Source organism: Pan paniscus, chromosome 6 (assembly GCF_029289425.2).
Source record: "Pan paniscus chromosome 6, NHGRI_mPanPan1-v2.0_pri, whole genome shotgun sequence".
NCBI classification, from domain to species: domain Eukaryota; kingdom Metazoa; phylum Chordata; class Mammalia; order Primates; family Hominidae; genus Pan; species Pan paniscus.
The window spans coordinates 35,512,189-35,716,960 of NC_073255.2; the positions used below are offsets into that span (position 1 = coordinate 35,512,189).

The window sequence follows — 204,772 nt, forward strand, 5'->3', positions numbered from 1 at the left end:
TAATGCCTACTGGGATGACTGAGATGGGAGTGTGGATGCTGGGTTAGATAGTACTGTATCAATGCTACATCTGCTGATTCTGATACTGTACTGTGGGTAGGTAAGAGAATGTTCTCATTCTTGGAAAATACACATTTAGGATTAAAGGGGCACCATGTTTCCAACATACTTTCAAATGGTTCAGAAATAAACTCAGATAGATATATAGATAGAACAAGAGAGCAGATGGGGCAAAATGTAAATTGTTGGTAAATCTGGAAAAGGGGTATATGGATATGCTTTGGATCATTCTTCCAACTTTTCTGTACGTTTGAAATTCTATCAAAATAAAATGCTTTCAAAAAAAAAAAAAACCCAACCAACAGCAAATACAGCCATGGCAGGGCTCACCCAGAGATTCCAATGAAGTAGCTTGGGATGGGGCCCAGGTGTCTGTCTGTATGGGGCCCAGGTGCCATTTCAGGAAATGGCGAGGGATCCTGATATCAGGTGGCTGAGCAGTGCTGTTCTGGGCGGGGACAGGTTCAACCTGGGGCTGGGTCAGGGCTCATGAGGTGAGGTCTGTTCTTCCAGAGCCTCAGAAGCCTCCTTAGGAGCTGTTCCTGACAGGTGGGCCTGGTGCAGGGGGTTTAAAAGCTTAAGCCACAGTTGCACCTTGCTTGTTGTTAGGATCTGAGGGGAAAGCATGTGAGGAATGTGATTAGTGGGGCACCAAGCTTTCTCCTGGAGATGCAGGCATGGTGGAGAGAGACCTTGGAAAACTCAGTCCCGATTTAAGTAACTCAGACGCTCTGTGCTCCTTCTGGTCTCCCTATCTAAGATATGGGACACTTTTCTGTCCTTGAGTGCTTCCTCCCCACCCTCAGCCCCTTCCTCCAGGCAGCCTTCCTGGCTGTTCCAGCTCCCACCTCCCTCTCCTGTGAAATCTCACAGGTCTGAGTCTGAAGCTCTGCCTCGCTGGTGTGGACTGTTCTCCAAGCTCTGGGAGGATAAGGATGAATGTGGATGTGCCCCAACCTTCCTCTCCTTGTTTTTTCTTCTCCCTTCCCTCCTATTTTGTACAGAGCTTAGTCTCAGTGGTACAGGGAAATCTTTATAGGAAAAATGGAGGAAGAATTGATCAGATTCCTCATTTATTTGAAGGTGGCAGGGTGAAAACCCTATCCCAAGTCCTGGGGCAGGATTTGGCTTTCCCGGACCCAGCCAGATGGGCTTGGTCAGAGAGGGCTCCTTGTAGAAGGTGGATACCTCCTACAAAACATCATAAGCTGGGAAGGACTTTGAGAGCTGGGCAGACTCTGAAAGATGGCTGGGACAGTTCCCTTCAGCAGCCTTCAGCTGTAGGTCTCCAGGGGCCAGCCTAATAGCAGGCACCAAGAGCAGAGGCTAGCCTCAGAGTGTGCAGGGACATGGGAAGGAGAGGCATGGGGAACCCATGAGACCTGGCATCCATAACTGATGGGAGGTGGGACATGGCACAGGTGCTGGGCCAGCTCAGGGGAGTGAGAGGGCACTTCCTGGGAAGGTACTGCAGGAGCACCTTGAAGGGTTTAAGCAGATGGAGGAAGGGGAGACCCTTACTGCAAATGGGGAAGTCTCCTGAGCAGAAGCAGGGAGCAAGGTCTCATGCAGCTGGGAGCCTGGCTGGGTGGGGCAAGCTGGAGGGAAGCCAGATTCTCTGCAGCTTTAGGAGGGTCCGGGTAGCAGTAGGCACTGTGGTGCTTAGCCCAGGTTCCTCTCTGGGGGGGGTGTTCTGGGTGCCTGTCTTAGCTTGGGCTGCTGTAGCAGAGTACCATACCCTGGGTGGCCTTAACAACAGACATTGATTTCTCTCTATTCTGGAGGCGGTGATATCCAAGATCAGGGTGCCAGCATGGTCAGGTTCTGATGAGGGCCCTCTCTTGGGTCTGTAGGTGGCGCCTTCTTGCTGTTTCCTCACGTGGCAGAGACGTTGGACTCTTGTCTCTTCCTCTTCTTCTAAAGGCACTAATTCCATCATGGGGGTTCTGCCCTCATGACCTCACCTAACCCTAAACCCTAATTACCTCCCCAATAGCATCACATCAAGGGTTAAAGCTTCAACTTGGGAATCTGGGGGGTGGGGGCACACAGATTCAATCCATGTCAGTGCCATTCCCCTGGCTTTCCTTGTGCTTCTAAATAGGTCCCCTTTCACAACCTAGAACTTTCTTAGAACTCTCCTGGGGCAATGAGAACCACTTTTTGCACAAAGTACCCAGGAATTTATATCCTCCCAACCCCCTAAGGGCATCCTTAGCATTGAGTGATTGGTGTTCCTTTGCCTGGAGGTGGAAGGAACTCTGAAGTGTAATGGACATTCTAGAACTCCTTGTGGAACCAGGCAGAGGCCGGGACTCTGCCTGGGATCTTTTCCATTCTCTGTCCTGCCTTGCCTCGTCTCTTACCAGTCGCTCCTGGGAACATTTTCTTTACACATCCCTGCACAGGAATCCTCACCTTTGGGGAACCCCATCTAAGGGAGCCTAAATGGTCAAAGAAGTCTGGACTTGATCCCTCTAAATGGAAGGTGTTAACAACAAACAACAACAATAAAAAAACAAAGAACTTGAGCCTGCAGGGTTTCCTCTAGACAGCCTTTCACTTTCTGAGGCTGCTGGTGGTAGAAGAAACCCTGCCTAGCAACGTGATCTGAGCAGGTTAATAACAACCTGCTCATTTATAAGCTTTGTGTTACTAAGGGTAGATTCAGTGTGGAAAGGAGGCTTTATATTTTTGAAAATGCCTCCATGGGCCTTTTTGGTGATGAAAGACAAACTCAGCATGATCTAAAAGAGAAGTGTGTGGAAAGAGACCTAACTAGCTTTGTAAAGCAAAGCTATTGAAATGACTAGATTGAGCATGGCATTCCAAGATGGAGAAGGTGTAGAAGGGCTAGGAGCTGAGCTCTAGAAAGGAGGAGGAGAAAGAAGAGGAGGCACGGACTGGCACAGGCCAGGTCGAAGCATGGATGAACCGGGAGCTTCCCTATGGTGGTGAATTGTCAATGAATGTTATGCCTCATCTTCAGAAAAGTCTACAATACACAACAGCCTGTGCCAGCAGTGAAGGAGGAGGTGCTGGGGCATGTTGGATACAGGGTTAGGAGAGGTGAGAGGTTGCAGGAAGCGGGAGCTGAACTGGACATTTCTTTGTTTTGTCCCAAGATGGTACTGTCCTTCTGAGAAATGCTCCATGCTCTACTCCAACGCTGCTCAGCCTTTTTTTCCCCATTATTATTTACAAGGAGGCTTTTTAGATATTTATTTTCCTAATTGCCTTCCCTCCTACCATGAAATTTTAATACCACAGACATACTGTATATGTGTCATGTACTTGCCTCTTTGGAGGGCCACAGACCATTCTCATATCAGATGGTTCTGCCTCCTAAAAACGGATTTTGTTCCCTTGGGAGCAAAGAACAGGCATGCTCTTTTCCAGCCATGTGATCAGGCTAGCAGCCAGCCACTATGGATTGGCCAAATGCTATTGACCAAGCTGGACAATGAGAGTGTCTCACCCCGCTGACCATGGTTGGTTGGTACAGGAATGGACAGCTGATCTGAAATTACCCAATCATAGCCCTCCTCTGGGATTTTTATTTTTATTTTTTGAGACAGGGTCTTATGCTGTCACCTAGGCTGGAGTACAGTGGCATGATCATGGCTCACTATAGCCTCTACCTTCCAGGATCAAGTGATCTTCACACCTCAGCCTCCTGAGTAGCTGGAACTACAGGCATGGGCCACCATGCCCAGCTAATTTTTAAAATGTTTTTTGTAGACACAGAGTCTCATTATGTTACCTAGGCTGGTCTCGAACTCCTGGGCTCAAGCGATCCTCCCATCTTGGCCTCCCAAAGTGCTGGGATTACAGGTATGAACCATCTTGCTCAGCTGGAATTTTTAAACTTTGTTCCAAAGAGAAAGCCTATTCCTTTCTCATGAAGAACCAGAGATGCCAAGTGTAGCGGCTTCATCGAGAGCCAAGCCAAGAGCATGGGCAGAGAAGAGAGGAGGAGAGAAGGGCCTGGTAGCCTTTAAGGCTTCAACTCCAGTTGGACCTGAGGCTAGCCTTGCCCCTGCCTCCAGTAAGGGAGCTTTCTAATAAACCTTCCTTTATGTTTAAAGTTTGTTTCTGTTGCTCACTACCCCTGGAATTCTGACCAACACAGAAGTGTTCAGGAATTGAACAGGAGTAGACTTTAGAGTAAAAAGTGACCAGGAAAATGTAAGACACCCCACCCACTTGCCTGGGAGCCAGCACTGTTGCAGGGAGCCTAGACCTTCTGTAAATCTAATAGGATGGGGTGGCTCGGTCATTGTATGTAGTTGTGAAAGGAAACGGTGACTTTGAAGGGCTGGAGGACTTAGGAACACATGTGTCCCTGAGCAGGGGAGGGGCAGGGGAGGGTCTGCATTCTAGAAGGTTTGCTCAGGCAGGAGGGTAGTCTTGGGTTGGAGGTGGCAAGTCTGGAGTGAAGAAGTCAGTGTGGGCGAATGCAGCAGCCCAGGCAGGAAGGGATGAGCTGGTCCTCGCAGTCCAAGGAGGAGTCTAAGGAAAGCCAGCACCTGTCGAGAAAGGGACCTCTGCCCTGCCTTTGGGGCCACACAGACCACATCTCTGCCTGTGACTAAGACTGCTCAGACCCAGTGCCATAGGAGACGAGGTGCCTTGGGTCCCGCAGAGGGAGCTCCCGGCTCCACCCCAACCTTATGGCCAGGTGACATTCCCCAGGTTTCTAATGCTGTCTCCTTAATTTAGCTGCGGTCACACCAATTTAGCCTCAGGCTGCAGACTCTGCTCTTGCCATGCAATTTCAGAACACAATTTTACAGCATTGTTGAAAGAACAGACATTGATTTGGGTCCGTTTTAATTTTCATTTTTACCCCATGGGTTCCATGGGATGTTACTTTGATTCCACTCTCTTTTTTGCCTCCCAAATCCTGGTTCAGGAAGACCAGGGCAGAGCAGGAGTGACGATGCAGTTCTGTTGTCACTGGTCTCTAAAGAAAAACAGGTCACGTTTGATTAATAGAGATTAAGTCAGCTCTGGTGGAGCTTCTACCTGCTCATGAACGAGCCCTGAACTTTGTGCCTGAGAACAGCTGTGGAGCCCGTGTTTTCCAGAATAGTGCAGGCTCCGGTGCCCAGTGGCATCAGGCCTGGCTCTGTTTGTCCTGTCTGTGGTTTCACAGCTGTGCCCTGTCCCATGTGCAGGCTTCTTCCAGGAGCAGGCGCCATGGGCTGTCCTGGGCAGAAACCCATGGAGGGGATCCCAGGTGGCGCAGGGAGGCTGAGGCTGCCCTGGAGGGCTTGGCCTGTGCCAGGGTCTGGGCTCCACCCCCGCGGGGCCTGTCCCTGCCCCTGCTCCAGCGTCTTTTGTGGCTCACGAGATGCCTAACTTGCTCTCTCCACTCTTTCCCCCTCGGTTCTCCTGCCTGTAAAACAAAATAATACCTGTCGTGGGTGGCCATTGTGAGGACCAAGTGAGGACCTGTGTGGACAAACTCTGCCTAGAAATGTGAGAGGTTGCCGTTATTGTTATTTTGTTTCAAAGTCAACAAACACTGAAGGCCTACTATGTGCAAGACCCTGTGCGATGCCTGACCATGGGTGCTTAGAACAAAGTAGGTTATTAGATGTCAAGTGAACAAATGGACAGGGAGGACCCCGGGAGCCTCAGGGCAAGGGGCGTGGAGTGGTCAAGGGCAGGGTCACACAGTGGGCAGGTTCTGGATGCCATTACCTATGCCTGCCTTTCCTGGACCCCTACAAGAACACTGGGCTGGAAGGCAGAAGACAGTGTTTGATTTGAACTTCATACAATTTTATTTATTGAGCAACTATTAAGTGCAGCAGACAGGGAGAGAAGACAGTGGTTGCCCCAGCTTGATGGGGGAGACAATAAGTAAACAGGCAAGGCCTATGGGGGGAGGAGTAAGCATCACCAACCCGTGCACCCCGCCAGTGGGGCCAGGGAAGGCAGCTTAAGGAATGAGGGGACCTCAGCTGGGTGAGGCTGGAGGTGTCAACAGCAAATGAGCGAGAACAAGGCAGGCCCACAGACCAGCATGTGGTTTGTATGGGTGGCATCTGTCATAGATGGGTGCCTGAGGGGATGTTTTAGCCAGTTTTGGCTGCGGAACAATACCATAGACTCAGCGGCTTATAAAAAATAGGACTTTATTTCTCACAGTTCTGGAGGCTGGGAAGTGCAAGATCAAGGTGCTGGCAGGTGGTGTCTGGTGTGGAACTACTTCCTGGCCTCCAGATGGCCATCTTCTCCTCATAGCCTTACAGGATGGAGACAGAGCAAGCTCTCCTGTCCCTTTATATGAGGACAAGAATCCCATCATGAAGGGTCTGCCCTCCTGACTAGTCACCTCTCAGAGGTCACATTTCCTAAGACCGTCACAATGGGGGTTAGGATTTCATCATTTGGCTTTGGGGTGGGGGAGTGGTACACAAATATTCAGTCCATAACAGGGGGACTACTAGGGTGAGGCAGGGCCGTGGGCAGAGCGCAGGCCTGGGGCATGTGGGCTGGGTAAGGCAGCCTTTGGAGGTTTCCACCATGGGAGTGACAAGGGCTGGAACGTGGGAAGAATAGGGTGGAGGATGGCTTGGCTGGGACATACCCAGGGGCAGGGAGATCAGGCAGCAGACTCTGCAGGGACGTGGTGGTGGCCTGAGTCTTGGTCCAGATGCTGCTATCCAGAGAACACTGCAGCCAGAAGGGACCTTGACAGTCACTCAATTCATGCTTCCATCTCACAGGTGGAGAAACCAAGGCCCCATGAGGCCTGGGACCTGGCATTTTCAGGAAGGCCACCCCCGGGAAGGCTTCTTCCCCAGCCACTTAGCTGGCCCTCTCCCCAACCTTTTTCTGCCTGCTCAGTGAGACAAATCAATGACACATGTCTCTTCCTCTTGTTCTGGGCCACGCTGCCTCTACGGCAGGGTGATCTTGTGGGGCCTTGAGCTTGGGGCTCCCCAGAGGGCAAGAGCCTGAGACAGCAGGTCAATAAAAGGTGAGTGGTCGACGGGATTGGCAGATCCTGGACTCAGCCCTTCACTGGGCAAATGTCAGGCCCAGTGGCTGGGCAGCTTGGGGCATTTCCACCTGAATGCGGGGACAAGGCCACCGGCCAGTGGCATCAGACTGGCAAGGCGAGGAGGTGGCCTTTTGTAATGGAGTCACCTGTGTCCAGAACAGCTGTCCTCCCCTTGCGCCATGAGAGGACAAAGGAGTGAGCCAGAGGAAACCAGAGCCGAATGCCACATTGACTTCAGAGTGCTCTCCTGGTGGCTGGTGGGGCTGGGTGGGGTAGTGTGAGAGTGAAGCCAGCGGCCTGCAAGGTTTGTCCTCTGCCTAGTTCACTTGGCCTGGAGCCTGAACTGGGAGGGAGGATTCCGGTCTGGCTGTATGACTTACTGGCTGTGAGCCCTTGGAGAAAAGGGATTCATCGTCTGGACCTCAAGTTTCTCATCTGTGAAATGGAATCGTCTCCATGGCTGAGCTGCCTTACGTTGCCCCTGGGTCATGTTTACGTTCTTAGGGGTCCAACCTCCCTGCCAGGGGTTCCCTGGTCTCTGCTTGGCTACTCCCTGGGCTGGGGTTGATGGCCTCTCAGGCAGACACTCTGATCATCATCATAGCCTGCCGGTGAGTGGGCTGAGCTATCCTGTCAGTAGAGAAGGGTGAGATCCACTTCCTTACACTCTGATCTCTTCTCCACAGCCCTCAGTTATTCCTGGAATTAGACAAAGCCCTGAAAAAATGCGAAGTAGGGGATGTGGAAGTATGATAGCTGCAACTAGCACCTCCTGGCTCACCCCTCCCACCTTCCCAAGATACACCGAAGTTATCAATAATGCTGAAGGCTAGAAATAAGCCAGAAGCAAGGGGAGATGTTTAACTAATTGAAGCCCAAAGAAAGAAGTGAAACAGAACAACACCGAAGCCACTGTTTGCCCTGCCTTTCGTCTGGGGAAAGGAGGAAAGCCGTGTTCCTACTGTGTGAGGGCTGCATTCTCCTTGGCCTCCCTCATCCATATCTCTTACCATGTGGTGACAGCTGTCCTTTGAGATTTAACTCAAGTTGCTGTGAGCACGCTATCCTGCTTCCCTGAGGGGGTTCAGTGACCTCCATGGGCATGTATGTGTTCCAGGGAGCTCATGTTCTCATGGCCCCCTCCAGTCAGAGTCCCAGCTTCTTCTTCTTCTTTTTTTTTTTTTTTTTTTTTTTTTGAGACAGGGTTTTGCTCTTTTTCCCAGGCTGAAGTGCAGTGGCATAATCATAGATCACTGCAGCCTCCACTTCCCAGGATCAAGCAATTCTCCCATCTCAGCCTCCCAAGTAGCTGGGACCAACCGTGCCCAGGTTTTTTTTTTTTTTTTTTGGTAGATAAGGGGTCTCACTATGTTGCCCAGGCTGGTCTCAAACTCCTGGACTCTGATTTCTTCTGTGGGCCCAGCTCTGTGCCAGCTCTGATCAGGAAATATGGGAAGAGGAGACCCAGGCCCATCCATGAAGATGAGATGGCGGGGAGGAAGAGAAGCAGAGAAAAAATCCAGCCTCATTCTTGGGAGGCTGACTTACCCACAGTCAGGGAACAGCCTAGGCTGGGTGTGAGCTGGAGGCTGCAAGATTGTGCAAGAGGGATGGGAGGTCACAGGGGCTGGAACCCGTGGCAAAGGATCCCAGGGGAATCAAAGGATGGAAACGATTGAGTGGTGGAGAAAAGGGAGAGAAACTCATTCCCATTGCTTCACGCTCTGGGAAGGCCATCACAATGCTATTCTTAGAAGGAAGCATATTTAATGGGAAAGTTAAATCCCACACCCATCTAAACCCTTGACTTCTGCATTTCCAAATACAGGGCTTGGTGAGTTACCTGAAACTGTATTAATAACAGCTAATGCATACATAGCCTTGGTCCCTGGTAGGCATAATTCTAATCCTTTCAGATATACCCTATAAATGTATATAATCCCTATATAAAACCATATAGTTATCTGTGTTTTAGGGATGAAGAAACTGAAGCACAGAGAGCTGAGGTCATGGGCCCAAGGTCACAGCGCTAATAATAAGCAGTGGATCTAGGAGTTGACCCAGCAGTCTGGGTCAGGAGTCCATGCTCTTAACTACCGTGCTATGGTGCCCTTCTGTGGGAAGGGCCACGCAGCGCCTGCAGGTCCTTAGAAATACCTCTCTTGTTTTCCCAGGGCTTGCTATGAGAGTATCACTCACCCATCCCCCGCCCCTAGTCCTCCTGCTGAATTTCAGAGCCCATCTAGCCATCAACTACCCGCCCCTCCACTGCTCTTACCGGGAGGCTGTTTGTGAAGGCAGAATTGGAATTTTTTAGTAAAATTTTCTTTCTCTTTATTTAAGAAATATAGTTCTCTCAAACTGAGCACCAGAGCTATTGATTCAGCAATAATACAAAGTATTTGTGTGGAGAACCATGCCTCCTTGCACAATCTGCTAATGTTCTCGTTGGCAGGTATATAGAATATTGACAAAGGAAATTCAAGTTGTCCTGAATTTCCCCCAGCTTCTCAGGAGGAAGGGGAAATTAGTTTTGAACATGGCATAAATACCATCACAGTTGTCCCCAAATATTGATTCTTTGCAGTGTCTTTTATTATATGCACATAATAGGAGCTCAATAGGAATTGACTAAAGCCAGATTGCCTGGTGAGAATTCTGTCTGCTGTGCTCTAGCTGTGTGACCTTGGGTGAGTGACTTCCGTTCTCTGGCTCACAATTCCCTTTGTAAAGTGGAGCTGACAATAGTACCTTTCATGGTACCTACCTCTTTGGATCATGGGGAACTAAATGTATGAATCTAGGCCCAGTGGTTAAATCAGTGCCTGGCCCATCCTACACCCTCAGTCAAAGACTAGCTGCTACTGTGACAGGCTTCAAGTGGAAAAGTGAATGCAAAATATGGCTTGGATGGAAGAGGTCACCCTGGCCATCCTGCTCCTGATGATTGGCACCAGAAGTGACTTTGATCTTTTACAGATATTTGCACTGTTGATGAAAATCTAGCAAGAGTTGGCAAATTAATACTGTATACAAAAATAGAGAATTTTGCAAGTAACTTTAGAGAACATCTAGCTTAATTCCCCTCATTTTAGATGTGCAAAATGAGGCCCAGAGAGGGGAAGGGCTTGCTCAGGCTTCTATAGTTGGTCCCTGTCAGAGCTGGGACTTAAGTCCCTCTAGGGAAGAGGCTACGCTGCTTCTCCAGGTTCATTTCTTTATCCATGGCTGTGACCAAATAAAAGATTCAAAGGTCAGAGAATCAACATACTGCCTTTGGGAAAAGAAATCACAGCTCAAGTTGGCACGTTTGGCGCTGAGGTACCAGCATACACTGCTAGGGAGGGACAGCAGCCATCAGTTTAATAACCTCTAAGCCATGTGACTAGTTAACCAGGGAATTCTTTTTTTTTTTTAATTATTATTTTTTGAGATGGAATTTCATTCTCATTGCCCAGGCTGGAGTGCAATGGCGCAATCTCGGCTCACCGCAACCTCTGCCTCCCGGGTTCAAGTGATTTTCCTGCCTCAACCTCCTGAGTGGGACCACAGGCATGCACCACCACGCCTGGCTAATTTTGTATTTTTAGTAGAGACGGGGTTTCTCCATGATAGTCAGGCTGGTGTCGAACTCCCGACCTCTGGTGATGCATCCACCTCGGCCTCCCAAAGTGCTGGGATTACAGGCATGAGCCACCACACCCAGCCAACCAGGGGATTCTTTCTGAGAAGTTCTCACCATGATTTTCTTCCTGGTCATTGATGACTGATCCCATGGGTAATATGTGTTTCTAATCATTAGAACCATGGTGATGACATTGCAGGAACCAGAGATGCTTTTCTACCCAGTTCTCAGGGAGGATGCATGACACCCTGAGAAATATGATTTGTATCTTAGCTAGTTAGTGGTAGATTTAAAACCAGAACCCAGAACTGCTAACTTCCCAACTAGGAATCTAACTACAACAAAAGAGTACCTCTCTAAGCAAGCCTTCTGCCAGTGATTTTCTGCATTGCAGTGTTTTTATTTTTTATTTTTTGAGACAGAATCTTGCTCGTCACTCAGGCTGGAGTGCAGTGATGCGATCTTGGCTCACTGCAACCTCCGCCTCACAGGTTCAAGTGATTCTCATGCTTCAGGCACCCAAATATCTGGGACTAGAGGCATGAACCACCATGCCTGACTGATTTTTATATTTTTAGTGGAGACGGGGTTTTACCATGTTGGCCAAGCTGGTCTTGAACTCCTGGCCTCAAGTGATCCACCTACCTCGGCCTCCCAAAGTGTTGGGATTACAGGTGTGAGCTACTGTGCCTGGCCAGTGTTTTGTAAAATATTTCAGAAAATCCCCCAATTCTGGCCCTTATAAAGACAAACCCCATAGACACAGGGAAGAGGATTTGATGCCCATGTAGATTTGAGGCTGTAGATATAGATAGAGACGCAAGAGATTACTCCCCCGGAGAAAGCTAGGTTAAGCTGTTGGTCATCTTTGACTTATGACCGGCTCTGAGATTACAGAAGTTCTAACCTAGGACTACTCAAAAGAGGGTGCTCCTAGATGCTGCCAACTTGTGAAATTTTGGCCACTAGCCTTCAAGAAGTACAGAAATTGAGAGTAAGTGTTTAGAAACTTTTATGGCAAGTGATAGAGTAGTTTTGTGTTTGCTGAATCTAATAAGTACAATGTGAACATACATTTTGTAGATCTTTATGGTTTGTTTCATTTTTTTCTGAAGGTCTGTTTTTGTTGTATTTCTCAGAAATATTCATCCACCATTGATTGACAATAATGAAAGAAAATTCTGGCCCTTCACCTTAGGTGAGGTTTGAGAAGCTCTGCTGTCTAGGTCTCTTCTCCAGAGATTCTGAGGCAGTTGGTCAAGGATGCAGGCTGAGCACCTGCTGGGGTCAAGGCTATCCAGGTGATTCCACTGTGCAGCCAGGATTGAGAAATTCTGCCATCCCAGATCAGCAGCAGCGGCATCACCCGGGAACATGCTAGAAATGCAAACTCTAGGGCCCACCTCAGAGTCACTGAATCAGAAGTTCTGGGGGTGGGGGAGCAGCAATCTGTGTTTTAAAAGTCCTCAAGTTTATTCTAATGCAAGCTGGCATTTGAGAACTATTGCCCTGGACTAAGTTCCTGTCTCCCAGCATTGCTGTGGGTCTGGCCTGACAGCCAGAGATGTGCACATACTGATCCAGTGAACATCTAGAACTGAAGCACAAACATGCCCTCCAGCTGCCCAGAACCTTTCTCCTCCCTATACAAGTGTGCCACCCAAGATTCAGCCTGAAGAGCAGGGCGGAAATCTCTTCATATCCCTGAAGACAATCTCTTTCTTCTTTCTTCTCTCTGATGAGAAATCCAGCATTACCTATTTTTTACTTATTCATAACTCATTCATTTACTGAATTATTTGTTGAACCAAAGATTTTTGAGTTCTCTCTGCATGCAGGTATGATGTGGGTCTGGGATACAGAGTTGAAGGAAAGATGTAGGTAGAAAGGATAGGTGCAGGGAGTAAGGGGATTTACTTGACACCTGACTAGTCCTGGTTCTGGCCCTGCTTCCTATGAGTAAGTCACGGCCGTGTTCTTATCTATAAAATGGGTGAAGTTTGGACTAGATGAACCCTTAGGGTCCTTCCATCTGTAGTGACCTGGGCCTCCAAAGGAGGGCTAGTGGCTGAGGCACAGCACTAAGCCCACAGCAAGTAGGCACATAGCAAGTTCTCAATCATCATTGGAGGAGTCAATGGATGGATGGGTGCCAAAATGGTTGGATGTTATGAGGACGAGCATAAAGTCTTTCTGGGGGCAGAATAAGTCGTGTGTGTGTGTGTGTGTGTTTGTGTGTGTGTGTGTGTGCGCTCCTGAGCCGTGAGCAATGGTGACCCATCAAGTCCTGCATCCCTGCTGTCCTGGTCCTGGCTACCTAGCTTCACAGGCAGAGCAACCCAAGCAATCAGAGCATGGGGGCAGCTAGGGGCAGGGCAAACTCTCAAAGGTTGCCCAATCCCATTTCCTGTCTGAGCCAGAGGCTCCCTATGCAGCTCCCCAGCAGCAAAGCACCCTGCTTAGGCTTGTACAGGTCCTCCTCATCAGCTACTCAGCTCCCACCAGCATTTTGTTGGGGGGATGGTTCTCCTCCAGGCTGCCTTCCCTAACTGCGCCAGCCCTCGGTAATCTCCCAGCCCTGTGCTCCTATAGCCCCCGAAGTCTTGCTCTCCAGCCCTTGCTCTCTCCCTAGCCTGGACTCTTCTCAGCTGCCCCCACTATCTTGGAAGCTCCATGGACACTCATAAATACTTACTTCAAGAATTATTTTTAATAACATAAGAAATACATAAATACATTATCATTATTAAAAAATAGAAATTAGACAAATGTCCCCCTTGGTCCTCCCAATACCATCTGCCTCCCCTGAGAAGACTTCTTATCAGTTTCCTGAGTTTCTTTCCACACTTAAAATTTTGCATTTACATTTGAATTTTTGTATTTCAATTTTTTGTGAGGGTGTTTACACAAATATACTTTATGGATGCTCTTTTCACTCCGCAATGTGTCTTAGAGACCTTTCCAAGCCAGTAGTTTTGTGCTATATATCACATGTGTGTCATCTATATGTTACCTATGTTATGGCATAAATATGGCATAAAATACCATTTATGTTAACAGCTGCCTTTTGTACCAGAGCAAGGATACATGCCCTTATTAGTGGAGGTGTGGTACATTTTCAGTTTCACAGTGATGAACTCTGCTGCAGAGAACATTTTTCATGTGCCCCCTTGTGTAACATATGTAAATATTTCTCCAAGTTGTAAACTCAGAAGTGGAATTGCTGAATTGGAGGCTATGCACACTTTGTATTTCAATAATGCTGCTAAACTACCCTTCAAATTGCTTGCCTCCCAGCACCTGAGGCCCCCAATATGTCCCACCCCAGTCTATAACAACCCTCAATCTTCATTTTGCCAATCTGATAGCAGGAAGGTGAATCTCATTCTTGCTTTAATTGGCATGTCTCTGCTTACTCATGAGGTAGAGCATATTTTCATATTGGCCGTTGGTAGAGGAACTGCTCGTGGAATAAATTAGGTGCTTAGTAAAGACACTGGTAAGGGAGGAGAAGAGTGGTGTGGCTCTGGGCAGGTTGTCTGTGAGGTTCCAGATCACTGACCTAGTCCAGGAGGGATGTTCATGGGACCAGGCTGGGGTGCAGGTGAGGAAGACATTTCTGACACATAGAATGACAGAGTGGCACAGCCAGAGACAAGGCTGGGGCCCTCACCTCACCTCCTAACTGGATGTCCCTCACTATCAGAACTGTCACTGTCTGAACTCAGGAGCCCAATAGATGTGCATAGTGAGGATTATAGTGTTTTTGACTACAACTTGCTTCAATTATTTATTGCCGCATAACAAACTATCCCAAGATGTAGTGGTAAAAAAAAATAAGTTATTTGCTCATGTTTCTGCAATTTGAGGAGGGCTCAATGGGGGCAGCTCAGCTGTCAACGTGTTACCGAATGTCAGGGGTTCAGCCTAGGTTGCTTGCTGCGCAGAAAGCCAATCACTGAGACACCAAGTATTGCCAGGAAAGAAAGGCTTTATTATGGGTGACATCCACCAGAAGATGGGAGACAAGTCTCAAATCTGACTTTCTCACTGACCAAAGTTAGGAGTTTGTAGAGCAGGGAAGGAAGAGTAGCTAGTGAACAGGCAACAGATGGTCAGATGAGAGGTCTGGCCTCTCGTTGTCTGGATAAGGTGATCTGGAATGTATCAGTTTCTTGATCCTATCTGGGAGGCCTGATGGTCGATTTCCTGAGAAAGGAACTCATAAGACAAATGTAAGTTTCTCAAGCTTCAGTTCTATGGGAAAATTGGGCCAGTTTCAAATGGACAGTTCCATGAGTTGTCTGCTGGGGTTGGAACATTCAAGAAGGGTTCTTCATTTACTGTCTGGAAACTGGGCTGGGATGGCTGGACTAGCCAGGGACAACTCTCTCTATGTGGTCTCTCCAAGTGGGTTAGCTCAGGCTTCCTCACAGCATAGTGGTTTCAGGGAAGTGACACTTTTTACATGGCAGCTGGCTCCTCCAAGAGTGCAAAAGTGGAAGCTGCCAGGTCTTCTTGATACCTGGACCAGGAATGCCCAGAATGTCATTGATGCTTCATTCATTGCAAACCAGCAACAGGACGGGTGGAGGGGAAATAGTTTCCACCTCTTTAGCAGAGGAGTGGCAAGGGCCCTTTGTAAAAGAGCATGTGGGCCCTACCCCACATGGAAACACACTTGAAATCTTTTCTAAGCAAATTGAGAAAAAAAGGAGAATGCATTATAAGGACATGGGGTGTCTCAGGTAATCCCGGGCTGGAAATGCAGCCGTGGATTGGGAAGAGCCATCAGTAACCCAGGCTGCACCTCCCTCGCCTCCCTGAGGGCACCCTGGTCTCCCTCAGGCATCCTCCTCCTCTCCCTGTGAACCAGCTTTCTGTGCTTTTTCATGTCCATGGACTCCATAGGTTTCCCCAGAACAGCACCCTGAGCCCCCCAGTTTTCAAGTTTCTGAATGTTTTTCTGAATCCCACTTCCAAACCCCAGATTGACCCAGCCTGGTCCAGTTGTTCTAGATGAGGAAAGTGAGGCTGAGAGACTTCAAAGGTATTGCCCAGCACAGCTAAGCGGCAAAGCTAGGTTCTGAATGTGGGTCCTCCATCTCACCCCAGAGTGAAGGCTCAGTGCAGGCTGAGCACTCACAGGGCCCTGCCCTTCTTCTTCCTGCAGCCCTTGTCAAGCTCAGATCTGTGGGGGCTGAGCAGAGCTGGGTCTGCCAGGCCAGGCCTCTGCCTTCTTGGCAGCCTCCTTTGTGCCCTGCTTGGAGGGGGCAGCATCCTGCCATGTGGAAGAAGTGGGTCCATTTTGAGTGTAACTCTTCTAGAGGAAGGGCTTCACTCACCCCAGCTGAGTGCCTTCACTCTAGCTCCAGTGTGGGCTGGAGGTTCTGAGGTTCAGTGCAGAAAGGGGCAGGCAGGAAAGCTCACTTCTGCATCTGCTCAGTGCAGGCCATCCTTCTTGCTGCCACGCTGATGGAAAGGCTAGCTGCACCTCTCTGGGTCTGCCTGCCTGGCTGGGATGAGACTCTCCAGGGCTACCTCTGACCTGGCACTCTCCCCTACAGTCTGTGCAAAAACCTAGCTCATGGCACTACAGTCACCTGTACCACTTTCTAAGCTTTCTCCCTGAAACAAGGGTTGGCCTGTTTTAAGGGACCCCTGTGCTGCACATCATCTGACCCTTCCTCGTTGCAGGGCCTTGGCTGATGTCAGCCATAGCCTGGACTGTCCCCCACCCCCAGCTCTACCTAAGGACATCCTCTTCACCCTCTAAGACTCAAGGAAAAGGCTACCTCCTTCATGATGCCTCTCTAGGTTTCTGAGAACTGTTTCCACTTCCATTTGGATGTCTGCCTCCTTTCAACTTTGATTAGGGATTTTGGACATAGGCAGCAAGGCCTGGAATATCCTCACAATATATCATTTATTCATTCAACAACTATTTATTGAATGCCTACTCTGCGTAGGCACTGCTCTAGCACTGGGAAACAGAAGAGCTATAACTCACTGCCCTCATGGATCTGAGATTCTGCTATGGGAAGTTGACAATAAACAAGATGACTAAGTTAAGTGCATGGTGAGTCACATCTTAGTAGGTGCCATGGGGATAAAGTTAAGGCAGGAAGGGAGATTAGAGTGCCAGGGATAGGGCAGAATGGGCAATTTAAAAGGGGCGGAGGAAGACCTCACTGAGAAGGGGATATCAGAACAAAGACTTGAAGGAGGTGAGGGAGTGGGTCATGAGGCCCTCTGGAGGATGAGCCTGGTAGGGAGCGGCTGCCAAGAGCCTGAGCAGGAGCATGCCTGGCCTGTTTGAAGCACAGTGTGGCAAGAGCAGAGAGGAAAAGAGGGAGGGAGATAGAAGGCAGGGCCAGACAAGACATGAGGCAAGGTCATGCAGGGCTCTGTGGGCCATTGTAAGGCCATTGACTCTAACACTGAAGGAAATTGGGCTACTGGGCAGTATCTCTGTTATCTTATTATTAATAATAAAGAAAAGGGCATGGTAAGCAACCATGAAATTAATAGTAATTTATAATAATAATTAATATTATTTTTAGTTTTCTGTATGCACCAAGCACTGTGTTAAGCACTTAATATAAATAATCTAATTCTCACAACCATGCTATGAGTTGGTACTCTCATTATTTCTGCTTTGTAAATGAAGAAATTGAGACTCAGGGAGGTTTAGCAACTTTCCCAAGGTAGAATAGCTAGGAAATCTTGGAATAGGAATTTGAATTCAGGCAGCCTGACTCCTGAAGCCACACTCTGGATCATCTCTTATGCTGCCTTGAATTAATGAATAGGGATTAATTGAATCCTTCTTAGCTGTCATACTGGGATGTTTAGTCCCAAGATGAGACAATGTGGTGCATGCCATGACTGTATCAGAATCCTGTAGATGAGTGCCAATCTATTCATCCATCTGTAGGGAAAAGAAAGAGAGATCAGATTGTTACTGTGTCTATGTAGAAAGGGAAGACATAAGAAACTCCATTTTGACCTGTACCCTGAACAATTGCTTTGCCCTGAGATGCTGTTAATCTGTAACTTTGCCCCAACCTCTTTGCCAATTTTTTCCCAATCTTTTAGATCTAAAGTTCCCTGTTCTGGAAACCGTGGGCAGAATTGTTCTATTGTTTGAAATAGCGTAATTAGATTTTCTGTAGAAGTTTTAACTCCCCCTCTTCCTAAGAGAATTTTAATGAAGCTGAGATAAGAGGCATATTTACTTTCAGTTTGCCCCACTGTTACCCTGGGTACCTCCGAGCATACAAGCTTACCGCAAGGCTGACCATAGACATACTCGGGAATCTCTCCTTGGCTGTCCTCAATGCTCATGTTCTTAGCGTACCTTCACCCTAGAGAAAGGCACCCATGTTGGGCGGCAGATGAAGGGGTGGCCTGCCCCTCCACACCTGTGGGTATATCTCGTCAGGTGGGATGAGAGACTGAGAAAAGAAATGAGACACAGAGACAAACTATAGAGAAACAACAGTGGGTCCAGGAGACCGGCACTCAGCATACCAAGGACCTGCACCGGCACCGGTCTCTGAGTTCCCTCAGTTTTTATTGATTATTATTTTCACTATCTCAGCAAGAGGAATGCAGTAGGAAAGCAGGGCGATAATAGGGAGAAGGTCAGCAAGAAAACATGTGAGCAAAAGAATCTGTGTCATAATTAAGTTCAAGGGGGGGTACTATGCCTGGATGTGCACGTAGGCCAGATTGATGTTTCTCTCCACCCAAACATCTCAGTGGAGTAACGAATAACAAAGCAGCATTGCTGCCAACATGTCTCACCTCCCTCCACAGGGTGGTTTTTCTCCTATCTCAGAATTGAACAAATGTATAATGGGGTTTTATACCAAGACATTCAGTTCCCAGGGGCAGGCAGGAGACAGTGGCCTTCCTCTATCTCAACTGCAAGAGGCTTTCCTCTTTTACTAATCCACCTCAGCACAGACCCTTTACAGGTGTCAGGCTGGGGGGACGGTCAGGTCTTTCTCATCCCATAAGGCCATATTTCAGACTATCACATGGGGAGAAACCTTGGACAATACCCGGCTTTCCAGGGCAGAGGTCCCTGTGGCTTTCTGCAGCGCACTGTGCCCCTGATTTATCGAGACTTGAGAATGGCGATGACTTTTACCAAGCATACTGCTTATAAACATTTTCTTAACAAGTCACATCCTGCACAGCTGTAGATCCCTTAAACCTTGATTCCACGCAACATATGTTTTTGTGAGCTCAAGGTTGGGGCAAAGAGGTTGGGGCAAAGTTACAGATTAACAGCATCTCAGGGCAAAGCAATTGTTCAAGGTACAGGTCAAAATGGAGTTTCTCATGTCTTCCCTTTCTTCATAGACACGGTAACAGTCTGATCTCTCTTTCTTTTCCCTACACCATCCATCCATCATCCATCCATCCATCCATCCATCCATCCATTCATCCATCACCCATCCATCCATCATTCATGCATCCATTCATCCATCCATCCATCCATCCATCCATCCATCATTCATCCATCCATTCATCCATCCATCCATCCATCCATCCATCCATCCATCCATTCATCCATCCATCCATCCATCCATCCATCCATCCATTTACTCTTCCTTCCCTCCATTTCTCCCTCCCTCCCTCCCTCTCTGTATCTATTCATGCATCAACTCACCCAACTATTTAGCATTCATTGAGGTTTCCTATGTACTCAGACCATGCTGGACCAGAGGTCCTCATCTGTTCCCTGTTGTTATTTTCTTATTCTGTAAAGGAGGGAAGAAGGAACTGAAGAGGAACTTCAGATTCCACCCCAGCTCTATCCTACCTAGCCCTGTGACCTCTCTGGGCGTCAGCCTCTCTGTCTTCGGGAGGGCTTCGTCTTGTAGTTGTCAGTCCACTCTGATGTTTCCTGGCTATGGGGACTGCTCATTTGCGGCAGGGGAGCCCCGCCTCCATGCTGCTTCTGCTACCTGGATGTGGGGTCTCAGGAGAACCCTGGCTGCATACGTGCCTCAGCCTCCTTCTGGAGGCCAGGTGGGAGGTCTGCCCTTGGTGTGGGACACCATGAGCTTGCCCTTCCTTTTGTGTGAGCTCAATGCTGTAGGAACCAGGCCTGGTGTGGTAAGAAATTTCATTTCCACCCTCTACCTCCATCCCTGCCTGGATAGCTCAGCCCTGCCCAGAGCCTGTGTGGCTATGGAGCTGCTCACCTAGGCAGAGGTGAGACCTGGGAGGGAGTAGGGATGGCCTCCAGCCAAAGTGGAGGCCTGCTTACTGGGGACAGGATGATAGAGCCCAGCTCACTGCCCTGCCCTGCCTTTAAAGTCCTGCTCACATTTTACCTCCTTGGAGAAGTCTGATATGAGACAGTTGGAAGGGTAAGGAAGGATTATGCATGCATGCACACACACAGGCATGTATGTGTGTGTGCACACATACAGAGATATACAGACAGACGGGACACACACAAGCAAACACACCCACACTTCCTCAGGCAGGGCATACCTGTTCACTCAGCCAGTGTCTCTGAATCAGGCCATGTTGTTTGTCTTTCCTTGCCCATCCCTTCTGTTTGTCCTTCTTCTCTGGGCTGGTCTGGGTTCTGTCATCTCTCCTCTGCTCGAAAACAATCTCTTAGGCCTCTGGGCATCCATTGTGATAGGCAGAAGAATGGTTCCTGAAGAGGTCCACATCCTAATCCCAGAACCTGTGAACATTAGGTCACATGGCAAAGGGAAATTAAGGTTCACATGCAATTAAGATTTCAGTCTTAGTCTGTGTGTACTGCTGTAACAAAATACCTGAGACTGGATAACTTGTAAAGGACAGACATTTATTTCATACAGTTCTGGAGGTTGGAAGTCCAAGATCAAGGCACGGGCTGGTTCACTGTCTCTGCCAGAAGCCCAGTCTCTGCTTCTAAGATGGTGCCTTGTTGCTGTGTCCTCTGGAGGAGACATACACTGAGTGCTCCCATGGCAGAGAAGCAAAGGGCTTAAACTAGTTTACTCCAGCCCTTTTACAAGGCATGAATCCATGACTGAATCACTGTCCAAAAGGCCCCATCTCCCTCTCTCAATATCACCACCATGGGGATTAAGTTTAACACATGAATTTTTGGAGAAGACACATTTAAACCACAGCAGTTACTAATCAGCTGACTTGAGATGGGGTGATTATCCTGGATTATCCAGATGGACCCATTGTAATCACAAGAATACTTACAAGTAGAAGAGGGGGCAGGAGAATGAGAAGCAGAGAGACGGCAGTGTGGGAAAGACTTGGGGCAGTGTTGCTGGCTTTGATGCAGGAAGGGGCCATGAGGCAAGGAATGCAAGCAGATTCTACAGGCTGGAAAAGCCAAGGAAGCAGTTTGTCCCCTAGAACCTCCAGAAGGATTGCAGCCCTGCTGACACCTTGATTTTAGCTCCATGAAACCCATTTTGGACATCTGATTTTTAGAGTGGTGAGAGAATAAATTTGTGGGTTTAAGCCATTAAGTTCATGGTGATTTGTTACAGCAGGAATCAGAAATGAATACATTCATCCATTTAGCTGGTCTTTCTCTCACTTGACACTCTGACTTGTGTTACAGTTTCCTGTGACTGGCTGCAGGGACATTATTGTCCTGTTAGTTGACAACTTGCAAAACCATACACAATGGCTCTGACTGACTGTGGGACCCTGGAAATGCCCCCTTTGCTCTCTTGTCCTCATCCCTCCATCTCTGCAGTTGGGGCTGGGTTAAGGACCCTTCAGCTTCAACATCCTGGGTCTTGGAGTTTTCTATAAACTAGGCATGAGTTCCACTAGTATGTTGGAGGAATGGAACCGGGAGCCACCAGAGTGACAGGTCAGCCTGGGGTCTGCCTCTCCAGTCTCAAGTGTAGGACCAGCCTGTCTCAAAACAGCCTCATTCTTGGGGAAACATCACTCCAGGGTCAGAGGCCACCAGGGCTGTTTCTCTCCTGCCTCAAACAAACTTTCTTGAGGCTGGAAGACTGTCTGCTGGATGTGAGCCTGGATGGTGCTATCATCTGAAAAGTGGGAAAACTTGAGGGCTTAATACCATCGTCAGAAATCCACCAGAAGACTGGAAAATTCTCTGGACAGTTTTCCCTTCTGTTGCCATCTACCTCCCTGCAGCAGAGGCTGAAGTAGCCACCTACATCTCCCTGGGCCCTTCCCTTGTTGTGCTGTAAACATTTGCAACTCTTTGCCTAAAGACTTATCCTGACAGCCAGAGTCTCCTCCCCACAAGCATGTCAGGCCAAGGGCTGGAGATTTAAAGGTTTCTGGAGCAGCCTTCAATCTATGACTGGCAGGCAATGATGTATAACTACCTCCACTCCCTCGCCCCTCAGGTGAGATAACGGGAAGGCACGTGTCCTACACTGGCCCTCAGCATTCCCTGGCAGGAGGAAGCTCTACTTACTCAGAGGGACAACACTATTTATTGTGGGGATATCCAAAATATAACCTTGGATCCTTGTTTCAGGATCTGCTTTTGGGGAATCCAAACCAAGATATCCACATTTCCTCACTACTTCCCCTTCCTCTAGTTTCTGCTCTGCCACTTACTTGCTGCTGGGGAGCCCTGAGCCAGGGTCCTCTGTGGAATGGGGCTTATGCTATCTATAGCTTGACTGCCTATATTGCCTTCCCTGGTGCTTACCACCCTAGGGGAAGCCCCAGTCTGGAATTGAGGTGGTTGCCTGCACTCCTTTGGAGCTGAGGGCAGGGGGCCCTGTCTCAAGGCCATGATGGTATCAGAGGCCAGCATTCTCTGCTTGTGACCTGCTCAGCTTTGGGGGCCCAGACCTATCAGTCACTCACCTCTGAGGTAGTGAATGAGCTCATCTGCCCAGTTCAGCCTCCTGGGAAGGACAAGGGAAGCAGAGGGGAAGGAGAAAATGGGTGCAGGTGGAAATAAACAGTCTGGCTTTAGTCCTAGGACCAGACAGGGCAGGGAGGACTGAGACACTAAGAAGGGTCGAGGCCTGTGTGGCTTTGAACAGGAAGAACCTCACCCCTCCTAGAAGCCAAGGCCATCAACCATGGCCCCGATCCTCTTCTTTCTGTTTCAGAACATCATTTAAGCCCCTCTAGCTAGACCCATTGCCTTCATCTGAACCCATCTTTTCATCCTGCCTCATTTTCAATCTGTTCTCAACTGAACTCTCCCCAGATACATTCCATATTTCCCACCTGTAGGCTTGGGGGCAGCCAGGAGTCCTAAGCTGAGGGAAGAGTGCATACAAAGACCCAACAATGAGGACAAGCATGGTGAATCCAGAGACCACTGGGCTGCAGTGCTTGACCCGCTGCATTGAGAAGTTTGGAATTATAAAAGCAATGGGGAGCCATGGAAGGCTTTATGGTGGGGGGAGGAGATGGGGCTCAGCTTCTTTTCCATCAACTTGGGTCAGATCCATCCTTTAGGGATGGTGGCAGGCTCAAATGCTCACAAGTAATTTGGAACTTTCCACATTTCTTGTCCTGACCCCTAAATGCCAGTAGCACTCCATTGGCATTTTGATAATGGAAAATACCTCCCTGGAGAGGGCTAGGCCCTCCCAAGTTGAGGACCACTGATGGGGAACCTCACTGGTACCCTGGGCAGTGGCTGGATGCATGGAGAGGCAATGAGGGCAGGGGCTGGAGGGGTGGGCAGGACCCAGAACCGGGGCCTGGGAACCAGGGAAGGGGCTACCTCCTGCCTACCCAGTGCCCCTGAGTCCCAGAACAAAAGCAGCAGCCTCATCAGCTCCCTTGGGGCCGGGTTGAGCACAGGACTTTCCCTCTTCCCTTCAAGAGCTGCTCCCTCCACCCCCTGCTCCCCTCCCTCCGCTGCTCCCCTCCCTCCCCTGCTGCTTCTACTGAGGGCTTAATACTGGGTGTCAGAAGGCAAGTTCCAGCCGATAGGAGAGGAAAGAGTGCAAGGACACCTAAGGACACTTGAAAGGCTGGCAACAGTGGTGGTTGCCTTCGGGTGCCTAGGGATCCTTTCTGCCTTGTAAATTTTGTTTCATGTTCGTATGTGACTTAAGTTTTATATTATTTAAAAAAAAGTAATTTCAAATGTCAGAAGAGTTGCAAGAAATGTACAAGGAACTCCCATCTACCCTTCACTCAGATTCATCAATTGTTGCCATTTTGCCATCTTTGTGTTATCATCATTGCCCTGTGTATATGTATAAATATATACACTTAACAATATTCACAGCCATGCATACACATATATGTACATTATGCCTTAAATACTTCCTACTTCTGTGTGCATTTCCTAAAAACAAGGACATTCTTTTACATAACCACAGTACAGTGATCACAGTCAGGAACTAGGACCCTGACATAGTACTGTTAGCTAAGCCACATGGTCCATATTCAGATTTTGCCAGTGGTCCCAATAAAGTCCTTTCCAGTTGTGTTTTCCCTGTCCAGGATCCCCTCCAGGATCAGGTGTTGTGTTTACGGGTCCCATTTCTTTGTTCTCCTTTAATTGCGGGTGGTTCCTCAGCCTTCCCTTGTCTCTCATGACCTTGCCACTCTCGTTATTTGGTAGGGTGTCCCTCCATTCAGAATTGTCTGATGTTTCCTCATGATTAGCTTCAGAAAACAAGTGGTGTTTAAAAGTAACGATGAGGAGTTGTTGAAGCCTAGGAGCCTAAGAAATGGAGGAAGCCTCACGTAAGAGGTTTTGGAGGCTGGCAAGCCAGGTTTTGAAGCTCAGTTTTGTCATGATTCATTCACCCATTCAGGAACGATCTATTGAACATGTTTGATGAATCTGGCACTGCTCTGGTGTCCTAGAATATATGAGTGAACAAAAACAAAACCTTCACCCTGTAGAGTGTCATGGGTTGAAAAGTGATGCCCCTTCCCTGCAGCCTCACAGTGGGACCCTGTTTGGATACAGGGTCTTTGTAGATGTAATTAAGGAACAGATCTTGAGACCAACCTGGATTACTAGGATGGGTCCTCCTTCCAATAATGAGTGTCCTTATGAGAGACAGAAGACACAGACACACAGCGGGGAAGGACGCGTGGAGACGCAGGCAGAGGTTGGAATTAGGCTGTCACAAGCCATGGGATGCCAGGAGCTGCCAGAACCTGGATCCTCCTCTGGAGCTTTTGGAGGGAGCATGGCTCTGTCGGCACCTTGATTTTGGACTTCTGGCCTCCGCGACTGTGAGAGAATAAATCTCTGCTGTTTAAGCACCCTAGTCTGTGGTGCTTTGTTACAGCAGTACCAAGAAACCAATACCTGCAGGCTCCATTCTAGTGGGTGGTGTAGGGGCAGGCTACACCCCAGCAATGAGCTTCAGCAAATTTCTTTACTTCACCAACTTTTCATTGCCTTCGTTAAAAATCAGGATAATGGCACCTGACTCAAGTGGGGATTAATGGATAATGAAAAGCAAGTACCTAGAACATAGGAGGTGCTTTATAATTGACAGCAGTTACTACTGTAGCCTGCCAATACCTCCAACAAGAACCTAAAAGAAAGGTTTGCCCAGGCAATGCTCTTCTGGACAGGTAGCTGCAGAGCAACTTCATCTGATCAGATTCCAGCTCCCTAGGAGCCGGCAGGTGGTACAGAATTCTAGAGAGTTCTGTTCCTTTAAGCAGACACAAAGGGGATAAATCGGCCTCTGCAGCCTCCTGGCTCAGAACACCTAAACCAGCATGCTTTTATGCTTCCAGGCAGGCCGGGGTCTGCCAGAGTCCATTGTCTCCTAAAGGGTTGATTAATTGGGAGCCGGTAATTAGTTTTGGCTGCGGCACTGGGGAGGTCACAGCCTCTCGGGGATGGAGAGCTCTATGTGTGAAGACACACGGGGCAAGGTGGCTGGAGCCCAGAGCTGTGAGGGAAGAATGGGACTTCTTCCGTGTGTGTGTGTGTGTGTGTGTGTGTGTGTGTGTGTGTGTGTGTGTGTGTGTGTCTGAGGGAGAGAGAGAGAGAGATTGAGAATTATGACTCCTCTCTGAGCCTCTTTCAGGACAACATGGGGTGCAGTGATTTTTTTTTTTTGAGACTGAGTCCCACTCTGTCACCCAGGCTGGAGTGCAGTGGCATGATCTCGGTTCACTGCAACCTCTGCCTCCCTGGTTCAAGTGATTCTCCTGCCTCAGCCTCCCGAGTAGCTGGGATTACAGGTGCGCGACACCACACCTAGCTAATTTTGTGTTTTAGTAGAGATGGGGTTTCTCCATGTTGGCCAGGTTGGTCTCAAACTCCTGACCTCAGATGATCTCCCTGCCTTGGCTTCCCAAAGTGCTGAGATTACAAGTGTGAGCCACCATGCCCGGCCGGGGTGCAGTGATGTTCAGCAAGTGAGGCTGCAGGCCCCAGAGTAGTTATTCTGCCACCATCCCCTGGAGAGCCTGTAGGGGTTGAGAACTTGGAAACCTCCCCCTTGGCCTTCTAGGCCCCAAGAGTTTCCCTGGCCTCTTTCATGTAAAAGGTGTCCTAGCCATGGTGTAGGTGGTGATTGGGCCAGTGCCACTGTCACCAGCAGGTGGGGGCAGAGGCCACAGGGTCCTGTTCGAAGGTGGGGGCCTGGACCCCATAGCTTCTTGAAGGCTCTTCTGGGGCCAGGACTCCTGGTCCCACCAAAATGGCCCCATCTCCCGGAGAAAAAATGGCTGCTGAGTGGCAAGAAATGTGGGACTTCAGATGGTTTGCCAGCTACCCAGAAGCAACAGCCTGGTGTCTGTTGATATTTTAGGTTGCATGATGCAATTCCACCTTAAATTTGCATAGCCATTTTTTTTCCTGCTGAAGCCCTGTCACATCAATCCATTCAATGCCAGCACCTCTTCCTGCCGTGTAGATCAGCGAAAACCTCTTTCTGTTCCCCTAAATGGTAAACTGAGGCTCCACGAGGTAAAGGGCTTTCCCGTCACCACTCAGCAAGTCAGAGGAGCTTGAGAACTACTGAGTGATCCATATAGACAGCCCCCCACCACCAACAGAGATGTGCCTCTTAGTGAAGGATGGGGATCTTGTTACCTGGGAAATTCCCTTTGCCTCATCTGCATGGACAGCACTTAGGGTTCAAAGGTTGTTGAGCACAGAGCAGGGAGAGCCTCTGCAGCCAGAAGATAGAAGATGCCACACAGGGCGGCACCTCAGAGCAGCACATTTGTATAACCACACGACAGTCCACAGGCATCTTCTGCAAAGATCCTGGCAGCTTACACTGATAGCTTGAGTCACGCAAATTGCTAGATTTGGTTTCCATTTATTTGCAGATGAATATCCCTCCGGAGGCAGGAGGAGGGAGGAGAGCACTGTCTCTTTTTAATTATTCGGGGCATTATTTTCAAAGCCCTCTGAGCTGAGGCCTGGGACTAAGGGTGATTTTGATTCTCCAGTGAGTCCTGTTCTGACTGCTATTCACAATAACATGCCCTGTAAATCGTCCAGGACCCAGGCTGATCCTAACCACTTCCTCCCACCCCTGACTGCTGCCTCATCCCTCCCCTTCTCTTTGCAACCCCTGCCTCTTGCCTCAAGCAATAAAGCATTGGGAAGTACTGCTGCACACAGTCCTAGGTGTAGGTTGGTGGGGGGCCAGGGGTCAGCAGGCAGATGCCATGCAGAGGAGCAGGATCCTCTGGGGCAGCAGCTTCCACACTTGCCGCCTTTAGCCAGCCTTGAAGGATAAGTCAGATCAGGTCACTCCTCTGCTCAAGTGCCTTCAATGGCTCCCACCTCACTCACAGCAAGAACCATGGGCCTTACAGTGGCCCACAAGGCTCTCCACACCCATGAACTCCTGCCACCCTCTCCCTCTTTCACTCTCCTTCCATGGCACCAACCTCCTTCCTGTTCCTAGAACTTGCCGGGTGCTCTCCCATCTCAGGGCCTGTGCCCCAGCTGCTCCCTCCTCCCAGAAGGCACCATAGCATTGCCCTTGCAGAATGAAAGCTGCCTTGCCTAAGAGGTTCCTCTACCTTCCCCCTTCTGTCAGAGGTGTGTGAACCAGAGCAACTCCATCTTGAATAGGAGCTCGGTAAAATGAGGCTGAAACCTACTGGGCTGCATTCCCAGATGGTTAAGGCATTCTAAGTCATAGGATGAGACAGGAGGTTGGCTCAAGATACAGGTCATAAAGATCTTGCTGATAAAACAGGTTGCAGTAAAGAAGCCGGCTAAAACCCTCTAAAACCAAGATGGCCACGAGAGTGACCCCTGGTCGTTCTCATTGCTACACTCCCACCAGCGCCATGACAGTTTATGAATGTTATGACAATGTCAGGAAGTTACCCTATGTGGTCTAAAAGTGGGAGGCATGAATGATCCACCCCTTGTTTAGCATATCATCAAGAAATAACCATAAAAATGAGCAACCAGCAGCCCTCAGTTCTTCTCTGTCTGTGGAATAGTCATTCTTTTATTTTTTTCCTTTCTTAAAAAACTTGCTTTTACTTTACTTTATGGACTTGCCCTGAATTCTTGCTTGCATCAGATCCAAGAACCCTCTTTTGGATCTGGATCAGGGTCTGGATTGGGACCCCTTTCCTGTAACACTTCCACCTCTGGCCAGCTCACAACCACGGGCTCACAGACTCAGGGTTGCACAGGCTTCAAGTGGGGACTGAGTGCGTGCAATCCATGTCCTGGGGCTCCCCGTGGGACCAGACTGAACCTGACTCCAGTCCCTGCTCTTCTGCCCCCTGTTCTGCCCTGCTTCCTCGCTTCCTCACTTCCCTCAATACATCACGTGCCCAGATCCTCATCTCAGGCTCTGCTTCTAGGGAACTGGATGCAAGACTCTCATTATTTAAAATTGCAAACCGTATCTCTCACCTGCATCCCCTTCACTCCCTGCTTTATTTTTCCTAACTTATCATCTTCTAATACATACCTTCAGTTATTTCTTGGTTTTCTTCTTTTGCCCTGTGTAGCAGGTAAAGCCTTAGTTAGAAGGCAGGAATTTTGTCTGTTTTGTTGCCTTTGTTCACAGTCTGCAAACAGTAGCTGCTCAATAAATAGTTATTGCATGAATGTATGCATGGATTAAGTATTGCTATAGCTGTGAGTGCAGTGGGTACCTAAGGGCTGGGCTCAGGGAGTACTCCTGGGATGGACAGGATGGGGACTGGTATTGAAGTACTGGTGGGGACCAGCTACAGGAGGAGGAAGAGGAGGGAAGTCTGGGGAGGGCAGAAGAGTGGGACTGCAAGCAGGGCATTCGGGGTTCAGGGGGACGCCATGGAGGGCAGGCAAGGGAAGAGCTGCAAGGGTGTGCTAGACCTTTAGGCTCTGTCCTGCAGCAAAGTCCCTTGTGCTAAAAACACAGGCCGGGCACAGTGGCACAAGTCTCTAATCCCAGCACTTTGAGAGGCAGAGACAGGCGGATCACTTGAAGTCAGGAGTTTGAGACCAGCCTGGCTAACATGGCGAAACCCCGATTCTACTTTAAAAATGCAAAAATTAGCCAGGTGTGGTGGCATGCACCTGTAGTCCCAGCTTCTCAGGAGGCTGAGGCTGCAGTGAGCCGAGGTCATATCACTGCCCTCCAGCCTGGGCAACAGAGAGAGACCTTGTCTCAAAAATTAAAAAATAAAACCACAGGATGCCTTTCTGAAAGGTCACCTCTCCTAATCATGGCAGCAGCAGAGGGGAGTTCCTAGAAGTGGGAGGAAATTTTCCTAGCACCATGCCAGCACCATGTCTGCCAGCACCATGTCTGCCCCCGAGGTCTTTCCTCAGACCGAGGACAATCCCAGGAATGAGAGGCAGTTCTTGCTGAGATCCGTGCAGGCTAGGGCCCAGAACACGCTTTTCCCCGCAGCCCCTCATCTAATCCTTACCCAACCTAAGGGGGCGCTCTTAGGATCACCCAGTTTATACATGCAGAAACTGAAAGCTCAGCCATGATGCCTGCACACCAGAGCCAGGATTCAAGCCCAGTTCTGTCTGTCTGTCTGTCTGTCTGTCGTCTGTCCATGGGGTTACGCAGACTCTGGGAGCACCTCTCTGGTTCCTTCACCCTGGTGCACAGAGCCCACCTGGTTACTGAGCACATGAACCAACTGCACTCACCCATCCACCCACCCTGCTTTGCAGCTGGGCACAGCTAGGATGGAAACTCAGCCTGTGCCTTGCTTACTGTGTGGCCCTAGGCAGATTCCTTAACCTTTCTGAGCCTCAGCTTTCACATCTGTAAAATAGGGATAGTTGTAATCACTCAGCAGGCACTGTGCTAGGCATTGGGGATACAGCATCAAACATAGACAGTCTCTGCCCTTGTGTACTTATTAGACAAACTAGACAAACTCTTCCAAATAATTAAATGCCAAACAAGAGCATAAAATACAGCACCTCACAGCCTTGTTTTATGGATCGCATGGCTTAGGAAAGGTGTACGTCTATCTCAGCAGAGGGACCTCAGTGCGGGTGAGGTGACTTCTCCTCTGCAAACCTGCCCCTGGAAATAGAGTGGAGCTGAGAAGCAAGCAAAGGAAGGAGCAGGACCCAGAAGAAGCGAATAGTAGGGCCAGGAGGAACTGCTGGGGACAGCCGAGCTGAAAATGGCTAAAATCCTGCCTCCAACTTGGCACTTTGTTTCTGACTAAGCCTGGGCTTTTTCTAGCTTCCTGCCTCTTTTGCTTCTTTGGTGTGACTGGGGAAATTGAGGCGAGGAAAGTAGTCGGGACTTGCTGACCACATAGCTGTAGCCCTCGGTACCTGGCCCTCCTGCCAACATTTGCACAGCCATGGTGGCACCACACTGCTGATGCTCGTCCACCTCTCCTGCCCAAAGCCTTGAGATGAAAGCCTTTCTTGTGCAAGAGGGGCTGAGATGGAGAGGAGAAGCAGGGCTGAGAGGTCTGCAATCCTTGGAGGAGATCCTGGGCAACATCTTCCTGTAACCACTTAACCCATGGAGGGCACGTGAGCTCACCCAAGGCCACACAGCTGATGAGAGATGTGGCTGGGTCTAGAATCCAGGTGTCCCCACTGCAGGCCAAGACTCTGCTGCACATGCTAACCACCAAGCTTCAAACCCGCAGGCTGCTCCCTCCCTCTCTGAGCCTCAGTCTTCCCATCCATGAATTGGGCAGCTGACTCCCTGGTCCTCAAGTTTCTGTCTGCATGGGGACCCCTCCCCCTTTTTGCCAGCTGTTGGGAAGTTGAGGCAGTGGGCGGGCTCCACTCTGGGTGCCCTCCCTCCCCACGACTTTGGGGTTCCCAGCACACCTTTCTACTGTCATTCCCCCACGGCAAGGCAGGAGCGAGGGGCTTATCTGGCTGTCTGAAAGCTGAACGGCTGGCCTCTCTGACTGGGTTTTCAGAAGCTTTCTGCCTTTGCTGCCGCGGTAGAAAAGATGACTTCCTTTGCAGTACTGAAGGAAAAGCAAGCAGTTATGCCTTTTGAGGTCTAAAATGGGCATAGGACCCCAGGGGAGAGGCGGAGCAGGTATTTTGCTGGCTAGCAGAATGGACAGCTGACACCGTTCTTGGGATCTGGAAGTTATCATTACAAAGAAAAAAACACATTGCTTTCTTCTCAATGCGTCGGGTAGTCCGTTTGCAGTCTAACAGCGGGAAATGGATGGCTTGCTTAATTGCAGGATGTGTGCTCGCTCTGTCTACAGCCACGTGGCCCGTCGGTCACAGCCAGGCTGAACTCTTCAGCAGATGGTCAGCATCTGCCACCCTAGGTATTTTGAGGGGGTGTCCCCTCCACCCAGGCACGCTCCCGTCCTGCCTTCCTGATGCTGCTCACATCTTGCCTGCCCACTCAAGCTCAGGCCTACTGCTGCCGCCTCCATGAGAAAGTCTTCCATCGAGGAGTTCAGTGCACACTATGTCCCCCACTGCAAGACCCCAATTGCAGTGGTTAAAAAAAATCGATATATTTTTATTTAAAAAAAAATCATCCACCTTCCCAAGAACATGCTCCACCCTTCTCCAAAAACACAGAAAGTCATCTCCGCCTCTTTCCCAGGGAAGGAACACCAGGAGCCCTGGTAGGGGAGGCTCTGCTAACTCTGACCCCATGCACTTCTTTTTTTTCTTTTTCTTTCTTTCCTTCCTTCCTTCCTTCCTTCCTTCCTCTTTCCTTCTTTCCTTTTCTTTCTTTTGAGACAGAGAGAGAGTCTTGCTCTGTCATCCAGGCTGGAGTGCGGTGGCACAATCTTAGCTCACGGCTCACTGCAACCTCCGCCTCCAGGGTTCAAGTGATTCTCCTGCCTCAGCCTCCTGAGTAGGTGGGACTATAGGCATGTGCCACACCTGGCTATTTTTTTTATTTATTTTATTTTATTTTTATTTTGAGTAGAGACGGGGTTTCGCCATGTTGCCCAGGCTGATCTTGAACTCCCGTCCTCAGGTGATCCACTCACCTCAGCCTCCCACAGTGCTGGGTGGCCCATGTACTTCTCCAGCTCTTGTCACTGTAGCTCATCTCACCAGCTGCCCTGCCTTCCTAAAGCTGTGCACGCCACTCCTGCCCACGTCCCGCCACCTTTGATCACAGAAGTGCCTATGCCAGGACATCAGTTCCTCCCCACTGCCGCCTTTTCCAGCCCCCAGCTCCTTGGCTGTCACCGCTCTGCCTGTGGAAGCCCGTCCCCAGCCCACATGGGCCTCTACAGGAGCCCTCAAGGACTCTCCGAGTGGCTGTGCTCCTCTGGTCTCTCCTGGTGCTTCTCCTGGCTGTGCCTCCTGCCAGAGGCAACCAGCCACACCCAGGCCACGTTCCCACCCTCTGCACAGGGGTCGAGCTCCTCAGGCCTAAAAGGAGGACCAGAAGTGATCTCCTGTAGACCAGCGTCCCACTGGGTGCTGGGCTGTGGGAACCCTGCTTCACCATCCCAGCAGGAGCCCACTCAGCCTCTGCTTGCACACCCCGTAGTAGTGGGGAACTCACTCCCTTTACATGCTCTGCTGGCTCCCCAGGCAGCCCTGCCACATGGGGCAACTCTGTTGTCCTTCCTTGTGCTCAGCCCTCATCACCCTGCCTTGAGAGACCTCCCGACCCCTCAGATATCCCAACTTTGGTTTCTGTTGGGAGGTGGTTCCCATCTGCTGGGAGAGCAAGCTGGGCAGGAGGTCATGGCCTTCCCGGCCACACTAGGCAGGGCTTCTGGGTGCATCTTCACCACCCCTGTCCTTCGCTCAGACCCTCCAACAGTGCATGTGGTCTGGGCCATAGGGAGCCTGGGGCCTCCCTGACTGCCCCTGTTGACTGTGCCCCACTGAGCAGGGGTGCAGGACCCACCTAGCACCATCCAGGGGCCCAGTGGCCTCGCAGCCTGGCCTCACCCAGGTTCCTGCTTTCCTCAGAAGAATCTGAAAACCAGATTACTTTCTGGTCTTTTCCATACCAGGTTCCTACTACCCAGGCCAAATCTGGGAGAATCTGTTTGGCTTTGAACACCTCTGTCTTCTGGAGGTCTTTAGAACACTCAGCTTTGGTGAACATGCATGTTGGATTATTGGACTCTGGAAATATTCATGCAGTATTTGACCCTCCCAGTCTGGATTCCAAATTCAGTCATTCCCAGAGCATACCCTCTTCTCCGGTTTTTGGCAAGTGTGCTGGGGAGCAGGTGCCAGGCTCCATCTCGCACGTGCTGTGTGCATCCCCAGGGAAGTCAGTGGCTGCTGTGACGAGGGCAGTCATGAAGCAGGATCCCACGCTGCCTGCACGATGCTGCCCACCACAAGACAGTTCACCTGCCAGTCTATCCATGCCCGCCACTGGACGGCTCACCCACTGGCCCATCCATGCCCATCAGAGGACGGCTCGCCCACCGGCCCATCCAGTCCACTCCACTGGCTGGCTCTGCCACCTCTCATGTCCCTGATTCCTCTCCTGTTATGCCCCATGAAGCCTGTGCCCCAGCTGGTCTCCTCACCCTCATACCCCAGGCACTTGCCCTCCTTCCTTGTGGTCATGCTTTTCTGGAAACCTCCAATGCTCACCTTGCCTTCCTTCTTCAGGGTCAAGCTCTGTGCCCTCCCCTTGCCTCCAGATGGGCTCCCCACACCCCACTGACCTTCTCAGGGATCCCTCAGGGATCCGCTGACCTCTTGGGGGCTCCCCAGTCCCCCTGACCTCCTCAGGGCTTCCTCTAGCCCACCTTCCAGTCCCGCTCTGATGGAGCCAGTGTGATCACAAGATTCCCCCCCAGGGTGGGGGCTCCTCCTCTGAGCTCACTGAATGTGTGCCAGATTTAGGGGAAAAGCCTCACACCGACAGCTAACACTGCATAGCACTTACCTTGGGCCAGGCCTGGTGCTGCATGCTTAATATGAACTCATTTCGTCTCCCCCATTACCCTTGTTTTGCATGTGACTAAATAGAGGCTAAGAGAGGTTAGGTAACTTGCCCAGGATCAGAGCTGAGCATCAGGGTCAGGGTTGAAACCCAGGCAGGGATGTCTTTGACATTGCCTCTCCACTGTCCCCTGTGCTCTAGCGATGGGAAGGACAGGTGGCGAGGTCTCCAGGGGCCCTTTCTGGAGCAGGAGCACTGAGGTCAGTGAGCATTTGCTGGACAATGGCTGAGAGAGGCGCTCACTGGTGCAGCATTTTGTGTAAACACCCCCAGTGACACAAGCAGGGCCTGCTCCTCCCACTCCTAGCTCCCTCTGCTGCCTCAACTCCTGGGCCTATCAAGACCTTAACACTCACTGCCCTCTGGCCCAGGGGGATGCCGGCAGAATGCAAGCTCTCCTGCTGCAGCTTCCCTGAGAGCAGAACCTAAGACCAGAGCTTGGGGAGAGGTGATGGTTTGGGGGGTGCCCCCAGGAGGCAAGGAAGCAGGAATGAGGGAGCAGGGAGAGCGAGACAGGCAGGGAGGAAGAGCTAGCACCAGCAGCCAGGTTTGTGTATCCTGTTCTTGTTTCATGCATTAAACATCTTCTATCTCCCAGAGCATACTGATGATCCTTTACAGAAAGTTTTCTTCTCCCTGCACAATCTGTTTCTTCCAGGTTGCCTTTGTCTTGTTTCAGGCCAGGAGTTTGAGGCCAGCCTGGGCAACATTGTGAGACCCCCAACTCTACCAAAAAAAAAAAAAAAGGAAAAAGAAAGAAAAAGAAAATTATCTGGGTGTGGTGGTGCGTGTCTGTGGTCTCAGCTACTCAGGAGGCTGAGGCAGGAGGATTGTTTGAGCCCAGGAGTTCAAGGTTACAGTAAGCTATGATGGGGCCACTGCACTTCAGCCTGGGTGGCAGAGCGAGACACTATCTCTCTTAAAAAAACAAAAACAAAACCAAAAACAAGCAAACAAACAAAACCCAAAGAATTTGATCAGCCCAGGAGAAATGATCTGAGAAATCGACATCAGGGCTCTAGGGCCAGACTGGACCCCCAGTGAGTACTGAGCTTCTAATCTCCGTAGTGCCCCACTGCAAGTATGAGCAGGCAGCTGAGGATCGCCATACATGTGATGAAAGCCCAATAGCAGAGAAAACGAGTTCGAGACCAGCCTGGGCCATGTGCAGTGGTTCATGCCTGTAATCCCAGTGCCTCAGCCTCCCAAAGTGCTGGGATTACAGGCATGAACCACTGCACCTGGCCTAGTGCTGGTTATATTATCTAGAAAAGACTTTTCTGGTCTCCTGTGTAAGGATAGGACACCTAGAGTCCACCATCCTGAGAGTAGAGTGAGAGGGAAGAAGGCTGGGGCACTGGATGATGTTGATATCCAGCATATAAATCTTCAGGTAATCCTCTTATGTCAAGAACAGTGCTTCCAGCGTCAACTGTGTCTGGTGGCCCTTGGCGCAGACACCCTCTGTTTTGCCTTCCCTAAGGAACAGGATTTTGGTCCTGGGTGTGGTGGGGCAAGGAGCACCAGCTGCTATGGGCTGACAGGCAGGGCATGAGAACTTCTTCCTACAAAGCATTCAACAGTCCACCTGCTGGGAGCCCACCTTCAGCCCACCCTCACCCTTTCCAGAAGTAGCCAGTCCATTCTCGCAACCTTCCTAGAGGAAGTCAAGTTACTTACCATCTTCCACCATGGCAAGCTTACGATGCAGCTTGCCCTGGCCTGGTAAGTTAAGGTACCTGCTCATCAACCTGCTCCCCAGCTTCCAACATTGTGTTGCTGTTGTCTCCTCTCCCACTTGTCATTACCAGTTTATTGCTTTTAAATACTCTACTTATTGTCCATTTAGTGGGGTTTTAGGAAGGACAAGGCTCAAATGTGCTCAATCTGCTGTCCTTATCTGAAAAAGCTATCTGTATTTCAGTTATTTTTGTGTAGTGACAACTCACCTCAAAATAGAGGCTTAGTACATTTATGATTTCTCAGGATGCTGTGGGTTGGCTGGGGCATGCTGTGGTCAGGGCAGCACAGTGGTCAGGGCTGGTTGGGCTACTCTCTGCACTCAGCTGGCATCTTGGCTGGGGCTGGGGGTCTGCAATGCCCTCATTCACATGTCTGGCAGTGACTTAATGTTGGCTGGGGCAATGGCATGGCACAGCCCTCAGTGTCCAGCAGGCCAGTCTGGGCTTTCCCACATGCTGGGTGATATGGTTTGGCTGTGTCCCCACCCAAATCTCATCTTGAATTGTGGTTTTCATAATCCCCACAGGTCGTGGGAGGGACTAGTGGGAGGTATTTGAATCATGGGAGCAGTTACCCTCACGCTGTTCTTGTGATACTGAGTTCTCACAAGATCTGATGGTTTTATAAGGGGCTTTTCCCCCTTTTGCTCAGCACTTCGCCTTGCTGCCATCATGTGAAGAAGGACGTGTTTACTTCCCCTCCTGCCATGATTGTAAGTTTCCTGAGGCCTCCCTAGCCATACTGAACTGTGAGTCAATTAAACTTCTTTTCTTTATAAATTACCCATTCTCAGGTATGTCTTTATTAGCAGCGTGAGAATGGACTAATACGCTGAGGGCCACAGGGTTCCTAAGAGCCGCAAGGAAGGGAACAAGTCCCACTGTGAAAGCACTTATTTTTTAATAGACTTTGTTTTTTAGAGCAGTTTTAGGTTCACAGCAACACTGAGTGGAAAGTTCAGAGATTCCTCATATGTTCCCTGTCCCCACCCCCAACTATTCACATCCCCCACCAGAGTGGTACATTTGTTATAATCAATTAACCTATGTTGACACATCATTATGACCCAAACTCCATTGTCTACACTAGGGTCCACTCTTGGTGTTGTTCATTCTATGGGTTTGGACAAATGTATAATGTCACATATCCACCATTGTAGTGTCATATAGGATAGTTTCACTGCCCTAAAAATAAAAATCCTCTGAGCTCCACCTGATCATTCCTCCTTCCCCCAAATCCCTGGTAACTACTAATCTTTTACTGTCTCCATAGGTCTACCTTTTCCAGAATGTCATATAGTTGGAATCATAGAGTAAGCAGCCTTTTCAGATCAACTTCTTTCAGTTAAGAAAGTTTGTTTCCTCTGTGTCTTTTCATGGCTTGATAGCTCATCGTTTTTTTAGTCCTGAAAAATAACCCATTGTCTGGATGCACTATAGTTATGCATTTATCTGGGCAGTCCCAGATATCCTGGTTGCTTCCAGGTCGTATCAGTTCATAAATACAGATGCTATAGACATTTGTGCATGAATTTTTGTGTGGACATGAGTTTTCGACTTCTTTGGGTAAATACCAAGAAGGAAGAGAGGGGACAAGCTCCAGTGTGTAAGCACTTTTCAAACCTCTGCTTGCATCACTTTTGCTAATGGCCAAAACAAGTCATGTGGTCAAGTCCAGATTAGGAACAGGGAGATGGTGGAGAGAAATAGCTCTACCTCCTAATGGAAGAAGAGGCAAAGTCATATTGCAAAGACTTGTGCCCACTGGAAAGGGAAGAATCTGTGGTCATTTTTGCAATCGATCCCATTCTGGTACATGCTTGCTTTTTGAAGTCTTGATGTTCTGCTTAAAGCATCAAGTTGTTACATCATGGCCCATTTGTGATATAAAGAATAAAACAAAGCTATTGGACTAGATGGCTTCAGAAACTGCTCAGTTCAAAAGGTGAAGTTTGCAGCAGCAGAAGTCTATAATAAGTTTCACGTATTCAATTTATTTATTCAACACGTACCATGTGCTAGGCACTAGGGACACAACCACGAACAAGGGAGAGCAGTTTCCTGCCTCAGAATTTCTATGTCACTGAGAGACAGAAAATAGAATAACATGTGAGATGAAGGAAATAAATGGGTGATGTGATAGTGAATGGAGAAAGAGAGGGGGAAACATCTACTCTATGTGGTAAGAGTAGGGATAGGTACCTTTTGAGCTGAGATGTGGAATATGAGGAGGGAGCCAGGAATGGAGGCTGCTAAAAAGGACCTCCCTTCTTCTCTTCTGCTTTCTCTTTCCCTTCTTGTTTCCTGTCATCATCTCTCTATTTCTAGATCAGTGCTTCTCAGACTTTAATGTAGGTATGAATCATCTGGAGAGCTTGTTAAAATGCAGATCAGATTCAGCAGGTCTGGGCTGGGACCCGAGATGCTGCATTTCTAATAAGTTCCCTGGTGATGCTGCTGCTGCTGCTCCTTGGACCACCCTTTACACAGCAAGAGCCTGGAGGTGGGGTAGGTGCTGAGGCGAGATAATAGAACCAGAATCAGGGCAGTGGCGGGGCGATGAGGGCCACTAGGTGGATTTGAGAGCTGTTTAGGAGGTAACGTCAAGGCCTGGGGAAGCTGGTGGTACAGACCAATGGTGACAGAGGAAGAGGCTAGGGTGGCAGTCATGTGTCTGGCATGGATAAGGCTTGCACAGGAGTGTCCTTGCTGGGCTGGGGAGAGGGGAGGAGAAGCAGGGCTGGCGGACTGGGAGATGGGCAGTGTGCCTTTGGACCTGCTCAGTTTGAGGGTCCTTGGGCTAGGCCAGTAGAGGCAGCTGGATACTGCAGTGGTGGGGAGAGGACAGCAAGTAGGTCTGAAATACAGAGCTGCTCTATGGATGAACTTCTAGAAGGAGTGAGTGATTCTTGGATGCTCCCAATGACATATCAATAGAGGCAGCACAGATGGCTCCGTCATGGTTCAGAAGACCTTCTCGAATCATTCAGGAGCCTAGGCCCTGAAGGATCTAAGACATCAGGGATCATCGGTCTACACTCAGACCACCTTATCATACAATCTTGCTTTACTAACAGTGTGAAGCCTGGGCTGGGGGTAGGTGGAAAGGAAGTACTTTGTGCTCTGTTCCCTTGGTACCCAGAATGGGTCTTGGATCAGCAACATCAGCATCCCTAGGGACATTTCAGAAATGCAAATTATTTGCCCCCCTCAGATCTGCAGATTCAGAATCTGCATTTTGACAGACTCCCAAGTAATTCGTGAGCTCAGTACAGTTTGAGAAGCACCAGCCCAGGCCAGCAGTTCTCAATCTTCCATACATTTGAATCACCAGGGGAGCTTTACAAGGTATTGATGCCTGGGTGGCATCTCCAAGAATTTCTGATCTAAGTGGTCTGGGGTAAGGCCAAGGATTCAGGACTTTTACAGCTGCCTAGGTAAGTCTAATGCATATCCAGGGTGAAAACCCCTGCCCTGGCACCACCCAACCTTCTTTGACTGACTACAGCTGGGGATATTGAAGGTGAATGACATTGTAGAAGTAACTTTGCATCTTTGGGCCTCAAGTTGGAAACCTGCAACCCCTCTAACTACCCCCATCCCCATTCCCATGTGCCTGGTGGGAGCCTGGAGGAGGGCAGGCAATGTGGGAGGGTTCTGGGCAGTCCTAGAACCCTCAGCCGTAAAGAGCCAGCTGGTTCTTCACACAAGCAGCTGCAAGCCCCCCCACCAGGCCCCTACTGCCTGCCAGGCCAAGACAGGGAACTGCCAAGGTGAAGAATCTGAGATGGCATCCTTAGTCCTTGCCCTGGGAAGTTCTAGCTGGCAGGGAAGACCTTCAAAGACCAAAGGGAAGAGAGCCCACCACGCCGGGGTAAGAGAAGGGGTAGGGATATTTTCTGGGTAGAGTGTCCAGGTCTTCCTCCCTCTCTCACCTGGAGAGAAAAGCTGGAGAAATTAGGTGCCAACTCTAGGATGTGCCCAGGAACCTCATTATTTCAGGGAAAATTCAGATTTTAAGGTGCATTCCTTTCTATTATTCCTTGCTACTCAAAGCGTGGTCCCTGGACCAGCAATGTCAGCATCACTTGGGAGTTTGTTGGGAATACAGAATCTCAGCCCTACTGGCTCAGATGTACCGGATCAGAATTCAAAGTTTAGCAAGATCTCCAGGTGATGCACAGGCACATTAGTTTGGAAAACCTTGCCTCCTGGTCCCCAGCTGAAATAGTGTCCAGGACCACGAGACAGGTGGGTCCAAGCTTCTTAGTGGCCCTGCCTGTCGAAAGGGTTCCAGGTTCCTCCCGGTGGGCCGGCTCATGGTTCCTCTGCCTGGTTAGGCCTGGCAGAACCTCCATGAATCAAAAGGTGGCAGGAAATGGACCTTTCTCTCCCAAGGAGTATCCACACAGAATCTCCTTTCCAGCCTCCGCCTGCTGCTTCCTGCCCTGCACTGCCCTCTGGTGGCCATGGAAGCCATTGCCACCCGGCATTGCCCCGTCTCCAGCAGATCCAGGACCCAGGGATGAAAGTCTGTTGCTTATGGTGGATGGACGAAGACTCGTCATTGTCCTCTGATATAAGGCTCAGGGACCCCAAAAACATGATGGAGGCAGTTTGAAAAGCACTGAGCTTCAGCAGCAGGATGGCAAATGTGCCTGGGGTGCTGGCTCAACCCTTCTCCCCATCACAGCTCTTTCCTGTACCACTTGCTGGAGTCTGTTCAGAGGTGGGGCATGGGCTAGAGAGGAGGGGAGGAGTTCTGTGTTGCAAGGACTTGCAGGTAGGAGGTTGCTGGACTGGTTCCGGGAGCCCTCTTGGTGTGTACCGGCCCTGAGGCAGCAGCCAGGGTGTGCAGGGCCTCATGCACTGTCGCTGGGCTGGGCCCTTATCCCCGCGGGGCATGGTGTAAAGCAGGATACAGCCTGGCCTGCACCGGCTTTGGAAGGTTTCTCTGGGGAGGACGGACTGGGGTTGGGGACACTGGGAGTTGAAAGACCTGTGAGGGGTCATGCCACATTTTGGAAAGTAGTTGGGGGCTTCATGTAGGCCTGGCCTGGTTGGAGAAATGCTGATGCCCTTCCTACATCCCAGGGAAAATGAGGAAACCCAGTGCTAAGAGCTGGCTGGAACTGAGCTGGCTGTTTGAGTAAGAAGAGATGTACGACCTTGTGAAGGTCCTTCTAGGGACGTGGCCCCAGGCCTTCCCAGAGGTCAGAGGCCCCGGGTTCTTGACCATATGGATGGACAGCCTGAGTCCCGGCTCTGCCCTGCTGGTCAGCCTCAGCCAACCATTTCCCGAGGCTCCATAACCACCAGGTCCATCGTAACCTGGACAGAGCCCAGGCTCCAATGCTGCCCCTACCACTGACCACTTAGCACTCTGGGTGGAGCCAGTCCCCTCCCCTCCCAGACCTCGGCTTCCCCACCTGCAGGAACAGGAGCTTGGCCTAGAGGTCTTCTAGCTCTCACAGGTGCCTTTCCACTTTAAGAACCTGAGATCCTGTTCCTCTGGTGGAAAAACCAGCCTCCCCAGGACCTGTCCCACACCCCAGCCAACAGGACATTTCATGTCTGTTGCAGATGCTCTTGCTGCCTCTTCCCATTCCCTCAGCATGCTGGCTGAACTTCCCACAGCCAGCACCTGTGAGTCTTCACTCGAGGCTTCTCTCTTGGGCTGCACTGTCCAAATACAGGTGAGTTGGACATGCTGGGGAATTAACGCCCCTCAGGAGCAGCCCTCAGTCATGATGACAGGAGTCGGTGGGCAAGTGTTGCAGCTCCCGGGGTGGGATAACTCCGAGCCATGTGCTCTACGCTGGCCCCAGAGCCCCAGCACAACGGCGTTCCAGTTGCACACAGCGGTAAGGGTTTGATGACACACCGTGTTTGGCTGCCTGCTCTGCTTTCCTTCCCACGTCCTAATTGATGTTTCCTGGGATCTCCCTTCAAATCAACTATCAGCACTGAAACCCTTGTCTTAGAGTCTGCTTCTGTGGGAATCCAAACCAAGACAGTATCCAGCTAAGTCACTTTTTGTTCATGATCTTTGGTGTGGGGTAGTGTAAGGGACAGACCCCTAGGCGGGGTGCTGGGGGAACCCTTGCTTTTCACTTGTGACCTTGGGACCAGGTAACAGGAATGAAGAGGTAGGGCTGAGACCTGACCTGCTTTTAAGGGGAGCTGTGGGGCAAGACTGTAGATGCTCTGGTCATGACTTCCCCTCTCGGGCAGGCCCTCCTCTGCCAGGCTGGCCTCAGACACTGGGGCCCTTGCAGGCAGCCACAAAGCAGATGCCCTCGTTGATGGAGCATGTCTCAGAGCAGCTGATGGGGCACACCTCTGCACCTGGCAGCCAGCCTCCTGCATGGCCTTCTCCACCGTCTCCTTCTCTGGGTGGAGCCCAAAGAACTTCTTGGAGCCTACCATATAGTGGGAGTGCAGGGCAGCCATGGCGACCAGGTTCCCATCTGCCTTCAGCAGGCTGGCCAGCCTCTGCAGGGCTGCCCAGTACATGTCCACATCAGGACAGGCACTCTTCAGGGGACACCTGGATTGACCCCAGTGGATGCAGCTTGGTCATATCGCACTTCAGCAACCATGTGACTGTCCAGCAAAGCTGGTTCTCCTTCTCATGCCACCTGCTTCTATGGAGGAGGGTCACAGAGATGACATAATGATTATGATAGCAGCCCCTCAGCCCTCACCACCACCCTCTGGGCAAAGCCTGTGACTTATCCTGTTCAGCAACTCTTTGAGCGAGATTATTATTTTCCTCATTATACAGATGAAGAAACTGAGGCATAGACTTGCTCACGTCTACACAGCTGTAGGTGACAGCGGATTCGATAATTCCCCTTCCCCTCCTCCTGCGCCTCCTTCTTTTAAACAACTGAATAGTTTTTGGTATATTACATTATTAATTTCATTAAGTAGTAAGCTATATAACAAAATTTGCCGTTTTGATCAAAGTGTACGGTTCCGTGACATTAATTGCACTCACACAGTTGTGCACTCATCACCAACTGTCTTTCCAATATTTTTGCATCACTCCATATGGAAACCCTGTACTCATTAAACAGTAACTCCCCATTCCCCATTCTCCCTCCTGGCAGCCCCTGGTAGCCTCCAATCTACTTTCTGTTTCTGGATTTGCCTATTCTAGACGTTTCATGTATGGGGAGCCTATAGTATTTGTCCTTCCCTGTTTGGTTCATTTCACTTAGCGTAACATCTTTAGGTTCAGCCATGCCGGAACTCCCTGCTTCTTGAAACACACTCTTTACTTGGCTTCTTGAGGCACTTCACCCTCGTGGTTCTCCCTTTTTCTGTCTCCCTGAACACCCTCCTCCACTCCCTAGCCTTAGAACACAGCATCTCCTCCCCATCTACACTTAGCCACTTGATGGCCTCAGCCATCCACGGATGACTCCCAGGTCAGGCTCCAGCCCTGGAGTCTCTGGGAGGCCCAGACATGCACAACCAGGGGCTCCTCCGTGGGTATCTCCACTTCAGCGTCAGGCAGGTGACTCCAACACATTGCCCAGGCTGAGAAGTCAACATCTGCTGCCCATACCTGCTCCTTCCTTGTCATTTCCCTCCTAATACTGGCAACTCCATCCTTCTTGTGGCTGTGGCCAAAAACCTTGGAGTTGCCCTTGACTCTTCACTCTCTCTTACATCCAAACCATCAGCAAATCCTGTTGGCTCCGCCTGCAGAGTGATTCCAAACTCCAGCCACCTCCAGCCCCTGCAGGCCTCCTGCTGTTGGCTCTTCCCTGGAGGATGCCAGCACCTGCTGCTGCTCTGCCCAATGCTGCCCTCGCCTCCCAAGGCCTAGCATGATGAACAGTTCTTTAAGAAATGTAGAGGCTATCATGCCATTCTCTTCTCCAGTGCCTGGGAGATCCACGGCACCATCCTCCCTCCTTACCGTGGCCCTCAAGGCCCCACAGGATGTGGTCTCCGCCTCCCTGACACCTAACTCTCCTCCTCACTCCACCCCTCGCACAGCACCCTTTTCACTGTCCTCGACACACGGGCGGCTCCTCCCCACCACTGGGCCTTTGCCCTTGCTGCTCGCGCTGCCTGACACTCCCTTTCCTCGGGTCTTTATGCCTTTTCTCCCTTCCTTCGCTGGGACACCACTTGGAGTGCTCCTTGGAGAGGCCCTTTTCCACCATCCCACCTCCCACAGTGCCCCACCTCGCTCTGGCAACTCCTACAGTTTGCAGCGCACACCCTGCCCAACTGTGCATGGCAGCCCTAAATCATCTGAGCTGTAGTTCTTGCTATTACTACTGACTGGCTGTTTGACCTTACCTGGGCTGGCCTCCTCTCTCCCTGCTTTCTTACCTGAGCCTCAGTCTCCCCTTGTGTGCACTGAAGGACTTGGTGATAGTCTCTACTGGCTCACCCCATTCTGATACCCGAGGGCAGGGATTTGTAAACTAAGCTATGTGGTTTGCCTTTGGATATCCATGAACTCTGTCAGTTTTGTGTAGAAAATTTGTGTGTGTTTGTGTGTGTGTGTGTATCAGAACTTTCATCAGATTTTCAGAGGGATTCAAGAGCCCAGAAAGGCTACAAAGCCTGGCTTTATGGACTGTCTGCAGGGGAGGCTGGCAGAGACAGAGAGACAGCCGGCAGTGTGTTCATTATGTCTGTTCTCTAATTTTCCCTCAGCATGAGCCTGTGAGCCCCACAGCTTCTCCCATTTTATAGGTGAAGAAACTGAGGCCCACTGCCAGAGACTCATGCCCAGCTCCTTGGCCTCCACGGCCCGTGCTCAGAACCCATTGAGCTGCCACCTGGCAGAGGCCCTCATGGGTTCACAGAGCTTGACTGGGCTGACTTTGCAGCATCTTTGGTGAGCAGTGGCCAGAGGATGGGGCCACTTGCCTCCAACCCGCAGGTCTTGCTGTCAGCTGTAACCCTGTACTGCCCCCAAAGTGGAGACCGGCCATTCACCTGAAGAGAAGCTTTGAAAGAGGGTTTCCAGGTTAGATTTCAGGATTTCATTTTTGGCCACAGTGCTGAGTCGAAGGCGTAGTAGGTCAGTAAGTAGTCCTGGGGGTGGAGCTCTTTCTCACAGTCTTTTCCTCCTGCATACAGGTTGCCCTCCAACTGGCTGAGGACCCCTCGGTGCCTTCGCACTCTTCAGTCATGGTAGGTACACCCCTGCCCTTCCAGCCTTTCCCACCAGGAGTTTCACAGCCTCCTGGAACCAGCGCCTGCCTCTCAGGAAGGTGCTCAGATTCCTCACAGATGAAGCCAGAGACACAGTGTGAGCTTTTCTGGCTGGAGTTTATCTGCTTGATACATTACCAAAATCATAAGAACGCAACAGGATCACAAGGGCCAGCTCTCACGGGTTCCTGCTTCGACATGGTGTTTTGAGTGTAGGGGCTGCTGGAGGCAGGGAGGGAGAGACTTACACAGAGGGACACAGACACAGAATGAGAGAGACAGACAGGCAAAGAGACAAACGGAGACAAAGACAGAGGCAAAGAGAGATCAAGGGTCTGCAATAGTTCAAGGATGTTTCACTCTTGGAGTTTGGTGGGAAAACAAGAATCAGAGCGGAAAGGCCCCTTGGGGGAGGAAGCAGGATCTAAAGATGGCTAAGATTTCACTGATGAAGGTCAGTGAGCTTGCTCTTGAAAACAGGCTTGTCCTGGCTGGGCATGGTGGCTCATGCCTGTAATCCCAGCACTTTTGGAGGCTGAGGTGGGAGAACTGCTTGAGCCCAGGAGTTTGAGACCAGGAGATCAGCCTGGGCAACACAGCAAGACCACACGTCTCTCTAAAAAAGAATAAATAAATAAATAAATAGCTTGTCCTTAACGTGATTCACTATTCTCTACTGCCTTTAATCCTGTTTACTTTATTTACTTGCTTAATTAATCTCTTTTTTTGACTAGTGCAGAAGTAAACTTAGCCAGGGTCCATATGTTTGGACAAACCATTTATAACGTGTTGCCATTCATGAACAGAACATGTGATAAAATTGCAAAGAACTTACTACACACCACACACAAACCCACCCACCCACCCGCGTGCATGTGCACACATGCATGCCCACAGACACACAAATGAGTACAAGTAAAACTCAAGAAACCTGAATAAGATCAGTAGATTGTATCAATGTCAATATCCTGGTTGTGATAGTGTACTATCATTCTGATGTTATACTAGATGTTACCACTGGGGTAACCTGGGTAGGGGGTGCACTGGATCTCTCTGTATTATTTCTTACAGCTGCATATGAATCTACAATTATCTTGAAATAAAAAGTTTTATTAAAAGAGTGTTGCCAAAGCTCTTTCCAAAATTCACCTTATAGTGATTTCAGGCAGCAGACTGTCATGTCTTTTGCAAATGGGCAAGTCTGGGGCCTCAGCTGGTGATGAGCTGCCTCTCTGCAGATGCTGTAAGAGCAGATGAAGGGAGACACCTTGGAAGGTCCCTAGCACTCACAGAGTACCTACTGTGTGCTGGGCATCACCTTGTCATCTTCACAACAATCTGCAAAGTACATGCTCATGTGCCCCCTTAGAGATGAGGAAGCTGAAGGTGATGTGCCTTACCCAGCAAAGGATGGAATTCAGATCCCAATTCAAGGCTCTATGCCCAAAGCCAAAATAAAGATGAACTCCAAGCCTCATCCTCACATTGCCCTCCTGTCTTCATATCTTCATAGAACTGCTTAAATGTTAGCATGCCTAGGAGTCACCTGGGGACTGGGTTATAATGCAGGCTCTAGTTCTGAGGTTCTGCATGTCTAATAAGCTCCCAGACACTACTGAGGCCACCACACTTTGAGCACTAAGGCCCCGTCCCACCACCCAGAATCAAAGATGGTCAATATTTTTTTTTTTTGAGGCAGGATCTCGCTCTGTCACTCACGCTGGAGTACAATGGCACGACAACAGCTTACTGCAGCCTTGACCTCCTAGGCTCAAGTGATCCTCCCACCTCAGCCTCCCAAGTAGCTGCGACTACAAGCATGCACCACCACGCCTGGCTAATTTTTTTTTATTTTTTGTAAAGGTGGGGTCTCCCTATGTTGCCCAGGCTGGTCTTGAACTCCTGGGCTCAAGTGATCCTCCCACCTTGAGATCCCAAATTGCTAGGATTATAGGGGTGAGCCACCACGACTGGCCTTATTTTTTATTTCTTTAAGTTTTGAGTTCACAAGAAAACATTTCAACAGAGTGTAGATTTTAATCCATTTTTTAATCATAATTCTTATCATTTTATTGTGTTAAATGTAAATTTTCCTCTTTTCTAAAATTAACAGAGCTCATACTCTGTGGAATTTCAGTTCAGTGAGAAAAGTGTCAATTACATAATAAATGGTGATGGTATAACTACCTATCTGGTTGGAAGAAAATAAAATTAGATGTCTACCCAGTTTATTAAAAATGAATTTCAAGCCTGGGCAACATAGTGAGATCCTGCTTCTGTAAAAAAAAATTAAAAATTAGCTGACTGGGATGGCGTGTGCCTACAGTCCCAGCTACTCAGAAGGCTGAGGTAGGAGGATTGCTTGTACCCAGGAGTTCAAGGCTGCAGTGAGCTATGATCCCACCACTGCACCCCAGCTTGGGAAACCAAGCAAGATCCTGTCTCAAAAAAAAAAAAATTCATATTGAAATCCAATTAATGTGAATTCTAGGTGGGTTAAAATGATTGGTGGCATTGAGGGTCTTATATTTGTCCCAGCATTTCTCATGTCAGAATTGGCCTCTGCCTCTGCACTCTTGCATCTGACAAGTCTTTGCAGGGCTGTGATCTCACTGTGTGTACCTATCTGGATCGCTTTGTTCTCCTAGCCCTGGGCCAAACTCACTTCTCCATGTCACCAGGAAGGCTCAGGAATGTCAGTTTTGGGGGCTGTTCAAGTAAGGTTGACTTAATTGCTCTCCAGTGCTTGGCAGGTAAGAGACTTGCAGGTTTTCCTTGCTGTAAATAATGTTGTAATTAATACCCCTGTACATTTGCTTTTTCTGTATTTGGATTATTTTTCTGTATTTCTGCATTCTGTATTTTTCTGTATTTTGGATTCCTATACGTAGGATTCCTGGGTCAGAGTTCTAAAAACTTTTAGTATAAATAATTTAGGCAAATAATCACCAAATTTTTTTCCAAAAGGAAAATAGTATTTTTTCTTTTTAATTTTTTAGGAAAAATTTTTAATTTTTCTCTAACAAAATATGAGATAATGTAATATAATGTAAAATAATAAATGTGTTTTTTTCTCTTCAGGCTTTCTTCAATCTGGATTTAGAAAATCCTCTCTTACCCAGAAGTTTGATAACAATTTGACCATGATCGCTTCTGTGGTTGATTTTTGGAGACATTTTAGCCTTTATTTTGGTGTTTTGTGTGAGACGAGGGTCTGAGTAGCTGCTTGCAACTCACCAGAGAAAACAGTCTCATTTACGCTGGCAAGTTCCCTCTTTGGACTCATTTCTTCACCCCACAGAGCCAGGCAGGAAGAGAAGTAGCAAGGTATCAGGGAGCGTGGAATGCTGAGATGGTAGTTTCCCTAATCTTGAAAAGGAGCTTGATCCTTTTCTTATCTGTCTGACTTTTCAAGTGGTCTTAGTTTCTTGACAGGCAGTTTGAAATTTGCCCCTTTGCTTACTATTGCAACAGAAGTCCTCTTGAATGGAAATTTCCTTGCTCTATTTAAAAAAAATATCACTGTATAGAAAGGTGCCTAAGATGAGGTGCACATTCTTAAAAGGGCCTGAAGCTTAGCCCTGTCATGAACAAAGTGTTGTCACATTGATGAAGGCAAACCTAAGGATAGTGGTTCTCAACCGGGGACAATTTTGCCTCCCAGGGGACATTTGACAATGTCTGGGGACATTTTTGGTTGTTGTAACTTCGGAGTGTACTGGCATCTAGGGGGTAGATGCCAGGGATGCTGCTAAAAATCCTATGACACAGTTCCGCACCCCCCCACAACAAGGAATTACCTGGCCTGAAGAGCAAATAGTACTGAGGTTGAGAAACTCATTCTTAGAATATATCCGTAAGAGGCTTCACTTTGAGAAGATTGCCATAGTGCTGTTAGGACCCTTGGTTAGGCCAGAGTCACGAGGCATGTAGGAATGGAGAAGGCCTGAGTGGTGGAGAAGCAGGTGGAAGCCAGAGGGTAGAGACTCTGAATGCCAAAGGGGAGTTTGGATTCATTCCTCTGGCAGCAGGAGGCACTGGAGGCCTTGCGTTAGGAGGGGCATCCTCTATCCATCCAAGGACATCCAATTGCAGCATGATGTGTAGTTCTGGGAAGGATGGTCTCTTCCCGCCCTATACAGACCCCCTAGATGCTCACGTCCTGCTGCAGGGGCTCTGGGTAATCCCTGGATAGTACATGCATGTCCATGGTTCAACTCCTTAAGTGTTAATGCTGGGCATCTTCCATGTGCCTCTCCATTCTGCTTTCCATCCTCTCCAGGCTACTGCAAGTGCCAGGAAGCTGACATGTGGACTGTAGTCACCACTCCCTTCCCTCTAAATTTGGCAGGATATTGGAGGAAGGTAGGAGAAGGAGGTCTGGGTATTTATTCTTTAGCTACTCTATTAGTCCGTTTTCATACTGCTAATAAGGACATAACCAAGACTGGGTAATTTATGCAGGAAAAAGGTTTCATGGACTCACTGTTCCACATGGCTGGGGAGGCCTCACAATCATGGCTGAAGGCAAGGAGGAGCAAGTCATGTCTTACATGGATGTCAGCAGGCAAAAAGAGAGCTTGTGCAGGGAAAGTCCCCCTTATAAAATGATCAGATTTCAAGAGACTTATTCAGTATCATGAGAACAGCATGGGAAAGACCTGCCCCAATGGTTCAATTACTTCCCACCGGGTCCCTCCCACAACATGTGGGAATTGTGGGAGCTACAATTCAAGATGAGATTTGGGTGAAGACACAGCCAAATCATATCAGCTCTTTTGCTATTGGCTGCTGCAGGAGGCCCTCTCTGCACAGCTCTGTCTCAGTCTCGCTGGGATGATGGCTCCTCCGTGCTGCTAGCCCTCAGGTTCTGTGATGGTGCTTTCTATGAGTCAACTTGGCTAGGCCATGGTGCCCAAATAGGTGGTCAGTCATGATCCTGGCTGTTTGTGTAAGGGTGTTTTTGGATGAAATTCACATTTAAACTTTGAGTAAAGAAGATCGCCCTCCATAATGTGGGCGGGACTCATCCAATCAGCTGATGGCCCAAGTAGAACAAAAGACTGGCCTTCCCCGAGCAAGAGGGAATTCTGGCAGCAGCTGGTCTTTGGACTTGAACTGCAACATTGGCTTTTCCTGGTCCCACCCTTCAGAGTTTGGACTTACTGGCCTCCACAATTATACAAGCCAATTACTTAAACTAGATCTGATTCTCTCAGTGTACACAAGCTGGGTTCTCTTTCTCTGAAGAACCCTGACTAATAGAGGTACCATGTGTCTTCCTTCCACCCTGCCCACAACTTAGTTAGCACCGTGCCTTTATTGCACACTCCTCCAATCATGTAATGCGAGCCCTGCAGTTTCCGCCTGCTCTGTGTGCCTTTTGCAGGCCTCCCTGGAGGCTGCCCAGGCACCCGCCCCTTGGAAGCCAGGCCCTGACGACCGCTGGGTGTTCCTGCCTCTGTGGCATCCCCCATCTGTTGGGCCCTGTGGATTCAGAATTGTTTGTTTACTTAAAGCCAGAACAAGGCATTCCTGTCCTTCCCACTTTCAGGGCAAGAGGCCTGAACCTCCAGTGTAGCGGATTCATTTCTGTCTGGTTTGTGGCCAAGTCAGAGCCATTTCCTAGTGCCAAAAACAGAGACTGAGCTTTTTTCTGTCTGTGGGAGATTTTACAACCCAGTCCCATTTCAAAGAGAAGACTGAGGCCAGGAGTGTCTTACCCGGAGTAGCCTGGTGAGTCAGTGACCAGGAAGCCAGGACCCCTCTGACAGTTTATGCTTTATGACCGGGCGCCCTTGTTCTCATTCATGGAGATTGACGACAATTTCTGCTCTTCTCCCAGTGACCTGCACAGTGATGCCAAGTCAGCCATTCTGCTCTGCCTCCTGGGGTCTGAACTGTGTTCTCCAGCAGGGATGGGGGATGCATGAAGCTGCACCCACTGCCTGGCCTAGAGAGAGCCACTGGGCCCCAGTGACCACCAGGCGACAAGATGGGGATCTCACTGTGCACTCAGGTCACAACACCTGTGACTTAGAGGAGTGACTTTGGTCCTTACAGTCAGTGAAGTGGGCACGCAGGTGGGGAAACATAGGTCTGACACCTACTTGGAGGCCACACAGCAGCATGTGGCTGCCAGGGCTGAGAGTTGCACCCAGGGCTGGGCACCATCAATTGCCTTTGACAGACATGGGTTGGTCCCTAGAGGCAGCAGGGCCAGGGCGGCTGCAGCCCCAGCTGTCATAGCTCTGGGGTTGGGGAAACCTCAGGTGTGTCAGTGTGGCTGGGAGGTGGTGAGAGATGCACTGCCTTCTGCATCCCCCTAGAAGGAGAAGCTCAAGGAGAGGCATACTTGGGAGGAGCCATGGGATGAGGCTGGAATGCTGGGGGTGGAGCCTGGAGAGCTTGGAGCCCTCATAAGACCTGATAGCAAGGAGGGGGCACATTTCAGGGACACCATGAAGGGTGGCTTCACTGGGGGTGATGAGTACCAGAAGCACTTCCTGCCCAGGGACTACTTGGCTACTTACTACAGCTTCGATGGCAGCCCCTCACCCGAGGCCGAGATGCTGAAGTTTAACTTGGAATGTCTCCACAAGACCTTCGGCCCTGGTGAGCAGAGGGTGGCCCTTCCCCTTGAGCCTCTCTCCAAGGAACCTGGATGGGGATGGGGAGACGGTGTCCTGGGGGCAATCTGGTCTCCTCTAGGGGTTTTTGGGGATGGGCTGGGGGAGCTTCTGGGGCCCTGCCCCTCTCTTTGGGCAGCTGTTATGCTGGAGGTTGAGTCTGTCTCCCCATGGCTCAGGAGCTCTGTGCCAGCTGAAGGATTAGGACCTATGGGAAGAGCACAGCCCCGTGCAGTTCCCACACTGCTCTCCATTAGCCCCTAGGTCTTTGGGGTGGAGCAGAAAAGGCTCTCCAGGTCATCATCAAGTTCAGTCCTGACCTTGCACAGCCAGGCCTCTGGGGCCCCCAGAAGTCCAAGGGCAAACAGTGGGGTTGCAGTGGGACGGGATCGCCTGTGCCGGGAGTGTGCAGCCTAGATGTGTCTGTGATGAGGACCTGGAAAAGCCCTGCCCTGGGACAAGGATTGCTAGGTGGGGTCTCAACCCTGAACAAGGGGCTCAGACCCCAAGGACCTCAACTGAGCCATCTGCACGATGGATGGTGACTTCTGCCTGTCTCCCGATGATCACTGCCCTCCCCATGGTGACCCCATGATTTGATCGTGTCTTCTAAACTCAAGCAGCCGTGTCCTCACTTTGGGCACTTGACTGGGGAACAGTAAGGGTGAGTCTCCTGGTGGTCTGTGGGATAAGAGGGGGTTAAAAGGCTGCTGAGCCTGGAGGAGCAGGCCGGTGTGGGAGGCAGAAATCAGAGAACAGCTGGACTGGGTGTGACCAAGCTTGGAAGGCCAAGGGATGGCCCCACGCCAGGGCTCCAGACAGAATGTCGGAAGTCATGCTTCATTCCAGCTTCCAGGTGACCCTGGATTCACTCCTGGGGCCATCTTCCCAGATCATCTCCTTAGTCCTGGCTTCCTATTCCTGTATGCTTTCACCCCTCCCTCCTCCAAGGAACAAGAAACCCATCCAGGAAGGGCTGGACTTCCAGGGGAGGCTTCCAGCTCCCAGTCAGCCTGAAACTTAAAGGGCCACTGCCCCCAGCATGTCCTCTCTGAACTCTCCAGCCCGAATCTTCCCCAGAGCAGGGCTTGGGCCTCTGTTCTCTGTCCCAGAAATATTATACTCTTGGCTTATGTTCTTGACTGAAAGGTATTGGGCTAATTGTTTAACCTTTTACAGACTGTTTTCTAATCTGCAAAATGAAAATAGTGATAGCAGTCACTACACAGGGTAGTTTTGAGGTGTAAATGGAAATTAACACATATAAAATATTTGGCATGAGGCTTGGCTTACAGGGAGCTGCCAATCCGTGATAACCACCAAGCACGTTTGCCCCTTGGGTAAGACCAGGGTGTGTGTCCTCATCCCTGTGTCTGCCTTGGGTCTCGTTTCTTTTACCCATCCATTACCAGTCTTTCCCTCCCACAGGAGGCCTCCAAGGGGACACGCTGATTGACATTGGCTCAGGTCCTACCATCTACCAAGTTCTCGCTGCCTGTGATTCCTTCCAAGACATCACTCTCTCCGACTTTACCGACCGCAACCGGGAGGAGCTGGAAAAGTGGCTGAAGAAGGAGCCGGGGGCCTATGACTGGACCCCAGCGGTGAAATTCGCCTGTGAGCTGGAAGGAAACAGGTAGGGGTGCAGAGGTTGGGGAGGGGGTTCCCAGTCAACCTTCTTTCTCAGAAGTCTCCCTGGCCTCTTTGTTGTCTCTGACATTTTCAGGACAGTAGGACCTTCAGGTATAGGACCAGATGTCCTGTGGTGGGGATAGAGTAGATGGAATCCCAAGTTTCAGGATTACAGCAGTTTTAGGGGCAAGTCTCTGATCACAGGACTATGTTGAGGTGTGATATAGTCAAGTATGAACACTGAAAACCAGATGATTTTCATCTCTTCCTTCTTCTCTTCCTTCCTTACCCTCATCTATATATCTACCTCTCTATCTTCTATGTATCTAACTATCCGTGCTTATCCATCCATCCATCCACCCACCGGTTCATCCATTCATCCATCCATCCATCCATCCATCCATCCATCCATCCATCCATATTCATGCATCCACCCACCCATCCATATCCATCCATCCAGCCAGCCAGCCAGCTAGCCGTTCACCTATCCATCCATCTATCCATCCGTCCATTCATCCATCCATCAATATTCATCCATCCACCCACCCATCCATCCATTCATCCATCCATATCCATCCATCCATCCAGCCAGCCAGCTAGCCGTTCACCTATCCATCCATCTATCCATCCGTCCATTCATCCATCCATCAATATTCATCCATCCACCCACCCATCCATTCATCCATTCATATCCATCCATCCATCCATCCATCCACCCATTCATATCCATCCATCCATCCATCCATCCATCCACCCATTCATATCCATCCATCCATCCACATACATCCGCCCATCCATCCATCTATCCATCCATCCACCCATCCATCCATATCCATCTATACATCCATCAATCCATCCACCCATCCATCCATATCCAGCTATCCATCCATCCATCCATCCATCCATCCATCCATGTCCATCCACATTCATCCATCCACCCACCCATCCATCCATCTTTCCTTCTTCCCTCTATTGTCTGTACCTGTGTGACTGACTATATAATGTACAATGACGTGAACTCACCACCCAACCTGAGTACTCGAATATAATAAAGACTTACCTGTGCTTCTCTGTGACTCCTTGCCTCTGCCTTTCCCAACCTCAGGTAATCACTAATATGAATTTTATGCTTATCATTCCCTTTTTCAAAAAAATTTTTTCTTGCATACTTATGTATATCTAAACAATCTATAATTTAGTTTTAGTCGCCTTTGAGCTTTATAGCAGAGTAATTTGCTCTGTGTCATTTGCGATTTGCTTTTCATCACTCAAAATTATATTTTTAAGATAGCTATATTCATACATTATCTGTAGTAAATTCATTAATTCATTCATCCATCCATCCAATAATGTTTGTTAACTGCCCTATCTGTGCTTGGGGTGGCTTTGTCCATCCTGCGGATTAAGGGAAGGGGGCTCACATGGAATCAGAGAGAGAAAGTTTCCTATAATTGTTCTAGCCATTCTCCCTAACCATTTTTCTTTGGGAGAAACTGAGGCTCGGATTGAAGAAGAGCCTGCTGTCAGGTCATACAGGGACTCAGGGACAGCAATCCTTTGGGGATCCAGAGATCATCTCCATCTGCTGGTCACAGTGGACTGAGAGTTCCCTTCAGAACCTCAAAGGGCCTCCCCGACTCCCTCTCTCTCTCTGCAGCGGCCGATGGGAGGAGAAGGAGGAGAAGCTGCGGGCAGTGGTGAAGCGGGTGCTCAAGTGCGATGTCCACCTGGGCAACCCGCTGGCCCCAGCTGTGTTGCCTCCCGCCGACTGTGTGCTCACCCTGCTGGCCATGGAGTGTGCCTGCTGTAGCCTTGATGCCTACCGCGCTGCCCTGTGCAACCTTGCCTCACTGCTCAAGCCGGGTGGCCACCTGGTGACCACTGTCACGCTTCGGCTCTCGTCCTACATGGTGGGGAAGCGTGAATTTTCCTGCGTGGCCCTGGAGAAGGAGGAGGTGGAGCAGGCTGTCCTGGATGCTGGCTTTGACATTGAACAGCTCCTACACAGTCCCCAGAGCTACTCTGTCACCAATGCTGCCAACAATGGGGTCTGCTTCATTGTGGCTCGCAAGAAGCCTGGGCCCTGAGCCAGGAGGGCCAGCCAGAGGTCTGGTCAGGCTGTGAGGCCTTGGCCATCTGTATGCTAGAGAGGGGTGAGGAATGGATACTGTCTAACAGTCTCTGATTTCAACACTAACATTCCATCTTCTGAAATTCTGAGATTCTAACATCCTTGTTTTAGAATTCTAAGTTTCCAACATTCCTCATTCTAGGATCCTAGGAGTGGAATTTTCCATTTTCTAATATACTAAGCCTTACAGCTATCTTAGATGCGATCTGACTCCTGTGTGACTGTGGAGCACCCAGGGACGTGGTTTCAGAGTCTACCTAATATATTAAGGACAAGGAAACCTCTGAGTCTACCTAATATGTTAAGGACAAGGAAACCTCTGGACAGTGGTACATTGGGGAATTTTTTTCTTTTTTTTTTTTTTTTTTGAGACGGAGTCTGGCTCTGTCACCCAGGCTAGAGTGCAATGGCACGATCTCGGCTCACTGCAAGCTCTGCGTCCTGGGTTGACGCCATTCTCCTGCCTCAGCCTCCAGAGTAGCTGGGACTACAGGAGCTCGCCACCATACCCGGCTAATTTTTTTATGTTTTTAGTAGAGATGGGGTTTCACCGTGTTAGCCAGGATGGTCTTGATCTCCTGACCTGGTGATCCACCCACCTTGGCCTCCCAAAGTGCTGGGATTACAGGCGTGAGCCACCGCACCTGGCCAGGTGGAATGTTCTATAACCAGCTCTGTAAAGGAAAAGCACTGATGTGTGGTAGTCACCAATTTCTATGGTGTAAATACTCCCACCATGGTTGATTTCAAGCCACCGGTGGTTTAATAACCAGCTCATAAATCTCCTAAATATTTTACAGTTGATGCTCATGAGCTGATTGGAGTCAGCTGGAACATACCACTGCCTCTAGACTAAGGTCAGCAGATTTAGCAAATACAGACTGCCCCAGTTCATTGAATTTTAGATAAATGAAATAAATCTATAAGGTTAAGTATGTCCCCAGAACTGCATGGAACATGCTTAATCTAAACAATGATTTGTTGTTCACCTGAAATTCAAATTTAGCTGGATGTCCTGTATTTCATCCGGCAACCCTACTTCAGACCCAAGTGTAAGGTACATGGATATGCTTTGGTCAAAGAATAGGCCAAGGCAGAGATCCATGCCTGCATGACTCAGTGGGTTTGGTGCACAGGCATACACCTCCACTTGTTATATAACCTGTTTGTGTAAGTTCATACTTGGTCTGAGCCACTGTTGTCTGTAAAAGGTAATTGTCCTGCTAATGCTGTACAGGGGCTCTTGGGGTTCGGCTCAGCTCAACATGGCTTGACATGGCGGGTGCGCTGGCGCCCAGTAAGAGAGAGAGAGAGCCAAAGCTGTTCGTTTTGCAGATGGACAGGAAGGAGCCAGGACACAGCTCAGCTTGCTCACGCCCAGAGAGAGAAAAAGTTAAGCTGCTGACCCTGAAGGCAAGGGAGAGCAGGCTGCACAGCTGTGTGTGGAAGCCACGGGCTCAAGCAGCCAAGACAGGGCGGACAGTGTGAGAGAGCTAGTGTAAGCTGTTGATGAGAGCTGTTGCTGAATAAAACCATATTCACCTGCCTATGGGCCCTGAGTGTTCTTTCTGTCCATCTACCCACTCCCCTCAGACTTTAGCATGGGCTGGACCTGGACCCCAGGGCCTGACACCAAGTGAGAAGAGGAGCAGCCCAGGGATCAAGGGTATTCCTCGTACATAAGATGCCTTTGTGCAAATTAGGAAGAGGTGCTCCTGCAGATGGACACATTGCAGAAAGGAGTGTTCAGGGCTGATTAATTGAGAAAAGCTGTTCCATCTCCCTGTGGAAGGGCTATGAGAACAAGGTGCCTCTTCTGGGCAGACCAGTTAGAGAAAGATGTCCCTTCCTTAAGGCTGATTGGGTCACACTACTGAGCACCTGTCAGCCTCCCTTTTCCCCTCAACCCCAATCTGTGCCTTTGTGTGGGTAGACCCTGGGCACAGCAACCTTGATAAGAGCCAGGAGACCTGGAATCTACTCTCAGCCCTGCCACTAATTGTTTCACTTCTCTGGGCCTCGTATTCCTATCCATGAGATTTAATCTAATAATCTACGGGAACATCCTAAGAACAGCAGGAAGTCATTGATGTAGAAATGCTTTTTTTTTTTGAGACAGAGTCTCACTCCGTCGCCCAGGCTGGAGTGCAGTGGCGTGATCTCAGCTCACTGCAAGCTCTGCCTCCTGGGTTCAGGCCATTCTTCTGCCTCAACCTCCCCAGTAGCTGGGACTACAGGTGCCCGTCACCACGCCCGGCTAATTTTTTGTATTTTTAGTAGAGACGGGGTTTCACCGTGTTAGCCAGGATGGTGAAAGTCCTTTTTTTAAGGTGTAGTTTCACTCTTGTTGCCCAAGCTGGCGTGCAATGGTGCGATCTCAGCTCACTGCAAGCTCCGCCTCCTGGGTTCAAGTGATTCTCCTGCCTCAGCCTCCTGAGTAGCTGGGATTACAGGCATGCACCACCATGCCCAGCAAATTTTTGTGCTTTAAAAAGTAAAAGGTTTTGCACAAATTGACCCATCGATGTTATTCCCCCAGAGGGTCAGGGCTGAGATGGTCTTTCAAAATTACCCAGTCTAATCTCCGGGTTTTTTGTTTGTTTGTTTGTTTTGAGACAGAGTCACACTCTATTGCCCAGGCTGGAGTGCAGTGGTGCAATCTCAGCTCACTGCAACCTCAGCTTCCCGGGTTCAGGCCATTCTCCTGCCTCAGCCTCCCCAATAGCTGGGACTACAGGTGCCTGTCACCACGTCGGCTAATTTTTTGTATTTTTAGTATAGACAGGGTTTCACCATGTTGGCCACGCTGGTCTTGAACCTCTGACCTCAAGTGATCCTCCCTCCTCGGCCTCCCAAGGTGCTGGGATTACAGGCGTGAGCCACCATGCCCAGCCAAATCTCCATTTTTTTTATAGTCAGGGACGATGAGGTCCCAAGAGGGAAAGCGACTTGTCCAGAGACACACAGCAAACTGGTGACAGAGCTGGAGTAAGAACTCAGGTGTTCTGACTCCTCGTTCACCCAGTGTACCCTCATTCCACCAGGTCTCCCCACCCGGCTTGGAAGGGCAGGGGGCCCTGCTTCCCTTTGGCTCTCTTTTAGCATAGACTCGTTTCTGTGATAACATCCCTGCCAGCAGTCCTTCCCTTCCTGGCTCATGCTTTACCCCAGAGAGCACGTGGACCCCAGCTCTTCTCTCAGTACAACCTTCTCCGGCCTTGTCTGGAAAGGCATTGAATATGGGTAGTTTTATTTTTATTTGCATTTTTTTGAGACCTAGTTTTGCTCTTGTTGCCCAGACTGAAATACAATGGCATGTTCTTGGCTCATTACAACCTCCGCCTCCTGGGTACAAGTGATTCTCCTGCCTCAGCCTCCTGAGCAGCTGGAATTACAGGTGTCTACCACCATGCCTGGCTAATTTTTGTATTTTTAGTAGAGACAGGGTTTCACCATGTTGGCCAGGCTGGTCTCGAACTCCTGACGTCAGGTGATTTGCCCGCCTTGGCCTCCCAAAGTGCTGGGATTACAGGTGTGAACCACTGTGCCTTGCCGAATATGGGTAGTTTTAGATATGCTCATGGCAGAATGATCAACAGGCGGAAGAAGTGGGAGGTCCAGCCGATGATCCCTGAGAGCCAATGTCCACAAACAAGGGAAGAATAGTGGCTAAAATAGGTCTTGTAGGGAATTTTAAAGACAAGTGAATTGTCTGTTGAGGCAGCCAAAAAGGGGCCGGCTTCTGCCAGGTGGCAGCCAGGCAATGTCCAGGAGACGAGATTGCCAAGGAAAGGAGGCTACAAATGCCCCCTCCTTGTGATGTCAGGACCTCCCTTAGCGAGCGATCTGGCCAAGACACAGGGAAAAGACACAGGATCCAGACCCGGGGCTCTGCTCCTTGGACGGCTCAGTGCAGAGAGTCAGCTGGCTGCCTGGAAGGAGAGAGTGGGCAAGGGTGTGAGGGAATCTTTGGGGGCTGTGGAAGCTGTTCTACCTTATGAAATGGGGCTGGGATGGACTGAGTGACTATGCTGTGCTCTGTCATTTGTCCATAAGTACTCTCTACATGCTCTAATAAAACATTTTGTTTTACTCTATCCAATGGGCAGAACCTGTGATATGCTGTCAAGACTATGGGGGAAGGACTCTTTAGGGAAGAAAACCCTATTGTGACTAAAGGAAGGAACCTTCTGTTTGGGGCAGAGAGGCAGACTTGTAAGTCATGACCATTGGTCCACAGAACTGTTTCATCATGCAACAGTGAAACTCTGTACCCGTTAGACAGTAACTCCTGGTCTCCCTTCCCCTCGCCCCCAGCAACCGCCATTCTACTGTGTCTTTATGAATGTGACTACCCTAAGTACCTCATATAAGTGGAATCATACAGTATTTGTCCATTTGTGACTGGCTTATTTCACTTAGCATAATGTCTTCAGGTTCATCCATGTTGCACTGTGTCAGAATTTCCTTCCTTTTCAGGGTTGAGTAATATACCATCATATGGATATGCCACATTTTGTTTATCCATTCATCCACTGATGGACACTTGGTGGTGTTTGTGTTTGGGCTATTGTGAATAATGCCGTTATGAGGCCAGCCACAGGTAAAACTCACTGAATTCTCACAACAGCTCATGTGGACAGTATTATTTTGAAATTCCATTTTACAGGTGAGGAAACTGAGGCACAGACCTTCTCAAAGTAGCTATGAAGTAGAGAGCTGGGCTTATGAACCCAAGCACTGTCATTCCAGAGCCTGAGCTTAACCTGGACCCCACACTGTCATCTCACAGGGGTGCAGAAGAACATCTAACTAGGCTTGGGGGAAGTCCAGGAAGCCATGGAGGTGATCTGTGAGCTGAGAGTGAAGAGTGAATAGTTCACTGATGGCTGATGGAAAGAAGAAGGGCTAGCCATTCCCAGCAGAGGGAAAACCTGTGTGTTGCAGCTAATTACACAAAAACCCATCTGCACTCCTAAGTCATGGCCTCTGTGGTCCTGAAGTAACATGAATTTGAAAACAGAAGACACAGGAGATTTATTATCTGTGTGGTACCCCCTACTTCCTACCTATCCACCTCCACCACATCATAGGAATCAAGTAGCAAGGCCAAGCCAGACTTGGAGAGATGCCAGCAGAAGCATTTCATAGGCTCAAAAGGGCGTACATTTCCCAATCTCTTCCTGACCTATTTCTAACTCCCGTATCCTTATGGGGGTGGAGCTGGAGGTTGAAGGGTCTGTGGGGGAGGTGGGGAAGAGGAGGATGAAACCCCCACAGCTCTTTTGCCCTCTGCCTGTAAGTTCAGCTTATCTTATCCTAATGCATTCTTGGCTCCTTGCTGAGAAATGCTGCTTATCTTGCGACTCCATTCTAGTCTCAAAAACCCTGCATTTATTCTTTTTCCTAGAACTCTGAAAAAACCCAAGCTCGGGGAACATGGTTGTTTACCAGAGTCATTTTAACTGCTTATCAAGAAAGGAAAGGAACAAAAGTTGGCCATTCTGGTCATCTCAGCATAGGCAGCACAGAGGTCATGGAGAAATTTTCGTAGGCAACTGCCTCTACTTACGGGAAAAGCTATAAAAACATACAGTTGTGTACAAGCACAGAAGTGAGACAGGCCCAGGCTCGTGTGGAGATCAAGGACTGCAGGACTTGAGTTCTGAGATCCTGCACATGTGGGTATGTTATATGTACAATAAGCGTGTGGGGTGTCATGAACTGAGATCCTAATAAAAAGAACCAGAGGTATAGAAACATGACATCTTGAAACAAAAGAATGCCAGTGTTCCAGAGATTGTTAGTTGTTCTCCCGTGCCCACTATGCCCATTAACTTCTTCAGAGTAATAGATTTTTTAGCTGGGCTCCATTTAGCTGGGCAAGGCTGCCTTAAACAAAGACTATATTTCCTAGTCCCCTTTGTAGCTTTGTGCGGTCAAGTGAGTGAGTTCTGACCGAAGGGATTTGAGCAGAAGTGTCGTACCAGCTTCTGGAAGCCTTCCTTAAGATGTCGTAAACCTAGACTCTGCTATTTACTCTTCATCCTTTACCCTGTCCTGTGATCTGGAATGTGGCTGCTGGCATCTTGGTTTAGGAGGTCAAAGCCACACATGGCGGAGAAACAAGACAGAGGGAAACTGAGAACCTAATAATGTGAAGCACTCATGAGCCCTGGGTTTTTATATGAGAGACAAATAGACTTTCATCTTGTTTAAGTCACTGATATTATTGTTACCCTTATTATTATTATGGCAGAAATGCCAGAGAAGTGCTGTTGTGTCTCTTTCAGTGCATAAGGAGGTGTGTAACATTGATAGTCCTCTGGCTGGGGACGATAACTTTGATCACTTGGTTAATGGGTTGGCCAACTTCTCCATCATAAAGTGAACACTTTCCCCTTTGTAATTAAGCAGTATCTTATGGAGAGATTCTTTGAGATGACATAAATATCCTGTATCCACCAGTTTTAGCATCCATTGATGATTCTTGTCTGAATGAATTATTATCATTATCCTGGTTGCCAAATGATGATTGGCAAATTCCATCATCCTTTCTACATTTATGAGTTCACATTGAAATGTAAGGAGAGGCTTTCCCTTCTCATATATATATATATATAAAAACATGGACTCATGGGTTCTTATTTTATTCAGTTGGTTATAATCTGTGACTATCATAACTTACCCTGATATACAGATTTAGCCAGTAGGACCCCTTTTAAGCTGGGTGGTTTGTTCTTCTGACATGATTCCCTTATTTTTTTTGAGTACTTCCTTACTAAGTTACTCTTATTTTGAGTTTTTCTGTCACTCCGAATGGAAATGGGTACTAACCATTATAATCAGGCATAGGAGTAAAAGAAATGGATGAGGGCTCTGGGGCTGCCTCCTTCAGCTCTGGACCTAGAGGCCCAGCACTTGGCATGCCGGGGACAGGAAGGGGTTCACAAAGCAGCCACCCTTCAGCTAGAGTTGAGCTGGGAAGGCACTAGTTGCTGCTTGCTCCAAACAGCCTTGTTTTTGTGAAGGACTCAAGCCAGGAAACCTGGGATAGTCACAGAGAAGAAACCCTGTGACTATCCTCAAGGCCTGCCTTAAAGCTGAGGATATATCATGGTCTTTGCATAGAGACTGAAGTAGAAGGGAAAAATCCCTACAACCATCAGCCCAGGTGCATGGAGTTCAAATATTCAGGTAACAAACCTAGAGGAAGGTGCTCCAATTGAACCATCAGAGCAAGGGAGCCAGGTTTGTAAAGAGCTGTAGACTAAGAAGTCAGAGAACCAGGGGAGAGGGAGAGCAAGAGGCAGAAGATTAAAAATTGTGAGCAGCAGGAGGCATCTCCAGGGCACATATAGAAAATCATATTTGTACAGCCTGAGATAAATGGAGAAGACTGTTCATGGTAGTAATGGCCTAAGGTATCTGGCCAGATAGGCTCCATTTAGCTGTCCTGAGACCTGAGGAGATTGTGACTCCAGCATCCCTATAATCAATTTGTGATACATCAGTATGAACAATCCCTGTGGGAATATCTGGTCTAGCAAACCCTGGAGAAAGAGACCACTGACCCACAACTGATTGAGCTTTCACTCATTCTTAGAGATTCACAGTATTTAGGTTGAAAAGATAAGCTGCTTTAACAAAAGACTCTCTCATCCCCACTTCCAAAAATAGAAAAAAAAAGTAAAAAAAATAAAAACACTAAGCTCAAACCAGATGAAAGTGTATTTCTCTCACCTGTAACCATCTGAAGTCCGTGTCACCGTGTGACTGCTCCATGCAGTCATTCAGGGAACCAGGTTCCTTCTATCTTATTTCTGCCATCCCCCAGGATAGCACACTTAAACTTGAGTGAGCATCAGAAGTACCTGGAAGTCTTATAAACACAGATTGCTGGGCCCCACCCTCAGAGTTTCTGATTCAGCACATCTGATGTAGGGACTGAGAATTTGCATTTCTAGTTTTCAAGTGGTGCTGATGCTGGTGTTTGGCGGGCAGCTACACTTTTGAGAATCACTGTTCTTAGGTGTTGCTTTCGTCTTTAGGGTCACAGCACATGCTCATTGTTGCAGCTGGAGCTCTGGCTTACAGGAGAGAAAAGAGGATGAAAGAGATAGGGCCTGGTTTTAAGGTGCCGGCCCTCTTATTCTGCTGGTGACAAACTTAGTTCCATGGCTGCCTCTGACTTCAAGAAAGGCTGGGAAATACCACGTGGCTTGGAAGTCTTTTGCCCAGCTCCAAACATATAACCATGCATGAAGGAAATAATGGATTCTGTTGGGCAACTAGCAGACTTCACACAGGACTTCACCACTTTGGGAGCAGTTTCAATTCATTTACTCAGACTAGAATTTTTATGCCGAATCCTACTTTGGAGGAGACTATGTTATGATTTCCAAAGAATGTCTGCACCATTTCAACAGGAATTTTTCACAGGGAGGCACTGACAGCTATGTCTGAAGGTTTGGGGTCTGTACTTGCTGGTGAAAACATTAGAATGTCAAGCAACTGCCAAAAGTCTCTGCTTGGCCCCAGAGAAGGCACATTTATCTGGACAGCATCCAGGGAGCTTTGATCAAGAATTTCCCAGAGCCATTCCAGGGCAAGTGTGCAGCAAAGTAGGTTGGGTTTATATTATCCAGGTGTGTGTGTGTGTGTGTGTATGTGTGTGTGTGTGTGTGTGTTGTGTGACCTAACTGGTTCTTTTTCTCTGGGGACAACCTTCTTCCTCCCTTGATTTATTTTAAGGAATTGGCTCACATGATTGTGGGGACTGGCAAGTCTGAAACCTGCAAGGCAGGCTGGCAGGTTGGAGACCCAGGGAAGAGTTGATATTGCAGCTTGAGTCCAAAGGCAGGCTGAAGACAGAACACTCTCTTCCTTGGGGAACCTTAGTCTTTTGCTTTTAAGGCAATCAACTTATTGGATGAGGCCCACCCACACTATGAAGGATAAGCTGCTTTACTCAAAGTCTACACACAGCAACATCCAGGCTGGCATTTGACGAAAGAGCAGGGTATCATGACCTAGCCAATTTGACACATGAAATTAACTATCACATTGGTGGAGAATTATACATTCTTCTTGATTAAAATGGACATTTTCTCAAAACCCCATGGGATACCTCTGCTATCTTCTTTTCTCTCCCCAGTCAGTCCCCGTGCACAGACCTGCACAAATGGCTGAGCCTCATCATTCCTGACAGCAAGGAGATCTTGGATGTGCCAGGCCTAGTGAAAGACCACCAATCTCACTGCAGGGGTGGCTGTCCCATCTCCTCCTACTGGAGCCTGGCTGGGGCCTGGGTCCCCCCTCCATCTCCAGTCTCATGTTGGTGAACATGTGGATACAGCCTGGGAGCAGAGATTGGGATGTGGTGGATAAGACAGAACTATGGGGGGAGTGTGCAAATAAACTGTTTCTTCATATTGCCAAGGACAGTGGCCTGGGCTGGACCCCCTGTCCTGATCTTTGGGGATGGTGGCCAGACAGCTGGGAAGGTCTGAGAGTCACATCATTAGAAGGAGTTTCACAATGTTCTTCCAACCCCCCTAGTCCAGACATGTTGCATTTGGTCAGATCCCTGTTCCCAGCCCCCAACCCTGACAGCCAGTCCCTGGGAGGACATGGTTATGGGGACAAGCATGTATGCTTCTATTCTCTGGAACCCCCTGATCCAAGCCCTCCAGACACTCAAGGAGCCCTTGGTTGGGGAGGGATTCATTTGGTCAGTCACCTCCCTGGAGCATCCTGGAGGAGGCAATGCTTGATCCTCACAATTTTGCAAAACATCTGGCCCCCATGTAGCAGGCCTCACCTTCCTGCTCCAAGTCTCACAACACACCGGATGCATCCTGCTGCCAGAACCAAACAGGGCACCAGACAGAATTCAGGGAGTCCAGAAATTCCTGTGGGTAAACTCACACAAATGCAGGAGCTCGTTGACTCAGAGATGCACAGAGCCACAGCTGTATGGTGATGGATATGATTTCACACACACACACACACACACACACACAGAGACATCTTTCTTCTCTGTGTGACAGATGTGTTATGAGGCAAGGCCATCTAAATTGTCCCTCCAGTGTAAAGTCCATTGAATTTTTCTCCCTCCCTTTCTTTTCTACCTCAGGGACATGGAGTTAATTAATAACACGACTCTTGTCAATTCATGACATCCTGCCATCACTGGCCCTTGAGAGGCCATCTTTTATTAACTAATGAATCAATAGAAATAATATAAAAGATGCTTAAGAAACAAATACACTCATGACACCCAGAGCACTGACGGATACTTATCATTACCTACGTTGTTCTCATCTGCCATGTCCTTGACCTTCCCTTTCCCAGGTAACTGCTGACCTGAATCATAGCTTCATTTTCTTGCTTTTATTTTTATAAAGCTTTACCAAAGCTCTATTTTCCTACCAGAAATTATGACTTCTTGGTTTAAGTTGTTTTTAAGCTTATACAAAGATTTTATGCTATCTGTCATCTTTTGGGAGTTAACCTTTGCACTCATATTCCCATTGTTAAGATTTCATGTGTAGTCCATTGCATTGTTGAGAAGGTGAATGAAATGATTGCCCATCACTAATGAGGTGCATGCTCATCTTGCCTAAATCTGGCTTTAGGTCAATGAGTAACACAGAGAAATTATTACTTTCTGGGTACCGGGCAAGTGTGTTTTATAGTTCTTGCTTATTTAGCAGGCTTTGTGGGTTTATCCCTATTTTATGAAACCTGGAAAAGCATTTTCTTTGCTTTTTAAGTGATTGTAGATATTTACAATGATTGGGTACTTATTTTGATGGCATTGCTGTTTTTATCTCCAGCATGGTTTTTTTTAATAAGAAGACCTCAATTACCATTCATGTTCAGGCAGGACAGCAGGGCTCCCTCAGGTTTGTGAGAATGTTCCAGCTCACAGGAACACGATGTAGAGAAATGAGGATTCCTTGTGGAGGAATGGTGGGAAAGAATGGGACACATGATGTGATCTAGTCTTTCCCAGATGTCTGGTAGCACACCCTCTGCCCTTCCATGATGACCAGATTGCCCCTTTTACTTGCCACCTTAAGGTTGTGTTAAGATTCTTTTATTCCCAGGAGACAGCTATGTGCCTGGAAAAAGAATGCATTCCTGCACTTCTCTTGCTTAATCTTTCATTCCAATGTGAAAAAAGAGTTTCAGGGCCAGGAAAGTGACAGACACACACACACACACACACACACACACATACACACACACACACACACACGCACTTAACCATGTCTAGCCTAAGTTTTACCTGGACCACTGATTGGTGCCGTTGTCTCCCAGCTAGTCTCCCTGCTTCCATACAGTAAGTCCTCATTTAGCATCATCCACAGGTTTTTGGAAATTGCAGCTTTCAGCGAAATGACATATAACAAAACCAGTGTTACCATAGGCTAATTGCTATAAACAAGAGTTGAGTTCCTGGCATATTTCTGGTTCCAAAAAGATCACCAATCTTTACCCGCTTATTCCAGTTCAGGATCATGAGTGGTCAGGGCAAAAGGCCTGCACTGGACAGGACAACATTCCATCACAGGAAGCACTCACACCCACACCCACATCCACAATCACTCACACTGGGACCATGTAGACACACACATTCACCCAACGTGCACACCTTTGGGATGATGGAGGAAACCCGTGCAGACATGGGGAGGACACGCAAACTCCACACAGTCAGTAGCCCCAGCTGGGAACTGATTTTTTTTTTCTTTTCAACGTCATAATGAAACAATGTTGAAGGAAGCAATGTTTTTTGAGGATCCATTGTACTTGCCCTTAATCTACAATCTATTCTCAAAACAAAAGCCAAAGAGATCCTGTCAAAACCTAAGTCAGATCCTGTCTCTCCTCTGCCCAAAACTCTCCAAAGGATTCCCCATTCAGAGGAAAAGCCAAGCCCTTCTGATGGCCCTATACCACCAGGTCCCTGCTTCTGTCTTCTCTCTGCTCCCTCTGGCCTCAAAATTTCACAAGCACTCAGGTTGGTGGCCCTTGCAGGGCCTCTGCATTTGCGTTTCTTCTGCCTGCAGTGCTCTCCCTCCAAGTCTCTGCATAGCTCACATCCTCTCTTCCTTGCTGAAGTTCTACCATCAAAGTAATCTTATCCAGTCAACTTTTAAAAATTATAATTTCTGCTTGCCTTAAAAAGTCCTCCTATTCTCCTTCCATGCTTTTTTTCCTCTTTAAATCTATGATTTTGGGGGGTCAGCTGCAGTGACTCACTCCTGCAATCTCAGCACTTTGGGAAGCTGCATATCTTCAAGCCATCCTCCAGACAGGAGGATAGCTTGAGGCCAGGAGTTGAAGACCAGCCTGGGCAACATAGTGAGACCCTATCTCTATAAATAAATAAACAAATAAACAAACCAGGTAGGGTGGTGCATGCCAGTAGTCCTAGCTCCTTGGGAGGTTAGGAAGGAGGATCATTTGAGCTCAAAAATTTGAGCTTACAGTGAGCTATGATTGTGCCACTGAACCCCACTTAGGTGACAGAATGAGATGCTGCCTCTAAAATACATACACACATACATCTATGATACCCTTTAAATCACCTGCAGTGCTCTGTGTTTTGTATGCATTTATAAATTATTTTTTCTGTCCATCTCCCCATTTCCATCTTTCCCCATTCTCTCTTCAAGAAGGCATATATTTTACAGTGTTAAATCTGAGGCACCCATACACCTGGCACGTGGTAAGGGCTCAACAAATATTTTTAAAGGAGTAAATGAATGGAGGAATGAATGATTTTTTCTCTTTTCACCTTTGTCTGCCTCCACGGGGGAAATCTCTCTTTCCTCTGACCTACTGTATAACACCTACTATCTGTGATACACAACAGCAGTCCTCAACATTTTTGGCACCAGGGACCAGTTTCGTGGAAGACAGTTTTTGCATGGGAGGTGGGGGATGGTTTTGGGATGAAACCGTTCCACCTCAAATCATCAGCATTAGAGTCTCATAAGGAGTGCGCAACCTAGGTCCCTCGCATGTGCAGTTCACAATAGGGTTCGTGATTCTATGAGAAGCTAATGCTGGGGCTGATTGGACAGGAGGTGGAGCTCAGGTGGTAATGCTCCTTTGCAGCTACTCACCTCCTGCTGTGTGACCTGGTTCCTAACAGGCCACAGACCCATACTGGTCCACAGCCCGGGGGTTTGGGGACCCCTGATACACAATCTCTTATGGAGCATAAATCTCTCTCATGTTATTCTTTCATTATTACACATCATCCATCAGTGTGTCTTCACAGCTGGAACACGAGGGCCCCTGGACCAAGCATCACACTGTCTCCTGCAACTCTGCCCTTCTCTCTCTACATATAAGAGCATATGGCTCTTTCTCACATAGCACAACATGTTCAAAAGAGGCTTCTCAAAGAACCATCGCACGTTGAGAGGGGAAATTGCCTGGAGATTATGGTGCAATCTGCCACATTAAAGCTACGTCCTATGGAGACTCTATAGGGTGAGATAGTTGCTTCCCAAGTGTGGTACATGTGCCAGTGGTGGTTGTAAGGTGATTTAGGTGAATGCATACCTTTCTGGTTTTGTGTTTGTTTTAATGTGTATTAGAGATTTAATAAGCATATAAAACCCAAGATCTTGTGGCTATTACTGCTTGGGAACACTTTCCTTTTAAAATAAATTGTAAAACATGTATATGGATTTAAAGAAAATAATACATAAGTAACAGTATAGGGGTTAAGGGCTGAATTGTGTCTTTCAAAACTCCTGTGTTGGGCCGGGTGCGGTGGCTCACGCCTGTAATCCCAGCACTTTGGGAGGCTGAGGTGGGCGGACTGCCTGAGGTCAGGAGTTCAAGACCAGCCTGGCAACATGGTGAAACCCCGTCTCTACTAAAAGTACAAATATTAGCTGGGCACGGTGGCGGGCGCCTGAAATCCCAGCTACTCAGGAGGCTGAGGGAGGAGAATGGCTTGAATCCGGCAGGTGGATGTTCACTTGGCAGTGAGCCGAGATTGCGCCACTGCACTCCAGCCCGGGCGCCTGAGCGGGACTCCGTCTCAAAAAAAAAAAAAAAAAAAAAAAAAAAAAAAAAAAAAAAAAAATTCCCGTGTTGAAGTCCTAATGCCTGGTACCCCAGAATGTGACTGTGTTGGATAGGGTCTTTAAAGAGGTAGTGAAGTGGAAATGCAGTCATTAGTGTGGACCCTATTCCAATACAACTGATGTCTTTATAAGAAGAGATTAGGACACAGGCACACACGGACGGCTAGCCACGTGAAGACACTGGGAGAAGGTGGCCATCTATAATAGAGGCCAGGGAGAGAGGCCTCAGGAGAAACCATCCAGCTGACACCTCGATCTTGGTCTGTAGCCCTCAGAACTGGGAGACAATAAATGTGTTGTTTAAGCCACATGGTCTGTGGTACTTTGTATGGCAGCCCAAGCAAAGGAATACAATAGGTAACATGCGGAAGTGGCAAAGATTGTGAAGGTGGAACCCAGGTGACTAAGTTCGGGGAAATGTACTGGACTTGGTTAGAAACCCAACTTTCCCAGTACCCAGCTGTGTGGGCCTCAGCAAAATCTTAGCCTTTCTGAATCTCAGTGTCCCGTTTCAAAGAATGGGGCCAACAGTAACCACCTAGCCAGGAAGTTGTAAGGATTAAAAGTGGTCGTGAGTTAAGAGCTTGGTGATCAATAAATGGCAGTCTCATTACGGGAAAGCAGGCACCAAGGGGGCGAGGAACATGTCCTTTAATTTCGGTGCCCAAGAAGCAGAATCCTGGGCTTCCTTGCCCCCACGGTCAAGGCCCGCCAAGGTCAGTAGCGTTGGTGGCCCCAGAAGGGGCCGTGGTGCTGAGGGTGGACCTGAGGGGGTCACTTCCCTGTGAGCTTAGTCCTCCAGAAACAAGGAGGCAGGCATTCTTCCCATTTTATGTCTAGGAAAATGGAGCCTCGGAGCGGAGCGGTAATTTGTCCTAGGCCTCTCAGATGACCAGGGCCAGGGTCAGAGTGAGGCCCCGAGTCCGGAGCCGTGGACGGGGCTCTAGGCGACACCAGGGCGCCCTGACTGCGGCCTCCCACTCCGAGACGCGAGTTTGCAGGACGCTCCACCCCTTCCCTCCCGCGCCAGCCCGCCAGCCCCAGGGAAGGGGAGGAGTTCTCGCCGCGCCGACGCCGCCGTCGCCACGGCAACGCGGCCATACTGCGCCGGACAGACCCAGTTGCCTGGTGCTGCGGCCCGGCGTGGGCCTCGTGGGCAGAGCCAGGGGCAGAGCCAGAGCCAGAGCCATGGACAGCCTCTTCGTGGAGGAGGTGGCCGCCTCCTTGGTCAGGGAGTTCCTCAGCAGAAAGGTAACGGCTCGCCCCCTCCAAAGCCCAGGAAGTGGCTCTAATTTGGGCGAATCATCGGGGTCTCCCGTGAAGGCTTTGCACCTTCTGGGAGGGCGCCCGTTCCCTGCTTACTGCCTGCTCCAGAGATGCCCCAGAAGAGCGCCGCGTTCCCGGGACAGGGGAAACTACATTTCCCACGAGGCGTTTCTGCCGTCGTCACCAGGCGCTTCCGCAAGGCAGGGTTTGGGCCCCGTCCGCTGCCCTCCTGGGGCGGCGGCAGCTGGGGAGGGGGCCCGGGGGCCGCGCCAAGCAATCCTAGCGCGGGCGCACAGCGGGCAGGCCTGCGCCCCAGCCTGGCTGCCGGCCTCCGCGCGCGACCCACGCAAGTCAGGGTCCCACTCGGAAAGAACTTCTCCCAGAGGGAACCCCAAAAGCCCAGAAAAGTTCTTGACGGTCAAACCCTTAGTCATTTTAGTCAACAGTGGGAATTCCAGTGGTTGCTTTAATTTTTGTAAGTTTTCCTATTGTCTTGTCCCAGGAGAGTTTTTGCAGCGTTCACAAGCTTGGAAGGTCCTTAGCTGTCATCTGGCCTCAGGGTGGAGATGGGGACCTCGGTGGGGAAGGAGCTCGCCGGGGGGTCTTGGGCGTGGTAGTGGAGGGGGACATACATTAGCTCATTCAACACATGGTGACTGAGTGCTGCACTCTGTGTGTTTTGTCTGTCCTCGCAGTGTCATACTGGGCTAGGGCGATGGGCACTTGTCTGGTATGAAAACACATACACGTAACTTTTTGAATGGAGGAAAGGGGAAGGACTTTGAAGTCAGACGGAGACGATTCAAATATTTGCTACTAGTTTGCAGTGTGAACCTCAGTACTTTACTCACTGCCTCAATTTCGTTATCTGTAAAACAGGAAAATAAGACCTACCCTTTGCAGATTTATAATGAGGATTAATATTAACATATGGGCAGATCCCAAGCATTGGATCTTACATATAGATACAATGTGCATGTAGGTGTTCAACTTTATACCTCCTCCCACTCTCACTGTTTCTGACACCAAACAGGTGTCTCTGAAGTGCACCTGTTTGGAAAGTGTCTTTGTGTGTTTTTTATGATTTATTTTTATTTGAAAAAATTTTAAATGCATTTGGCTTTGTCGCATCTGCCCTGTCTTTATGGCTAATTGACCTGCCATCACCTGTCCTGGCTGCATGTTGGATATCAATTGACACACCCTGGAAAGCTGACTGTTAACATCATTTCTTTTAAGTCTGGGTCACTGAAAAAAACTCTTAGAGAGGGCTTCCTCGTGTTCTTTCTTGAGTACAGATGAAATCCAGTGTCCTCACTGACATCCAAGCCTGCCCTGTAGCTTGACCCCAGCTTACCATCTCAATTTCATTTCTAGCCTTTCCCACATCCCTCCTCACCACCCCCCACTTGACATGGCCGAGTTCCCCTGGTCTCCTCTCCCTCGCATGTTTTATCTGGGCACACTAAGGCCCTAAGAGTAGAAAGGAGTTGCCCACAGTTACTCAGAAGGTCACAGTGAGCTGGGACTGCAGCCCAGGTATACTGCTTTCTCATCGCCTTCTGCTCCAGGGCAGAGACCACGTGCTCCCCACAGGGTTTTGCACAGGCAGTCATTGCACCCAGCAGTCGTAACCAAGAGAGCTGCCACCTTGGTGCCAGGTACCTAGAAGGTGCTGGTTTGTTGTCTCAGATCCTCGTAACAGTCCTGAAAGATAGGTATAAGTATTCCCTTTCACATAAGATTATTGTGAGACCAGGAGGCCAAGAAACTTGCCCAGGGTGAGCAGGTCAGACCATGTAATTCCCCTGCTCAAACCCCTCTACTGGCTTTCCATCATAATTAGACTTCAAGTCTCTCCATTACTTGGCTCTGGCTACCCTCAGACCTCATCTTCCATGATTGCTTGCTCCGCCCTCTACCCTTCAGCCACTTTGGCCTACTTGAACTCACCAAGTGTGGTCTTCCCTCAGGGGGAGTCATGATAGTCTCCTGGAGATGGCAGGATCTGCTGAGGTGACTCTTCTGCTGCCCCAGCTTCTTGAGTCTGTGGCTCCGCTCCTGCAGTGACTGTGCCATCCTCCCTCTGCCACCCTGCCCCATGGTCATGAGCTGGGCTTGTTGTTACCAGCACTGCGCCCTTTCTGTAATCTCAATTCCAAGCTTCCCACCTGTCAAAATTTCTAGCTTGTTCCCCATCATAGCCCCACGTAAACTCTTCTCCAGCCTCACCACATCTATATTGCATTGTTCCTGCCAACTTTTAACAGTCCATCGGGCCTACCATAACCCACCTACTTCTCACCCACCCACCCTTATAATTGCACCCTCCATAACAGGTGCAGCTCTTTTGCACTTCTCTCCCTTCATCATTCTCTTCTGACAGTAAAATTCCACTCGTCCTGCTCCACACTTGCACCCATAGAGCTGAATGAGATTGGAGAGAAACACACACCACTATGTTGATGGTATCACTCTAAATCCATGGCCACTCACCCTTGTGGTGCCTTATGGGTGCCTGCCCACCTGGTTGCAACTCTCCAGCCTGTTTACCCTCTCAAACCCTGGATGACCATTTCATACCTTCTCTGTCTTCAAACCCTGAAGCTCCTTCCCCATCTAATTTCACTGAGAAAACAGAAGTCTTGAGAGAAGTCCAGCAGGTTCCCACTACCACACTTACTCACCTTCCTGGGCTGCACCATTCACTCTGCTCTCTCTGGTGTTCTTGTGGATGAATTCTCCATACCCCTGGTTAGGCCCACCCCTCCATGTGTGCGTGCCCTCTCTTGTGTGCTCAGGGATGTCGCTGTCTCCTGCACCGTGCATTTCCCTCCTCTACTAGGTTACTCCTATCAGCACATGTCGTGCTCCTGCAGAATCCCATCTTGACCCTCAAACCCTAGCTACTGGTTTATTATTTCCTCCCTTTCTATAGAAACCCCATAAAGGAGCTGTGTCTACTTTCATTTTAATTCTTTTCTCTGCTTTCTCCAACCCATTTTAATCAGACTTTTGTCCCCACCATTGCATGGAAATAGCTCTTCTTAGGGCCATTATTAACCTGGAATTTTTAGTCCTCGCCCTTCTTGATCTAATGATTATGTTTGTCACAGTTGATTGTGTCCTTCTGCTTGTCTTCTAGGAGACTGTCCCTCTTAGCTTTCCTCCTACTCCTCTGGGTGCTCCCTTCAGGGTCTTCGCTGGTCCCCCTAGTTTCTCTGTCCTGTGCACTCTGGTGGGCTCAAGGACTTAGTTTATGGCTCTCTTCTCTTCTTCTGTCCGTTCACTCTCAGACATCTCAGCCAGTCTTGTGGATTCCCATACCATCTATATGCTGACAATTCCCAAATGTCTATCTCTAGCTGAGACCTCTCCTTGAACTCTTGAATTCTTACAACTGCCTAGTCTACATATCTACTGGGATGGCTAACAAGCATCTCAACATGTCTCTGATAGTGTTTCTGCTCACACTTCAGACACCAAATGTATGGGAGATTTGTCCTCCATACAAACTAAATCTCCAACTCTCCAGACACCAATTGGGTGTCGTACAATTCAAATCAGTCCTGACACTACCAAGAGTTAGTGCAGACCCTGCAGATTAAGTCAGGCTCATGACTGCCCCCACTTCAGATGCTAGTCAGAAGTCCCAAGTTGCCACCTGAACTTCTGGCCAACTAGCTATAAATTGAGGGTTCCCACAACCCCCTCCACAGTTTTAATAATGTGCTAGAATGGCTCACAGAACTCGGAGAAACACTTTACTTACATTTACCAGTTTACTATAAAGGACACAATTCAGGAACAGCCAGATGGAAGAGATGCATAGGGCAAGGTGTGGGTGGAGGGTCATGGAACTTCTGTGCCTTCTTCAGCATGCTGCCCTCCCAGCACCAACCTGGGAACTGCCTGAACCCCATCATTCAGGAGATTTTATGTCGATTCTGCTATATAGGAATGTTTGATTAAATCATTGACCATTGGTGGTTAGCTCAATCTATAGCTTCTCTTCCCTCTCTGGGAGATTGGGAGGTAGGGCTGAAAGTTCCAGCCCTCTAATCAAGGTTTGCTCTTTCTGGTGACCAGCCCCTATCCTGAAGCTATCTAGGGGTCCCCAGCCACTAGTCATCACATTAGCATACAGAAGACATTCTTATCACCTTGGAGATTCCAAGGATTTTAGAATCTATGTGCCAGGAACCTGGGACAAAGAACAAATATATATTTATCATAATGTCCAAAACTCAATTTCTGATTTCCTGTTCCTCCTACAACTGTGCCCATTGGAATAAATGGCATCTCTGTCCTTCTAATTGCCTGGGCCCAAAACTTTGGAATTATTCTTGGCTTGTTCCTTTCTTGTGCACCTCATATCCAGTCCATCAGCAAATCTGTTGGCTTTATCATCAGAGCACATACAGAATGTAGCCACTTCTTACCACTTCTGTTGCAAACACCTTGCTCCAAGCCACCCCTTTGTTTCATGTGATTTGTGAATTGTTCAGTAGCATCCTAAATGGTTTCTCCTTAATCTCCTGCCTCCTACAGTTTATTTTCAACCTAGCAGCCAAGTGATCTTTCAAAAATATGTCAGTTCAAAATAGTAGCCTTCCCATTTCATAAAAGCCCACAAGACCTTTCCTTATGAGTCTCTGGGTGACTTCTGACTTCCTTACCTCCTTTCCCCTGCCATGCAGCTCTAGATGCACTGGCCTTTTGCAACTGGCTCAGGGCCTTTGCACTTGCTGTTCCTTGCCTGGAACACTTTTCTCCCAAGTGTCTGTGTGGCCTGCTCTTTTGATTCCCTCATCAATCCATGATGCCTTTCCTGACCACCTTTGATAAAGTAGCAGCCCATCCCCACACCCACCCTAGCCCTCTCTGTCTCCTTATCCTACTTTGTATGTTTTTTCCCCATATCATACTATACTTGTTGTCTCTCCCCCTATAGAGTGCAAGCTCCCTGAGGACTGGGACTTTCATCTGTTCACTGCTCTGCCTCTAGCAACTGGACTTATGGACTAGTGGTCTGTTCCCTTCGTTTCACAGATAGGGAAACTGGGACAGGAGTGAGCATGTGGATGATGCTGAACAAATAGCTGACCATCTAAAACAGTGGACTTCATCCTTGTCTTCCCTCTCCCTGCTTTGTCTCCCTAGTAGTGCATATTAGCACCTGCCACACTATACATTTATGGTCTGCTTTCCCAACAGAACATCAGCTCTTATTCCTTCTGTCTCTCCTGCATCTAGAACAGAGCCTGGCACATAGGAGGTGCATGACAGGTGTTTGTTGGGCGAATGAAGTTTGAATGGGCTGGATGGGACTGAGGACTGGCTGACTCCCAAGGGCACCCTTGTCCTCTACCCCAATGGTATTTCTTTTCTTTTCTTTTTTCTTTTCTTTCCTTTTCTTCTTTCTTTTTGTTTTTCTTTTTTTTTTTTTTAGAGATAGGGTCTCACTCTTTCATCCAGGATGGAATGCAGTGGTGTAATCATAGCTCACTGTGGCCTTGAAGTCATGAGCTCAAAGATTCCTCCTGCCTCGGCCTCTCAAAGTTCAGGGACTGCAGGCCTATGGCACCATGCCCAGGCCCCCGGTGGTTTTCAAATGCTGGTGTGCATCACACTCTAGAGCCAGGGTAGGGGTGGGGTTTGTTAAATGTACAGGGCTTGCTGATTTGAACTGTTGACAGACATAAAGAATTATCCATCAGAGAGAGACCCTCGTTATAGCATGTTCCACATCACTTTGACTGGAGGGAAAGCCATGGTTAAGCCCAGATGAAATGCGGGTGGTTGGTTTTGAACCCCACCTCTCCTTCAAATGGACTCTTCCCGATGCACCTAATCCACCTTTTTTCTCACCCATATATCCATTTCTTTCCATTTCCCTTCCCTACGGCCTCCTCTTTCCTCTGTTTGTTTCAAGATTGTGTTCTTTTAGTTTCCCAAATTGACCTTCTTAGCTAAATTCATGGTGGGCATGGGTTTTGTCATGTTTCCCCAGCAGCTACAGCCTCTGTAAAATTCTGAACACAAAGGCTCTGGGAGAAGCTGAAGCCTGTGTAGCACTGGGGGTCTGGAATCCATTAAGAACAAGGAACACCCCTAACACCAGGCTGAGCTGTTGGTGAGGCATGTTCTCAGCCTCCAGCCATTTGACCATCACCATGGCCCAGTGAGGTGGGCAGAGAGCAACTGCTGTGGTTGTTTTTCAAATAGAGAAGCCAGGCACTTGCGAACAGGACCCTCACTTCCCCAACCCCAGATTTTCCATTGCTAGAGCATGTCTCAGCTGGGCCTTGAACCTTGGTCTTCTGGCAGTTCAGGGTGGGATGATGGAAAGTGGCTTTGCTCATGACTTAGCATTACCAAGAGCTTCTCATGGGCCTGGGTCCCAGAGTCACGGACTCACAGTTTGGGATGGTTACAGCCCCCACCTGTGATGTGATTCCATTGTGTTACGTTGGGCAAGTCAACCCCATCTCCTGGTTTCCCCATCTGAGAGTGAAGGGAATGAATATTAGCCTTTTGTTTACATTTTTTCTTTTGTTTAATTTTAAAGCTTCATATACTATGGTTCCAAATCTAGGGCCAAACCCAGGACTCCTGTGCGCGAGTCCTGAGCTCACTGCTTATCTGCGAAATGGCCTGAAAACTTCAGCCTTCACTTAGCCCATGGGGCTGTTGTAAGAATCAGAATAATATTAATTATTGCGAAGTTGATGTCAAGTGTAAAGGTTATATGAGAATTACCTTAGTGAACATCAGGAATTGTTTGCTTGTGCTTTATGAGAACAGCGGGTTTTGGTTTAAGATGGTAAACAGCGATTCAGCTTTCTTCCCTCAGGGCTTAAAGAAGACATGTGTGACCATGGACCAGGAACGCCCACGCTCTGACCTCAGCATAAACAACAGAAATGATCTTCGAAAGGTTTTGCATCTCGAATTTCTCTATAAGGAGAACAAGGTATGTGCTTTCTAAGGTGTGGTGTGGAGTCTTGGAACTGAGTTTGGCACTGCCAAAGCACTCACGGGCCCTGCCAGTGACAGGAGAGGCTTGAGGTGCTCCTGGCCTGTCACACTTGCGGTCAGAGAGAAACGGACCCCCCAAATGTGGACAGATCCCCAGCGGGAGTGGGTTTTCCATCTCAGTCAGCTGGTGCCACCCATTGGCGTGTTGTGTGTGTGTGGTTGTCGGGCTCATTTTGAACAGAGCCTGTGGCAGTGCCCAGCCTCCCACAGTTATTCCCTGTGCTCCCTCCTCCCAACATGAGGCTATTTTTAGTAAGACTGTACTTAAGAATATCGTATCCAGTTATACTAAAATTTTCCATTCCCTGCTTATGTAAGAGTTTCCTTCTTCAGTTCTGAGTAATACCTTAGTCTTGAGTCTCCTGTGACATATAATTTAGTTAGAGGAGGGAATTGGGTTCAGCTAACCCAGGTGCATTAGAGTTGGAAAAGCAAATGGAACTGTGTTTTCTTGGGCAGGAAGGGGGCTTCTCTGATCCCCCAGACTTGATCTCCCCCAACCTGCTATTATAGGCTTTCATGGCACCCTCTAGTTTTCCTGTTTTTGTGTTTATCACATTGGCAATAGAATATTTATGTGATTTTAAAATTAGTATCTGCCCCCCCCCCAATACCTTGGACACAGCAGAAGCCAGAAATGCAGTCTTTTTTTTCACTATTTTATCCGCAAACATAAGGTGTTGTCCGACGGCATAGTGAATAGTCAGTATATATTTGTGGAATAAATGAATGAATGACTATAGGAATGAATGAAACTACACTTTCTACCTACATTTTTAATTTGTTATGAAGACAGAAAAAGAATGGGCTGTCCAGCAAATGTTGCTGTGTGGTTGGGCATAGTGTCAGAGTCAAAAAGAAAATGATATAGTTCAGCGTTTATCACAATTTTTAAAAAAAGCAATAAAATGATATCTCATGTGGAAGTCCAATATGCAAAGCAAAGAAGGGAAAATGCCCTATTTGAAGTGGGGAAAAGGAGGTCTTGCTTTATCGTCTAGCCTCTCAGCGTCCAGCTTTAAACCACTGATCAATTCCCTTCTCTCAGGAGGGGGAGCTGTGAGCCAGAGAGAGTTGGCTATCCAAGGTCTCACAGTCGGTTACCAGGTAGGGATGAGGCTAGAACCAGGTGTTTTGATTCCCAATCCTATTGTAGGAGTGATGATCAAGCATATTTTAACTGTAATCCTTTTTTCAAATGAGACTTCAGCAGATTGGATTCGTATGGTGGTAGGACCAAGGCTATTTTTTAAGACACCCAGAAGATCCACTGAACCACTTGAAAACTATGCAAGTACATGTCATAGGCCAGGGAGGAACCTATGCCAGGCATCTCTCAATAAAGTAAAGGATGGAATTTCAGGCAAACATATAAACTAAAAACAACTGGCACCTACAGGAGCACTCAGGTTGCCAGAAATTCTCTTGCTCCCCTTTGAGGAGAAGTAGGCAATGGCAGCCCCGTGAAGTCTATCAGAGGCTCAGTGAAGACATCAAATAGAAGGCCTTTGTCCTCTGGGTCCTGGGGTGACATGCAGGCACCTCTGTCTCCTGTCCTGTAGCAAGTACTTTCTAAGTCCTGTGGAAAGACTGGTGACCCAGGCAGCAGATGCTCTGCAATCCTCCGTCTGCTGTATTCTAAGGCAGGAGAGTGGACTGTACACTTTAGGAGAATTTTGCGCAGAGAGTGAGACAACTACCCAGAAAATTCAGTTAACCATTCTGGTTACATTGGGCTTTTAACATAAATGTACCTTACCTAATTTCCCAAAAGTGTCTTTGACATTCAAGCTATTTTTATTCCCTCATTGTAATATAGTCTCCCTAAAGTAGTTGTTATCTTAAGATACTTAAGATATTTTCATGAGATACTGATAAGTGCCCTGATTTATACAGCAGTTATTAGCTGTTATACAGTGAATCGGAGTGTATATTTTACAGGAAAATTACTCATTAATATCTACTACATAATAATTTTGACATTCATTCAGCACAAAGCTAGCCTGATTCCAGGAAAGCCCTGCAATTTAATGTTAATATTTCCAGTAACTTGTTCTAACCTCTTAGGTATAGGATAGATAAAAATGCCTGTGTAAATTGAGATTTTGAAAAACAATATCTAGATTCATATAAAGGCTGTGTCTGTTGTGAGCCAAGTGATGTGAAAAAGCATAAGGGATAGTCAGGCAATTCAGGGGCTTAAGTCTCTCTTACTGAGAGAAAAAGCAAGAAGGCTACAATAAATATAGGATCTTTCCCCTAACTCTCTTTATTGTAAGCTTCATTTAATCTTAGACAAAATAGTTTTTGTTTTTAATCTCTTACTGAAAAGAATAGTAAAACTGTCCCGGGTTTTGTCTGATGAATCTGTTGAGTTTGGTTGTAGTCCATGGGCTGTGGGTCTTAGTCCTGGAGTCCTGCTGCATGGATGAGAGGAGGAGGAAGGGGGAGGACTTGGCATGCCCTGAGGGCCTGCTCTGCCAGACTCCTTGTCAGGTGCCTGGCTAGTCTGCAAAATCACAGAGTGCCCCATGTCCAGCCACGGCTCGGCAAGACTGGGTGTCACTGGGCGAGTGGGTTGGGGACTGACACATGGCTGGGTCCCTGAGGCCAGCCTGCATATTGCTGCATGCATAGCTGTGTTTATCCAAATTACTTAGGGGAATTTAAATCTTTGCTGTTGTGGTGTAGTAAGTGTCAGTAAGGTGAGAGAATCTGTATTTTTAAAAAACATCCAAAGGGAATATTTGATATAGGCAAGGATGGAAAATACTGGTATCGTTAATTCCAAAACCTACTACTGAAGACTTTCATTTGCCTTTTGTTTTTAAGGTTGGGGTGTAAAGTGAGTCAGTCCTGACTGCCTCTCTGTGCTCTTCACATTGACCTGCTTCAGTTGTCTCTATCATCGCTGGTGTCAGTGTTAGATGCAGAGCTTACAAGCTAAAAAAATATTCAGGCTGCAAATACTTATGAATCTGTAGGGTTAGTGTTCCCTACAGACTCCGTTTTTTAAATGAAGGGATATATATTTTATAAAGTTATTTCTTGGAGCAAAACATGAAGAGGAAATTTGCTTAGGCATGCCTCTATTCCTATCACATTTTATTCTAGTTGTTTATTGAATCACCTGCCTCATGCGTTGGATGCTAGTTCTTTTAGGGTAGAGATTTTGTTTTTGTCTCTGTGTCCGTACCCAACATAGTACCTGACATATATAATATGTGGCCAGTAAATGTTGGCTGAAAGCTTGTATGAATGAGTGAGAAGTTGATAAACTTAGTCAAAGAAGTGGAATAGTTGTCTTTTCCACTATTCCCTGAAGCTGTATATAAATTAATGATTTTTTTTTCTCTCCCAATGATAGGCAAAGGAAAATCCTCTAAAAACAAGCCTTGAACTCATCACCAGATACTTTCTGGATCACTTTGGAAATACGGCTAACAATTTCACTCAAGATACCCCAATCCCTGCACTCTCAGTTCCAAAGAAAAATAACAAAGTGCCATCAAGATGCTCAGAGACTACACTGGTAAATATATATGACCTTTCAGATGAAGATGCAGGATGGAGAACATCATTGTCAGAAACAAGCAAAGCCAGGTATCTTTTCCCATTATTATGTTTATTAGTTTCCTATTGCTGCCATAACAAATTACTATGTACTTCATGGCTGTTTCAGTCAGTATTCTCCAGAGGAACAGAATCAATATAGTCTCTGTGTGTGTATGTTTGTGTGTGTGTGTGTGTGTGTGCATGTATCTATATGCATATGTACCTGTATGTATACATAAAGAAGTTTGGCCAGGTGCAGTGGCTCACGCCTGTAATCCCAGCACTTTGGGAGGCCAAGACAGGAGGATCATTTGAGGCTGGGAGTTCGAGCTCAGCCTGGATAACATAGAGAGACCCTGTCTCTACAACAACAACAAAAAATTAGCTAGAGGTGGCAGTGTGCACATATAGTCCCAGCTACTTAGGAGGCTGAGGCGGGAAGATCACCTGAGCCCAGGAGTTCAAGGCTGCAGTGAGTTATGATCACACCACTGCATGGTAGCTTGGGAGATGGAGTGAGACCCTGTCTCTTAAAAAAGAAAAAAAAAAGTTTATTTTAAGGAGCTGGCTGATGGGACTGTAAGGGCTGGCAAGTCTGAAATCTGTAGGGCAGGCTGGAAATCTGGAAACTCAGACAGGATTTTTACGTTACAATCTTGAGCAAGAATTTATTTGAGAAACATCAGATTTTGCTCTTAAGGCCTTCACCTGATAGGATGTGGCCCACCCACATCATTGGGATAATCTGCCTTACTTAAAGTCAACTGATTGTAAATGTTAATCACATTTACAAAATGCCTTCACAGCAACAGCTAGATTGATACTTGACTAAACAATTGGGTACCATAGCCTAGCCACATTTTTAATCCTCACAGTAGTTAAAGCAATACCAATTTATTCTCTTACAGTTCTGGAGGTCTGAAGTGTAAAATCAGCCTCACTAGACTAAAAGCAAGGTGTTAGCAGGCCTGGTTCTGTCTGGAGGTTCTGAGGGGAAAATCCATTTTCTTTTCTTTTTTAGCTTCTAGAGGCCACCTATGTGCCTTGACTCTTGGCCCCTTCTTCCATTTTAAAGGACATCACTCCAGCCTCTGCTTGTGTTGTTACATCTCCTAACTTTACTACCTTTGATCCTCATGTCTCCTTCTAAGAAGGACCCCTGTGATTACATTGGGCCCACCAGATAATCCCATTTTAAGACTCCGAATTTAATCACATCTGCAAAATCCTTTTCACTGTGTAGCTAGCCCACTTACATAGTTAACCAAAAGTGGGTTAACCCACTTATGCCTAGTGTTCCATTATTGGAACACTAAGCATGAGGGAGTTATTTATGTCCTACTGCTCAAGGTCATTGCCCAGGTCTGATTTTTCACTCATGCAAAAATTTAAAAAATTGCAACCTCTGGCATAAATGAATTAATAGATTCTGGGGATCAGGATGTGAAAATCTTTGGGGGGGTCACTATTCAACTTCCCACACTTTGTGTTTTCAAAATCTCTGCTGTGAAGTGCTGTTATTTTCCTGTTGAGGCTGTGAGAATGGACTACTTTGTGATGAAGAGTAGTTACAATTCACTGTTTATTTTAAATTCCATGATTGTAAGGTTCAAGCACTTGCTTTATTTGATTTTCGTAAAAACAGGGGTATGGTATTCTAAAAGGCAACAGAACACTGTAGAGATGGGAAAAATCTGGAAAATAAACTCTTTTAAAAATCTTATAAAGAAAATGAATTGGCATTCTTGATTGAACCTCTATTATCTGGAAAACAATGACATTAAATTATGACCTTAAGACACTGCAGTCCCCAGTAGTGAGCTTAACTTCCTGGGAATGGGTGCTTTCTTCTGGTTCCATTGAAAAGCACTTCCTTTCCTGAGGGTCGCTGAAGCTCAGGGTATGGGTGTCGAGCTGCCAAAAGGTGGCACCGTGACAAGCAATTAGCACAAGGATTCAGAGGTGGAGGGTCATAAGGGGCTATGAAGAAGCTCTTCCTCCAAGGCACTTACTACCTGGCTGGAAAGTGAAATACTTCTGGTACAATAAAAAGGCAACTAGGAAGTTGAAGCTCCTGAGTCCCACCCAGTTACCCAAGCCAAAAATTTGGGTGTTCTTGCCTCTGCCTCGTCTGTCATCTTCTGCATCTGTGAGTCCTGTGAGCTCTTCACCCAGAGTGATAGTAGGCACTTTCCTTCTTTCCTCCTTTCTTTGCCCACCGGCGAGGGCCTCAGTTCACACTCCCATCCTCTTTTCCTGGTTAATTCCCACAGCCCCTCCCTGGTCTCCAGGGCTCTAGTGATCTTCCCCTCAAATCCACCCTTGCCCTAAGATAGCGTGAGCTTTCCACGAAAAGAGTCTGGCCATGCCGCTATCCTGCTGAAGGGCTTCAGACGTTCCCTGCAGCTTTCATGGTAAACTCCTTAGAATACCAGCCCTGGCTGCTCCCCTGAGCACATTCTGCCTTAGAGGCCTGCGTGCTGGGGCTGGGCCTTCTGGGGACCTCTTGCTGCCTGGTTCTCTCAGACTCAGGTGCTGCCTTCTCTGGGAGCCCTTCGGAATTTCCCCAGGCTGGTTCCAGCCTCTTCCTCTGCCTGACATGCCGCAATCACAAGGCTGGTTCCAGCCTCTTCCTCTGCCTGACATGCCGCAATCACAGCACACACGACTGCCCCTCCCACATGTGACCCAGTGCCTGGTAAGCAGCTTGGCATAGGGTAGGGGGCAATACCCATTTATGGCAGAGCCCAGTGGTAGAAAATAGCTGAGCCTGTGTCACAGGAGTGCTGGCTTCTGGGTGATGAGAGGTAAGATTCCCCTTTGCCTAGGTCTCTCACTTTGTCTAGTGGGCTCTCTCTTGTTCTTTCTCACTCTGTGCTTATTCTCACTGTCTCTTGCCCTCTTTTTTTTTTTTTTTTAATTGATCCACACTTTATTCAATGGTGTACCCAACACAGTCTCAGAGACAAAGAGCAGTCTGAAATTTCCAGATGCTTTGGTAGGTCAGAAGCACATGCCATCCACCCTCTTACACTCCGCTCAACTCCCCTCACCTTCTTTTGTTCTTTCTTGCTCTCTTACTTCCTCTCTCTCTCTCTGACACACACACACACACACACACACACCCATTGGCACACCTGACTTCAGCTTTAGCTGAACAGTGGGGAATGCCAGGTTTGCTATGGGTCTTCTCCACGCCTCTCAGTGGTGTGCGGCAAGGCTGGGCTTCGCAGACCGCATTGACTGTACTGAAAGGTTATAGTTTTCCTTAATCATTCAGGTCTGGAAGACTAAGGATGCTCTTTAGTCTTAAGGACTTGAGGGGTCCTGTTATGGATCATCATCTCTGAATTTGTTTGCTTGTTTACTGGTCTTATTTTGTAGGGCAGACTTGCCTTGATACCAGAGTATTTTCTGTTCCTTGTCTTTCATGATAACGCACTGGCTGGTTAGAAGTCATCATAGATTTATTAATGGGCTTGCTTTGAATGCACATTGAATGTGGAATTTGCTATCTTTGTTACTGATTCCTTTTGGGGAGTCTGTTTTAATGGAAATATTCCTTTTTCACAGACATGACAATCTTGATGGAGATGTACTTGGTAATTTTGTATCATCTAAAAGGCCCCCGCACAAAAGTAAGCCCATGCAGACGGTCCCGGGTGAAACTCCTGTGTTGATTTCTGCATGGGAGAAGATGGACAAGCTTCACTCGGAGCCTTCCTTGGATGTGAAGAGGATGGGAGAGAATTCCAGGCCAAAGTCTGGTCTGATTGTGCGAGGCATGATGTCTGGGCCCATCGCCAGCTCCCCACAGGTGGGGCTGTTGCTCTTTCTGTTGTTATGGGACTGGAGGCTGAGAACTGGGCTGGGCTTAAGGTACGCCTGGGTTTATTTGGGGTACCCCACAGGGCAGTCCGAGAAGAGGGTCTGTGTGTGGGGTGGGAAGAACAGTGCCTCTGTTTTCTCCCTGGCTCTACTGTCAATGACACATGGGGCCTTGAGCAGGTCTCCTTTCCTGCCCTTAGCTTACCCATTTTGTTTGTGAGGTGGATGCCATGGTTTTCTGTTCCTCTGCTGGGTAAGAATACCTACTCAGCTTTGTCTTTGCAGTTCAGGAGTGGAGAACCTATCCAGGTTCAGAGAGCATCTTTAGGCTGAGTGTGGTGGCTTACACCTGTAATCCCAATGCTTTGGGAGGCCAAGGTGGAAGAATTGCTTGAGCCTAGGAATTTGAGACCAGCCTGGGCAACATAAGGAGACACTTGTCACACCGCCCCATCTCTACAAAAAATCAAAAAGTTAGGCAGGTGGGGTGATGTGCATCTGTAGTCCTAGCTACTCAGGAGGCTGAGTGGGGAGGATTGCTTGAACCTGGGAGGTTGAGGCTACAGTGAGCTGTGATCATGTGACTGTACTCTGGCCTGGGCAAGACTGAGACCCTGTCTCAAAAAGAAAAAGAAAAAAAAAAGGAAAAAACAGCATCTTTTAAAATAAATCTCAAACACAATAGTTAAAAGGGACTAAACCCCCCAAGCCTTATAGTTTCATTTATTCTGCTTTTATTTTTTTCTCTTTCAAAGAAAGATTCTAAAAATTTCACATTATTGTTTTATAGTCTCTCTTACAGGGTGACCATGGTAGAATTCCATTAGGCAGAGAGACAAAACAAAATGAGAGACAAATGTAAAAGAAGTTTGTAACAACAATCAGAAAAGCAAAACAAAAGCAAACACCAAACTCAAAGTGCCGTATCAGTCAAATCAGAGAGCCTGAGCCAATCAAAAACAGGGTGTCTGTGTCCACCTGCGCTCTCACTTACCTGCTGTATGTTTAGGTGTGGGTGTAGGTGCTGGCACTGTTCTCCCAATTCATTTGGAATTAGGATGGAAAGAAGTGAGTCCTCTCCCTGCCCCTGGCTCTATCTTATGGGGTCTTTGGTCAAGGTTTTTATTTCTCTTGGCTGCAATCTCTTCTATTAGACCAGCTGTCTAAGGCCCCTTAGGGCTCTGGGATTTCAGTGCTGTCAAGATCATGCAGTCTTGGGGTCCAGATCAAGGAAGAGCCTTCCCGCCACTGTGTAGTTCAGGCCACATCTTGATGTCATACCCCATTCTAGGCCTTCTTGTTGGAGAAGGACATTCATAAACTGAACCTTGTCCAGGGGAAAGGGGCTAGAATGGTGAACAGTTTGGAGGAAATTAAAAGATTTGGAGATGTTTAATCTTGTGGGAGGTTGGCAGAATGTAAGATTTCTTCGAATATGGAGGTTGGAATAGCCCATCTCCATGTGAGATAAACTCTATTTGCAATCTTGAGCTTAGTCTGTAAGCCTCCTGAGAACAGGACACTGTTGTGTTTCTGTGTAGTGCATCATGTGTGCTTGCTGGCACCATTATTGGGTTGAGTGGTGTAGCCTTGCCTAGTAGCTCCAGACAGCACAGCTGGCACCAGCGGATGGAGGTTGGTATGGGAGCCTTCCATTAGTCAGAGCCACCTCAGCAGTGGAAAAGGTTGTTTTGGAAGGGACTCGGCTAGTTATGTAAAAGGGAAGTTAGGTAACCCATCTGCTGGGGACACTGTGGAAGGAGCCCTGCCTGGGTGACAGTTTAGACCACATCAGTGGTTCTTAGACTTTTAGCCTCAGGCTCTCTTTATACTCTTAAAATTATTGTGGAGTGCAAAGAGCTTTTGTTTATGTGGGTGTGTCTATGCTATTTACTATATTTGAAATTAAAAGTGAGAAGTTAAAAATATTTACTTACAAAAATCATTAAAAATAACAGTAGTAAACCTGTTGCATGTAACGTGGTATATTTTAATGAAAAAATAACTATATTTTTCAAAACAAAAAATTAGTGACATGAGTAGCATTTTTTTGCAGATCTCTTTAACGTCTTGTTTAGTAGAAGACAATTCAAGCCTCATATTTGCTTTTGCATTCAGTGCGTTGCAATATGGTGTTTTGGTTGAAGTGTATGAAGAAAATCTAGCCTCACACAGATAAGCAGCTGGAAAAGGGAAAGTATTTTAATAGTCTTTTCAGAAAACTGAGATATTTTTCTTTGATACTACACCGAAACTAGACAAGTTGTAGTTTCTTAATGTGAAATCTTAAACCACATCAGTGAACTTTTTGTACCTTATCAGTTTCGCTTGGTATGTCTTGCACTTTGAAGTTTTTACCCCTGAATGATTTAGTAACATAATATATTGGCCATTTGGAAAATATTGGTTAGTGAGTTATATAGATCTTCCAAATGTGGACACATCTCATTAGACAAAAAGAAAATCACACCAAAAAATTTCATTCATTGATGTCACCCCCAGCTCATCCAAGAAGTTTTTAAGTATTGCAAAGCTCTCAAGCTCACGGTGGCAGATAGAAGTTTTCCAAAATTCTAATTTTAACCTGACAGCTTGTGTTTTATCACTGACAAAAATACACTATTTGTTTCCCTTGAGGTGACAGGCTCAATTGATTTTCAAGAAAATGCCTGCCAAATACCCACGCTTGAGTAACCATAGTTTGTCTGTCAGTGGTTCCATGAAAAAACCAGCAAGTTCACTAGCAGCCTAGATGGTCGTGCAGTGCCAGCTGCCATCCTCCACGGTCAGCGGAATGCCTGCATGTCCCTCCCACTGTGTCACTCAGGGTGTTGAAGAGGTGTGTGCTGGAGAGTCTAAGGGCATAAAATGAATAATTTTTGTGTCAGCATGGACATTCCTCGGTGAAGTCAGCACTTTATTCACCTATTTTCATTGTGAGTGTGTTGGTGGTAAAGAGGGCCTTGGGCACTAGTGGAGTTTGTTGCCACTGCCTTGATTCATGCCTGGGGCCAGCAGTTTTTCCCACTGTTGCTTTGTGCACAAAGTCAACACAGTGGAAAAAGGCAAATTGTGTCATCTTACTACTATGAAAATAGTTTTGAATTCCCTAAAAGGATCTGGGGACTCTTAGGGGTTGGTGGACTACTCTGAGGACCGGTGAACCAGAGGAGCACCAGGGTCCTGTCTTAGCATGACGTCCTGATCATCAAGCGTGTCCAGTGCAGACCCCTTTATACCTATGGTGTGAGGGGGATGGCTTGGACCTGCTTTGCTGCCAAGTGCATTGCTGCAAACTTCTCCTTTTGGTAATTGTTTTGGGATGTGGTATCTGAAACCCACAAAGGATGTTGAAGGATGGGTTGCTATAGAATTTTGCCAGATTCTCTAGAAGGGACATTGTGGCCTTTGAGTACCTTGGCCATACTTATTGGTTGCTCAGGAGAAAAGCTCCAAAGATTGTTGGCTATTTCATCATATTTACTACATCACTTCTGTATTTAAGAATGACTTAAGAGGCTGGGCTCCCTGCAGCAGCTCCAGCTCCCTTCAGCCAGAAGTTTGAGTCTCCTCGGGAATGGTGACTAATGTCCTCCTCACTCTGTGGAGGGGATGTCCTGAGTGGCTTTGGGAGGAGGTTTATAGTGCTTAGTAATGTCTGCTTAGCCAGAACACTACAAAATTAAGGTTTCCTTATTCCAGCCCAGGCTTTACTATTTGGTCTTGGATTATTTCTGGAAATATTGAGAGGTTCAGAATTTTAAACCAAGGAAAAGCCTGGTAGGTCTGTTTTTGTCTCCCCACCCTCCCATTAATAACAACATGAGTTCCCATTTCCTCTACTCATCTTTGACGGTAAGGGAGGATATTTGGATATTTCAATTGACTCCTCTAGAATTCCTTCATTTCAAAAACTAAGCAAATCTTGAGTGCCTGTTAGGTATAGGCTGCTGAGCTGTGTGCTCTGTGAACACCAGAGGCGAATTAAGAATGACCTCTGCCATCAGGAGGGGGTTGAGACCATATGTAAGTGGGCACAGGGCAAATACGCATAGGAGTAGTGAGCGTTTGCTGACTGCTGCAATACGTCTGGCTCTGTGCTAGTGCCTTGCACAGGTCTCATTTCATCCTCCCTACAGTCTTGTTGGGGAGAAGTACTACAGGTGCCTCATCCCTCATCCAAAACCTTTGGGCTGGATGTCTTTTGGAATTTATAATTTTTTTTTTAATTTTGGAAAGGAAGTACAGTGCATGAGCCACATACCACATACTGCCTTTACTAGGGTTTGTGGTAGCACCCATAAGCAAAAAACATGACCATTTCAGCAACTCCATGTATGAATATTCACACTTTAAAAAGACTGTAAGCAGCCTCACAGCAGTTAAGAATTTACCACAGGATTTTAAAAAACCTTTCATTTTCAGAGGTTTTGGGATTTATTTATTTATTTTTTTGAGATGGTGTCTTGCTGGCCCAGGCTGGAGTACAGTAGTGTGATCTTGGCTCACTGCAATCTCTGCCTCCTGGGTTTAAGTGGTTCTGCTTCCACCTCCCGAGTAGCTGAGATTACAGTCATGCACCACCAAACCTGGCTATTTTTTTGTATTTTTAGTAGATATGGGGTTTCACCACATTGGCAAGGCTGGTCTCGAATTCCTGACCTAAAGTGATACACCCGCCTTGGCCTCCCAAAGTGCTAGGATTACAGGCATGAGCCACCATGCCCAGCCTGGTTTTGGGATTTAGAAATGACAGGTAGTGGATTGTGGACTGGTTATATTACAGGTGAGGAAATCAGGGACAGAGAAGTTAAGCAGCTTGCCACAGGTGACACAGCTGGTAGGTGGCGATGCAGACTGGAGCGACGGCTTCACCTGCTGCATGAACCTGCTCTCTGTAAGGGCTGCGAGAGAAAGGCCCAGGCCTGCTCTGAGGTTCCAGCAGGCGGGGTGTGCATCACTGAAAGCCCAGAGGTGGGAGCATTTGAGTAGCTCCTTAAATAATAGGCAAGATTTTAAGGGAAAGAGTCCGAGGTGGGAAAAGACATTCCTGGGAGAGACATCACATCATGGGCAAATGCTTGAAGTGGGATCTTTGTTTTCCAGCTCCCCTCAAAGGGTCCTCACTGCTTTTGTCCTTACTCCCTTTAGGATTCTTCTCACAGACACTCTCTGAGACGGTCCTCACCGTCAAGCAGCTCCACCCAACCCCAAGAAGAGAGCCGGAAGGTCCCTGAGCTCTTTGTCTGCACCCAACAGGACATTCTGGCTTCGAGCAACAGCTCCCCCTCCAGGACCTCCCTGGGTCAGCTTAGTGAACTGACCGTAGAAAGGCAGAAAACCACTGCCAGCAGCCCTCCCCATCTGCCCAGCAAACGGCTGCCCCGATGGGACAGGGCCAGGCCGAGGGATCCCTCCGAGGACACCCCAGCAGTGGACGGCAGCACAGACACGGACAGGATGCCCTTGAAGCTCTACTTGCCTGGTGGTAATTCCAGGATGACCCAGGAGAGGCTGGAAAGAGCGTTCAAACGGCAGGGCAGCCAGCCCGTACCTGTCAGGTGAGTGTGCTATGCAAAGGTGACGGCTTTTCAAAAAGAAGCTCCACCTCTCACATGTTGTCTAGTCCCTAATGGCTCCGAAGGGAACTTCTTAGTCTCCTTGGTCTCTCAGAACAAGCCTGCGAAGTAACCGGCAAGATAGAGTTTGTTATGGTCAACCAGGAAGAAAACTCAGCCAGAGCTCACACACCTGGAAAGCTGAAGAATGCTCTAGACAGGGGTGTCCAACCTTTTGGCTTCCCTGGGCCACATTGGAAGAACAATTGTCTTGTGCCACGCATAAAATATACTAACAATAGTTGATGAGCTAAAAAAAAATTGCAAAAAAAAACTCAATGTTTTAAGAAAGTTTATGAATTTGTGTTGGGCTGCATTCAAAGCCATCCTGGGCTGCATGTGGGCTGCGGGTTGGACAAGCTTGCTTTAGCAGATGGTCCCAAAACATACCTGCAGCAACATGGCCAGGCAGACGTGGCTAAGAGTTTCTTGTGGGAAGCCAGAGATACAGTGATGAATCAGCTCCCACAAGGCTCCCTTTGGGCATTATTTCTATTTTATTTTATTTTTCATCCTATCCTTACTTTTATTCTTTACAATAAGCCTTAATGATTCCTACATTGATTGATTTTTGAATGTTAAACCAACCTTACATCCTAAGAATAAATCCCACTTGGCTATGATATATTATCTTTTTATATATCATTGGATTTGACTTATTAATATTTCATGTAGGGGTTTTGTGTATAGGTTTATGAAGAAGATTGGCTGGCAGATTTCCTTTCTTGCAACAGCTTTGTCAGATGCTGATACCTAGGTTATGCTAGAAGTGGTCCCTCTTTTTCTATCCCCTTGAAGAGTGAGTGTAAGATTGATGTGATTTCTTTCTTAAATATTTGGGAGAATTTACTGGAGAAATTTTCTGTGCATTAAGTTGAAAGGTTTTAAATTATGTGTTCAATTAAAAACTTTTTAATTCAAATTTCAACTTTCTTCTTGTGTAAGTTTTGGCAAGTTGTATTTTTTCAAAGAGTTTGGCCACTTTATATGTGTGTTTTAAATTTCTTGGTATAAAATTGTATAATTATATTATCCTCTTATTATCACTTTGAAGTTTGTGAGATCTGTAGTTATGTCTTTGTTTCATTCCTGTGATTGGTAATTTATGTTCTTTCTCTCTTAACTAGTCTCACTGGGAATTTATCATTTGTGTAATATACTCAAAGAAAACTTTTGGCTTTATGTTTGTTTTCTATTTCATTGACCTCTGCTCTTATTTTTATTATTTTCTTCATTCTATTCTCTCTGAGTTTAATTTGCTATTATTTTCTAGTTTACTGATTCTCAGCCTTCTTCTTTTGTAATATGTTTTAAAGCTGCAAATTTCTCTGTAAGTAATGTTTTGTCTGTATTCCGTAAGTTAATATGTTACATATTCGTATAACTTAGTTAATATATTTTCTAATTCCCATCGTGGTTTCTTTTTTTTTTTTTAACCCATGGGTTATTTAGGCATTTACTACTAATTTCATACATTTAGGGGTTTTTTTGTTTATATTTATATATATATTATATATATTGTTTATTTTTTGTTTATATAATTGTTTATATATGTATTATTCTTTATGATTGCAATCCTTTGATATTTGCTGAGATTTCCTTCTAGTATATAGTTAAAGCCTATCTCTGATAAACAGCATGTATTTGGAACTTTAAATCCAGTCGATAATTTTTTATTCTAGTTGGAATAATTATGGCATTTATATTTTCTTTTTACTCGAATAACTTCCTTTAGTATTTTTTTTTAGCAGGTATGTTAAATTTTTTTTTCTAGTTTTTATTTGGAAATGTCTTTGGTTTGCTTTTTTTTTTTTGGAGACAGGGTCTCATTCTGTCACCTAGGATGGAGCACAGTGGCGCAATCACAACTCACTGCAGCCTTGACCTTCCACGCTCAGGCAATCCTCCCACCTTAGCTTCCTAAGTACGTGGGACCACAGATGCACTTATTTCCACACACCTGGCTAATATTTTGTATTTTTTGTAGAGACGGGGTTTTGTTATGTTGCCCAGGCTGGTTGTGAACTCCTGGGCTCAAGCCAGCCTCCCATCGTGGGCCCAGGGCAGGTATTCTCATATAATACATGGTGGGGAGGGGCTGCCCGTGGAAGAGCAGCCCACTTCTAAGAGGAAAAAGGGCAAAGCTGAGCCTAAATGCCTTTTATTTTTTATGGAATTTATCAGTCATATAATTCACACTTCCTCCGTTAGGGTGGAGTGATTAAAGAGGGGAAGAATGGCCAGGTGGGCCAGACCAGCAGAGCCTTCTTCAAACTTCTAGAAAACACTGGGAGTTGAGAAAAAGCATCCTTCAACCCAGCAATTATTATCCCCATTTCACAGATGAGGAAACTGAGGCACAGAGAATCCAAGGAACCTGACAAGGTTCTGGGTAGGTGCAGATCCAAGGGCGCACAGACTGGCAAATGGAATATGGGCTGGATTTCAGCTCTCTCTCACTGCCTCAGCGAGGCGTCTTTGTGTAGTGCACATACTACACAACTCTACACAGTGCTCTTGATTTGAAACCAGGGCCAAGGTAATCCCAATGGTAAATATATCTGCATCCCCTGCCCTTCCCAACTCCCCTCCATCAGTGCCCCCTTCCCCTTGTTTTTTGTTTAATTCAGTTTGGTAAACATGGGTCTCAGTCCTAGTGTGTACCAGGTCCTGTGAGTTCCTCAAGGGGAGACACACATGTGCACATATAATTCTTCTAAAGCGTGGGAAAGTGCAGTGAGATGGCATCAGAGCTGGCCATATGCACAGAGCCAGCTCCACCACTCTGTCCTAAGGAAGCTGGAGGAGAGGGAGCTACTTGGGGCCCTTTTTGGGTCTCCAAACATCAGGTTCAGGAAAATCCGTGGAAGTCACACCTAGGGGCACAGGTGGGGTTAGGGGGCAGGTGGAGGATGCAACCTGCTGAGATGTTAGGCGGTGTGAGTATCTGTGCAGTCAGGCCCTCCTAACTCTGACACTCCTCAGATCTGACTCCGGGAGCTGAGGGGACTATTTTCTGGTTTATTTTTTGTTTTTCTTCTGTGCCCTTTGATATCAAGAGATGCTTGGAAAATATGTCACCTGGACTCCCATTGTGGGGGTTGTGGCTGTTGGGGCCACCTGTCACTTGTCACTGGCTTGTCAGGGCTGCCCTTGTTGGGTTCCTCTCACCATCACTCAGAACCATGGGGACTCTGGCCCTGACTGGGCAGTCCTCTAACCCTCGTCTCTCTCTCCCTCTCGCTAGAGTGCTGTGTTGCGGGTGGGGGCCTTTCTCTACACATTTGTGGCTCTTGCTGTCACCCACACACCTGACCTGAGTAGACCCTCAGGAAACTTCAGATATAGTACGGAGCATGGGAGAGGACATTTTTACTTACAACCCCCCAGGGCTAGGTCTTCCCAGCCTCTTGGCTCCTCAGGGGCACTTTGTGAAGGTGGGTTCTTTGGAGGCACCTCACTTGTGTTGCTCACAGCCCTCCGTTGGGGTGTGCTGGCCTGTCATTTGTCTGAGGGCCCCTCAGAGTGAATTTCTGGACCTGCAGATGGCCACATGGACACTCCTACAGTTGGCTTTCTGCAGATTAACTCAAAACACACCATGCTGGGCATCTAGCAATAGGTGTAGGCATAGGCTGCACAAGTTCCAGCCACTTACTTGCTCAGTCAGCTTCGGAAACCTGGGTGTAACTGTGGTCATGAATTGAGAAGAGTTTTATCCTCCCTTAGGAATTCAACCCACAGCAGTTGCCACAGCACTGACATCTAAGGGTCAGGGCTGGTGAGCAAATGTGTGCCCTGTCACATGGCTTCAACCATGGAGCCGTGGGATCCAGGGGTACCAAGACATGAAGGCCTAAGGTATAAATGAGGGTGCTGAGGCCCAGAGAGGGGCACAGACCTCTCCAGGGTCACACAGGCCATCAGGATCAGGGACCAGATGACCTGACAGTATAGGCAAATAGAGGGGTGCATGTGTTTCCTGTTGCTGGTGTAGCATTACCATAAGCTTAGTGGCTGGAGGACAAACACAGATTGATGGTTCTGGAGGTCAGAGGTCTGAAGGATGTCTCACTGGTCTGCAATCCAGGTGTCAGCAGGCTGCATTCCTTCTGGAGCCTCTAGGGGAGAATCTGTTTCTTTGCCTTTTCCAGGTTTAAGAGGCCACCTGAATTCCTTGGCTCCCTTCCTTCACCTTTGAAGCCAGTGACGTTGGCTGAAGCCAGTGACGTTGGCTGAATCCTGCTCAGGCTGCCTTCTTTCTGCTTTTCCCCTTCCTGCTCCCTCTTCTGCTTTTGAGGACCTTTGTGATTACCTTGGACCCACCTGGTTGATCCAGAACACTCAGCATGTCTCAAGGTCAGCTGATTAGCAACCTTGATTTCATCTGCAGTCTTAATCCCCCCTTGCCATGTAACCGAACACATTCAGGGGGTCTGGGATTAGGATGTGGACATAGTTGAGGGAGGGGTCATTTTTATGCCTGCCACAGAGGGCAGCTGTTTGTTGGAGCACTGTACATTTTTTTTTTTTTTTGTCTCACTACGGTTTTTAAAATATTCATCTACTCTCTCAATCTCCCTTCTGACCACTCTCAAAAGATTTTTTTGTGTTTTTCACATTTCCCCCTGTCTCACTGTCACATCTGTCTCTTTTTTATCTGGGCCTTGTGTGGAAAAGGCAACAGGAAACCCACAGCCATGCCATCCCCAGAAGCAGCAGGCTTAGGTGAGGGGAGGATGTCTAGCTTTGGGGCCTGCTGTGGCGGGTCCATGGAGCTTAGGGTCGTCATTAATTTCATGAAATGGATTTTGTCCTGGAGAAAGTGAGTATCTTCCCAGAATACAGTCTTGAAGTATGATATAGTCCATGCAATTGAAGTCTAATTTAGACTTTTAAAAAAGATTTTAAATTAAGCATTTTAAAAAGCAGGGTGCAATACATGCATCTTTAGGACTTGTTTACATTCTTAACTTCATAGACTGTCAGTACTGGAAAGATCCTTAGAATCCAAACCCTTTATTTGGCAGGCGGGGAAAATAGAGCCCCAGAGAACAGAAAGGAAATGACTCACTTGAGCTTTTGCAGGTGTAGCAAAGTTTTTTTCATAAACTCTGTTTTCCCTTGTAGTTAATGTTTAAAGCTTTCTTTTTAAATAGGCATGCTCCTCCTGTATTCACTTAAAGCCTCCATCACAGATGTCACTAACCAACATATGATGTCTTGCTCTTCATGTTACAGATCCTTTGGTTTTGGGTAGACTTGATTTCAGACTCTGAATTCCTGGAGTCATACCCTCTAAAAAAAAAAAAAAAAGACCCTGTCAATTCACAGACATACTCATTTATTCAGTTAATTTATTCAACAACTATTTAGCAAGGACCAGCAGTATGTTAAAGATGGCTTGTACTGGCTTTGAATGCTGATTTTTAGTGCCCCTTCTTAACTTTGCATTCAGTGACATCACATTGGTAGCTTGGAATTGGTCATGGTTAGAATATTTATACCACGGAGATTGGCAAATGCAGCAAATCAAGGTCCCCATCCCTGGAGAGCCAGTTGTTAACATTTACCAGCACACCACCTGCGATGGCCTACTGTGTGCCAGACCCACCAGCCAGTCAGCTGTGAACAAAGCAGATTGAGTCCCTGCCCTCTTGGATCTTCCACTTCCAGTGAGACGAGGCAGCCCACAATAACACCAAAACAAGGAAATATATAACATATCTGAGGATTACAAGTGCTAAGGGGAAAAATAAATCATGGAAGAGTGACAGGGAGCCCTGGGGACAGAGCTGCTATTTTATAAAGAGGTAGCCAGGAAAACCTACCAGAGAGGGTTACACTTGAGAGGAGGCCAGAAAGGAGATAGGGAACACACACTTTGATCTCTGGACGCAAATGCCGACAGCAGTTGTGCACAGGCCCTGCAGTGGGAGCATGTTACTGATTGAGGCTGGACCACATGAGGGAGAGAGGAAAAAAAGCAAGAAAGAAAGCAAGGGCTTGGTCATGTGGGGCCTGGAAGCTGCTGAATGCATTGGCTTTTACTTTGGATACTCCTGTATCTAGGAGATATGGGAGCCTTTGGAGGTCGAGCAGAGACATGCTGTGATCTCACTTGTGTTTTAATAGGGTCCCTCTGGCTGCTGTGTTGAATAGATTCAAGTGTGGAAGGAGGAAGGCAAGTGTGGAGGCAGGGAGACCAGTTAGGCAACTGCAGTAGTAGAAGAGAGCTGATGGTGGCTTGCATCAGGGAAATGGCAGTGAAGGTGGTGAGACATGGGCTAGAATATGCGTGTATACATATATACAGACATACATCAGCAGGGCTACGTTCTGAGAAATGCGTTTTCAGAAGCGCATCCAAATCTGTGGGCCCCTGGAGGCACTGAAGGACCTGGGAGAGTTTGGGGTGCACCTGTCTCTCTCCTCCAGACTGCTGAAGTGGAAACATCATAGAGTGTACTTACACTGACCTAGATGGTGCAGCCTACTACACACCTAGGCTAAATGGCTTAGCCTGTTGCTCCTAGTATACACACCTGGACAGCATGTTGCTGTATTGAATGCTATAGGCAGTTGTAACACAATGGGAAGTATTTGTTTATCTAAACACATCTAAATTTAGGAAAGGTACAGTAACAATATGATACTGTAATCTTATGGAACCACTGTCATATATGTGGTCTGATATTGACCGAAACCACATATCTCATTGGGATTTGCGTGTGGATTGGATGTGCTGTGTTAGGGAAAGAAAGGAGGCAAGGATAACTGCAAAGATTTTGCTGAACAACTGTAAGAGGGGGGTTGCCGTTCCCTGAAATGAAGACTGTGGGAGAAGCAGGTTTAGGTCATGGTCATTGGGCCATAATTTATACCTCTGGTCTGCATGTTACTTTCTTTTTTTTTTTTTTTGAGACAGAGTCTCGCTCTGTCGCCCAGGCTGGAGTGCAGTGGCGTGATCTTGGCTCACTGCAAGCTCCGCCTCCCGGGTTCACGCCATTCTCCTGCCTCAGCCTCCCGAGTAGCTGGGACTGCAGTCACCCGCCACCACGCCTGGCTAATTTTTTTTGCATTTTTAGTAGAAACGGGGTTTCACCATGTCAGCCAGGATGGTCTCAATCTCTTGACCTTGTGATCCGCCCGCCTCGGCCTCCCAAAGTGCTGGGATTACAGGCGTGAGCCACTGCGCCCAGCCCTGCATCTTACTTTCTATCAGGCCAGTGGTGTTTCTTTGTGAACTGGCCTTCCTGTGGCCTTAGTTCAGGGTCCATGTGCTTGCAGTCCACACATGTGAGCAGTGAGCTGTCCTGTTACTGTTGTGCTGTGACATTTCTCCTCTGGCACTGGGGTTTTATTGAAGCTGTTAAGAGGCTTCCACACCAGGACTATTACTAGAGCCCAAGTTAGTAGGATTGCTCACAGCTACTGTCTGAGGACAGTAAAAGCAAGTCCCCATCTTGCCTTTATGTCATGCACTTCTTTGTCTTGTGCTTGCCGGTTGCAGTCTGCTGAGCAGACCTCCAGGCCTCTCTGGGCCTCTGTGCTCCTGTCTGTAAATGAAGGGGTCGGATGGGCTGCTCTGTAATGGCTCCCCAATTCTACCCTCTACACATGCCTAGACCAGACTTCTGACTTCTTTTGTAATCTCTGAATCACCTTGATTCAGTTGACCTCTAAGGCTCATCTTATGTAAATAATGAGCCTGTAAACCAGGGTCCTGTGACTTTGGAGTCCTTCCTAGACTGTGGGCTCCTCTGAGCACCTATGGGTATATAGTAAATGGATTTAGGACACAGCAACCTGGAATCACTCCCAGCCCTGAGTATGAGCATCTGTCACTGGAGGCCTGTTCCAGGCTGTTCCTGGCTGCAGCATTTTGAGCTGAAGGCAGGCTGACTAGGGCAAGGTTAAATTCCACCATCCCTAACCCCTTTGCCTATTACTTGTTGAATGGTTTCTCAGGTTAGGTTCCTAAGAACAATGGTTCTTAAACTGTAATCTCTGGACTGGCAGCATCTGCATCATCTGGGAACTTGTTAGAAACAGCTTGTCTGACCCACTGAGTCAGAAGTTTGGGGGTGGAGCCCAGGAATCTGGGTTTTAACAAGCTTTTTTGGTGATGTCATGCGTGTCAAGCTTTGGGAAGCAATGCCCTAGGGGCCAAGCCTGAGTCAGATTCCGGTACATGTAATTTGTTGGGGGCATGCTCTCAGGAGGAAGTGGGGTGAGGAAAGTGGAACTGGGCAGGGGAAGGAGCTCAGCAAAGGTGTGAGGGCTAAGGGCTCAGGCTGATCCCCTGGGGAGATGTGGAGCATGAATTGACTCAGAGTTAGTCCCATGTTTAAGCAAGGGAGTGAGCTTTTTGTGCCCCTCTTAGTCATTGGCTGTGGGCTGCCCATCCTGGAGTAGGGCAGGCAGTGTGCAACCTCCTAGATGAGTTTGGCAAAAGACAATTCTCCAGAAAAGGATGCAGCTGTGAGCCCTTAGCAGCTGGGAAGTATTTACCTGTCTGAGGCAGCTGGGCGGGACACCTGTGGCCTCCATGTCAGTTCTCATGGCTCCTTCTGCATTCACCCAACCCCTAGGTATTACAGTAAAGATAAACTGCAAAGCCTGTCCCTGGATATCACCTTAGGTGCATTGGATGCCCTGGTGAGGGGTGCCAAGCAGGGATCTTTTACAGGTTAGGATACAGACTCCAGAAGGGGAGACTGAAACGAAACTGTTTCCAGGCTCAGACAGCCTTTCCCATCATGACATCTGCAGCCCTCTGCAAGAGCATCATATTACCCATTACTGGCTTTGTGGCTGGGTCACGTCCTTTTGTCTTAGTGAGTTGAGAGGTGTCATAGCCCAGGTAGGCACTGGGGATGCCAATGCATGATATGGTTCCCTGCCTCCAGAAGCCCAGGGTGCACTGGGATGCCCTGTGTAATTGGATGCTAAATTGTGGCCCTCACAAAGGAGTGGAAGTTCAGGGAGCAGTTAAGGGACACTATTGAGGGGGCAGGAGGGCCCTGGGCTTGGAGAGGCAGTGTTTAATGCAAAAGACTTCCTGGTAAACCAGTAACACTGGAGAAGGAGTGGCTGTACTTTTAATTCACAGATCCAGGGGAAGATTAACCTGCCTTGTTCTGCTGTGGGTCTCTGCAGCCTTGATACAGCCAAGGCCCCAAAGCCTCAGTGTTTCTGCCTTTGCATTGAAACACTCCTCTGACATTGGGGATGCCTGGCAGTTTTTCAGGTTTTGCAGAAGAATGGACAGTAGATGGCAGCAGATCTTCATCAATCCTCCCAACCCCAGCGATTTAGTCTCGTTGCCCTTGTTGCATAATTTAATTCAGTGGACACTCACCAGGCCCTACCAGACCTTTCTTAAGCAGTCCAGGGGGAGAGAGACAAGTGCATCCCAAACTCTCCCAGGTCCTCTAGTGCCTCTGGAGGCCCCCAGATCTGGAGTGAAAGCCACGGGCGCACAGATGCCTCTCTGTGTCCTGAGGGGGAATGAATTGTGCCAGCCGGGACTTGGAGGAGGCTTCACAGAAGATATGGCATTTGCGGTTCATTGACTGTTCCCTGCTTCTGAGCATCCCAGCTCTGAAAACATCTGCACCTCATGGGATGAGTAATGGGGAGAATTTTCATTTTAATTTGTCTTTATGCATTATTTGGACTTCACATCAGACTATTAAGGTTCAAAATCTGACTCTTGAGACACACAATACCTAGTTCCTTTCCAGCATGCCGGTCATCCTGTGTGGATAGTGGCCTGCTTGGGCTCTTGCACTGGTTCAGCCTCACCTTCTTAACCTGTTCTGGGGACCTCTCTTCTGTGGTGGATACAGCTGTCCTCCACACCTGCCATTGATGCCTGATGCTCAGCCACTTCTCCCCACTTCTCAGCCTGTTGATCACATTTTACCCTATACATGTGCCCCCAGTCCACAGTGGAACACCATTTCTCTCTCCTGATTGCTGGCCTCCTGAAAGTAGGCACAGGAGATTAAACATGAGAAACAGCTCCAGTGCATGTTACAGGCCACTGTGAGCCCTCCAAAAATGGGGTTGATGACCCCTAAACCTTGTGTGGTTATTATAACCCCAGGGTACCTTCAGTTCCATGGTTTCCAAGTCTCTGACCTGATGCATCTGTCAGAGGAAAGAGATTTCCCCTGACTCAGATTTCCTTTGAGATCCAGAAAGTGCAGCTAAAGAAGTGAGAGAGTGGCCACACATCTCCCTGGAAGGGAAAATGAGTGATCTTATATTGTCCATCTGTGGACATCAGCATGGCAGCTCTGAGATCTCCCTTGGACCACACCTGGGCCCTTGCCAGCTCCATCCTAGGTTCTGAGTCCTGGGATACAGGCTGGGAAGATGTTCCATGCAGAAGTAGCAGCTGTTAGATGGAAGGAAGTTGTTGAGGCTCTGAGATAATATTTGGGAGATGAGTGTGAGAGAGCAGGAGTGGTATTATGGAGAATCTTTCCTGTATTCCTTTTTTTCTCACTCCAAGATGCTTTTGTGCTGCTCTGTTAGCTATGTTCCAGCAGTTCCTGGCTACCAGAACCCCAAATAAATGCCCACATAGAGGTTAATAGGACCAGGACAAGGCTGAGTGAGGTGAAGCATCTAGGATGCAAAATGTAAGGAGCTGCTCACTCTCACAGTTGTTCAGCTGCAGGCTGGACACCTGCATGAACCTGAGAGGGAAGGTATCTTAAAATTTTGCACCTTAGGCTTCTTGATTATCTCACCCTAATCCTATCCTGGTTAGCAGAGTCTGGCTACTTTCTTTTGTTCCCTCAGTATCTTGGACAACCCTCAGTATAGAACAATGATTTGATAACTCATATTTATATTCATGAACTTTTTGAGGCCTGGAATGGGGCCTTATTTCTCTGTCTTTACTCAGCCATGTCTCTGGACCTGGCAATAATAAGTGCCAAGCAAATGAGAGAGTGCACTTAGCAAGGAGAATGGAAGGGAAAGTTATGCTAATCTGTCTGGGATAGTATCATGAAACTTAAAAGTGATGTCTTTCATATAATTGGAACAATTTGAACTTTAGTTTGCCTGTTGGCATTCATTAATTTACTCAGTAATTTTTTTGTTCATACAAAACTAGTTACATGACTGCCTGATCACCCAACCATCTATCTAGCCAACCAAACAACTAACCAGCCATCTGACCACCCAACCAACCAACCATCCCAACCGACCAACCAAACCAACCAACCAACCCAACCAACCATCCAACCATCCATTCATCCAACAAACCATTCCACCCATCCAATCATCTCACCCACCCACCCAACCCACCCACCCAACCAACCAACCTAACCAACCCAGCCAACCAACCATCTAGTCAACCAACAAACTATCCAAACATCCATTCCATCCAACCAACCAACCAACCCGCCCAATCAAACCAGCCAACTCACTGTCCCAACTGTGATGCCCCATCTTTAAGTCGTCTGGAATGTTGCCTTCTTCAAGAAGCCTTTCCTGATCTCTTCACTGTACCTATACTTGGACATGATCTGTTTCTCAGACCTCTCATGGCACATGTCACGCTGGAGAGAGTTGACAGGCTACTTTGTTCCTCCTGCTGGACTGTCAGCTGCCTGAGTATAGGGGTGACTTGTCTGTGTCCCTACCTTTTTGAGTTTTGCTGAGAATTATTCCAATAAATAAGAATTGAGATGGATTCTTGACTTTGCTTAGAATTTGGGAGGGGAGAATGAAGTATGAGGTCTTTCCTTAACTCAAGAAGTTCATAGAAGAGCAGAATTAGTGACTTAGCACACAGAAAAAGTCAACTAAAAATAGCAGGCAGATCTGTTTCAGGGTCAGATGGATGGTGCTAATTGAGATGCCATAGGAGCTTAGAGGAGAGGGAGGGGGTTTTCTGGATGAAGCAGGGCTGAGCTGAGCCTTGAAGGCTGAGTGGGTTTGAATAACCCAGTTTTGTGTGGCAGGGGGCAGTCTTATTCTTCAGTCCTTATTGCTGTGCCTGGAACATATTCATCACTCTTCTCTGCCTTGCTCTAAGCCTGAGGTTTTGTTTTTGGGGTAGGGGGGAAAGTTTGCTGGTATCCCTGGGATCTCATTCCTAAAGACTGAAGCAGCTCTCTTGTTCTTCCCCAGCCTGTTTTTCTACGGCCTGCATTGGGTTTTGCTGCATTTGCAGACATTTTTGGATAATGTACACTTATGGTGGGTCATGGAGAAAACCTAAGCTCATAGCTCCACCTAAGGATCATGGCATTTATTTAGGGAAAAGATGGGCATCCTTGTTCCTACCCTGTGATAGGCTGGATGCCTTGGGGCCTGACATAGAGAGAGCCAAAGTCTTTCCCTTGCCAAATCCCATTCAGTCCTACTGGAGTACTGGGTGTATGCCTTCCCTCATGACTCTTGGGCTGGTTTTCTCAAATGGTGGCTGAGGGATGGAATTCTGCTGTGACTGTCAGAGCTGGTGTCTCCATTTTGGAAAGATGGCCTCTGATGCTGAGTTATGTTAGGGGCATATTGGGCAGAGTTCCTCAAATCACAAAGATGACCTGCCAGGGCAGCTTCCTGTATGGCTAGATTCCATGTGTGTGCCTCATTCTAGAAAATTCTACTTTGTTTTCTCTACTCATTCCACAAGAAGTTAGTAAAGCCATGGGATTTCTTTCATTTCCTGTTGAGGCCAGTTTTGTGGACATAGGTCCCTCAGAAGTGGGGCCTTTTCCCAATAAAGTAAACAGTTTTTGATCTCAATCTAAATACATGGTATTTAATTTTATTCAACAAAGCATTTATAGAGTGCCTCTTGCTTGTTCGAATGGTGTTGGGGAGAGAAATGCTGAAGATGAGGTTCCTGCTCCCAAGAGGCTGAGACATCCCAACAAATATGTACTACAGGATTAAGAAAAAGATGAGTGTGATAAGGGATCTGGCAGAGTGCCACAGAGATAGTCTGGATAGTTTCAGGGATAATTATGCTGTCGATATCTGTTGAGTCCTCACTATCTGACTGGCCCTGTTATAGGAGCTTTGGATGTATTACTTCATTTAATCCTGACAGCAACTTTACATATTTACAAGTGGGGAAACTGAGGCACAAAATGACCAAGCAGTCTGAGTTCATGCAGGTTTTCTGGCTCTTGGAGCCTTAGTCTTAATCATTATCCTCGGCCCTGACCTGGGGGAAGAGGACTGTTGAGAGCTGGCAATAGCAAGGACGTAGAGGGCAGGTCTGGCAGTTCAGAGAGTGGAAGAATCCCAAGCCAAGGGCATGCTGTGAGCAAAGAGGTGGGCAAGTTGGTGTAGCTGGAGCCCAGGGGATGTGTGAGTGGTGGGAAGAGGGTAGACTGCAGGCCTGACATGTGCCCCAAGAGCCAGACCTTCTTCTCTAGGCAATAGAGAGGGATAGAAAGTTCTCTTGTGTTTTGGGTTCTGTTGTTCTTTAACCAGGAAGATGTGCCGCAAGGTGAGTCTAGGGGTGCAGCAGGTCTGAGCAAGGTGACTGTCAGCAGGGCCCCTGCCGGGAAGGCAAGTGGGCTCTGGCCTGGATGTGCCAGAGGGGTAAGGAGCCAGGGAGCTGAGGAGGAGAATCCAGAGGACGAGGCAGTCAAGGAGGACTGTGGGCCTGGAGGAAGGGGAGGTTGGGCAGGCAGTTAGCAGGAGTAGGGGCACCTGAAGGGGAGGTGCTGCTTGAGTCAGGAAGAAGATGAGTTGTTTCTGGATATGTCCAGTGGAGCTTTTGTTTCCACAGTCAAGAGTGGGGCAGAAACGCAGGTCCCAGGGAATGTTGGGAGGAGCTGGCATGGGCTGAAAGCTGAATTCCTTGGAGGGTGGACATTGCCAAGGTCAGTATCTTGCAGTGGAGACCACGTGCTTGGTGTGGGGCAGGGCAAGAAAAGGGAGTGGTCAGAGCAGAGCCCCACCCAAGGCGAGGGAAGAGCCAGTCTCCTGGAAGCAGGAGGTTGCATTTTCGGACCCTTAGGAGAGGTTGGGAAGTCACTGGGCCTGGTGATGGCGGTTCCCAGGTGGCTTTGGAGAGAGCACCTTGAGCAGAGTGCTCAGGGGCAGAAAGTCAACTGTAGTGTGTTGAGGAATGGGAGGAGATGAGGACACGTGTGGAGAGCCTTTGTGAAAGAAGTTTAGAGATGAAGGGTACACAGGGACAGGGTGGCAGCTCAAGAAAGAAGAAGGTTAAGGAATAGGGCCCTTTATTCAGGACAAGAGAGATGTGTGCATGTTTGTGAGCCATGTTTGCACCAGCAGCAGAGACAAGAAATTCACCATTCACAGAGGCAGGGTGCACGTGCTTGGGTGGGGCCCGGAAGGGGACAGTGCTGACAATACCAGAGTCATTTTCTGTTACGCTCAGTAACGATAATTGATGTCTGTAATGATGGGCCCAGGGCATTACAAGTTCCTGAAGTGCCTTTTAAATCTCTAATGAAAGAGTCAATTCTACTCAGCAGAGTTGTTGAGTTACTTGAAATTTATTCCAATTAAGCAAAGCTTTGTTAAGTCAAGTTATTGAGATCTGCTATTTGGGAAACATTGCATTGTATTGTATTCTGAGACTTTGAAACTTGGCTCGCCATCTTTCACATATTTAGTAACTTGGCATGGTGAGGTTGAAAGGGCCCCGCTTTAGAATTGAACAGATTTGGGTGCAAATCCTAGCTCTGCCATATACTAACAGGGCAGAGGCAAAAACTTTTTAGCCTCTTTTAACTTTTTTAGGATTGTCATAAGGAATAAGTAAAATAAAATATATCAAATATTTGGCCCACAATGGTTATTTTAATAAATATTAGCTTCCCCCCACTCTAGCTATTTGGTTAGCCAAAACACCCATTAAAAAAAAAAACAGATGGATATATTCCTGAATAGATGGGGATTTTGTGAGAAGGATGGAAAGTGAGGTTGGAGTCAGATTATGGAAGATTGTGATGGTCAAAAGAGAAATGTTCAGGTTAGTTGTGAGAGCCATGGCCAAGGGCTCCTGTGCCTTTGGGCATGTCTTTCCCCTGGGGTCAGGCGTATAGCAGGCTTTTGGAAACGTTTGTGGATTGAATGAATTTGCCTGCCTTGAGGCATTTCCTTCTTTTTTTATTGAAGGCTAGGGGAAGGTGGGTCTGTTTGAAAGCTCTGGAGGGTGAGGCAGATGTGTCTTCCTACCCCTTTCTCTTCTACAAGGTTTTCCCAGGTCAGGCCTGGACAATGGGCTGGCACAATTGGCTCCACTTGCCTAGGCCCATGTGGCTGTGGTCCTCCATGTCCCTGCTTCTGCCTTGAGCCCAGGGTTTCACTCAATTGTTTGAAGGGTCACGATGCATGGAAAGTCTAAGGGAGGACAGTGACATTTCTATAACTGATGTTGCTTCCTTTGGTCCCAGTGTCACTTTGTTTAGCCTTTCTTCTTTAAATAAAATTTCCTTTGAATGAGAAGAAAAGGAAATCATGTAAACTGAAAAAGTCCCAGATGGAAACCGAGACCAAGTACTTTGCCACCATCTGAGGATCAGAGGCTGTTTGGCAAGGCTGAGAGCCATGTCCATTATTTCATGTCCACCTCCTCATGGAGCAGTGGCACACCGAGTGGCCGTATTCCAGAAGCTGCTGTATGGGGGGCAAATGATCTTATAAGGGCATTTTGGCAGGTATCTAGGAATCAACCCCTGGAACTGCCAAAGAAACCCATCCACACACAGAATTCTCCCACCCATAGTCTCCCTCTGCCCCTGCTCAGCCTCCTAACAGATCTCAAGTCACTTTGTAGCCTTGACATGGAAGATCAGATGTCTTTAAAATTCAACACACTCCTAGGAGTATATTAAAAGAAGAAAAGAGAAGTTGAAAGTATCCATTTTAGATTTTTAAAAAAAAAGCCAGTCTGGTCTAAGGGAGGAGACCACCCCTCATGTTGTCTTATGCCCAATTTCTGCCTCCAAAGAAAGAAGAAGTAAAAACTAAAAGGCAGAAATGAAATCCACAAGCAGACAGCCCGGTGCCACACCCTGGGCCTGGTAGTTAAAGATTGACCCCTGACCTAATCAGTTATGTTATCTATACATTACAGACATTGTATAGAAAAGCACTATGAAAATCCCTGTCCCGTTCTGTTCTGTTCTGTTCTAATTACCGGTGCATGCAGCCCGCAGTCACGTACCCCCTGCTTGCTCAGTCGATCACGACCCTCTCATGCGGACTCTGTTAGAATTGTGCGCCCTTACAAGGGACAGGAATTTCTCACTCGGGGAGCTCGGTTGTTGGAGACGTGAGTCTTGCTGAAGCTCCTGGCCAAATAAAGCCTTTCCTTCTTTAACTCGGTGTCTGAGGGGTTTTGTCTGTGGCTTGTCCTGCTACATTTCTTGGTTCCCTGACTGGGAAGCAAGGTGATTAATGGACGGTCAAGGCAGCCCCTTAGGCGGCTTAGGCCTGCCCTGTGGGGGACTCTGGCCAGCTTGAGTGACGCAGATCCTGAGAGCGCTCCCGGGTAGGCAATTGCCCCGGTGGAATGCCTCGCCACAGCAGTGCGTGGCAGGCCCCCATGGAGGATCAACGCGGTGGCTGAACACCAGGAAGGAATTGGCACTTGGAGTCTGGACATCTGAAACTTGGTAAGACTAGTCTTTGGAACTTGCCCCCTCCATTTGAGTGGAAGTGTGGCCTGATCACTCATGGCATGCCTATACCGGCACTTTGGTTTTTGTTTTTGACTTGACTTGGATTGCTTGATACTTTGGTTTTGGTTTTCACATGGCTTGGATTTCTTGATACTCTGATTTTGGTTTTGATTCTGGTTTGGTGTAAACTGTAAAAGTGTGTGTGTGTGTGTGCCCTTTTTACCCGTTCTTTGTTTTGTGTTGTGCGTATGGTGTGAGCGTGGTGTTTTGTCTTGAAGAAGCATGGGTCAGGCACAAAGTAAGCCCACCCCACTAGGAACTATGTTGAAAAATTTCAAGAAAGGATTTAAGGGAAACTATGGAGTACTGTGACACCAGGAAAACTTAAAACTTTGTGTAAGATAGACTGGCCAGCATTAGAGGTGGGTTGGCCATCAGAAGGAAGCCTGGACAGGTCCCTTGTTTCAAAGGTATGGCACAAGGTAACCTGTAAGCCAGGGCACCCAGACCAGTTTCTGTACATAGACACTTGGTTACAGCTGGTTTTAGAGCCCCGTCGCCGGCCCTCCCCACCCCGCACAATGGCTGAGACAACAGCAGCATAAACAGCTGGCAGAGGCAAGGAAAGACCAACAGAGAGAGAAAGAGGAAGAGACAGAGAGACAAAGAGGGAGTCAAGGAGAGAGAGAGGCAGAGAGAGAGAAAGAGACAAACGGGAAAAGGAAAAAGAGAAAGAGACAGAAAATCAAAGAGAGAAAGAAAGAAAGAGAGAGATATACAAGTAGTTAAGAAAAAAAAAACAGTGTACCCTATTCCTTTAAAAGCCAAGGTAAATTTAAAACCTGTAATTGATGATTGAAGGTGTTCTCCGTAACCCTATAACACTCCAGTACCACTTTGTTGTCAGTGTAAACAAGGGTGTATCCCGAAAGCACTGAGGCCTTCCTATCAAAATTCCTTAACCCAGTAACCTGCAGTAACCTGCGGATGGCCCAAATGCATTCAATCTGTAGCGGCAACTGCTTAGCTAACAGAAAAAATTTAAAAAATAACTGTTAGAGGAAACCTCATTGTGAGCACACCTCACCAGTTCAGAAGTATCCTAAGGAAAAAAAAAAAAAAGGATAATTTAATATTAACCACTGAAAATTCCCTTAACCCAGCAGGTTTCCTAACAGGGGATCTAAATCTTAATTACCATACAGAGGCCCGACCAGACCTAGGAGGAACTCCCTTCAGGACAGGACCATCGATGGTTCCTCCCAGGTAATTGAAGGAAAAAAAAAAAAAAGCAATCTATACAATTCTAAGTTAATTTGGACAAAACAAGGTCTTATTAATAGCAAAGGATAATTAAAATCCCAAACTTACAAGTGTTTCAACAAAAGTAAAGTTTGCTAAAAGTTAACAGTGTAACATGTATTATAGTAACTTCTAATCTTGTGGCCTTAGACAATCTAGTCCACAGACATAAAGGAAGTTTGCTTTGGAAAAGAATGGTTATCATCTTCGAAAAAAAAGAGGGGAAAAAAAAGGGGGGCCAGAATTTATGTAAAAAGAGTGTTATATAGCAAATTCTTGTCCTGAAATAAATTAACTGGTAGTCTAAAGAAAGAAATGTTTAGGCCGGGCGCGGTGGCTCATGTCTGTAATCCCAGCCCTTTGGGAGGCCGAGGCGGGTGGATCATGAGGTCAGAAGTTCGAGACCAGCCTGGCCAACATAGTGAAACCCTGCCTCTACTAAAAATACAAAAATTACTGTAATCCCAGCACTTTGGGAGGCCGAGGCGGGCGGATCACGAGGTCAGGAGATCGAGACCATCCTGGCTAACACGGTGAAACCCCGTCTCTACTAAAAATACAAAAAATTAGCCGGGCGTGGTAGCGGGCGCCTGTAGTCCCAGCTACTCGGGAGGCTGAGGCAGGAGAATGGCGTGAACCCGGGAGGCGGAGCTTGCAGTGAGCCGAGATCGCGCCACTGCACTCCAGCCTGGGCGACAGAGCGAGACTCCGTCTCAAAAAAAAAAAAAAAAAAAAACAAAAATTAGCCAGTCATGGTGGCGCCTGCTTGTAGTCCCAGCTATTCAGGAGGCTGAGGCAGGAGAATCGCTTGAACCTGGGAGGCGGAGGTTGTGGCGAGCCGAGATTGCGCCACACACTCCAGCCTGGGCGACAGAGCAAGACTCTGTTTCAAAAAAAAAAAAAAAAAAATGTTTATAATAAGTCAGAAAGTTGAGGCATGTCGAAGAATTGTCTGCGAAAGTCGTGAAAGAGAAAAATGTTATAAAAAAATTTATGCAAGAAATGTTGTATAATTTAAAAGTAACTAGGACTCCTGAATGTAAAACTATTGAAAAAAAAAAGTTTATGTGCAAGGTGTACAAGGAAAGTAAAATATACCTTTGGTAAAAGGATTATAAGGAGGCATAAGAATGTAAATTTTTACGTACATTGAAAGGTTAAAAAAATTTGTTTTGAAGGTTTAAGCAAGTTTTAAAACATAATTATATACCAAAAATTCTGTGTGTAAACATATTAGCTAAAGTTAAAGGGGTATCATCCAGTTTTTCTGTGAACTGGACATTAAAGTAAAAACACGACGGGTTTTTCTTAAAGCACTAACCTGCTCTATAACAAAGATTATAAAAGGTTAAAAAGAGTCTATAAAAATCTTACCTTATGGTCCGACATTAAAAATGGAATAAATATGTATACAAAGTTTTATTAAAACTAAGTTTAATATTAATAGCACACTAATATAAAGGTGAAATTTAGCTTATCTGGTATAAAAATCATATAAGAAGCATTATTAAATATAAAATGGTGTTTGGCTTTCTTTGGTCTAAAAACTAATAAAAATAGGTGCTAAAGGAAATTTCTCAGTAAGAAGTCACCAAAGACTATAAAGTCCTCTGTCGATGTCCCCACATTTGAAAGAAAAAGTCAATTTCTTAGAAATTATATACTTGGTTTATCTTCCACTTTTCTTTCCCTCAAAACTAAAAGTATTTTAGCACAGGTACCACCCCTAGAATTTCCAGTAAACCAGCAACAGCCTAAAGATCACCTTCTTATCAAAGGGTGGAAAGAAAAGAAACTTGAGCCAGCCTAGGAAGGACCCTACCTGGTGCTGCTAACCACCGAGACTGCTGTTCATTCAGCAGAAAAGGGATGGACTCATCACACCCAAGTCAACGTGTTAACAGTTAACAGTGTTACATGTATTATAGTAACTTATACTATAAGACAGACACCCTTCCTGTGGAAAGACTCAGCTGCACTAAAAAGATTTAAAACTCTTGTAATAGGAGTTATAATAGTAATAGAAACCTGCTTACTGCTCCCTTGTTTGCTACCTGTACTTCTTCAAATGATAAAAAGCTTCATCGCTACCTTCATTCACCAAAATGCTTCAGCACAAGTGTACTATATGAATCACTACCGATCTGTCTTGCAAGAAGACATGGGTAGTGAGAATGAAAGTGAGAACTCCCACTATTGAGTGAGATTCTCAAAGTGGGGGAAGAAGGGAGGAGACCACCCCTCATATTGTCTTATGCCCAATTTCTGCTTCCAAAGAAAGAAGAAGTAAAAACTAAAAGGCAGAAATGAAATCCACAAGCAGACAGCCCAGCGCCACACCCTGGCTCTGGTAGTTAAAGATCGACCCCTGACCTAATCAGTTACGTTATGTATAGATTACAGACATTGTATAGAAAAGCACTGTGAAAATCCCTGTCCTGTTCTGTTCCGTTCTAATTACTGGTATATGCAGCCCCCAGTCACATACCCCTTGCTTGCTCAATCGATCACGACCCTCTCATGCGGACTCCCTTAGAGTTGTGAGCCCTTAAAAGGGATAGGAATTGCTCACTTGGGGAGCTCGGTTGTTGGAGACGTGAATCTTGCCAAAGCTCCTGGCCGAATAAAGCCCTTCCTTCTTTAACTCAATGTCTGAGGGGTTTTTTCTGTGGCTTGTCCTGCTACAGTCCATTTAATATTTAATAAAGACATTACGACTGATTTATTATTCTTCTTTTTAAAGAAAATAACTACAAAAGGGCACGTGTACCAGATGCAAGGATCTGGGAGAACTTAGACAAGGATCCTGGTTTTAAAAAGTGTTGTCGTACAAACAAACCCCATGTGGATTTGGCAGGAGAGCGTCCTTATTCTAAGGAGATGCAGGCTGAAATATTTAGGGATGGTATATCATGATGTCCACAACTGGCTTTCAAATCGTTCAGCAAAAAGAAAAATAATGTGTGTGTGTGTTGGGGGGGGGGGTGGTGTATGTATGTATGCATTGAGAGAAAAAAAAAGTAAGGCAAATGTTAACAATTTGTCACTGTAAGTGAAGGGTATATGCTGGTGTGTGTTTTATTTTTCATTCAGTTTTCCTGTTAGTCTAACATTTTTCAAAATAAAAAAAGAGAATTAAAAAACACATGGAATAGATAGGAAAAATGAATAGTTAATAGGATCTATCTCTTATCTCTGGGTAATGATCATAAAGAAGTGGAACCAGATTTGTTATTCAATGCTGGAATCTGGGTGAGGTGATGGTATAAAACCCAAGGCTAGCCCAAAACACACTGAGGGAGCGGCTGATGAATTTCTTGTTACATGGGCATCCGCAAGCTCTTGCACTCCAAGGAATCAGTGGTTACAGAAACAACAGCTTGCACATGTTTTCCAGGTGCATAGAAAACAGGCTTTTTCATGTAGGTCTGCTGAGCCCTAGGAAGCTGATTCCCACCCCCCTTTTCCAGACCAGTCTTACCCCCTCTAACCAGCTGGGGCTGGAATCCTCACCCAGCCTTCTGGTTGTTTTGTCAAAACTTCTGGACCTTTGATTCCACCCCCATCGTGAGGCTCAACATGACATTTCCAACAGGAGATTGCCCAGAATGGGTCCAGCTGCTTCTGATGGTTTTCCATTTGTTCTGGAAAAAGCTCCAGATACCTTTGGTCAGCGCTCTTCCCGGCGTCTGCCTTGCTGGGGCCATTTCTCGCCCACACCGTCCGGAAGGGGTTGCTGTCTGTAGGTACCTGCACGTCTGTCCCACTGGGGAGGGAGACGATGGTGGGAGAGTGCAGCTTGGAGAACCAAGGACACGGGATTTTGGAGGGGGGTACTTTCAGCCTCATGCTTGCATTAGATTCAGATCCTTAAAAACCAGAGAACCAGAGCCCTGCCAGAGGGCTTCATTCCGCCTCTGTAGAGGTTTCATTGTCAGGAGAAAAGGGATTGTGCTGCTTCGATTTTTTCTTTTCTACTTCTACAAACTCATGTGAATTATTGTTACCTTTTAAGGATCTGGGAGGGAAACTTGCCCTGTGTTAAAGGGTTCAATCCCCAGGTCCTGAATTCTGTGTGAGGTGGGCCTTGTGCTCCTGTGCTGTGGGGTTCATGGAAAGTTTCAGTACAGCCTTTCCACCCTTGAGTGGCTGGATTCTCGGCCATGTCCAGCCCCTCAGTGAATGCCCTCACCTGCTGGGCTTTCCATTCACAGCCACCTGTGCTGAACAGCTGAGGAACCTCAGCAGAGGCAAGAGGCCGTAACCCCAGAGTGGGGGCAGGGAGGAATGGGACCCACGGTTTGCTACCCAAGGACCCTCACAACCCATTTCCAGGGAAGATGACTGCCAGGAGAGGCACAGGGGGCTGGCAGGCCGGCTCAGGGACACAGCTAATTTTAGCCCAGGGTGTACTTGTCCGAATTGGGGCTGGCTCCCTCATGGAAATTCCACAGCTCTCTGGTTTTATGTGTATGAGTGGTGTAATGCTCAAAATTTGCAAAGCTAACTTGGGTTTAAAGCAACATGTTTCTTTCTTCTTCTTCTAAAAATGCCCAGAAAACAGTCATTTCTCTGTGCTTTGGGTGTAGGTCAAAATTTCCTGGAGGTTCTTTTTTCATGATGGGGCAGTGTAGGGTGGAAGGAAGCGTAGCTCTAGGAACCAGTCTTGACTTGATCTTGCTCTGGCCAAACCAGGGCAGGACAGAGAATCACAGTCTCTGTGCCCAAGGAGACCTTTGGGTCATCCATTTGGTGCAGTCAGTAAAATAAATTACTTTAAAAAATACTGGAGGACCAGCGTCAGGTTCAGAAGCAGAGTCAGACATTGTGGGCCTGAAACTTACACAATCTGAGTGACCTCTTTAAGAGAAAGAATATGAAAGTATTTAATTTTCGCAAATTTTCCAAAAATACAAGACCGTGTGAACACACATTTCTAGGGCCTCTTAGAAAGGTCCCTGAAGCTTAAGCTTCATCAGCTTCATGGTAAATCAAATGCTATTCGGGTTGTTATTATTATTTTTTTCTGACCGAGTAAGGACATTGAAACAATTTCATAAAATTTTACCAGTTGAGGTAGACATAATCTTATTTCAAGATTATGTCAACCTTTAGAATGAACAAATTAAGCTTTGTGAAACATTTCGCTGCATTGTTTTTTATTTTTGTCACGTCACCATGGACCTGTGTGTCCTGGACAGTTGGTAATTTTCCAAGCCTCAGTGTCTTCATTTGTAAAAAATAGGGCTAAAAAGTTCTTATGCTGCTTTCTACACAGGACTTTCGTGAGAATTAAATTTTAAAACGTGCTTAGCAAGTGCTAGGAAAAGTAGAAGGTGCTGCTTAGATAAACAATTATTATTGTAAGGGCAAAGCTATAGAACATGTAACACCCTTAGAAGGTCATAGAAAGGTAAATCAAAGCCCAGGGAAGGTGAATATTTGCCCAGGGTCACTTGGAGAAAGGCATGAGCTCCAAAAATAAGTGTTATTTAAGTGTAAGCCTCTTCACCTTTCTAAAAGTAAATGAACCCAAATCTTTCTTTTCAAATGGCTATGAGGTCAACCTTGGACCCAGTCAGAGCTGTTTCGAACATGTGGCTCACAGCTCTTATATAAATGCTTACGTAGGAGAATGTCTTATAAGTTTGAAAGGAAAATACTTCATCCTAGAAGTTGTTTTAAGCAATGCTTTGACATATTTAACCAAACAGAGCCTAAGTGAGTTAGTGTTTTGTGGGACTCAGCCTCTCGTTGGTGCAGCTTACTTCCCTGACACGTTGGTTGGCCTTTATTAGGACAGTCATGGGCAGGATTGGTGCCCCAGAGTGGCTTCTCCTAGCAGCTAAGTAAACATCTCCACACAGCTTTTCAGTCCACTGTGGAAACTGGCAGCAACTCCTTCAGGCAGCCACTCCTTCAGGCAGCCTGTCAGAACCTTCCCTTTTGTCATGCCAAGGATGACTTTAGACCTCCCTGGGACAGGGCCAAGGCTGTAGAGGCAATCCTTTCCATCCTGGGCTCTTACACCATCCTTGGGAGGCAGCCTCAGAGACCACTGGGGAGGGGGGCTGGGCTGCCAGGAAGCCCTAATCAGAGGCAGCCTTAGCGGCCCCACCCACTGGGTGTGCAGCCTGTGGCCCACCCACACCTGGGACACCTCATGCTGTGGGCCAGGCAGCCCATCACATCTCTAGCACTGGCCCTGGTCACTGGTCTCATCCAGCATCTCATGATGGGTGGGCTTGGTCAAGTCCAGCAGCCACGGGCTAGTGTGCAGAGGGGTGGAGGTGAGACCAAGATGAAGGGAGATCATGGGCTAGCAACATTTTGCTTGGTGAACTGCATACCCCAGGCCAGAGTGGTTACTCAATGAATTTGAGTGTGTTCAAGAGACATGCTTCATAGAGATCACTTTTCCTTCGAGAAGATATTTTTCTCTCCCTGGGGTAACATCACATCTACCCACCCTTTCACTGCCTGTTGAGCAACTCCTGCCTCTTGTACCAGCCACCTTTTGGAGCTGACTTCAGCCGTGCCCAGGAAACCAGCCTGAGAGAAGGGCAGGGAGGTGTGAACTGGGAGGGCCACAAAGTCCTGGTGTGTGTCTCCCCAAGGGAAGAGCAATCAGTCCTAATGCATTTTTGGGTCTTAAGAAAATGAAGGCAGTGCCTCAAATATCCAGCATGGGATAGATTAAAATAAACCAAGATGAGAGTCAGGAGCTTAAAACTCTATTTCTGCCTACTAACCAGGGGCCTTGGGAAAGCTCTGTCCTTGACTCCCACCTCCAGCAGGGCTGCAGGATTAGACTAGATGGTCTGGATTAGCCTTTTCAGCCCTTCCAGCTGGATGAGCTGTATCTAGGTGATCTCTGAGTACTCCTCAGCTTCCAGAGGGAGCATCCATTGAATACCAATTGCATGCCCGGGTCTTGTATGCCAAATTGGAAGAATAGGGAAATAATATGAGGGAAGGTCACATCTTTGTACAGTTTTGTTTTGCAAACTGTATGCCCTTGAAGAAAACTTCTGAGTCTGAGACTGTGGTAAATTTCTTCTCCGTTCCTGGAATGTTCCAGAATCCAGCCTGACTCAAGGAACAGAGATACAGGAAGGAGAAATGTCGGAACTGATTTCAGATCTTGCTCTGGCTCTGCATACTTCTTGTGAAGGACGTGTGCCAAGGCCTGTCGGGAGGGACACATATGGAAAGAGAGTTAAGCTGAGAAACCATCACCCCGACAGAACAATGGCTTAGGAGGTTGGAGTACAGCATGTGTTCTCTGCAGCCGAACAGCCTGGGCCCGATGGCTTTTCCAGGAGGATGCAGGGCCATCCGTTTCTCCCTCCCTCCCGCCCCCCTGCCTCCCAAATCTGTCCTCACTGGGCGATCCCTATCTTTGTCCACCTTTGTCATCATGGACCCAGATGAGAGAGACTTGGGTATGCAGCCCAGTTGCCAATTAAGGGATTCACTGGTTTCAGGAAGATAATTTATTTGAGCTGAATTGTTAAGGCAGATTGTTTTCACAGGATTCCAAGCCCAGAGCTTTTCTCACAGGAAATGTCAGACCAGCAATTCTAGTCAGGTTTTCCACATCCTTAAGAGGAAAGAAAAGACAGAGAGAAAAAAATATTCCTTTTATATGTTGTAGGTCAACCGTTTGAGAACTGGCAACTGCAGGGTATAAACTTAAGATCTGTTAAAATTGCTACACATTGTGATAGTTAGCGCACGCGATGACTTCTCGATAACCCAACCCTTCATGAGACCTCATGTTCTTTATGGCTTAATTTGAAAAATGCATGTGAATATCCAGTGGCCAAGGGAGGTAGAGGAAGCCCCTCCAGAGGCTCAGAGTCCCACTGAGCTCCCAGGAGATGAAGACACTGAAGAACTCCCATCCTCTCCCTGGAGCTTGGTTTTCTTGTCTGTAACACCAAAGGTCATGCCAGGTGACGTCTAAGTGCCATCCAACTCTAACCACAATTCTGTACTCCACCTATACCTAGAGGAGCTTGGCTGAGGAGCTACAGGAAACCAAAGAAAAAAGGAGAGCGGGAAAGTGAAAGGAAAAAAGCTTTTCTTCCATGGAGAACTTGGGTTTGTCTTTTTTTTTTTTTTTTTTTTTAGCATTCTACATTAAAAACATTTTTTTTTGGTCTTTTTATATCAACTTGCCCTCAGGGATCTGACTCACAAAAACTTACTGCTTCTCCAGCAGTTCAGTCATTCATGAGAACTGTTGAAGTGATGGGGGTTATACAGAGTCACTGATGGAAGCGAGGAAGGAGTACAGCATCGCTGTCCCTGGTGGGCACCTCCAGTGTTTGCTGTGTACATACATGGCCAAGAAGTGCTTGCAGGTGGGGAGGGGCTGGGTCTGAAAAGCGGAAGCCCGGGTTCCCGAAGTTTTGTGGTTCTTATAGCCCCTCAAAGACAACTCCGGCAAAAGGGAGGCTGAGACTAGAGGCAATGCGTCTGTTGCCCGGTGATGCCAGTATTACCTAGCATGTGCGTGTCCATCCAGTTCCTATATGTCTGTCCATGTCTGAACAACTCTCTCGTTCATTATAATCTAACCCTCTTGTTCATTGCAAAATGATGTTCTGTTTCACGTGGGAGAGTGGTAGGAGTGCCGAATTTGTATTCAGGAAACCTGGACTCTGGTCCTGGGGTTTTCAGTTTCACTCGCCTTGTTCCTTGGCCTCTAGTATGTATATCACCAGCATATTAGGTATGTGTGGGATGCTGGACATCCTCATCTTGTTACTGACTCTAGCAGGGATGCTTCCAATGCCTCAGCGTTAGGTAGGATGTTCTTTAGGGTTCAAATAAAACCCTTTCCTTCCCTTGAGCATGCTAAGAATTATTTTTAAAGAAACATATATGGATATTTATTTTTATCAAGTGCTTTTTCTGCATCTATTTAGATTATTTTATATTTTTTAAATGTCTTGATATGAATTACATTATTAGATTTTCTACTGTTAAAATAGTCTTGCATTTCTATTTGGTCATAATTTCTCTCAAACTCATGGCTGATACAGTTGTCTATTTTATTTTATATTTTTGTATTTTATGTTTACAGGTATTAGATTTTTAGAATCAAGGTTGTGGTAACCTCATTAATCATCATTATCTCAACTAACACGTAGCAATTTCTGTATGTAGGGTGCTATTCCTAGTACTTGATGTATTAACTCATTTAATTCTCACAACAATCTTTTGAGGGAAGACTATTATTAGCCCCATTAGATGAAGAATAAAGAATAGATGAAGAATCTGAAGCCCAGAGAAGCTGGACACTTGCCTCTCCTGCACAGACTTTTAGTGTGTCAGTGAGATTCATAGCTGGGATGGGTGGTTCCAGAGTCCGAGTGCACTCTATTTGGGAATGTAAACTGGGGAGATTTTCTTATATTTGGTGGAACACATCAGTAAAACTCTTCGTGTATATGTTGGGGCTGGAAATGGGGGTGAATTTTAAATTAATGATTTAAGAAAATGATTATAGGTAGTTTCAGATTTTCTGTTCATTTTTTTGTCAGTTTTGTGATTTTTCTAGAAAATGGTCCCATCTGTCAGTTTTCAGATGTATTGGTTTGAACTTATTCATACTAGTTTCTTCTTACTGAAAAGCTCCTATTGATAATGTTTAGTTTTATCCTTCCTTTTCACTCTTAGTATTATTTATACTCTCTTCTCTTTATCAATCTTGCCAAAGGTTTGCCTTTTACTAATCTTTTAAAAGAATTGGTTTTGAAGGTTGTTGAATCTATTATTTTTTATTTCATTAACTTTTTCATCTTGCATTTATTTTTCCTCCTTCCTACTCTCTTTTGGTCTATTCTGTTGTTCTCTTTTGCTGGGGGATGCTTACTTTGCTTTCCACTGTTCCACAATAATAGGTGCCTTTATGCTATACACTGCCCTCTCCATATTACTTTAACTGCTTCCCGTAAGACTTTATAAGTTGTGTTTTTAATGTTAACCATTTTGAAATATTTTCTGCCATTATTTCTTTAAAATTTTCTAATGCATGGGTTATTTTGGGGGAGTGTAGAGGAGCTATCTCTTTATCATTGAATTCTTTTTTTATTTCTTTGTAATCAGAAACACAGTTTGGAATTTTTTGAGACATAATATGTGGACTGCTGTATGGTCAATATTTATACATTTGTGCTTGACAAGAATATATTATTTAACAGTTGGATGTTTTGGATCAAACATGTTATTTTAATGTTCAAATAGTCTTTATTCTTATTAATGTTATTTTTCTGCTTGATCTGTTAGTTGCTGGGAGAGATGTGTTAAAATTTTCTATTATGCTCACGGATTGAAGAGTTTCTCCTCGTAGTTCTGTCAAATTTTTGATAATATGTTTTGAAGCTTTGTTGTTAGGAGCATAGAGTTTCATGATGGCTACATTTTTCTGTTGAATTTTTCCTTTTATTATTCTCTAATAAGTAAGTTTATCACTAATAACACTGTTTATCCCAAAATCTGTTTTTATCTGATAGCATTTAGCTGCATCACCTTTTAAATGGCTAGTATACAAGTGGTATATTTTTGCCATGCTTTACTGTTAAGCTTTTGTATCATGTGTCTTAAAACAGCATATAGATAATTTTTAAAAGTAAAATTCAATCTGTGTCTCTTTTAACTGGCAAGTTTAATTTTTTTTTTGCCTTTAGTATAATTGCTGATTTACTTGAATTTATTTGTCCTGTTATATTTCATACTTCCCTTTTGCCACATTTTTTCTTTATATAATTTCTCCTCTTTTCTTGCTTTCTTATTTTTTAAATTAACCATTTGAAAGTGAACAGTTCAGTGGCATTTAGTACATTCACAGTGTTGTATAACCACCACCTCTATCTAGTTCTAGAACATCTTCATTTCTTCAAAGGAAAATCCCTTATGCATTAAGCAGTTTTTCTCCATTCCTCCCCCAACCCCCAGTCTCTGGCAACTACCGATCTGTGATATTTCACATAAGCGGAATCATATAATATATAAACTTCCGTGTCAGGCTTCTTTCACTTAACATAATGTTTTTGAGGTTCATCCATATTGTAGCATGTATCCGTACCTCATTCCTTTTGATGGCAGAATAATATTCCATTGTATGGATATATAACATTTTATTTATTTACTCATTTGTTGATTGACATTTGGGTTGTCTCCACCTTTTGGTTATTGTAAATAGTGCTCCCGTGAACATTTACGCACATGTATTTGTTTGAGTCCCTGTTTTCAGTTCTTTGGGGGTGCATACTGAAAAATGGAATTGCAGAATAATTCTATTTTTAACTTTTTGAGGAACTCCCAGACTGTTTTCCACAGTGGCACTTACTTGTGAATTAACTGAAATGTATTTTTTTCCTACTCTTTTCACATTTAGAAATTATACACTATGTTTTTATTGTTCTAGTGGTTACTTCTAAATTTTTAATCTTAATTGACTTTAATCAATCCCTCTACCCCCTCAAAAAAATGTGAGATTTTAGGAAGCTTTAACTCTGATGATTGTTTCCCATTCCCATGCTCCTGTTTATTATGTCTGGTGTTTTACTTTCACTTTGTTTTTAACTGCTCTTAAATTAGTTGCTATTGTTATTATTTTAATTGTTTTTATTGTCGCTTCTCATTTAGGTTTATCTAAATGCTTGCTGATTTCTTTTCTTCCTGATATGAGTCCTTAATCGTTCATTCAGTGAAGGTCTGTGATAGTAAACTGTTTTAATCCTTGACTGAAAATGTCTTCATTTTGTTCTTACTTTTAGTGATGTTTTAGTTGGGAATTCCAAAGTTGACAGTTTTTTTCTTTCACCTTTGAAGATGTTATTTTATTGTCTTATGCCCTTGTCATTGCTATTGAGAAGTCTGCTGTAACTGTTTATAGGTAATCTGCCTTTTGTCTAAGATTTTTCTCATTGTCTTTTGTATTCCAGTAGTTTTAAAATGACATGTCTAGGTATGCATTTATTTTTACATGTCCATTTGAATCTCATGTTTCTATGAGAATGCATGTCTGGAAAGTTCTTAGCAATTACCTTTTCAGGTATTTCCCTTCCTAAATTCTCTTTATTCTTTCATTCTGGAGCTTCTTTTATATGTATGTTGGACTTCAGAAGTTTTTCCTCCATTTCTCTTATTTATTTGCTCCTTCATGCAGTTTATCTCTCTCCTGATTGGTGATATTCTGAGTAATGTCATCCGATAGCTCTTAGTAGTTAATGATGTCTTCACTAATCTACTGTTTATGTTTACCAAAATATTTTTCCAAATTTTAAAGAAGTTCAAACCTGTAAAAAGCTTGAAAGAAGAGTACAATGAATATCTGTAGACTTTTCACTTAAATTCAGCAATTGGTATGATTTTGTCACATTTGTTCTTTCTCTCTCTTTCTCTCATCTCCTCCTCCCCAATATATATTAATTGTATTTATATATACACGTATTTTTCTGATGATTCATTCTAAAGTAAAATACAGATATCCTGACATTTCACTTGTAAATATTTCAGCATGCGTCTCCTAAGGGCAAGAACATTTTCCTCCACAACCACAGTACCCACAAAATTTCTTTCTTTCTTTCTTTCTTTTTTTTTTCTTTTGAGACAGAGTCTTGCTCTGACACCCAGACTGGAGTGCAGTGGTGTGATCTTGGCTCACTGTCACCTCCATCTCCCAGATTCAAGGGATCCTCCTACAGTCCTGTAGATGGGACTACAGGCTCACACCACCAAGCCTGGGTAATTTTTGTATTTTTAGTAGAGACAGGGTTTTGCCATGTTGCCCAGGCTGGTCTCAAACTCCTGGGCTCAAGTGATCCTCCTGCCTCAGCCTCCTAAAGTGTTGGGATTACAGGTGTGAACCACTGTACCTGGCCCAATAAATCTCATATTGATTCAATAACATTATCTGACATGTAGCCCATAATCAAATCTTTCTCAAGTGTTCCCCAGATATTCTTTTAGGCTTTATTTTTTTTCAATCCAGGATCCATTCGAGGTTTGCCCATTGTCTTGGTTGACGTGCCTGTCTATTTTATTTATTTACTTATTTATTTATTTATTTTCAGACAAGGTTTCACTCTTGCTAGGCTGGAGTGCAGTGGCATGACCACAGCTCACTGTAGTCTTGACTTCCCAGGCTCCAGTGATCCTCCCACCTGAAGCCTCCCGAGCAGCTAGGACTACAGGCATGCACCACTACACTTGGCTAATTTTTGAATTTTTTTTTTTTTTTTTTGCAGAGATGGGGTATCACTATGTTGCCCAGACTGTTCTCCGACTTCTGGGCTCAAGCAGTCTGCCCACCTTGGCCTCCCAAAGGGCTGAGATTACAGGTGTGAGCCACTGTGCCCAGCCTCTAGTCTATTTTAATCTCAGTTTTAGTTTTTCATGAAGAGAATGGGCTTGTTGTCCTAAGAACACCCATATTCTAGATTTGTTGGTTTGTTTCATTATTAGGTTTACATTAAGCATTTTTTTTTTTGGCAGGGACAATACATAAGTGATGTTGTATATGTCCTGTTACATCACATCAGGACCACATTAATGTCAGTTTGTTTTATTTTGATGATGCTAAGTTGGATCACTCTGTTAAGGTGGTGTATGTCACTCTGTCTGTCATTGTAAAGATAACTTTCCCTTTTGCAATTAATAAGTAATCTGAAAGTTTTAGACCATATGAATATCCTGTTCCTCAAAAACCTTCCATCCAGTTGTATTGGCATCTACTGATGACCCTTTCCCATATAAATGATTAAATTGGAGTGTGTAAAATGATGATTTTCTAATTTTATAATTCCTTCTACATTCATTGACGGTATTCTGTAGAAAAGAGCTTGTCCACCTTCTTTCTCTTTTCCTTGCACTCCCCCCACCTTCTTCCTTCTTGTCCTTCATTCCTTCCTCCTTCAGTAGCAGACTCATGAATTTTTTTCAATATTTAATGTATCATCTATCACCATTGTTATATGCCCATTATTTCAATGACTGCATTTACTCTTCAAAACTGCCCATTCTTTTTTCATAATGTCTAGCTCTTTTCTTATGATTTCCATTCCTGTTTTTAAAAAGTTTCTCTAATCTTTCTAATTTACAGCCTCTCTAAGATTTTTGCTCCATCTTGAGTCTTTGGGAGTCCTATTTGCTGTGTCTGTTGGCTTTCACTCATGGTACATCATTTCTCATGTGTTTAAGAGTTTTTTGTTTTGAGCATATTTTAGTAGGACTTAAAAAAACAAATAAAAAAACAAAAAACTTCTCTCTTCTAGGGAATCTTGTTTGAACTGGTTTGTAGGAATGCTCTGCCAGATAATTTTACATTGCTTTGGTTAGGTGTGCTGGGGTATCACTGACTTGGGAAAAATTTATGTTAATTTCTTATATTCTAGATTCTTGTGCCATATAAATGGGGTCAATTTGAACTCCATTGACACTGGGTTCTGATATTTCATCAAATATATAGCAAATGTCTTAGTCTGTTTTCTGTAGCATATAACAGAAAACCTGAAACTGAGTAGTTTGTAAGGAAACAAAATTTGTGTCCTACAGTTCTGGAGGTTGGAAAGTCCGAGGATGGGAGGTCACATCTAGTGAGGGCCTTCTTGCTAGTGGGGGCTCTCTGCAGAGTGCTGAGGTAGCTCAAGGCATCACATGATGGGGAGGCTGAGTGTGCTAATTCAGATCTGTCTTCCTCTTCTTAGAAAGCCACCAATCCCACTCCCATAACAATTTGTTAATTTATGATCCCATTAATCCATCCATGAGGGCAAAGCACTCATGACTCAATCATCTCCTGAATGCCCCACCTCTCAATACGGCCACACTGGGGATTAAATTTCAACATGAGTTTTAGAGGGGTCAGATATTCAAACCATAGCAGTAAGTGATCAGTATGTTTATTTTCATGAGATGCCTTTCTTTTAGAACCCATAACTAATTTAGCCAAGAATCTAGTAACAAACACAGAGGAATAAGCATCTCCTCTTCTCAGTTTTTATTTTTTTGCTATTTATTTTTATTTTTATTTTTTAGAGGTAGCGGCTTGCATGATCATAGCTCACTGCAGCCTTAAACTCCTGGGCTTCAGCGATCCTCCCATTTCAGCCTCCTGAGTAGCTGGGATTACAGGTGCGTGACACCATGCTCAACTAATTTATTTATTTTTTGTAGAGAGAGGGTCTTGATATGTTGCCCAGGCTGGCCTCAAGTGATCATCCCGCCTCCACCTCCCAGAATGCTGGGACTATAGGCATGAGCCACCACACCTTGCTTCTTCTCTGTTATTATGTGAGAGCAGCTCTTTCTACCAAGCCAAGGATTCAGTTATTCAGAGATTGAGTCCTGGTCCCATGGAGCCCAGAACACCAGCAGTGATCCAGCTCGTGCCTCTCTCTGGGGGGTCATGAGAGGACCTGTGGTGGGAGGTGGAGGCCTTAGCAGAGGGGCGAGCCGAGTTCTGCCACTTGGCCCCCATGAATTTATTAGTTGCATGCTTTGATACATGTCTCCGGGTTATCAGCACAATCACACTTTGAAAAAGTGTTTTGAGTCCCTTGATTTATCTTTTTGTCATTGTTGTTCAGAATAGTTTTCACTCAAAGGCAAGAACATGCTTTTAAACTGACCTTTTAAACTTTGTAAAGCTTATGCCACAAAGAGACACATGAAAGGAACAATAAGCACATTCTCTATGTGGAAGCATAATTGAAGTCTCCTCTGGTGATGAGATCTATGGGAACCCGGCACAAAGCATCTGAGCTGGGCTCTTGTGCTGATGGATGGCCCTCTGGGTGGAAGTCCCATGACCAGAGAGAGAGGCCAAGCTGTACCCTACCCAGTGGGAACATTATTCCCACCATCTCAGCGGGCTCATGGCCACCTGCCTACCCTCAGGAGCCAAGGGAACCACTTGGGAGATTTGGCCCTTGTCCTGTGGTCTGCAGGAAGCCATGGAAGTTTCTGAGCAGGGGAAGGATGTGGAAAATAGAGGCAAGAGCAAAGTAGAGCATTTGAAGCCAGCAGCCTGGGTTTGAATCCTGACTCTGGCACTTCTAAGTTGTGTGACCTTGTGTAAGCCACCTAGCTTCTGTGAGAATCATCTGGCATTGAGCACCCATTTATGGAGCACTGGCTACATGCTGGACACCTGGGATCCAGAGGAGACCAAGAGAATACTGCAGTCGTTTCTTCTTCCTTGCTTATAACTGTTACCATGTGTATTAGTTTACCATTGCTGCCGTAACAAATTACCACAAAGTGGCTTCAAATAACATGAATTTATTATCTCATAGTTCTGGAGGGCTGAATTTCCACTGAGCTAAAGTCAAGGTGTTGAAAGGGCTGGTTGTTTCTTGAGGATCCAGGGGAGAATTTGTTTCCTTGCCCTTTTCACCTTCTAGTACCCACCTGGATTCCTTGGCTTGTAGCTCCTTCCTGTCTGCAAAGTAAATCACTCCAATCTCTGCTTCCATGTTCACATCGCCTTCTCTTCTCCCTTTACCTCTTTATGATAAGGATTCTTGTAATTACATTGGTCCCATTTAGGTAATATAGGATAATTTCCTCATCTAAAGATCCTTCACTTATTCTTATTTGCAGAATCTCTTTTGCCATGTAAAGTAACATTCAGGGATTAGGATGTGGATATAATTGAGGGCCGTTATTCAGCCTATGACACCACGTGACATTGCATTTAGCATCTGTTCATTTTACGTATCTGTGTAATGTGTTTCTTCTGGGCAGTGAGGTAGGCCTGCCAGATATCCTCACATGTGTGCTGGGTGAGTGAGTGAATAAATGAATGAATGTGTTCTTTGGAGCTGAGAAGAAGCTGATGTTCCGCTTGGGCTTTAGAGGATTAATGTGAGTTTGTTTGCCAGAGTATTCTAGATGGAATGAGCAGCTTTTGAAAAGATATAGAGACATGAGCTGAGACATTCAGCTTGGAGGAAATGCAGGCGGAGTGTGATGGCCCAGAGTGAGACGAGGCTGGACAGTAGGTGGCCGGATCATGGAGAGCCTTGCAGGATACCTTCATGGGCCTGGATTTTATTTTTATAAGGAAGCAGTAAATGTAGTTATTGCCCTTGTCTTTGGAGTTATCGCCTGGGTTTAAATTCTTGTGCTGCCACGGGATAGGGTTACTTGCTGTGTAACCCTAGGAAAATTACTAAACATCTTTGAGGCTCAGTGAAATAAGTGCTTCATAAACCTGTTCTGAGAAGCAGATGACTTTTGAGGCTTGCAAAGCACTTAGCACAGTGTGTGGAACGGTCAAGGGAGCCTTTAGGAATGTATTGGCATTCTTGCTGTTATTTTAATACATGTGATTATTGTTATTATTGATGGTGATGATGGGGACTCTTTGAAGAATTTCAGCCAGGCTTCAGTGTCGTGATCAGATTTGCTTTCTAGGAAGATGACTTTGGCAGCCATATAAAGATGTCGGGGGCCAAGGGTGGGTGACACTAAGGGTCGGGAAACCAGTTCGGAGCCTATTAATATAATCTAGGTGAGAGGTGAAGAGGCAGAGAGCAGAGGTGGGGGTTCAAGAGAGATGTTATTGGATGCAGGATGTTGGGGAGATGTCTTTGCTGCTGCTGTTCCCTGCTTGAAATGGTTCAAGGAGGATTTTAGAGGCTTAGTACCAATGCCTTAGTCCTTGATTTTCAGAAAGGGACACTGAGGCACAGCAAGGGGAGGATGCCTTGCCTTCATCTCCAGATGAAACAGTGACAGACGGGATAGGCAGGGTAGAACCAAGGTCCTCAGCCCTTTGTTGCAGAGCAGGCGGAGGTGGGAGAAGTGTGGCTGGAAGAGGCTTCTGATGGAAGTGCAGTTCTTCATGGGTGGGGGTGTTCTGACACAAACTCAGTGTCGACTGCCCCTTCCACATCCCTCTAACCACCCCTCTATGCCTTAACTCCTCTTTCCAGCTCATTCTTCCACCAGTCCCCACAAGAATGCCTGTAGAATCCTGGTGGTGTTGGGCAGAGGAGTTTTGTGGTTTTGAATTAAGGCAAATGACTTGACTGAGTTGAGGAGGACACATGGAGGATGAGGACTGCCTGGGAGGGAGGGTGAGGGAGTTCTGTGTTCTAGCGCCAGTGAGAAACCTGGAGTCTGAAGAAGTGTGTACTCAGAGATTTGGTACTGTGCGTCCTCTAGCTCTTCCATTCACGCCCCTTCATACATCTTCAGGAGGAAACCAATTCAATGGAGTGCACCAGGGCAAGATTACGATTGTTACTTCAATCATATCTTACCCTGCAAGGATGTTGAAGGAAAATATATTTCAATGCCACACTCAAAAGAGCTGTCACTTTTTAACATAGTAAATGGGTTTTCAGAGAGTGATGTAATATTGTTATTTTTAATACATTCTGTTTAGAAATGATTTTACTTTAGTTCAGGTCAATGTATGCTGGAGAACAGAAAAATCTAAAGGGAGCTTTAGAAAATGCTCCCTCAAAGGGTCCACCCTTAAAAGGTGGACCCTTTTAAGAAAGCTCTGTGTGCACATACCTGAATTTACAAATCAGAATCACAGGGCAATGTTTTAAGTAACAGGAAGATACAGGAGGGTTCCTTTAAACACTTTGGTGCATGTCAGAGGTTTCTTATAAATAGCTGCTGATGGCTTTACAAGAAAGCTAGGAGAGAGGAAACAAACAAACAAAAAACATAGAGATGAGATGAACAAATTCTGGGCAATGATGACAAGAACTCGATTTGTTTGTGTGTGTGTGTGTGTGTGTGTGTGTTTCCCAGAAGTATTGCAGTGAAATTGGTGAGATAGCCTACATGCAGTGCTTGGCAAATGCCAACCTACAGAGCTGACCATCCTGTATTGGCTGGTGTATGAGTCTCTTTGTGAGAACACAGAATCGACAAGCATCATGGGGGCTATTTGGTCCCATCCCATGTGGAACCTGTGGCTGAGAGAGGGGGAGTATTCAAGGCACACAGAGGCAAGGCCAAGACTAGAGAGACTTGTCTCCTGAATGCCTGTCCATCGCTCTTAACAGTCTTCTCTGCCGTTTACATTTCTCTGTCAGTCTCCTCTGGTCCATTGATATTTTCTATTTTCCAGGAAAAATCAGTTGCTGCCGTCTGACAAGGTGGATGGTGAGCTGGGTGCCCTGCGGCTCGGTAGGTGCAGCGGGTGCCTCTGTGCTGTGCCCATCGGGGCCCAAGGGGTCCTCGTTGGCTCTGTCTGGGAGATGGGTGGTAGGGGGCCCCTTTCCTTCCACCTGACCTCAGCAAGTGGGGCCGGTCAAGTGAGTAGAGCAGACTACTCTCTCTGATTGATGTCTTCTACTGCTTGCCCTTCTCTCCTGGGGACATCCTTGTAAGAAGACCAGTCATTTCTGGATCTACACTGTGGGGCCAGAGAAGCTCTTTCTGCTTTTGGTATTTTTTTAGGGCCATTCAGTAATGGCCTCTTAGTAAGTTAACTAAGGTCTCCAGAAAACAGTTCTCATTCAGAGTATCAGTATAGCTGTGGCTGGGAAGGCCCATCCTTTTTAAAAGTTTATCAGTGTATTATGGAGGCATAAGACACAAACAGTGAAGGCATTAAGTGTACAACCTTAAGTGCCCTGGTCTGCATCTTCACTTCTGTGTACATCTGTGTAACTGCTCTCTAAGATCAATATAGAGCACATTTCCTTCCACTCTTTAGTTTTGAAGCAAACTTTTCTTCTCTCTCTTTCTGTAATTCCCTACTCTCCAATGACATGCATTTGCAGGGTTTTGCAGAAGCAGCTAGAGACTGAGGATGTTGAGACCAAGGACTGGCCGTGAGAGGATGAGGCTTGAGTGCTGCCAACATTTGCTCCTTTTCTGGAGCCAACAGTTTACCTATTACACCATTTGGGCAGACAAGAGCTGTTCACATGCTCTTCATCTCCCTTTTGAACTCTCCCTTTTAAACTGAAGGAAGAAAGCAGTGCCCCTATTTAGAACTCTCTTGTGTGAGACGTGTAGTCTGACAGTTTGCTTTGATGAGATTGAAAGAAAGGTGCAGGCCTCTGAGCTGCGGAGGTGGAGGTGGGGGTTTGTTTACTCTGCCTAACTCATCCTAGAAGTAGCAGATCCTCAGAGCTCCCCAGATGGGGTAGATGTCTGTGCATGGCTGTGCAGAGTACAGCATGGAGTCAGGAGGTGCTGGCATCCAAACCCTTTTTGTGCACCACTGCACTTTAAGATTTTGCAGTGAAAGCTGCTTGTGTTTGGACACAAGAAAAGCGGTTCCTGGTCTTCAGAACCCAGAGAGCTTCTACTGGAAGGAAGGCTGTTAGCAATTCTCAGAAGCAGCTGTTTGAAGTGTGTGTGTGCATGTTTTCTGGAGGGAGGCCGACCCCTCTTTGCTAATGGCTCAGCTAATGATTTAGGAAAGGAGAAGAAGGTGAAGGATAGGAGGCCATGGAACCCAGTCACAGAGAGAGTTCATGAAAGGAAAGGAAGGAGAAGTCTTGTGGGGGCCAGGGGGTTGGGGGTTGAGCAGTTCAGAATCAAAAATCAAATTTGGTTAGAGGAACAACACTCCTTCTCCACCCCAGTTCATTTTACTTTGGTTCGATTCAGTAAACTCTTGTCAGCAATTACCTGCCAGCGCATATGCAAGGCTCGGTAGAAGGCAGACCAAGGTGAATAAAAGGTGGCCTTGCCTTTTTGGAGGATGGGGTGGGTAGGACAAAGGAAGAGAGGTATCTTCCCATAGCAACACATGAAGCAGATGCCCAGCAGTGCCTAAGTGCTTTAATAAGCCAGGTTCTGTGATGGGTTTCTGTATTAGTCTAGTCTCATGCTGGTAATAAAGACATACCAGAAACTGAGTAATTTATAAAGGAAAGAGGTTTAATTGACTCACAGTTCAGCATGGCTGGGGAGGCCTCAGGAAACTTACAATTGTGGCAGAAGGGGAAGCAAACATGTCCTTCTTCACATGGTGGCAGGAAGGAGAAGTCCCCAGCAAAAGGGGGAAAAGTCCCTTATAAAACCATCAAATCTCATGAGAACTCAGCATTACAAGAATAGCATGAGGGTAACTGCCCCCATGATTCAATTACCTCCCATCAGTTCCCTCCTATGACATGTGGGGATGATGGGAACTACAATTCAAGATGAGATTTGGGTGGGGACACAGCCAAACCATATCAGTTCTGGAAGCTTCCATAGTGTGTAGGTATTTAATCTGGACTCTGAAGAATGGGCAAGGTCTTGTCAAATAGCGATGTGGAAGGAGCCACATGGGCAAATGCCTGGTGTATATATGAGAAAGATTGGCTGGAGGTAATGGCCCTGTTGGGGAGGATGTGGGGGTCAGTGTGAGATGAGGCTGAAATGAAGACTGGGCTGGGCAAGATGATTTTGAGTGCTGTGCTAAAGAGCTGGACAGCAAGTCATTGGGCAGAGATTCTGTGCTAGTGAGATACCTAGGGCTGCGCATTTGGGGGTTATATCTGGACTTAGGTGTAGAATAGACTTTAGGGATACAAGCTTAGATGTTGGGATACTGGTGAGGGGCTCTTGGGATAGTCCAGAGAAGAGGTAATGAGACCCCTCTTACCTGGGAAATCCAATGGGTATTTCAGGACCTGCCCGAATTTCACCTGTTATAGGAAGTTTCCCTGAGCATTTATAGCCGAATTAATTGCCTCCCTCTCTGCTCTGAAAACCCTTGCACTCGTTCCTTTTTCAGCACTTACTAGGTTATGTTGTAATTTTTCAGGGAGCTCTATCTCTCCCTTGGCAGGGAGCTGCTTGAATGAAGGGGTGGGGCCTTAGTCATCTCTTACCTCTGTCCCACATCATCCCTAGTACATCATGGGTGCTAAAGAATGCACTTGCTGAGCAAATAGAAAGATAAGGACATATTCCTGTAACAGTGGAGAGAGAAAGGCAACAGGGGGGCAGGATACGAGACATTCTGGAGGCAGAGTGATCCAGAGGCTGGACCGGCATGGTGGGTGAGAGGGGGTGGAGGTTTCAGCCTGGGGCTCTGGTAGAAGGGTAGAGGAGAGATGGGGTCTTTTATTGAAACTGAAGCCAGGAAGGGTTCTGAGTTTCTGGTGTTGGGGCACTTCCAGAAGATATCTTGTGGTCAGTAGGAAATTCTGCACAGGCTCCCAGAAAAAAGCTGTGTGGCCCATTCTCCCTATGGAATCTTCCTGTGAACATCATTCCCCTTGGTATCTTTGACTCCCTATGGAAATAAAATCCAATTACTTTATACATACGTACATGTATCCTACAAAAAGCACATAAAATAGTATGGGAAACAAAACCCCTTGCTTCTTTTCAATCGGACATTTAAACTAGGACCTTAGAAATAGCATTCTCAAACCACTGACATTTACAGATGGCTTTGTCTTCCTGGCCAACATGTCGTTCTGGAGTGTTTTGTTTTTCCCTTGCATGGCATTCCCACCACATCTGGGCCCGAGGCCTGCTATATGGTCCTAAACCAACTCCCTGCACTTGGGCCAATTCCTGCCTGTAGAAGCCAAAGGAGTTTGCCTTTTCCAAGGGGCTCACTCTGGCCTATGCTCCATTGGCATCTGCTTTTCCTGGGCCCCCAGCCTTCATTCCCAGATTTACTTCATGGGACCCAGGCAGAGCATGTTTCAAGCCTGGATCCCTCCCTGACAACCTCAGACTAAATAGAAACCTCTAAATAGGCTTAAATACTGTCACTTTGTGCCTCCAGGAAACAATCTGGCTCAAGGCATTGCAAGAAACCCTTCAGGGTCAGTCCTCCAGTAATCTGGAATCACTCAGGTTATCCTGCCCCTTTGTCTGGGGCCTCAGATGTCTAAGGTGGAATTAATCACACATCTCTTTTCCTGCAGAGAACATTCTCAGTGTTGGTCTTTGCAAAGCCTGCCTATCTGTCTTCTTCCCTTTCTTCCTTCCCACCCTTTTTTTTGAGATGGAGTCTTGCTCTGTTGCCCAGGCTGGAGTGCAGTGGTGTAATCTCAGCTTACTGCACCCTCCACCCTCTGTTTCCTGGGTTCAAGTGATTCTCAGGCCTCAGCCTCCTGAGTAACTGGGATTACAGGCCGGTGCCACCACGCCTGGCTAATTTTTGTATTTTTAGTAGAGATGGGGTTTCGCCATGTTGGCCAGGCTGCTCTTAAACTAGACCTCAGGTGATCCACCCACCTTGGCCTCCCAAAGTGTTGGGATTACAGGCATGAGCCACTGTGCCTGGCCCCCTTCCCTCCCTTTTACATTTCCCTCTCTCCTTCCCTTTCTCCCTCTTAACTTTCTTTCCTTATTTATCTTTAGCCCTACCCCTTATACTCTTATTACCTTCCTTTCCCATAAGCAACCATTCTCTTATGCTTAATCTGTATCTTTTTCTTGTGTATGTTCTTGCAAAATCTATACTGTTTTGTATGCATCATTTTTACTTGACATAGATAACATTGTGTTATATATCTCATTTGGTTTCTTACTTTCTCTACCCAGCACCATGTTTTTAAGTCCCATTCTTGTTGCTGGGTAGACATCTGATCTTTGTTTTAGGTTATTTATGTAAGGCCATGGTCATAGGGTAGCTTTTCAGAGACCCTAACTAAGAAACTGTATTAGTCCATTTTCACGCTGCTGCTAAAAACATACCTGAGATTGGGCAATTTTCAAAGGAAACAAGTTTAATAGAGAACTCACAGTTCCACGTTGCTGGGGAAGCCTCACAATCATGGTGGAAGGCAAGGAGGAGCAAGTCACATCTTATGTGGATGGTGGCAGGCAAAGAGAGAGCCTGTGTAGGCAAGCTCCTGTTTTTAAAAGCCATCAGATGTCATGAGACTTATTCACTATCACAAGACCAGCACAGGAAAGAGCCACCTCCATGATTCGGTTATCTCCCACAGTGTCCTTCCCACAACATGTGGGAATTATGGGAGCTACAAGATGAGATTTGGGTGGGGACACAGAGCCAAGCCATATCATTCTGCCCCTAGCCTCTCCCAAATCTCATGTCTTCACATTTCAAAACCAATCATGCCTTCCCAACAGTCCCCCAAAGTCTTAACTCATTTCAGCATTAACCTAAAAGTCCACAGTTTAAAGTCTCATTTGAGACAAGGCAAGTCCCTTCCACCTATTAGCCAGTAAAATCAAAAGCAAGTTAGTTACTTCCTAGATACAATGGGGGTACAGGCAGTGGGAAAATGCAGCTGTTCCAAATGGGAGAAATTGGCCAAAATAAAGGGGCCCAGGCCCTACGCACGTCCAAAATCCAGCAGGGCAGTCAAATCTTAAAGCTCCAAAGTGATCTCCTTTGACTCCATGTCTCACATCTAGGTCATGCTGATGCAAGAGGTGGGTTCCCATGGTCTTGGGCAGCTCTGCCCCTGTGGCTTTGCAGGATATGGCCTCCCTCCCAGTTGCTTTCATGGGCTGGTGTTGAGTGTCTGTGGCTTTTCCAGGCACATGGTGCAAGCTGTTGGTGAATCTACCATTCTGGGGTCTGGAGGACAGTAGCCCTCTTCTCGCAGCTCCACTAGGTGGTGCCCCCGTAGGGATTCTTTGTGGGGCCTCCATCCCCACATTTCCTTTCTGCACTGCCCTAGCAGAGGTTCTCCATGAGGGCCCCGCCCCTGTAGCAAACTTCTGCCTGGACATCCAGGTGTTTCCATACATCCTCTGAAATCTAGGCGGAGGTTCCCAAACCTCAATTCTTGACTTCTGTGCACCTGCAGACCTCAACACCACATGGTAGCTGCCGAAGCTTAGGCCTTGCACCTTTGAAGCCACAGCCTGAGTTGTACATTGGCCCCTTTTAGTCATCACTAGAGTGTCTGGGATGTAGGGCACCAAGTCCTAATGCTGTACACAGCACAGGGACCCTGGGCCCAGCCCATGAGACCATTTTTTCCTCCTAGGCCTCCGGGTCTGTGATGGGAGGGCCTGCCATGAAGACCTCTGACATGCCCTGGAGACATTTTCCCCATTGTCTTGTGGATTAACATTTGGCTTCTGGCTACTTATGCAAATTTCTGCAGCCAGCTTGAATTTCTCTTCAGAAAATGGGATTTTCTTTTCTATTACATTTCTTTTCTGTTGCAAGTTTTCCGAGCTTTTATGCTCTGTTTCCCTTATAAAAATGAATGCCTTTAACAGCACTCAAGTTGCCTCTTGAATGCTTTGCTGCTTAGAAATTTCTTCCACCAGATACCCTAAATCATCTCTCTCAAGTTTAACGTTCTGCAAATCTCTAGGGCAGAGGCAAAATGCTGCCAATCTCTGCTAGAACATAACAAGAGTCACCTTTGCTTCAATTCCCAACAAGTTCCCCCTCTCCATCTGTGACCTTATTGTTCATACTACTATCCGCATTTTTGTCAAAGCCATTCAACATGTCTCTAGGAAGTTCCAAACTTTCCCACATTTTCCTGTCTTCTTCTGAGCCCTCCAAACTGTTCCAGTTTCTGCCTGTTACTCAGTTTCAAAGTCACTTCCACATTTTCGGGTATCTTTTCAGCAGTGCTCCACTTTACTGGTACCAATTTACTGTATTAGTCTGTTTTCATGCTGCTGATAAAGATACTCCTGAGACTGGGCAATTTACAAAAGAAAGAAGTTTATTGGACTTTAAGTTGCACATGGCTGGGGAGGCCTCACAATCATGGCAGAAGGCAAGGAGGAGCAAGTCACATCTTATGTGGATGGCAGCAGGCAAAGAGAGCTTGTGCAGGCAAACTCCTGTTTTTTAAAGCCATCAGATGTTGTGAGACTTATTCACTATCATGAGAACGGCACAGGAAAGTCCCACTCCCATGATTCGGTTATCTCTCACTGGGTCCCTCGCACAACACATGGGAATTATGGGAGTTACAAAATGAAATTTGGGTGGGGACACAGAGCCAAACCATATCAGAAGCATTCTCATCTAAGTTCAGATTCATATTTAAATTCCAGACTTTTTTCCCCCAGCCCAGCGGTAGAATCTATCTGCTTGTTCAGTGACCTGAGTCTCTAGAAGTTCCCCTTGTGCTGTGGCTGGGTCTCCCTGGGGAGAAAGGAGGCTGTAGCATAAGATATAAGCTGTGTGTCCTGGGAATGGTGGCCTTTGATACCACCCCCGCCCACATAGGCCCACTCTGGCAGGCCCCTCTAGGGAGCTGGATTCACAGAGCCAAGCCCTCAGCTACCCTCTGGAGTTCACTCTGCTCAGCCTTGCCGGCACCATTGCCTTGGCATTGTTTCTCCCTGGGTCCTTTATCACTGTGTTCTGGTGAATGCAGTGGCAGCAGGTGTAATGACAAGGGGGCCTTAGCTAACTGGGAAGTCACAGCTGGTGCTACCAGAGACCCAGGTGGGACCCTCTCTAGGCCTCAGTTGTCCCACTATGAGAAAACAATATCTGGAATATGGCTTAAGGTCCCTGCTGGAGGTCCAGGACAGTGGGATGGTAGAGTTACTAGGAGTCACTCTCTCTGCCACTTTCCATTTGATTGATTTGGGGCCAGTTACTTAACTCCTCTAAGCCTCAGTTTCCTCATCTATAAGTGGGGGTAATGATAATTACTTTCTCATAAGGCTGTTGTGGAAGAAGGTGATCAAATTCAAGCAGTCAATAAATGTAAGTTACAATAGTGATTATCTGCAATAATTATTTTATCAGCAATGGTTCCATTTTCTTTCCCAGTCCTGTCCTCTTCACCTTTGTCCTTGGGGGAATGATCTTTTGAGTCATGCCCACCTTTTGTAAGAAATGTGTCTGAGCTAGGCTTTCCTGGTCCTGGTTCGATGGCTTAGGGCCCAGGCACTTGTTCCACTGTATGTCCATGCGTGGAACTTTCTAGGGGACCAGTAGCTAAGTCTCACTCGGCAACATCCTCGTGGTATGAACAGAGCAGGGTTGTGACAAGGAGCGTGGACTCTGTTGATCTGGTTGCTTTCCTTCCGCTGAGGGTCTGGGAACTTCAAAACAGAGCTGGGGTGAATGAATGCGGGGAGGAACCCTCCTTTCACTCAAACCTTCTATAAACTTAGCAATGTCTGTGGTGTTCAGTGACTTCATGTTCTGTTCTCCGTGAGTCATAACGAGGGGCTCACATGGCCATGGTTTTCTTTCAGAGGATGTGGAGGATGAGTTGATAAGGGAAGAGGTCATCCTGTCGCCAGTCCCATCAGTGCTCAAGTTGCAGACAGCATCAAAACCAATCGACCTCTCAGTAGCAAAGGTAAGTGTAAGGAGACTCCTGGATTAAATGTGTCTTGATTTGAATGGATATGGATGGCGTGATTTTGGTGTTTCTGCCCCAATCCAGCTCATTGTAATCTCTTGGTCATTGTTGAAATGGAAATTTGGGTGTGATGTAGAGGAAAATGTGAACCGAGAGTCAGGAAAACTGCAGTCTAGTCCTGGCAGCTCTCATTCCCTCTCCAAGACAAAAGGTGAGGGAGGAGGTTATGTCCTCCCCTCCAAATACCGTGGGAATAGAGCTGCTTCATCATGTCCCTGTGGGCACCGTTAGGGTGTGATGGAAATGGTCCAGTTGTCCCCATTAGAGCAGCACTGCTCCTGTACTGGTCTCCTAAGCCCTGGCCAGGTTGCAGTGAAGGAAGGACAGGGAGGTGTTAACAATTCTTCAGCACTGTTCAGGTGCACTCCCTTGGCCACTTAAAGGGCCCCGTGGTCACAGGGGACCAGGAGCAGGTTCCTGGCCACAGCAGCCTCCTCTGCAGGGGTGTCTGGGATTGCTCACCATGCTCGGCTACCAGGGTGGCCTCACCACTCCCGTGACCAGAGGCTCCTGCAGGATGGAATGTCATTCCCGCTGTCCTCTTCTGGCCTTTCACCAAGATCCAGGAGGGAAAAATAAAACTCCTAGGGACACAGCTGACTTCCTTCTCTTCCTACTTACTACATATTTACTCAGCATACAAATCAAAGAGCAAAATATTTTTCTAGAGGTTTTGTCCTTTCATTTCCTTCCCCTCTCCTCCCCTCTCCCCTTCTCTCTCATATCTCCCTCTTCTTCCATTCTCTCTTTTGAAGCTACAGAGGGTCAGATACACTTAAGTGGCCCCAAACCTGGGAGGAGGTGCTCTGTCATCTGTCACCATGCAATGAGTCTTTGCAGAGCGCACTTATGCTTGGGGCAGACCCCTCAGGCTCCTAAAGACTACGCAGCAGTAGCGTCTCCAAAAGCAACTGGAAAAAGTGAGGCCTGCAGAGAGAACAGGAGGACCCAGGGCACATGGCCTCTGGAAAGCAGAGTCCAGGTTCCCAGGCTCTGTTGACCACACTGTGCCTAGCGGGAGCTGTCATTCTGAGCCCTGACAGATGAATCCACACATCCTTTCTCCTGTGTGCCACCAGCCCACATTTGATGACATGTGGACAAATGCTTCTGTCAAAGAGATTTTTCCTTATATTTAATGAAAAGGAAAAAAAGAGCTGATTCTGGTGGAAAATAATGAGTCTGTAGGAAAGGTCTGACCGAGAGATGGGGTGCAGGGAAGTGGCTGTAGAATCCACCTGCTGGTCTTGGGGCTCACTCAAGGCTTCAGAGACCCCCTCAGATGTAAAACCATGGCAGAGAGAGGGCGGGCCCATCATGAAGGGAGTGGGCGGGGACATGCTGCCTTTCTCATCTGAGGGCCTGTCCATGGGGAAGGGATTGACCATTCTGGGGGCTCTGGAGGGTGATGCGTGGGTTGATGGGAAATGAACAGTGAACTCATTATCAGCCAGAAGTCTGGAGAAGACAGCCGTGAGAAAGTAGAGGGGCTGCCTTGAGAGGTGGTGGGAACCCCTTCACTTGGGGGTTGGGATGGTTCAAGCAGAGTTCACGGGGGACCACTCATGGGCGGCATCACAGAGGAGGTTCTTACGCATGGTAGAGAGTTGTACTAGACCAGGAGTTGGCAGGTGTTTTCTGTAAAGGGCTCAATAGTGTATTTTTGGCTTTGCTGGCCGTGTGATCTCTGCTGCACCTATTCAACTTTGCCATCATGGTATGAACGCAGCCATGGATGGTATGGAAACAAATGGGCTTTGCTGTGTGCCAGTAGAACATTATTTACAAACAGGTGGTGGGGGCAGATTTGGCCTGTGGGTCACAGTTTAGTAACCCTGCACTAGAGCACTGGCTCTCAAACCCGGCGCACTGTGGAATCACCTGGGGGAATCTTAAAACTACTGATACTGGAGTCTTACCTTCAGCAACTGGGGTTTAATTGGCTGGTGTGTTTTCTGAAAATCAAGATTGTTTTTAGGAACTTCGTATCCTAGATGGTTCTAATGTGAGGTCGAGTTTGAAAACCCCTAGTCTTGCCTGTGGAAGATCAGAGGACCTCCAAGATCCCTTGCAAATCTAAAATTTTGTTTCTCAAGGCCCCTGTAAGGAGCTTACAAAGATTTTGGCCCATGTCAGCACAGGCTAGCTTGGTTTAAAGATGTTCCAGAGGTAAGACCCTCAGGATTGAGTTTCTCTTTCATCAAATATAAGAAGAATGAGCTTGAAAAATAAAAAGAAAAGAGATGAACCATGCTAGAAAATGGACTTCCCTGCTAGAATTCAAGAACAACTTCTGCAGGAATATGCACACTGAACATCGTATTGTTGCTTGCTTTTAAAACAACCAGTAAAACTCTCTCTTCTTTTTATAGGAAATAAAGACCCTTCTGTTTGGTTCCAGCTTTTGCTGTTTCAATGAAGAATGGAAACTTCAGAGTTTTTCCTTTAGTAACACAGCCTCATTAAAATACGGCATAGTGCAGAACAAGGCAGGTTGCTCCTAGGTTTCCTTGGGACCTTTCTGCTGGGCCATCATGCATAGGGGTGGGTGTACCTCCCAGTTTTGGTTAATCCTGTGAGCATTAGCTGGGCTATTCTGGACCAGCCAGCCCCACATGTGCTGAGTTGTCACTTGGTGCAGGCACTTCAGATGTGGCTGGTGCAGCAAGAGCTGGGGAATAAGACCCTCTGCTTTGGAGATGTTCAAATTGAACATGGATTTAAGGAGCACTTGCTGTGAGTGGTGCAGGTGCTGGGATCCTCAGCAGGAGAGAGAGCAGTAGGAGGCCTTCAGTCTGCTTGGGGCCACTAGAGGGGCCTTCTTAGGCTGATCATTGAGAGATTCACAGGATTTTGCAGATAGAGCTGTAGAAAGGGCACTCCAGGCAGGTGGCAGCATTAATGAAGGGGAGGCGGTTTGAAAGTCTAGGGGCTGCATGAAAAGGCAGAGGGATCAAGTGTGCAGAGCAAGTGCTTGAAGAGAAGGATGTAATAGAAGCTGGGCCAGCGGAGGCCAATGGTTGCAGGCCTAGAACATGGCTTTTACCCAGTTCCCACATTATACTCATGGGCAGAAAATAAGCTAAACCCAGGATCAAGAATCAGCAGATGAGCAGGGCAGCTTGGTCCGGTTCAGTTTCTTAAGCCCCAGGAACCTCCCCTACCACACACTGCCTGAGGTCGAGCCCCAGGACCACCAGCTTCTGTCCCTCCCTCTTGTGGCCAAACTCAGCTGGTCTTCATGACCACCCCAACCTGCCGTTCAGACAATCCTTAAACCTGGATGAGGTCTGTTTGTGGTGTTCAGTCCCACTAGCCTTTGCCAATGTGTCCCAGGAGTCAGATCCTGTGCTAAGCCCCGTGATGCCTACAGAGATGAGCTCCTCAAGAAGCCTCTGCACCACAGGGTGGGAAAGGACAAAGATACACCTAATGTGGTGCTGAAGCAGGCCACAAGTGGGGCAGAAGAGAGCGCAGAGCTCACGTAACCACAGGCTGTTGAAGGGGCTCACTGCCAGCCGAGATGGTCAGGAAAGGCTTCTTGGAGGAGGAGGACTTTAGGATGGGCCTTGAAGGCTGGGTAGACAATTAACACCCTCAACCTGTAGACACAGAAACATTTCCCTAGATGATAGAAAACCTATGGTGATGTCCTTGGCTTCACAGCTGACTGGTTATGAAGAGTCACTTTCCTCCCGTGACACACTGCCAACTGGCCCCTTCCCCTAGGAGTGGACAAAGGGTCTTGTCACTCCCTCTCTGTGGCCCAAGGTTAGTGTGTTGTAGAAGCAGTTGCCACATCAGAGGCCCTTCTGTTGCAGAAGGTAGGGCCCCTTTACTCTATCAGGTGGGTTCTGGGGTGGGTTTGGGTGAAACCAAAAACTCTGCCCCAGGCCAGTTCTCACTGGCAGCAATGGTCTCATTCTTTGCAGGGTGGTCCTTGCGGAGTCCTGGCAGCTGTCCAAGGCTGTGTCCTACAGAAACTCCTGTTTGAAGGAGATAGCAGAGCCGACTGTGCTCGGTAAGTCAGTGCTCTTTCTGGCAATATCTTATTTTCCCAAGTCTTCCCCAGAGTGTCCAGAAAAAACAAGCAAGGAAGCATGTGTGTTCCCTGATATTTCCTGTCTTCTGCAGGTCAAGAAAGGAGAGGTTAATGGCAGCTAGCTGACAAGGCCTGCGCAGACCAGTGTTAAGGGGACTTGTGCGCGTTTGTTTCTGAAAGCGGGGAGGGTTCTCAGTGGTGCTCCACCTGGGAAGGGGCTGCAGGAACGACATCAAAACCAATTTCCCCTCCTCAAACGGCAAGCTGCCCGAATCCCTTCCACCCACCAGGTCGACCTGCTGACCTTTTGACTGAGTCCAGGCCTCCCTTCCCTCCCCACGCTATCTCCCCTCTGCCAACATTCATAACCACACATTCCAGGCCGCCCCACAGATCATCACTTCCACTCCCTGCAGCCGTTCAGTTTCCATTTCACACATTAAGTGTTTGCACATGAGTACCTTGTTCTCATTCATTCAGCACACATTCCTGGAACATCTCTGTGCAGGCACAAATGATACAGGGGAGAATTAGATGAGTTCTGTCCTCTCCAGAAATGCTCCATGAGGTTGAGAGGCAGATAGAAAACCCCAATCCCATACCATCGTTGGTGCCAAGATGAAAGGATTGGCAGGGCACTGGTGGGGCTGGAGGCGAGGCCTCCTTGAGGAAGTGACCTGCCTCTCTTTCCCTCCCTGCAGGCCCGGTTACCAGCTTGTACCGAGTCACCCTCAGAGCTACAGAACTTCTGGCAATTGGCCTTTAAAAAAAAAAAAATTAGTTAAAATATAACATATACACAGTAGTTATACTATATGTGTTCTGCTCAATGAATTATCACAAAACCGCACACCCATGAACACATTGTCTAGATTAAGAAAAAATATTTCTAGTACTCCAGAAGCATCCTCTGGTACCCAGCAGGTACCCCTATTCTCCTGAAGTTATATTAATAATTAAATGGATTTTAAAACCATAGCTTAATCTTGCCAGTTCCTGAACTTTATTGAAAGGTACTTGTTCTTTGAAATAAGCATTTGAGAATCTTTTTTAAAAAAGCCTAGGTGTTACCCAGACAACAAGACCCATTTCCCATGCATTCCTGGGAACGACACTGTTCACTAGGAGAGCCATCCAGCCAAGCTTGGTACTCCAATGAAACACATTTCACCAGCACGGATGATTTTTCCTTAGATAGGGTTCAAGTGAAGGTGGCTTTTCATGCTTGGCATCTTAAAATTTTTTCCAATGGTTTTGCACAGTAATAATTGAGGTGTTTCCTCTCCAACCAAAAATGCTAATCAGAAGCACAGCAATGTAACACTTCCGTGGCAAGATCTCACCTGTCCTTGTTCTTCTCTCTGCTTCCCCTCCCCTTTGCTCTCCGGTCTATCCTTTGTGGCTCTTGTCTGTACAGGATCATGCCCCACTGCCTGCTCTGGAAGTTCAGCCCCACAAAGGGCTGGGAGGTTTGAATGTCATGGGCAGAGACCCTGCCATCAGCTCTCCCTGGTGGGCTCAACACAGTCCTGTATGCTCAGGAATGCTCTTGACTGGGTGGAACTTTGCTAAGTAAGAACCGCTGGCTGCCCTCAGAGGGTACAGGGATACTGAGCACATATGCACCTACCTACCTACCTACCTTCCTTCCTTGCACTGAAAAAAATGTGCAGAGTGTGCTTAGCAGGTCCTTAGCAGGGATACAGGGCTGAACAAGACACATACAGGTGCCCTCATGGCACCTATGATTGAACAGGAGAGCCAGACAGGAACAGGTGGTTACAGGGGACATGCACGGTGCTAAGGGTTCATCTGGACATGAAGTGGCTCAGGGCGGGCAGCCTGGTGGACTGACATTTTCATCTTACGGAGATAGGAAGGATGGACAGAACCGCTGATTCCCCTTCATATGCATCCTTGCACACTCTTATTCCCCCTCAAATTGTTTTCACCTTCCCAGCAAATATTCTCAAACACCTTCCTGAGCCCTCAGGCTCTGTGCTCAGGCGCTGTGCCTGCTGGCTCCTCTCATCGCACAGAGGCCACATCTTTGTGGAGGCCTCCTGGGACCTCCCCCATTAAGATAAAACCAGGCCCTGCCTCTAATAACTCCGCTGCCAGCTGGTGCTCTTGCTCATCGATATGGTTACCTGTCCACATCTGCCGCCACCTACTACTGCCCACCCCACTCCAGAACACAAGCCCCGTGAGAAGAGGGACCTTCCTGAGCTGGTTCACAGCCAGGGCCCTGGCATCCAGCCCTGTGTCTGGTCCACAGAAGAGGCCCTCAGAATTTTTGTTGAGAGAACACATGGACAAATGAATGAGTTATCCAAACAGGGAGGGGAGGCAGAATGGTATTCCAGTAAAGAGAACAAGATGTGCAAAGCCTGTGGGCAGTGAGAGGAGTGGAGGAGTCACTGGGGGTGGTTAGGGCAGCATTTGGAGGAGGAGGGTGGGAGCTGGGGTAGTGGCAGGTCAGCGCCAGGCTGCCAGAGGGGCCTTGGGTGCTGCCAGCTGCTTGGATCAAGCCTTGGCCCTTGCAGGAGATTGTCTCTAAACTCATTTCAGCCTAGTGCTCCTTCAGAGTTGCTTTTGAACTTCAACGTGGGCTTCTGGGGGAACTTGTGGATGGTTTCCCAACAGTCAGGACAAGGCATTTAAGCATGTTCCAGGAAGAGCCGACTCTGCTCAGGGCACAAGGCAGACTTGGTTTTTGTTACCCCACCCCCACCCCACTAAGGGGATGCGAGAGCTTCTATATCCCCCAGGCCACATCCATGGGGTGGAAGCCCACTGCTGTCCACACCAGGGAGGGAAGCCAGGCCTTAGAAGGCAAAAGCCATCCAGGTTGGGATCCCAAGGGGGTGTCTGGGTAGAAAGAAAACTGCTAAGCTGGAGGAGTGAGGTTTTCTATCTGTCATTGCCGGCCAGGCAGGTACCTCCTAGCTGCAGGCCAAGGATGGTGCAGCCCAGTGGGTCCTGGGGCTGTGGGGGTGGGCAGAGGAGGAGGGAAGAAGGAGCTGCTGGCCTCTTGGGGGTCATCATGTGTGGAGGTGTGCCAGGTGCCAAGGAGCCAGACCTTATGGGGGGGCCTGCCTGGCTGGACCAGAGGAGGTCTGTGCCATGCAGCTGGGAGAGCACGGCCTGCTGGCCAGGGCCACCTTCTCCAGTGAGCCTGGAAGGATTCATGGTGTAGGAGAGTGACCTCGCTTTTGTTTGGAGCCCTGCAACTCTGGGTGCTGCTTGTAGCCTACCCCCTGGACTGGGTGCTGCTTGTAGCCCACCCCTACCGGCTGCTGCCCCATCACAGAGGTGCTGTGCTGTGCAGGTTGAGTGAAGCGGTCTGACTTCCTGCTCCCACAGACCTCCTAGCAGGCCTCAGGGGACATTCTTCAGACTCCCCTGAGAGGGAGGAGTGGAGAGCCTGGCTTAGTTATGGAGCTCGCTGAAAAAGCCTCAGGGGATTCAGGCAGAGTTGTCACAGGGAGACAAGCTGGGGAGGCCCAGAGACCGTCTCCCCTGACCCCAGCAAGGACTCGCCTCCTCCTGATGATGGGCCCTGGGCAGCAGGCACCAGATGCCCTCCCCAGCCCTCCCACCCCAGTCTCCTCCCACTCTCCTGCACTGGTCCTGCCTCAGGTCGCAGGTAGATAGGGGTTGGGGAGGAAGAACCCTCCTGAGGACAGGTTAGGGCTTCTGTCAAGTGAAGACCCGGAAGACCAGGGAGTGAGGGCCTGCTGTCGGGGGCCTGGAGAAGAGAAGGGAGGTGGAGTCCATGTCACTGCTTTGCCAAGGCCCTGAAGGTCAGAGGCTACAGAAGGTCGTCCTTGCCAAGTGGGTGGGTGTCTAGCCTGTAGATGTTGGTGCCCAGGCTGGGAGGGGGAATGCCTGGCTTTGTGCCCCTCAGCCACCCTGGGAGAGGGGAAGGGTGCTGAAGAGGGTACCAGACCGGGTCAGGACCTGGATTATGGTTGTGTGGAAACAGGGCATCACTTTCTCCGTTTGTGAACTAGGAATAGTCATCTCTGGCTTGCCTAAATTGGACTCAGTAAGAAAATGCAAAGTCCTTTGTAAATCTTCAAGGGCTCTACAAGTGAGTAGGGCCATTGAACTCAGCCTGCCATGGTACAGATGGGGAAACTGAGGCCCAGAGAGGGAAAGATGGTTGTTCAGGGTCACATCTGGCATTCCTGGCAGAACCAAGACTGGCACCTGGTGCCCCTGTGTCACATTGTGCTGCTGTGCCCTGCAAGAGGCATGGAGCAGTGGGGGCCCAGGGAGGCCAGGAGGAAGGCTGAGGGCTCTGAGTTTTAGACTTCCATCGCTGGACACCCACACAGACTCCTAGGGACCAAGGGGTGGCTCTGTTCATGAACGGCTTCACGGTGGAACCTCCCCTTTGGCTTTAAGTTAGAAAAGATGAACACAGAAGAGTACAGAGAGCAACATAGCAAACACCTACAGAGCCCCTGCCCCACACGAGCAAAGGGAAACACTGGGTCACGTGGGCAGGAACCTCTCTCAGTCCTCAGCTTCTCGGTTTCATTGACTTATATAGTTTTCACATTGATTGATTGTGTTATTGATGTTCCTTCAAAAGCCATGTGTGAATGGTTGGGTGTGAGGCCTCAGCACTCCCTTTTGACTCTGAAATTCTAGGATTTCAGACATGATCCAGCTTAAAAAAAAAAAAAAAAAAAGGCAAGCTCTTCTGTTCTCTTCAGGAACACCACGATGACCTGCCATCAGCTGCCATCTGCTCTGCGGCTCTGGGGAGCTCAGGCCCTGTGGACCCAGAGGCAGCCCCTGCACTTTCCTGCCTGTGTGCGGGGTCTGCCTCGGCCCTGGAGGCCCCCACCTCAGATGTTGCCCACCACCACTGGTGGGGAAATGGTTCTGTGAAAGCAGATGGAGGATGGGATCGTACCCTCCAGGGAAGTCACGCTGAAATAAAGGCGTCTTGGCAGTGGTGGTGTTTTTTCTGCAGGACTGTCTGGCTTCATTACGACTCATTCCATCAGGCCGGCAGCCGGCCTCTCCTCAGTCGGGAAGGATGGAGCTGGGCGGCAGGACTTGGTGTTTTTCCACTTGAGAAGATGCTGTGCCGGCTTGGCTCACAGAAAGAGATGAAGAGCTCTTGATCCCCCTGAAGGCCTGGAGAGAGCCACAGGCCAGGAACGGCCCTCAGAGGCGGGTGCAGATCTGAGAGTCGGGGAATCCAGGAAGTCCTCCTCTCACTTCCACTTCCCCTCTGAAGTTGGGGAATTCGAGGCCCAGATAAGGAGAGGTGCTTGCCCAAGGCCTCTGTGGACATTGGTAGCAGAACCCATGGTCCTGCAGCCCCAGGCCAGCCTTTCTACCCCCTATTGCAGCTTTTGACCCTGAGAGGGAGCAGACAGGGAGCTCCCCCAAATTATAGACTCTGTACATGGCTCCATGGGCACGTCACAGTGGACAGGTGAGGCTATTTTGAGAAAGTTAGGGTAGAAACATCTCTTTCATCTGAAACACTTGGGTAATTTAGGTAAAAGCAGGATGTATTATTCCCTCAAGATCATTTATTTTCCCTATCTCTAGATAAATGTCTTTTTCCTGCACTTCACCTGTGAGGAATTCGACTCTTAAAGAAACTTCTCTTGGTTTAAGAGCCTGGCCAGGTGCCAGCCTCCTGGGAGGAGTCTGACTGATCAGGAAATGCAGACCTGTTTGTGACCCGGGTTCTGCCAGTGAAGGCGTGCGCTGAGCTATCTGGTAAAGGCCTGGGTGATTCAGACGCAGCACCTTTCCCTGTCATCATCTGTGGGTGCAGGTTCTCACGCAGGCACATACAGCCCTGGCTAATCTGGGGTGGGTTAAATCCACGGTCCCCAGCCTTTTTGGCACCAGGGACCGGTTTTGTGGAAGACAATTTTTCCATGGACTGGAGGTGGGGGTGGGATGGTTTCGGTATGATTCAAGTGCATTACATTTATCATTAGATTCTCATAAGGAGCGCGCAACCTAGATCCCTCGCGTGCACAATTCACAATAGGGTTCCTGCCCCCACGAGAGTCTTATGCCACTGCTGATCTGACAGCAGGCAGAACGCAGCTTCACTGGCTCGTCCGCTGCTCACCTCCTGCTGTGCGGCCTGGTTCCTAACAGGCCACAGACCAGTGCCAGCCTGTGGCCTGGGGGTTGGGAACTCCTGGGTTAAAGACAGAATGGCAGTGTTGGAATGATGCTTTGGGGGCATCTGACCCAGTGTCTGCATTTGTAGGTGGGCAGGGAAACAAAGGCCAGGGAGGGCAGTGGTTTCACCAGAACCTGTGAGCCAGGAATCCAGCCCAAGCCTCTTACCTGTCTGATCACTGTACTTTTTCCAACTCTACTGTGTTTTCTAGAAAACTGTGTCTCAAAAGAGAAAGATGGAGAAGGCCCAGGGAAGAATAGAGAGACTGGCAGAGTTACTAACTGGAAGCCAATGAAAAGAAAGAGGACTTGTGCTTGGAGACATGGTGGTTCAAAGGGGCTGTAAGCAGAGCCTGTAGGATGAGGGGACAGGCCCTGCCCAAGAGCAAGATCTCTTGATTGTGTTACATGGTGCTGAAAAGACAGGGTCAAAGGCAAAGGAGGCTGGTTCCTGAAACCAGGTGCCCACGGCAGTTGGTTCTACTTACCCAAGCTCTCCTTCCTTCCTCAGTGTTTATTTTTTCCAGTTTTTACTAACTATCTGATCTGAGTAAATCACTGTGTCTCCATGCCTCAGTTTCCCCATTTTACAAAGAGGATATAATAGTACCTCCCTCATAGGGTTGCTTTAACAATTTGATGAAATAACATGGAAAGAGTTTATAACAGTGTCTGGCACATGATAAATACTCTATATATGTGTGTGTGTTTTTTGTTGTTTGTTCGTTTTTGTTTTTGTTTTTGTTTTAGAGACGGGGTATCACTCTGTCACCTAGGCTAGAATGCAGTGGCACGATCATGGCCCACTGCAGCCTCCAACTCCTGGGCTCAAGCAATCCTTCTGCCTCAGCCTCCTGAGTAGCTGGGACTGCACATGCCACCACACCTGGCTGATTTTTTGATTTTTCTAGACAGAATCTCGCTATGTTGCCTGGGCTGTTCTCAAACTCCTGGCCTCAAGCGATCCTCCCACCTGGGGCTTCCCAAAGTGCTGGGATTACAGACATGAACCACTGCACCTGGCCACTGTTGGCTTTTAAAATCTTATTTGTTGCTACACTGAGAAGCTTCCAACTGAGAATTACCTGCTTCAGTAAGTTAGTGTAGAAGTGTTTGACAGGGGGTCTCCTTACTTCCAGATATGGAGTTTTTCCAGCGTAGGTGTTCTAGGCAGAAAGTACACTCCAGGCACGATTTTGTGTAACGTCTATCCATGTTGGGGAACACTGGTCACACCTGTGTTGTAGGAAGACACGCCCCCACCCCATGTGTGTGTGCAATGGTGATTGGACGGTGGGGTGAGATGGAGCAAAACTGCTGGTGGGGCACTGGCTGTAACAGCTGAACTGAGGGCAGAACACCCTGGCCTGGGCCACACAGCAGGGGAAGGGTGGGCATGAGGTACTCAGGATGTGCAGTTGACAGTACATGGCCATCATTTGTATGAGAGCAGGGCATGAAGCAGGAGCTGTGGGGGTGATGGAGTCACATTTGCGGGTTCTGAGTCCAGTCCTTTCTCCTTTTTCTGATAAGCTCTGCTTTCCAGGGCCCCCTTAGTCCTTGGTGTGGGCTCTCCTGAAACCTAGAGCAATGTTTTCTCATGGTTGTTTTCATAGTGAACCGTGACCTGGGCCAGTGCTCCCAGCAGCTGGGGCATCCGGTTCGGTGAATGCTTGGTAACTATTTCCTCCAAGGAACATGATGGGCTTCCTGAGGCCAAAGAAGTGTCAGGCAGTAGCTGTTTTATTTTCTTAAGTGCTTGAGTGCTTGTTGCTTGTCTCATTGGATTTGAAGGATTTCCAGTGTCAGAGGCTTGGTGTCACTTTCATATTAGATGTTGGAAATCCACTTTCCCCTTGTCATGGCCCACGTGGGGACTTAATGGTTTCATAAAGACAATAGTCATATGCGCCATTGATTGAATAGTCACCACGTGCCAGCCACTGGTCCAGGGACCTTACAAACATCTCCTTTAAAGCCACGAGGGAGGTGCAGCGGTCATTGCCAGTTTATGGATGAGGAAACTGAGGGGCCACTGTGTTCTGTCACCTTTTAAAGTAATTGGACCACAGCAGCCTAGGTGTAGGTCACTGGCTATGTGTCCCAGGCACCGGGCAGTGACCACATGCTGCCCACTGTGGTGGGCTGGGTTCTGGTCTGGTTTCTTTTCTCCTGTCCTGGAAAAGAGGGACAAACTTCAGTATTCTTCCTCCCCAGCACAGTTCCGCATGGAGCTCAGGAATTATTTGGTGACTGAAGGCAGAAACCCCCCTCCTCTGTATTCCTTTGAGCCCTAGCAGGGTCTTCATCAAGTCCTTTTGTTTGTTAGGGAGAGACCAGCTAGCTTCCGTATGAGTTTTTTAAAAATTTGCAGAATCCAAGAGAAGCCTAGAAGTACACCTCGAAGGAGTCCTGGGAATGTGAAATGGAAAGAAATATGTATATTCGGCTGTTTCCCTTCCCTCTCATTCAGTTCAGGCACCAGGGACCTCTTAGTTACCATTTTTATGATAGAGAGGTCTCTGCCATGTTTGATACAGCTGACTGCCTGTCCATTTGATCCTACGACTGTGTCGTGGCACTCTCTCCTCATTCTGCCCCTCTGACCCTTCTTCCTCTACCTCCGCTGATTCCTTAGAGTTCCACAGGGTTCCACCCTTGGCCACGGTCTCTGTTTTTCCTCATTCTGTCTCTGGGAAATCTGTGCCCAGCCCCAGCTGCTCTCTTGGGCTTTCTACATGTCTGACAGCCTTATCTAAAGATCTGAGTGCATCTCAAACTCAGTAAGTCTGAAGTGTGGCTCTTTATCTTCTATCTCCAGCTACCTCTTCCCAGCCACATTGTCCTTATTTTGCTTGATGGCACCACCGTGTGCCCACTCAAAACACAGAGCTCATCCTTGAATCTGTCCTGCCACTCATCCCCCACTCTCTGTGTCTAAATGTCCAGCAAGTGAGGCTGCTGTCCCCTTGGCCCTGGCAGTGAAGAGCACCTGCCTGTACATGCTACTGACTCCAGGGGCTTGGAGGTGGGCATGGCCAGGGCCAGGGCAGGGTCCTGAGATGGCAGTCATTCCCGAGCACTGCTGGCTGGGCCTCCCAGTCCCTGCCAGAACTCATAGCACTTTCTCTCACACACTTCTGGGCCCCACCAAGCCTGCAGAGCCCTCTTTGCTCCTGTGGGCCCTTTCCTCTGCCTCCTCCTTCACCAGCCCCACCCAGGGCTTCCCACTTGAAGGCACCTCCTTTGGCCCTCAGCTGTGGAGACCCCTCTTTCCTGGGCTTTGCCTTGGGGCTCCTGGGCTGCAGGTGGCCCCTCTGCAGGCCAGAGAAAGAACAGGCCATCTGCGGAGGGGGCTGCCTGACCACACTAAGTAGAGCTGCACCATCTCAACCTTGTGTCCACATGGGCATAAATGCCTTCCTTTTCTTGTCCGCAGGGGACTGCAGCCTTCAGATGCCCACCGGACCCGCTGCCTCGTCCTGGCCCTCGCAGACATTGTGTGGCGGGCAGGGGGCCGAGAGAGAGCCATTGTTGCACTGTAAGTGGTTCCGAGGTCTGTGTTGCCGTGGCTCATCGTCTGCTGGCAGCTGCCGGCAAGCTGGCTGTGTATGCTCCTATCCTTGGGTCCTTCCGTTACCCACCCTGTGCCACATGCTGGGATGAGCCCTGCAAGTCAGCCTGATGTGCTGAGCAGCCGCAGACTCAGGGAGAGCCCTGGCCTTCCATGCAGCCCTGCGATGCCCTCTCTGGGCTCCAGTTCTCATGTTGGAAGGCGTGTTCTGTCTGCCCTGCCTTCCTCCTGAGGAGCTCTGGGGTGACCCCTCAGAGGAAGCCTCTGACCCCTGCAGCCAGCTCCTCTCTATAGTTCTCTGATCTGGAGGCCTCAGGAAATAGCCCCTCAGGTTGAGTCAGTCCTGACCCCACTGTACTGCTCTTCCCAGTCCCCAAAGCACACTGCCATTTGCTCTGTCACTTGGGTCCCCATCCCATAAAGACTCAGGGAGGTGAGGTGGAGCCCAGGCCCTGGACCCAGTTATCCTGACCCGCATCGTCTCTTCACCGCTGGCCCCATTCTACTGCATATAACCCACATGTAAGGTTTGCTGGGTCTTCAGCCTGATCCGTCAGAGTGGAAGCATCGCTGTCCCAGCTGTGAGGCTAAGTGGTAGTATAAGGAGATCACTTTTGGGGCCAAGGACCATACTCTGGGGGCACGTTGGTCACTGTAGCATATTGCTTCAGAGAAAGGACTCTTAGGTCAGACTCCCAATGCTGTTGCTTATTGGCTGTGTGACGTTGGGCAATTGATGTAATCGCTCTGTTTACTCATCTGGAAAATGGGGATGATTATAACAATTACTTACTTGGATGGCTGTGAGACCTAAATGAGTCAGTATAAAGAAATGATATAAATATGATTATCAGTTTAAATCATTTTATCAATATGAATAGCTGATAAATAATAATAATTGCGAAGTGCTTAGGACAGTGTCTGGCACATACTAAGCACCATGTTTTAGATATCGTTATTTGTTTTTGTTATTATTACTGTCACTTGTCTTTGGTACTCACCTTCCAGTTAACTTATTAACACCGGCCCTTAGGATCTGCAGGGCAGCCCTGAGAACAGATGGGGCAGGAATTCAATTTCTCCCTGTTTTACAGATTAGGAAACAGAAGCCCAGAGAGGGAGGGTGGCTGGTCCAAGGCTACACAGCCACTAAAGGAGCACAGGGCCCCAAACCCGGCTCCGATTCCCGGACGTCTTGGGCTGCACACCCCTGGGGACTGCACACCCAGGGGGAGCCTCAGAGAGGATGGAGGTGGAGTTCCTCCATCAATGAAAACAAAGGGCAAGTCAGCATTCCGCAGTCTGGGAACACATTTGTCAGTTGTGGGTGAGATTCAGACTTCCTACTGCCAGGGCTTGGGTTTGGGTTTGGTTATTCCAAGCTCTCCCTTTGCAGTCTTTTTTCCATTTCTTTTTTTTTTCTTTTAAATCCTGCTATTGGAGTTCTCTGGGCCCAGCCTAGTGCGTGAGTTCAAAGTGGGGAAAAATGAGAAACTCTTGGCTCCATTTTCTCTCTGGAGCCACCTTCTTATTTGTCCTTATTTAATGACACATGTGGTTTCACCCCGGCTGGAGGGCACGCCTTCTCTCCACTCAGAGGACTCATGCACCTTCCTTTCCTTTTTAGGGCTTCGAGAACACAGCAGTTCAGTCCAACAGGGAAATACAAAGCAGATGGAGTCTTAGAAACAGTACGACTTTCTGGAAAATTATCACGCAAACTTTGGCTTTGTTTGGGGACTGTCTCCTTTCATATAAGTAAATCCTTCCTCAGCTGGGGACAGGCTGGCCTTCCGCAGCCCAGGTCCCAGGAATCCTCATCCTGGGATTAGGGTGGGGACAGACGTGGGGTGGCTTTGGGGATGGGCTCCTGCTAGAGCTGGCTTTACGGCCAAAAGGCTGACTGGCTTCCTGTCCCATCGAGGGTGTGCAGAGCTGAAGTCTGTATGGAATGCCTTTCGGTTAAGCCCCAGGCTTCCCTGTGTCCTTCTTCCTCTTTCTTTAGCATCTGCTCCAGGATTGTTGTGGGAGGGGGTGGGGCAGGGGTGGTAAGGAGAGGGAGAGAAAGTTAGAATGTGGGGAGGAACTTTAATAGCATGGAACACCAGCCATAAAGCCAGATCTAAGTCATACACAATCGGGGAAATAATGGAAGACATACATTTTTGTATTTTGTAAAATATAAGAACAGTGAAGTTTTTCAGCTACCTCTTGCCAACCTCTTCACTGAGAATTTTTGTTTTAACAAATTAGTTTCATTTGACCTCGGTTTGGGCACGTGTTGCCCTGTGACCCTAATTGAGGGTCTCGCATTGTTGAATGTTTTCTCTTGAAGTGTTTTTTCCTGGCCTGCCTGAAAAAGCAAAGGAGACTCCTAAGGGCTGCTTCCTGCCGAACTCAGGACACGGCCTGTTGGCTTCCACCTGGCCTGGCTATTGTGATTTGGATATGGCCCCTGCCTCATCCACCTCCCTGCCAGCTGCCTCTCTGATATCAGTGACTCACCCATGGGGTGCAGCCCTCCCCTGTTGGGGCCACACAGGATGCTGGAATTCTGGGGTCTCAGGCCCAGAGCTGCCGTAGCCACCTGAACCCTGACGACTCCAGCGGTACCGGCCAGCCTTTCACTCACATACAGGTATGGCCATGCCTCTCAGCCCTGACTTGGAGATGCTGCTCTCTGACGCAGGGACATTCCCAGGTTGGATTTTGTAGCTACTAAAGCCAGGGAGCAGAAGCTAATTCAGGATGGGGCACTGCGCGGGGCTTGGGCCACTCATCCTGAGTGTTTGTGTCTTCTCAGCTTACGCTTCACAGTTTGACCTGCTATGAGGACCTGGTGACTTTTCTTCAACAAAGCATTCATCAGGTATGAAGCATGCCTTACTCCTGTGGGATGTGCGTCACTAAGCCTTCTGATTTCACTGTGGGAACAATGCTGTGAACTGGAGTTGTTCTCCCTGTCGTCCCACCCTGGGATGGCGAGGAAGCTGGGAAGGAGTGATGCTGGCCCCTGGTTGGGGGCTGAGGAGAATGGACTTGGGGTGAGGGATCTGGCTCCTGCCATTGCATCCTCAAGAGCTGGTCCTGGAAGCAGGGCACAGGTAGTAGCCACAGCCAGGGCTACCGACAGCAGAGCTGGATGGGTGGGGTCAGGACACAGGAAGCAGCTGTTAGATGGAGGTCACCAGAGCTTTCTCTCTGTCTGAGTGGAAGCAGCCGCCACTGGAATACAGGAGCTCTTTGTCAGTGGAGTGGGTCCTGGGACCAGCTGGTGAGGTAACCAGAAAGCGGCTTCTTGGGTGGGTTGGAGGGCTTAGCAGTGTGATACACACCTTGATTAGTATCCCTGGGGTGGCAGGGCTGCTCTGGGTGGGGGCTCTGGAGCCCCCCCGCCTGCCAGAGGAGAGCTGTACATCCACTCCTGGCCATGAGCTGGGCGGGACGTGGCCAGGGCCAGACAGCAGCAGATCGCAGGGCTCCGGGAAGTCATGGCAGAGCTGTGGTATCACAGGCTCTGTGGGGAGGGGCTACACACTCCAGGGGTAAAGAACGCGGTCTCTGGAGCCAGTTGGCCTGGCTTTGAATCTAGATTCACCCTTCAGTAGCTCCCTGACCTCAGGCAACTTTCTGAATCCTTCTGTACCTCACTTTCCTCATTTGTAAAATGTGGGTCAGAAGAACAGTGCCTGCCTCAGAGCATCGTGCAGAGAGCCTAGGGCAGCTGGGCTGTGCTTGATGTTCTCAGTAGTTGTTAGCTTCTGTTGTTGACATTAGGATTGCCATTGTAATGATGCTCTAAGGGCAGCCTTGAGATGGGTTCCTTGTAGACATGTAGAAATGAGAGGGAAGCATTACAGAAGGCAGGTGTGGCCTGAGCTAAGGCCAGCAGACCCGCGACCTCTGAGATCCCCACTACGAAGCCTCACAATTCTGACATCTGTGTGTCAGGACTGAAGCAGAGGAAGAACACAGACTTTCTCTCCTAGTGTGCTGGCTGGTCCCTGAGCCTCACCTTGCCTTCCCTTTGACCTTCTGGATGTGGGATCCATTCTTTTCAGCCCCACAGAAGGCACTGGAGGGTTTGGTGGTAAGCCGGAGAGTGGGAGAACTTGCTGGAAATGGGACCAGGACTAAAGCTCCTGCTGTCAGACTGCCTTCTGCAGAACTTTCCCAAAGAACCTGAAGGCCTGGGCACAGCCCTGGGAAATGATCAGGCCCTGGCAGCACCAGATGTCCCTTGGGTAGGCAATGGGGCCTACCCTAGGAACAAAAGGAGGCAGGTGAGGTCACCGGAGGGGCAATCCACCTGAAGTGCTTTCACCCCTCAGCCCGGGGAGAGGCCTCAGGGCCTGTCCCAAAAGCATGGATTAGGATGGCTCCCTTTCTACGTGGGTTGCTCTGTCCAGGCGCATGGGAGAAGGAGTGCTGGCCGGGGCATCGGGAGCCCCAGGCTGTCTGTCCTTTGCTGCCTGTCCCCAGCTCTGGTTTTTCACTGGAGTCACTCAGTAGGCCATCTGCTGATGTGGTGCATCCACCGCCTGGCCTGGGCAGAGGAGGCCTGGAGCAGGGGCCTGGGGGCCTCCTCTGGCTTATTCCTTAGTCATATGTAGCCTTGGGAAAGTCACTGGGTCTCAGTTTCCTCACCTGGAAAATGGAAGATGGAGCAGTTATCAGGTAGCTTCCAGCTCTTCATCATCTAAGTGTGGTCCTCAAAGAAGAACCTTAAACACGTGGAGAAGGGTGTCTTCCAAATGCAGTAGTAGGCAGTCTGAAGGAGCAGAAAGGAGACCTGCTGTTGATCCGGAGTGTCATGAGAGTGCAGCAGTCACAGGAGAGATGAGCAGAGCCTGATGGCGTCCGTGTGTGGGATCTGGCCAGGGTGGCCAGGAATGGGATCACCTGGTCACACTCCCAGCTGAAGCAGAACGTGGAGCCACCAGAGCCAGGAAAAGGAAGTGACTGGTGAGGCTTCAGGGGCTAAGGTGGAGCCTGAGGGTGATTGCTCAAATGACCACAGATCCTGAGGCTTGTAGCTGCCCACTGATGGACTGGGGTGGCCCCTCAGCACCAGGACCTCTGCATCCTTGTCTATGAGATGGAGCCTCCCCCTCAGCCTGTACCCCAGGGCTTTGATGAAGCCTAACCAAGACAGGGACTGTGGAAGGGGTTCAGAGAGTGGGATTTGTTCCAGGGCGAGGGGGCCTCCTTTCAGTGATGCCTCTGGACTCAAAGCAATCGCCTCCTCGCCTGGCTTTGGTCCTTGGTACAGGCGGTCAATATTCGGCCCTCCTCACTCTGGAAGGCAGCTCTCCCCCTGCAGTTTAATTCATGTTTTTGCTGGAAGCAGTTGAGCTGCCTCAGCACTGCCCTCACCAAATTCATTTTTCATGGCCTGGGCCTAAGAGGGGTTCCTCGTGCCAGGCCTGGAAATGTATACCAAGCCATCTTTGCCCAAAATAAATAGCTTCCTTGCTATGTTTTCATTACTGCTCACCCTCTGGGCAAGGTGTCTGGCAGGCTCCTGGCCAGCTGGAGGATGCCCCCACCTCTGCCTCCCATTGGAGTTCCTTGGTAGACTCAGGTCTCTGTGGAGTGCAGAGCAGCACTGGAAGAATAGCCCCTTCTTCCCAAGTGGCACCACTTTCTAGACCCTGATGGCAGTTTTCAAGCCAGTTGCCTTGCCTGACCTCGCCTTTCAATGCAGGCGTGTTGCCCTGTGGCCTCCCATGTCTTGGCAGCTTGAATTTGATGAGATAATTGTAATAAAAGTTTTAAAAAACAAAATGGAATATTGGTGCCATTTAGTGTGTTCCAGCAAGGGCAAGAAGCCTCAAGCAGGGTTCTTCCCCACCCACTGCAGAGAGGCATGTCCAGGGCTCAAGGGGTCCCCTTGAGGGTGTTCCTAGGACTGGGGGCAATGCTGGCATAAATGTAATAATAGTTCCCCAAATTTACACAGAGTTGGGGTTTACAGTGGGCTTTTGTGTCTGTTACTTCACTGCAGGTAGGTAGGCGTTACAGGCATTGGCGGAAGGGGAAACAGACCACAGACCAAGAAAGTACTGCAGCTGCCCCAGGACTGCATGTATGTCCATGGCAGAAGTAGGCAAGAGTTCTAGAAGGAGAAACTGAGACCAAGAACACTTTGTGACTGTCCAAGGGGAGATGGAAATTTGTGGCAGATTAGGTAGGCTTTCTGTGGAAAGGGACACTGAGACCAAGAGCTTCGTGACTTCCCTAGGCAGCATGCAGAGCTGGGACAAGGGGCTGGTGACCCAAGTCCTCCTGAGCCTGCGTCCCCCTGTGCAGGGGGAGACATCAGCATTACTCTTTGCCATTGTCAGAGCACTTCCACAGAAATTGTCTCAAGAATGTGCACCATAAGCCAAGGAAATAGGCCAGGTGGGTCTTCATTATTCTTATTTTGCAAAGAGGAAACTGAGGGCAGCATAAATGAAGTGGCTGGCCTGAGATCACAGAATGAAGACGAGGTTGATTTAACATTGTTGTTGATTCATTCATTCCATTCCTACTTCCAAAAAAAGACTGGAAGTTGCTTTTAAAAGAAAATGATGTCCTCAGGGCTCTGCTGTGCCCCCGCATAGTCAGCTTGCCCTCTCTTACCTGTGGACCTTTGCACGTGCTTCTCCTTTTGGAGCAACGTTCACTTTTCTGATTCCTTACTGTCCCTTAGGTTTCTGTTCAGACATCGCTTTCTCCAAAAACCCTTCCTTGATACTCCCTCCCCGAACTTGAAGTCTGTGTTGAAGGCCCTTCCTGTGTGTTTTGGAAGGAGCCTGCATTTCTGTCATGGCAGAACCCCTTCTCCCGGCCTTTTCAAGGTGCTTATTGTTTTTTCTTCCCTAAGTTACTTCCCCAAGAGGAGGGATCCATATCCACCTTGTTAACAAGTACAGCCTTAGCCAGGAGCATCCTCTTGGCACAGAAATTTCACCAATACAATTTTTTTAAAAAGACTGATTGACCAAGTGAATTCCTGGATGACAATAAAGAGTATATTTTGAGGAAAAGAAAAGGTAATTTTATCAGAAGCTTGAGCTGCAATAGTTACCATAGTAGAGCACCATATTTGGCTCTGAGCTTCCTGGCAGCCAAGGCAAAAATGTAAACATGGTAAGTTTTATAATTTTCATTGTCTGTTCCAGGAGAAACAAGTTGGGATTTTTTTTTTCTAATTTTAAGTCCAAAATGTGATTACACATAAGGAACACTGACTATTATAACAGGCAGTGTCTTCAGTCACAGTTCATGGTTTCCAAAGTGGAATGGGTGAGGCCTTCACACTGACTTGAAGGTGGGGATGGTGTTTCTCCGGGGAGCAGAAGTGACATAGCCGATCCCAGTAGGCTGTGGCCCACTGGGCTTACTGGACAGATGGGCAGGGCAGAGCCAGCTTTGTTTTAACAGCTAACACAGGTGCCAGGCCCTGTTTGAAATGCTTTATAAGGATTAACTCACGTAATTTTCACAACTTGATAAGGGTAGGTGCTGTGATTATTACCCTCTTTTTACAGATGAGAAGACTGAGGATAGAGGAGTCCAGGAGTGTTTCCATGGTCACATAGCAAGGAGTGGCAGAGCGAGGATTTAAATTAGGCGGCCAGGCCCTGGGACACCAGCTCCAAACCAGAGTTGGGAGGAGGACTCACTTTGGATGCAAAATCTAAGGGGGTGCCAAAAATCTCAGAAATTAGCAAAACCTATCTTTTTTAAAAATCAGAGTTAATCAGAAAAATCCACAATGAACAAAATACCAAAATGTTGATGTTTTAAAATATATATATATATATAAATTTAAGACATGCATCTACATGGCTGCCTCCTTTGCCTCACCAGATTCTGACTCTGCTCCAAACCTGCTCTCTGCTGCTCTCAGCACAGCACAGTTCTTCTGAGTAAGGGATCTGGAATTAGAGATCCCTGGGGTCCCAGTGTGCTGCTGACAAGCTGTGTGGCCTTGAACTGGTCACTCAGTTTCTGAGCCTCAGTTCCACATATGCTAGAGGGCAGTAATCATAGTACTGTCCCCCAGGACTGTTAGAGTGTTCGGGGTGATAATGCCCATTAGATGCTTGCACCATAATGGAGCTGGCCATGACTGTTGCTGTCTTGTGAGTATTGAGGACTCTGAGGTCACTGATGCTCTCTGTGGTGGCCCCTGCATCACCCTCGCTCTGCTGTCATTGTCATTCAGGCTGTTCCAATGTCCCATCCTTTAGGAGGTCAGCCTTCGGGCCACCCAGCAACCCCAGGGCTGGGCTGGAGGCAGTTGGCTCAGGGCAGGCTGCTCCCTGGGGTGTGGCTCCCACAGAGGTGTGGGGCTGGGAAGAGGGAGGTGCAAATGGGATGGAGCTCATTTTTCTCTCCCCCTCCCAGTTTGAAGTGGGCCCCTATGGCTGCATCCTGCTCACCCTTTCTGCCATCCTGTCCAGGTCTACAGAGCTGTGAGTATCTTTCTCCCTCAACTGCCTGGGGCTGGGCTGGTCTGTCTTGTTCACTGCTGCCTCCCTAGAGCCCAGGATGGTGCTTGGCACATGTTGAGGGCTCTGTGAGTGTTGTGGAAAGGATGAATGAAGCAGTGGAGTAGGGGAAGGTCTGCTGGTGGAGGAGAGAAAGTAGTCGCATTCTACATATACACGTGTCCAGGGCTACCATGTGTGTGGTGGACAACCTGAAGGACACACCACCAGCCCTTGAGGAGCTTGCCTGGAACTGCAGTGCATGCACACTTGAGCACTCAGGGGGATGCCCCTGGCACTTGTGCAGGGGATGGACAATTGAGGCTGAGACCCAGGAGATGGCTGAGGGCCCTCTAGAGCTCAGGACAGGAAGGCCTCGCTGTAGACCAAGGCAGCCCTGCAGTCGCGTGGACAAGGCTGGCATCCCGGGTGGTGAATGGGCGGTGGCCAGGAGGCCCTGGAGGCAGGGAGAGGTGGCAGGGCGGCTTGTCCTAATCTCCCCTGCCTGACCCCTTTCGGCAGGGTCTCTATGCTAACTGTATCAGGTGGAACATGGTCCCCAGCCTGCTCCACAGCCGGAGTTTCCCCATGAAGCTCATTTGCTAGGAGCTTTTTAGGCCTCTTTGTCTGTATTTGTCACCTGGGCATGTCATCAGGAAGTGTAGCAGATTAATAGCGCATGAACGGTTGTGGAAAGTACAGTCAATTGCCCCATTCACTTTCAAGCAGAGGACAGAGCCCTGGGGGCCTGGAGTCCTGGGAGAGTGAATCTTACTTTGAGGGATGCAGGCGGGGGAGGACTTGGGAACAGCTCTCAGCAGGTGGGCCCTGGGAAGTGGGGAGGCAGGGTGAGTAGCCTTGTGGTGCCCAGGGGCGGGAGGTCACAGCAGGAGACACTTCTTTCCCGGCCTGGTTGGGTCTGGTCGGCGCCCTCCCTGTTTCCAGGGGCCTCTGCTGTGGATTCGGGGGAGGACAGTGGGGGCTCTGTGGCCTCGTGCACCAGGCTGCCTGCTGCTTGCTGCTTCTGACCTTATTAAATGCGTGTGAGTGCACAGCGCTTTCCAACTTCTAATCCTGCCATAATGATATGATTCATTCCTGGCGTGGACTCACGTGCATGGAGACCATAAGCTGCACCACCTTCTCCCCAGGACTGGGTTTGCACCTGGTTTGGCTCATTTCTGGGCTGACGGGTTGGGTGGGAGTCTCCAGATCTCCCTGAGGGGAAGCTGCACTCTCAGGAGGGCCAGGCTCAATGACACCAGTCCCAGCGCCCCCATCCATGTGGGGGCCCTCTGGCTCTGGGAGTCTAGGGCTCTGTGCTCGAGTGTGTCAGTTCTGGTGGTCACCGGGAGTGGGCGCCTTGTTACATGCATGCTCCTGCATGTAGCCCTGTCCCTCTGAAAGGGGCTTCAGGGTTCCATGCCCAGGCCAGTCTTCATGTTGTGCACAGCTGGGGGACTAGGGCTGCTTCTTCCCCCTCCCTACCCTTTCCAATCAAGCTGGGCACCTGTGGGGAATTAGTATGGGGAATGCTGCCCTGCTGGACCTTCACAGCCTCATGCTTATGGGCCTGAAGTCACACCCCTGCCAACACACATACACAAAGACAAACATGGATACACACAGATATACAGATGCACATACGTGGCCACACACAGAGACACACACACACAGACACACGAAAGCTCACAAAGACATGGACACACACAGAGACACATAGTCCAGCTGTTCTTCCAGGACATCTGAGGCCCTTCCCTGGGTCCTGCAGGCAGATGGTCAAGGCCCCTGGGGCAGTACAGGCCTCTGCCTCCCAGAGGGCCCAAATAGAGCCCTGCTATGGTGTTCGGGCCAGGCAGGCAGGCATGGATTGGGCTTTGTCTTACACTGTGGCCTCCCCTTCCCCTCTCCTAAGACGACAGTGTGTAGGCAGGTCTCATTGCCAGCGGTAAGGATAGCGTCTGTGAAGCTTCCCGTGTGCCAGGCCCCTTGCCTTAACATTCTGCACATGAACGCATCGAGTCCACAGCAGCCCTGTTAGGTGGGCGCTGCTGTGAGTGCTGTCACCATCCCTGTTTTTCAGAGGAGGAAGCAAGGCTGAGGGAGGTGAGTAGGCTTCAAGATTATACAGCAAGTAAAACTGGTGGCCTTGGGCCCCACCCAGGCCATCTGGCCCTAGAGCTGGCTTTTTGGGTTTGCTGTTTGAAAACCTGAACTTTGGAAAAAGTTGGTTGGTTTTAGGCCTGACTCTCTACTCCTCTGAATAGAGCTGGAGTTTCTTCCTCTAAAGTGGGAGTGGGAATTCCTGCCTCATAAGATGTAGCTGTGCTTAGCACAGCTCCTGGTGGGTACAAGCCGGGAATAATGGCCACGGCTGGTCCAACCCTATCCCAGGAGCTCAGATGGCTCTGTGTGTCTTCTTGTGTTTCCTTGCCTGCAGCCTTGGCCTGGGGCCCTGTGGTGGAGGCCGTGCTGCCATCTCAGTAGGCACAGCCACAGGGATGTCCAGCAATTCCTGATGGGGCTTCTGTGGTGACACTCACCCTTGGCAGGCATGTCCAGAGCAACCGAGAGCATCTTGTGCTGAGTGCCACTGGGGGGGTGAGGAGGGGCCATGGGACCAAGCCCCGCCCAGGGGCATGCAGTTCAGAGGTGTACTTGAGAAGACACCCAGCTCTCTCTGATTCGTTCAAGTTCAAAAGAACTTTAGTTAAGCTTGTAGTTAAACTGAGGGCTTCAAGTGAGGAACAGGGCAGGCCTTGGGCAGCCTGTGCTGCCTGGGGGCTCCTCTAGTGCTCCCTCCCGACTGTTGCGTGCTTCCCCCGAGGGGCTGCAGGAGAGGTGGGCATCTGAGTGGAGCTAACCCTCCTACCCCACCTGGAACCCAGGGGAGACTCCTGAAGAGGAAAGACGGGAATGCCAGCAAGGATGGGAATAGCCCGGGTAGTCGTGGCACTGCCCAGATCCCATGAGACAGCCACACTGAAATTATTTCAGATAATGTACTAGCATTCCTGCATGTGGGAGTGCGCCCGTGAATAAGCCATTCTCTGGCCTTCCAGAGAGTAGTCCCCAGAACAGCCTGCTCCTCTCACGTGCCAGGCACACTGCACTCCAGCAGCGCCCCCTGCATCCCGGCACCTCCAGCCTTGGCTCTCTGAGGGATACCAGGCTCTGCTGAAGGTTTGCGGTGATTCGCAGGGCAATGATAACAGTTCTGGGGCTGGAATCCCACCTCTGCCTGCTGCCTCTGGGGCTAGCCGCCGGCAAGGCCTTTCTCTACAGACATTTGGACACTTGGGTGCAAATGTCACCCACCTCAGGCTCCATTAGGTTTGTCCAGGGAAGCCCAGTGGGGTGGCAAGTCACAGGAAAGCACTCACTTCTTGACCACAAGAAGAGCACCAGGATACCTAGGTCCTCAGCGCAGCTCAGTCACCCACAGCCGTGTGGCTGACCCAGCCTGTGCCTTAGGTTCTTTATCTAACAGGAGGGGTTAGGCTGGTGCTTTTTAAAACTATGTTTGTAATGAAAACAAAATCTGATTTTTTTTACCCAAATAAGCTTTATTTTCAAGCTCACTGTGTGAAGCAGATGCAGCGGAATGACTTTGATTAGAGCGGCAGAGGTGGGAGGGAGAGGCCCCTGCTGCCCCCCTCCCCAGCCTGCCAATCCAGCACCAACCCCTGCTCTCCAGCCACTGTCCCTGAGAGCCCCCTTTGGAGAAACCCCACCTCTGCATACACAGCTTAAAAACCTCGGGACCAGATGATCGCCCAGGGCCTTCCTGTTCTGGGGTTCACATTCAGCTTTGCCAAAGAATCCTCTGATGCCATTTCAGGGCAATCTGTTACCACTTTGGGCAATTGAAAACATGTCCTGGTAGCAAAAAGAGACAGCTGAGTCTCCAGGACCAACTGCAGTTCAGCTCGAGAGAAGCAGAGTGGTGGGCTGGGAAAACTGAGCCAGTTCTTTACAAATACAGCATGTGTATGTGTACATTTGTGGTGGTGTGATAGTGTGTGTGCGGATGGGAGAGATTGGTGACACTGTATGGCCGGGTGTGAGATGACATGGGTGTTGGTGGTTGTGTTGGAGATTGTGTGAAGGGTGACTTGATTGTGTACATGTGCATGTGATTGTGATGTGTGATGGAGAGGGCATAGTCGTTCCTGCCTCCTGGTGAGGGTTCTCTGACTCATGCCTGGGCACTGGAGGCTTCTCTTCTTTGGCCCTTGCACCAAAGTCAGTGCCTCACCCTGGCCATTCCTAACCCAGACCAGAGCCAGGGTGAGGACATCATGGACAGATGTAAACCTAGCCGAGTGCTGCCGACCACTGCCTGCCTGGCTACTTCATTGTCAGAGGCCCCAAGAAGAGTCGAGAAACAGACCTTTGAGGTTTGTTTATCCCAGGCTGTGCAAAGCCTTGTGAAGGTTTTTTTTCCACTTGATTTCAAGCCGTTTATTTTCTTTTCTAAGATCTCGAATTGCTTCCGGTAAATCTCATGCAGGATTTCATGCTTGCCAAGCTTTGCTGCTTTTCAAACCACATGGCTAGAACTTTCCCCAGGGAGCTCTCACAAGCCCCAAGGATGCTCAGGGTCCTGGGGTCAGGACCAGCTCTGAACCAGACCTGGGCAGCACTGAGCATGGGCTGCTCTGGTGCCTCAGTGGAGCACAGACCTGGCCAGATCATTGAGGCCCTGAGAAGGTCCAGTGGGGGTGAAAACCTTTTCATGCAGTAGATTCTTGGCCTTCATTACAGCAGCAAGTTCAGCTGCCCAAAGGCAGTCTTGAAAGTCCGGAAGAGGTGGTAGCTTCTCATTTGCTGAAACAGTTGTAGAACAGCACAAGCTAGGTGCTGAGGGTGAGGGATGACGCTGGGCAGGACCCACACCATGTCACTCTGTGGCTCTTTGTAACTCTCCTCAAGAGATTAAAAGCAATGGCAGCAACAAAATAGTTGATTCCTTTGTGCAAATAGTCCTGAAACAAAAGCCAACTGTGAGTGTTGGTTGGAAAGACAGTGACAGAAGCTCAATTCCCAGCCAGTGTAAGCAGAAACAAAGCTACTGACTGATTCCTATCAGAAGCCCAGGCTTTAAGAGGGGCTGGATCCAGGAACCCAGACATTGTCTTTGGGAATTGGTGTCTGTTTTTTTGTCTCTTCACTTTTGGCTCCTCTGTCCCAGCTGCATTCTCAGGAAGGTCCTTCTGCACGGTGGGCTCAAGGGAGCCCTTCTCCAGCAGCTCCTCAGCCTGCTGGGTGCTGGGTGCCATTCCTGGTGTGATTGCCGTGGCCAGGCCTGGGCTGCACCATCACATATATATGGACATGGGGTATCCCCAAAAGGCAGTCACCGCCCAGAGAAGGCCACCACATCCGCTAGCAAAGGGATAGGGCAGAGTCAGGAAACAGGTATCTGAGAACAGGAGAGCAGATGTGGGTTTGGGGTGGGCTGAGCCTTCATGGAGGCCCCCAGGCTCCTCTCAGTAATGGAGAAAAGAGATCACCAAGCTTTCTGTTCCAGCAAGTGCGGGCAGTGCTCACCCCGTCAGAGACCCTCTGGGGGGAATCACGGGGGTGGGTGGTTCGTGGGGTGAGATGTGAACAGGGGCTGTTCCCCTTGAGAATCACGGGCTCTCGGAGGTTTAAATGTGCTGTTCTGAACGGGAGGGGTCCATGGGATGCTCGTCAGCTTACCTGGGACTCTGCTGAGCCTCTGCCAGCCCAGAATAATGAATAATGAGGTGTGAACAGAGCCACCCAGACCAGGAGCCTGACCCCTGGGCTCCCGTCTCTGCACCGACACCTGGCTTTGTGGCTCACTTGCCCTCTCTCACCTGAATCTTCCCCCAGGTCACATGTGAGGCAGGGTGGGTTGGGTAAGTGTCCTTCCTACCCAGCATGCTAAGACCTTTTGAAGCTTAGCTGGGAAACAGGAGAAGAGGAACTTCCTCAATAAACTCCAGCCGAACTTTGACACTGATTCAGATTAGGGCAGAGGCCCCACTAATGAAGATTTTCAGCAATGTCTCAAGAGACCAAGGTGACAATGGAAGGTGGACCCACGGGGGCATGGATGCCAGTGTCATGGAAATAGTGGGCCCCCCACTGAGACTCCACTTCCTTCCACTGACTCTGTCTCTCTCCCTGGTCCCGTCCCTGGGAGCCACCTGCTCCTTTGTCCCCAGGCCCCTTTACAGGGAACCAAATTCTGTCCTGTTGATCTCTGCCTCGCTTCCTCTGGAGACCCTGTGCAGACACCTGAATCTGGAGGCTTAGCCTCAGCGGGAGCTGGAGGTGGAGGAGAGAGGGAAAGGGCCCTTGCTGCCATCTTAGGCCTTTGTTGTCTTGTGGCAACCCAAGGGATGGGCCCACAGGCCAGAACCCTTTTCTCATTTACAGGTGTGGGAACTTTGAGAAGTGAAGGGTCAGTTAATGGCACAGTTGGCAGCATCACCTGAGGCTCCTGGCTCTCAGTCGAAGACCCTGTGCCTGCATCGTCTTCCCTGGACTGTGGGAGGGGTAACAGGAGCTGCTCAGCTGTGTCTGCTGACTTAGAAAGAGAGGTGGCAAATGAGGCCCTAGATAGGCCCATACCAGCTGGGTGCTTGACTACCTGCTGTCCTCTCGCAGTGCAGCTGGCATGGGCTGGGCTAAAGCAAGCCAACTGTGCCTGGGCCAGACCCCTAAGCTGCTGAGATGGCAAGTCACAGCCACTGAGCTGTGAGGACAGTCATTCTGTCATGGACACTAAGCCTGAGAGCTGGGTTGGAGGGGTCCACCTGGCACAGCTGAGAAGGGGGGCCACACCCAGGCCGCTGAAGAGCTGGGAGGTCTCAAGACCCTCGGTCCTGTGTGCATCTCCTGCCCCTATCCACTCACCCAGGGACCTTACATGTTCACGAAGGGCCAGGTGCGCAGAGAAAGAGGACAGGCCTCAGAAGGAGGGAGAGGTAATTAACCTGCTGAAAGGGTCTCCTGTGCCAGACCAGCCTCAACTGTGTGGGTGGGGTGCTCACTTCCACCTGCCTCTTCCAGCTCCTGGAAGCTGTTCACCAGGGCCTTTCTCACATGCAGTGTCACCTGGGGTAGGTGTGGGTAGGCTCATGTCATTTAGGGGCACAGTTGCTGTGCACCTGCGGGGTCTGGAGACCAGTTCTAGCCCTCAAAGTCCTTGCCACCTGGAGAGGCAAGACCAGTGTGTGAAAAGCAGTTGGTGGGTACCCTTAGGAAGCGGAGGAGAGATGGGGCATTTCTGTCCCTGGGTTGAGTGAGATTTTAGAGGAGGTGACATTTAGCAGGGCTCTGAGGGATAAGTGGGAAGGGTTTTGGCAGGCAGCAAGAACAAAGTAGGCAAAGGCCACTGGTGGGGGTTTGTAGGTATCAGTTGCAGAGGGTCTAGTTGGGAGGGAAGGAGCTGGACATGGTGGGTGGGAAGAGGTGGGTGGCAGAAGGCAGCTTGGGAAGGGCTTTGGCCAGCTGCTGATGAGCCTGGGCCCCTGCTTTCCCTTCTTCCTCCTTGCAGGTCCCTCTTTTTCCGTCCTGCAGAGCCTTCCACCAACTCTCCCCCTGCCTTCTGGGCTCCCATCCTAGCCCTCTCCTCTTACTGCTTTGAGAATGGAAACAATTTTGACCCTCTAGCCTGTGGGGCGCTCTGCAGTTTGCAAGACCTGATATGGTCTAGTCCCTTATTGCAACAGCCCTTTGAGGTAATTATTGTTATCCCTGTCAGGATGACACACTGGAGGCTCAGAAATGGAAAGCGATTTACCAAAGGTCACGAAGTGCAGGTGGCAGAAGGGGCCTGACACCCATTGGTTCTGACTCATCGTCTACTCCCTCTTGGCCGTCCTGGGAAAACAGTTGATATCCGCTGTATCCAAATCCTCTTCAGATATTCACAGCTCCATTTCAACTGCTCGGAGGTCTCGGTTTAATTTGGGTTCTTGGCCGTGATATGAGTGGTTGAGATGGCAGGAATCATGACCTCTTGGTTATTGTTTTTTGTTTTGTTTTGTTTTTTGTTATTCTGGTTGTTATAGTAGGAAAAAGGAAGTGACATTTACCGAATGCCAAATGCTTTATATAGTTCATCTCATTCAGTTCTCACAGCAGTCTTTAATAGAAGGAGGCATCATTGTACCTGTATTGCAAATGGGGAGACTGAGGCTCAGAGAGGGAAATAACTGATAAGTGGCAGTAATTGGATTTGACCAGGGCCGTCTGACTTTAGAGCCCAAGTTCTCTTGGTTGTACCACAGCTGCCCTTACACTATTGATGTTGTCCTTAAAAGTCAATATAAACCCCACGAAAGGGCTGTTATTTCTGGAGGTCACTGCTGGTGGGTGGGGGAAGTGTGGTCAAGGGTCAGTTTCTGGGAGTGGCAAGCAGGAGCTGGCCTGGTAGGACAGGGATCCTCCAGGGCCCGGTGCCCTAGTGGTCAGGTGGAGGGGGTATAGCTGGTTGGGTCTCCCCAGGGTAAGTACTGCCTACTTCAGGCTTGGTATTTTCAATAGAGTCATGGACCAGGCACACTTGTGCACATCCTAGGAGGCCCCTAGAGATTTCTTGCTCCAGTCCTCTGGCTTTCTAAGTGAAGACACAAGCTGAGAGAGAGGTCAGGACATGCCTGAGGTCACTCACCCAGTCAGGGGCCGAGTGGAGGCTGGTGTTAGGTGAATGGCTGTGACTGTAGGCTGGGACCTGGTCTCTAGGCCACTTGGACTTACTTTCCTTCTTATTCAGAAACTTTTATACCACATGCCCAGATTCACACAGGGAGGCTTTTAGATGAAGGGACAAGCTGTGCCTGAGCCAGCAATGGTGGGGGCTAGGGGTAGGGCTTTGGGACTCTAGGGCTTGCTTGGAGCTGGCTGACCTGGCTGATCATCCCATATTTCAGGCCACAGCAGACACTGTGATGTTGGTACTAGGGACAGAGTCCTAGTCCTGCCTACTCTGTATGACCACAAAACCACGAGTCCTTTTTACTGACTGGACCTCAGTTTCCCCATCAGTAAAACAGAGATGGTGGTCTTACCCTCCTGGCCTTACAAGGCTTTTGAGAGAAAGATGCATTTGAAGGTGCCTGAGACTATGCAGATTCAAGGCCCATGCATTGTGCAGCCTGCTCAGTGGCAGAGCCTCTTCCCCTTCCGGGATGTATGGACAGAGGGCAGGTGGAGAAGGGAAGCAGAGAGCCCTGAGTCTGGGCTGACATCTGTCACTAACTCAGGGCCAGTTCTGTACTCTCTCTGGGCATTCATCTTACCTTCTGCAAAATTCTGAGCCTTGCAAACTCTCCCAGCCCTGATATCCCCTTTGTTCTGTTTCTTGATACAGCATAGTATCTCAGGGACCTTCTGATGGTGGACAGAGTTGGGAGGTTTGGTCCTTGCTGGCATCCTGGGCAAAGCTCTCTATTCCTCCTTCTCTGTCTTTGGGTGATACAGGCATCCCTGGAGGCTGGGTCATCACCCCAGACCCTTGGTTCAGGGTTCTGACCCTTCGCTGCCAGAATGCTGCAGAGGTTGGTGTCAGGGCAGCCAGGGCCAAGCCTATTCTGTGAGTTTTCACCCCCTGGTCAAGCCCATCTCTCCTTTGTGCTTATTGGATTGAAATCCCAGCAAGCTCTGCTCCCTGGAGGGGCCCCCAGTGCAGGACAGCTTCCATTTTGTCTGGTTCTGGGCCCTCCTGGCTCCTGTCATCCAGCTTGGTGCCTGGTTCCTCAGGCTGTGCAGAATTCTCTGAGGGCCCAGGGTCATCCAGCCCCCAGGAGGACATGGAGGAGACAGCTGCTCATTAGACTGGATGGTTAAGTCAGTCTTTGGTAAGGGACAGTCACAGCTGTGGCTCAGGTGGCCTGTGCTCCTAGGATGCTGCATGTTCTTGGAGATCCAGGGGCTGATAGAGGAGGAGAAGGATGGGACAAGCCTCCACACTGCCTTCAGCCTGTATGTTTCATGTAATGGGCTTCTGCCTGTAGTATTGCATTTGAAGAAAGGGCTCTGAATCTAAAAAGATTTTGGAGGCTACTTGTGTTGGTTTCTAGGGCTGCCATAATGACAGACATTCGTGTCTTATAGCCCTGGAGGTGAGAAGTCCAAGATCAAGGTGCCAGAGGGTTGGTACCTTGTCAGACCTCTCTCCCGGGCTCGCAGGTGGCCACTTTCTCACTGAGTCCTCACTTCATCTTTTCCTTGTGAGTGTGCATCTTTGTTGTCCCTCTGTGTGTCCAGATTTCCTCTTCTTCCAAGTCAGATTGCATTAGGGCCTACCCTAATGGCCTCATTTTAAGTTAGTCACCCCTTGAAAGGCTCTATTTCCAAATACACATTCTCAGGTGCTGGAGGTTAGGACTTCAACATATGAATTTTAAGGGGACGCAGTTCATGCCATTACACCTCTCATCTTGTCCAGGCCCCTCGTGCTGCAGGAGGGGAGACCGAGGCCACACAGCAGGCTGGGACTAGCCATGTGGATTACCTTCTCTCTGGGGCAGTGCTGAGGCTGTTGTTCCTCTGCTCAAGGACTCCTCACACTCAGCTCTCCAGAGAATTCCCCTATTCCCCTAGAGGGAGGTCTGGGCATCTAGATTTGTAGATTTGCCAAAGTTATAAATCTCTTAAGCCATAAGTCACTCCTTGGCATCTCTCTGTCTCGAATGCCCTGATATGAAATGCAGATGTTCCTCCCTTTTAAGATCTCAGTGCACTGCTGAATTTCCCATCGTGTTTGCACCTAAGGATGCAATTACCATTTCCTCCCATTGTCCTTTCTGCCTGTCCCCCTGCTCCCAGCTGACGCAGGCTCTCGAGCCCACTGGGTGAACACGAGGCAATGAGCTTATGAAGATTGGACTGCTTCTAAAAGCTCCAGGTGGCATGGGGCCAGTGATGCTTATCGGCCCCCCCTCAGGACCCTTTTGAGGTTATTTTCTTCTCTTCAGAAGATGCTTGTATATGCTGCAGAGAGCATTTCCATCAATTCTTCTGCCTGAGCTAGTGCCAGCGAAGCGCTATGCTCTGCCATGAGTCACTCCCAGCTGGCTCCTTCCCAGGCCTGCTGGGCTATCTGTGGTGGGTGAGCCTCAACCACCCTTCCCAGAAGACCCCCAAGCCTTAGTGGTTCTCTGCAAGCTCCTGCAAGGGTAACCCCAGCTCGTCTTCTCATGTGGACCATAAACCTTCCGTGTTTGGCCATGGTTATTAAAAACCACAAGCAAGTGTTTTCCCCAAGTATTGTGGAGCTGGAATTGCTAAACTTGTTTTGGAAGCAGACAGAGACCCAAGCATGTATTTTAGGCTTGTGGGCTTATGGCAGATCTTAGATTTAAAGCATAAATTGAGACCAAGTTTATCTTCTCCTCTACTGAAAGGAAAAAATAAATGCTCTGATTGCTAAGCCCTTCCTACCCTTGGGTCTCCTCTCTAAATCTTATACCTGGCCTCTCTCTTTGGGGTGTGGTTGAAGGAAGGGGGCCAGGCCCTGAACACAGTGCTGGGTGGCTGTGTGTGCACCCCCAGGGCCATGTGTGCCCCCCAGGGTCGTGTGTGCCTCCCAGAGTCAAGTGTGCCTCTCAGGGTCATGTGTGCCCCCAGGGTCCAGTGTGACCCCCAGGGCCGTGTGTGCCCCCAGGGTTGTGTGTACCCCCCTGGGTCGTGTGTACCCCCAAGGGCTGCATGTGACCGCCAGGTTCAATTGTGACTCCCAGGGTCGTGTGTGCCCCCAGGGCTGTGTGTTCCCCCCAGGGTCATGTGCAGAAGTGGGGGGGACAGGCCTGGGACCCAGGCTCCCTGGTCTCACCTTGCCCCCCAGAGCCAGCTTCTCTGTGCTTCTTCCCACATCTATAAAATAGAGACAGGAATTCCTACTTCAGTCGGGGCTGGGGGTTGCAGTTGCCACCTGCTGAGCACAGTGAGTAGATAGCAGCTCCTTCCCTGTGTGCTCCTTACAGGGCTCTGTTCAACAGAGTTTTCATCTCCCAGAGGGAGTTACATTGGGGTGGCTAAAAGGAACCATGTGCTAATGGCAGGCTTCCTAGCAGGACAGCAAGCCGGCAAGGAGGATGGAGACTTGGGAGGGTTTTCTGCCTCACGTGTGGCACACCTCTGCTTACCGGGATACTGAATTGTTCTGGTTCCTAGCGGTGCTCAGCCCATTTCTTTCAGTTTGGGGAATGTCTTCAGCAAAGTAGGTTTTCACCTTGCATCTTTTGAAGGACTCCATTCTGAGGGTGGAACCACAGTGGTACCAGGGGGTGGGGGCACAGGCCTCAGAGCTGGGCACCCTTGAGCAAGACATCCCTTTTCTGAGGCTTGGTTTTCTCAAAGGGTTTTAGGGAATAATGTGCGTACAGTGCCTGGTGCAGGAGCAGGTGGTGGTGACTGTTACTCTATAACTCAAGGAAACATTAGAGTCCATTTCTCCCATTTTACAGGCTGGCAGACTGAGGCTCAGAGGTGGAAGAGGGTTCCTCAGTCTACACCATTGGTAGTGACAGTTGGGATGTGAATTCAGGACACTGGATTCCAAACCCAGGGTCCTCTCTACTGTGTCACGCTTCAGTCGCTGTTCTCTGGTGTAGGCAGAGCCCTGGTGCGGCTGGAGTGGAGGCCATTGCCCAGAGAATGCAGTGAGCTCTACTCTAGGAGGCCTGGGCTCTAGCCCCATCCCTTCTGGGTGGGAGCCTCCTCCATGGAGGGCACAGAACAGAGCACTCAGGTTCCCACCAAATCTGGAATTCTGGGTTTAAGCCTGGAACCTAAGGGGAGCGCCTGGTCACCTAGTGAGGTTTGCAACCTGGGTCAGGCAGAGCTGTGCTAACAATGCTTCTTGTGTTTTCCAGCATCCGCCAGGACTTTGATGTCCCCACCAGCCACCTGATTGGAGCACATGGCTACTGTACACAGGTCAGGGGGCGCTGTGGGGCCCAGGTGGTCCTTCCCCCTCCTCTGTCCCTCAGAGAGGGAGATGTCCTCCTCCCTCCTCTTGCCCAAGAAAAAGGCAAGTCTTTCTTGCCTCTGCCAACACTCTTCAAACAGCTTTCACGTGTCCACCTCTGCTGGGTTTCACTGTCATGTCATGGAGACCTAGAAAGAGAGCTCAGTTTAGCTTCTGTTTCTGGACAGCTTTCTGTGCACTGATCTATGCGCTCAGAGCTGCAGAGGATGCAAAAGAGGCTGAACTCAGACCAAAGTGCTACACAGCCCGGAGCCCAGAACACAGGGAGTGATGTCTCAGGCATGGGCCAGGGGACCCTGGGTCCAGCTGGGGAGATGATGGCCCTGGCCTCTTCTACGTTTGCACAAGGTATTGTCTTTATAGCCACCCTTCCCTTTGCATCTTTACAGAGGGGCCCTCAATGGACCTCACAGGGGCAAAGAAGACCCTGAGCACAGTTGCTTGTCATCAGTCCTCTCAGTCACCCAGGTGACACCAGGGAAGGGACCTTTTCAAGATGTCACCTAGTGAGCATCAAAACTGGGAGCTCAGCTCTACACCTGGCTTCTATCCATGCCTTTCTCCCCATGATGAGGCCTCCCAGAGCGGCCACACAGGCCACAGTGAAATCTGGCTCTCAGCACATGGGGGGCCACAATGCGTAGCATGGACAGGCTGGACAGAGCTGCACATCTTCTGGGCCCAACTGAGGACTCAGTTGTCCTGGGGGTCCTGGCTCACTTGCGCCCAGCTCTGGAAACCTACCTGGGCACCATACAAGGCAAGCTTGGGGCCTGTGGTTTGTCCAGGGCACCCACAGAGGGACCGTGGGGTTGGCTGCTGCCCACCACCCTAGAGGAAGGCCTCACGGGGAGTGGCTACTCTTCTGGCTGCCCGGGGTGGCCTCACTCTCACTCCAGGCATCTGCCTGCCCCATGGGAGCTTTCCCTTTTCTGGGGCAGAGAAGGATGCTGCCCAGGTGTGGGCAGTCAAGCAGGGTGCAGAGGAGCCCAGATCAGAGTCTGGGGCTGGGTCCCAAGCCCTGTTCTCTGTTTCACTCACAGTATGAGCTGGGGCAGTCTTTTTCCCCTCCTGTGTGTCAGTTTCCTCATTTGTACAAGAGGCATTTGGACTGGACCAGGGCTGCTTACACTTTGAATGAATCCCCTAGGGGTCTTGTTGAAGAGCAGGCTCAGATTCAGTGGGTCTGGGCTGGGGCCTAAGATTTTCAATTTCTATCAGGCTCCCCAGGGAGGGCGATTCTGCTGGTCCATGGACCACACTGAGTAGAAAGGGACTGCTAAGCTTTGCCATTGTGTGACTTTGGAGTCTAGGAGCAGGGAGAGGCCTGATGCCCCTTCTTCACCATCTCAAGAAGGCTTCCTGCTATGAGGAAGGTTTTAGACACAGATCAGGGAGCAGGGGCTTTTATCCCTCTTGAAAAACCAGATGGGAAAACTCGAACTTGCCTGAAAAAGGCTGTGCCTTTCTCAGCAGCTGCTGCCCCTGACGTGCATTATTTTACAGCAGATATTTCCTCCAAATTCTTGTGTCTCATTTCCTCTACAAGGACACAATAAGTCCCCTTTGGTATCTCCCTCCAGTGGGGGTCCCTCTGCGGCCATCAGAGGAGGCCTCTTTTACTGTCACTGGGGCAGGGGTATTGGTGTTAACTGAGGGATTTATTAACCCCCGATGTCATTTTCATGATTCAGGGGAAAACACCTCTATAAACTCTGCCCTCCAGAGTTTACACTGGTCAAGGGCCGTTCTGGCCATTCCTACGTGCTCCACTGTGGGAGTGATGCCTGCCTTCTTGTGTCACAGGCAGCGCCAGCTGTGGCAGAAGGTGGATGAGACAGAGAGACCTGCCTGCCCTAGTGCTGGGGCTGGGCTCGCGCAAATTCCTCCTCAGCAGGCCCTTAGAGGCCACCCTTCATCTTGAATCTGTGCCCAGGCAGATAGTACCATGAGGGCAACAGGGTTGGGGGAAGAGGGAAGTCACATGGGACAGAGAGAGCCAGATGTGGGTGGAAGCTCAGCTCTGGCCCTAATGGGCTGTGTGGCTTGGGTAACCCGCCTGTGAGCCCCAGTTTCTCCATTCCTAAGAGGAGGTTGGATCCTTGGTTACCCTGCATAAGGAAGGGACCTTCCAGCCATGTTGGTACACCAAAATGTGGGAGGCATGGGTTGCAGGTGACTGCTGGAGGAATGTTGCTCCACACATCACTGTCTCCAAGTTCCAGGGTTGGCATGCTTGTTGGCTTGCCAGGTGTGTAGCTTGAGTCACAGGACCACCCAATGCCTCATGCCACGTAGCAAGACAACAGCAGAGGCAGAGCTAGCACTCACACTTGGGCTTCCTACTCCCACCTCTCTGCTTCTGTTCTTGCTGCCTACTGAAGTACCTTCCTCGGCTTTCCCTGCCCTGTTAAAACCCCACCGTCACTAATGAAGTTCAAACAAGGCCTGGAGTTTAGTTATTGGTACTGCACCATGGTCAGTTTCCTGGTTGAGATAATGGGCTCTGGTTATGTAAGATGTTATCGTTGGGGGAAGCTGGGTGAAGGGTACACAGGAACTCTCTGTACTATTTTTACAACTTCTTTTGAATCTAAAATTATTTCAAAATAAAAAGGTTTCTTTAAAAAATAACATCGTTTAAGACTCACCCAAATGTCACTTCTCCTTAAAGCTGCCCTGACTCAGTCATGTGGCCTCGTATTCATCTGGCTCCAGAATACTCCATGCACACATTTTTACAGCCCCAGCCACATCCTGCATTGAGTCAATGTGCAGACATGCACCTGACTCCACAGTCTAGACCCAAAGCACATGTCAAGAGCCATGTCTCACCCTCTCACCAGTGCCCCCAGTAGCCTACAGCATAGGACAGGGTCCTGTGAATGGTTGGTACTCAAGGAGTGCTTGTGGAATAAAGGTGGATGGGTGCCTGGAGTTACCTTGATGAGAAAAGTTGGTGCCTTTCCCACAGGACTTGTGGGAGAATTGAAGTCACAGCCTCCTCTGCTCTCAGGCTCTCTCCCTCCTTGCTTTCCTTCCTTCTTCACCCTTTTTCTCTTTCCCGTCTCCTCTCCACTCTTTCAGTAACTGATTCAGACTTGATGAGTCTTTCCCCTTTCTCTCATCTGCAGGAACTTGTCAATCTGCTCCTGACTGGGAAAGCTGTGTCCAACGTTTTCAACGATGTGGTTGAGCTGGATTCTGGGGATGGGAACATCACACTTCTCAGAGGCATTGCTGCACGCAGTGATGTTGGCTTCTTATCTCTCTTTGAGCATTACAACGTGTGCCAGGTACCCAGATGCTCACGTTCACCACAAGTAGGGGAGCCTGACTCTCTGGAGCAATGAGGAGGGAAGGGGGGAAGGAAAGCTGGACTCCACTTCTCAGAGCTGGCTGAAATTCGGGTCCAGTTAGAATCACAGAGGGCTTGGGAAGAAGTACAGCTTCTCTGCTGTGGCTACAGGCCTGTAATTCAGACCCAAAGCCAGCTGATACCGTGTTCTGGGGAAGATGGTTTGAAAAGGACTTCGAGGGATTTCTGCCGTGATTGTGGGTCACAGTGGCTGCAGCTGGTGTCTGTATGGTGGGGGAGCCTTCTCAAGGGACAGGAACTTGAGGTCTTAGGCCTCGTGTTAGTTTCCTAGTGCTGCCTAACAAAGTACCACAGACTGGGTGGCTTGAAACAACAGAAACTTAACTGTCTCACAGTTCTGGAGGCTGGAAGTCCAAGATCAAGGTGTCAGAAAGGCCATGCTCCCTCTGAAACCCATAAGGAGAATCCTTCCTTGTCTCTTTTAGCTCTCGGTGTTTTCTGGCAATCCTTGGCATTCCTCGACCATATAGTGATGCTTCTGTAGATGTATCACTCCAGTCTCTGCCTCCATCCATCATCACAGGGCCACCTTCTCCCTTTGTGTCTTTTCTTATACAGACCTCAGTCATATTGGATTAAGGGCCCACCGTACTCCAGTATGACCTCGTCTTAACTAATTATGCCTGCAACAACCCTGTGTCCAAATGCAGTCACATTCTGAGGTACTGGGGGCTAGGATTCAACACATCTTTTTGGAGGCACAGTTCAACCCATAGTAGGCCTCACACATCCTGTTTGTTGGCATGTGGTCCCTCTGCATCCTGTGTCACTGCAGCCAGGGGCTCAGAAAGGGCTGGGCCCCCAGGTAAAGCTGGATAGGGCATGGGTGACTGTACCTCTGGAGAATGTGGCCAGGTGCTGAGGGGGCTGGGCAGAGGAGCACTGGACCCTGCCTTCTTGTTCCAGCTGCCATGGAACATTTTTCTGAGCATTGCTTTCCATGGCTTCAGAGAGTCCATTGTTCTGTGGTTGATTAAATGAGAAAGGTTGTCCTGAGGGGCAGCAGGAGCGCTTTTCACAGTGGCCACCCCCTGCAAAGATTCTTGGAGGGTCTGGATGAGGCCTCATTCACCACCTATCCTCAGAAACAGGACGCAGAGATTGACTCAGCAGGGCCTTGCAGATAGCGCCAGGCGATTCCACCCTGGATTTTCAGGGTGGAAAAAGACTAGGGTTTTAAGCCAGGGCTCAGTTTTACCCACCCTTCCCACATGACCACATGTTGGGGGGGTGTGCTGTGTCTTGCTAATGACCCATGTGGTGCAGTCCCCTCCCCAGATCCCCTCTCTGGATGATACCCCCAGCATGCCAAAAGCAGACTTCTGGGTCCCAAAGACTTGCGGGAAAAAAGAATGAGAGTAGCTGCTTCCTGGCTGTGCTGGTGTTAGGAGGGAGCCCAGGAATGTGGCTGGTGAGAAGCACCAGGGCTCTCGAGCACCAGACCCTGGGTGTGCTCTGAAAGTATTCAGCTCAAAATTCCATGGGCCAAGAGAGGTAACCTTGGCTAGGCTCATGGAATTCCCAGGCTCACCATGAGCTCTGGTTTCATTCTTGGGTCGAGGGCGTTGGTCAGAGAGTAAACTATTTTCCTGTGGTCTGTGGAGGGTACTTGATGGGAAAACCAGTTGGGGTCATCCTTCCCTTGTAATAAAATTGAAGAAATTCAGGCCCTACAACCATCTCCCCTCCTCGTGGGCTTCTTGGATCCGCATAGACCCTCTGCTGTTCTGTGCTCAGCTGAGGACTGGGAGTTTTGTTTCCCTGCAGTAGGTGGATGCTTCCTTCCTCTGCCTTGCAACTGCAAGCTCACTAAGGAAGGAGCCCTGGCCTCCTCTCCTCCTCCATGAGCTCACCGAGGGCTGGGCCTCAACCCCTGCCTTCCACTGAAGACTCAGGGCCCAGCAGCTCAGACAAAGCCCTTCCCTCTTCTTCTTCTTCTTCTTTTTTTTTTTTTGAGACAAGGTCTCACTCTGTCACCCATGCTGGAGTGATCTCAGCTCACTGCAACCTCTGCCTCCTCTGTTCAAGCAATTCTTCTGCCTCAGCCTCCTGAGTAGCTGGGATTACAGGGGCATGCTTTTTTTTTTTTTTTTTTTTTTTTTTTTTTTTTTTTTAAGTAGAGATGGGGTTTCACCATATTGGCCAGGCTGGTCTTGAACTCCTGACCTCAAGTGATCCACCCACCTCAGCCTTACAAAGTGCTAGGATTACAGGTGTGAGCCACTGCGCCCGGCCCCTTCCCTCTTCTTTAACACCACCTTCCATCCCTTCTGTCCCCAAGTCCCTCGGACCCTACACAGTTAGCCACATTGGACATAGAAGGAGTCCAAGGGGGTCCAGCACCCAAGCCTGGACCTGGACTCAGAGCCAGGGCCCCTGCTCTGGCCTGGCCTGGCCCTCTCCTCAGGCAGCACAGACACAGCCATGGGAAGACTGGCATTTGGAACAGCCTGGCCCATGACGTCCACAGCGTTCACTCACTAGCAGGTGAAGCCTCTCACTTGCAGCTTGTCTCCAGGCTTCTCACTGCAGCCTGGGGTTCTGGAGCCCTCACTGGGTATGTGGGAGGAGGAGGTCCCACCTAAAAGTGAGCTACCCAGATGACCCATACTCAGGGTGTACCTGGGGTAAACAGATGAAACTCTGGGCTGGAGAAACTCACCCCCTGCCATAAGTAACTGGCCCGGCCTGGCTGTGTCCTGCAGGACCTCCATGGGCTATCTGTGACCCCACCAGCTGGTCTTGCCCATCTGACTTCCAGCTGGCTCCCTCAGTCCCACACCTGGCCCAGGACAAGGCTCACCGGTAAGGGGTGGACTGCATTCTAGGCTGCAGTTGGAGGCCAAGCCCCTCCAGGCTGATGGTCATGGTGGTGATGGGGGACTGACAGTCCAGGAGGGATGGGGTGGGACAGGGAGTTTAGCCTTAGCACTTCTTTCATGACCTGCGAGGCATGTTCATTGCCATCTTCGTGAAGGGACCCACAAAGGAAAACAGCTTGACAGGCAAGAGTTCTGAAAGCTCCATCCTCCTCCCATCCTCCCCAGCTCAGAGATGGCCACCATCCACCCATTTACTCAACCAGGAGCACGTCCTCTCCATCAGGAGGACATGTGCCTCCCCCTGAAGTTGTTTCTCAAGCCCATCCACTTTCACCAGGTCAGAGCCACCAGCATCGCTGATTTTGACACCTGTGACAGCCTAGCCAAATTCAGCTCCTGTCCCCATCACTTTCCCCCTTTCCAATCCTGTCCCTTCACTGAAACCAGTGTGATCTTTAAAAATATACACACGATCATATCATTCCTTTTCTCTGGACCCTCAGTGGTTTTCCATCCTCTGAGACTGTTGTGAGCTGAACTATGTCTCCCCAAAATTCCTGTGTTGAAACGCTGACCCCCAGTACCTCAGAATGTATTAATAACTGTATTTGGAGAAAGGGCCTTTAAGGAAATGATTAAGGTAAAATGAGGTCACTAGGGTGGGTCCCAATCCAGTATGGCTGGTATCCTCCTAAGCAGAGGAGGTTAGGACACAGGTCACACAGCAGGAAGTCCTTCTGAAGGTACGGAGAAGGCAACCATCTACAAGCTCAGGGGCACGGCCTTCAGAAACAACCCTAGTGACATCTCAGACCTCCAGCCTCCGGAACTCTGAGATAATAAATGTCTGCTGTCTGAGCCATCCAGTCCATGGTATTTGTTATGGCAGCCCGAGCAGACTAATGCAGAAACTAAAATCCAAAACTTCTCACCACCCCCAATGCCCTGCCAGACCTGCACCTGCCTTCCTCTCCCACCTCAGCCCACACCACTCTCTCCCGCAGGCTGGGGCTTCTCTCGGGCTCTCTCCCACCTCCTGGCCTTTGTGCACGCTGCACCCTCCACCTGCCCAGCTTTTCCCTGTTATCGTTTTGACTTAAACGTTACTTCCTAAAAGGCAGCCTTTCCTGCCCTCATAACCCCATCTAAGTAGGGGGTCCTTCTCATTGTCCCCTCCATACCTTGTCAATCACCATCAGGGTATCTTAATTCTTTCCTTCATAGGGCCTCTTCTGGATTTTAAGCATCTCATTTCATCGCCTTTAAGATGCAAACTTGCCCACATTTGAGCACTTCTGAAATTCTGATGCATTATTACAGTTGATGGTGTGTCAGACTTTGACACACCTGCTTTTTCTTACTTAGTGATACAAAAAATAATGGCGAATCTGAGGGCATCCTGGATTCACTGAAGTGCAGTGGAAATGTGTGGGTTTGATTATTTAACTAATGTGTCATCCCCATCAATCTGGTAAGCTCCGTAAGGACAGCACTGTTCTTATTGTCTCGAGCACTATGTCCCCATTGCTGTTCCTTAGAAATGACACACCATAACTCTGTCCTTAGAAATGCCACACCATAACTCTACGCAAGTAAATGCTGATCCTTTTAAGTGAGTGCTTCTAACCTGGCTGTCCATGGATGGCTTTAGGCCATTCACAACCCCCGCCCTAGAAGATTAAGTAATCCCTAATTGTGCTACATGTTCCCCCACCAGGACAAAGTCCCAGACTGTGCTGTAGGAAATGTGGCCCTCCCCCACACACCCCCCCCCCCCAGCCCCCGACTGCAGCCTTGCCCCAAGCCTTTGGTTACCCAAGAATTTAAAGGAAGTGAATTTCATCTCTGGAAAATGTCACCCACTTGGAAAGAGGCTCCTGAATGAGGAAACTCATTTATAAAGTCTATGGGCAGCTTTTTTCCCTTAATCTCTCGACTGTTATTTCTGCATGGCAAGCTGCGCTTTTGTCTCTCCGTTGGAAAATTCAGGGTGGCTGATTATGCAAAGGCCTGCTCCCTGGTTGGCTTCGGGACTCTCTCCCTGCCGTGAATGAATGCTGGGTCCCTGTGTCAGGGTTCCCTGTTCCTGGCGATGCCCTCACCAGAAAAGCCTCTTTGAAGCATGGAATGGAAGCCAAGTTTACGTGGGGTTTAGGCACGTCCAGCCACGTCCTGTAAGACATCTAATTCCCCCACACTTCACTAAGGAATGAGCTCTGCAGTCCACTTGAATGGCATACAGGGCTGGGGTGAGGCTTCGGTGTGGGGGGAGGGGACACTTGAACCGTAAGAAAGGATGAGTGCGTTGTAAAGACCGTCTCCCTACCTTCTGGAGGAGGCAGCTTTAAATGTGCAGGAATTTCACTGGGGACCTGATTCAGGACCTTCAGAGCACAGCCCCTCTGTCAGAGACATCCCAGACCAAGATGGGAGCTGCTCACCCACTCTCCTGTAAAGGGTTCTGGAAAAAGTATGCCCTTCTCCCCACTGGAAAAATAATTCCCATTCTTTCTTTAATCCACAGGCTGTAGCTGTAAATACCTGAGCATGCAAACATCTCCCTGGGGCTGGTAGGGATTAGGCTAGAATCAGCCTGGCCCGTGGCACGTACATAGCTGGATAAACCAGGGCCCAGGGTCAGGAGAGGCGCTGCCCAAGAAGTGTCAGGGGCTGGGGGAAAGTGCATGGAGGCCAGGCATTCAGGGGCTTCACAGGGGGCCCTTGTCACTTCTCTTCCCATTGCAGTCAAAATGCTAGCAACGTGCTGAGGGCCCTGGTGCTTATTCCTCTGTGTCTTCTTCCAGAAACACTTCCACCATGAAATTCCCCTGCTTGGAATGCTCCTTATCCAAGTGTTGCTGCAACCTCAGTGCCCTGCTGCACCCTGAATTTCTCTGGCCCTCCATTCCTGGCACCCCCACAGACTTCTCACTCAGACCTTTCCCTCCTGGCTCCTCAGGGCTCCATTCCTACTTGTCTTTACCGTGCAGTTCTAGTTCAAGTCCTGCTTCATCCATGAGGAATTTAATTCACCCGACATTTACTTACCCCGGGCTCCTGGAACTTAAGGGTATGATCTGTCGAGCATGAGGCAGAGGTGCTGCGGCTGAGGTGGGTGGGCACCTAGTGATGTGCTCCCTGGGAGCTGGAAGGAGGAAACTATTTCTGCTCCAACAAGGGATTTGGGAGATGCAGGCTGTCCAACGGTAAGCAAGCTCTAGGCTAGTGGACAAGCTGAATTTGTCTGAGGGGTGTGGGAAGAATTGGTTAGGAGGTCACTGCTGTGGTGCAGGTTGGAGGCTGAGTAGATCTCAGGAGGAAAGGCTGGCAGTGGGGCAGCTCTTGGATGCAGAATGAGCAGTACTGGGAACCATTAGATGTGGGGGATGAGGGGGCGAGTGATACCGGGTCTCAGGTCTGTATGGCAGAGGCCCTGCGAGCAGCAGCAGGTGGGGTGGCAGGGCAGGGATGGCCCTGGGAAACAGCCCGGTGGCCTGAGCAGCGTGAGGGGCTCCCAGCATCAGACACAAACGTGATCTTCAGCAGGGCCTCTCTGAGGTCAGCCCTGCCTTGAGTCAGACAGAAAAATGCCTGGACCCCTTTCCCTGGGGACGGCATTTCACATCAGGCCTCTCCCTCATCCAGGTTGGCTGCTTCCTGAAGACCCCGAGGTTCCCCATCTGGGTGGTTTGCAGTGAGAGCCACTTCAGCATCCTCTTTAGCCTGCAGCCGGGGCTCCTGCGTGACTGGAGGACTGAGAGGCTCTTTGACTTGTACTACTACGATGGCCTGGCCAACCAGCAGGAGCAGATCCGGCTGACCATTGGTGCGGGCCCTCACCCCCCACCCCCACCCAACCCTGTCCCCAAGGAGCCTCCAGGCTGGTCACAGAAACCAGCCTTCCTATCCACCACCAACCCCCATGACAGACAGCAGTGCAGACTCCAGCATCCAGACTGGGGGATCAGAGAGCCAATGCCAGCAGGGCCTCCCTGCAGGAGGCGGCCAGAGCTGGGCCTTGAGCAATGAGTGGCATTAAGGGTGTTGGGTAAAGCCTACGCCACATGGTAAAGAGCCCTGAATACTATGCTGACAAGTTTGGATGTATTCTTCAGGCAGTGGGGAGCCATGGAAGGTTTTGGAATCAGGGTGGTGAGATCAGAAGTGTTTTTAGAAAGAGTATTGCGGTAGCTAAAGTGGGACACGGGTGGGGACCAGTGAGTTGTGCAGGTGAGAATGGATGTCAGGGATGAGGGTGGGTCCAGTTGAGATGGAGAGGAGGGGACAGGGACTAGAAGGGGGCGGGTCCCGGGAGTGGTCAGCACTGACCTCAGGGTGAGTGCAGGGCCCTGGGTGACATGTGTGTGCCTCTCTCCTCCTTCCCAGACACCACCCAAACCATCTCTGAGGACACAGACAACGACCTTGTCCCACCCCTCGAGCTCTGCATCAGAACCAAGTGAGTCAAGCCCCTCTCTGGCTTTGAGCCTCACCCTGAATAGCTTTGAGGAGCCATGGTTGGGGGTGGTCAGGCCTGCAGGAAGGCAGATAGGTTCCTGGACCACCCTGATTCAAAGAGGTGTGGTGATTGGAAAGACACAGGTTTCTCCACTCGTGGTCACTGGGGCCCAGGTTCAGGAGTGTGTGGTCTGCAGTGGTGATGCGTCTTTAGACAGCTTCTGAGACTGCCTTCATGGTTGGGGGTGGGGGCTAAATGGGCACCTCTTGAAGCCCCTCCTCCCTCAAGGCAGCAGCAGCCAGATGTGGCAAGTACTGTTAGGCCCGAAGGAGGCAGGACAGGGGTGCTTACCTGAGGGTGGGGGAGGCTTGAGCAGGATAGGAAGCTGGGAGGCCTGGCCCAGCCTGGGGGTGGCAGGAGGTGCTGCCTGGAGCGGCACCCTCTGCTTGCCGAGGAGCCGGAGGAGCAGCTCCGCCACTCTGAACACTGAGCAGTGTGCCTGTGGCCTCAGAGGCAAGTGGGACCTTCAGCTCCTCTGACCCAGTCCCTCTGTATTTAAGGGGAGGCTGAGGATCAGGCCAGGGGAGGGGAATGTTCAGTAACTGGGGTGAGTTGGGGCTCACCTCCTTGCTGTGTTCTCTGAGTGGGCCCCTGGGCTGGTGGGGCTGTAGCTGTCAGAAGTGCTCCCCTTGCCCCGGCAGGCCCTTCACAAAGCCCTTGGGGAATGACCCAGAGGCCTCAGCGTGCGTGAGAGGAGCAGCCCAGGAGGGAGAGGACTGGATCCTAGTCCCTTCTAGGGGAGCAGTGGAACTGGTAACCTTTATGAGTGTGGGCTCTGGAGAGAAGTTGCCTGGGTTCCAGCCCTGGTGTTGCTGCTTCTTGGTGTGAGCCACTGGACCTCACCTTCCTGCACCCCACTTTGTCATCTGTAAAATGGGGGTGATGCATACCTTGCTCACTGGACCTTGTGAAGAGTGTCTGGGACGTTACTAAGTGCTCCATGGTGTTTGTGCTCACGATGATGACCTCAGCCACTCCTGATTTGGTGTGATCTCAGGAAATCTCCATTTCTCTGCCTGTGAAATGGTTGGGGTTGTGACAGGGGGATGCAAAATGGTGAGGCCCTGCAGTGCTTACTGCCTGAGATCCAGGGGGCACAGCGAGCTTAGGGTTGATGCCCACCACAGGCAAGCGAGCCCTTGAGAGGAGCTGCAGAGAAAGAGAAATGTTCACGTGGTGGAAACACCAGGAAGGGGAAATGGGAGGAGTGCCGAGACATCCTCGACATGCTTTGTCCGTCCGTCCGTCCATCCGTTCGTCCATCCACCTGCCCGCCCCCTGAGCCAGGGATGAAGCATTCTTGCAGGGTCATGTGCTGGTGCTTCTTTCGTCGGGAGGATTAAGGGCACCTGCAGGTCGCTTTCCTTTCATGTACAAAGGGCCACTCATTCAAAGTGATGAGAGAAAGGCAGCAGTGGGGACAGGAGGTGACACCAGCCTTGGCATCTGTACGGGACAGCGTGGGAGGCCACAGGGCATCCTTCCTGCAGGTGGGCCTGTTGAGCAGGGCTCCAACACCCTGGACACAGCCGCAGCTTGCCTCTGGACTCCTGGGACCCTCTCTGAAGGCCTCCATCTGACTCTGTGTCTCTCTACCCCTCCCAGGGGGTGGCCCACCACCTGAAACCTCTCCACTGCCTCTTCTGGAGGAACTCCTTTTTCCCCAGAAATTATTCCACTGCATGACTCACCAAGCACCCCCCAGCGTGGGCCCAGGATTGGACTTCTTGGGCTCAGCTCTAATTGACAATTGTTTGAGATCGACCTGGGGCTTTGGCCTGCATGGAGCTTAGTCCATGCAGAGTGAGAGTCTTAGTGTGTGGACACGGGCCTGAATCTCCTCTTCCTCTTCTATTGGCTGCCTTCATCTCCCAGGACTTCCTTCCCCTGCCCCTTGTTCACTTGCAAGCAGGTGACGGTGAGGTTATGTGGGAAGCAGAGAGGCTGCATGATTTGGGCCAGGGCCCTGCCCTTCTCTGCCCTCACATCTGCTTAGTGTCGTGTGAGCTTGGACAAGGCTGAGCCCCACCATCTCCTTGAGCAGTCATGGATGGAAAATAATTCTATTTGTGTAGCACACAGGGGCTAAGGGGAGCCCATATGCATTTGTGGCTCATGCTTGGGGAAAGTTTGCTCCAGAGCAGTGGCCTTCAAGCTTCAGGGGCATCAGAGTCACCTGGAGAATATGTTAAAACACAGATCACCACCTATAATCCCAGCACTTTGGAAGGCCGAGACGGGCAGATCACCTGAGGTCGGGAGTTTGAGACCAGCCTAACCAACATGGAGAAACCCCATCTCTATTAAAAATACAAAATTAACCGGGCATGGTCGCACACGCCTATAATCTCAGCTACTCGGGAGGCTGAGGCAGGAGAATCACTTGAACCTGGGAGGCGAAGATTGCAGTGAGCTGAGATCATGCCATTGCACTCTAGCCTGGGCAACAAGAGGGAAACTCCGTCTCAAAAAAACAAACAAACAAAAAACCCAAAACCAAAAAACACAAAGCGCCATGCCCCACACCAAGGGTTTCTGAGCTTTTTATTCAGTAGGTCCAGGATAGGGCCCAATAATTTGCATTTTTAAGGAGTCCTCAAGTGATGCCGATGCTGCTGGTCCCAGGACCACACTTTGAGAACCAGGTAAGGGCAGTCCCCACCACCCCCCCAACCCTGCTGCCTTGTGAGAGTTGGGTATCAAGTGAGGCATTGATTCTCTGGCCCGCCATAGCACTGGGCCAGGGGAACCTTCTTCCTGGCTCCATTAGCTATCCCCTCATCCCCAGGTCTGTGTTCCATGTCTGCTAGAACTTTGCTGACACCAGCTGCCTGCCTGTTCCATTTCCCCCATCAATCCCCCATCATGGTGGGTCCACCTTGGCAGTTATTCCTAGAAAAGCTGAGTGGGTGAGTGGAGAGTGGGAACACTGCCCCCATACCCACCAGGTGACATACCACTGCAATGGGAAACAGCAGGCTTAGGGGTAAGTCCTGCTGTCTGTAGGAAGGCCCCACCATGTCAGGAAGGGGATACATGTGACATCGTGGCATGAGCTCAGGTCATTTCAAAGGCTGCAGTGAGAGCCCAAGCTCCTGATAAGATGCAGCTGTGTGCCCACAGCATCTTGTCCATCTTGCTCGGTAGGTGGGGCTGCAGGGTAGGCCAGTCTGGTGGGCAGGTAGAATTCCCCCACATCAGGTCAACCCTCATAGAACCCCTGGGCTGGACACCATGGAAGAAACAGCTGAGTAAGACTTGGCTCCTGCTCTCAGAGAGTTTGCCATCAGCCAAAAGTCAAGTTTGGAATCAACCCTGTTACCAGTCTAGGGAAAGATGCACCACCCACCCTTAAACCCAGCTCTGTTGCCCTGCAAGAACCCCCAAGCCACACAGCTGGCTGTCTGGCAGCTTGCTTGGCTCTACAGAAAGGCCTTTGGGCACCCCCTGTTATCACCTCTTCTTTTACAGCCAGGGAGATGGGGGCCTCCAGAATGGAGGTCCGTGTCCCAGCCACACTTTGAGTCACAAGCTCCAGGGACTGTGGCTTACGCTTTTGCTGTCCCAGCCCATTGGAAGGTCACTGAGTGGGCAGTGACTTCCCACCACCTGGCTTTGTTGCCTCGGTGACATTGCACAAGCCCAGACTGCTGGTTTCGCCTTCAGAGAAGAGCATCCTAATTCAAACCATCCCAGACCCCATGTGTCTCTGCACTTTGCTGTGACGCAAACCTCGGCCTGAGAGAGTCTCCTGTTACCTTTGCTTGTGTCAGGAATGTGGGGTCTGTCCCCTGCCCCCTCCCCCTGTTATACTGTAACCATCTCAGCAAAAAAACAGGCTAATTTATTATGGTCATTTCCAAATGAGACACACACAGTGACCTCTCTCATGCTTCCAGCCTGGCTAGAGTGAGAAAAATGAAACGGTTGTCAACAGTCCAGAGAAAAGAGGAAAGAACTCATAACCGGAGCCTGGGGCTGGGGCACAGATGTTTCTGTTCGGAGGTGCAGACAAGAAATTGAAAATGTAATTCCAGCTGGGTATGGTGCCTTCGAGGGGCAGAGGCAGAGCCCCCGCCTCCCTCAGCTACCCCCACTCCCTGCGGAACCTCCCGTTCAGCTTCCATGCTGACCGTTTTGCCCAGGCTCCCTGTCCGTAGTGCCTCCCACCCATCGGAGGAGCATTCTCTGGGCGCTGTCACTCCCACTGTCCATGCCAGCCCTCTTCTGATGCCCTGCCCCCCACACACATGCCCTGTGCTGGCTCTGCAGTCATCAAGCTGTGTGAGCTCCAGAAGTTCTGGTTCTGCTCCCAGCCTTAGTTTCCCCATCTGTCCCTGGAGTCTAAGGATCCCTCTCCTGAGCCGCTGTGAGGTTGAGAGAAGAGCTGTGGAAGCACTGCCTTTCCTGTGAGCCGCAATGGCCTCTGGGCATGCATTGGGGAGGAGGAGGAATCAGGTGGTGGCAAGTTGGGCCAGGGCTCAGGAGCAGGCAGAGAGGAGAGTGCAAGGCAGGGCTTTGAAGCGTGAACCAGCGAGGACCATGGTTTCCCTGCTGAGTGCCTGGGAGGGTGGGGCCACTCCCTAAGCAGGTGTCCAGGAGGAGCAGCTGGCCTGGGGGGGTCATGTTCATGCAGCAGCACCCCCACCTGCCACCTCCACCTGGAGTCCAGGCTTCAGGCACTGGTGAAACCAGCTTTGCCTTGGAGCCTGGCCTGGGTGCTGATGGGGACCCGCGGGTGGCCTGGCAGTCAGAGAACACTTCTGCGAAGAGGAATCTGGATCTGATCCTGCAGGATGGCAGACTGGGCAGGGCCCAGCAGGGGTTAAGGCCCAGGGGTGAGGGATACCCACGTGGCTCATCCTAGAGCTGCTCCTCATTCCGAATGGCTGGAGCACGGGAATGGAAACTTTCACACAGGCCTATTTGTCTGGAGATTTAAAGCGTACAAGAGGCGTCCCTGGATGCTTTTCTACCAGTCAGGAGCTTTGAACTCAGGCCTGCTGTCTTGTCCTGGCTGACACAGGCTCTATCAGGCATCTTTTTCCCCATGAAAAACACTGGGTCCATCAACGTTGAAAAGCAGTTAAGGCAGGTAACCACCCCTCTGTTGCAGTGATGCCTCTGGGGGGACAGGGCCTTATTTTCCACCATGAAGTGCCTTTCTCTGTGATTTTAAGTTGACTTGAGCACCAGGGACCATGGTGTTTTTACGGAGCGAGTGGTCTCAACGGGACAATTTTGTGCCCCTGGGGTTATTTGCCAATGTCTGAGGACATTTTTAGTCGTCACAGCCCTGGGAGAGGATGCTAAACATTTCACAGTGCACACCACGGTCTCCACAACAAAGAATTACCCAGCCAAAATGCCTTAGGTACCGAGGATGAGAGACCTGGCTATAAACTGGCTGGCTGTCAGCCGCCTCCTGCATTAGCGCTGATGAATGAGTCTGGAACTTTGATTCTGTCTCTTCTGCTCCTCAGAGGTGTTTCCATTTCATCCCTCCCCTTTCCGTGCCTGTCCGTAGTTGTTGGTTGCATATGCAGAGCCCTTCTTACTTGTCTTTGTAATCGACTCACAAGCTTTCAGAACCATTCCAATCGGGGAGCGATTCGATTCGTCCCCTACACTAGCACAACATGCGTCATGGCTCAGCCCTTTCAATTTTTAAAATGTCTCTGCTTTGATTTTCTATTGTAATTGCAAACTGCTTCCCTCTGGTGTTTCCAGTACTCTCCCTGCATTTGCACCTGTTGGCTGGATGGAGCGGGTTGGTTATGTCTGTAGAAAGCCTCAAAACCAAGCTCAAACTCAACAGCCTGATAGTAAGACTCAGCCACTGTGGTGACACAGATGTTGTCTAGTGGTAGATGAGTGTGACTCACCCCTGCACTGAAGCAGCTTGCCAGGATTCAAGGAATTTGTAACTTGGGAGCTCATACGAGGTACTTCAGTCTTTCTGAGTGGGGAGGGTAAAGGCTTGAAAAGATAGAGAGGAGCGGGGTGAAGGGGCCTGGGGACCAGGCTGAGAACAGGCATGTTGCTCTCCTTCCTGCCTCCCTTCTGCCACCCTCTGGGAGTCTGGATTCAGGATGTGTTCCTTAGTGTCCAGGATTTCAATGCTTACCCACAAATCTTAATAGAACAATAAAAGCTTTTTAATGACACACTCCAAACTGCAAAGATGATGAACAGAACAAGAAAATTGAAAATCTCAAACGCTCATTGTGTTGCTGCAGATTGCTAAGGTGCTTTTAACCCAGCAGATGTAATAGATGAACTCAGTACCCAGGAACTGGGGTCAGCACAATGCCTTCCCAGCCTGCTTACCTCCAGAACCTGCTCAGTTGTATAAGCCAGAGCAGTGGCCATTTTCCTGCTGGTTGGACCTGTATTAGCCAGTATAGGACATCATCAGACTCCACCTCCAAATAGTATCAGCAATGGGCACTCACTGCCGAGGAGAAGTCTGACTTCACCAAGCCAAGCCAGTTTGTCTCCAAATCCGGCACCAGTGACTCTTATTTGAGCAGTGAAGATGAACGCTCTGATATGGATAAATTCCATCAAAGTGGCTCAACCCCAAAACCCAATAGACTCCTCTGGATCTGCTTGACACACAGAAGCCCAGTAAATAGTCTGAAGCACTTGGATAGCGTAGAAGCACTTAATTCTTCCACATCCAATGGAGCAAGTGATGATGCTGGCATTTTCACTTCAAAACGATTGATGAAGGGGAGGTGGGGTTGTGGATGAACATGAAAGTGTTATCATATACTTCTTGTCACAGGTTAGACTGGGAATGGATCTCACTAAGGTAGTTCTTTCAGTATTTATTCTTGAAATATCTTTTAAAAATGTACGCAGATATTTTTGCACATCCAGATCTGTTGCTAAGCATTTATGACCAGAAGGATCCCAGGAACCAAATGGTTCAGGTGATAAAAGGGTACCTCTCAGCCTTTCATGCAGGCAGAAAAGGATTGATTGCCAAAAGGCCATACAACCTGATTTTGGGTGAGATCTTTCAGCATCACTGAACATCACCAAATGACACGGAGGAGGACGCAGAGAAAGTTTTGGACACAGTTGCCCCAAACAGTGTAACATTCCTGGCTGAGCGTGTTTTCCAGCATCCACCTGTTTCAACCTTTTATGCCGAGTGTTTTAACAAGAAGGTACAATTCAGCGTTCCTATTTGGACAAATCAAAATTTCTTGGGTTGTTGACTAGGGAGCACAACGTAGGGCAGGACTGCGTCTTGTGTCTAGACTAGGATGAACATGACATCCTTACATTCCCCGATGGTATGCACGATCGATCTATCCTCACAGTGCCCTGGGCAGAGCTAGGAGGAGAATGCACTATTAATTGTTCCCAAATGGGCTGTATGCAAATAACTTCCACACCAAACCTTTCTATAGGAGCAAGAAGCACAAAATTGCCATTAAGATTTTTTTCTCCAAATGACAAGAAATCTTTCTGCTCATTCAAAGGGAAATGGAATGGTGTAAAGTATTCAAAATATGCAAGGGGAAAATTCAGTCTTTACAGATACCAAGAGGGAAGTGAGTTGGAAGAACAGAGTGAGTATGAACCTTGCTGCCTTTGGAAGGGACACTTTCAACCTAAAAATTAGAGACTTTGATGCAGCAATTGAAGGAAAGCACTGACTTGAAGAAAGACAAAGAGCCGAAGCCTAGGAAAGAAAGAAAGAGATTCAGTGGAAGTTTAGGCTATGTCATAAACATGGGGAACAGTGGGTTGAGGATGAACCATTGACTGAAACCTCTTGGTGGTTCCAAGCCTTCTGTTGGAAAATGCAACTGTGTTACTTTGGGAGAACCTGTTCCCACCCTTCTCATCGCAGTTCCAATGTCAGGAATCCTCGACTTTCTGAATGTAGATGTACAATTCAGTTGATGTGAGAAAAGCTTCCCCTTTTTCTTCCTCCATGGCAGTTAGATTTTCTTCAATTCTGAAGAAAATCTTCAGGTTTTGAAAACAAGATGTCTATTCCCTGCCCAAACCTCATACTTTGAAAAGCATATATGAATTCCAGCCTCAAACTCTGCACTGTAGAACTGCTGTGAGATATTCAACATCTGTTTCCTAGTTCATATATAGTCTTAGGATATCTGTATATGTATAATATACCTAGTGCCAGATTTTACGTAAACACTCCATCTGCTATAAATTTGATTCTTCTGAGTGTTTTTAGAAAATTAGCACCATGTGTTAAAATCAAGTGCTAGGAAATGTCATGGTCTCACCTACAGTAACTTTCATTTTGCAACTGAACTGTTATTCAGTTGTCTCCAACCCTGGACCACAATTTAGTTATACTCCGTGCTTCTTCAGGTTAAAAAACAAAACAAAACAAAAAACTGTCGTGTTACTGCAGTGCTCACAGCCATTCACTACCTTTCTGTGGCTCTCAGTAAAGCCCAGAACCCTTACAAGGTCCTGCCAGCTTCCCGGCCCCTCCCCACCCTCTGTCCCCATTGTTTTGCACTCAGCCATATCTAGGACTGCACAGGTGCCTCTAAAGTGCCAACCATTGGGCCCTACTGGAGAGCGGCTGGTCCAGATGTGTGTGGATCATTCATGTCAGTGGAGGGCCTCAGTGGAGGGCCTCAGTGGAGGGCCCAGCAGTGCCAGGCGCAAAGTAGGTTGTGGCACAAAAGAATGCATCACCTGCCGCCTGGCCTCTCCATTGCTCTCTGGGGTCCTAGGTGTATTTGTGTTTCGTAAGAGACTGGTGTGTGGGTTTGTGTGAATTTGGAGGGGTGAGATGAGCAGGATGGAAACCAAACTATTCAAAGCCTCCAAGACAAAACCTTCAGGAAGTGGAGGCAAGAGATGGGCTCTCATCTGGGACCCTGAAGCTTGATCTCTCTTTGTCTCTCTCCTCACTCTACGCTTAGGTGGAAGGGGGCATCAGTGAACTGGAACGGCTCAGATCCTATCCTGTGACCGTTGGATGTGGGTAAACCCTGTGGTCCACCACTCATCACCTCATCACCGAGGATGACAGCTGAACCCCAAGCCTCTGGGGCAAGTCTCATGCACCCCAACCTGGGTCAGCATGGCTGCAGAAGCATCCAGAGCCTCCCTGCCCCTTCCATGAAGGGCCCACCCAAGACTGTGCTGGGGACCCAGTGTGTTGCTGGGTCCCCTCCCAGCTGAGCTGTGACTGCTGAGTACTGGAAGGAGGTTGCCAGGGTCTCTGCTACCTTTGTCTGCATCCCTCCCTTGCTCTCCGCTGGGTGGTCCCTCACCCAGGCCTCCAATGTGGTTGGCCCTGGGGACTCATTACTTCTGGTAGCTGGCTTTCTATAAAATGAGTCAAACCCATGTCAAGGGCCCAGGCTCATTTGTTCTACAGCTGCAAAGAGCGTGATGTGCACTGTCTGTGCTGATCATGGCTGGTATGGGGAATGTGGTAGGGTGATTCACCCCAGAGCCCTTGTGAGGCCCCATGAGAATGGAGGTGGACTTGGAGGGTAGGCTGGACCTGGCCAAGTAGATGCGGGAAAAGAGCCTTCCAAGGAGGAGGGACCTCTTGGCCATGGGGGGACAATAGGACAGGGACAAACAGAGGGACTGGGGACTAAGTGAGGTCCTTGGTACCTGTAGGAGAGCATGTGGGGAGAGGGCTGTCTGAAAATCTGGATGGGCAGAGCCTGCGGAGCCCTCACATTCCAGAACAAAGATGGCAAAGTTGAAATAGGAAAAGTGCGATAATCACTCATGAAGGGGATATAATAGTCTGAGCCTTGTTTGTTCCATTCATTGATATCCCACCAGTTTCAAAAAGAAGATGAGAACATGCAGAAGTGTGGTGGCCTGCTGATGACGAAGGGGGTGAGGAGAGAGGTTGTGTGAAAAGCACAGTGAAGGACTCCTCTGCAGTGGTTTACAAGAACAGGATGGATGCAGGAGCCCAGGGGCAGAGCACTAGCCTCTCAGGGTTTCTGTCACATGGCTGCCCATATGAAGGCTGCCGTCCCTGTACCCCACCCTGTCTGTGCCCAGTGAGTGCTGCAGTTGGGACTGTGAGGGGGCTGTGTAGAGGTGGGTGTGTACTCACAGGAACCAGGGGATGCACCCCTGCTGTGTCTGCTCTGGCCCAGGGAGAAGCCTAGGAGAGCCACCAGCACCAGACAGCAGCCTGTCCCCAGCTTCCATGTGCACCTGGGGCTCAGGGCACAAGCAGCTCAGGAGCTGTGTCTCTCTACAGTACTGGCTACAGGAGACCCCTTTTATTTTAGGCGCCAGGCATGTCGGGGGTAAAATTGGCATTTGCTGGTGACAGCAAAAGCACTTGTCTTGTGTTCTTGTGGATGGGGCATGTGTAGAGGCCTGACTGTTGGTCTTTGGGGAGAGGCAGGCAGAGAGCCAGTCAGGCTGGGAGGGAAGTGGGAGGGTAGGGACTGCTCTGTCCAGGCTGTGCCGAGGCCCCGGTGGGGTTTGCTATGTAAACTCCAGCAGCCATTCACAGCAGGCTTCCAGCAGAAATGCTTCCTATATATCCCTGAAATGTTTATGCATTTGTTTTCCTTGGCCAGGGATAGGGCGCTCCAGCTGAGCACCCGGGCAGAGGAAATCGGTTTCCCAGCAGCAGCCTTGTTTATCAGCCTGGGAAGGAAAAGTGTCTTTTCAATGAAACTCACTTAACCTCCTGACCAAGGTCCCTTTGGCAGCGCTGGAGAAAACAAACTATTCCCAATGTTTCTTGAGAAGACCATTTCCAACAAATTACAAACCTGCTTCTCTAGAAGCCAGGTACATTGTGCAGTTTGATGTTCCTTGCCTAGGTTTTCCTGGAATGGAAGATGAGCACAGCCCAGCACCACCCTCCCCCAGACCCAGATGCTGGGACGAGTCCATGGTGCTGCCACCAAGCCTGCAGGAATGAAAGAAATACAGGCCCCTGACTCCTCACCCGTGGGCGATCTCCATCCAAGCGGCAGAGTTTTCTAGGGAGACTGTGGGTGGGCTTCAGAGGGTCCAGAGCTGCCCAGATTATGTGAGTTTCCCCTCTGCTTGCAGTGGTCATTTTGGGACAGGGAGTTGTGGTTAGCTTTTGTCACCTTTCCACCTTGCCCTTGGAGTCCTCCCCAGATGCCCAAGCTGGCTGTGGCTCCTCCGGGGAGGAGGGACAGGGCAGCAAGGTCTTAACCTGTCCTGCAGCAGTGCTGGGTGTTGCTTTGGGCCCTCTGATGAGCACATAGGAAGTGCTGGCCTCCTGTTTTGTGAGGGGGCTTCCCACTGCTAAGGACTGCCCCACGTCAGCTGATCCCCACTCCAACTGCTGCTATGGCAGCTCTCCAGCCCCTCTGCCAGAGCCAACCTCTCCTCCACCACCTTTATGGAAGACCCGAGTCTTCCTTCTGCAGGATCCACACTTGAACTGTGCAAAGCACCAACATATCATTGCCTCCCAAATCCTGGAGATCAGACCTTCCCCACTCACCCCATCTCCTGCCCCACCATCCGTCGGGAGCTCCTCACCTTTAACCTTCCCCACTCCATGCGAGTGTCCCACATCCTGGGGACACACATCAAGCTTTCAGGCAGTCTCCTTGAAGCCTCCCTCACTTGACTTTAGGAGTGGAGATTCACCCTCTCTGCTCCCCATGGCTAGGGGAAGGGGACCCAGGGACCCGAGCACACTGATGCTTCTCTCCAGGGACATCCTCACTAGCCCCTGACCTCTTCGACTGCCAGCCCAATACTTTCTTCATCCTCTCTCGTGGTGGGAGGACCATTCACAGCACTCTCCCTGTTAGTTCTACATAGAGGGAGCACCTGTCAGAAGAGCGGTTTCCAGAGCTGCAAGAATTCCCTGGGGGTCAGAGCTGGGCCAGGGCTTGGAGGGGTGTTGGAGGCTGTCCTAAGGCAAGCTTTGTCCAGACTCCACCTGACTGCTCCCCAGGGTCTCCATGTCTGAGCCCAAAGGGAACACAGCGTTGGGGGCAGGACCCAGCCCATCCAGAACTCCAGACATGGAAGAGGAGCAGCAGCGCTCCCGCCCGCCGTGAGGGACGGGGCTGGTGAAGTCTCAGAGAGGCTTCCACAGGCCCTAAGCTCTGCTAAGCAAGGGTGGCACAGCAGGGCGTCTCTGCCCTAGTCCAGATTCACCACTCAAAGTGCTGTCCTCAGACCAGCAGCAGCAGCACCGCCTGATGTCCAGGCTTAGAAATGCGGACTCAGGCTGTGCCCAGAACTAGTGGATCAGAGTCTGTGCTTTCACTTAAAGCCTGCTCTGGAGGTTGTGATTTTGTGGGGAGACAGTGTGAAATGCACAAGTAGCCCCCAAAATGGAGTACTGAAGGCATGTGTGGGAGGCGCTCATGGGCACATGAGGAAGAAGCTGCATCAGATCCCAGGCCTGAGTGCAGCCCTGACTCCACTGCTTCCTGCCTCTGGGGCCTTGAGCACTTGACTCGAGCTCACTGGGCCTCAGTTTCCTCATCTGTAGAATTACAACCTCCTAGGGCCGGGATGAGGATTAAGTGAGTTACTACATGGTGCAGTGCTTAGAACAGGGCCTGGCACAGCATCAGGACTCGGTAAATGTTGGCTCCTAATACTTCCAGTGAGATAGGAGGTGGTATCTCATCCGGGTGTTGGAGGATGAGCAGGGTTTTAACAAGTGGCGAAGTAGATGGAAGATCATTCCAGCTGAGAGGAACAGTGAAAGCAGAGACCAGGGAAGTCCTTGATGTCTGCCGGTCTCCTCTGGGGTGACCACAGTGTGGGAGGCCCAGAGCAGTAGGAGTGGAGGCAAAGAGCAGGAGAGGGCTTCAGACAATGGTCTGGGGCTGGGACGTTTCCCTGGGAGAGGAGAACTGCTCAGCGTGCTGCTTCAGACCTCTCTCTGCCTGGCAGGAGAGTGGGGTGTGGGGCAGAGGCTGGGAGCACATTGAGGGGATGGAAGTGAAAGATGGCTGGTGGCCTTTGCTACTGGAGGCCCAGTGGACCATCCTTACGTGGCCACTGAGCTGTTAGGGGATCCTAAAATTTGCAGGAGGCAGTCAGGTTGCCAAGTCTATTTGCAGGTATTTCTCCACCCACCACAGTCTGCCCTACTCCCTAATCATGCACTAATCCTCATGGGGCTGTGGGAGCTTTAATTACCAGGCAAAAATGCCAGGCATTTGCGATAATAGAGATTGCTTAATGCAAACTCCAGCATGAGGGGGTGGACTGATAGGTGGGTGGGGGAGGGGCCAGGCAGAACACGGCTATAGTGCCTGCGCGTGTGTTCCCGGCAGACCTGTTATGCACAGAGAGGGATCAGGACCCTGCTGGTCAAGGGCCAGTGGCTACCAACGCCTGTGGGTGGCCTTTCCTGCCCTTCCTTTTCACGCCATCTCCCAGACTGCGGCGCTTCCTTCCATTCTCCTGCTCACCTTCCCACAAAATACCCATCCTGTGTCCTGTTCCTCCAAGAAGTCACTGAAGGCCTTCTCCATACAGATGGGGAAACTGAGGCCCAGACAGGAATCATTAGTTAAGAGTCCTCCTGGGCATTTCTTTTCCACAGGGGTCTCTTGGAGACCAGACCACCAGATGGTCTTGGGGCTGGATGGAATAAATCTGATGGGGGGTGGGGGTGATTCCAACCTGCCTCCTTTTGCCTCCTCTCTTGCTTCCCCCTCCAGCCCCACACCTCACCCACCACAGACCCCAGCAGCCTCTTCCCCAACTGCCCCTGGCTGCCTGCAGTCTTCCCTGGTGTTCTTTGATTCACCTGGGTCCTTGCCCTCTGGCTCCCCATGTCCATCTGTCAAATCCTACCCATCCCACAAGGCCAGCTCCAAGGCCCCTCCTCTAAGAAGCCCTCCTGGTTTACCCAGCCGACAGTTCAAGTCCTCCCCTCTGAGTGCTCACAGGACTCAATCACCTCCTCTTTCACAAGCCTAGGTCTTAATAGTTAGAGGGTGTCGGTCACCTGGCCACAGGTTCCTCTGTTGTCACATATGCACAAGCAAACACATAAGCACATGCACACACCCCTGTACACCTCTAGTGCTGTTTCCTTACCCCTGGGCCCAGGGCTCCTTCCTCCCTGCCTCCTTCCCTCCCCCAGGTACCTGTCCCACCCTGGGGGACAAGCCCAAAGCTCCTTCTGCCCACTTTGAGGCCCCTCCCCTGCTCACACCCACTCCAGGCAGAAAGCCTTGGCAGCTGGGTGTCAGGGCGGGAAGGTGCTGCCTGAGGCTCCAAACCGTTGGTTCCAGGTGTGGCTTTGAGATTAAACCTGGCGCCTTTCCTGTGGCCCTTGATAAGGGTGATCCTGGGTGTTTATCTGGCATTTTCTGTTTAAGGCCTGTCTGAGGTTCAGCAAAGTCCCACCTCCCCACGGAGCCCTCGGAGCCCTCCATGATAAGCACAGCACTCTCGGGTCCACCTCCCTGTGGCCTGCTCTGTGGGGAGCCCAGGGTTGGCACCATTCCTGGGCCCTGCCCCTCCCCTCCCCTCCCCAGCACAAGGACTGACCCTGAGGAGTGCTATTAATAATTATATCAGGACAGTTTCGTAATCAGGAACTGCCGTGCATGGGAACTGTAGTCTGCGGGAGGATTGTTCTGTTGCTGATTGATCTCCCACCACCCTGCCCTTCAAACTCCGGGTTTAGATCCTTGGATTGTATTTGGGGGATGGAGCTCAGATGAGGGGAATCCTCTTGGAGGGCTGGAGCAGTCGAAAGCTTCTTGAAGGGGGAGGATTGAAACTGGACCCTGAAGGAAAGTGGGTGGGAGGAGGGGCAGAGAGCATTCCAGATAAGCAGAGGGTCTGGGTTGTCAGGGGCAAGGGGCCTGGGGAGTCTGGGGGTGGTGGGAAGGTTAAGGATGTCAGGGCTGTATCCTGAAGGGCTTTGAATGTCAGGTTAAGGAGCTTGAGCTGTGAGCACTAGGGAGCCATGGAGGGTTTCAGAGCAGGGCAGTGATGGGTCCAAGCTGTTTGGGAAGACTGATATGGCAACAATGTGGAGGACAGATCAGAAGGAAGACGCTAACTTCTTAGCTGGGGCCATGGAGAGGAGGATCTGCTGTGAGAGAGCCTACCCTTTTTTTTTTTTTTTTTTTTTTTGAGACAGGGTCATCCAGGCTGGAGGTGCAGTGGCACAATCACAGCTCACTGCAGCCTTGATCTCCTGGGCTCAAGCAATCCTCCTAAATCAGCTTCCCAAGTAGCTGGGACTACAGGTGTGTGCCACCATGCCTGGCTAATTTTTTAATTTATTTTAGTAGAGACAAGGTCTTTCTGTGTTGCCCAGACTGTTCTCGAGCTCCTGAGCTCAAGCGATCCTCCTGTGCAGGCCTCCCAGAGACATCCTGCCTTTTAGTGCTTCAGCCAAAGGAGCAAGGTGGTGGGCCCATGGACCCGTACCCAAGTCCCCGCTCTCTTCCCTGCTTCCTGGCAGGCAGATCTCGCCTCCAGCAGCGGTTCCCTCTGCCTGCTTCTCTGTCAGCACTGGTGGCTGCAGCTGTCCCGAGAGCATCTTTGCAAAACATCCCTGCCACATGATGAAGGAAGGCTTCCTCTGCCCCCCTGCCTTGGCAAACCATGAAGGAGGGGGCCTCAATTCGAGGAAGTGCCCAGGGCTTTGTTCTGGCTCCCACCATGGCTGGACCCACTGTCTATTGTTTTCCATGCCGTTGGTGACCTTGGGCCAGCTGGACTGGCTGGCTCCCACCTCCAAGTCCATTGCGGAAGACAGCCAGGCTGGCAGGATGATTTTCAGTCCCTAGGTGGTCTTGAGTAGGCCCCTGCCCATGGAGAGACTTAGTTTCCCCAGCTCTTGGGGGTCCCAGTTGGCATTATGGAGACTGTTTATCTCCTGAGGACCAGGAATCTCTTATTAGGCAGGAAAGTGAGTTCCCAGCCCCAGAACAGAGACCCATACCTCCTCCTGTGTCTGCTGTTGTTGGGGGCCCTTGTCCTGGACCTGTGGATCAGAGGCCCAAGTCTGTCTGCCATTCCCTCTCTCTTGGTTTTGGGGATCCTTGCTGCACCTACCACGGGGTGTGGGCTGTGAGAAAAGGGGCTTGGGTTGGATGATGAAGTGGTTACAAGCTTGTACTGGAATTTGGACCACCTGAGTTTAGATCTTAGCTCCAACCTCTCAGTTGTGTCACCTTAGCTAAGTTACAAAACACGCACGCACACACACACACAAAGTGACCTTTCTGAGCCTCAGTTTCCCTGTCTGTAAAATGGGAATAATAACAGCGTAAACTATATAAGATTGGCGTGAGGATTAAGTGTAAGGTGCCTAGAAGAGTGCCTGGCGCCTAGTAGGTGCCCAGTAAATGTTGGCTCTTTTGCCATGAGCTGATAGGAGGGTGTGGGGGTTGGGGCAAGTTCACCTCACTGAGATTCAGGAAGGGTGACCGTATGAGATGCTGTGATGTAGTGAGGTCTGCTGGGCATTGTCTCTGTGGACTGATCCCTGGAAATCAGTCCCTCCCTGTACCTTTCCAAACCCAGCCCTGAAAGGCAAGGCCCTCCTCTCCTTTCCCTGGCTCTCCAGGCCCCATAGCTGCTCCTGGGCCAGCTGGATAAATGGCTTCTTCTCTGCTTGCCCCCTTAAGGCTGTTCCTCCCTGCTCTGGGCTTTGGTTCCCTGCTTGTGAAAGGAGGTGATTGGATGAGGAGGCCCTGCACAGCAACTGAGCCAGCATTCCCAGCAGTGACCACTCCTGAGACTGAGATTGAGGGCAACAGGGACAGACACTGTGTACAGCCCCTAACGAGCCTGGCACTCACACCTCCCTGGTGACAGATAAAGAAACTGAGGCTCAGCCAGCCAGGTGCTGGCTCAGGGCCTGAGGCTAACAGATGGCAGGTGCCCAAGCTCTCCCTGCTCGTTCCTCGCCTCTCAGAGGATTTGCTGGGATTCTGGAAGGCCCCCAAGCAGGGCAGAGGAGAGGGTGGGGCTTCCTGGAGCCCCTCCTCTCCTATCTTCCTTTATTTCCTGAGACTTATTTTGGGGACTCTGGAAAAATCTGTGAGTGTCTTGGTTTCTATACCCGTGTGCTATTGTGTGAGAACCCAGCCTTTCCTTCAATTCAGACCCCTCCCCTCACGCCTCACAAGCAGTCCGGAGGGAGAGATGGGTCAGTGCCCCTGTCTGGCTCACCTAGAAGGCAGTCAGCCCAGGGACGTGACGCAGCCCCAGTGCCTCCTGCAAAACCCACTTCCTATCGCCTCTAGGCCACCACAGAAAACGCCAAGCACTTTTTCCTTCTTCCCAGCTAAGGCAGACACACCTTGGGTTTATTTATCTAAGGATTTTCCATTTCCTTTTCTGGAAAGTCGTTTGGGTCCTGCACGTTGCTGTCTCCACAAAGGAGGCTGGGAAGAGAGGCACGTGTCCCCAAGAAGTGAGAGTGGGGAAGGCTGAGAATCCAAGACCTGTGGGACTCAGCAGTGCTCACGCTGACACCTGCCTGAGGCCGTGATGATGCCCAAGGCCTCTTGGGGTGGCCTGTCATAGGGATAAACCTGTTTTAGGAGTGAACAACCCAGGCCAGAGCAGTGACTTCCCCAGGGCCTCATGGCACGAGGCTGCCAGGCCTCCCTTGCTCGTGACTGTGCTCACAGTTGTCTTCAGAGGCCCTAATTGAGCTTCTCATTCAGCCCTGGCTCCCACTTGGACGGACTTGGGTGGTGTAGGACTCCCTGAGGGCAGAGCCCCTACATCTTTACCTCTACATCCCAGCCTGGGTGCTCCCGAGGCAGAGCCTGTCCTCCTCGTCTGCACCAACCCAGCAGTGGGAAGCAGAGCATCCCCATGGATCCAATTCAGGCTATGGAGAGAAGACAGGCTCACGTGGCCACATCCTGGCGGCAGCATGCCATCCCCGCTCCACCAGCTCCTCCCTGAGAGTCAGAGCCGACCGTGGGGAGAGGGGCAGGGAGGGAACCTCCCCTGCTCCTGCCGTGGCTAAAAGCCCACCCCTCCTGGCCCTCTTTCTGCTTGGACCTTCCTCTCCCCAAACCACCTCCCTTCCTTTATACAAACAAATCTGTCTGCCATGTTCCCTACTCCAGGAAGCCTTTCCCGATTACTGGAAAGAGGTGGGGCTCTTCCGCTGCCCAGAGATCCACCTCACCCCTTCCTGTGGCTCAGGCCTGGTCCCAGCTGCCCACCCCTACACACCAGGGCAGCATGGTAGAGCATCACAGCTCCAGGGTTCCTCCATCGGCAGGGGCGTTTGAGTCCACTAGTGCCTGAGCCAGTAAGTGATGGAAGGATGGTTTCCTGTGGGCATTGACCCTGGCACTAGCTCAGGCTGGGCACCGGGGCACTGTGTTATCAGAACCATGATGACTCCGCATCAGGGATTCACCCTACTGAGGTGCCGGTCTGAGTCCTTTCCATCAAAAGCCCTGGTACAGCCTGCTTTTCAAATCTCCTGATAGGAAGATCTGCTTGATCAATTCCCTGTATGGCCAGAATTGGGGAAAAGACTTCCTATTGGTGACAGGCAGCTGTCTCTGTTATCATAGAGTAAGAGTTGGTAAATACTTCTTTCCTTTCTTGCCATGACTTCCAGGAAGCACAGATGGAAAGTGATGCTGAATGGCAATCTGTCTGTGATGCCACGAGCAGCTTCCTTCCTCTCTTTGGTTTTATTTTCACTAGATTGTTGTTAGGAGTTTTTCTTGTAATTCAGTCCCTTAGTGTTCAAAGTGTGGTTCTGGGACCAGCAGCATTGGCATCGCCTGAGCGTTTGTTAGAAATACATAATCTCAGGCCCCACACGGCCCTACTAAATCAGAATCTGCATTTTAACAATACCCCCAGGTGTTTACGCTCACATTATAGTCTGAGAAGCACTGATGGAATCCCAAAAAACTTTTTAAATCAAAGTTGCATGAACTAAGACCTGTGATGCGTCTTCCCCTTTCCTATCCCAATTTCCCTACCAGGGGCCTCCCACGAAGCCCTGTCCAAGCCCAGCCACACCCCATTCAAGCCCCACCCCTTCCAAGCCCCACCCCTTCCAAGCCCCATCCCTTCCAAACCAGCCCTTGTTCTGATTTTGCTCCTCATTCTGCTCCCTGGCAGGGTCAGTTACTGAAGGCTGTGGGAGGGGACCCTCTGTGTTGTGGTCTGTAGGGATGAGGAAGATAGCGAGCTTGTGCCCCAGGATCGGGACCCTCCAGAAGCTGGCTGATCCCTCACAGACTAAGTTGACCCTCCTATGGCACTGGGCCCTCAGGGTTCTGCTCCTGGGCCAGGAGGGAACACGAGACTGTTCCAGGCAGGGCAACTGTTTCTTCAGATGCCTTGTCCGTGCATGCACACGTGTGGTGCACTCCTGGTGAATGGGACATCACAGGTGGTCACACTGGGCCCAGGTACTGTCACCAGGACGAGGCAGGAGCAAGGAGGGCCTGAGAGACCTGGGAGTGGTTGGCCTGAGGAGCTGCAGCCCCAGGGAGTGGGTCCTTAGTCCCGCTTCTGCTCCAAGAGCTGTCACTAGGTGGAGGGTGCAGGAAGTGTTGGATCTGCGGCCTGCAGGGAAGCACTGGGACAGGGGGCTGAGTTCCCGGAAGCCACATGTAAGGAGCAGCCTTCGGAGCTGGCCCACGGTGGGACCAGCTGCCCAGGAAAATGACCAGGGCCCCACCAGGGGAGCACCCACGTGGGGGTTAGTGGCCCTCCAGCAGGGATTCCTCCAGGGGATTCCAGAGTCTGAACATGTGTGCTCCCAGGCTGCCTTTGCGAGGCCTTCAGATCCACAGGCTCCATGAGTCCAAGCTCTGCCTCCTGCTGGAAGGCTTTGTGACTTCTGCCCTCCTGATCAGCTTCTCCCCCACTACTCCAGGTGTTTGTGAGTCTGGGCACCCTTCCAGCCTTCGAACCCAGGGCCTGGACCTCCTCTGTCCACCCATCCTCAGGCTCAGCGGGTAGAGAAGGGCAGGAGATAAGGGCAGACCCATGATGCAGGCCTGGCAGGCCCCTCCATCTTGGCTAGCCCTGAAAAATGGCCACTTCCAAAGCCTCTGGTTCTCGAACACCAAGGGCTTGGGGAAGGACCCTCATCCCCCACACCCAGGTGGCTGCTAGTGCTGCTGTATTTAGCCTTCTTCACAGGCCTGGGCCTGGTGTGGGGACCCAGGCTTCCTGAGTTCCAGGCCCTGCAGCCCTAACCACATCTGGCCCTGGCTCTTCAAAAGCCCCCGTGATGCCAGCCTGGAGTGGGGTGTTCAGGGAGGAAGTGGGGACACGGGTCCTGCCTCGGTCATGAGGCAAGTCCTCTGCTCTGCTGCATGCCCTGCCGGCAGCCACTTTGCTGTTTATGGGGCTGGGGAGGAGTAGGTCGAGACTGGTTCGCTGTGTATGACATTGGGGAAGTTAACTGAGCCCATGGCCTCAGTTTATTTTGGTGCTATGGGGTTGTAATGGCCTGCAGATCCTGCTGCTGTGATGTTCCAATGCTCTGGTGACAGGAAGGCCTGGAGGATGTGGCATGGGGGGCCTGTGAGGTGGCTTCCCAGGACCTGTGTACCTGTAGAGCAACATCATAAAGCAGGAGGTGTGTGTGCTGGGGTGAGGCTGGGGAGCTGGGAGCTGGCTGAGACAGGGGGCCAGGGCAGGGGACCATGTCATCATTTTCTCATTAGGTGAGACAGTGATCTGTCCATGTGAGATGATCTTGCTGGCCCTGTGGGCTCCAGGAATGTTGGCTTCACATGAATAGATTTACCAGATGGACCTCAGAGGGAGGGGGATCTCTGGGTGGGCGGGGGCAACGGTAGGCCCTGCCCACCCTTCCTTCCACCCTTCCAGGCCTCACCCACCGCAGCCCCTGCCCACAGCATCCTAGGGGAGAAAGACCAAAGGAGTGTTGCCCCACAGGTGGCCCTGCCCCATCCCTGCTCTTAGTGGCCCAGCGTACCTTCCTAACAGTGCCTGGTGGGCTGGCAGATGGCAGGTCCCGTTCAGCTTTGAACACCTTCCCAAGCTGCCTGAACATGGAGCCTGCTCCCCACCTGGCTGTGTATAGAGAACTGGGTCAGGCCTAGTCTCTGCCCTACTCAGGGTTTGGGGTACCGTCTGGAGATAGAGACCAGGACACATATATCAAAGTGGAGTGTCCCCAAGAGGGGGCCCAGGAAGCAATGCAATCACAGAAACACCCATAGCTTCTCTGTTCTGCCATTTAAACTCAGCTCTCGGTGAGGACAGGAGGTGAGGGAGGTCCCTGGATGAGGGGCAGCACAGGTGGCAACCGCTGTGAGCGCTCAGAGGGGCCAGAGAGACAGGCTCAGGGCTGCAGGTGGTGGAGGCCACAGTGTACATGGCACAGGGCTTCAGAGGTGGCAGGGTGGTAGTGACCACAGTGTGCATTGCTCCATGTGTGTGCATGTATGCACATGCGTGTCCTCACATGTGTATGTTCAGGCACACACATTTGTATGTGTGTGCACACATGTACGGGTGTGAAACGTGCATCGCGTGTGTGCAGATGTGTGTTGTCTGTGCGTGTGCACGTGTGTGTGCAAGTATGTGTTTGTGTGTACATGAAGCCCATGCACTGTCAGAGGTGGAGGAAGGGTTAACCAGGCCTATTGCCAGGTCTATTGCCCGGTTGTGACTTGGCAGGGCCTGCGGCAGGGACTGCGGACCCATCCTGAGGGAGGAGAGGGTTAGGGACCCACCCTCCACCTGAAGCTTGTTGCACGGTCCATGTGAGCACAGCTGGAGTGTGCCCACCTCCAGCCCCGCCCTGTGTGCTGCTGGCTGGTGGTGGTGGTGGCAGTGGTGGTGTCAGGGCCACATTGTGACTTTTGTGTGCCAGGGTTCTTTGGCCTTCATGGGCCCTTTCCTCCAGACATTAAGATATTAGAAATTCAATTTTACAATTGCGTTGGCATTAAGATGAATACATGAGTCCTGGTGGTGAGGCCTGTTTGAATAGCCCTGAGTGCAGTGAAGAAGGAATTTCACCAAAGCTCTGGGGCCACCTGCATCTAGGCCGTTCCACCATTGGGCCCAGGAGGGAACATGAGACTGTTCCAGGCAGGGCATCTGTTTCTTCAGCTGAAACTCACTGAGCTTTGCATGCTGGGAACACCGAAGACGCCAGGGAAGCTTTGGCCTTTGAAGCAGCTGGCTTGAACCCGGAAGCTCCCAGAAGATCAGACTGGGCCAGGAGGCGGTGGGAGCAGTGTCAGTGGTCACGGCGCTCTCAGGAGGAGACAGAGCCAAGGAAGATGCAGTGAGAGGTGGCAGAGGCAGCAGCCACCAATGACAGGGTGGGACTCACACCAGGGGGACAGATGTCATGGGAGCCTCCAGGAGAGAGAGAAGTGGACAGAGAGTCCAGCACCCAGAGACTCCCTGTGGAGACACCTGGCTGGAGGTGCGGGGTGGGAGGGGGTGGGGAAGGGGAGCATGAGAACCGCAAAAGGCCAGCAGATGGCCCAGAGCCATGAGGCAGTGGCTGCTGACTCTTCAGGGACTGTGGTGTCAATGGGGGAGTTGACAGGCCTCTATCTTGGCTGAGGCCCTGGTTGGAGATGCAAAAACGTCAGGTCCTGGGGGGCTGGGAGAGTAAAAGGCAGGGTCTCCTGTGGATTCCTTTTGCTGCCCAGGCCTCTTGGTTCCTGGTCAGGGAGGTCACTTTTCTGAGTCCTTGCTGCAGCCTGAGGAGGAGGTGGCCTCTTGTTAAGCAGAGAAAGGAGGAGGAAGAGGCTGGGTGTGGCAAGCAGAACAGGCCAGGCAGGACTGGAGACCCGGGGTTCCAGCCTAGCTCCACCCTGCCCCACCAGAAA

The 204,772-nt window shown here is 49.0% G+C and overlaps 2 protein-coding genes across 3 annotated transcripts; both read left to right on the forward strand.

The window, feature by feature from the left end:
• Window positions 1-50,877: 50,877 nt before the first annotated feature.
• On the forward strand, window positions 50,878-59,438 carry INMT (indolethylamine N-methyltransferase). Its single transcript, XM_003833386.6, has 3 exons — window positions 50,878-51,564; window positions 53,007-53,214; window positions 54,868-59,438. Exons 1-3 carry the CDS (start codon window positions 51,333-51,335, stop codon window positions 55,295-55,297), a joined length of 870 nt encoding a protein of 289 aa, XP_003833434.2. The 5' UTR covers window positions 50,878-51,332; the 3' UTR covers window positions 55,298-59,438.
• A 10,637-nt stretch (window positions 59,439-70,075) lies between these two features.
• On the forward strand, window positions 70,076-191,321 carry MINDY4 (MINDY lysine 48 deubiquitinase 4). Of its 2 annotated transcripts, XM_008958894.4 has the most exons (18): window positions 70,282-70,709; window positions 77,581-77,700; window positions 81,133-81,368; window positions 84,894-85,137; window positions 90,300-90,709; window positions 127,826-127,884; window positions 135,829-135,935; window positions 138,371-138,487; window positions 139,931-140,019; window positions 149,654-149,755; window positions 151,416-151,479; window positions 152,592-152,657; window positions 158,189-158,256; window positions 171,129-171,192; window positions 174,379-174,540; window positions 181,091-181,271; window positions 181,832-181,904; window positions 190,892-191,321. In XM_008958894.4, the coding sequence occupies exons 1-18, from the start codon at window positions 70,347-70,349 to the stop codon at window positions 190,938-190,940; spliced, it is 2,574 nt and encodes an 857-aa protein (XP_008957142.2). In that variant the 5' UTR covers window positions 70,282-70,346; the 3' UTR covers window positions 190,941-191,321. The 2 variants fall into 2 exon arrangements, with proteins under 2 accessions (XP_054971795.1, XP_008957142.2); XM_055115820.2 differs by lacking the exons at window positions 171,129-171,192; window positions 181,091-181,271; window positions 181,832-181,904; window positions 190,892-191,321 and having other exon boundaries at window positions 70,076-70,709; window positions 174,379-174,534.
• The last annotated feature ends 13,451 nt before the right edge of the window (window positions 191,322-204,772 follow it).

Bases quoted from the DNA above. Each gene is read 5' to 3' on its own strand.
- INMT (XM_003833386.6), top strand. From the start codon at position 51,333: ATGCTGGGGGTGGAGCCTGGAGAGCTTGGAGCCCTCATAAGACCTGAT. The intron at 51,565-53,006 runs GTGAGCAGAGGG...TCCCTCCCACAG, and splicing joins CCACAAGACCTTCGGCCCTG to GAGGCCTCCAAGGGGACACG. The intron at 53,215-54,867 runs GTAGGGGTGCAG...CTCTCTCTGCAG, and splicing joins TGTGAGCTGGAAGGAAACAG to CGGCCGATGGGAGGAGAAGG.
- MINDY4 (XM_008958894.4), top strand. From the start codon at position 70,347: ATGACCAGGGCCAGGGTCAGAGTGAGGCCCCGAGTCCGGAGCCGTGGA. The intron at 70,710-77,580 runs GTAACGGCTCGC...TTCTTCCCTCAG, and splicing joins GGGAGTTCCTCAGCAGAAAG to GGCTTAAAGAAGACATGTGT. The intron at 85,138-90,299 runs GTGGGGCTGTTG...TACTCCCTTTAG, and splicing joins CCATCGCCAGCTCCCCACAG to GATTCTTCTCACAGACACTC.